This window comes from Panthera leo, chromosome A2 (genome assembly GCF_018350215.1).
Source record: "Panthera leo isolate Ple1 chromosome A2, P.leo_Ple1_pat1.1, whole genome shotgun sequence".
In the NCBI taxonomy this organism is placed as follows: Eukaryota; Metazoa; Chordata; class Mammalia; order Carnivora; family Felidae; genus Panthera; species Panthera leo.
In genome coordinates this window covers 134,609,121-134,897,478 of record NC_056680.1, presented here as the reverse complement: position 1 = coordinate 134,897,478, position 288,358 = coordinate 134,609,121, and the positions used below count along the sequence as shown (strand labels likewise).

The 288,358-nt window shown below is 39.2% G+C and overlaps 1 protein-coding gene and 2 pseudogenes across 9 annotated transcripts; 2 read left to right on the top strand and 1 right to left on the bottom strand.

Moving 5' to 3' along the window:
• The first annotated feature begins 96,019 nt into the window (after positions 1-96,019).
• On the top strand, positions 96,020-265,977 carry CTTNBP2 (cortactin binding protein 2). Of its 9 annotated transcripts, none has more exons than XM_042922917.1 (24): positions 96,020-96,037; positions 101,664-101,714; positions 130,320-130,427; positions 179,613-179,837; positions 194,613-196,257; positions 202,205-202,408; positions 203,773-203,872; positions 206,209-206,359; positions 210,678-210,932; positions 220,952-221,069; positions 225,496-225,771; positions 227,904-227,999; positions 229,255-229,334; positions 238,237-238,323; positions 238,396-238,495; positions 248,186-248,338; positions 248,514-248,701; positions 252,000-252,178; positions 254,895-255,100; positions 255,461-255,646; positions 258,019-258,082; positions 259,640-259,772; positions 261,028-261,123; positions 265,026-265,977. In XM_042922917.1, the coding sequence occupies exons 2-24, from the start codon at positions 101,700-101,702 to the stop codon at positions 265,269-265,271; spliced, it is 4,911 nt and encodes a 1,636-aa protein (XP_042778851.1). In that variant the 5' UTR covers positions 96,020-96,037; positions 101,664-101,699; the 3' UTR covers positions 265,272-265,977. The 9 variants fall into 9 exon arrangements, with proteins under 9 accessions (XP_042778851.1, XP_042778872.1, XP_042778897.1 ...); XM_042922938.1 differs by lacking the exons at positions 96,020-96,037; positions 101,664-101,714 and adding exons at positions 118,192-118,361; positions 261,980-262,046 and having other exon boundaries at positions 265,026-265,096; XM_042922963.1 differs by lacking the exons at positions 96,020-96,037; positions 101,664-101,714 and adding an exon at positions 118,192-118,361 and having other exon boundaries at positions 194,613-195,261.
• On the bottom strand, positions 250,403-250,503 carry LOC122214672 (annotated as a pseudogene).
• Positions 265,978-276,426: 10,449 nt separating the features above from the next.
• LOC122210335 lies at positions 276,427-276,657 on the top strand (annotated as a pseudogene).
• The last annotated feature ends 11,701 nt before the right edge of the window (positions 276,658-288,358 follow it).

Sequence of the window (288,358 nt, the reverse complement as noted above, 5' to 3'; positions counted from 1 at the left end):
GACTTGCAGTTCCTAAGCCTACTCCTAACTCTCATACCTGGTAACTCATGATGTTGACTCAATATTTGCTTTCTCTCCAATTCTCTTTTCCCTCAACTCTAGAAAACAACCCAGTCTTGATGCTAATGGATTATCTATTCTCTAAGTCTTTCAAGGGTCTGACCCTGGGTCAGTCAAGGCTTTTCTCTATATTTTGTAGGAATACCCTTCCATGAAACATAGTTGCCTCACCATTTAGCTGATGAGTTATTGTCTTGCTTTATTATCTTGCCTTGTGCTCATTCTTCCAATGGATAAGTTTGATGCCACCTTCCAAAGTAACTCAAATCAGACTTCCATGTTTCCTCTAAAATGTCATCCATTTTCAGAGAAAAGGGCAGAACAAGGGCAGGGGCTCGGTTCATTTGTGACATCAATCACATTCGTCTTTAGTATTCATAATCTGTCTCTGGGCCCTCTTTCTCAGTCTCTACCTGAATTCCCAGGTGCTCATCAAGACATCGATTCCTTTCCTCTGTTCATATCAGTGGGTTGGTGGACAGAGTAGAGTAATGCCTACTTTATCAGAGCCTTCGGGTAATGATGTGCTCCACACTGACACTAATTTTCCAGGCTATTGAAGCTTACCTGTTTAATTGAAAAGTTTTAAAAGTTGCAATGGCTTGGAACAGAAAGTTTCTCCACATCCTTTGCACTGGTTCCTACCTGTGAAAACATGAATTCAAATTCCTGTCTGTTTCTCTTGTAATGTGTTGTTGAATCAATAACCATTCATTCAACAAACATATTGAGCATCCATTATGTGAGAGGCTCAGAGATACAAAGATGATGCCTTTGCCATTCAAAGGGGCTAACATCAAATTGAAATGATGCTCACAACAAATTACCACAGTCCAGGGCAGTAAGGGCTGCACTAGGGCTGTGAACAGTGCATGGGTGGGGCATTGAAAGACCCAGAGGAGGAATGGTAATTCTGCCAAAATAGGGTATGAGGTGTGGGGATAGGCTCTCAGAGGGCTGGTGATCTGTTGTTAGGGACCCTGCTGTCCTCAGAGAGTCCAGACTGGTCTAGCTGTTACATTGTTTCCGTTTCCTCCACCCAGGCAGACCCTCAGCTGTCACATCTTGCTCCCAGCAGACTCTTCCCCTTCCAATTTGCATTTCTAATCATCTATGAGTTGGGAAGCCTTATAACCAAGCTCCTCAGAACCAGGCCTCCCTTGAAGTAAATAGGCTCTCAGCAAGGCTCCCAGGGGCTCAGCTAGGATAATGGGCAAGAGTGTTGTTTGATTGCTTATTTTGATTAGACTATTTTGATTGCTTTGTGTTTCTTTGCTAGTTCTTAGTTGGCTTGAGGGTTCAGTAGATAAGCAACTTCCAAATAAAATGAGGAGTCATTATGGGATTGTATTAGGAGGGTGTCAGGAGAAGTGTTTTTCATCTAAAGGAATTATTAATATCTCCACATAATGAGGATCTATTATGTGCCCAATTCTTTACTTTTATTGCTTCTTTAATTCTCACAGTAGCCTGGCAATGTAAGTAAATTATCTCCATTTTATGGAAGAAGAAACAAATACTCAGAGACTATGCTACTTACTGCCTTCATAATATTAGACATGTCTCTTAATGTTCCTGCCCCTCCTATCTTTCACGTATAGAATGGAGACACTTCTTCTGTGTAGCCCTCTGAGTATGAGGCTTAAAAGGTGAATAAATGTAAAATTCTTGGTTAACCTAAGTGCCTGCTTATAATTAAAGTGCCTGATTCAGGGGCACCTGGGTGGTTCAGTCGGTTAAGCATCAGACTTTGGCTCAGGTCATGATCTCGCGGTTCATGGGTTCGAGGCCCACATCAGGGTCTATGCTGACGGCTCTGAGCCTGGAGACTGCTTTAGATTCTGTGTCTCCTTGTCTCTCTTCCCCTCTCCCACTCATGCTCTGTCTCTCTCTGTCTCTCAAAAATAAATAAACATTTAAAATAATAATAATAATGTGCCTGATTCAGTTCTGGCTGCTGTTAGTGCTGTTGTCACATTGTAATCACCAAAGTCATGTAGTTACTAAGAAGCAGAACCCAAATCTAAAGTCTGTGCTACCTCAGGCACTCTGATAGGGGAAGGAGAATTACTTAGTAGCAGGTGACCTTTCTCAGCATGGATCATATCACCCACGGAGGCAACAACCTGTCTGCCTCTGAGCAATAGGAGGACAGGGTTATACTCTTACCCCTGCTGCCCTTATCATGGGTGCCTTGACTCACTACAAGGGCAGTTAATTGTGACATTTTAAGAGAAGGTTGTTAGCAATGGCGTCATGCTATTTTTGAAGTTTGTCTCAAGGTCAAGTTTTGCTTTGAAGAAGCAAAAAAAAAAAAAAAAAGCCACAGCTTTTCCTCTCTTAGGGAGACAGTGCCTTAGGGAGACAGAGTTTTCTTATGCTTCTTTGGAACTTGAAGATACATAATTTCAGCCAGTATGTTCTTCATGTTGGCCCATTTTATTAGAAAATAACCCTCTACCATGCTGTGCTAAATAATCACAGTTAGGACTGAGATTGACTGATTAAGAACAAATTGAGCATGTTTCTAATCATCCCATATTTCTGTCTTTAGAACCATCATTTATAGTATGAATAGGACTTGGAATAATCATTTGCATGGATTTTATTTGGTCACTCTCTTTAATTTCTTGAAACTTTAGAAAGGAATGTTAGCATGAAATATGCCATTCCATAAGTAATACTTTTTTCCACTATTTCTTTCCAATTCAAAAAATGTCAAACTTTACTTAAAGGGTGTCCAGAAGTTGTCTGAAATATAATAGTTTGAAATCTCAATAAAATCCTGATTTGTCCTGGGAAAATAGCTATTACTTTCTCCTTTCTTTTCAAAAACTCATGTACAAAAATTAAAGTCCTCACAGCATATATAAAATAGGGTTCTCATAAAAAGCACTTATTAACTATTATTACTGCATAATTGTATGCAAAGATTTTACCATGTGTATAGCCCTCAACAAATACTTATTAAACTGAATTAGGTCTTGTTACTCTGCCCTATCCATCGCTGCCTTCTAAAGACCTACTATAAATTAAGGAAATTGAATACAGCTAATACAACATGAATAATATCAACATTACCATTATAAATTTAGCACAGAGCGTGTTTTCACAGCCCTGAGTTGCAGAGATTCATGGAATTTGTCTTATTTAAACATTTGGTGATATCACTTCTCTTTTTTATATTCTATGAGGAATTCTAAGATGAAGTGAGACCTTAAGCCACACCTGAATGGAGCAAGGAACACTCCCTGGCAAACAGGATAAAAGAGAAATGTTGGGGGAGGGTGGCACTTCAGGGAGTCAGGGAGGCCAAGCGGGATGGAAGAGGCCTGGAGGATCCAGCAGAAGGATCAGGCTGGCAAGTCTCCAGTTTTCAACTTGAAGAAAGCTGGACTGCCAATACAAATCAAAAAGGCCCTTTGTCTTTTTTGTCTTTCCCACTACAAATACCAGTTCAATCGAGGGGGGAGAACCCTATGTTATTTGGAAGACAAGGACCAAAGTAATTTTTACAAGAATTCTGCCACCTGTAGAAAACAACTGAATATTCCTAAGAGTCCTGGGAAGTGACATTTGACCTTTCTGAGGACCAATTTGATATGTGGCCACGCTCTTTTTTCTGGGTTGATGTTAGCTGCCAGTAGAGTTGGAAGGTAAGAGAATACAGGAGAAAGGAAACCAGGGGGCATGTTGCATCTGACAATGTCTTATGTGGAACTTCAGGAGAGCATTTCCTGAAGCATCTGCCATGAAAGGAAGGATGCCTCACCATAGGCGTAGAATGCGGAGGGAGGGTTGAGCCTCTGCCAGTCACTTCCTCAGCAGCTTGAGCCGTGATAGGGAGGTATGTGGAGGTGGGAAACAGTCCATGCCAAGCCTCAAAGCCAGCTAAGAGGAAGCAAAGTCAAACCAGGGTGTGTATTTTCTGTTTCCTAGTAATCCCCTGCTTTGTTGAAAGAAAACTGGGCTGGGGACCCGGTTCTGGGGATTTGTGACTTACTTAGTAAGGAAGTATCATTAGCACTGCTGAGGAATTATGCCTCTTTTCAACTGCCTGCAACATGAGTCAGCAAACCCCAAGAGCTTCCCAGAGTCTAAGGAGCATGAGATGAACTCAAGGCACCTTTTACCTTAAATAACACTTGGGCTGAGCAGGCAAAATGTGGCGGGTCTCCAGACCAATGGTGACTGTTGCCGGAGACAGAAGAGTTGATCAAAGAAAGAAGAGCGTATGTTAGACAGTCAGGGTCCTTCAACCTAGGAGGCTCCCTGTGTTACTCACTGACCTTTCCTGTCTGACCAGAGGGCCTGGGAACACAGCACAGTCCCTAAGCCCCCTCAGGACCCTGTCTTTGTAATGAGTTGTTGGGAATATCACCCTTGACCAAACCAGGTAGAGTTGCAAAAAAACTACATCATACAGGTGAGCAATCCCAGGTTATCAGCTACAAATAGGTCAGCATATTACAGGTTCTTGTTGGGCATTGTTAGACATGAGCATGGTTTGTTTTTACCCCATTGTGCTCCTCTGCCCTTGAGTAAGCATTTTTAGCTTGAAGGGTATGAGGAAAGTAAATTTTGTGCCTAGCACGTTCACTCTGGTGACAGGCTAGAATTGTTCTCCGTGCTCGCAAGTCTCCTGGTCCCCATGTCCACAAGTCTCTAGATACAGGTTCCTTTCTAGGAACTTAACCCAATTCAACTTCCTAATCTCCTTCCATCCATTCATTTTAATAAACGCTGTACCCTTCTTTCTGCACTCACCAGTCTCCTTCCATCTTTGCTCTTGTCTCCAATCTGTTTCACCTCTGGCCTTTGAAGACCTTTGGAGCTTCACTGCCTTCCCAAAGCCGTCCTTCGTACTCAATAACAACAAGAGTACACGCCACATGCATGGCCTTTAAAGGGTGTGATGTTCATCACAAGGATGTCAGGGAGGAACAGAACAAACCAGTTCTTCATGGTCAGGTGTATTTGTGAAAGAGATATTGACATAGGATCTAAGAACTGTAAAACTGAAGGGACTTGAGGGTTTTTTTGATCATGGTCTAAAATTCGAACATTAATTTTTTACCATCTCCTCCCAAAGGTCATTTAGCCTAATCTTAAACACCCTAAGTGATGGGAACTCATTACCTTTAATTAAGCTTCTGTGACATTTTGGGAGTTCTGGTAGAATAGTCTTTTACAGAGAGAGCGAAAGTCTGTCTCCCTGTGGCTTCTATTTTTTATTCTTTGAGAGATGAGTGTGGTATCCTAGAGGAGGGGCAAGATCCCTCTCCCTACTAATTTAAAACTTCTTTAGGAAAGAATGAAGAAAGAAAGAACAACTAGTGAGGAAAGGAATGAGGGGTTCTTTGGTAATCTCTAGACCAGACTTCTTATATAGGACCTATTACAGTAGGTACGTTATTAAAACTGCTGCTGCCACCAATGTTTGTGTGCCACCCCCGCACCCCCACCCCCACTCAAATGTTGAAGCTTTAATCCCCAGTGTGACAGTGTTTGAAAATGAATATTGGAGATGGATTTCTCTCATGCGAGAAGTCTGGAGGTAGCGCAGGTATTTGTTGCTGGCATTGGTCCTGAGGGTCATGGATGTCGGGGCGGTTCTCTGCCACTCTCTTGGCCTTTCCATGGCCTTACCATGCATCCCAAGATGCATGCTGAAGCTACGGCTGCTTCATCTATTTTTCAGGCAGAAAAGAAGCAGAAAGGGGGTGGTGATTATACCAGGGAAGCAAAATTTACACAGAAGCCCCAGCTGACATCCTTTTGGCTTGAATTACATCCACAGCCATGTTTAATTGCAAAAGAAGCTAGGAAATGTCATTTTTTTGCTGGGGACGTTGCTACCCATTACAAAACAGGGTTCTGTTAATAAAAAAGAGGGGGAAATGGCTGTTGGTTAGGCAACTAGCAGTGTTTGCCAAAGCATATCAATAGATTTATGATAAAACTGGTTTAAACTCCGTATGGTGTTAATTATAAATGTCAGGACTCTTACAGGCAACTGATTTGTCTCTGGATAGTTTGAACAGGGGAGGGTTTATAAATGGACGTTATGTAGCTCACAGACTTCTCTGGGAGGGCCAGAAAAACGCCCTTGTTTGTCATCAGCCACAGACACAAATATAAAAAATGCCCAATCTCCTCACAGAAGCTGTATTGCTGCAAAGCCACTGCTGTCCCCATCGTCCACTACTTGCCACTTCACATGCTAGGATCAGACGCCAAAAGCTCTAGTGAAGCTGCCACTGAAGAACCAGGTACCCTGGTACCTGCCTGCTCTGTGAGCCACTCTCTCCTGACATTGCTCACTTCCACATCCAAGGTTCCTGTACACACGACTGCGTGGAGGTCTACTTGGTTGCCGGGCTGTGTCCTAGCTGCTGAGCATTTGGCAAACGCAGACCTAAGCTTTCCAGCCATCCTACGTGAGAAGACAAACTAGCTGGGGGTTGGGGTGGGTACTGTGTGAGCCAACCTCTGGTATCATCACTGTGTTTTCGAAATAGGGGCAGCCAGGAGTTCTGCTTGGTTATGTTTTATCAGGACTGACTAATAGTTTCCCATGGCTTTGAAGGGAGATAGGAGAGGGGGCGGGGGGAGAAAAGAAAGGAAAAGAAAAAGACCAAAAAAAAAAAAAAAAAAAGGCATCATCTGGTTCTAGAAAATAATGGCCTACTGTAAAAGAAAAAATGACACAATCTTTTCAAATCTATTTTTTCTTCTGCATTACATGGTACATTTTTGTAAAGATAACAGATGGGAAACCTATATTCATTAAGGAGAAGAAAAAAACTTTTCATCTGCTAGTGTTTTAAATAAGGGAAATACATAGTATTTACTGCTACCCTTTGAAGACCCTTTGAAGATTTTAATTAGCACTGAATGTGTTATTCCATCTGCTAAATGAGCAGGCCACATGGTCACAAGGCCTCTCATTGCAGGATGGCTGGCAAATGAATCCACTGGGTCTCCTTGGTTGGACTTAATAGAAAAACCTCAACTAAAAAGACCCCATAAATTATCCCAAAGTTATCTTCATTAAAAAAAAGATTTAAAAGGAGCACCTGGGTGGCTCAGTATGCTGAGCTTGATTTTGGCTCAGGTCATGATCCCAGGGTCGGCCTCTGTGCTGGGCGTGGAGGCTCCTTGGGATTCTCTCTCTCCCTCCGCCTCAGCCCCTCCTTGGCTCGTGCACATGCACTCTTTCTCTCTGTCTCATAAATAAATAAATAAGCAAATAAACATATTTAAAAAATAAAAAAGATTTATAAGAATATATGTAGTATATACAATACATATATAGACTCAAAATATTTAAGTGATTCAAATATTTGTCTAAATTCCTGATATGTCCTTTTTTAAAAAAAACATTTTATGCCATTTTATATTTCACAGAATATTTGCACATATTATTATATGATCCTACCTACCCTGTGAGTAAAACAGGATAGATAGTATTTTGTCTAATTAAAGATAAGGAAATGAAGGCTCAGAAAGATCCAATGATTTACCCCAGTTCACCAAGTTCAAAAGAGATTCACCTGACCCTATATCTTAAATCTTTTCATTTCCATCCTGATACTGTAGCCAGTAATGAAAGCTTAATCATCAAAGGAACAATCTTTCTGTCTTTAGGAAGATTATTTTACATCTACTGGGCTTTACTTGGGTTAGATCTGAAAAGCAATGCATGTTAGAAAAGTGGCTTCAATAATAGGGCAATATGCCATAACGACTGTGATTATCAGGAGGAGACAAATATGGGATTGGATCCCACATCAGCTATCTTCTAGCTGAGGATCCTGAGCAAGTAACTACTTAATCTCTACAAAATTCCACTTTCCCATCCATAAATAGAGGATATAAATAAAGCTTATTCTTATAGAGATACAGCACACACTCTATGTTCCCTGAAAAATCAGATCACTGTACTGCTGGATCATTTTAATAAATTGAGGTCCATTCATTTTTTAAAAAAAATATTAAACACCTACCCTGGGAGTACTACTGTTCTTGACACTAGAGATATGAAGATTAATAAAGCAAATTCCTACCCTTATGGCACCAACAAAGAGGGTGTGGCCAATTTTACTTGGGGTTGAGTGTATTTGTGTGTGTGCATGTGTGTGTTGGTGGTAGGGGAGTGGGAGAAAATCTCTATAGGGGATGTATTCCTTAAGTTTTGAATATGCTTCTTTATTATTTCTATAAGTTTCTAGCAGCAGGATCAGTTTCCATAGTATATTCTCACTGTAGCAGCTGGCTACCCATTCTTTTCTCCCTATCAGAGAGGGAGTGGTGCATTTCAGAACATGTACAAATTCCATTTTATGCAGCACAAGGTATCTGTTTTGCCTGATTCACAGAGTAGGGTGAGCAGAGCCCATGTCTGGATCTTTTTCTTTCCCTCAGTATTTTGCATTGATTTATCTATGTTAAGCTAATCCTCAGTAACCTTAAAAAAAAAGATGGAAACTGGGGCACCTGGGTGGCTCAGTCAGTTGAGCATCTGACTTCAGCTGAGGTCATGATCTGAAGGTTCCTGAATTTGAGCCCCATATCAGGCTCTCTGCTGTCAGGACAGTTGCCTGCTTTTGATCCTCTGTCCCCCTCTCTCTTTACGCCCCCCAAATAAATAAAACATTAAAAAACAAAAAATATCTGCCAAAAAAAATTAGAATTAAAAAAAATGGAAACTAAGAAAGCAGAGAAGGAGATAGGGATAAATTTCCCCAAACAGTACCATACTCTTGCCTTTTAAAGAGTAATAACAGCTAAGAATTTCAGCCACCAAAGACTAGTGGGGGGTGGGGGGTGGGAAGGGATGGCATCTTTGTTGAGCAAGTCCTTGAAGTGTCCTTCAAAGCTGCTGCCACTGCTGCCCCTATAGGAAAGTCACTGAAACATGTACCAATGAGGCCCCTGTGAGTTGGAGGAGAGCTCTCCAGGGCACCCCTGGCAGTGGAGGAGGTTGCTGGCACAGCCCTCTTGGCCAATATAGAGCCCTAGTATTATTTCTCCCTAGGGTCTGGGAGAGTGATGCATTATAGAGAATAATGCCAGAAATAAGCCTGAGCTACAGAATTAGCATCCACCTTCAGTAGCAGCTTTTGGTTTATTTGTTAGAGACACAATCCAAGGGGAGATATAATTCACTTCTGAGCAGCTTGAACTAATATCATTGTTTTTCTCCAGCTTATGTTTCAACTTCATACTTGAATTAGAGTAGATAATCTTTTTTTCCTTCTTTCTCTAGCAAGACAATCATGACAGTCCTCCCAGTGCCTGCTCATTCTCAGCATGATAAAATGTCTAAGAATGAAGCGGATGCACCTTGCATTCTGAGAATGGTGAGGTTTCCAGATGGTGCCAGGGAGGAGATACAGGTGACAGCAACACTGGGCTTCTAACGGAAGACTGTTCACATAAAGTACAGGGAAGCCTCGTCCAGGAAAAGGCAGGCATCTCCTAATTTGATCCGGCAGGCCATTAGTGACCCACTCACTGGGCAGTGAGAGGAAAATAAGTGTGTGTGCTAATCTGTTACCAATGAAATCTAATAAATAGCCTCTCCACTTTACCACCTCTGAATTAGAGGTGGAAGTCAGAGAAGTGAAAACAGCACACTTGTCAAAACACTCCGTGCTATGATGTCTGGAACAACATAGATGAGGCTGAGAAAGGAAATTGCTGGGCAGCAGTTCAGAAAATCACACTATTGGCTGCTCTTCTGTCTCTAATATAACATACTTTCTAAGTGAGGGCGAGTAGAATAAATTTATCTGTAGGTCCTAGTAAAGGAAAGTATGTTGGCGTCAAATCACCTGCATTCAACTCTGCAAGAGAAAGCCTTTCAGACCTTATATCATTTATTATGTAATTTATTCATTCACTGATTATGATGATTATTCATTTGGTGACTCAAATATGTATTATGCCTCCTGGGCCAAAGACACGGCACCAAGGAATAACACTGTGGACGTTATTCTAGAGTAGCAGTTCTTAAACTTTAGCATGCATCAGAATCATCTGGACAGATTCTAATTTGGTAAATTCATGCTACGGCCTATGGATTTGCATTTCTAACAAGTTCACAGGTGATACTGATGCTGTTGACTAGGGTCCAGAACAGTGGTTCTCAATCTTGGTTGCCCATTAAAATCACCAAGGGAGTTATTAAAAATCTTGACTACAGATTTCACCTCAGATTACACAAACCAAAATATCATGAATGAGATCTAGGCATCCAATTTTTATTTTATTTTATTTTAATGCTTATTCATTTTTGAGAGAGTGAGATAGAGTGTGAGCAGGGGAGGGGCAGAGAGAGAGGGAGACATGGAATCTGAAGCAAGCTCCAGGCTCTGAGCTGTCAGCACAGAGCCCAGCGCGGGGCTCGAACTCACGAATTGCGAGATCATGACCTGAGCTGAAGTCGGATGCTTAACTGATTGAGCCAGGTGCTCAGGATGCCAGGTGCTCCTAGGCATCCAATTTTAAAGGCTCTACAAACCAATAGTCTCATGGGAAAGACAAATCAGAAAACCAGCTAGAAGTTGTAGAGAAATCGAACAGGAGGCAGTGGTAGCGAATGGGAACAGGAGCCTAAGATGACTAGGAGACAGCATTCAGATGACCTCAAGGAAATGAAAACAAAATGCAATGAGCCATGGGATGAATATTTCAAGCGGAAGAACCAGCATGTGCAAAGGCCCTAAGACTGGAGAAAATTAGTGTACTTAAGAAGGTAAGAAAGGGCTAGCATGGGGCTGGGTCATACTGAGTGAATGGCAGTTAATAAGTTGTAGTTGTAAAAGAAGTAGTAATGTAGACTTACAGGCCAAGACCAAGCTTTGAGAATAAATAGGGAGCCATTGCCTAATCAAATTTGCATTTAAAAGATCACAGGGGTTACTAAAAATAAATTGAAAAGTGATGAGAAGAAAGAGACTGATTAGGACTTTGTGAGATTTCGCCAGGCGCAAGGTGATGCTGGCTTGGATGGAGTGGCAGTAGAGATGGATAATGGGTAGATTTTCATTTGTGTTAGGGGTCGAATTAATAAAACATGCTAAGAGACATTTTCTGGAGAATGAGAGACAGACTAATCGGAAATAAATCACAAGTCTGTGTCTTCAGGTAGCTGAGAAGAAGGTGATACCATTTAATTTGTATGGAGACGGGATCGATTTTAGGGTGAAAATCAAAACTTCTCTTTTTAGACATATTAACCAGGCTTCCTGAAAGATACCCAACTGACAGTATTAAATAAGCATTTTACTATTTGAGCCTGGAGCAGAGTGGGGAATTTGGAGATGGAAGAAAGAATTTGGGAATCCTTAGTGTTTATAGCCACAGAATTGGGTGATACTATATGGGAAGAGAGTAGAAAAGGGGGCTTAGACTAAGCCCTGGGGAATCTTTTTTTTTTTTTTTTAAGAGAATGGACAGAGGAGAAGGAGTCAGTCAAGGAGATTAAAAAAGAGAAAGTTGAGTGCTAAGAAGTAAATCAGGCAAACATGGAGTCAGACCAAGATAAGACATATGTCCAGAAAGAAGGAGTGGTCAACTTGTGAGATGCTGCAAAGTCAGTCAAAGAAGAGGAGGAGAGAAAAGCGTCCACTGGATTTTACAACATGGAAATCATTGATGTCTTTGACACATTTTTTCAGTGGTAGAATAAAGGGGAAAGGTGGGTTGTAATGAGTGGAAGAGTTACTTGAAAATGAGAAATGGAGACAGCATAAATAAGGCTTTTACAAATTTTTGTCTATAAAAAGGAATAATGAACTGGGGTGGCAGCTGGAGAAGGACATAAGTTAGCTTACAATTTTGTTTAAAATCGGAGATAGTAGGGGCACCTGGGTGGCTCAATCAGTTAAGCGTCCGACTTTGGCTCAGGTCATGATCTCACGGTTTGTGGGTTCCAGCCCCGAGTTGGGCTCTGTGCTGATGGTCAGAGCCTGGAGCCTGCTTCAGATTCTGTCTCCATGTTTCTCTGCCCCTCCCCCACTCGCACTCTGTCTCTCTCAAAAATGAATAAACATTAGAAAAAAAATTTTTTTTAATGGGAGATACCAGGGACACCTGGGTGGCTCAGTTGGTTGAGCATTCAGTTCTTGACTTCAGCTCAGGTCATGATCTCATTATTCGTGGACTTGAGCCCCACACTGGGCTTTGTGCTAATGGTGTGGAGTCTGCTTGGGATTCTCTCTCTCTCTGTCTTTCTGTCTCTCTCCCTCCCTCTCCCTCCCCCTCTACCCCTCTCCTGCCCGTGTGCTCTGTCTCTCTCTCAAAATAAACAAATGAAGTTAAAAAAATAAAAATAAAATGGGAGCCACAAGAAAATGTATATAAGTGATGGGAAAGATCTAATTGACCAAGAAAAATCAGCAATGCTGGAGAAAAGAATAAACATAAAAAAATCTTAAGAAAGCAAAGGAGGAGGCATGCAGAAAACATGATAAATTTTTAGCTTTTGTGAGCAAAGAGAAACTTCCTAATCATAACAAGAAGAAAGAAGGCAAAGATCAATGCCAACACAGCTAAACCTGTGAAACTCATCATTGAAAGATAAGGGAGCCTTTCTGGTGTTGGCTTCTGTTTTTCCCAATGGAAATAAATATGAGAAAAGTGGGGGGTTAGGAAAGATATGAAATAATAAACCCTGCGTGTGGGAAAGAAAGTCACCTGGAGGGTAAATACAACTCCTATCTTAAGGAAGAAAACATTATCACCAAATTCCTCTTGGAACACTGCATTCAGTAGAAAATGCTTGTGGAAGAGAGTGAAGTCTTCAAAAATTGAGTGCTAGAGTGCTATACATTAGACAAAGGAACAATTTTCTTTGTGATCCAAAGAAGGAAGAGAGAGAAGGGAGAAATGGAGAGAGAATAAAGCCAAGGGAAGGGCAAATGCCTGTTCTCTGTGCTATCTAAACTGTTCCTGTGATTTTTACCCCCCTACCTTAAATGCTTAATAGAGTCTGTTGAGCTCACAAAATCCTTCATGTGTGTGGGCTTCTCCTGGAGACAGATGAGACTGAGGCAGCCAATTCCTTAAAAGTATGAGCCCCCCGAGATAAACATAAATTGTGGGGAGAATTTAAACATCTCTAGGCATACAGGGTTTTAAACAACCTTTTCTAGATCTCTCTCTCTTGATATCAAGATGACATTTGCATTTCAAACCAAAGATGCAAGAATAAAACATGAGTCAAAGTCATATCTTGGATTAAGGAAGTAAAGTGCATCTCCCACACATGGCCCTGGGGGTGCCTTCAATTTTCTCTCCTACTTCTGAACCTGCAAATCCACTCTTATACCTTCACCTTTAATGCCTGGAAGATTTCTGCCACATTCTGAAAGAAGCATTATTGCCTGAAAAACTGCATTCCATTTTTGTGGGATTCTGAACCCCTCATATTAGATTTGTTGGAAAGTCTCAGAGCATAGAAATAATAGTTGTTAGGATGGGAGACTTAAAAGAAGAAAAACAAGGGAACTCAGATTGTCAGCCACCAAAAAGTCACACCCAAATCAATGGTGTGGATGGGTCCAATCCACCAAGCAAAACCAACACATAAATATCCTAAGCAAAATAGAGCAAAGGAATTATTCAACATCTGAGTACTTTGCCTTTTTCAGTTTCTTCGAGACAGTGGATCACTTTGTGGATGCAGGGAGTAGGAAAGGGAAATTATTTCAATAATTGCTTGCCCTGTGGTGACAACACAGTGCCTAGAATTTTCTACTGCAGTGAACCACAATTTTACCCCCTCTGAGCTTTGTCCTACCTTACTCTACTGGTATGATAAATATTCCCTTAAGATTTGGAGTCAAGACCTACATTTGATGCCAGCTGTTTATTGTATTCAGTTGCTTGATCCCCAAGGAATAAAGCTCCACAAACGCCTCTAGTACTCACATAGCTTTATCGACATCCTCACACCAGCCCCTTGTTCCATCCATACTCAAACACAGGCTGTTTCCTAAACATTAAAGGGAAAGGGAACTCACAGGGATTTCTTCATAACTCCACCCTGCCCCCACCACCTTCCACCATCCCTCTAATTTATCCTTTGAACATGGCTCATGGCTCAGATTTTCCTGGAAACCTTTCCTTGTCCTCTTAAGCCGCTTCCAGTTAGATGGTTTCATTTTCAGATTCTCCTTAATATTTCTATATCTTGTACATATGTCTATGATAGCATTTTTTCACTGTAATATAATTTCACTGAAATTGTATTCCTCATATCTGCTACTAGACTATGTGCTCTTTGAAAGCAGGTACTATGGATTGTTCATTCTTTACGTACATACTGCCTGGCAAGTGTCTTCAATATGTTCTTGGCCTAAAATTAAATGCTCAGATACTATAAGTAGTGGTATGGTTCTCCAAGGAAAGTTGAGGTGCAATTACTTCATAGAAAATAGATGCCAGGAATGTAAAAGTAACTAATGTACTCTACAGACCCTCACTGCCTTCCAGGTGAAGATTCTCAGTAGGGCAATCAATGACACCCAAAATCTGGTTCTTCGTTCCCTACCATTTTCTTTTTTTTTTTTTTTTTTTTTTTTTTTTTTTTTAATATATGAAATTTACTGTCAAATTGGTTTCCATACAACACCCAGTGCTCATCCCAAAAGGTGCCCTCCTCAATACCCATCACCCACCCTGCCCTCCCTCCCACCCTGCCCTCCCTCCCACCCCCCATCAACCCTCAGTTTGTTCTCAGTTTTTAACAGTCTCTAATGCTTTACCCTACCATTTTCTTATCCCTCTTTGTTTCCTCTGCCTGGATACAGGCTCTTCTTTCATTCCTCAGTTAACTCCTACTTGTTCTCCAAGACACCTCATGAAACCTTCCTGGATTGCCTGAGCTAGGTGACTCCCTCTATGCTCTCTGTGCTCTATGAGCATACCTCTACCACCACACTCACCACACTTGCTTAGGAGTAATATTAAACTCACTCATAACTCCCATAGCCAATTACAGTCATTGTGCTGGAGCAAACACATAAGCTAAATTTCTGAGGCACAACAGAATATTAGTTACTTTTGTAAGCTTTATTTCCATGGAAGCAACCGTTAACATGGCAGGAAGGACTCATTGTGACTGTATTTGATATAGTTCAATACACTGGTATTTATCTAAAAAGATTCAGGATTCACTGAGAAATCTCCTCACATAGTAATTGATAGAACTATTACTTGACCTTGATGAAACTGAAAACTATTGCTGTCCATGGATACAATAGCTTTTGTTCTCTCCTATGACTTGTAGACACAATTGCTCTTCACTTTAGATTATATTAAGAAAAAAAATTCTAATGTTAATATTGAGGAAGCTGATTAGATATTACTTCAGCCCCCTCTGCTTAGAATAGATGAATATTTTCAGTCAGAAAAGGGATGTTCTAGTTCTTGTTCCTGTTTTCTAATACGAATTGATCTGCTTCATGTCAATAAATCTTCCTGACATTTTATAGTCATGGCACTAAATCACTAAAGCATCCATGTCAAATGAAAAAGCTGTTGAAAATAATGGTATTAAATGATGATTTTTAGGTCCTGTCACCAACTTTAAAATATATTCTCGGCTGGGGCGCCTGGGTGGCTCAGTCGGTTAAGCGGCCGACTTCGGCTCAGGTCATGATCTCGCGGTCTGTGAGCTCGAGCCCCACGTCGAGCTCTGTGCTGACAGCTCAGAGCCTGGAGCCTGCTTCAGATTCTGTGTCTCCCTCTCTCTGACCCTCCCCCGTTCATGCTCTGTCTCTCTCTGTCTCAAAGATAAATAAACGTTAAAAAAAATATATATATATATATTCTCAGTAAGACATTGGGTTTATATGTTAATGGCTCTATTCACCAATTCTGCCTAATAGATCTACTACCGTATAGCAGGAAGTTATTAAACCTCCAAGGACCCTTTGACTAGGAGAAGTTTTGAAATCAATGAAAATGAGCACAGCCTATTTTCTGAACATGGCACATCATGGCTGTTTGACAGAATGAGTACATGTTTGCTTGTTTTTAATCCAATAATATCCCTTAATTTTTGCAAGTTGTGGAAAGCAGTTTGATAGACTCCAGGAAATGTATTCAGTTACTTCATGTACAGAATGAGGAAGAAAATGCTAAAAGGATATGAGGAACATTTTCATGAGTCCGTTGTCCTCCTTTTCCCAAAATGAGGTTTTCCTTTTATTTTAACAGCAAATCTAGATTTCTCTAAGGAGTTTTATATAATACCAGTGCCAATTAGTCTGACTGCTGTGGTTGTCCTTACACATATTTGTTTTATATTGTTATTATTTCACTTATAAACCTATAAAATTTAAATCTCAAGGATGTGAATCAATAGGCAGCTATATTTCATCATGAGAACTCCAAAGTACTTCTAAAGAATGTAGTTCTTTACAAAGCTACTCAGTGCTGGTACCCAAACATGGCTGAAGATAATTCACCTTGTATTGCATGCAGTGTGCTACCTTCTCTTCCGCCCCCAGCCTGGCCTACTTGCTGTAATCAGCTCCTGTTCACATTCTCCTCCATGCCTCTGCTTCAGGAGAGAACAGCTTGACCAGGGCCGCAAATTCCTCAGCCTCTTGATAATTATTTTGATGTCGAAATACTTACTAAAGTCAAAAAGGAAGGCTTTTATGATGTTTTCTGTGGATACTTCTATGTAGAGGGAAAAAGGGTTATCATATTTACTGTGCAGTTCCTTGCCCAAGGAAGGAAGGATCTAAGCACACATACAGATTTTTTTTTTTTTTGCAATTCCCAACACTTCCAGTGGTACACTCGTAAAAACTCAGTAACATTTTATTTAGCCAGAGAAATCCTGCTAGAGACTCACACTCTCATCATCTTTTATAAGCTGTCTCTAAGAGTAGAGAAACACTCCTTTGATGTCAAGAATGAGCTCTTCCTTGGATGACGGGATTATTTTAAATTCTAGATCAGCATATTCTCACAGATAGTAATTTGATTAAGCTCATTATTCATATTCCTCATACCATGATAGAAAATATACTTGATTCTTGGTTTAGAGTTTACATGTCTAAGTTCAAAGAATTTCAACACAATATGCAGATTTTTAGCTCAAAAGTAGTTTATCCAAGGGTCAGGTTTCTTGGGGTTACAACATAGACACTATTATACAGTGAAGGAATCAGTTTGGTGCAAACATCATTTGAAGCATAATTTATGGAAGCAGCTTTGTTGGAGAGCTCTGTCTGGTGTGGAGAGAAGCTGAACACCTGTAAACACGTGGCTAGAAGTACCTAGGGATGAGTCGTATGAACCAGGAAGGAATCACGGTGGGGACTGCCAGTCTGGAAAGAGGGATGAGCAGCCTCAGGAAGGACCGGACTTTTCGAGGGAGTCCCCAAGTCATGGACTCATAAAGCTGTAAGGGAGGTTATTTTAGGAACAAGCAAGACTTGGTTACTTAGAAACAAAAAGAACTCCTTCAGACTGAAAGGATCAGCCCTGGAACACTCCCTGCTGCCCCCAAAAGCATAGCTGCATTCTACAGCCAGGACCCTTTGCCCCACTGGCAGGAGTCAAGGTTTCCAAGAGCAATGGCGGGTTAGACTTGATTAGATTTCTCCCACCTGGAGTTCCACAGTCCTCAAGGTCTGAATTTAAGTACAGGAACTCTAGTTCAGGCAAAGAGCAGAATGTGAGGTGGCAGATAATGTCTGGGGGTTCTGGAGAGGACTGGAATGTTGGGCACTGGGGTGGGGAAGGGCATAGTGCAAAAAGAGCCTAGAAAGGAAGATGGGGTCAGGTCCCATTTATAGGATCAATATATAAAATACAGGAATCCCAGTTAAATTTAAATTTTGGAGAAAGAACAAATAATTTTGAAGTATAAGTATGTCCCAAATATTGGATAGAACATACTTATATTTTTTAAAAAATTCTGTTGCTTAAAATTCAAATGTAACTGGTAGTCGTGGGGTTTCATTTGCTGAATCTGGCAACCCTACCTGTATGCCATACTACAGGAATGGACCTATCCTGCAGGTAGTGGAGAAACATTCATGAATTTTAAACACAGGTCTATCATTATCAAATCTGTGTTATATGAAGATTTTCTATCACCAGGGTAGAGGGTGGATGTATGAGACCAACATTAAAGTGGAGGGTCTTGGGAAAGGAGGAAAGAAAATGAAGGACTTTGTCACAAAGACAAACCAAAAAGTATGCCATTTTTTTAAGTTTTTATTTTAATCACCAAGTGCTCATCACAACAAGTGCACTCCTTAATCCCCATCACCTATTTCACCTATCCCCACCTACCTCCCCTCTGGTAACCCTCTGTTTGAAAATATGACATTTTAGATTGAACCAGTTATCTATAAAGTCCAGTATTTTGTCTGCTAGCATCACCAAGCAATGCTTTGTAAAAAAACAAACCAAAAAAAAAAAAAAAATGACATGGCAAGAGAAACACGGGACTCCAATCTGGAGACCAAGCTTTCAGCCTTTATGGAGGCCATTTGAACTTGTACAAATCACTTAACCTCCAAGCATCTACGCAGCCTCAACATAAACAGGCTTCTATACACAGGTTTCTATTCTATTCTCAAATATTAGGGACATTTCCCCAAAGCCCTAAACACATTAATGTTTCCTGGTCTAAATGTACAAATGAGATAAGGCTAGAAGAAAGTTATTTATATTCACCTTCAGAATCCTCTTGTCTTCCAAATCAAATTTCTTCCTTGCTTTTTGTTCAGGACTCTGCACCAATTATCTGTTTCTCCCTGTCTCCCTGCTCTGCTTCATAATTGATTCTCTCCTCCTTGCTCCTCGCTAGTGAGTCCATTTACTTTTTCCTTCATGTAACTTTAAGACTCTGTATGCTTCTTCCGTACCCAGAAATGCCACTTTACCCCTCCATCTCCACTAAAGCTGCCTGGTCCCTTTTGTTCTGCTCGTAGCTTACATTTTACATAAAGTATTTCTTCATCATTCTTACCTGGTTATAATACTAGTCTGTTTACATACTCATCTCAGAATGGAATGTCCCCATACAGCATATAAGTGTAAATCTTTCCATGTGACTGCATTTTCTTCAATAGTTATTCTCATGTCTTTCTGTATCCTTTTCCCTTGAAGGCCAAATGGCATTTCTCTCCCCAGCCACCGGGTAGGGACTGCATTTGCTCCTTCATGTTTATCTGCCTATAATAGGTATTATAAGGTTGTAGACTGTGGGTCCCAAATAAATATTGTTGAGCACCTAAGAACAATGGCTCATTTATTGAATCAAAAGTGTGCCCTGGCTTGAATGAGTTAAACAAAGCCTAACGTAGTCCAAACAGTTTTGCTTTGAGGCTGACTTAGGAAAAGAGGACACGTTGGCAAAATGAGAAGGGGAAGCTCTAACCAAAGGTGAAATGTCCATGAGTGAAAGCATGACAGTGAGTTGAAACACTGGAAAAATGCAATGTCAACTTTTGTACCTCCTGAAGAATAATAAAAAAGCTGGTATAAAATATCTGTGTTATGGAGTTGGTGATAAGAGACAGCAGTACAGAAACACTAAACCGTGAATGAAAAAGTGGAAATGTTTGGAGATTAAACAAATGTTCGCATTTTTTTAGGTGGTACACTTAGATTTTTCCCCACTCTGTCCATAAAAAAAAAATACATCTGGAAAAAACAAGGAGTCCTTGCATTATTTGGGTTTTTCTAAATAACCAGGATATTTCTGTTGTGATCCAACCAGGAAGACAGAAACCAACTTGAGTATTTAAAATTAAATACAGGTCTTTTTCTAGAGGTTCCGGAAGATGGCGGCGTAGGAGGACGCGGGGCTCACAGCGCGTCCTGCCGATCACTTAGATTCCACCTACACCTGCCTAAAGAACCCAGAAAACCGCCAGAGGATTAGCAGAAGGGAGTCTCCGGAGTCAAGCGCAGACTAGAGGCCCACGGAAGAGGGTAGGAAGGGCGGCGAGGCGGTGCGCGCTCCACGGACTGGCGGGAGGGAGCCGGGGCGGAGGGGCGGCTCGCCGGCCAAGCAGAGCCCCCGAGTCTGGCTGGCAAAAGCGGAGGGGCCGGACAGACTGTGTTCCGACAGCAAGCGCGACTTAGCGTCTGGGAGGTCATAAGTTAACAGCTCTGCTCGGAAAGCGGGAAGGCTGGAGGACAAAGGGAGGGAGAGCTGCTGAGCCCCCGGACGGCAGAGCTCAGCTTGGCGGGGAACAAAGGCGCCAGCGCCATCTCCCCCGCCCATCCCCCAGCCAAAATCCCAAAGGGAACCAGTTCCTGCCAGGGAACTTGCTCGCTCCACGCAAACACCCAACTCTGTGCTTCTGCGGAGCCAAACCTCCGGCAGCGGATCTGACTCCCTCCCGCTGCCACAGGGCCCCTCCTGAAGTGGATCACCTAAGGAGAAGCGAGCTAAGCCTGCCCCTCCAGCCCCCGTGAACCTTGCCTACCCACCCCAGCTAATACGCCAGATCCCCAGCAACACAAGCCTGGCAGTGTGCAAGTAGCCCAGACGGGACACGCCACCCCACAGTGAATCCCGCCCCTAGGAGAGGGGAAGAGAAGGCACACACCAGTCTGACTGTGGCCCCAGCAGTGGGCTGGGGGCAGACATCGGGTCGGACTGCAGCCCCGCCCACTAACTCCAGTTATACACCACAGCACAGGGGAAGTGCCCTGCAGGTCCTCACCACGCCAGGGACTCTCCAAAATGACCAAACGGAAGAATTCCCCTCAGAAGAATCTCCAGGAAATAACAACAGCTAATGAACTGATCAAAAAGGATTTAAATAATATAACAGAAAGTGAATTTAGAATAATAGTCATAAAATTAATCGCTGGGCTTGAAAACAGTATACAGGACAGCAGAGAATCTCTTGCCACAAAGATCGAGGGACTAAGGAACAGTCACGAGGAGCTGAAAAACGCTTTAAACGAAATGCAAAACAAAATGGAAACCACGATAGCTCAGCTTGAAGAGGCAGAGGAGAGAATAGGTGAACTAGAAGATAAAGTTATGGAGAAAGAGGAAGCTGAAAGAAAGAGAGATAAAAAAATCCAGGAGTATGAGGGGAAAATTAGAGAACTAAGTGATACACTAAAAAAAAAATAATATACGCATAATTGGTATCCCAGAGGAGGAAGAGAGAGGGAAGGGTGCTGAAGGGGTACTTGAACAAATTATAGCTGAGAACTTCCCTGAACTGGGGAAGGAAAAAGGCATTGAAATCCAAGAGGCACAGAGAACTCCCTTCAGACGTAACTTGAATCGATCTTCTGCACGACATATCATAGTGAAACTGGCAAAATACAAGGATAAAGAGAAAATTCTGAAAGCAGCAAGGGATAAACGTGCCCTCACATATAAAGGGAGACCTATAAGACTCGTGACTGATCTCTCCTTTGAAACTTGGCAGGCCAGAAAGGCTTGGCACGATATCTACAGTGTGCTAAACAGAAAAAATATGCAGCCGAGAATCCTTTATCCAGCAAGTCTGTCATTTAGAATAGAAGGAGAGATAAAGGTCTTCCCAAACAAACAAAAACTGAAGGAATTTGTCACCACGAAACCAGCCCTACAAGAGATCCTAAGGGGGATCCTGTGAGACAAAGTACCAGAGACATCACTACAAGCATAAAACATACAGACATCACAATGACTCTAAACCCATATCTTTCTATAATAACACTGAATGTAAATGGATTAAATGCGCCAACCAAAAGACATAGGGTATCAGAATGGATAAAAAAACAAGACCCATCTATTTGCTGTCTACAAGAGACTCATTTTAGATCTGAGGACACCTTTAGATTGAGAGTGAGGGGATGGAGAACTATTTATCATGCTCCTGGAAGCCAAAAGAAAGCTGGAGTAGCCATACTTATATCAGACAAACTAGACTTTAAATTAAAGGCTGTAACAAGAGATGAAGAAGGGCATTATATAATAATCACAGGGTCTATCCACCAGGAAGAGCTAACTATTATAAATGTCTATGCGCCAAATACCCGAGCCCCCAGATATATAAAACAATTACTCATAAACATAAGCAACCTTATCGATAAGAATGTGGTCATTGCAGGGGACTTTAACACCCCACTTACAGAAATGGATAGATCATCTAGACACACAGTCAATAAAGAAACAAGGGCCCTGAATGATACATTGGATCAGATGGACTTGACAGATATATTTAGAACTCTGCATCCCAAAGCAACAGAATATACTTTCTTCTCGAGTGCACATGGAACATTCTCCAAGATAGATCATATACTGGGTCACAAAACAGCCCTTCATAAGTTTACAAGAATTGAAATTATACCATGCATACTTTCAGACCACAAGGCTATGAAGCTTGAAATCAACCACAGGAAAAAGTCTGGAAAACCTCCAAAAGCATGGAGGCTAAAGAACACCCTACTAACGAATGAGTGGGTCAACCAGGCAATTAGAGAAGAAATTAAAAAATATATGGAAACAAACGAAAATGAAAATACAACAATCCAAACGCTTTGGGACGCAGCGAAGGCAGTCCTGAGAGGAAAATACATTGCAATCCAGGCCTATCTCAAGAAACAAGAAAAATCCCAAATACAAAATCTAACAGCACACCTAAAGGAAATAGAAGCAGAACAGCAAAGGCAGCCTAAACCCAGCAGAAGAAGAGAAATCATAAAGATCAGAGCAGAAATAAACAATATAGAATCTAAAAAAACTGTAGAGCAGATCAACGAAACCAAGAGTTGGTTTTTTGAAAAAATAAACAAAATTGACAAACCTCTAGCCAGGCTTCTCAAAAAGAAAAGGGAGATGACCCAAATAGATAAAATCATGAATGAAAATGGAATGATTACAACCAATCCCTCAGAGATACAAACAATTATCAGGGAATACTATGAAAAATTATATGCCAGCAAATTGGACAACCTGGAAGAAATGGACAAATTTCTAAACACCCACACTCTTCCAAAACTCAATCAGGAGGAAATAGAAAGCTTGAACAGACCCATAACCAGCGAAGAAATTGAATCGGTTATCAAAAATCTCCCAACAAATAAGAGTCCAGGACCAGATGGCTTCCCAGGGGAGTTCTACCAGACATTTAAAGCAGAGATAATACCTATCCTTCTCAAGCTATTCCAAGAAATAGAAAGGGAAGGAAAACTTCCAGACTCATTCTATGAAGCCAGTATTACTTTGATTCCTAAACCAGACAGAGACCCAGTAAAAAAAGAGAACTACAGGCCAATATCCCTGATGAATATGGATGCAAAAATTCTTAATAATATACTAGCAAATCGAATTCAACAGCATATAAAAAGAATTATTCACCATGATCAAGTGGGATTCATTCCTGGGATGCAGGGCTGGTTCAACATTCGCAAATCGATCAACGTGATACATCACATTAACAAAAAAAAAGAGAAGAACCATATGATCCTGTCAATCGATGCAGAAAAGGCCTTTGACAAAATCCAGCACCCTTTCTTAATAAAAACCCTTGAGAAAGTCGGGATAGAAGGAACATACTTAAACATCATAAAAGCCATTTATGAAAAGCCCACAGCTAACATCATCCTCAACGGGGAAAAACTGAGAGCTTTTTCCCTGAGATCAGGAACACGACAGGGATGCCCACTGTCACCGCTGCTGTTCAATATAGTGCTGGAAGTTCTAGCATCAGCAATCAGACAACAAAAGGAAATCAAAGGCATCAAAATTGGCAAAGATGAAGTCAAGCTTTCGCTTTTTGCAGATGACATGATATTATACATGGAAAATCCGATAGACTCCACCAAAAGTCTGCTAGAACTGATACATGAAGTCAGCAAAGTTGCAGGATACAAAATCAACGTGCAGAAATCAGTTGCATTCTTATACACTAACAATGAAGCAACAGAAAGACAAATGAAGAAACTGATCCCATTCACAATTGCACCAAGAAGCATAAAATACCTAGGAATAAATCTAACCAAAGATGTAAAAGATCTGTATGCTGAAAACTATAGAAAGCTTATGCAGGTAATTGAAGAAGATATAAAGAAATGGAAAGACATTCCCTGCTCATGGATTGGAAGAATAAATATTGTCAAAATGTCAATACTACCCAAAGCTATCTACACATTCAATGCAATCCCAATCAAAATTGCACCAGCATTCTTCTCGAAACTAGAACAAGCAATCCTAAAATTCATATGGAACCACAAAAGGCCCCGAATAGCCAAAGTAATTTTGAAGAAGAAGACCAAAGCAGGAGGCATCACAATCCCAGACTTTAGCCTCTACTCCAAAGCTGTCATCATCAAGACAGCATGGTATTGGCATAAAAACAGACACATAGACCAATGGAATAGAATAGAAACCCCAGAACTAGACCCACAAACGTATGGCCAACTCATCTTTGACAAAGCAGGAAAGAACATCCAATGGAAAAAAGACAGTCTCTTTAACAAATGGTGCTGGGAGAACTGGACAGCAACATGCAGAAGGTTGAAACTAGACCACTTTCTCACACCATTCACAAAAATAAACTCAAAATGGATAAAGGACCTGAATGTGAGACAGGAAACCATCAAAACCTTAGAGGAGAAAGCAGGAAAAGACCTCTCTGACCTCAGCCGTAGCAATCTCTTACTCGGCACATCCCCAAAGGCAAGGGAATTAAAAGCAAAAGTGAATTACTGGGACCTTATGAAGATAAAAAGCTTCTGCACAGCAAAGGAAACAACCAACAAAACTAAAAGGCAACCAACGGAATGGGAAAAGATATTTGCAAATGACACATCGGACAAAGGGCTAGTATCCAAAATCTATAAAGAGCTCATCAAACTCCACGCCCGAAAAACAAATAACCCAGTGAAGAAATGGGCAGAAAACATGAATAGACACTTCTCTAAAGAAGACATCCGGATGGCCAACAGGCACATGAAAAGATGTTCAACGTCGCTCCTTATCAGGGAAATACAAATCAAAACCACACTCAGATACCACCTCACGCCAGTCAGAGTGGCCAAAATGAAGAAATCAGGAGACTATAGATGCTGGAGAGGATGTGGAGAAACAGGAACCCTCTTGCACTGTTGGTGGGAATGCAAATTGGTGCAGCCGCTCTGGAAAGCAGTGTGGAGGTTCCTCAGAAAATTAAAAATAGACCTACCCTATGACCCAGCAATAGCACTGCTAGGAATTTACCCAAGGGATACAGGAGTACTGATGCATAGGGGCACCTGTACCCCAATGTTTATAGCGGCACTCTCAACAATAGCCAAATTATGGAAAGAGCCTAAATGTCCATCAACTGATGAATGGATAAAGAAATTGTGGTTTATATACACAATGGAATACTACGTGGCAATGAGAAAAAATGAAATATGGCCTTTTGTAGCAACATGGATGGAACTGGAGAGTGTGATGCTAAGTGAAATAAGCCATACAGAGAAAGACAGATACCATATGGTTTCACTCTTATGTGGATCCTGAGAAACATAACAGAAACCCATGGGGGAGGGGAAGGAAAAAAAAAAAAAAAGAGGTTAGAGTGGGAGAGAGCCAAAGCATTAGAGACTGTTAAAAACTGAGAACAAACTGAGGGTTGATGGGGGGTGGGAGGGAGGGCAGGGTGGGAGGGAGGGCAGGGTGGGTGATGGGTATTGAGGAGGGCACCTTTTGGGATGAGCACTGGGTGTTGTATGGAAACCAATTTGACAGTAAATTTCATATATTAAAAAATAAAATAAAAAAAAAATAAAAATAAAATAAAATAAAATTAAATACAGGGAATTGGTTACAAAGAAGATAAGACCAAAATGGAGCATGAGGCAAGCTAGGAGTTAATCTCAGGAAGCCACTCTCATCCCAGGGCTGAAGCGACAAAGGGAAGCCACAGTGTTAGCAGAGCCCAGGGGCCGGGCTGTCCAGAGGACTCTGGGACCGTGGGGGCCTGTCCAGTGGGAACTGGAGCCATGAAATGAAAGTGTTATCCATCCAATCTGTACTCAGCAGAGTGGGGAGGGTGGAGAAAGTATACAGCTTCTTCCTTCCTCTTGCCCTCCAGCCTCCTGCCAGTGCCTCCCACTGCCCAGCACACCTGTAAGCCAGCAGACACAGGAGCCTTAGCGGTCTCCATTTCTGTGACACAGCGCTGAGCAGCACAGGGTTTGATCCGAGCACAAATGAGGCCTTGGACAGACATACAGGGCTTCTCATGTAGATCCTCTCTTAATTCATAACTTACTTGGTTATTTACTTTATCTCTTATTCCTCCAAAGATGTGAAGCAGAATCATCAACTAACATTTCCCCCTACTTTCATATGGTATCACATTTCCCCCTACTTTTCATATGGTATACCTTAAAATTATAAGTGGAAAAAAAACCCAGAAGTGTAGTCATTTATAGGTAAAGCACAGTGATCTTGAAGGTAATGCTACTTTGCATAAAGGGAGCTTTGGTAGGTATTAGGTTTAGGATATGCAGTTTTTTTTTTTCCCCATTTGGAAGTATATCTTTAGATCTTTTATCCTCTATCTGCTTCTATACAAAATGTTTAGAATGTTTCATTTCTCTGCATCTGTGCGTGTGCATGTGTGTCGAGGGGAGGGTGTTGGTGGTAAAGCAAGAGAAATATGAAATTCTAGGGAGATAGGAGCAGTTCGATATAAGGATGCCTTTGTTGATAAGATTATTTTTTATTCCGTTTTCATTAAACATCAATAATACATGAAGTTCTGAAAAGAAAACCTTCTGGCTAAGTACATTTCCATTTTACACTAGAAAGAAGAGCCTATCATAAGTGAGACTCCAGGCTTCACATATAACAGGGGCCTCTGTAATTAGGACGTACAAAGGTCTGTTCATATCTTGATGTGGTTTATAATGGTGCCTTTAACTGCTCTAAACTGATTATTAGAAAAACAACATTTGCAAATGAGTGTGTGATGTCAAGCAGGAAACCCTCCCTAAGTGCCACAGAACTGGATTCCCAATGTACAGAGTAGCATACAGGGAAAGACACAGAGCAGAAACTAAAGCCAAATTTTAATAACTTATTGGACCCATTTTCATGAAGAATCTCACATTAAAAATATTAATTTACTCCTAAGATGGTGAAAGTTGACACCTTAGGAGAAAAATATTCTGCAAATGTTCATTAAACTCGGATGTTGTTTAGCACACAATAGCTACTCAAAGATTGTTGGCAGTTACTATTGCAGAGAGATAGGAGTAATGAGGACTGATAATATATCACCAAACTTATTGATTAGGACACCAAACACTTCAGCAATATGGATCGGAAAGAGGACCACAATCTAAGGTTTAAAGAATCAATTGGTAGGGGCACCTGGGTGGCTCGGTCAGTTAAGCATCCAACTTCGGCTTAGGTCATGGTCTCATGGTTGGTGAGTTAGAGCCCCACATTTTGTCCTGTGCTGACAGCTCAGAGCCTGGAGCCTGCTTCGGATTCTGGGTCTCCCTGTCTCTATCTGTCCCTCCCCTGCTCATGATCTCTCTCTCTCTCTCAAAAATAAATAAAAACATTAAAAAATTAAAAAAAAAAGGATTGATAGCTACTGTAGACCATTTTTTTCTAAAAGTTTATTTAGGTAAGGAAGGGGAAAACAGGCAATAGTCAAGTGTTAGTGGGAGGATCAAGAGACATTATTTTCTCTCAAGCCTGGGAAACCATACATATTTGAAGGCACAGTTGAGAGATTGTATAGAAAAAGTATGAGTGAGAGAGTGAATAACTGAGAGATCAAAACCATGGATCAGCTAAAAAAGGCAGAACTGGAGAGGATTAAAAGCACAGGTTTTAAGGATTCTAAGAGTTGTCCTTGGAAAGATGTGAAACTACCTTTTCCTCTGATGCATGATGACAAGGAAAAAGAATAAGCTTCTAAAATGTAATGTTTCAGAACAGAGCTTAGCACCTTGGTGATACTTGGCCTAATCAAGATATTGGAGATTGGACATAATGATCAGGATATAGCAGGACTGTGGGGTCAGAATCAAGTACAGGTCGAGGGAGGAAGTCTACAGAGGACAGTAGAGCATAGTACCCAGCTTATGGTGACAAGAAAAAGGTGATGGTCTAACACATGGCCACTAGCAGGGACATAGTAAGGTAGGGAGTGTTCAGGTATCTAGAGAACACTAGTGGAGAGTCTGAGGAAGGTGCTAAATGGCAACCTTCTTGTAGCACTGGGGCATCTATAAGCGAATGACAAAGTTTTAGCAATGGGACGGTGACTTAGAACTTTAGTAATTGAGGCCAGTAGGGAGGAGAAATATCGCTAAGACAATGTCCATTGTGGATCAAAAGAACAGAGCAGAAGCTCAGTAAAACTGTCCATAAAGTCAGAGTGGGATGAACAGCCCATTTTCCTTGGTGCACTGTTGCTGGAGCTACAGCCTGTGACTTAGAGCAGAGATTATTCCAGAGCCTCACGTAGGGCCCTGCTGGGATCCTGCGACCCTTCAAGAGCAAAGAAGGCAAGACAGATGCAGTCAGAAGAAACAGGATGGGAAGAGTTCAGAGCTGATGGCTTTCATCTAGTCAGAAAAGCCAGAGGGGATGCCAGTTGCCAAAACCTGGAGAAGAAGGTGGGACCCAGATTTGAGATGAGAGAAGATGTGGAAAAGCTCTTACCGCTAGTAAGCACAAATGGTCTCCAGGACAGGCCTGAAAGGATGGCCAGGTACCAGAGACAGCCTAGGTGGCACGAGAAGCATGAATTCATGGGGAGCCAAATTCATCATCCTTTCACAGAATAAGAGCAATCATTCATCCTCATAAAGCCTCCATTCACAGTCTTTTAAAAGAACTTATCAGCTTCAGTGTAAACCCTTTAGTTAGCTTTGCATCTACTTTGATTCAATTTTTTAAAATGTTCCAGTCCTTAAATGGATCTTCTAACATTCTTAGTGCATTGCTTCATATCACTAAACAACAAAACACAAACAGTTTAGATTTTCTTATTGTTAACAGTACAATGGATCCTTCTTTCCTAATATACAGGTTCTCAAGCCAAATTATGGCTTGTTTGTTTTTTTCACTTTCAAAAACTGAATTCTGTCCGGAAGAGGGCAAGAGCACAATGTCTGGAAATAAAAGATAAAGAATAAAGTGCTGACATGGAAATAGAGTGGAAAGAAATCAGATGTTAGAGAAGAATGCTGAGTGCTCACAGCCTCACAGTTTGAGAAACAGTTGGCTAGATCTGAATGTCAAAGGAATGGAATTAAATTATTTGCAGGCTCAATGGCTCATCACTCAGTTGTAGCAAGAAATAAAATTGGTTGGGTATGAATCCTTCACAAAGTTATGCCAATTATTACAGAAGGACATGACCAGATGATCATTCCCTTTCCAGCAAATGGAATTGTGCCCAGCCAGTTTGGTCCACATGGAAATCAAGCCTTGTAATTTGATCTTATTATTTCAGTTAATCGATGACAAAATCTAGTGACTGCTATGTCACTAATGGGCTAATATTTATTAAAAACAAAATCAAATCAGACAGGAAAATAGCTAACTCAGTCATGTTGAATGTTATATACATCCAACCTACATCTTAATTTCCTTGTCATTAAATAAGTGAAGTGACACTTTGTCAAAACACCAGTGAAGTCCTTTAAAATCTTTTTGTAAAAAGCCTGTGTAAAAGTACCAAAACTTTTTGTTAGGAGAAACTCACAATTTTGACTTTCTTTTAAAGTTCTCAATAACAACACTTTGTACTTAGGTCAAAGTTTTCTTCTAGGGAATTGAAGAACTAATGAATAACAACTTGCCTATTCGCAAAGAGGAATGTGCATTTGAAATTACTCCTAATTTCCTGTGTCAACCCAATTAACTAAATTTATTGTTTGAGAAATGACCCACGGGAATATTAAGAATAAAGATGAGTATTAAATTGAATGTAAGCTATCATTTTGTGGTAAATGTGAGGTATTCCCTTTTAAGGGATTTCAGCAGATAGATAATTGAAGCCAAAGTATGTCACCAAAGGCTTTTTTGTCCCACTCAATATGTGCTCTAAAAATACATATTTCCCACATGACACGTTTTGGTGATTTATATGTTTATATTAAAAACAAGCTTTTTTTAATTAAAAAAAATGTTTTTTAATGTTTATGTTTGAGAGAGACAGAGTGCGAGCAGGAGAAAAGCAGAGAGAGGGAGATACAGAATCTGAAGCAGGCTCTAGGCTTTGAGCTGTCAGCACAGAGGCTTATGTGGAGCTCAAACTCGTTAACTGTGAGATCATGACCTGAGCTGAAGTTGGACGCTCAACTGACTGAGCCACCTAGGTGCCCCCAAAACAAGCCTGTTTTGATGTAGAAATGACACATACATCATAGAAAGCCTAAATATGTGAGTAGTAAACACTAACTGGAATGTAGTTCTCATAGTTTCAAATTGTTTTGGTATTGCTCTTATCTCTGGCTTCCCTGAAAGGTGGTTATATATTTTCACATGATGTGAAGATTCTGTTGTATTACTTAAACCCCTCCATGGTTTCCCCTTACATGTCAGACTAAGGCTAAAATATTTAAGTTCAGATTCTTCATGGTCTGTCCACAACCTACACATCTAACATGGACTCATGTTGTTGCCCTCCACAGAGACTTAGTTGCTCCCAATAGCCATTCTCCCTCCTCCCTTAGTAATAGAACCTCGAGTTCTGGCTGGCACATGGTTCTAGCTGACACTACCCAGCGGTCTTCCAATCATAGCACCTAACCTGTATTCTAACTAATACAGATGCTACATTTTTCAGACTGAGAAAAAAGTGAACTTAGAGCAAAAGTCGCTGGGCTTTTAACCCAAACTTACCTATAGCATCCTTATTACGTTATCCCGGGGTCAGATCATGGTTTTGTTTCTTTCATGTCAAAACTCATGAAGCCCTTAGATGTCTTCTCACTATAAAATACATGGAAAGTATTCAAATTAAGTGAACCATGGGTGCAAGGCAGCTGCAAATTAGTTCACTTCAAACACATGCACGATGTGTGAAGTAACACAAGGAACAGACTAGCTAGAGCTTTGGCCTCTAATCACTGGGGACTGAAATCAGACCCATTACAGACACAGAAAGACTGCAAGTCCTCAGAATAAACTATCCACTAGTGTGGATCGGCATTACTAAAAAGGAGAATTAAGTAGGTGCTACGGCATCATCATGACAACGGCAGACTCTTCCAGCTTCTTGTGGGTAAGGATTAGCCACTACCACAGCACTGTGGGATTACTCTCTAGCTTTATCTGCACATTTTAAAAATTATTTGTACATATACCTATGTTTAAGCTAAACATTTAGAAAACTTTTTATAGTTCTTAACCAATCTTATATTTATCAAGTCCAGACTTGAAAGACCTCCTTTAGGTACCATTAAGGAAATGTACCTGAGCTTCTATTTTCAACATTAGGATGGACTAGAGGTCTTGAAAACCTGCCAAACACTAACATGCTGCATAAAATATTGTGTAAACATCCTTCACAAGTCTTAGATGAATTTGCAAGAAAGTAAGAACAATCCTCTGAGGCAGGAATGTGAAGAAAGACCGTAAGATGAGAGAGGTAATAAAACCTTGAGGCCATGCAGCCCTGAGGAGGAGCAGAGGACCGCTGGATCTTCAGATTAATGGTCACACAGGCAACCAGGGCAAGGCCTTATATGCATGCATGCTGGGGTCAAGTTGGAGGTCCACAGTACAGAGCAGAGACCCAGAAAGACTATATCCTCCAGGAAAGAGTGAGGTAGGAAGGAAAAACCACAAATAAAACCCGCCCATAAGGACTTGTCAGTCTTGGCTCTGGAGAAAGGCACAACTATCTCCCCTGACAATCCATAGCCAAGGGCCAGCACTTGATGGAGATTGAGGCCTGATACCACACTTTTTGTCCTCTACAACCTGAATTTAATAATCATTACAAAGTGTACCAGTGTATGCAGTGTCTCTGTATGCCTAGTAGAAGCAGAAGTAAATCCTTTCTGGAAAAATGCCTCCTTGATCCAGACCTCAGAGTATTCCATATATAATATTCCAGTAACTATAACAATAGTGTAAAACAAAGTTCTAAAACATACCAGGTCGCAAAACAAGGGGCACCTGGGTGGCTCAGTCAGTTAAGCATCCGACTTCAGCTCAGGACATGATCTCACTCGAGCCCCGCATCGGGTTCTGTGCTGACAGCTCAGAGCCTGGAGTCTGCTTCAATTCTGTGTCTCGCTCCCTTTCTGCCCCTCCCCTACTGACTCTCTCTCTCAAAAATAAATGATAAACATTAAAAAATTAAAAAAAAAAAAAAAGAACCACAGAACAAACAAAAGAACAACAAAACCCCATCAGTACTTGATATTTTTAAGGACTCCTGGATAAATTTCTGTTGTTAAAGCCACCCAGGGGGGTGCCTGGGTGGCTCAGTCAGTTATGTGCCTGACTTTGGCTCAGGTCATGATCTCACAGTTCAAGGGTTCAAGCACGGCGTGGGGCTCTGTGCTGACAGCTCAGACCCTGGAACCTGCTTTGGATTCTGTGTCTCCTTTCTCTCTGCCCCTCCCCCACTCACACTCTGTCTCTGTCTCTCTCTCAAAAATAAACATTAAAAAAATTAAAAAGAACCAGATATTCTTAGACTTCACATATTTAAATTATTGGGCAAAACACATAAAAGCAGCATATTTAATATGCGTAAGACATATACTAGAGAATTAAAACCATCAGGAGCAAGAGATTATTTTTAAAAATAGTCATATTTAAGAAAATCAAATAAAACTTTTCAAGATGAAATATAAAATCATTGAAATTATAACACTTGATGGATGATTACAGTAAATCAGACTTAGCTGAAAAGAAAAATCACAGACTAGATGACAGAGCCTAAAAATATTCCCAAATACAGCACAGAGACAAAGAGACAGAAAGTATGAAGAAATTGAAACATGGTGGATAAATGCCTAAAATATATCCTACTGGAACTCCAAAAGGAGAGAATAAAAAAGGAAGAAGAAGAGAAAGTATTTTAAAAGGTAAGTATTGGAGCATTTTCCAGAATTGAAAACACATCTATCTTCAGATTCAGCAAACCTAATGAATTCAAAATGGGACAAATAAAAAGAAATCCCATATCAAAACCTACCCAGGGAAATCCAAAGAGAAAATTAAAGATCGTAAAAGCAGCCAGCAAGAAAAGATAGGCTGGCTAAAAGGGAGAAATCATTAATCTAATGGCTTTTCTTCTCAAGAGCAAAAATGGAAGGTGGGAGACAGGGGAATTAGTAGCAAAACAAAACATTTAAAACAAACACTCAAAAAGGAGAGTGAAAGAAAGACATTTTTAGAAAAACAAAAACTGAGAGCTTACTACCAATAGATTCTCAGCCAAGAAAAATCTAAAGGATGGATTTTAAAAATCCAGTATTTCCCAGAAGTAAGCTCAGATGCAAGGACTGGTGAATCAAGAAAATGCTAAAGATGAGAATATATCTAAGAAAACATTGAACAAAGCAAAAATAACTATGTTCAATTTGGAGAATAAAAATCATCGCAAGTGGCAAAGAACTATAAAGAACAAAATAGCATGAAACCTAAAAGGTAGTGTATGTGGTGGATGGAATTAAACATTTATGGGAGCTGGGGCTATTCAGGAGAAGAGTAAATATATGTTTAAGTTAAGTCTTGTTATGGAAGCATGGTAAAATTTCAAGGTTTTTATTAAGAATAAAAATAGAGTCAGGAACATCCATACCAGTAGAGGGGAAAACACTCAAATGATAATAAAAGTCTTTTAACTTTAAAAGAAGACAAGAAAGGAGAAAAAGGAAAAAAGAAAAAGTAGGACAAAGCGAAAGCCCAAACTGTTGACAGAGATTAGCCAAGATATGTGTAAATAGACTGATTCCTCTCCTGTTAAAATACATACCTTTTCTAACTGGGTTAAAAAAAAAAATCTAAGTAGATGCTGTGTATAAGAACCATACCTAAAAGTCACATAAAGGCACAGAAAAGTTGGAAAGGATAGAAAAAGATGTACCTTAAAAATGCTAATTGAAAGAAAGCTGATAAAGCTAATTTATAATACATAAATGTAATTTAAGACAAAAGGCATTAGTAGAAATAAAGAAGTTCACTACCTAATGATCAAACTTTCAGTTCACCAGAAAGATGTAACAGTGCCCAGCTTATAGGCACTAATAATAACCGGAATTATAGTATGTGGTTAATAAAATAATTACATTATACCACTAAGAAAATAAAATGATAAAAAATAACTTGTTACTTGAAAAAAAATCAGTGGATCCATCTTCATAAGTAAGACTGGCATGTAAATGTCTTTTCTCAGATTATCCTTATCTTCTTTGGTCATCAATGTTAGTTAGCCTCATAAAATGAATTGTGGAATGTTCTCTCTGTTTCTGTGCCACAGTTGGAGTTATCTCCCTTGAATATTTGATAAAATTCATCTCTAAAACCATCTTTGCCTGGCATCTTCCTTCTGGGAATTAAAAAATATATGTATTTGTTTCATGACTAATAGTTACAAAGCTACTCACATTTTCTATTTTGTCTTGGGTCAATTTTGATGAACTGTATTATTCTAGGAAAATTTCTGTTTCTTCAAAGTTTCCAAACCTTTTGGCATCAGAGCCCCATTTTTTTAAATCTCTCTAGTATCTGTAATTTTTCATTTTGAAGTGTTTCTTTGAAACCCATGTCTTATTTTCTTGATGAAACTTTCAGAGAGTCGTCAATTTTTGGGTCTCTTCAAAACCAATTTTTAGCTCTGATGATCCTCTCATTTTTGTTTTCTAGTTCACTCTGCCTTTATTTCTTTCTTCTTTGACTCTCTTTGAGTTTATTCTACTGTTCTTTACCAGATTTTTAAGACTGATGCTTAGCTCATTAATTTTTAGATTCTCTTTTTCTTTTCTAAGACAGCCTTTCAACCTAAAAATTCCCCACTACATACCACTCACCAACATTTCCAAAATCTTGAGTTAGTGTTTTCTTTATTGTGCAATTCTGAATATTTTTGAATTTCCAATTTTTTCTTTTCTTTAAGCCATGAGTTATTAAAAACATATTTTTAAATTCCAAAATTACTTTTGTTTTGTTCCTCATGTGTATGCATAAATGTAACATTTAATTTTTATTTTATATTTCATTTTTGTTTAATTGTGGTCAGAGATGGAATTCCATGTGAAATCCATTCTCTGGAATTTACTCTAACTTGCTATATGGCCAAAGCATTGTCATGGCAAATGTTTCATACTTTGATAAATATTCCTTGTAACTTGAAAATAACTGGGTTCGGGAGTTTCTATGTATTCATTAGATCAGTATCTATCAAACTTCCTGTAAGATAAGAACCATCTAAGGCAAGTTTTTTTTTTTCATTTTATTTTTTTAGGTTTTAGAGAAAGCAGGGGAGAGAGGCAGAGGATGAGAGAGAGACAGAGAGAGAGAGAGAGAGAGAGAGAGAGAGAGAATCCTAGGCAGGCTCCATGTTCAGCTCAGAGCCTGATGTGGGGCTTAATCTCACAACCCTGGGATCAAGACCTAAGCCAAAAATCAAGACTCAGATGCTCAACGGACTGAGCCACCCAGGTGCCCCTGAGGCAATTTTTTAAAATACAGCTTTCTCAGTCTCTCTTCTGGAGATTTTCATTCACTAGGTCTGGTACTAAGCTATCAGGGAAATTTGAGAAATCCTGTGGCAAAACAGTGCTGTTGTTCCCTTCAAATCTTCCTTATTTGTACTGATTTATCTCCATTTGATCTATCACTTATTGAGAGAGTTGTGTTCAAATATTCCACTATACTGGTGGATTTTTATTTTTTCTTTTAATTTTGTCAATTTTAAATATATATGTTAGACACACACACACACACACACACACACACACACACACACGTAGACACATACACATGCTCCTTTGGTAGGTATATTAAACTCTCTCCAGCTTCCATGTCTTCATTTTATAAAATACAGAAGTGGAAATGATAATTATTGTAAAGAATCTTAGGACAAATAAGTGAAAAATGCACATAAACAAAGCACCTGGTTTATAGTAACTGCTCAATAGGTCATAACTATTAGTTTCTATAGGGTCACTTTCAACACTAGAATTACCTACAGGTATGTTCATGCAGTCCATCTATTTAACTAGAGGCACAGTATGTTTTATCCTTGGACCAAACCACCTATTAAAACTCTTTGTGTATCGACTATATTACCTTCCCTCCCCATGAACATGTCAGGGAGAACTGTTTTCCCTAAATTGAAATGAGACATTATGTTGTTGTCTTTTCTCAGGACACACTACCATGCATGACTTTTTTGTTTGTTCTTGAGGGTATTGTTTATGACTTCCACAAGTGTGCCCAAAGCAAAGACTCATGACAGAATGCCTTAGGAGTTAACTGTTAAGCAGAAGCTGTGATCCTCCTGAAAACCTTCTGTGCCTTGTTTTTGATCTTTATATATAATGAAAACAATTTAATTGTCTCTGTTTACATTATTATATTGTCATTCCTAAAGCTCAGAACTAAGGTCATAGCTCTGCTGTAGCAACTAAATAGAAATTTGTAGCATGTTTAAGCATAAAAGTTCTCCCTAACACTTTCCTCTAGCCAATTTACATCTCTTATGCTAATTTAGATTTTCCCTGTCTTATAGTCTTAATTTTTTATCTTGCAAATTTGTTGCATGTATTTACTGTTAGCACCTAAAGTTTTCATGGGATAAGCTGGGATATAAACACATATATAGATACATAAGTAATAAACATATACCGCATGTAGATAGATGCATAACTATGAATATATGTGTGAATTTAATTTATAGACCAAATGGAGAAAATGGCTGAATCTGAGACCTTCATGCCAGTATCAAACTCTCTACTGGAAAAGACTAACCAAAGAGCTATTACATAAAACAATTGTATTATTCAAGGAAATAGTAAAAAAGTACTTTTCTTAATTCAGTGATATACTGACATAGTTTTTAGAGCAAGGTTAAAAATTTGCAGGATTTATGGATTTTCTGCTTCTACAGATACTGCATCCAGAGTCATAGAAGATTATGTCACCCTTTGTACTGAAGACTTACTTAGGGCTCTGTGTTTAGTTAAAAGGTCATTTTAAAAAGAAATGGCTTGTTTTGAGAATGGTATCTTGTTTGCGTAAATTGACCTGCTGGGTAAAGGAAGGAAAGCTTGTGTGCTTTGCTAGAATCTGCATTATTCTGGTAACTTCTCTACATGCATTCTTGGAGGACCATGCAGCCTGCTGGCTTCTCTTAATCCAAGTCTCAGATACTTTTCTCTGAAACATCGTGGTGTGATTTTGTAGGCCCAGCTGTTTAGAATGGTTTACTGGAAGTGTTTATAAAACAATTAAAAGTTTCTCCATGTCTCCTAACTTCCTATCTTCTTAACATTAAGCCACCCTTTGTAATTTCCTTGTTTTTCTCACATTGACTGGATCTGAAGGGAACATTTATTTATGCCATAGCAAACACAGCTTAACTGGTATTTTGGCTGACAGAACAGCTTTGTTTCTGTGCTTGTATAACCTCCTCTTCTGACAGCAGAACTTGGGGAGTTAGCCTCCTTAGCAAACTGCCTATGCAGTGCCAGTGGAAGACACAGAGATCCTGTTATTACAAGAACACAGAATTGGCTGAGGGTTACTTCATTTTTCATTTATTGACTTAAGGAAAAATAACCCAATGTTAAAACCCAAATATTACTTCAGAGATCAATAGAGATCATTCTGTAGTCAGCTTTCAAAATAAAGGGCAATTCTTTTATCTGGTGGTGGTAGCTGTAGGGCACTATAAATTTTCTTGCAGGATCTTCACTGGGTCCACAAAGACTAAGAAGGGTAATGATGCATTTCAGTCTTGAGGGAGGCTAGATAAACATGGCTTAAGATTAAATTGTTTCCTAGAAAAACAGGAATTATTAGATCATTGCTTCAACCATTTTTACAAATACATGTATGCAATAAATGAAAGCATCAGGCATTAGGCATTCTTCTCCAATTGGAAACAGTGTGGTTTCCAATTTCTGTTGAAAAGCATCTTGATTTTAAAACAAACAAAAAATGAGAACCATAACAACCAAATGAAAACTGTGAAGGCTCCTCTCCAATAACATAATGCTGTTTCAGATACGTTTGAAATTTTGTTTGTTTGTTTGTTTATTTATTTATTTATTTTTACTTTGGGGATATTTATGGGAAACAGTATTCTGTTTTGAAAGTCCATTGTTCAGTTACTATTCATCTTGTGTATAACTCCCCTGTGGCACTGCTCAAACTCCTGTCCCAAGAACAAAAGAAAAGATATAATGTCCTTTTAAAAATGACAGTCTCCCTAATTGCCTATTATGCCCTTAACAAGACACATCATTCTGCCTATATTTTGAGCAGAAGGTTATTGAAACAGTCAGTGGTCTTTGTAGCCCCCAATGAGTTCCAGTCTTCCGTGGCATTTGAAGCCACTTAGAACAACTTGGTAACAGTCCTCTTTGTAAGTGGTACGTCCTGCTGAAATGTAAGGGAAAGAAGGAGAGGTAGCCTCTGGGTCCTTCTAGAGGGTGGAGGAGTCCACCTTACAGCCAGAGAGCAGAGCTGTGTGTTCATTTAGTCCCTCTGTTTTCCCATAACCTCACTGCAAGCTTGTTATCACATTTGTCATGTGATTGATGAGTGCCTGTCTTTATACCAGAGGCACTTAATAGGTTTCTATAGGAAGACAAATGATCTGGGAGATAGATTATATTAATTTAGAAGTCTGCAATGGGCCTTGTCCAGACTATCCCTGTGCAGTCTTGAGCCTCACATTTTCCAAAGACAGGGAAACTAATCCTTACCAGATGCTTACAAGGAAGGGAATGTCAAATTTATAAAGTAATGTGAACTTCTCATTAATAAAAATCATCTATCAATGTATATTACTCATTATAAAAAGAATTACCCTGTCCACAATTTGCTTTCATTTTGCTTTTGATTAATTGTATTATGTATTGTCAACCAGGACTCCACAGGAAATACAATTAGCATTATCAATGTTAATGATGACTGAGGATTGACAGGAAGCCAAACATCTATGCAGAATTCAGGGGAAAAAAAAAAAAAAACACCTCATCAACTCTAATAGTCTTGTGATTTAATTTAAAGAAAGTAACAATTGCTCAATTTCACTGAAATTTTTAACTTCATAGAGATAATTTATAAAGAAACAAAAATGAGAAGTAAATAATAAAGGAGTAAAAATTTTCTCGTGTATACATGAGGAAAAGTCAAAGAAATAAAATTTTTGGCAGGTAAAGTGGAGAATTGAGACCGATCTGGTAACAATATTTGCAGGCTTATAATGATTCCATGCTTGATGTAAAGTTAAATTCTAAGCTAGTTTTCTCTTGGTTACTCTCATTTCATGATTACTCCTTTGAATGGGCCCAAAGCACTCCTTCTACTTATCCATTTACATGCTCATTTCATATGTTTTTATTATCTTCTATACATAAAGAACCCTGCTAAGTGTGTGGTGATAGAAAAATACGTATGACAGTTACCTGTTCTCAACGAATATATGTCTCAGTAGGAAAGATAAGACACAGACATAAATCACTTCTATTTGAGGAAGTATGATAAAAACTAATACAAGAGAGCAGGGAAAACAGAAGGATCCATTTCCAGCTAGTGTGATTAGGAAAGCCTTTTGAAGAGGGTTGTTTTCATTCATCTCATGCTATTTCCTATCAGTATGTAAAAACTCATTACTTCTTATACGGATAAATTGAGTAATGCCGAAATTAAGATAAATAGGTATAACAACACCAACTCTCAGATTATCTCTACTTTTTCCAAACAGCAAAAGCATTCTGTCCTCTTGGCTGGTCTCTATTTTGTGAAGTTACCCTTCAGATCCCCTAGATATAGCCTCGTAAACAAGTGTCACTTCTGGCACACTGGGTTAGTTTGCTAGCCATTGAGACCTGGTTGTTTTAATGACTTCTTGCTTCCTGCTGAATCTTGTTTGGGAATTAGTATAAAAGGTTAACGTTACTTAACATCTGCATTTATTAGTATTCAGAGTTGTGTTGCTAAATACCAAGTCAGATTTTGCCCTGAGACGGTGTGAGAGGCAAAGGAGATTATTTAGCCACTAAGCACCTGGGTGAGGGTAGGACTTGATAAAACGAAGACTCCCAAAGGATGGTGGCTCAGATTACATAACATGTATCTAGTGATTATAATTTTTTTCTCTTAAAAAAAATCTTTCTTACTCCTTTTTACAGGAAGAAATGGCAAGATAAATAATCCAGTACAGTAATCTTTCCAGAATAAGAATAACATGTTTTCTTTGGACCTTGTTCATGTCCTCACTGAACACTCATGCCAATAAACTGAGAAACAAAGACTCTTCTAATGTATATATACACATGCACACACACACACAATGTGCCCAGAAATAAGCCCACACATATATAGTCAAACCACACATATACTCATCTTTGACAAGGGTGCCAACAGGCAATGGAGAAGGATAGTTTCTTCAATAAATGGTGCTGGAAAAACTGGGTATCCACATCCAAAAGAATGAAATTGAACCCTTATTTTGCACCATTCACAAAAGTTAGCTCAAAATGGATTAAACCTCATGTGTAAGATGTGAAACAATAAAACCCTTAGAAGAAACCATAAGGAAAAAGCTTCTTGACATTGGTCTTGGCAATGATATTTTGGATATAACACCAAAAGCACAGGCAGCAAAAGCAAAAAGTAAACAAGTAGGGCTACATCAAATGAAAAGGCATCTGTATAGCAACGGAAACAACCAACTAAATGAAAAGGCAACCTGTGGAATGGGAGGAAATATTTGCATATTTGCATGTATCTGATAAGAGGCTAACATCTAAAACATATAAGGAGCTCAAACAGCTCAACAGCAAAAAAACAAAAACACAAAGAAAAAATGGGCTAAGTACCTGAAGAGATATTTTTCCAAAGAAGATAAACAAATGGCCAATAGATATACAAAAAGGTACTCAACATCACTAGTCATCAAGGAAATGTAAATCTAAATCACAATGAGATATCACCTCAAATCTGTTAAGATGGCTATTAATAGAGGTAACAAATGTTGATGAGGATGTGGAGAAAATGGACACGTTACATTCTGTTGGCAGGAATGTAAATTGGTGTAGCCACTGTGGAAAACAGTATGGAAATGCCTCAAAAAATTAAAAGTAGGGCTACCATATTATCCAGAAATCCCACTTCTGGTTGTATATCGGGAAGAAATGAAATCACTATCTTGTGGGGATATTTATGCTTCCATGTTCATTGTAGGGTTATTTACAATAGCCAAGACATGGATGTCTATCGGATGAATGGATAAAGAAAATGTAGTATGTGTATACAATGGAATATAATCCAGCCATAAGAAAGAAGGAAATCCTGCCGTTTGTGACAACATGGATGAATCTGGAGGGCATTATACTATGTGAAATAAGCCAGACAGAAAAAGATGATACTGCATGATCTCACTTATATGTAGAATCTAAAAAAGTCGAAATCATAGAACCAGGATTGGGGGTCATAGAAATGGGGAGAAATGAGTCAAAGAGTTCAAACTTATAAACTTAGTTACAAGATAAATAATGAATGCTCTAATGTGCAACCTGATAACTGTAGTTAATAATACTATATTGTTAACTTGAAATTTGTTGAGAGTAGCTCTTAGGTGTTCCCCACCCCCCAACCACACACACACAGGGTAACCATGTGAGGTGATGAATATGTTAATTAACTTTATTGTGGTAATCGTTTCACAATGTATATGCCCATTAAGTCATCATATGGTACACTTTTTTAAAAAGCATTGTATAATGTAATACATACAATTCTTATTTTCCAATCATACCTCAATAATGCTGAAAAAAATGTTTACTATATGATCTGAAAAATGCTGTAAAAATGCCAGAAAGAGAAAATCATGAAACAAGACCAATTACTATAACTATTCAAGCAAGATATTTTTCCCATGAAAGAGTCATTTCTAAAGTTGCTCTTCCTTCTCTTTGAAAAAAATGAGAAACTTCTGATATCTTGGAGATAAAGAGCCACTATGTATTGTGTGCCTACTTTAAACTAAACATTTTATATATTTCACTTAATCTTTACATCTACTATGCAATATTATCCTCGTTTTACTGGGAGGAAATAGAGGCTCAGGGAACGAGTTTCTTGATCCAGGGTATCTGACTAGTAAGTGCTAGAGTCAGGATTCACACCCAGGATGGTCTCATGTGACGTTTGTACATGTTCCTGTAGGCCATGTGCCACAGAAACCCTTTAGGGTGATGCCTACCTGTAAATACTTGGGAGTAAGATGTGATCATAGAAGAGCACAAATTAAAGAATCAAAAAAAAATCATCCAGTCTCCAAAAAGTGGAAATAAAACCATGAGAATTGCTTGCTAGCATACAATTATATTTTGATGCTTATTAATATGTCATACAGCATTTTTCTAAATGCTGTTGAAAATGTTGAAGTTCAGCATTTAGGGTTATGCATGTATTCTGTGGCCTGATGCGTGTATTCTGGAGCCCTTCCAGGACCAGCCAAAAAGCTCAGATGTTTATGAAGGCTCTGAGGAGTCTCGCGAAGCTAGAATTCATGATAAGTCTGCTTCAGCTGTCCTTGCCACGCTGACCTGTTCTCACTGGCTTTCCACTTTCCTGCCTCCTGTTCCATTTTCTCTGTGATACATGCTTGACTTTCAACAAATAACTTAACCTTTTCCATTTGTTTCTAAATTGTAAAAGAGAGTGAAACTCATTTTTAAAATTTCTGTTGACTCTAACATTGGGTAAACTATAACTGAAAGTCCTTTTTTATTTTTTGTGAGACAGACATGTATGTATTAATTTTGGTTGAATAACCAGTTACTTTGAAAATTATTAGTGAAGTTCCAGAGATCACAGAACAAATATGAGGATTCTCAAATTGGTTATTCATCTAATATAAAAAGGTGGTTATTCAAGAATTTAAACTGTTTAGGGGTGCCTGGGTGGCTCAGTCAGTTAAGCATCCAACTTCAGCTCAGATCATGATCTCAGGGCTCATGGGTTGAAGCCCCATTTCCGGCTCTGTGCTGCCAGCTTAGAGCCTGGAGTCTGCTTCAGATTCTGTGTCTCCTCTCTCTGCACCCCACCCCCCCACCCGACACTCTTTCTCAAAAATAAACAAAAAAATAAAAATATAAATAAAAAAGAATTTAAACTGTTTAAAAGCTAACTTGCAATAACTATTAAATATTGTGTTAAATTTAACTCACTTTTTTTTTTTTTTTTTTTTTTTTTTCAACGTTTTTTATTTATTTTTGGGACAGAGAGAGACAGAGCATGAACGGGGGAGGGGCAGAGAGAGAGGGAGACACAGAATCGGAAACAGGCTCCAGGCTCCGAGCCATCAGCCCAGAGCCCGACGCGGGGCTCGAACTCACGGACCGCGAGATCGTGACCTGGCTGAAGTCGGACGCTTAACCGACTGCGCCACCCAGGCGCCCCAAATTTAACTCACTTTTGGCAGCTCTTTGTGCCCATGAGTCCTGTCCCCATTTTTTAATAAAATCACTATTTTGCACTAAAGACTTGTCAAGAATTTGTTCTTGGCCAGCTCCAGACCCCCACCACTCCAAAACCACATCATGGAGAGAGGGAGAGACAGTGTGAGCAGGCAAGAGGGACAGAGAGAGAGAATCCCAAGTAAGTTCCATACTCAGCGCAGAGCCTGACAAGGGGCTCTATCTCACAACCTTGGGATCATGACGAGAGCCAAAATCAAGAGTGAGATGTTCAACTGACTGAGCCACCCAGGTGCCCCAAGTGAGGACAAGTTTTTTGACCAGTCAGATCAAAGTTTGGAAACAGGAGTTTCAAACTCCCATATACCTTTTTATGATACAATTTTTATTTGACACTGCAAAGCTATGCTGAATTAGTCTCTCTGTCCTCTGTTTGGGATTCTTTGTCATTATTTTTCTCATCTGTGAAAGCTGTAATGTTTTTATCTGCAATAAATTTACATTAAGATTAGTTGATGGATATAAAATTTTAAAAAATTTTAACTCAGTTTTGTTAAGTCCATAGATATTTAACTGAATACAAGTATACTTTTTCAGGATTAAAGACAGCATGTTCTAAATTGCAATATTATTTCATCTAGATATAAAACTGGGGCAGTTAAGAAAAATCCTGTGAGAAAACTTTCATGTAAGGTGTGTGTTTTTCTTCCCTTTCTTTCTTTCTTTCTTTCTTTCTCTCATTCTATTGTTGCTGTTGTTGTTGTTGTTGTTGTGTTTGTGTTGTCCCCCTTGGTGGAAACAAAACATTAATAATATCTTATACCTGCATGGTCTTTATGGATTGCAAAACATTTCCATATGCAGTGGAATTACATCTTATGTGGGGGTTGTGTTCTGAAGTCATTTTTATGAGGTGAAAATCACATATGGATAAAATTACCCATGAGAGTCTCTCAGCCCATAAAGAATGGTATGCTTGGTTTTATATATTTAAAATATACATATGTAGGTAATTTTTAGTATAAAATATACAATACACAATAGTATACAAAATTCATTTCTCAAAGTATTCATTACATAAAAGAGGGCACATCGTAATATATTTTAATTTTGTGGGAGAATGCACATTATTTGCATAACAAACACAACCATGGTGCTGCTCTACTGTATGGGTTTCACAACATCCTTTGTGAGCTACAGATTATTGTATCCCTTTAGAGAGGAAAGTGAGACTTGGACTAATTTTAAAACTTGTCTAGAGGTGCCTGGGTGGCTCATTCAGTTGAGCATCTGACTCTTGACTTAGGCCCTGGTTTGTGGGATCGAGCCCTGCATAAGGCTCAGCACTGACAGCGGGGAGCCTACTTGGGATTCTCTCTCTCCCTCTCTCTGTCTCTCTGTTTCTCCCCACTCACGTGCTCTCTCTCTCTCTCTCAAAATAAATGACTAAAAAATATATTTAAAAAAAAACTTGTCTAAAGCCTCAAAGCTAGTAAGTGACAAAGCTACAATTCAAATAACTCAGAGTCCGGTTGTCTTTCTATTGCCTCATAATTGGCTCTGTGTTTATTTTACTTTCCTGTTGAAGTATATAAACTTTTTTCAACTTCACAGAATTTTGCAATTTTTTTTCACTACGTTTAATTTTCCCAGACAAAATTCTCTTCTTAAAATCAGCCATTTTGCTGATAATTCCAAATTACAAAAGGTCAGGGGTTGGGAGTAAAATGGTATTGTGTTTGATATGAAAAATCAGTTCATTAGATTTAGTCGGACTCACTCACACATTAGTATTCCAAATTTGCTATTAGGCTACCTTAAATATGTTAGACTTTGTTATGAAGAAGTTTTATTAGTTCTGTCTCCACTTCTGAAGAGAGAGAAGGTAAATTAGATATTTACCTGCAAATAAGGAGGTCATTATTTCCCCTCATTGGCTCTGGCCCAAAATGAATTTTAAAATCTCCAAGAAAATCTGGATCAGTTTAATATTAGTAATAGTGATTAACATGTTTGCTTTTTTTTTTTTAATTTTTGAAAGAAAGAGAGAGTGAGTCAAAGTGGGGGAGGGAAGGGAGCAGAGAGAGAGAGAGAAAGAAAAAGAGAGAGAGAATCCTAAGCAGGCTCTACCCTCAGCATGGAGCCAATCCCATGACTCTGGGATCATGACCTGAGCTGAAATCAAGAACTGGACGCTCAACCAAGCCACCCAGGCACCCCAACATCTTGATTCCTGTCTGTTGATACATGAAGGCTCATTTCAAGGGAAATTTTGTGTTTAAGCTTTATACTGGATCTTATACAATGCTGTTTGTTTTTCTGGTCATTTGCTTGCTTCTATGGCTATTTCTTTTGGAAATAACAGCCGTTTGTATGCTTTGGGAATGCACATTGTACTTAAAGAAGTGGTTCATGAGGACAACCAATTTTAGTCTGCCCAAAGACCAAGACACAGGGTTACAAACCTTGACTTTAATTCTTATCCAATTAATAGCCTGGATAAACAACTAGATATAGTTATTACACCCTAACCTCCTGAGCTATATCTTTTATGTAGGAAATAACATAATAGCAGATTTGAACATGTAGAATAAATAACTGATGCAGCTGTGAATGTATTAATGTGGAAATTATAAGTATATAAGTATATCCATTAATTAACTATATGTTGGAAATAGAGAAATTGTGTTTATGATTTTTCCTGTTCTAAAAGCTTGCATATTTTCCAAAGCAGATAGAACACCTGCTAGAAGTAAGCCTTACCATCCTCTCAGTTTCTCTTTTTAAATGTTCTATTTCTAGACACTCAACCACCTATACAGTGTTAGACTTTATATTTGTCTCAAACTCATTATTTTTTAGAAGAGAAGCTGAGGCCTCTCAGTGGCTTCCTCGGTAACACTCAGAACTGGAACTAGAATGAAATATTTATGAATTCACTGATTCCTGAAGTGGTATTAGCAACCTACTGCATGCAGGAATTTGTGCTCTTTACACCACACTGTTCCTACAACAATCAGGTAGGAAGATAGTTTTACTGAAGATATGAAATAATAAGAAAATGGCATAATTGAGTGTAGCGTATGAGAGACTTCAGGTCTTGGTCAATGTGAGTGATTTGGGTGATTCCCAGGAAGAGAATTTACAGGACCTTCCAAGCTGCCACACTGAAATGAAGCAAAGATAGATGGCAAGCAAGGACATCTGGGCCTAGTAAACCTTTATTTTCTCACCATGTATTTTCTTTGGAAGGAAAGATACATTTTTCCCAAAAAGTGTGCAATTAAGGAAAAGAGAGAAAAGTATGCAATGAGGCACAACAATTATGGATTGTGTCCTCTTAGGGCTGGCGTCATAGACATGTGGCCTGTGCAGTTGCAGAGGACCAGCATATGGTGGGGTCCCTGCATGCAGTTTAATAGCTCTTCAGACACCATCTTGGAAATCTTCAAAATTTCTCATCAGGAGATCCCAGATTTTCACTTTTCACTGGGCCAGGTAAATGATGCAATCTTCTGTGGTCCCACTTTCCTTTGCAGGGTCTGTTTTGCCTCCATCCTTTACAACTTTGCTTCTTCACCCTCTCCCCATCTCTTTCCACATAGACTCCACCTGTTAAGGATGCATCCTTAGGGGTGCCTGGGTGGCTCAGTTGGTTAAGCGTCTGACTTTGGCTCAGGTCATGATTTCACAGTTTGTGAGTTTGAGCCCCGTGTAGGGCTCTGTGCTGACAGCTCAGAGCCTGGAGCCTGCTTCGGATTCTGTGTCTCCCTCCCTCTCTGCCCCTCCCCTGCTCATGCTCTGTCTCTCTCTGTCTCAAAAATAAATAAAACATTTAAAAAAATTTTTTTAAAAATGCATCCTTAATGTAGATCTGGTTTGCATAACAAATTTTCCCTCTGAAAATCAACTTCCGGTTGAATTTGGAGCAACAGAGCACAACTTGCTTTTATATAATTTGCTTTTTCTGTTTAATAATATTTTGAGGACCTTTTTTTTTTAACATTTACTCATTTTTGAGAGACAGAGACACAGTGTGAGTGGGGGAGGGGCAGAGAGACAGAGAGAGACACATACAGAATCTGAAGCAGGCTCCAGGCTCTGAGCTGTCAGCACAGACCCCGATGCGGGGCTCGACCCCACGAACCATGAGACCATGAGCTGAGTTGAAGTCGGATGCTCAACCGACTGAGCCACCCAGGCTCCCCGAGGACATTTTTATATCGGTAAGTATGCATGCCCTGTTCTTTTTTATACCAGTAAAATCTGTATGTAGCCCAGATGATAGCCCCCTCATTGGGAGTTCCCTGACAACTAGAGATATGGTTCAACGTGGTCCAAATACCAATTCCACAGTCCTGTCAGAGAAATCCCATGTTTTTTGCTAGTTCCTGCACTTAACTCTTTAGGATTCTCATCTGCATATTATATCTTTGTGCTGTATTAGTCCAGGATGGAGGGGCTGGCTTCTTCATCAGTTCCACAAGATGACCAGCAATGTACATTTTATGATTTGTGTGTGCATTTTACTGAAGATTTGAGGAGACTGGGATTGAGGGCAGAAGTTCATGACAGGGTATGGCAGTTGTCTGCAACCCAGCTGATGCTGTTCTCTCTCTCATCTCTCTTTCTCCAAAGTAACAAGCAAAACTTTACTCTTGTTTTACATAAAACTTTCATCAGTATCAAGACCCTGTTAAGGTCTTACATTTTACCTGAAGCACTTTCTCAGTTAAACACAGTTCCCATCCTGAGTGTTATGCTAAGTGAAATAAGCCATACAGAGAAAGACAGATACCATATGTTTTCACTCTTATGTGGATCCTGAGAAACATAACAGAAACCCATGGGGGAGGGGAAGGAAAAAAAAAAAAAAAGAGGTTAGAGTGGGAGAGAGCCAAAGCATTAGAGACTGTTAAAAACTGAGAACAAACTGAGGGTTGATGGGGGGTGGGAGGGGAGGGTGGGTGATGGGTATTGAGGAGGGCACCTTTTGGGATGAGCACTGGGTGTTGTATGGAAACCAATTTGACAATAAACTTCATATATTGAAAATAAATAAATAAATAAAATAAATAAATAAAAATAAACATAGTTCCCATCCTAAAACAAACACTGGTTAAAAACTTCTTACAATCGTTTAGCAGTGTTTTTCCCAGAAAGGTACAATTGCAGAGACTTTTTCCTGATGATTTACATTTTATGGTTTTTGGAATTTTTATACAAAAGATAAAGTGGCATCACAATGACCTATATTTTTCAAACTGGTCATGAATATGTATTCCAGATATTACTATCTTATTCTGAGGTCCTTTGCTTTCTTTTGATTTTTTTCTCTTCTAAAAATATTTGTTTATTATTGAAGAATCTCTTTTTTTTTCTGGGTCACAGAGAAACATTAATATTTTTTAAATTTATTTTTGTTTTTATTATTGAAGTGTAGTTGGCATACAATGTTATATTAATTTTAGGTATAAAACGTAGTGATTTGACAATTTTATACATTATTTAATGCTCACCACAATAAGTATAGTTACCATCTGTTATCATACAACATTATTACAATATTATTGGCTATATTCCTTATGCTGTACTTTTCCTCTCTGCGACTTTTTTATTTTATAAACTTATTTATTTTCTCAAGAAAAGTGTGAATGAATTTCTGCATTTTTCCATATTAGAAACTTGGTGAGAAAATATATTAAAGTTCAAAACAATATTAGAAAAACCCTTAGCCCATCAGTTCCCATCATAACATGTATATTCATTAAATATATTTCATAAATACTATATTTTGAAGAGATGCTTTCATGAACTGACACTGTATTTTCTATTTACTAATCACCTTTGTGCTGATTTTTTTTACACCCCCTTGATATATACTACCTAATTAAAAATATGCATTTGATAATGTATGGGTTTGATCCCATTATCCAAATAACTTCCCTAGTGTAGTTGTTTAGGAAGTCTGACTGGCTGATGAGAGTCAGGAAAAATGATTTACATACTGTTCTACATTACCCAGTATTTCATGCATGGCCAGTCATTTCCTTATCTTAATTGGAAACTAGCCAATTAGCCTATGTATAATTAGTTTGCATATCAAGCAGATGAACTATTGAATGAAAAGAGTATATAATGTAGAACTAATTAAAGGTCAATCTGCTGGAGTAAACAAGTTCATAACCAGCCCCCCACAACTCCAAATTAAAAAGGAGAAATAAGGTATTTTTTTAAATATAGTTTTAAAATGCAGTAACCTTATATCATATCTAAAAATTAAAATAGATCATAGGCCTAAAATTACAAAACTTAAAAAGAGAGAGAGAGAGAGAGAGAAAATCAAAGATTTCATAGATACAACACCAAAAGCACAATCCACAAAAGAAAAAGTTGAAAAATTGGACTTGGTCAAAATTTCAAATTCCAGTCTTTAAAAGACATTAAGAGAATTAAAAGATAAGCCATTGAGTGGGAGAAAATATTTGCAAATTCTGTAGTTGATAATGGACTATCATCTAGAATATATAAAGAACTCTAAAATCCCAAAATTAAGAAAACAACCTAATTTTTTTTTATTTAACAAAATTTTTTTTTAACATTTATTTATTTTTGAGACAGAGAGAGACAGAGCATGAACGGGGGAGGGGCAGAGAGAGAGGGAGACACAGAATCGGAAGCAGGCTCCAGGCTCTGAGCCATCAGCCCAGAGCCTGTCGCGGGGCTCGAACTCACAAACTGTGAAATCATGACCTGAGCCAAAGTCAGATGCTTAACCGACTGAGCCACCCAGGCGCCCCAAAACAACCTAATTTTTAAATAATGGGCAAAAGATTCAAGCCCTTTACCAAACCCCAAAAAGTATATAGAATGCAAACAAGCATATGAAAAAATGCTCAATATCACTAGTAACAACAAATTACCTCTACACACCTATAATGATGCCTAAAATTAAAATGCATCACACATCTGTGGCCCAAGCAAACCCCTTCAAGATGATTATAGTGTACTACAAGAAAGCTAAACATCTAGAATTTTTCTACTCATAGGAGACAAAAGAAAAATCTTGAACCCAGAGTCCTTCACCTGAGATCTAAATCCTCCTACAGGATAATTGACTGGTTTTTGAGGGACCTATAAACTTCTTAAAGTCATCAATAAAATGGTTACGTGAGTATCTATATAAATATTTCTTGGGGAAAGGAAACAAGGATGTTGTTAAGTTTTCAATGAAGTCATTTAACAAAAACAGCACTAAGAACAAAAAAGATTAAGAACCTATCCTAACCAATAGCCTAATTAAGCCAACTATGAAACAAGTAGATCAGGAGAGATGTCAATAAAAATAAGGTCCTTTGCAATTGAGAAACTTTTGATAATTGAATTGATAAGTGAACATTATAAAGCACACAAGGAAATCTCTTCCATGTGAGATAATCAAAACATTCATACATAAGAAGAATTCACAAATCATAAAATATAAATAAGACAGCATTCTGCATTTAAAGTAAGTATGTTCATTGGGGTGCTGGGGTGGCTCAGTCAGTTAAGCATCCAACTTCAGCTCAGGTCATGATCTCACAGCTCATAAGTTTAAACCCTGCATTGGGTCTGTGCTGACAGCTCAGAGACTGGAGCCTGCTTTGGATTCTGTGTCTCCTTCTCTCTCTGCCTCTCCCCTGCTTGTGCTCTGTCTCTCTCACTCTCTCTCTCTCTCTCAAAAATAAATAAAACATTTTTAAAAAATTAAAATAAGTATTTTCAAATTTCTCAAAAATATAGAAGTGAAGAGCATCCTCGAAACAAGAACATAAAGTTATCAAACAAGAGTAGGAATATATGAAAACAGACCAACAGTAAATAATAGAAATGAAAACATGGTTACTGGAAGTAAAAAGGATCTTAATACATGAAACAAAGAGTAAACTAGATGTAGAAAAATAAAAGTGGTCAGTAAAAAGAGAACAGAAGGAAACACCTGGAATAGGAGGGGAAGGAGATGAAAATGTGAAAAAGACACCCCTACCCCCACATAAAGCAGTTTAACCACTTTGTAATTTATTACTGAAATTCCAAAGCTTACCTGCTATGTGTAGAGCATTGGACTAAATAATTGAGTAGGAGGAAGAAAGGAAAATAATAAAAAGAAATACAACTGTGGCCCTCTGCAGCATGACTTGATTATCACTAACTTCTAAGAAGGAGCAATCATTCTTTGTCTTGGATTTATTACCCATAAAAGAGAGCTATGACTGACAAGAGTCTAGAACTGTCTATCTTTGAGACCCTCCTAACTTTGATATTACATGCTCTATCCCTAGAATTGGTTGGTTGGAGTGAAAAATGCAAAATAAATACTTCATTGAATAGAAGGGGCACCATTCCAGGTATGAAAGAATATGATTTTTTTTTTATAAACCCAGGGTGATTTTAGCAGTTAAAAAATGAAAACAAAAAACATTATGATAACTTCCTCTGGTTTATTTTGAAATCCACCAAGAAATTGAACATTTCTTCATGTACAGGCAATAGGAGATAAAGCATTAAGCTGATTGTTGGTTGCCATTCAAAATGCATTTTAGACTCTGTGGGATGACAAAGGAGACTGGTATCCAGGAAGGATTGTTATGTATTTACAAGTACATGGTCAAATACCTGAAGCCTTTGAAACTAGAAGTGTTTTAGAATGCAGAATTTGTCATTATTAAGAAGGTAAAATGGGCATATAGCAGACACCTCCTTCCAGATCTGGTGTAGCACCCTCAGATTAAACACATTCATTTTTCTGCTAAGAAATGTGTAAGTAATTCACACTGAGTGGGATAAATAAAGACTGTAAACGGCTTTGTGTCTATTCAGATCTGATTTTGCTGCCAAGAGAGCTCAGATTGGATACTGCCACCAAACGAGTTCAAAAAACTTTTGGTTTTCAAAATTGTTGATAAAGAATTGTGAACCTATATTACCTTTAGGGAACTGGAGTTGGGGGTGAAGAGAGTTCGCACATTTTTCAGTTTGAGCAAAATTAGTCACTGACCTTCCTGACATAGAATATCAATTCCCTTCTTATCCTAAAATAGTCCCTCAGTGTATTCTAGGTAGGCTTTAGTGAAAGAAAGTCAACCAATAGTTTAATGATGCTATTTTTTGTCTACTTTATTATTATTGTTATTGTCTAGCCATGAATCATATTAGTTCTCTTCTTACTGTTTTCTAATGAATAAAATAAAACAAAATGTGTGCTGTTTTGTTTGTTTGTTCGTGGCTCTTAGTTTGTAATGTAGTGCGAGTACCCCAGCCAGACTATCCCCAACCCAGTCCTACCTGCAGTGGGAGGATCTCCCATAGCCCAAGCTTTTCTCTCCAAGAAGAGCATAAAGTCAAGTGAGTCCTTCTCACTGGGTAAGTTTTGAGTAATCTTTGTGGCACTCTCTTAAGACCTAAATAAACTTTAACTACCTTGCATTGTGCAATCCTTAAATTCTAAAACCCTTGTAGCAGAGAAAGTGCATCTCTTCCAGCCAGGCAGTGTGCTAAAAGGGAAAGACCACTAGGTACTTGACAGTTTGTGACAAATCACATTGAGTTACACATGATAACACAAGCTTATTTTTATTGTGAACTTTTTTCATTGTATTATCTTTATATATACTTTTGCCTTGCTGGTTGAAGGTCTTAGAGTAAGAGGATTATGAACTCAGCTTGGAACGACTCTTCCCTAAAATGAATTGTTAATGTTTTAAATACCAGATACATTTAAAAGGGCTTTCCTCACATTTAAATTTTTCTTGATAAAACATGTATATTAAGTGTCTTTTTAGTATTAACTCTTATAGGAAATGACACATAGAAGAACAAAACATTGTTATGTCCCTCAGGGGAAGTTCAATCTAGAGGGCAAAGGGCATATAATAATACATTATAATATTTCTACTTACAGGCTAGAATGGTAGGCTAGGAGGATAGAATTTGTCCCTAAAGTATAGAAAGGAAGGAAGGGCATTATGGGAAGTAGGAAGAGCATAGGCAAAACACAGAGGCATGACAGTACAGTAGGACATCAGGTGTGGCTGCAACATGGAGGCTGGAAGGCTGCAGATAACACTTGAAGCTGAAGATGAAGAATAAATGAATCAACTAAACAGGTACACCGTGTAGCCCTAAGCAGTCCAGAGCAGTGCTGTTAGAAACTAGCAATTTCACTGTGTCTGTCTTTCATATTTGTAAATGAGCTAAAAACTGACTAAGATGCTTTGGGTTGAGGGGTGCCTGGGTGGTTCAATCAGTTAAGCTTCTGACTCCTGATTTCAGCTCAGGTCATGATCTCACTGTTTGTGGGAGTTTGAGAGCCCCACATTGGGCTCTGTGTTGACAGCATGGAGCCTGTTTAGGATTCTCCTTCTCCCTCTCTCTCTCTGCCCCTCCCCTGCTAGTTCTCTCTCTCTCTCTCTCTCTCTCTCTCTCTCTCTCTCTCTGTCCTTCTCTCTCGCCAAATAAATAAATAAACATTAAAAAAATAAAAAGATGCTTTGGGTGGAGCCAAGCATCTCTAGTGATCTTCATAAACAAAGAAGCACATGGTTAATCAAATCTGGGAAGTAAGAAGCATGTGCAGCCTATGACTTCACTGATAACTGAATAGTACTGTGATTATGGGTTATAAACTCCTGAGCCAGGCTGCTTGGGTTCAAGCTCTGGCCCCCTACTGTGGGACCAAAGTTGTTTTCTTAACATTTTGTATATCAGTGGGTTCATCTGTAAAATGAGAATAGCAAACTTACCTTCCTCAGGGTTAAAACATGTACTGAGAACTGTACCTGGTACATAGTAAGCATGAGAGAAGGAGAAAAGTGGGAGGAGGGAAAGGGGAAGGGGAAAAGGCAATGACTTAAGAAAAAAATTGGGGTGTGGGGGGTGCCTGGGTGGCTCAGTTGGTTAAGCTTCTGACTCTTGATCTCGGCTCAGGTCTTGATCTCAGGGTCGTGAGTTCAAGTGCTTTATTGTGCTTCACACTGGATATAAAGCCTACTTTAAAAATAAATAAAATTTTAAAATTTAAAAAGAAAAAAATTAATATTTCTGTGAGTGATCAGATAGATGGGTCTAAAGGGATCACTTATTCTTTTCCCAAGTAAAACCTAAGATATGACCATGCTATAGCAATAGCACCCAGGCTCCATGAACTGTGCAAGCAGCCAGCATAAGCCAGCTAATCTGAACCACCACAGGAAAAGCTCAGAGTGCTCAGGGTAACCCGCTCCAGTCTCCTGATGCAACTGCACTTCCTGTGTTGGCACTGGGTCGGCATTTCAGTGAGTCTGCCCCTTCCCCATTGGTGTTCCTATTCTTGGAAGTTTTAAAGGTTTGCCTGAAAAAAATTAAAGGAAAAGAAAGAAAAGAACTATGCAGGTATTGGTTGTGCTTTGTTTTGTTCTGTTCTGTTCTGTTTTGTTTTAGAGCTAGAAAGCCCAGGAGTAGATTGCCCTCATTTTACACAGGGAGATACAGGGGTGGAAAGACTTTGGTGCTTCTGCCCCAGGTGGTGGTGTAGAGCTTTGGAAATGTGTCTTTCCTGAATGTTTTTGCTCATATTTATGTCAGTGTTTTATTGAGTCAAACGGAAAGTTAAGCTCTTATTAACTTGGGACAAGCCATTGTTCTATCATCTTTGATGTTTTTAGCTCCCATAGTGAAAAGGAAGTGGAAACAGCATATTAAAATGAAAATATGATTTCATTGTTTTTGGCTTCAATGATCTTTAACTGCTTCACTTCTGGAGTCACTACAGTGCTATTGTATGGATATAATATTCAGGGTCAGAAATCAGGGTTTGATTCCAGGAGCTACTAATTAATTATTAATCTGGCCTTGTACAGGCTACTAAACTTCTTAATTAATAGGTGTAATGATGTCTACCTCTTAGGATTTTGTGAAGATTAATCAGTTAATTAGAGGAAATAATGAATATGAAATCCATAGAACATAACAGAAATTCAGTAAATGCAAGTCTCCACCCATGCCTGTTCTTTCCTTAGACTGGAAGTTTTAATGAGGACACCATTTAATTTTAACAGGAATACAATCACTTCTTTCTTAATCATTTCCTCCTAAATCAAAAGCTGACATAGAGCTCATTTTTCCTCTCTAGATCTGTTTGCTAATTTGTATAGTGAGGTGGTTGGATTATATTTCACCTCCAGTGTCCTTCAATATCTGGGCTTCTATGGCTTCTTCCTCGCTTTCCTTTGCGGGGGAAAATCCGATTTAGCCCAGCCATCAAATTCTCTCCTTTGCTAAAAGAGAGAGGAAGTTGGAATGTTGTGGGAGAGTAGAGGAAAAATGTCTCACAATTTCTCCTCTACAAAAGCATATTTTTCCATTTTTGTTAACTGTGAAGAACTATACAATCATAATTCTTCTTTTCCTTCTACTACTTCTTCTTCTTCTTCTTCTTCTTCTTCTTCTTCTTCTTCTTCTTCTTCTTCTTCTTCTTCTTCTTCTTCTTCTTCTTCTTCTTCTTCCTGCTATAGTTTTGCCACCCTTACTATTCTGCTTCCTCCCTCTCCCACAATCAGATGAGAGAGTAAATACTTCATAGTAGGATAAACATATAGCTAGGTCCTTCAAAAATTAGACATCTGTATATACATCCCTACTAATTATACTGATCATAGTTTATTTTCCATCACACCTCTTCTCAGCCCTGTATCCTCAGTCACTTTCTCTCAATTCTGACCAGAGTGGCACTATTGATGGCTCATGCCAAGCCTGTGGGCAGAAATTCTGGCTGCTGTTGCTGCCACCATCGTAGGTTCGGGAGCTCCTTGTGAACTTCTGACTGAGAAGGAGAACTTGTACTGAGACACTGGATGGATTGCACAAGAGAAGAATCTGGCTTCCCCAATGGTCACTCGGAGTGGCAGAAGGACCCAACATAGAAGTATGGAGGTATTGTCACTCAGTGGAGCAGACTTTGACCCATGGGAAAAAGGGAGGAGCCAGGAGATAAAGTGCTCTGTCGTCTTCCCCTCTCTCCATCCCCACAGACAGTTCTGAGATGCAGTTCCTTCATACAGTCTCTCTATATGCCCTATAAAAATTGAGAAACCAGGGGAGCCTAGGTGGCCCAATTGGTAAAGCATACAACTCTTGATTTTGGCTCAGGTCATGATCTTGCGGTTCATGTGTTTGAGCCCTGCGTTGGGCTTTGCACTGACAATGGTTGAGTTGTTTTGTCTACATGATTGTTTAGTGCTTCTTCTGTGATAGATGTGCTCTAGTGGATGTTGCATATATGTAATATGAAAATCTTCATATGTTGTGCCCACTCCTACATGTTCATTCTTACAATCTTTTTCCTTCAGGACTCTTTATCAGCTGACCAAGATGTTTTCCATTGTGCATGTATTTGGATATATTATAGCCTTAGGCAGGTTCCCTTTGCTCATAAATTCAGTTAACCAGGTGCACCAACCAAAGTGCTGCACACTGAATACACTCAAGTTAGGCTGTAAAACAGTCACCATTCACTTTTGAGTTATACCTACATACCAAGCTAAACCATCTATGAACCACACCTGAGGATTTTCCTCTATCAGCTGGACATGAGATTTCCCTCTGCAGTTATAAGAGTGAAATCAATGAGAGGCCCTGGAACAACAGTGACAGATGACACAAGGGATCTGGGCCACCTGTTATGCAGCTTACTTGTAGACTCTGGTCTTGCTTGGGCTCAGTTTGGGGAATACCTTTTCCATCTTGAGATGGACTACTGCTGGACCCTCCTGAACCTATGGCTTAGTGTGTTTGACAAAGCCCCACTCATGATGGCAGTTCTGGCCACAAGGTCATTTAATGTCCCATTAATCAGGTATTCCATCCCTACCTAGTAGTATAATAGAAACTGCATGGCATTTTCTCTGCACGTGGCATGACCTTAGCCATCTGTATTATCATTCCCACTGGGGCTTACCATAAACTCCATATGGTGACTTTCCCACCATTGATGCTTTTAACATTATAGGGTCAGCTAATTTGGGTGGCCCAAATAGCAGGCCTGTTACCTGTACTTGCTGAAGAGCTCTTTCCTACTCTAGGCCCCACTTAGAGCTGGGAGCCTCTCATGTCACCTGGTATTCAGGTCAGAGAAGAATTCCCAACTATGGAATATGCTACCTCAGAATCTCAGAATCTGTCTATTAGCCATAATGATTCTTTTTTTGTAGTGGGAGGTAAAAGGTACAATAATTTCGTTTTTATTTGGAGATGTCTTAGATCACTGGACACCCAAAATGGCACTGATGTGATAGGCCCTTGAGTCTTTGTAAGGGTTATCTTCCACCTGCTAGGGCACTTGTGTCTTACCAAAGCCTCCAAAATATTTGCCACTTCTCACTCTTATGGTCCAATTGTCATGATGTCCTAATTATAATGAACAGTATAATATTCTTTAGGATGTTCAGATGATCCAGATCTCTTTGGACAATCTTACGACAGAGGGCAAGAGAATTAACGTTGGCCTACTGCAAAATGTTAATGTGTAATTTTACAAGTTGGGCTCCTGAGGAAGCAGACTAAGGGATTAACATGCAAGAAGTTTACTAGAGAATGATCTTGGGAAGGGATGGAAACAGAAGTAGACAAAGGGAAAAGCTGGGCTGTGATGAGTCCCAACAAAGGCGTCATCTGATTCCATGGGAGAACTCTGGAACTGAGATGAGCCTTCAAAGTTGTCTCAGATTGAGACAAGAGGGCCAGACCTTTATGCTGCTGCATTGACCAGTCATTGGGAAGAGGGTGTTGCTAGGAAGAGACATCTCTCTTCAACTGAGGCAATTCCTGAAGAGGGCTGACAACTAAGGATTGTCCCCTAGCAGCAGTTCCAGCAGCCAGGGGAATAATCCTATCATACCTGAAGTGAGATCTGGGTGCTGTATCCCAGCATCCACTGAACTTTTCTTCCTTCCCTCCCTCATTTCCTTCTTTCTGTTACTCTTAATTTCCTGGGATACACCCCTAATAAAGTATTAGCATGCAAGCCTTTGCCTCAGGCTCCGTTTAGAAAACAGAACTTGGACTAAAAGACCAAAAAGCTATATATATTTGTTTTGGCTTCTATTTCATAGCCCTACATGGACCTGCTCCAAAATGGAACTCTCTACTGTAAAAGGAGTGTGTGGAATTAATACCACACACACACACACACACACACACACACACACACACACACATGTGCGCACACACGCACACACACACTTAGAATAAGATGGATTAAGAGGCAGGCCACTTGGGGCACCTGGGTGGCTCAGTTGGTTAAGCGTCCGACTTCAGCTCAGGTCATGATCTCACAATCCATGAGTTCGAGCCCCATGTCAGTCTCTGTGCTGACAGCTCAGAGCCTGGAGCCTGCTTCAGATTCTGTGTCTCCCTCTCTCTCTGCCCCTCCCCTGCTCATGCTCTGTCTCTCTCTGTCTCAAAAATAAATAAAAACATTAAAATTTTTTTCTTTAAAAAAAAAGAGGCAAGCCACTTGACTTCTAATGGAGCTCAACTGTTTACTTGTGAATATTAGGAATGTAGTTTGGTCTCTCAGATTTAGTTTCTAATTTTATATAGTGAACATAATAATGTCTGATATTCCTAGCCCCATAATGATGTCAAAAGTCTGAAAGAATATAATGTATGTTGGAGCACTGCAGATATCACAAGATCTCTAGTAACAAATTCTTATCCTTCTCTATCATATTCCCTAGAAAATGTACTGAACAATGCAACAGTGATGCTATCCTTCAAGAATCATTGCTAGAGCCATATGATGCACAGTTCCTTACAAATGTAGTGACACTAGAACACTAGGAAGCTATCAGTCCAACCGTCTCTCTTGTCCCTGCCAAATTTCCTGATGCTCCACTACTAGAGAGTGAGGTTCTTCTGCCTCAAAGACTTTTTAATCTTTCAGTGAAAGCAAAAGAGTCATAGTATTACCTAACACCAGGCACCATCTCTAAATGGTGCCTCCTGGGGTTAAGCTGTGTCATGGCCTTGTTGATAAGTACCTGAGGGCAAGAGAGGCACCTTCTCTGTGGGAAAAAGAGAAGAACGGAAGGGGAGACATTGAGAGTTAGGCTAATGAAAAGGGGAACTGAAATGTGAAGTGAGGGGGAAAAGACTTCTCATATTTCTTGATTCCAATAAGGGCTAGCCCTTGTTAAATCTATAGTTTACATCTCAAACAAGGATCACAAGAATAATACTATATATCATAGGATAGCTAATACCAGAGTTGTATCACTCTTGCCTATGATCCCTTGCTATTCTACTTTGCCTCCCATCTCCTTCCCTCTGAAATCATCAATGGCTTCCCCAGTGGGATTTGTGCAAGTTTCTCTTTTGACCAGTGTATGAGAGTGTGATGTTCACAATTATTAAAATAAAATTTTTAGTCCCTTAACTTAAGCCTTACAATTAAAAAGGCTTTCATTCTGACTAAAAATGGGAAATTAGAACATGACCCACTCTTACTTAATTAGCCCCCTCTTTTTTTTTGGCCAAGACTTAATTCTGCAAGTCTTTTGAAATGCAACATGTTAGAAATGAAATAACACAGAATTCTCAAGCACTCTCAGGGGAGGGATGGGTAAAAGTCTTTTCTAAAAAGCAGAAAATAATGAGAAAATAATTAAAGGAAACATCTCTGACATACTAAAACTAAAACAAACCATATGCTGTAGCAGAATATTATTTCCTGTAGCCCTAGATGAAGACTGAGTGGGGAGGTTCATTCTCCTCTCTCTTTTTGAAGACAATGCTTTGACTAGCCCTCTTGGAATCATGGGACCTTATTCCCATGATTCTACCCCCAGGGCTTTGGGTGACTGTCCTGTCCCTCAGTATCTGCCACTGAGCCTGCCCCAGAACTAGCAGCAATTACTGGAATCTTGGGCAATGACCTACTTTCCAGTTTTGTGAACCAGTAAAACTAATTTAGTGCTCTCTTTTCCAAAGCACAGACTTCATTGATTTTTCAACAGATCAATGCCAGCCACCCTAGACCAAGACAGCACTAAACATCCCTAAGCAATTCTGCTGTGGTGAACTGAATTGCATAGACAACTAAATATGTGCATCTACAGTGTATTCTTTATTGGATATATGCATTCACTCTGAAATAAAATATTTTAGGTAAATCAAAAAAAGTTACAATGGGCCATTTCTAATACATCAACTGAAAGGAAATGGCAAGACATCAAGAAGCCATACTGGGTCTTGTCAGTGCTAGCCTAAAGTTGTCTGCAGATTTGAGGTACTTTGAAGAACACCCAAATATTAATTCTCTGAAAAATAGAGAATCATAAAGTGTCATAGATGGAAGCGTCCATAGAAATGATCTACTTTGGTGATCTTCAACTGGTGGGTAGGCTGCAGGGCTGCGGGTGGACAGAATTACAGGGGAGATTTTTCAAAATATGTACACAGATTGTGTAGAACATCATGACTCAAGCTGGGAGTATATTAAAGACTGGGAGGATTGTGAGGTGTTTTCACATATATTTTAAAATTCTGATAAATGACTCCCCACTTCCATAGAGAACCCACTGTTTTCCAGAAAAAGAAATTGAGTCTTAGATAGGTATGCTTTAGCAAAAACCACATAGCTAATAAAATGTACATCTGGGACTACCTACCCAGATATTCTGATCCAAAGTCATAACACTATAAATTTACTTTATTCTTGTTAGAATATGATCAATCTGTTGTTAAATTTAGAAATGGCATGCTATAATCTTTTGTAATCTCTCCCCTCAGGGCCTAGCTGAACACCTTACACGTGGTATGTCTATTAATTTGAAAGCATAGATTATAAAGGTTCTTCATTTCTTAAGATTTTATATTATGCATAAATCACCAATGGCTTCCCTTAGTGAGATTGATACAACTATCTCTTTTGACCTGTTGTGAGAGGGTTATGTATGTGTGAGTGGGTTTCTTAAAAAGAACATACAGTTTGGCCTCTGTTTAGTGCAATCTGATTGTCTTGACCTTGTAATTGGAGTGGTTAGACTATTTAAATTACATGTAATAATCAGTATGGTTGGGCTTAGGCATTCTATTTGAACTATTTCTCTTTTTTTTATCTCTTTTTGCCTTTTTTTGGTGGGAGGACAAGGAGATTAATGAAATAATTTATGTATAATTTTATTTTTCTCCATTGTTTCATTACTTGTGTCTCTTTGCTGTTGTTGTCATTGCTTTTTAGTAATTACACTAGGGTTTATTTTTACTTTAGGCAGTCAGTTATCTTTTAAAGCAAAACATTTAGAAAAAAGTATTTTATATTTAACCATATATTTTTAATTTCTAGTGTTTTTCATTTCCTTATGTAGAAACAAATTTCCATCTGGCATCATTTTCCTTCTACCTGAAGGACTTCCTTTAATATTTCTATAGTGCAGGCTGTGGTGTGCTGGAGCCAACTCACATAACACTTGCAAGAACAAATTATGTGTATCTCTTCCCTACTCTGTATTCAGAGATGACTGGTTGATAGCTTAAAATCGGCCATTATAGGATTATTTACAACATGGAAATCAGAATATGCAACAAACATAGGCTTGTTTTACTGGAAAGCTGTTTGTTAAACATATGCCATCACACAACTTAGAGCAGACCTGATTGGCAGTAAACTCTGTTAGCTCTAATATTCCTGAAAATGTTTTTATTTCATCTTAATTGTCCAAAACTCATGAGCACCAAAAGGAAATAACATCACTCTGCATCATATTCAGGTTACTGAAAACTAATGATAAAAGAAAATCTTAAGAGTTCCCAAAGGGAAAAAAAGACTTCATGTAAAGAGGAGCAAATATGAGAATGACAGCAGACTTCTCATCAGAAGCATTGCAACTCAGAAGAAAATGAAGTGACATCTTTAAATTATTGAGAAAAGTACATTATCAATCCAGAATTCTATACTTAGCAAAAATTTCTTTCAAAAAGTGAAATAAAGACTTTTCAGATATATAAGAGCTGAGAAAGCATTCCTAGTGTCTAAGGAGAATTCATAAATATTCTGGAGAGTTTGGAAATTTTAGGGGCAAGTCATCCAGAAGTCTATTTGCATGAGGGACTGAGACATCTTTTGGTAGAAGAGGCATCTTAAGAAAAACAGGAAGCTGAAATCCCACATTAGCTAAAGGGGAAAGACAAGTGAAAACAATTGTTTAAATAAATGTTTATTCATTTTTGAGAAAAAGAGCATGAGCAGGGAAGGGGCAGAGAGAGAAGAGGACGGAAGATCTGAAGCGGGCTCCGCTCTGACAGCAGCAAGTCTGAGGCGGGGCTCAAACTCATAAACCGTGAGATCATGACTTGAGCTAAAGTCAGATGCTCAACCAACTGAGCCACCCAGGTGCCCGGCAAGTAAAACATTTTATTTGTTATGAACCTTTGTCGTGAATGTGACCAGTATCTTTTTAATTCTCTTTCTATTATTTGAAGTATTTCCCATATTGTGTCCCATATCCCTAGGATAGAGAACTCTTTCCCAGCCTTTGTTGAAGCTAGGGTAAAAATAGTCAGATGTATTACCTGAGATTTCTATATAGAAAGAAATCAACACGAGGAAGAAAATACCAAAGGGACTCCAATTGAAAGGATAACTGACTTGCAGAGAAGCAGTGACAGAAGTCCTAGAATCAAGTACCAAGCAGCAGTGCGGCAAGTTGTGTGTCTGCACTAAGTAGCAATAGGATAGGGTCTCTGCTGGATTAACCTCAGTGTATGGTTCGGGCATTGTTCTTGGTTCCATTCTGGCCCATTCTCTGACCTCCCAGAGAGTTTAGGAGCTGCCTAATATCCCTTAATACATTCTTTTTCTGTGTAAACTAACATGATAGGGTTCTGTTGTTTTCACCTAAGAACTCCAGCTGATATGTTCTCTATTGTATCCTGATTTTCATAGTCATAATCCCAAATGTACCTCCCCAAACACTCCAGTACTCTCTCATTCCTCTAAGTGCTGAATTTTCAGAATTCTGACTCTCCAGACTTACATATAGTCAAATGGTGGATAAAATGCTTTTTCCTAGTGTATTTCTGACAAAGCTTTAAAGAGCCTTGTAAATCCCACAAGACCTTATCTTAGCAAAGATTGAATATTTTTCAAGGAGCACCAGAGGAGTGTTGAATAAAAGGCACAGTCTTAAAAATTAGATAGTACTGTTTCCTCTCCTTAACAGAAAGAACTCTGGTAGTAATTACATCATTCTGTGTACACTCAGGATGCATGGTCAAAACCACCATGCTCCGACATGAAGACTGCCAAAATCACCCGGAAGAACATTGAATGTTTTGGTCATCTCAACAGCCACTGTCACTTCTATAATGTACACAGAAAGAAGAGAATAATTTGTAAATAAATAAATTATTAATATAAATAATTTATAAATAAATAAAAACTTGGAGTTCTCACTGCCTGAAAAAGAAGTGTCTGATACCACTTAAATAACTCTTCTATTTTTAAAAATGAACAAAATGTCTTAAATGTACAGGTTTTCCCCAGAATGTTTAAACTAAGTTTGTAATTGATTATGAATTAATATATATAGTTGGCACAATACTTGAAATTAACATAATTTCAGCCTTTAACAGACTTTATCTCCTAGTGCCCCCATGATGGTCTTTCTGTGTTCCTTCTCCTCTCCAGGGGCTCCCTTACTCCACACACACCCCCTCCCTTTCTGACACTCTGTGCACCTTCTGTCCATTACTACCTTAGTCCCACATTAGGAGAGGAGCAAGTGTGATTGATAATGCCTAACAACTAACACTCTGATGGGTGTTTGCATTTCAACTTTAGGCCTAAGAATGGATTGATAGGAGAGTCTGCTTCTGGCTTTGTTGTCACATCTAGATTTATATCCCTTGTGAAGCTGCCAACACCATTCATAGCCAGTATCTAAGGCAGTAATATAGATTGGCCCTGCCTGAATTTACCTCAGGGCTACATGTACATTTGGAGATATTCCTCAGTAGAGAAAGGCTGATAGCCAATCTCTGAGAACTTCTTGCTAAGCAATATATTCAAGAAGTAGCAAAGACTTAAAAAATAAAAATATAAAAGCAAGTCTGAGAAGTCATTAGAATGCCTATGCATTTTATTCACCATTTGACTACATATAAGTCTGGAGAGTCAGAATTCTGAAAATTCGCACTTTGAGGAATGAGAAAGTGCTGGAATGTTTGAGGAGGTACATTTGGGATTATGACTATGCCATTCTTACATACAGCAGGGATGTACCATCACTGTGATGCTATCTGCCTCCTATGGGAACTGAACATACTGCAAAGAGCATTTGCCCCCATGAGTGGTCTGAGAGCTATCATTGATGAGGTCAGAGGAACACTTAGTGGTCAAGAAGGCTCACCAAACAGCTTCAGGAGCACAGCCATGTTACCCATCCTGACTGTAAACGGGTCTAACAGCTATTTATATTTGTTATATTTCCTGATAATTTACAAACACTTTTATATACAGCAGCTTTGGGAAGACAGCAGGAGAGGAACTATTCCTACTGGCATTTGGGTCTCAGAGTTAAGGGACTTACTCAGGTGATACATCTAGAAATGCTAGAAAAGGGATTCAAAATAAATAAATCTAGCGCTCTTTCTACCACATACCACTCCTCGTCATGCAGCTTCCCCGGAGGACACATGTATGTGCTATAAGAGGTTGATAAACACTGAATTAGCCCTTGTACAAAGAATATGCTCATAAGAGCTACAGAAGCATCATCATGGGCTGGTAACACAATAAAACTCTTCTACTAGATAGGAAAGGATTCAACCTTTATCCCACAAATATGTATTGAACACCTGCTGTGCTAGCACTGGATTAGGGACTGGGATGCAACAATACATAGGTTGATAGGCTCTCGGCCTAGGAAAATGAGAACATTGATCATTTTAACAGCTAAGGTTTAGGCCCATGATTGTTTACAGTTGGAGCTAAATGTTCCACCCATTACATTCTGCCTTATGCTGTAATTTTCTTATTAAAAGTCTCTTCTCTAACTGGTTATAAATCCTACAGGGAAAAGAACACACATTTTTATAACCACCATGTCACAATCCAAGGGAGGATAAGGGAGGTCAATGTGTGAAAAATTCCAGGGATAGCTCTCTGTAAAGGGAGTTGATGGCCATTGGCTGTACTGTTAGTTTTGACCTCCCTAAATCACTCTGCCTGGCCTCACTAGAGTCATATGTTTTATTTGTGTAAAAAGGTTTGCCCACAAAAATGTAGGGGGTGAGTAGAGCATTCCAAATGTGTTTGGGTCTATTAAAATTGCCTGAACAAAATATTTGAGTTAGTCATCCTATGTAGGCAAAGATAGAGATATCTGACAACTACTACCTAAAGATAGCTGTGTGCTGCACTGAAACTGTACATGGTATAAAACACCTGCGTGTTCTGTGCAGCTTTTATTTCTCTGTAAGCAGGTGAGAGCAAACAGCCTCCAGATGCATAATTGCGAGGGAGGGCTAGCTTGCCTTCTGCAACTTTTTTTCTACTCTATTTCCAGAATCTACTATACCCATATCCTATAATGAAATAGGAAATAACCTGATAGAAGTATCTTACACTTGATATTTAAATTCAGCAAACATTTATACATATTGACTATATGCAGCCACCATAATACTTATCATGTTTCACAGAGACATACGTAGAAAAGTATAGCTTCTAAGTTACTAACAAAGTGGCAAGCGGCACAGAGGAAGTGGCTGAAAAAGATATTAGAGGCAAGTACTTTGTGCAATTAATAGATAAATGGTTAAGTTGTTTATTCAACCAATATATATTTATCCCATGTTTCAAACACTTTGTAGTTGCTGGAAATACAGAAAACAAAACAAGCTAAGTCCTTGCCTTGATGAAATTTAAATTTTAGTGGGAGAGAGAGACAATAAATGCACAAATAATGGAGTAACGTCATACTATACCTCATTTCTCAACCAACCCTCATATGTTCTCCATGTTGTATCCCTCTTGAGCTGCCAGCTATTCTATAGACGAGTCGTTTTCATTCATATCCTTGTATGTTGTTTCCTTACTTACAAAAATTTCCTCCATTTCTGGTCTGATTTAGAAAGTGCCCTCCCATCTTTCAAGGCTCAGGTCAAAAGTCAGCTCTCCCTCTAAGCCTCTCTTGCTAATCCCAGGACATGTTAACATTCTCTTCTCTGATTTACCATAACGCTTTATACAGTGGGCCTCAATTTCTGCAGGTGTAACAATGAAGTACAATTAAATGTTTATATGCCTTTTCTCCCTATAGACAAGGAGTTTCTCAAAAGAAGGGACTGTGGCTGATTTATTCCTTTCATGCCATATGCCTAGGAGATCATCTGTGCATGGTACTGAACTATAAATAATATTATCAACCACAGTGATATGGGCACCTAGGTGGCTCAGTCAGTTGAGTGTCTGACTCTTGATTTTGGCTCAGGTCATGATCTCACAGTTCATGAGATCAAGCCCCTTGTTGGGGTGTGTGCTGACAGCACAGAGCCTGTTTGGGATTCTCTCTCTTCCCCTCTCTCTGCCCCTGCCCTGCTCGTGTTCTTTCTCTGTCTCAAAATAAATAAATAAATATTAAAAAACATTATCATCCACAATGATAAAAATGATATAATAACATGCCAACAATGTGCCAGGCACTCTGCTAAGTGAGTTATTTCCAAACAGCCCTTTGAGTTATGTATTTTATTATTATCTCTATTTTAGAAATGAGAAAACTGAAACCTCCAGAGTTTACATGATTTATCCAAAGTCAGAAAGCTAGTAAAGGATAAATATCTGATGAATGAATAAATAAATTGCTTTTTATTTTATTATATCAAAAACTTTGTGATATGGACTCATCCTTAAAATTAGATATTCATAAGGCATAAGCATCTGTTCATAACTTTTTTAAAAAATTGAGAGATAGTGATCATTATCATCATAGCCGCAAAATCCAGTTACATATCAAGTTTCATGGACTTGAATGATGTATATGGTTTCAAAACTAAAGAATAAATGATCTACATGAAGGAAATTTGATACATACAATCCCCAGAGGAACATTTGAAAGCCTTGGCCTTTATTTAATCTTGGACACATATTTTCTCCAATTTCAAAGACAGCTGTTAGAAGGAAATGAGGCAAGGGATTTAGGGGCAGTCATGAGACTTAAAAATAGAAAATTGCATTTTTTTTTATCATGCAGTGTCTCCTTTCCTTCCATAGCACTTTATACCATGTCTGTGACCACATAACTGACACTCATCGGATCTTGGAAAATCATCATGGACACAGTAGCTCATTTTCGCAGTTAACACAGAAAAATTGGATCAAAAACATTCACATGTTGATAACAGATTCAACTGTCTGTATTATAAAATCTCAGGATTCACCAGCTTCTTGTGCATTCTTCTGCTTGTCGAGCTTGAATGAGGAAAGACAAAATGTGAACATGTCATTCCTATTGGTCTGAAGTGCTATGATGCTAAATTTGTCTATAAGTGCTTTGAGTCTCATATAGTGAAGATAACATGAAAAGGTAGAACACTGCCACATTTATGTTTAGCAAAGTTTTCCTGGTATTCATTTCTTTGCATTAAAATTATCTTTCTTGATATAGAGATAGGAACTAAAGAAAATTTTGACCATTCTCTCTAGGGTCATTTTAATCAGTCTACTGCCTTAGCATTCACAATACCAACAGGATTCATTTTGAAAAGTTCCTTTCAGTCATCCTAAATAAATGAACCATTAGAAATACAATCAGTGATGATGAGCTGGGGTATTATAAACAGTTATGCTTTGAGTCTTGATATTTAAAAAAAATCACATTAGCTAGAAAAAAGTGTTACTTAATGGCAGTATTAAACAAGTTAGAATTAAAACCCATATAATTTTGCAGGTCGGCTAAAGAATGAGAGATAATAGTCAGGGCCTCTGCCATCTCTCAGCAAGGAAGAGGACTGGCTGCCCAAGACAAAGAGGCAGCCATCACTCTACTTCTGGTCACCTCGATTCATACATAAGGCCCTAGCGAAAGGAAAGATTAATAGAAGGGGTGTTTAGTGAGCCCCTCCCTCAAATAAATAAAAGCTCTGGAGAATCCTATTTTTTAACATGGTTGTTAACATTTTGCAGTCCAGTGGGAATATTTGTAAAATCTCTGTGTTCGTGGGGTGCCTGAGTGACTAAGTCAGTTGAGCATCTGACTCTTGATTTCAGCCCAGGTCATGATTTCATGGTTGGTGAGTTCGAGCCCCACATTGGGCTTTGCGCTGACAATGGGGAGCCTGCTTGGGGTTCTCTCTGTCTCTCTCTGCCCCTCCCCTGCTCCTGTGTGCGTCTCTCTCAAAATAAATAGGTAAATTTTAATAAACAAATCTCTGTGTTGGTTACATTTGTTATCCCCTGTTTGTTTATTCTGAAACTGTTAAAACTAGGGAGGAGGCATAAGAAAAGATGGAGGGCTTTAAGAGAGAGCAAGTGGTGGCAGCTATGAGAGAGGGGAAGCAGCAGCAGCTACTATGATGGCAGGGAAGGAACATAAGCCAGAGTCCAAAAGGCAGGCAGATTGGAAAGACTTGAGCAGGGACTGCCGTGCTTCTACAGGCAGGATTTCGGTTCTGCTCTTAAGGCAACGGATTGAGTCAGGTTCAGTGAGAATTATTGAGGACAATCTCCTTTATTTAAAGTCAACTGATTATATATGTTAATCACACTGACAAAAACCCACAAAGTTTTTGAAGCCATTGTGTAAGCAGGACCGCTGCCAACATGCACCGAAGCAGACAGAGATACAACAGAGTGAAAGAAGGCAGTTGGACTTCCAAAGTTCTACTTAGGGAATGAGCTGACAGAGCTACTCAGCTGCAAACATGTGCTACCATTCAGGAAAATGGAAAAAATGATTCTAAGGACAGTAAGCGCAAGGGCCTGAAGCAGGAGCTGCAGGCACACAGGCTACAGAGCTGTGGTGGCCCCAGAGGGCAGAACCTTGAGCCTTAGAAACAAAAGGAATTAGCTCTGCCCATTTGGAAGTTGCTTTGGGCTGGTTGCTCCTTTATTCCTCCACTTTGCTCCCTTTTGGAATGAAAATGTCTGTTCTATGCTCCTCCCACCCTTGTATTTTGGAGGCAGATGCCTTCCGTTCTAGTTTCATAGATCTTATAAATGGAGAGGAATTTTGCCTCAGGATCAATAATACCAAGAATCTGCCTGATTTGGTTGATGTAGATGATGAGATTTGGAACTTTTTGACCTGGTGATGATTAGGTGAGGTTTTGAACTTAGACTTGACGCCATGATTCATTGAGACATTTGGCAGCATTGGGATGGGGTGAATATATTTTGCACATGGGACAGATGTGAGTTTTGGAGGACCAGAGAGTAGATTATAGTGGGTTGAATGGTGACTCCCCCACCCCAAGAGATATGCTTACATACCTGGAAACTGAGCATGACATTATTTGGAAAAAGGGTCTTTGCAGACATAACTGAGGATTCTGAGATGAGATCATTCTGGATTATCCATATGGGTCCTAAATTCATTGACAAGCATCCTTATGCTTGACACACATCCTTGTGTGTCTTTTAGACACACAAATGAGGGACACAGAAAAGAGGAAAAGGGCGTGTGAAGATGGGGACAGAGTTGAATGACACAGTCACAACCCTAGAAATGCCAGCAGCCACCAGTACCATGAAGAGGCAAAGAATGGAATCTTCCCTAAAGCCTCTGGAGGGATCACAGCCTTGCTAACACTTCGGTTTTAAAATTCTCACCTCTACAACTATGAGAGAAGACATTTTTGTTGTCTTAAGCCACCAAGTCTGTGGTAATTTGCTACAGCCAGCCTCAGGAAATTCATATAGTCACCAAGCTATAGAAAATGTGTATGGGGTTCCCTGATGCAATTTTTCAAGAATGTGCCAAAGTATGCACAAAAGAATGATGTCCTCTTTTTAAAAGTCACCTCAGGTCTCAAAAACATTATGCTGAATAAAAGAAGCCAGACTCATCCATGATATATTATATAATTTCACTCATATAACATGCATTTACCCTGGAGAAAGCTGGCTAACTGTAATGCCAGAAAACAGATCAGTAGTTGTCAGGGGCTTGGGAGAAGGGGGTTGGAGAGAGTATTCTCCAGTGGGGCACAAGGGAACTATTGAGGATATAGTCAATGGACATAAGCCATGTCTTGATTACCGTGATAATTACACAATTGTATAAGTTGGTGAAAACCTAAACCATACATACACCTAAAAAAGCTAGTACTGAATATAAATTATACCTCAATAACACTTCTTTAAAAAAGTTCTATAGGTTTATGCGCCTCTTAGTTTAAAATGTGTGAAGCAACATATGTGGAATTGAAGAAGGAAAACAGATGAACATAGGGGAAGGGAAGGAAAAATAAGATAAAAACACAGAGGGAGGCAAACCATAAGAGACTCTTAAATGCAGAGAACAAATGGAGGGTTTCTGGAGGGGTGTTGGGTGGGGGGGATGGGCTAAATGGGGGATGGGCATTAAGGAGGACACCTGTTGGGATGAGCACTCGGTGTTATATGTGAATGATGGATCACTAAATTCTCCTGAAAGCATTATTATACTATATATTAACTAACTTGTATTTAAATGTCAAAAAATGTGTGGAACAAATATTTTGGAACCATGTGAATATCAGTTTCACAGTGATATTTAGTGACAGCTGCAGCTGACTTGGTTTTACATAATTTTTTATTGTTTTCTGATATATATTCATTCCCAAAGGATGATGATTTTTCCACCATTGAATATACACAAAAACAAACAAAGACACTACAAATTCTGCCCTTAGTTCCTAAAGAAGAGTTGAAAAAGTGTTTTGCTTATTGAAATAAGTGTATAACATCACAAAGTGACTGCTTTGTTTAGCTAACTTGACAATTTTTTTTTTTTTTTTTTTTTTTTTATGTGGAGGACCCTATGCTTAGTGCAGGGCTGGAACTAGGAGTGGTTACAGAGATGACTGAGAAACAATTCTCCTTTAGTTAGAAAAAAGCATAAGATAAGAAGCAAGGAACTCTAATACAAAACTGATCCAAACCAAATGCTTTGGGGTCTTAGAAGAGGAAGCAGTCATACCCAAGTGGGAGGATCTCTTTCAGATAGATGAGATGTGATTGAAAACAGAAATGGATGATTGTGGATTTCAACAAAAAGGGAATCCCATGTGAAACTGCCCGGACAAAGGTGCACACTCTAGACTAAATGTCTGTGTGCCTCCCCCCTCCTGTCCCCCATTCATATGTTGAAGCCTACCCCTCTGTTATGATGGCATTTGGAGATGGGGCCTTTGGAAGATAATTAGGTCATAAGGGTAGCACCCTCATGAATAGAATTATTGCCCTTATAAAAAGAGGAGGAGGACTTCCCAGCTCCAGAACTGTGAGAAATAAATGTTTATTGTTTAGGCCACCCAGTCGATGGTAATTTGCTATAGCAGCCTGGACTGAGTAAGTGCAGAAATAGAAATAAACTCAGGGAACAATCAATAGTCTCTGAGTAAAATTAGGGCACATGCAGAGGAGTAAGAGAAAAACTAGAAAGGGAATTTAGGATAGTTCTCTGCGTGCCTTAAATGCCAAGTTGAGGGATTTGTATTTAATTCAGTGGTCAGTGGGGAGCCGGCCATTAATGCAATGCTTGAGAATTTTGAGAATCTGGTAAAAGTTATGGATGCCTTTCCCCAGAAAAGTGCACATGTGTACAAAATGCCACATACCATCTCAGGAGTTTCACAGACATGTAGAGCTCCTCCAGGGCCTTCCTTTCCTGGGAATCCCTGGATTAAAGAAGGTTTGAGGAGGAGCCTTACACGAGGGGGGTTATTTCATTTTATTTTAGTTCATTCCTCCATACATGATAAGAATGGAGAATTAGATTAATACGACTTATGAACTAAAGTAGGTTTTTCTTAAAGTGTGATCTGTATTAGAATTACCTGCAGGGCCTATAAAACATCCTTATTCCTAAGTCCCACCCAGATATACTCAGAGTGTTGTGGGGCCACGAGACACAGTTTTAACCAGCACCTAGCTAATTGCGATGTCCACTTAGGGAACTGCTAATTCTGTGATGAAGAGGGTATAGTGGTGGACATTCTTTGCTTTTGACTTCCCAGCAAAGGATAGAAGAGATAAAAAGAACATAAGAAAAACATAAAAGATACTTTTCTCAACTCTGCCAATTCTCAAGACGTTCTCTGCAATCAGGACCAATTTAAACTAAGCATAGGAACATCTTCGGTTACAGTGTGTTAGACAGGATGGCATTTACCCTGGAGAAAGCTGGCTCCTTTACACTAGCCAGAACATTTAAGAGTAATATTAGCATCATACACTCACAGTGTTGAAAGCTACTGATGGGTCCCAATGGATTAAGATAAACAGTCATCCTTAACCGTAACCTTAAAATGATCACCCGCTTCAGTAGCCAGAGTAGTTTCTGTTCTATGTCTTGATCTGAAAACATCCAAGATTTCAGTTATATATTCTAAGAAGGATTTTGCAAAATGACAGTAATCGGTAAGGTTCTGGAATCAGTAGGGTCTGTTGCTTATCAGAGTTTTATGGGATTCTGCTTTTTTTTTTTCCTTTTTGTAAAACAATCACCATGACTGTGTTCTCAAAAATGCTATTGCCGCCTGAAATTTTGTTTTTTGATTCAGACATTCCACACATTCATTCCTAGTTAGGAACACAACATTGTATGGTTAATATTAAACTATCAAATCAATGTACTATGCTTCCTGATTATTTTTTAACAAAGGAACAAAAATAAGTGTAATAGGTTGATTGAGAAGTTAGTTGTTAAATGAAGCTATCATTTTCATTTTTCTGACATTCCAAACCTGTTCATGGGATATTTACATAGTAAGCACATATGCTACTATCTATACTCAAGTGTTCATTTCATCCAAGAATCAAAACTCTTAGTACTGTCATTAAGAGCCATTTTTATTCTTTCATAGGTATGGTAGTATCTATTTATTGTTTTTGCTTCCTAACAGCAGCCACTCTCCTATCTAAGACCCCTCCCTTACCTACTCTAGTCATAAAGTTTTATTGGGAGCTGTCAATCACAGAACTCCATTCCTACCCCAAGCAGACCACTCACATTACCTCACCTCATCAAGGGGCTACCTGATAGGCCTAGAAATAGGTGCAGTCAGAGTTCTTCCCAAAGATTTCTGGAACTGGAGCTGGAGTAGTTAGCAAAATAGTGATAAGAAGATGAAAAAGAGTTCTCTCCTCTCTGATAATGAAGCTATGGGTGTGTGAGTCCAGAGAGACTGGTAGTCATGTGGCTAGCCATACTAAGAAAGCAAATCAAAAGCAAACAAAAATGAAGCCATCATACAAAAGCAGAGGTGGTGGGGCACCTGGCTGGCTCAGTTGGAATAGCATGTGACTCTTGATATTGGGGTCATGAGCTCAAGCCCCCATATTGGGTGTAGAGATTACTTTAAAAAAAATCAAATAACCTCAAAGGTAGAGGTGGTTTTAAGTGACTCCTTGATTCTAAGAGCCACACTAATGTGCTTCAATGCTATGTTATCTAATATGGTAGCCAATGGCCACTTGTGGCTAGTGAGCACTTGAAATATGGCCAGTCCAAACTGAATTGTTCTATATGGTTTAAAATAACACTGGATTTCTAAGACTTGGTGTTAAAATAAAGAATACAAAATACATCATTAATAATTTCTTATAATGAATAATTTGAAATTATAATATGTTGGATGTATTAGTGTAAATAAACTAGATTTTAAGATTAATTTCACCTATTTTTTCAATGTTGCTTCTAGAAATGTTTATATTACATAATGGGTCTCAAATTATATTTCTCTTGAAATAGCACTGCTTACTAATGAGTCTATGTTTTTGGTTTGTTTCTTGTTTAGCTACTTTGGGTGGAGTTTGTGCCATTGGCAACCAAGAGAGCCCTAATTAATGCCAAATTTTGTAACTGGAACAGAGGCATTGAGAGGAACAGATCCAAAATGTGGAAGTGGCTATGTTTAAGTGCAGAGGGGGCAAGGAGATTTTCTTCATCATGAATTAGGAAACTCAAGAGCAAAGCAGTTAATCATTACAGGTTATTTGTTGTTATTAGATCATGTGTCTATCCTTACTGAGCTTAGGGCTTTGCTGAACTTGGTAGAAAACAAAATGGGATTTTGGAGGTGTTGGCTATTTCTTGCAACCTTTGATCAGGTGCTGCAAGAAAAAAAAATGGTCTAAGCAGAGTCATCTGAAAGTGGAGCAGGAGTAGTGTCCTGGCACAGGTGTATAGAGATGCTGTTCTGCCACGGGGCATGCTCTGGATTTCAAAAGACATCCCACTTCACCAAAATTCAGCCAATGCACAGGCAGAATAAAGAAACCTGTTTCCCTAAATGGTCACAAAACTCTGCTACCTGGCAAAGGTCATTCTCCTTTCCCTAGATTACAAAAGATATTAAAAGCACCTGGTGCAGGGAGACATTTGGCCATGCCCCAACACAGAAGCCCATCATACAGACACAGAGACCAAAGTGAGTTGTGCTAAAATGTGATCTAGAAGGGTGGGTGGTGCCCCCTGAGAAGTTAACCAAGAGACTGACTGTGGAGGGGAAGGGGATCCAGATTCAGATGCCTTGACATGGCAAGATTACTGGCCTTAGTTACTAGCCAACTGGAGTTCCTAAATAGGCAACCTCCTAGGGTTTCAAGATGGTTCTTTTGTCACCAACTCCCCAAAACAAAAAAAGAAAACACAAAAACAAGCCTGGTTTAAAGGAATCCTGGACTACCCAACTGCCTAAGGCAATTCTTCCTGCTCTGTATCACCAAAAGCAGGAAATGCACAGCTAAAGAAACCCCAGGACAAAGATAATCTCACTGTCCACCAAGAATTGTTTTCCCTTCTTCAAGCACACATCCAGACTCCCTTCCAGTGCATTGTAGTCCTTTGACTAAGTATTCTCAATGACACACGAGAGGGCATGATATCTTCCTTTCTAGTCTTGGCTTGTGAAAACCTACTACACATGCATCTGCATGTTCTTTCCCCTTCTAGCTGATAGAGGTGGAGAAGACCACCAGAACAACTTTGGAAACTGCATATTGAAGATGGCAAAACTGGAGCTTTCCTGGACTATTATATAAGCAAGATATAAACTTCTACCTTGTTGAGCCTTTCCATGTTTCGTTCTATTTGTTATCACAGGTTAATCTATCTCCCAACGGAAAATTCCTCCCAAATGTCCCTGATGATCAAAACCATACAAAACACCAACTACATTAAATCGTTCTGGTAGATAACAGACCAGCCCAACTGACTAATCCAGTAGATCATCCAATGTTGTAAAGAAGAGTGCCCCAGCAGAATTAACCTGCTGCCTTACCCAACAAGGCAAGGATAGTGCCATTCTGTGCTACTTCCCTGCCTACTCCTCATCCTTATGCAATAATCTTTTTTAAGTGGAAGTTTTTTGGTTTTTGTTTTTTTTAATCAACATTTCTTCTACTTGTATATTGGATGTGTTTCTCATTTGGAACATAGTAGCAGGGATCACAAGGAGCCATATCCAGACTTGATTGAGAAGAATAGACCGACATTATACAGACATTAGACTCAGAGTTGGGTGCAATAACTGGAAGAAACGTGGGTTGTGTCCCACTGTGGAGAAGGTGAATATATGTGGAATTGTTGATGAAATCATTGCAGTAGGTTAGAAGAGAAAATTTAGAAAATTATTTTTAACTGTAGAAGAGTGTATTTCTATTTTAGACACTAAACTATACAGAGTCCAAATAGTAGAGTTTGGGTCAAGATCTACATGAAAATTTTTAAGCATCATCAAGAAACTAGGTTTAGGGAAACCATGAAAATGGTAATTGACATTGAAGATTAATATTTTAACTAAATGTCCTTTTTTAATGACTGGAGTACAACGTACCAATGGCATTCATCCAGCTTTACCCCAAATGTCATAGCATTTGATAACTTATACCAAATAAAACAAAAGGTGGATCTACACTGTTCCTCTCAAGATAGTTTCTTCAAGGTATTAAGACATATTTGATACATATAATGAGGAAAATCACACTATCATTAAACTGCCAAGGGATCATAGGAGGCATCAACCTTTGTTTGTTCAATAACACTGCCTTGTGCCTGGATATTACATTGATCTTTTTAAAAAGGAGAGATGTATATTGTTTCAATTTTAAAAGTTTATTGTAGTAGAAATGTCATCAGAGATATTAAAAGAAAACATCCATACTATGAAAAATTATTTGACCAAAGACTTACACTTCATATTTTTAATTTGAGTTTCAACAAAAGCGAGACTTTCCTATGCTTGAAGTCAAGTCAGCACCATTCCTTGATTGGTATTTCAGGATCAAAGGCAGTCTCTACATAACTCATTCTACTTTTCTAAGGTTTTTAAAGTCTTGAATATAATTATTAGGACTGCTGAACCAAGAAACTTCTGTTTTTAAGAGTAACTAAATGAAAAGGATAGTACTTTTGTGATCAAGCATTTCCAAGACCCCTTACTAAATTAACATTCAATTTACAGTAGAACAAGGAAGCCAGTGCAGAACTGTAAAGTCCATGTCAGTGCAGTGCCAATTGTTGCCCCATTCTCCAGCCCCCTCAATTTGACTTCCCCAGATTCTGCTACAGGGTGCAGTTTCTTTTTGACTATCCTTGATGCAACATGGTAGAGAAGAAAAAGGACTGAACAATCATCCCGATTCTACATTTCAATAAATTAAGTAAATCTTTGTGAGCTCATTTATTCCTCTCTAATACAGAGACAATCATTTTAACCTGTATTCCTCATAAAGTTAGTAGGATGAACATGAAAGTTACTTATATAAACTGCAGGTTGCTATACAAATATAAAATCTTTTTATTATATAAAGAAACTTCTAGAGATATTTTACTAGTAGAAACAATAAACAGAAGGCACATAAAAATAAGAAGCAGTATAACATGAAATAAAAAACATGAGCTCTGTTTATAGCAGTTTGATAGACTAGATACCCTGCACAGCCATCCCAGTTGGAATCATAAAATTCTGGATAAAGTATAAAAAAGAAACAACACAGGGGCACTTGCTGGCACAGACCATAGAGCGTATGACTCTCAATCTTAGGGTTGTGAGTTCAAGCCCTATATTGAGCACAGAGATAACTTTAAAAATTAAATTTAAAAAGGAGAATTTTTAAAAATCACAAAAAGATACCTGGAAAATCCTAAAATATTCAGAAACTAAACTGTATACTTCTAAATAAGCCATGGGTCAAAAAGGAAGCCTCAGGGCAAGTTAAAAAATATTTTGAACAGAATGAAAATAAAAATACAACACATCAAACTCTGTGGGCTACAGACACTTAAAGGAAATTTTGTGGCAAATCATACATTTAAAAAAAAGGAAAGGCTCAAATCAATAATCTAAGTTTTCATCTTAAGAAACTAGTAACAGAAGAGCCAACTAAACACAAAGTAAACAAAAGGAAGAAAATAATAAAGCTAAAAGCAGAAATCAATGAAATGTAAAAAGGAGAAACAATAAATATCACTTAAACCAAAAGCTGCTTCTTTGATGAGATAAATTTGATAACTTTCTAGCCAAACTGACCAAGAAAAAAGAGAAACAAATTATGAATAACAGGAATAAATGAAAAAATCTCACTATAAACCCTGAAGCCATTATGAAAAACTAATAATGGAATACAAGAATAATTCTGTGCCTATAATTTGATGACTTACATAAAACATGATTTCCTTGAAAGACATAAATTACCAAAGCTTATTTAAGAAGAAATAGATAGCTCAAATAACCCTATGTATATTAAATAAATTTAATTCACAGCTAATAACCTTCCAAGAAGGAAAAATCCAGACACAGATTATTTTCTTTACGAATTCCACTAAATTTAAAGAAGAAAAATCACTAACTCAATGTAATTTCTTCCAGAAAACAGAAAAGGAAGAAATAATTCCCAATTCATTTCCTTGAGTTCACTACAACCCAGCAATCCCATTCCTGGATATTTCATTTCAAGTGAAATGAAAACCAAGGTTCATTTAAAAGAGTGTACACGAATGTTTACAAATGTTGCTACATTTGTAATAATCAGAAATTGGAGACAACACAAATCTACCTCAACTAGGGAATGGATAAACAAACTGATATATTCACACAGTGGAATTCTATTCAGCAATAAGAAGAAAAGAAGTATAGATACATGTAAGAATGTGGAGGAATCTCAAATGCATTCTACAAAGCAAAAAAAACAGCAGACTCAATGACTAGATACTGTGTGATTTCATTTATATAATATTTTGGCAAAGGTAAAACTATAGGGACATAGTACAGTCAGTGGTTTCCAGTGGATAAGGGTGAGATTGGATATAACCATACAGGGTCATCACAAAAGAAATGGGGAATGAGGGTTGGGTGAGATATATAATTGTTCTGTGTCTTGATCATGATGATGGTTACACAATTCTATGCATTTGTCAAAACTCATACAACTCTATGCTGAAAAAAATATGAATCTTACTATATGTAAGCTGGATAATTCACACTAAAAAGTGTGAAGTTTACTATGGTAAATTTAAAGTGCATGTAGGGGCACCTGGGTGGCTTAGTTGGTTGAGCGTCTGACTCTTGATTTTGCTCAGATCATGACCCCAGAATTAGGGGATTGAGCCCACATCAGGCTCTGCACTGAGCATGGAGCCTGCTTTGGATTCTCTCTCGCTCTCTCTCTGCTCCTCTCCCCGACTTGTGCTGTCTCGTTAAAATAGAAAGAAAGAAAGAAAGAAAGAGAAAGCAAGAAAGCAAGAAAGCAAGAAAGCAAGAAAGAGAAAGAAAGAAAGAAAGAAAGAAAGAAAGAAAGAAAGAAAGAGAAAGAAAGAAAGGGAAAGAGAAAGAAAAGAAAGTACATGTAAATGAAAAATTTTAAAACGTCACTCACTGTATTTCACCATGTTTATAGTTACAGAAGACAAACCATAGGGTCATCTAAATGGATGCAGAAAAAAATTATTAAAATGCTGGAAACTTTGATAATTTTTCTGTTTTTGCAACTGAAAATAAAATAGGATCTCATTAATCTAAGAAAGGACATCTGCAAAAGTGTATCACAAGAATTATACTTAGTGATGAAGTCAAAATAGTTCCTTTTAAGATCAAGAAAAATACGAAGATGCTCACTAGCAACTCACTTGTCAAAATTGTAGTTGAGGCCATGGCCAGAATAGGCAAAGTAAAAAATAATTAAAATGTATAAGAGGGGCACCTGGGTCGCTCAGTCGGTTGGGTGTCCGACTCTGTTTTGGCTCAGGTCATGATCTCACATTTCATGAGTTCAAGCTCCATGTTGGGCTCTGTGTTGATGGTGTGGAGCCTGCTTAGGATTCTGTCTCTCCTTCTCTCTGCCCTGTACCTGCTTGTGCTCTCTCTCTCTCTCTCTCTCTCTCTCTCTCTCAAAATAAATAAATAAATAAACTTTTTTTAAAAGTTTAAAAAAATAAAAATAAATGTATAGGAAATGAAAGGTGACAATAAAGAAAATCCGAAGGGAACCGTAGCTCTAGTATTAAAATTAATAAAGTTGAACAAGATTTGCTACAGAAATAAAAATGAATGTATAAAATTCAAACGCATTTCTTATACATTAGCAGCAATCGGTAAGAAAGTACATTTTAAAAATGACATCCTGGGGCACCTGGACGGTTCAGTCAGTTAAGTGTCTGACTCTTGGTTTCACTTCAGGTCACAATCTCAGGGTTCTTGAGATGGAGCCCCATACTGGGCTCTGTGCTGACAGCAGGGAACCTTCTTGGGATTCTCTGTCTTTCCCTCTCTCTCTCTGCCCCTCCCCTGCTTGTGTACTCACTTAGGTCTCTCTCTCAAAATAAATAAATAAACTTAAAAAAATAAAAATAAAAACCACATCTTTTACAAAAGGAACAAAACGTGAAGTACCTAGGAGAAAAGATGTAATAAGAATTGTAAGAGAAGGAGAACACTTATTTTGGGAAAAATGAGTCAAACTTTATTGAAAAATATAAAATATCTAAATAGATGGAGAAATAGATACTATTCATTTTAAAAGGAAAACTCAACATAATAAAGATGTCAATTGTTTCCAAATTTAGATTCAGTGCAGTTCCAATCCAAATCTCAATAGGATCAAGCTTTTTATGGAAATTGATAAACTTATTTTAACATGGAGTTGAAAGGCCAAAGAATGAAGAATAGCCAAATACTTCTAAAGAAGAAAATTGGAACAAGGTAGAAGATTTACTCTATAAGATACAAAGACTTGGCATAAAGCTTTAGTATCTCTTAATGTGACATTGCAACATGGTTTGCAAAGAGTAGAGAGGCCAGAATCAGACCAGAAATACATAAACCCTTGATTTGTGAGAGATCAGGCTTTGCATATCGGTAGGAAGAATTGATTGTTTAATATGATAGTGCTAGAATAAGAGATTATCCAAATGGAAAGAATGAAATTGGATCCATATCTCATGCTATACCCCCAAATTATTTCGGGGCATATTAAAAACTTAAATACAAATAAAAATGGTAAGACTTTTAGAAGACTATTAAAAAAAAATTATGACCTTAAGGTAGAGAAAGATTTCTTACATAAGACCAAAAAAAGTGCAAATCAACAGGAAAAGAGTGACAAATTAGACTGCCTCATAATTAAGAACTCATGTCACCAAAGAATAGAAAAAAGAATAAATAGACAAATGACAAACTATAAAAGATATTTGCAATACCTATAATCTGAGGATTGTGATCTAGAATATGGTTTTTTAAAATCTTACAGAATAATAAGTAAAAGACAAGCAATCAACTGGAAAAAAATGAGCAAAAGACTTCATCATACCTCAAGAGAAGGAATACAAACAGCTTACAATATCTAGAATCTTTATATTATGTAATACCTAAGACATTTTATTATATTTGTATATAATACACAAGACATACACACTTTGTTAGGAAATTGGGAAAATGTAAATTAAAATTTTAATGAGAACCCATTTCAAACCTACTAGATTGAAAAAATTGTTTAAAGTTTAACAATCTCAAATTTCAGTAAGGTTGTAGAGCCAAGAATATTCTCACTAACTGCTAATAGTAAAATGATACAACTCATTAGTAAATTTGTGTTCCAGTCCTATATACCACAATTCTACTTCCAAGTATCTTTACTGTTATAAATGTGTACTTGAAATACATAAATACAACATTGTTCATATTAAAAGAAACAACACAGAGGCTTATCAGAATTAGGAAGAATACATAATCTGTGGTATATTCACCATGAAAATATTATACAACAGTGAAAATGGAAACAACTGCATGCATCAATACAGATCAATCTCAGAAACATAATAGTGAGCAAAAGTAGCAATTCCCTAATGATTGATATCATTTATATAAAGTTCAAACACCAGGAGAACTAAATAATATGTTGTTCTGAGTTGTGCTGGCAACATGCTAGTAATCCTAGGTACCTACTGAGAACTTGAAGTCTGCCTAGTCCAAATTGAGAGGTACTCTAAGTGTAAAATACACACCAGATTTTGAGATTTTGAAGTACAAAAAAAGAAAATATTTTGATAATGTTTATGTTGATTATATGTTGAAATAATATTTTGGGTATATTGGGTTACCCAAATATCCCAATTATATCTCTTTCTTTTTTTAATTTTTAAAATGTAGCTATTAGAAATTTTAAAATTGCCTATGTGGCTCTCATTATATTTCTAGTGGACCATATGGGTTTTAGAGATATCCACATAGATTTTTAAATTAAAAGCAGAACAAGAGGAAAGATTAAAGCAGATTTCAGAATAGTGGTTCAATCTGCAGGGAAGGAGGGGAATGTAATCAGGTAGGGACACATGGGGGCTTCTAAGTTCTGGTCATCTAGTTTCTGTGCAGAGTGGCAGCACTTGTTATATTATTAGTCATTACATTTTTTATAAAGAATACGCTTTTATGAAGAATGTATTTTATAGTAAAAATTCAAATAATCAAATTTGAAAATTAAATTAACATGAGCTTTGGGACCAGATCCACATGGGTTTAAATTCTTTCCCTGCTCTAGCTATTGTTTGATAATAGACAATAAATGAACCCTCTTAGCCTCACTTCCTTGTGGGGTTAATAATAAACTCCTTTATGTACAGACTCACATACATACACACATACTCACAAACACAAACAGGATTGTTGGAAGATTGGTGAGCTAATACAAAATGCCTGGCACATAATAGATGCTCAATAAATACTAACATTACTAAATAGTTAATTTGTACATAGTTACTAGTATATAATATATTGACAATAGTTAATAATTCATAGAGAATTAAAATACTGTGGTGACTATACATTTTCCAAAATGTTTCTGTAATACTAAGAAAACAAAGAAACTGAGTGGATGTGGATGACTTATTATTCAATGACTAAGATATAAAAAGATGGTGTAATGCAGTTCTATGAAAGCCCCAAAGTTAATGAGGCTAGTAACCCAGCATGAGCTTGGAATATTGCATAAAGAAAAATTACATCTAGGTAGACTGATAGATTAACATTAAATGGTATGGATCTTTGTTTTATTTCTATATTTATTTTAATTTAGACTGTTTCAAAGACTGAACTCTCAAAAACTTTCTTCTCATTTCCAACTTTAATAAAACACACTCTGCCTCAAACTTGTACTCAATTGATCAAGTACCAGAAAATTTAGGCTCTCCTATGCTATGCCTAAAATGCACTTTGAATTTTTACCAGTTTCCTTAAAAATCACTGATAGAAAGTACATATAAAATAAAATACTTCCTATAACATTACCCTACTTTTCATTACCTGTAATTGCTCTTTTAATCTAGTTGTCTATTTAGGTATTATTTGTGTCTCCCTCAATCACATGGAATTTAGAGTTGGGATATAAGGGTCTAGAAACTTCTGCCCCCAGTTGTGGGGTGGAGATGAAGTGAATGATACGTGCACTGGTTTCTGCTGTACATGGATATTTCCCTTTCCTGAAATATCAGTAAAGTAGGCAAATAGAAGGAAATTCAGCTTCATTCTCCTCTGTGCATCTGCGTTGTGTATGTTACCCAGAGGAAACACATTAGCCCTCTCCCTCTTCCTCTGTCTCTGTCTCTGCCTCTCTGTCTCTCTGTCTCTCTGTCTCTCTGTTTCTCTCTCTCTCTCTCTCTTTCACAGAAACACACACACACACACACACACACACACACACACACACACACACACACAAATACACTAAAGGGCAAAGTGTTTCCTTTTAAACAAAGTATCAAATGCATACAATGGGTTTACATACAAATTTATTACTATTATTATTAATTATTATTATTTTAGAGAAAGTGTTAGCGAGGGAGAGGGGCAGAAGGAGAGAGAGAATCTTAAGCAGGCTCCATGCTCAGTGTGGATCCCAATGTGGGGCTCAATCCAGCGACCCTGGGATCATGACCTGAACTAAAATCAAAAGTCAGATGCTCAACCAACTAAGCCATCCAGGCAGCCTTACAAATTATTTTTTATTGGTACCAAAAAGCCATAAGAAGAGAATTTCATTTTCTTTTCTATCACTGAAAGGCTGGGGAAATGATTAACTGGTAATAATTATCCTAGAGGTGAGGAAGCTATTTGGAGACTATGGGATCAAGTACTTGGAATAGCTATAAGCCTTTCACCTCAGTATTTGAGTTATTGTTAGAATCCAACATTCAGATTTAGTTTTCCTTTTCATTTCCACTAAAACAGACCCATACCTTGAGACTGAAGAAATCAAGAAGAGGCACATCATCATTTTTGTGAACACTTGTTGAGAAGTTAGTGTGTGCCAGGCCTATGCTGTGTACTTTGTGTGCAGGCTTGAGAGGCTTGGGAACTTGTGCACACAGCTAGGAAGGGCCAGAGTAGAGCTCCCAGCTTAAATACCCTGTCTCCATAGACCTCTCTACCATTCTACATCCATCTGAAAATAACAATAACAATGACCTTAAATGAGGCCTGCCATTTTTTAAATAAAGCAGAACTTTAAAGAGAGCCATGGAATTGAAATTTGTGTGTAAGGCTCTGGTTTTCCTTCTTTGTAATGTTTTTGGAGGAAAAAAAAATTGCCATTTATCACTTTGCACGATAAATCTGCTGTGCCCAGCTTCGCTTGTTGGTTTCACTGCAAAGATTTATAGCACCCTTGTTTGCATTATCTGTATTTGAGTCTGAATCTAAATCCTCCCAGCTAAGATTGCAATTCTAAATTGTATGAACACAGTTCCATCACTGTCAAAGCTTTTCTAAGCCCTCACAGTTTGATGCCACAAATTGCCAGACAGCCTGCTTCTAGAGTTTAAATAGATTACCTCCCTTTGAATTCTTATAACATCCAGTTAAACGGTGTTGCAATAGCTATGGAGCACAAGAACAATCTTGATAGGACTAAAATACTACCAGTCTCCTATTAGTCACCTACATTCTACTGATCATCTAGGTATTTCCAAACATCTGGGTTGCTGACATAGTGTAAGGAATATACCTGGACACTTTAGAGCAAGGGTCCACAAACTATGGCCCATGGGCTAAATCTGGCCCACTGCCTGTTTTTGCAAATAAAGTTTTATTTGAACACAGCCACACACATTAATTTATGTGTTACCTACAGTTGCTTTCACATTACCACAGCAGAGCTGAATGGTTTGCAACAGAAAGAGCAACATCTGAAATATTTACCATCTCTTCCTTTAAAAATGAGTTTGGCAGTGCTGATTAGCCCGTAATATATTTGGAGGGGGGGGTTGTTTTATTTTGTTATTTCTCAATAACATGATTAGGAAGTAGGAAACTTTCCCTCCCTACTCCCTTCTCTTGTTTTTGGAGCGCTTAGCCCACCTGAACAAGCTATTATAGCTCACAAGCTAGAATCAGCACCTCTAGCTGTAAACCTGCCTACTTGATAAAGTACCATGTAAAGAGTAACGTAATAATTATGGGCTATGTGCAATTCTTGCTAAGGAAAGCATAAGGGGGTTCAAACAGACTGGAATAATTTTTAATCTCACAAATTTTAACATGCTTTGGATGAGATGGGCCACAAAGGGTTACAAGCAAGGTTTTGGAGTCAGACCTGGGCTCAAGCTCTGGATTTACCAATTAAGAGCTGTATGACTTGTCCTCTGCCCGCATGCAGGCTCCTCCTCTTACGTGGAGGTGATAACAATAGTATCCACTTCATGGGGTTGTTATACGAGGATTACATTTCATTAAAATGATGGCTTAATCCAGTGTTGGCACATACTAAGTCATCACATCCTGCCATCAGCAACCTAAGGGAACGGAAGAGATTTAAGAAGGGAATGAACAAAGAAGGGCAGAAAGACTGAGTTAAAACCACCAAAAGAATAGGGACACTTACCTGCTTTATCGCCTTGCACTTCAATTTCTAGAGTTAAGAAATATTTTCCTATTTAGAGACAAGAGCAAATGCTTCAAATATGAGGTGCCTTCGTAACTCAAATTATTGCAAAACTTAAGGGTTTGCTTGTTAATTTGTGCAAATGAAATTTGTGGAACCTACAGATGTCTTACACTCAGGGCTCATTTCAAACCTCACAGATCTGAATGAGATGCGAATTCATCCTCAGTGCATGTGTACACATAAGCAATAGCTGATTTCAGGAGCTCAGGAAGCATATTTACTTTCAGCAAGAAATGAGCTCTTGCTTGGAAAATTGGCCTGAAAACCCATTACTGCAGTGGATTCATTTTCATTTATTTCCCAACAGGTAATAGAGTTTATTTGGAGTATTGAGAGATAGTGCTTCTCTGAGGCTGAGTATTGTCTCATTTACATGCAAATATTTTTATCTTCATTTTAGATAGAAATATAATCATGCTCCATAAGGCTTGCCATGCACCCAGAATTTAATTAATGATGTGTCTGCACAGAATCAAGATAAAAAGATGAAATGGAAAAAATTTGGCATCACATAGTTTCAAACCCTTGATTGTTTTAGTAATTTCATTCATGTATTCATTCACTTATTCATTGCTTTAATGAATATTTATTCGGTTCCTACTATGTGTTAGACACCTGTATGTGATACAGATACATAGATGGAAAAACAAAACATTGCCTCCAAGAAGGTTACAATCTAAAAGACAGAGGCAAAGAGAAAGGAGTCTTCCAGCAATGATGAAATAAGGCCTACATACATTGGAAGCATGTGATTCCAGGCAGAAAAAGTTTCTTCACATGACGGTAGTACCTAACTGAGTCTTTAAAAATGGGCAGACAAATGTGGAGGGTAAGCCATGCAAGAAACAGCATGCAAGTCAAGCACTGTGCAGACCATGAGTGTTTGAGGAAACTAAAAATGGCTTAACCTTCCCAGTATGTCAAGTGTTCAGTTGGGAGAGGGGATGAAGGTGTAAGACAGGTGAGAGTGGAGGTGCGACAGGGTCCTGATCATAGAAGACTTTGTCAACCAAAACACTCCCAGTTTTATCTGGAGGCAATCAAGCCACTGCAGAATTTTAAGCTGTGGAGTAAGGGATCAGATTTTCACACTAGAAATGTCATGTTAGCAGCTTTGTGAGGGATAGTGAGATAAGCCTAAAAGTGACACAATCAGAAAGTGGCCTCTTATGACAAATGAGCAAGTGATGCCAAAGTCATGAACTACAAAGATGACCATGGGGGCCTAAAATGAGAATGATTTAGGAGACAGGATCAATGGAATATAGGGATTGACAAAATGTGAGCTTTGAAGGAGAAACAGTAATCTGGGGTGATACCTTCATCTCTGACTTGGGCAGCTGAGTTAGGAAAGTATCATTTATAAGATAAGAAATTCAGAAAAGGTGCATGGAGGCAGAGTGTAGGATCACTGTAGGAGATGATGAATTCTGTCTGGGAGACCATCACTATGAAATATCTAAACAGAGGTGCCTGGTAGGCAAATAGAAATGAAAATACGGAGCTCAGGAAAGAGGTGTGAACCAGAACTATTCATCTGTGACTCAGGGACTTTTAAGTGATATTTGAAGTTGTGATAATCTTGTGTCACCCTGACTAGGCTAAGGGACATCAAGTAGCTGGCTAAACATTACTTCTGGGTGTGTCTGCAAGGGTGTCCCTGTAAGAGATTAGCATTTGAATTGGTAGACTGCGTGAAGAAGAACATCTTCACCAATGTGGGTGGGTATCATCCAACTGGTTGAGGGCCTATAGAGAAGAAAGATGCAGAAGAGGGGTGAATTCACTCTCTATTGTGCTGACACATCCTTCTTTTTCTCCCTTTGGACATCAGGCACTCCTGGTTCAGGCTGGGACTTACGCCATTGGGTCCCCTGTTCTCAGGCCTTCAGACGCAGACTGAATGACACTGCTGTCGTTCCTGGTTCTCTACCTTATACTTGATGTTAAGTGATCATACTGAGTACATTCTCACTTTTAACTGGAAGTTTTGCCTCTTCTAAGTGCCCTTTAAAAGTTAATTTTGGTGTGATGAAAATGAGAGAGTTGATTTGCCAAACACAAGGAACATTTGAAGGTAGAGTCTGAGCTAAGAAGGAAGCAGATGTGTTCTTTCTGGATCTCATAAACACTTTTTATGTAACACAAGGTTCATCATAACCTTGTCAGTGTATGAAGAACTTGCTTTTGAGTAATGGGTTGCTCTTTAATGAAATGTGTTGCTCTCTGTATGTGGGGTTGCTCAGCTGACGCCGGAGGCGAGGTCTTCGATGAGCAGCTCTACAGGCCACAGTACTTCTACAAGAAAAGACTCTGGGGAACCTGGTTTCTCAGGTATGCTGCTGCTGCTGCTCCTCCCGCCAGCTCAGTGCTTGACCTCACTGCCAATGCAGAGGTGCTGATGACTCAGAGCCAGACAGAGGACCATGGCTAGGGCCTCCCCAGTTTCATGTTCTTGAGGGAAGTTTGAGCCAGCCCTGAATGAGTTGTGGTAGGTGCTAGAAGACCAGGAGGACAATACAGAGGAGTGAGTGTATGATTTCTAGAGATGAGGAAGAGGACAGAGCTGTTGCAAAAGATAAGGGAGGGTGAAAGATCAAGCAGAGCCCGTTTGGCCATTCAGCACTTACCAGAAACCAATTAAGCTAGCTATTTTGCCTCCTACCAAACAAATACAAACACCTAAGACACAGGTCCTAGCCTAGAGGACATAAACAATTTACATTAGGAAAGTGTATTTAAAATGTTAAGTATCAGGGGCATCTGGGTGGCTCAGTCAGTTGAGCATCCGACTCCAGCTCAGGTCATGATCTCACAGTTCGTGAGTTCTAGCCCTGCATCAGGTTCTGTGCTGACAGCTCTGAGCCTGGAGCCTACTTTGAAATCTGTGTCTCCCTCTCTCTCTGCCCCTGCCTTGCTCATGCTCGCACTCTCTCTCTGTCAAAAATAAATAAACTTTAAAAAAAAAGTTAAGTATCAATCCATTTATTTGCTTAGTATATGATAAAATTCTATGACCAAGCTAACAAAAACAGATTTTCATATTAAATAAAGGACTATACGTATTTTTAAATATTCTTTATGAACTTAATGTTTCTATTAATTCTTGTCTACAGTATCTGATGACTTTTATTAGTCATTTCAAAAATAATTCATCATAAGTAATGGAATCTGCTTTTATTTTAAATCAGGGTGAATAAATAAATATTTTCTAGTAAAACCCCTTTTATTTGTATGTTATTTATGGGAAATTCAGTTAAGATTAAAAAGAGTCCTCAAGTTGCAACCTATTTGATATTATAATTCATGGCATATATATATATATATATATATATATATATATATACACACACTGTAGGAACGAAAAAGGAAAATATCAACCCAAGTGAAGTTCTACTTTGTTTCTTTTTAAGGGTGATTAAATTCAATTTTTTTTTAATTGCATTCAAGGATATGAGGAGAATATGAAAAATCTTTAGATTTAAGACTGGGTTCCAAGTAATACAACAATCAAATTTATACTTTATTTCTGTATTTATGGAGGGCAGATGGCATATATTATTTCAGGGCTAGAAATGCAGAAACAAGGGCCCCTGGGTGGCTCAGTCGGTTAAGCGTCGGACTTCAGCTTAGGTCATGATCTCATGGTCCGTGAGTTCGAGCTCCATGTCAGGCTCTGTGCTGACAGCTCAGAGCCTGGAGCCTGCTTCGGATTCTGTGTCTCCCTCTCTCTCTACCCCTCCTCCACTTAATGCTCTGTCTCTGTCTCAAAAATAAATAAACATTAAAAAAATTTTTTTTTAAATCTTTAATAAAAAAATAAAAAAAGGAAATGCAGAAACAACTAAAATGGCAACTGAGGTTTCCTACTCCTAGGAAAAATAATTTGAATTGTTCACATCTATTTTTTTGAAGCCTAGCCATGAAAACAGAAAAAAAAAATAAAAGGTCTTTGCTCTCTACTTTCTGAACATTCTGTGCTGCTGCAATAAATCATATCACTAAGACATTTCCTTTATTCATATTCTGACAATTTAAGCATGTGGAGAAAATCACTCTAATTAATGGGACAACTCAGAAAATCACAATAATATTAAGGGTAAAGATGTAGGTTACATATGCCTCTGTGTTCTCACAGATTTATCAGACTCAGAAGACAAAATGAAAAATATTCAATTAGAGATATGTGTGGCATTTTCATTCTCATCAAAGGTCACTCAAGCAATTTACAATGCCAGCACGTCTTGTTTGCTAGATTACCTGGGCATGTTTCTAGTGTGTCAAATGCCCTTCCTGTCCTTTCTTGTTCGACTCCAAGTGTGTTGAGTGGATAACCGCACTTGCCTCATGTTTTCCTAATGTAGATATTTGCTCTTCTCCCAAACATGCCGGTATGTGCCTCTCCCTCTACAGCACGTGGCTAAATAGTATATTGCAGGTTCCTTGTCGGAGATGGTCCTTAGTGGAGATCAAAGGTTTTCAACAGCAAGGGGTTCAACTGAAGTGTATTAGTTTTATCTGATGCACCAACCAAGACAGTCTCTCTGACCGAGTGTGATAGAGGCAAAGAGCCAAATAAAAATAAAGGGGGGGGGGGGGTGGAGAGGGAAGAATAGCAATCAGAAGAAAGAAAATAAAAGAATGAGAGAAAAAATGAATCAAGACAGAGGAAGACCATTTTCACAGAGCAGCAGTCTAAAACTATTGCAATGGAATAGGTATCATTACACGGCATAAAACATTTTGAGTTACCATTTTACTTATGCCATGTGCCATATTTTGTGCCACATTTAAATTGTCACTTGTGGAGAATTAGGCAGTTGACTTGGTCTCAGAGAATTTAGCTTCTACATAAAGAAATCAGCCCTTTTACAGACAAAACTGCCTAATGCTGATTGCGATTGGAACACCCCATCTCAACGTCAGCCAACCCTCTCCTTGGTCAGCTGTCAAAAATAGCCATGTAGTTTTGAAATCCTGCAACTACTTCACAAATAGTTTTTTTTTTTTTTCATTATAACTAATGCAATTCTGCAGTATTACACTATTACTGGCCAGCTGAAAACAATATTAAGAATGAGTTGGTTTCTGATGATACCAATTACTGACAAGATATCAAAACCTCCTTTGAAAAGAGGTTATCACATTTAAACAGAACAAAATAATCAGCCGAGTATAAGGCCAATGTATTAATTGCAGTTTCTGATTGATAAATAACATTTATTTGGTTATTGATTTGATAACATTTTTGAAGCATTTTATAACTTATCAAGGAATTCCCCATCTATGATCTCATTTGCATCTCACAGCAGCCCAGTAAGAGAAACATTATTAAGCCCATTTTCCTCATGTGGACATTGAGGTTCAGCAGGATAGGCAAGACATCCAAAGTTCAGACCTATGGCTTCCCAATTTTATTCCCAGTCCCCCCTCCCTCCCAGCAGAGCTAGCTGCACCAAATGCTGAAGCCAGATAACTAGATGAGGCTTGACATGGGTCACATGAGTCCTTGAAGTCACAGGAGCATGTTCTGTTCACTTCAGGACCCTTACAGTCTAAAAATTGAGACATTAGGGCACGTGGGTGACTCAGTCGGTTGAGCGTCTGACTTCAGCCCAGGTCATGATCTTGCGGTTCGTGAGTTGGAGCCCCGCGTCACACTCTGTGCTGACAGCTCAGAGCCTGGAGCCTGCTTCGGATTCTGTGTCTCCCCCTCTCTCTCTGCCCTTTCCCCACTCGTGCACTCACTTTCTCTCTCGCCCCCTCCCTCTCAAAAATAAATAAACATTAAAAAAAATAAAAATTAAAAAAATAAAAATTGAGACATTGTACTTAAAATAACTGCGTCATTGAACATCTTTAAACGTGGAAAGTCTACACCGGGATATCGTTCCACTGTCACAAAAGGCCATTTGCTTCTGGGTCTCTCACTGTGGTGTTTTCCTACTCCGTTGTGCAAGTTTACCATGGAGGCAGCAAGGCACAGCTTCCCCTAAGGGACGCTTCTCAGACCTCAGCTGGATTTGTTCTGCTTGTTCACGTCTATTGGTCTTCGTTGGCAGCTCTGTGGTTCAGAAAACATTCACCCAGGACAGTGTGGGGTCGGGTTAGAGAGACACGAGAGGTTGAACATCACGACGTGGTGATGTGGGCCTCCTTCTACAGAGAGCTACACCTGTGTAAAGGAATCCGGGGAGGCAGGGGTGGCAGGAGTGTGTGGGAAGTGCTGCACGGCCAGGCAGGCGGCTGTGGGATGGATAGAGCTACGGGGGATGCTTTATGATTTCTAACCCTGTGTACCATGTATTGTTTCTGCAAGCTCAGGGCTACAGGAACAATGCAGGTCCCCTAGGACTCCTGACTCCGACATGATGACAAAAGCACAAACAGCCATGGGGGGCTTTCTCTCCGAATACATATTATTTAACTTTTGTAGTTTGACTAGTGTAAGTAGATGCCATAAAGCAATTTTAAAAGACATGAGTGGGAGCTGTGAATACTGGAGACTACAGAATCAACTCACATGCTTAACAATTCTATTCTAAACAACCAAGAAGGTGTTTGGAAAGGGACGCACAGCTCTGCTTTTAAATTGCCCAATTTTCTATAAACATATAATTGTATTAATAGTCCACATGGCTGGACTGTTCTAGCAACAATGCCAACCACACGGGGCCCGATGCTTCCCTCTAAATGCACTGCACTCGCTGAGCAGGCGACTTAGGGAAGAAGGGAAAAAGACTTCTCTGTAACTAAGAAATCTCCAGAAATCTTTAATCCTTTCCAGGAACCCCCTGGGGACACAACCTGCAAAATCCTTCCAAGACACCTATCTTTTGCCAGGAAGTACGACAAGATCTCTGAGCTAGAGGGAAGAAACTAATGTGTGCTACACAAAATAAACGCACTTCTGGTAATCAGTGCTTTTCTGGAAAAAGTTGTCAATTAAATATCAGAAATTGTGTGTGTACCAGAAGACTTGTTATTATGGAGAAAGCTCTGGATGATCTTTTGTTAGTACAGAGGGTCTTTTATGGCACAAAGCCCCATTTTTTTGGTTTGTTTTGAAAATTCACATTAGTCTGAATTTCTCTTTTGTTTTTCAGCAGCAAGATACAGTCACAACTCCGTATCCCCACTTACAGATGGTAAAGCTGAGGGACAACGAGGTTAACTGGCTTTATTTTAGTTGCATACTTGCTGCCACAGTCCCTAATTGTGTCCTCACTTGGGGAATTTGTAGGAGGGCAGCCATTTGGGCCTTGCCCCTCCACATGGCTTCTGAGTTGTAATTGAAACAGTAAAGCCAAGGACAAGGTATTTTCTCCACATTGGTGGATCTTCTCACTCCCCTAACCAGCTCCAGTTCAACGCTGGCTCTGCTCTTCAGAGTGCAGAACGTTGATAGGGCACTGCGGCGGAGGGGTCACACACGAGAGCCCTGGAATCGGGTGGTCCAGCACGAAACTGTAGAACCTCCAGCTGGTTGTACTTAACTTTTCTAAGCTTTGGTTTCTTAACCTTGAAAATGAGGCAGATTTATGAGACTGTTATGAGGATTGAATGAGGTTGTTCATGTGGTCGTGATGTGGTCCACTAGGCTCTATTCACCTGATCTGAACTGCTGCTACCCCTCTGATCTTTTCTCCTACCATACTTTCCCTCTGTCACTCTGCTCCGGGCACACTAGGCTCCTTCCCCTTCCTTAGGTAAGCTAAGTCCACTCCCTTCTCAGGGCATATGCATTTGCTGTTCCCAGTGCCAAGAAGCCTCATCCCCGATACCTGCATGGTTCTCCTGAACCTCCTTTGGGGTCTGTTCCTCAAATGCCATCTTACCAGAGAATCCTACTGTGGTAGGTAGAATAACGCCCCTCAAGATGATGATGTCCCAATCCTTGGAACCTGCAAATGTGTTACCTTATGTGGCAAAATAGACTTTGCAGCTGTGATTAAGTTAAGAATGTTGGGATATGGCGATTATCCTGGACTGTCTAAGTGGGCCCACTGTAATCACAGGGCCCTTATAAGAAGGAGGAGTGAGAGGGAGAGGAGGGGGATTTGAAGATGCTGTGTTGCTGCCTTTGAAGATGGAGGAAGGGACTAAGGGCCAAGGAATGATATAGCCTCTAGAAGCTGAAAACAGCAAGGAACTAGATTCTCACCTAAAGCATCTAGAAGGAATGCAGCACTGCCAATCTATTTTTGACTCCGACCTCCAGAACTGTAAGATAATAAATGTGTGTGTTGTATGGAGTGACAGACCCTAAAGGACGTTCAGACCCTAAAGGAGAACCACACAGGTATCAGGGATGAGGGTTCTTGGCATTGGGAACACGAAGTTTGTGGTAACTTGCTACAGCAGCAGTAGGAAACAGACATTCTCTCACTCTCTGCATTAAATTGCTCATGGCTCTGCTCCCATTCCCGTCCCTTGTTCTGCTTACCCTGCTGGATTTATTTTCACAACCTGTGCACCACCTGATACAGGTTTAGTTGTCTTCTTTCTTTTTTTTTTTTTTTTTCAATGTTTTTTATTTATTTTTGGGACAGAGAGAGACAGAGCATGAAAGGGGGAGGGGCAGAGAGAGAGGGAGACACAGAATCGGAAACAGGCTCCAGGCTCTGAGCCATCAGCCCAGAGCCCGACGCGGGGCTCGAACTCACGGACCGCGAGATCGTGACCTGGCTGAAGTCGGAGGCTTAACCGACTGCGCCACCCAGGCGCCCCAGTTGTCTTCTTTCTATCTCACCTTACTAGAGTGGGACCTTCTTGAGAGAGGGGTCTGTGTTTTATTCACTTTTTCTCCCTAGATTTGAAAAGTGCCTGGCACATAGTGGGTGCTCAATAAATAGTTCTTGGATGAAAAAAAAAAAAAACTAGCATGAAATAACACCTCCACAACTTTTGGAAATTGATAACATCTGCCAGTGCAGAACTTCTAAACAGTGAGTTGCAGCCTCATTGCTACCTCTCAAAACAGTTCCAGTGTGTCTGACATACTGCTTTCCTGGGCCCTTGAGCTGGCAGTTGGAGTAGCCATGCCTACTTATTCAAGTATGCCATGCAAATATTACCATGTTCTTTGTGTGGCATTATGGAAAGGGATGTTGTAGGGCATATTTGAGGGCACTGACAATGACTACCCTGCAAAATTCAGGGCTCTTTTTCTGAGAGCCAAGAATTCCAGAACACAGTTGTATACTGAGCATGAAGCAGGTTTTAAAGTCAATGTCAACAGATAGCCCTCTTTTAATGTGAAATCCATTTTTAGGTTGGGAGTGACTTCTTAGAGTGAATGCCTACTGCTAACAGTAAATATGAACTCAAGGGATAAAACTTCAACTATGGCTTCCATCGGGTTTTTTGGGAATGCTATACCTTTAGACTAGGCTCTCCTACCTCTGATATTTCCTCATTGGAGATGCCCATATTTCTTGGCTTGCAAGGCTCTCTGTTTCATGTATATTGACCAGCTCTTTCAAACAGATTCCCTGTCACCAATGTATGGATTTTTCCTCTTTGACTTTTTTCTTATTACCTCAAGTGTTGCAGGATTATTGCTCATTAGCCATTTCATTTGTTCCAGTCTTGCTACTGTCACAGGAAGAGCTGACTGCTCTAATAATCAGAGCTCTTCATTCCTGGAATTTGCTGAGCCAAATGTCTATGCTGAGGGTGAGTGTGCTATTGGAGAAATGGGGCTCATGGGATGAAAGCCATTTGGTGCCATTTAGTGCCTTCTATTTTGATTTGCTTATTCATTCATTGATCCATTCAATCAATAATTATTGAGAATCTCCTACGTGTTGGACCAGGAGATAAATAGAAAACAGAATAGACACTATCCCTGCCATAATTAATGTAATAGCCCAGAGAAAGTGTTAGACATTGACAAGGAATGACAAACATGTTACGTCTACATAGGAGAAAAACAAGATTCCAGATGAACTTAGAACCTACTCAGTATTCCACAGTTGTTTAATGAGTGGCTACTATGTATGAAGAACGTTTTTTAGGTACTGAGGATTCAACAGTGAATAAGATTACCAGAGTGCCTGATCTGGTGGGATGTACAATCTCGGAGAAGAAAGAGAAACAACAAATAAAAAAATAATATAATGTCAGTGAATGATAAATACTATGGAATGATAAATACTATGGATAAATACTACGATGAAGGAAATGGTGAGTGGGTAGTACTTGAAAGCCAGTCTGAGATTACATTGAAGTTTGCTTCCTACTTATGTAATGAGCTAACCTTATCAGCCTTCCTGGAAAGTAGCCTTTGGAGCAGGAGGGACATTAAGAGATGTCCCCAGATCTTCAGGTAGGCTTGCAATGCCGGTTTAGGATAGGTCTTCTGTGCAACCTGGAAAGACTATTGTTTCCCGTAATACTTTCTAGTAGCTTGTTGAGTCCTTTTCTGCCCACACAGTAATATATAATAAACAGTAATTCATCTTCTACAAAGAGCTATAGGAGAAATTTTCAAAAATCAACAGTTACCATATCGCTGACAGGAAAGCTAATTCTGAGGGTAAAAAGAATTAAATCTGTATATATCACGGTCTTAAATGAAATGCATAGTGTTGATTTATTGGCAACCTTCTAGCCTAGGCAAATTTTTCTCATGCCCATTTGAGGATAAGACTCAGTGTGTGGAGTCATTGGCAAGAGAGCACTATGATGAATGAGCAGTGGGTTTAAGGTTGGCCAAAGAATATATATTTAGTGAGCATCTACTATGTGAATGGCTGTAGGTTATAAAACTAGAAACTGGAGCCAGGAGGCCTTTGTTCTTATGGCTCTTCTCCACCTGGAACATACTTTTATGCCTAGTTCTATTTATGCTTCAAAATTCAAGACAGATATCATCTTACATATGCCCTTGTCAGAGCAATGCCTCCCCCACCAAAATAAGATTCATTACTCCCCCCTTGTTCCATTCTAGGCTTCTAAATACTGTATTTTTGCTCTTGTGATCATAATTATTTGATTTATATCTCCTTGAGAGGAAGACTGTGTCTTCTCTGTATCTACTATGCTCTACCCAGTTTTTCCCAAAGTTCTCTAATGATAAGAGGCACTTGGTAAATTATCTGGATCATCTGGTCTCTCTCTGGAAATTCTGATCCAGTAATTCTGGGTTAGGGCCTAGGAATCTGTTGTTCTAGCAAGCATTCCAGGTGATTCTTATCATCAGGCAAGATTGAGAAATACTGGCCTAGCATGTAGTTAACACTAGGAAAATATAATTGAGTGAATTAAATAACTACCAATGAACAGAACTTTCTCTCTCCTTTAGATCAGATAATCGTTACATAAATACAGTATTCCAAAATGATTTGTCATTTGGTTCCTAATTTTGATGAAATTGGGAAAGGCGAATACCACGGATCGTTCCGACTCCTTAGACATGAGTGTAGTAAATGATGAACAAATAAATTGAAAGTTGCTGCTGGTAAGGAAGCTATTGATCAGTCATTTATTCACAACTTCATAATTAAGCAGTGCTTCTCAAATGATCTTGCTCCCCTGGGAATATTTGCCCATGCCTGGAGGTATTTGCTTGCCACAGCTGGATTGTTACTTCTAGCATCTAGAGGAAAGGACAGGGATGCTGCTAACCATCCGACAAAGCATGGCAAAACCCTGCTCAACAAATAATGATCTGTTCTCAAATATCAATTGTGTTGAGGTTGACGAACCCGGCATTAAACTCACTTAAAAGCTTTGGGAAAAAAAAAAAAAAATCCTGCTGCCCAGGCCACTCCCCTAGACCAGTTACTGAATGTCTCAGGATGGGAGCCAAGCATTAGCATTTTTCAGCTCTCCATATGCAACCAAGGCTGAGAACCATTGAGAGCTTATAGGATGCCAGAAAGAGGAGTGGACTCAAAAACCTGGTTTTAAGCCCAAAGTTTATCACCCATTAGCTGGGAAATTAGGCATGGCACCTCCCAGTTTCTGTTTCTTCATCTGTAAAATAAGAATAACACCTACATCAGAGGGTTATTATAGGGATTAAAGAGATAATGCATGCGACAGTGCCCTGTAACTAAATCTACAAAAGTAAGGTATCATTATTGTTCCCTGTTTGGGCATCAGTCCAAGTGGCAGAATTGGGTAATTTACTTGCTTAATGCCACAAACATTCTTGCATGCAAATCCATGCTTGCCTTTTTGCCTAAAATGTTCTACATATGCAAAGAGTTGGAAAACTCATATGCTTAGGTGAATTTTTTTAATATAATAAAGTCTCCTTTATTCTTTACTTGTCATATTTGATATGTTTGAATTCATATAAGGTGTTAATAAAGCAATTCCTATGATGTTTGAAAATAATACAGAGACCCCACATGTTTAAGGGGAATGAAGCTTACATTGCTTTGAAGCGTGGTTTAAGACTGATGAGTTAAGGCTAATGAGTTGAGGCTCTCTCGTATCATGTTACTTCCAAGTGCAGTGCATAGACCAGCAGCAGCCACATCAACTGGGTGATGGTTAGACATGCAGAATCTCAGGACCCATCTAGATGTCTTATATCAACATCAATATTTTAATAGCTCCTGGGTGATTTGTAGGCACATTAAGATTACAAAAGCATTACTCTAGAAAATCCTACGTGGGAAATTAGACAACTCAGTTCTCCCAAACATCAGGCATACAATAGTCCTCTGTGAACCCATGTCTATCTGGGTTTCTTGCATCTCATATGGATTCAGACTGCTGCCAACTGCATGCATAGGGACACTCTCCATCTGTCACTTCTCTTTTCCTTGCCACCTCTGGGTTTTTGGCAGCCATTCTATGTTAGTAGGTAGTGATCTTCGAGTTTTCAGCGTAAGCGTAGGCAGAAGATAGTCAGTGTTTATTTCTGCCAACCAATCATTTGAAACCTGTTATTTCTTTGTTTTCATTATCCTGAAAAATAATTTACCTGGCAATAGAAGGGTTAATTCATGAGCTGCAAAACTGGTTTCTTTTGTGCTGAGAAAGCTAGCTGGTTCATCCTTCTTGCTGAGAGAGGCAGTTAATCAGTATATAAAGACCTGTGATTGATGTGGCATAACTTCAAAAGGTACTTGGTTTACTTCTCCATGCAAAAGCCTACTCCCTAAGAAGCAGGCCAAAAGCTTCTCCTGCTTTAGATTCTCAGTATCTTCTCAAGAACTTGTCCATGTTGACGGGACAGCGTGTTCTCAGCTGACATTGGTACCCAACACTTAAGACTCACTTCAAATCATCTAGGAATTTCTTTCAGTAATTCCTATCTCACCTTTCTTTCAAAAGTGTCCCTACATTTGCGATGCCATGAGTTATTATAAATTATATGCATTCAAATCTCCACCTAGGACATTAAAACAATTTTCATGTTATGTGGTAGCCTGTGTGGAGAAGAATTTATTCTGATGTGAGAGAAAGGCCTGTATTTCACCTGAGAAAGCATATCTGAAAGTATTTAGTTCAGAAAGGAAAATACAAAGCCCTATAGGAGAGTGAGGAGAAAAATAAGATTTACTTTGTGAAGAATTAAGGGCTAAAAATGCAGACTAGAGCTTTTTAAAGGTCGGTTAGGGGGCCTGGAGAAGAGTTAAAAAAAAATGTTCCAACCTCATGAGTTACTTAAGAACCCAAACCCCTGCTTAAATTCTTGGCTAATGCACATTTGTAGAAACAATCATAAGGTGACTACCTGTGCAATATACATGAATTAGAGTTCTTACAGTCCAGTAAGCAAAGTAATCAACCTCGAAATAGTAAAAAAAAAATAATTTTTATGTTGTAAAAACACATTGCATTTAAAAGTCACTCTCTTTCATTTTATTAATAATGTGAAATGTACCAATATGTATAAGATATAAGCTTAAAGTTATACTTGTGTTTGATTGAAGGGCCCAGTTGCATTATTGTAAAGTCACAACTCATGTAATAGTATTTAAAAATAAGTATTAATAAATCCTATTAGGTCCTTTGATACATAAGGAGTTAAATAGAAAGTGTTATCTTTTGAAGACACTTTTACCTAAAAGAGACTGTCTTTTGGAGAAGATAATGAAGAGAAGATCCTGCAGACAGGCTTGCCATCAAGAACTAAGTGTTCCATCGGGAGGACAACAATGAATGCATTTGACCTAAGTAGAACATAATTTGGTCTTTGAAAAACTGAGAGATTTTTATATATTTATGTGTGCATAACAATGTTTTCAGAGAAAGGAGGGATCATGGTGGCTGGAAGCTACCGGGTATGCTTAGTGAAAGAGATGGAATATAACGTTGGGCACTGGAAAAATAAGAAGTAGGGTTTGGCATAAGCAGAGATGGCGGGAGCATTTTACACAGGGGAAGAACATGTGTGAGAACACAGAGACAGGCAGGAGCTTAATGTGTATATGGTAGACCCCAACATGCTTTTCTTGGCACTTTTTCCCTGTCTGCCTCTACTTAGGTTTCAAAAAAACAAAATACTAGCCTCTTTTGTGGCTAAGGGAAGTCATGTGGCCATGAGACAGTTCTGGATAGTAAGTCACATGAATAGAACTCTGCTTGGGGTTCCAGGCAAAGTTTTTGTTTTCTTGATAAAAGGGACAACTATGGTTTACACTAACCTCTCCCCTTTCTGTTTTCTTTCTGCCTTGAATATTAAATATGATGGCTGGTGCTGCAGTAGCATCTTGTGACTATGAGGGAAAAGTCTAGAGAGTTCAAGAAATATAAGCCCCAAATTGTTGGATTGCTAAGTCTACACCAGTAGCCAATTTCTTATTGTTTGGGAGGAGAAAATTAATCTTTATTTGCTTAAGCCATTGTGGTCAAGTTTTTGGTCACTTATAGACAAAAGCAATTCTCTCTGATACCATATATGATGAAAAAGTGAAATTTTTTATGTGATTGACACAAAGAATGTTATGGAATGATAGAAAATATTTTCTTGGAGGGTCTGGTTAGATTATGGAGAGCAGAGAGACTGATACTGTGGGCATTGAGAAGCTATTAAATATTATCAAGGCAGAGAAAATGTAGAAGAGCTACTAATTGGAGATTTCACAAATATTGAGAGATTATTCTGATAATAATGTGCAAGATAATTTAAAAAGAAGCATTAGAAGCAACAGAGCCATGTGTTGAAGATGAATCCCAGATATGGTGAAAATTTCAAGTACTTTTCACTCCTCTCATTCAGAATTTGGGATAATTAGACAAGGTGTTGTGATTTCACAGGCTATGCGTGTGTGTTAGTTCAGGTGCAAAGTACCATAGACTGGGTGACTTAGCAATAACAGAAGTTTATTTCTCACAGGTCAAGAGCCTGGAAATCTGAGCTCAGGGAGCCAGCATGATCAGGTTCTTGGTGAGTGGCCTTTTCCTCATTTACAGATGGCTGTCTTTGCTCTGTGTCCTCATGGGACAGAAAGAGAGGAAAGTGAGTTAGCTAACTCTTTGGTCTTTTCTTTTAAGAGCACTAATACCATTCGTGAGGGCTCCACCCTCATGACCTAGTTACTTCCCCAAGGCCCCACCTCCTCATAGCTTCACAGTGGGATAAGGGTTTTAACACATGGATGGGAGTGGGGAAGGGCGAAGCAGAATATTCAGTCCATCACAGCATGGTGTAGGTGAAGTCAGTGCACTAAGGTAAAAGTTGCATATAATTAAAAACACCATGGAGAAACCTAGGATTCAAAGGATAAAACTTTTTGTGTTTATTTTTACATTTTTACTGTGGTCTTCCATTCCTTAGTGTAGTGCTCAGAAATCTTTTCCTATGAAGGGCCAGAGAGCAAAGGTTTTAACCTTTACAGACTGTACTGTCTCCACTGCAGCTACTCAATTCAGCTGTTGAGAGCAAAAGCAGCTGTAGACAGTACACAAATTAGAGATCATGACTATCTATGCTTCAGGAAAAGTCTATTTACAAAAACAGGTAGTAGGTTGGATTTAGGCTGCAACCTGGAGAAGGGCCAGAATGTAAATTAAGGGTGGAGTCCATATAGTTTAATTTGTATAACATAGATATACATGAAAATAAACTGTACTGTTTATAATGTAAATAGTTTTACGGATTTGCTATAATGGTTAGGGTCTTACTGATGAATAAAATAGTTCTATCTAGGATAAGTAACAAAAGGTCTTTCTTTTTTTTTTTTATTGAGAGAGAGAGAGATAGTGCAAGTGAGCGAGGGTGGAGAGAGAGGGAGAATCCCATGAGGGTCAGAGAGAGAGAGAGAGAGAGAGAGAGAGAGAGAGAGAGAGAAAGAGGAGGAGGGCTCACCTGAAGTGGGGCTTGTGCTCACCTGATGGAACTCAGGAACCATGAGATCATGATCTGCACTGAAGTCAGATGCAGGCACCCAGTACCAAAAGGTCTTAAATCTTAAAGAATCACTGAATTCACCTTTTACTTCTCAAAATCATTGTGTAATTTTTTTATGCAATCCAAGATTGTGATTTTCCTCATTAACATAGTTCCTTACTCCCAGGTAATGAATATCACACAATGTCACAAAACTGCATTCCTTTTAAAATATTTTCTAATTCTGGGTGCCTGGATGGCTCAGTTGGCTAAGCGTCCAACTCTTGATCTCGGCTCAGGTCATGATGTCAGGGTTTGTGAGATCAAGCCTGGGGCGAAGGGCTCTGCACTGACAATGGGGAGCCTGCTTGGGATTCTCTCCCCCCCCCAATAAATAAATAAACTTTTAAAAAATAGCAAAAGATTATTTTCTAATTCAAATTTTTAATTGTATTTTGTTTTTGTGATTTTCCCGGGTAATTTAAATATCAAATTTGTTCTTTCTCTTTCTTTTCTTTCCCTCTTCATTTTTTTTTTTTTTTTTTTTTTTTTTTTTGTCAGCATAGGTTAAGGGATGCTGTGGTAATAAATTACTGGCCACATTTCACTGCTCCCAGCAGCTCTCTGAGGCACCTCACTTTTAGGTGGAGACTCAAGGATATACCTTGTGGCTATGCCATGTGGAGTTGTTGACTTCTAGATCCTTGGACAAGGGAAAAGAGATCACAGCTGTTCTCTATACTATGGCCTGGATGTTGTGTGTGTCAATTTTATTTATAGCCAAGTTATCAGAACTAGTAGTCACTTGACCCCAAACTACCTGGCAGGTTGAAAAATACCATCTTTCTGTGTGATCAAATGGGACTTAGCACATAGCATTGCCTCTGACACACATTTATTCTGTTGTGTAAAAGGTCATAACAGAACCAGTTTGTAGTAACTTGGTTGAGGTTTAAAATTTATCTAGGCTAGGGGCGCCTGGGTGGCTCAGTCGGTTAAGCAGCTGACTTGGGCTCAGGTCATGATCTCGCGGTCCGTGAGTTCGAGCCCCGTGTCGGGCTCTGTGCTGACAGCTCAGAGCCTGGAGCCTGTTTCGGATTCTGTGTCTCCCTCTCTCTGACCCTCCCCCATTCATGCTCTCTCTCTCTGTCTCAAAAATAAATAAACGTTAAAAAAAAATTTTTTTTTAAATAAAAACAAAATAAAATTTATCTAGGCTAAATATCCAACATAACATATAGTGACACATAGAGACATAATATAAGCCCTATGAAAGGTCAAGGTTATAGCCCAGTTTTGTTCCTCAGTTTAGGTAGCTACTGTACAATATCTTGAAGATCACCAAAAGGGTTGGTTGAGAATTAGAGAACCTGCAGTGTAGAATGAGAATTCTATTCAGATGTTATGTCACTGGACCACCACAAAATGATATATATTCTAGTTCATTCCCTATAAGGATTTAAATATTATCCTTAGCCAGGCATAGTTAAGAGAATACCCTTTGTTCTGGGTCATCTTTTGTTTTATCCCTCAATTCCATTAATCTGGTCGAGAGTCTCCCACCATTACTACACAGTTAGCATCGTGGTGCTTTTTCTTTAAATGAGAGGCTTTATATTGCTATTTGCTATTTACATATGAACTGTGTAAAGTTGGCTGCCTGCTTTGTATATGACTCCAGAAGTAACAGAATGTTACCATCATCTGTCTGGTCTCTAAAATCTGAGCTTTGGCACTCTGTAAATTTACCCTGGGTTTGCTCCCAAGGTTGAAGGTATATTTCGTTCCTTTAGGCACATGATTCTCACCAGGGAAGCCTGGATTTCTGGGTTTGTAGGTGGGAATTAGAATCTCTGAAGATATGGGCAGTGTGTGCAGTAAGAAAAAACATATTTAGCATAACAATGCAATTTTACATGTTGAAAAATAACTGTTTTAATGATTGAAGCTCCTACAAGTAAAATTCAACCACCTTCTTGGCTGCTGGGAATATGCAGGATTGGGAGGATACATTTCTGAATCAGCAGGGAGTTGGATTTTTACAATTGGATTTTTATTAAAAAGCACATTGGGTTTAAATGTGGAGAATTTTTTTTATGATGGGAAAAGCTAAAAATAGATCCTCCACTGTGCAGAAAAAAGAAACCGACAGCATGATTAGGAGATCTGAGGGCAAGCAGGTCAAAAGGTAAGAACTCAGAGCAGTGGGTAAAGGAATGACATTAGGAGACTGAAAATATGTCTAGGAAATCCTTAGGAATATAAAAAAGGGTCCTGGATACACCTGGTAGTATGGGATGAGAGCTCGCATTATTTAATTTGGATATTAAAGGAAGATGGATAAAGTTGTGATCACTAGATTTGTTTGAAGCGTAACATGTGACCTTTGCATGGCTAAAATCACAAGCCCATATGGACTTTGGTTTCTTCTCTTCAAAAATTCTGTCATTTTCTGAGGTTTTCCCCTGCAAACACTCACGCATAAAATCAGACAATTAGCCAACAGTCAATGACCAAATATTTATCAATCCCATATAACGATCAAAACATTACAAGCCAAAGTCCTATAGGTGTTGCAAAACAGGATATAAGTTTTCCTGTCTGCAAGGAACTTACAGTCTATTTGGGAAAACAAGATATAATTGTAAATAATGCAAAAAGTACATAATTTTCTATTCGAACAAGGATAAGCAAAATATTGGCTTCTTGTGGGACAAATCTGGCCCAACATCTATAGCAATTCTCACACTGCATAGGACAGAGTTGAGTGATTGCTTACAATGCATGCCCACAAACCTAAAATATTAGCCACCCTGCACTTTATAGAAAAAGTTTGCCAACACTTGTATTAGAATAATAAAAAATGTCACGTTGCAAAATGGGATAGATTCCAAGCAGATAACAGAGAGGACAGAGCTACTGGACTTAAGAAGCCCAGACTGGGAAAGCTTCAAGGGGTCCCAGCAGCCCAATTTATTGTGACAAAGAGGAGGGCAAGGAAACTCCAGTTTCCACAGAAAAAAAGGTGAAGAATGAAGGATTCTTATGATTAGTAAGAAAATGCTAAATGTAACTGCATACTGGTTTTATTATATTTTTTCTTAACATTTCTTCTATGCTGACCCTCAAAATAATTAATTTGGGGAAAATCGAATCCTTTTAAATGTTCTTCAGTGTTATTATAAAATCAACACTGATTAAAAATTCACTACCCTCTCTTGAGAAGCAGGAAATATTGCTGCATAGATACATTTATTTATTTATTTATTTATTTATATACCTTATTTATTTATTTTGAGAGTGGGAGAGAGAGAGAGAGCAGGGGATTGGGCAGAGAGAGAGAATCCCAAGCAGACTCTGCACTGACACAGTGGAGCCCAACGTGGGGATTGAATTGACAAATTAGGAGATCATGACCAGAGCAGAAATTGAGTCCCACACTGACCGACTGAACCACCCAGATGCCCCACTGCATAGATGCTTTTAATAAATGAAAATTTGTGATTCACTCTAAAGATAGAGGAGTACATAAATGAATTTCAAGGGAAATTTCCACAAGAAAATGTCGAAATAAAACATCAATATTTATTGTATTTTGATTGAGAGATTTCTATTACCACCTGTCCTTAATTCATAGATGTATTTTATTAACTGCTGCCATTTTGACAAATGAAAATACCTGAAGATAAATGGTAATTGATACATACTCAGGACCTAATTATTTTCCATTGTATTGAATTATTTTGACCCCTTCACACCTTTCTCAGTGCCTCTGAGTCCTTTGGATGTTGTGGGGTCATACTCTCACTCAGATCTGCTTTTCCCAGAAAATGCCTCATGTTCCACATTCTTCCTTGCTCTTATCTTCTCCCCCAATTTGAAATTATTTTCTTAGTATCTTGTATCTTGGGGGGGGGGTCTTACTAGCTACTTAAAGACAATTAGATGAAAATGAGTTAATACGGCTTTTAGTAAACATCTGCTGGTGTTATGATACAGCACTAGGTTAATGAAGAATTCATTCACTCCTAAAACTTCCTTGGTAATGTGCTAGGCTCACAGGACACAAAGATGGATATTTGCTTTTGAGTAGTTTGCTGTCTTCAGCAATGTGTGCCAAAAGGTGGTCCCTGAGTGATCTCCAGATGAATCTCCTGGGCTGCTGATTAAAATATGCAGCTGTTTAGCCTCAAAAAGGGCTTATTCAGTAGAGACACCTGTGGAGGCCACTCAGCATGCATATTTTTAGCTTGCTTCCATTTTTCTGTACTTTAAGGCCAGAAGGAGATGATTCTTGGATTCAGGGCATCGATCAACCAGAACCCTGCAGCCATAGCCAGTTTTGCCTTGCAGATATGTTTTTAAAATTGGAAAATTTCACATAAACATTTGGTTTTTCCATCTCCTGAAAAATGAGAAGCTCTGACATTGCTGGGTTTGTGTTTCTTGACTCAGTTCAAGGAGGAATTCCCCTTTAGTTGGACAGAGCCTGTGCCTTCCTGTTGGCTCAAGTCCCCATCATTCTCCATTGTCTGAAACCCATGTCCACCCTTATTCAGATATCCTTCATACCTGGCTCTTTGTAATCATTTGATTTAATGGCCTGTGATCTGGATTCCAATGGATAATTACATACTCAAAAAAAGTGGTTTTTTTGTTAATGTTAGCCCAGTATATATGTGTTCCAGGTAATGTTAGGCTAGAGCTTAATTCTATGCATACCTTCTGAAAGGCCTTAGGAAGCAGGAGTTTTAGGTTCTACAGCAAGAGAGTGGGCAAGATATTTGGGACAGGTGTCCCCTTTGTCATCTGGCCAGCACAGGTTTAGTTTAGGCTGTTGAACATAGGTTGCAGGAAATAGAATTAAAGTCACCTTGTTTCTTTCTAAATCTAGCATTTCTATAGCAATTGTCACCATGGTATCTTGATGTATTCTGACAGGGGAAATTTCACTTATTAAAAAATGTGGTAATAAGGGAAAGAGAAACTCCTTCCATGCTTTAGCCCCAGAGACACTTCCTTAAAGAAGAGCTCAGAAATGTGTATATACAGGCCAGGAGTTCCACCATGGTATGACCCAGCCAAGGGTAGGTGGAATTTCTTAATGATAATGCAGCAGATGTCCAGCTGAAAGAGCCTTGAACCTGAAGGCTGGAAGATACCTCTAAGTCATAACACTCCTGGTGTAGCTCTTTTCAGCATCCTGGCACTTGTGCATGTTAATCTCATTCAGTCCTCACAACAATCCTGTGAAGTAACTATTGAAATGCTCATTCCCAGTTTATAGTGATGAGAAACAGTCACTGAAGATCCGTCACTTGCTTCAGCTCTAACAAGTCTTCTAGTACCAATGTCCTTCATTTTAAATTACAACCAGTGTTTTAAATTCTTATTCAGCCTTCACAGCTTTTGCCATTTACCTAGACCACTGGAGAAGTGGAGCCCCCTGGAGTTTTGTGGTATGGGCAGTTCTGAGCTCTGGCACATTGACAGAAAAGGTTTGCGTACGGGGTACACTGCAGGCATAAATAAGACAAGCTTTGTGCAATTCCTGGTGGGCTGGCTATAAATCCTCTTTTTGTCAAACTCATTAAAGCACATTCAGAATCAAGTGAATGAGATGATATAATGACCTTGAATCTGATCTCATTCTCAGTATCCTGCCCCCCCCCCCTTAAAAAAAAAAAGAAAGAAAAAGAAAAAACTTTTTTTTTTTTTATTGGAACATTTGCACTGAAAAGCACCAAGGCACACTGCACTGGTTCAAGTCTGTCCATGACTTCGTACACTAGAGATGTGAGCTAACTCCAGAGATGACCTGGCTGAAATAAAGTCACTTGTGGGAGAGCACGGGAAGAATGAGTTCATTCAGAATAGATGCTATATTAGTTTTCTAGGGCTACCAGAACAAAGTACCATAGACTGGGTGGCTTTATTTATTTATTTAAAAAAATTTTTAATGTTTATTTATTTTTGAGAGACAGAGAGACAGAGCATGAGCAGGGGAGGGGCAGAGAGAAAGGGAAACACAGAATCTGAAGCAGGCTCCAAGGCTCTGAGCTGGCAGCATAGAGCCCAACGCAGGGATTGAACTCATGAGCTGTGAGATCGTGACTTGAGCTGAAGTCCAATGCTGGACACTTAACCGATTGAGCCACCCAGGTGCCCATATCTTCTTACTGTTTTGGAGGCTGGAAGTTCAAGACCAAGTTGGCAGCAGTGCTGGTTTCTCCTGAGGCCTCTCTCCTTGGTTTGCAGATGTCCATCTTCTCTTACAGATGGTTTTCCCCATGTGTGTCTGTGTCCTAATCTCTTTTATAAGGAAACCAGGCACATTGGATTAGACACCCCCCCTTCTGCCCCAATAACCTCATTTTACCTTAATTACTTCTGTAAAGATTCTATCTCCAAATACAGTCACATTCTGAAGTACTAGGGGTTAGGACTTCAACATGTGAATTTTGAGGGGGATATAATTTAGCTCATAACAGATGCTTATGTCAACCTTTTTCAAAGGATTTATGAATTGTTAGTATGCATGTTGATGGTGGATGGCAAGATACTTGCACCACTAGGTCTTAGGCATATTTTTAAGTCTAAGTTTCCTCCACTGTTTTGATTAAAATAAATAAATACATAAAATCTTACTGGAATCACATAAACTACATTGTTTTGCCTTAGGGATCATGAAGTTAAAACTCTATGGAAAACAAGAAAGTAATGTAATTATGGGAAACAAGGAAGTAAAGTAAAATAAAACAGGGCAGTGGAGATTTTAGACAGCTGGAGAGCACAAGCCCTAGTCTCAAAGGGACTCAGTGTGAGCACAAGTGGTTTCAGATACTCTGAATTTTTGAGAAGTTGAAAGGCTGAATTTTTATATGAAATTCCTCAATTTTAAAATGTGGGCAATTATTCCCTTAAAAAAAATAACATTGTATGAGTCAAACAAAATGTGTCTGCTCATTGGAATTAGCCCATTGGCTTGGATTAGGCTGAATTTAGATCTAATGGCCTGGACAAGTTCTACCTAATCCCTAGTGATAGTTTTGGACCAACACTATGTAGTATTTAATTAAAACATGTCCTTATTGAGTAAAAAGAGGTATGCTTCAAATGTAGCAATAATCAATTTGGCCAGAACCATCTTGTAGGATCCATCCCACATTTTTCTCTTATGACTTTTGCAAGCACTTACAGAGAGTTTTTACTATTTAATCTAAAATCTTGGAATGCTTGGTTTAAAATTTTCAACATTATACAAAATAGCCTGGTTAGGACTGTTGCATAGCTGTAGGATCATTTTTTAAATTCATAAAATATTTCTGCAATGTCATGTATATATGGGTGACTGTTTATTCTTTAATAAGTGTATGTGGAGCATGAAAATAGTAATCAGTCAAAATTTGCTAGGAGTTTAGTGGGGGCCACTGTTCCAAGTGCTTTAAATGAATCAATCAATTTCATACTCCCAACAACCCTGTAGAGGCAGGAGTCATTATGATGGCTCTTAACTGATGAAGTCACCAAGAACAGCACTTGCCCAAGGTCACACAGCTAGAAAGAGGCTCTTAATTATGGAACCCTGCACTTAACAACTGCACTACAGTATGTGTTCTGAGTTGTTTTATTTTATTTGGCAGATAGGAGGGAGTACCATTTGAGATCTTTAACCTCGGTCCTCAGCATACCCTACTTAGCCTAATACATCTATATTTCCATCCTTCTCCACCTCCTATATACATATATATATTTATTTATATGCACATTTATATATTTATGCACATATATATAAATATGTATAATATATATAATATATAATAATATATATAAAATATATATGCACATATATATTTTATATGCACATAAATATATATTTTTATATGCACATTTTATATAAATATATCTTATATATTTATATATATTACTTACTAAATGTCTCAATTGGGCAGAAATTTTTATTTTAACAAGTATGAACTCTCCTTAAAATCTATAGAGTGAACTTCTTAAATGATGGGGTTCACGAGTAGAATTCCATGGGAAGTACATGAAAAATTTTTAAAAAATTATATTTTCATGTTTGTTCACTTCTCACTGATAGTTAACATTTACTTCAATTATGAATCTAGGCAACAGACCATAGTAGATCTGGCAGTACCTATGACTTTGTCACAGTAGCCATTACAGATATTTTTAAGTCTCAATACAATTGTTACTGAGATCTCAAAATATCATTTACATTCATGGAAACTTCAAAATTACCTTAATTATGGGCCCACTACTATATCTTATTTCCTTATGGAAGAGAGAAGCATGTCTATTCCTCCGTTATAAATTTTTCTTTTTTTATATGCAGAATTTTGATCACTGGGTTTGAATATAACTCATTTTCTTTATGATGACATGTTTTGTTTTATGCATTTACATTTTTTTCTGAGAAGAAATCTGTAAGTTTCACCATAATGCCAAAGGGGCCAATGTAGCTAATCAGTAGTATTTACTCTATCCGTCTATTCACCTATCTACCCACTCATCAGTTACACGGAATTAATTTGACTAAATATTTATTGACTGCTTGTCATGTACTGGGTTTAGTGTTAACACTGCAGCCTTGGAGTTAATGTTCTTCTATGCCCACCAATCTTCATTTGACCTTGAAGTCCAGAAAATCTGCCAAAGTTTCCCAGAATGTACCAGAATCACATTTGAGATGTGTTTGTTCTTTGAAAGACATCCATTTAACCACCAGTCCCTTAACTAAGGAAAACCTAGGGCCATCCTCACTCTATTCTTCCTCTTTTCCTCTTTTCAATCTCTGATTTTTCTTTTATTTTCTGATTTTATTTTATTTTTTCTGATTTTTCTTTTATTTTCTGAAAGCCATCAGGCACACTACTCCCTAGAATAGAAGGCACATTGCTACATTTTTAAGACTGATAATAGAATTTATACATCATGGTATTATATTCTACTGCTGCAATGTCATCCTTTATTGCCAACATGGTTTTTCATGTCTGTTTCTGGATGACTTAGCAGATCGGTGCCTGGATTCTGTTTGTCAATGGCAACTGGAGAGTCTCAGCTGGGTTCCCCCCAACCCCAGGATAAGAAAATAAATAACACGGTCCTGGATACAATCCAATTAGGCAAGGGAGCATTAGGAAGTTTTGTTAGTTATAAACACTCCTTCTAAAAGTAAGTACATGTGGTTTTCAGTTCCAGTCATGACAGAGTGCTTAGTATTAGGTCAACCCTCCTATTAAAAACAACAAAAAGAAGTGAAACACCATATATATGAAATGACTGGTAGAAGGTGTTGGCAGGTCACACATGCAGGCAGGACTTGAGGGGCTATGACTTTTGAGAGGAGGGCTGGGATGGGGGTAGGGGCCAGTTGGGGAAAAATGAGTTTTACTGGGCTAAGGAGACAAAGGTCAGTATTTGAAGGTTGCCAAAGTATGTGGGACTTGAAGGAAAAAGTCCCAGAGAGGAAGAAACTTAAGAGAAAGAGTCCAAAAAATCTGTACATGATTTCCTCTCAAATTTTAGGATAAATTCTAAGCTGAGCATGTACAGGATGAGGTTCCAAGAGAGCCAACACAAAACAGCATGTGGGAGGCCAAGGAGCTGAGCAAAGATTTCATAAACAGGACACAAAACACTAACCACACTAGAAAAAGATCGATCAATTGGATTAAATAAAAAAGTCAGAACTTATGTGCTGATATACAAGCTCATGAAAATACTCTCCTGTTAGAGGTTTTATTGCTTTTGCCTTTCACATTTGAATCTGTGACTCCATTTTTGTGTGTTTCTCTAGCTCTCAAAATGATTTTTTATAGGAAATAGAGCTATATAATGTGGTATTTGTAAGCAGGGTGCCTTTATCCACTACTCAAGCTCAGAGGGTCAGGAGAAGCTTCCAGTCAAATTCTCCCTTGCTCCTTCCTCAAATCTTAAATTCTGGGAATGGGAGTTCACCACCACCATTCCAGTTGGTATCTGTGGCCACATAGGGTGGGGTTGAGGGCTGATCCAAGCAGAGTATGTCAAGCAAAGTTGTCTCATGACCAAATGGCATCATCCCTTTTGGATGGTCAATAGTCAGGAGGTGGAGACTGAAACTGACAAAGTAAGGTCCTTAGCAGATCTGAAGGAAGCAAAAAGTAGCAGTAAGACATCTTCCAACTGAATTTATTCTTAACAAAGATGTTAATGCTGAAAGGGCTAAATCATGAACATTAAAAGATGGTGTAATGATAAAGGGATGTTGATTCTGAGTAATGGTCAGTATGTGGTTATTTCTGTTTCTCCATAAGGAAAGAATACTATATTGCTAGCATAAAAGTACTTCAGTGGTTGAATATTTCTTTTACTGCCAGAATAAAACATTCTAGACTACTTACATGTTGATATGTCAGAAGTATTTTTCTTTATTCTGTAAGTGACTTCACGTTCCCTATGAAGAAAATAGTAACACTAATGCTTTTTTTCTTTCAGTTCTTGAATCATATATATAATTAAGCCTCCAAGTCTAGCCATGACATTGTTCTATAAATATTATGAATTAAATTTTATTTTATATTCATTGGTTAGTTGAAGAACTTCTGGTATTTATATTTATGTTATTATTATTATTTCTTTTCAAACAATGGCATCACATTTTCAGGCAATTTTAAATGAGCTAAATTGATTTTAATCAAAAAAATGTCTTGGTGGACAAACAAACTGTTGTCATCAAGTGAGATTTTGGGCAATGTAAGATGGAATTTATGTCTCAAAAATTCCAAAGGTATTTGAAACTCCATTAACTTATTGTACAGCTAATTAATTATGATTTCCTGGAAAATGTTGATGTATTTTGGGCTATTTCACATTTTTACATGGGAGAACTATATAACATATTCATGGCTTTTCTATATTTTTTATCATAAGTAAATATCACTGAATCAATCATAAATATCATCTACATATTTATTAAAATTTAAGGGCATTAATCTTTAGTTCTTAGTAATTCTTCAAACACTGCATTTCCTTTTGAATTGAACAATATATACCCCATGAAAAGAAAATGTCTAGCTCTATACTCCTAATCAGATGAGAAAAGGGTCTGATCTCACAACTTATTTATATAGTTTTTAAACTTTCTAAGAAAAATAAAGCTTGTTATAATTGATGCCTAATGGTATAAACACCCCATGCGTTATGGTTGCCTAGTAACTACATACTGCAGGCTGGTGGGGTTGCTAATGAGGCTGAATAAACGGAAATATTCAGATCCATTTCCAATTCAGGTGGATGAGGGGCAGCAGTGGTCCAGATTTCTTTGTTAAAATTGTTTTTCCATAACGGTTTTGCACTAAAACACCTTTTGCCCTAGAACTTACTCTAGTTAATGACTTCTGCAGATAAGAGATCAAACCAACAAGTAACGGCTTAAGATTTTAAAAACATTCAATGGAACTGAATCAACATTGATTCATTGTTCTCCCGGAGCCCCAGTTTCTGTTCTGAGTGACAGGACGGGGGAATAATGTTCTTACTTTACCTTTAACTCTTTAATAAAATCTTTTTGGACATCACTTTAGCGCTGAATGACCAAATGCAATTTCCAGCTAGAGGTGGTGTTAAAAGGGGCTGGAAATGATTATAATGATATATTTAGGTTGGCTTTGGCTTGTATCCTACCTAGCAGATTTAATTTCCTAATTACGTTTCGCTTTAGCTTAGGTAAAATTAGCTTGCATTCCCTTGGCACACACCGACTGCAGTTGGTGAAGGAGGCCTTCCAAAACCATAGGTTGTTGACAAGAGTGGCTAACTAGATTAGGATTAAATTTACTGAGTAAAATCCACAAAGAGCCTAAGCACATGTAGATAATGACAAGTTGACTATGAGGGAATGTAGTCAGGTCATGTGAAAATGCATTTCTGGCAATGCCTTAGTTTCAAAACCATGTGATAGATACAGGACCCTCAAGCTCATCTTGCCCTCTTTTGTTAGAGTTCAGAGTGTCAAGGCCTGGGGCTTTGTAGGTGGGTCACCAAGGTGTAGACAGGGATAAACATAAACATGGTCTAGAATATTTAAATTGTATAACGATAGCCTTGCGGATACAGTCAGCAATGGTTTGCTACTCAGTAATTTTGTCATTTGGCAATACTAAGACATGGTAACATATGGTTTGCTCTTTGGAGTTCACATAAATGTTGTCATTTAGCTGAAATAAAGAATTCTCTTGCTCTATCAAGGCAACTGTTTTAGGATATGTGTATGTTCCTTTATCTTTTCACATGGAAGGAAGAATCCCTTTGCATCATTATATATAACTCTCTGAGTTTTTGGTTTAGTGGGTTGGAGGATGTGGTTGGTGAGGCAAGGCCATGGTTTAATCAGAACACCACTTGGCTCCCCCGCCCCCCCCCCCCCCCCCCTCCAGTCTGCACTCCTAGCTGGAGGACCCATTTCATTGGTCTTAAAACAGAATCTCGGAGTATGGCTCAGCACAAGCACCTTCGTTCCAGGGTTCAGAAAATAATTTGTTTTAATTTGACAATAAATTCATTTGTCAGTGGGTCAAATTTTAAGTTCATAAAATTTTAAGTTCAGGCACATCATTATGTTCAAAGGAGAAGACAATGAAACTAATAGTGTTCTGTTTGCAGTGTATTCAGTATATCTCCTTCCGTTTTAATGCTGAAAGAAATTTACCAATTAAAAAATCATGATTTGTTTTTGTTTAGGGATTTCTTTTCTTCCTGCTTATACTTCTGTATCTTTTCCTTTCCCTTGCCTTTCAGAAATTTTCACTCTAGCCCCGGGATGTCTTTTTTTTTTTTTTTTTTTTAAGCTATTTAATGAAGCTTGAAAAGATTTAATTTCTGGAGCCATCAGGTCACTACTCTTTCAGATCTATTCGATCTGACTCTAGTAGAGCCTGTCTTTGTGCAAAGAAAGTCTTTCAGAAAGAGTTAATTTGCAGTCTCAATAGAGGTTAATTCTCAGGAGAGAATTTAAACCAGCAAGTGTCTTCCTGGTAGAGAAGCAGCCCTGGGCCAGGCCACTGGTGAGGGAATTAACTCCTAATGTGCTAGTTACCTCTGTGCAGTAGGGTGGGATATTCTGTCAATCCTTGGCAGTAGGCAGTGGCAGCTTTAAGGTAGGGACAAAACACTGTTTATTTTTCTTCCTAGGTCTTGGATTTTGGTCCTTAGAAAATATGTTGTTGTGTGATTTTTTTTTTTTTCAACTGTTTATTTCTTATTTTACAAAAAAAAAAAAAAAAAAAAAAAAGAGGGGGTAGGTGAGAGGGAAGAAATTAGGGTTTGAATCTTTTGTGATGATTCTGCTTCAGTTGTATTTAGACTCATAGAAGCTATTTCTTCCCAATAATGATTTTTTTTTTTAATTGAGCTGCATGTATAAAATAAATGAGAGTTGCTTCTCAGAGATATTGTCATGTCACATTCCTAGTTCTTAACACCTAAGTGAAGTTTATTATTTTATTTTTTTCCCCCTATAAGGGAGCCAGTTAATTTCTCTGGTAGTAATTGAACATCACTACCAAGTGTCAGTGTCAAGAAGATTCATTGTCTTTTGATGTGTGAAAATGCATTTTGAAAAGAAGGAATGTTTTAGGTTCAAACTTCAAGTTTCAACTATCAGTTCAGCATTGAAGTTTTACTGTCAAATGCTTTCCTTTCATCGTATAGGGAGTCTATTTATTCTAATATTGAACAATTTCAGAGAGAATATTTGATAAAAGATAGTGGTATAACAAACAGGGATGGAAATCAGGGGACTCAGAGAGGGAGTAGCTATCAGAGTAAAGTCAAAGACAATAAATAAATGATCACCTCTGCTTACAGGATAACCTTGAGGTGATTTCTAAGACTGTGACCCTTAACCCCAGGGTTCCAGGTGAAAGTTCTTTCTTGATGTAGACCCCTTCTGGGATGGAACTTTTTTTTTAAATGTTTATTTATTTTTGAGAGAGAGATAGAGAGAGCATGAGTGAGTGGAGGAGGGGCAGTGAGAGAAGAGGACAGAGGATCTGAAGAGGGCTCTGTGCTGCCAGCAGTGAGCCTGATGTGGGGCTTGAACTCACCAACCATGAGATCATGACCTGAGCTGAAGTCAGATGCTTAGCTGAGCCACCCAGGAGCCCCTGGAACTTTTAACAATTATATTGATCCATCCTTTTCAGGTCCTTTGCAGATGATATTCTCTGCCCTGTTTTGGATCATATTTAGATCTAATGTGGAAAGTGAAGCAATTAAAGTGCCAAAAACTTTCATTAGGAGTCAGCCATTTTAAAAAACGGGCTTTGATCTGTTAACCCTTGGACTGAACATTCCAGTCATTCATCTTCCAAAACTTTAAGTCCAGGATTTGGTTGTGGTTTGAATTTACTTTTTTTTCAGACACAGCTTGAATGCCTCCATTTGATTTTGTGCTTTCAACACATTTTTTTGAGATCTGGTGATTTGGGAAGGCCTGTACCATATGGTCTTGATAAGGTGATAGATTTTCACATCCTGGGGATTGGCAGGAAAGGGTAGGAACTCAATCAGATGTGGGAAGAGAAAATTAAGAGTTTGGGCCTAACTCATCTCATGATATATCTTCTGAGATGTATAATTCCCATAAAAATGAACTTTTAGGAAAAAGTCATGTGTTGTGTGTCTCTGTGTGTGTTGTCCTATCTCATGGGGGTCTCAAATTCTCTTAAAAGTAGAGAGCTTCCTTTTACAAGAATGGCACTTAACATTTCTTGATTAGTCTTTCAGAAATACCCCAGAGTTGGGGACAAAAACAACAAAAACAGGCCCTGCTACACCTTTCTTGAAAAAGAGATTGTATTAGAAAGGAATAGGCCAAGGGGCTGGATGCAACCGAATAAAAGGTGGCAGGACACATTTTGATCTGGGAATTGACGGTTTTTGGAGAACGACGAAAGGCAGTGATAGAATAAAACAAAGCCAGATATGTACACCAGGAGGGTAAAAACGCCCTGATGGCAGTCTTGCAAAAAAACCAAAATCAAAACAACAACAACAACAACAACAACAACAAACATATAAATCCAAGAAAGAAGAAAAGGGTGCCTTCTGTGATTCCTAGCGGTGGCATAGAGGGGGTTGAGGTGAAGGCTTTTCTTGACTGTATAGAGAATTCAAAATCGAGAGGCCTGACATTTATCCGGTCTGTTCACCGCCGGCTCGGTGGGGACCGTGCCGGGAGAATCACCTACCGGGCTTTTGATTTCACCTCGTCGGGGCTTTGGTTGCCCCTTCTGCGCCTTGGGTCCCCTTTCTGCGCCTCGGGTCCTACCCCGGGCTGGGCGCGCGTGCCCATTTTCCGTACCTCCACGAGCTGACTGCGGGCAGCCGGGCGCGGGGCCGCGGGGCGGGGACCAGGCGGCGGCGGGCGGCGCTCCGGCGCGCAGCGGGTTAAGGCGGCGGGGGCGGTGGCGAGGGGAGGAGGGAGCGCGCCGGCGGCGGCGGCCCGGCTGCGAGCGCCCGCGTCCTCGGACCGCAGCGGGTTAAGCGCCGCCCGTGCGGAGAGGGCTGAACCCGCAGCCGCCGCTCCGAGCTCGCATTCGGATCCGCTAGAGCAGGAAGATGGCGACGGACGGCGCGAGCTGCGAGCCCGATTTTTCCCGCGCCCCGGAGGACGCGGCGGGGGCCACGGCGGAGGCGGCGGTAACCGAGGTCCCCGGGTGGGCGCGGGGAGGGTGTAGACGCGGGCCAGGGCTCCGGCTGCACCGGGCTTGCCCCCCTGGGGCGTTCCGCAAGCCCCGGCTCCCCGGGGTGCCCCCTCCCCACGGTGCTTCACGGCCGGAGCCCGGGTCGAGACGGGTGAGGCGGCTGCCTGGGCTCAGGATCCCTTCTTGTCCTTTTCCTGCCCTGCGGGAAGCAGTCCCAGTCCGCTCGGTTCTCGGGGCTCCCTGCGTGCGTCCTGAGCGACCCCTACGCCCACTCCCTCGGCTGCGGCGGGGTTTGGCCAGGGGCGGGGGCTGGGGTGTGTTTGTAAGCGAACTTGACCCCCATTGTTCGCCTCCCGCTGTGCGCGTGATTGAGGGCTCGTGTCTCGGGGCTGCCTGGCATCTCTCAGCGGACCCCGGAAGGCGGCTAGGGGGAGACGGGTTATCGCCAGGCAGGTGTGGGGATGCCCATTGTGTGTGTGTGTTCCTGTGCCTGAGGCCCCTTGAGAGAGGTTCGGTGCCCGGCTGTGGGCGCTGCTGCCCCCCGCTGCGCGTCGGAGCTTTGGGTTCTAGCTGCCTGCTGCCCCGCCACTTGGTGAGGGGTGGGAAGGTGTCCTCGTTCTTCCCAAGAAGATGTGCAAGGTGGAGGGCAAGGTGGAGATTTAGCACCTAAGTGGCAACACATTGTTCTTCGCTGGGCTCTGGAAGCCGAATGAGCTTCCATCCATCGCCGGCCCCACTTTCGGCCCCGGAATATCCCCGTGCACAGACTGAATGGTGGTTTCCAGCCCGTACCTTGGGGGAGGGCTGGACCCACGTTTCCTGGGTGGAAACGTTTTGGGCGTTGAGAAGCAGCTGCAGGAGCTGCAGGGAGCTGCAAAGAAAGGCAGCCCTTGGGAGCGCCTCCCACCCTTGGCGCGATCCCGCTGCCCTAGCCGGAGATTTCGGGTGGGATAGAGCGAGAGGAGAGCATGGAGGCCCCTCAGTTCTTTCCTAAGCAGAGTCGGTGCACGAGCAGCAGAGGGCAGGGCCAGGTGTGAAAAATCTGGGTTGCTTTAACTTCTTCCCTGTTTGGACGTGGGGTTTTCTGGAGGGAGAGAGAGGTGGAAGAAGCTACTTGAGCTGAGACTGGGGAGGAAAAGAGAAACAGGGAGAGGAGGAAAAACGGAGGAGGAGGGCTCCTGATTTCCACTTGTGAAACTTGCAAGTTTTTTTTTTTTTTCAACGTTTTTTTTTTTTTTTTTTTTTTTTTTTATTTATTTTTGGGACAGAGAGAGACAGAGCATGAACGGGGGAGGGGCAGAGAGAGAGGGAGACACAGAATCTGAAACAGGCTCCAGGCTCCGAGCCATCAGCCCAGAGCCTGACGCGGGGCTCGAACTCACGGACCGCGAGATCGTGACCTGGCTGAAGTCGGATGCTTAACCGACTGCGCCACCCAGGCGCCCCGAAACTTGCAAGTTTTAATTTGAAACTTTTAGGAAAATTGGTTTTTCATTATTTGCTTGGAAAACGTGAATTTAAGATTTCAAACGAAACCTGCTCTCTTGTGATGCAGTGTATCAGTTACCCTTTGTGAAATACAATAAGGAAGCCAGCTCTTAAGACAACACCAGCCTCTCTGGGAAGTTGAAATGATTGGGTACCTTCTACCCCAGGAGATGCTATGGGGAGAGGAGTAGGAGGGAAAAGAAAGAGGTAGGGGTGTGTGTGTTCGTTTCCCAGGAAGGTTGAATTTGTTTAATCGACTTAGAACAGGCTTCTTTCTGTTAACCCTCAGTATTTATTCACCTGACGATTAAACCAAACACAAACATCTGATTTATGGTCTGTAGCTGTTCTGTAGTTTTATTGGGTTAGATTGCAAACAGAATCTTGGACACCAGACAGATTTTTGTGTTAAGGTCAGTGTTCCCTTTCTGCTGTTTAAAATTTTCAGGAGTCTGATTTTTCATTGCGGATAGGTGGGGATTTTATAATTTCACCATGTTTAATGGTAATAGCCATGAAAAATCTGTGAAAGTAAAACTTGTTATTTTTATAGAATCCTTTAGAAATGCAATAAGGATGCTTAATCTAATAGTGGTTTGTTGTTTTTTTTTAATAACTTAAGACTTAGTAGTAAAATTCTGATGATGGCTTATTGTAAACTGGGCATTTTACTTTTAATTTAATGAGGTGTGGTCCTCCCAAAGCAGCCACTTGACTTAGACTGATTTTTAAATTAAAGCTAGGTTGAGGAATGATAATTGTCATTTTAACTGCTTCTTATCTAATGGTTAAAAATCAAAGGCATATTTATGCATTTAGGGTTCATGGCAACTGAGAACTTAAATTTTCTTTTTTTCATTTTGGGGAACTTTTTTTTTTCATTTTAGAGATTTATTTCATTTCAAATTAGTTTACATATTATGCATTTTTATATGTACATTTGGCAGTCATGAGCCAATGGAGACTCCAAAGCAGTAGGCTATTTTTGAAAGTGAGTGTTTTCACTAAGTTTTGACTATTTAGATTGTTGCTTAGAGACAAGTTTAATTTATAGTTTTCAGCTTAATGTGATTTTCAGTGGAGTGTTTTAAATTTAGTTTGTGATCCTTGTTCTTAGCTGTTTAAATCCTGAAAGCATCCCAAGTGTAAAGCTGGGTAACAGCTACATTATTCAATAGGATCATATTAATAGTCTTTGCTGTGAACCATGCGAGAGACCTGGGTTATTTTCAGTGCTTTAGCCAAATGTGATGACTTTTATAGGCTATATTGCTATTTCTACTCTGAAAATAACTCCTAATGGATAAGGCAGTATGGAAAACAGAAATCTTCCTGCTTTTTTATTGTCACCAAAGAATTTAAGAGTGAAAGGAAAATGGAGGTCTTTTTAATGCTATGTTTGGAAAACTGACCAACATTCTTGTCATTCTGGACTTTTCTGGAGCAGCTAATATGCAAAAAGTAGATATAAATTTTTGTTGTCATGGTGATAGTAACAAGAAAAAAACTTGGACAGTGGTTTTATTAAATGCAAAATAGTAATGTTAAACATATTAACAGCTGGTACCATGGAAATTTTTGTTTTCCAGGTGATAGTATTGAATGTAAACGCAAAGAAAGCACTTTCTTAGCCAATTTTGCTAACCTTTCTTTTGAAAAAAATCTATAGTTATATGGCAGCTATAGAAATTGAAAGTTTCATAGCATAATTATTAAGTAGGGAATAATTCAGATTTAACACATTACCGACCACTCACCAAGATGGTGGCATCATGAGTAACATCTTTGCTGCCTTGAAGTAACACATTCCCATGGTGGAAACTGATAAATACCAAGGAATCAAATCAGACATGATGGTGTCATGAAAGGCACGAATAATTTATATTAGGAGTCTGGGGAAGAAGAGTCATGGAGATGATCCCTAGTGGAAGGACCTGGAAACATTCCACAGAAGGATGGCATTTGAGCTGGGTCTTGAGATGGAAGGAGGACTTGGAAGTGGAGACTGCAGGAAGCTGTATGCCATGTGGCTGGTTCTTAGGATTCTTTGAAAGGTGGCTTGGGGTACATGTGAGGGGCTTTCCAACGCGAGCCTACAGGGCTCAACTTAAGTCTCAACAGTGTGCTTTAGAAAGATAGGGTAGAAGTTGAGGAAATAGATTAAAATATTCCCCCACGATTAGAATATAACTGATGCTTTCAACATGCTGCTTTTCACTTTTTCACTTTTTTTCTTTGTAAATGTGTATTTCTGTTTGTGCCTGTTTTTTGACTTTATCGTTGTTGGTATTGTTGTTACATTTCTCGCAGGAGCAGTTTTGTTTAGAGCGAAGCATTTGTCTTCTCTGTGATTGAATCCATGCCTCAGCCTGATTGCCAGTTGGTTCTATTCTCTTGTGTTTCATGTAACTTTATGAGGTGAGAAAATGTTTCACAGACTGAGTACTTACTCAGCCATTTACAAATATCTGCTGTTGATCTTATGGACAGCAAGGCTGTGGCTAGGACAAGCAGCCTCCTTCAAGAAAAGCTGTATGGATTTTGTTTCTAAAAGAAAGCAAAGGTTAAGCACTGTGCCGGGCACATACTTGGTAGGTGTTCACTAATCTTTACTGAAGAAAGAAAATGAACACTCAACAGGAAGCTGTGTTATAATACTTAATTTTGATTGGCTAATTAGGAAATTTACTTTGTGTGTTACTGGATGTCATGAAACTATTGGTCTGAGATTTGTAGTAATTAACATTATAGATGTTACAGAGCTTTTCTTGTTTCTGAAAGATGACCCTGATTCTCTGAGTTTTTTTTTTGTTGTTGTTCTTTCCGATTTTTATTTGTATATTGTCTCTTTCCAAACTGCTTTTCTCAGTGACATTTCAGATATTTCACAGGTATATATTTTTTTAAATTTAATATCCAACACTGTTAGTTTTCCCTTTAGATTCTGTCTTCAGAATAATGGTTGAGATGGTAACTGCATTCCTCCCATCCTGAATTCTTTCTATAATAGAGTCAAGGTCAAATCACCCACTGGGGTTTTGGAGGGAACTGATGATTGAGGGGGGTCAAGGCAGAAATGGAAGGAAGTTTGGAAACAGGAAAAGGGGAATAAAGGGAAGATTGGGCAGGAAGACAGTTAGGCAAGGCTTTGGAATAGTCTGCAAATGCCCAGAAATCTGGGACTAGAATTCAACTGTAAATGTGCCTGGGAAAGATGGAATAGTTTCTCTTCTTTCTGCCCCCATATACTCTGCCACCTAAGCACATCTGCATGTTGCTTTAGAAAAGACTTTATTTATTTTTTTAATGTTTATTTTTGAGAGAGAGAGAGGAGTGGGGGGGGGGGAGGGGAAGAGAGAGAAAGGGAGACACAGAATCTGAGCTGTCAACACAGAGCCTGATGTGGGTCTCGAACTCATGCAAGATCATGACGTGATACAAAATAGGATGCTTAACTGACAGAGCCACCCAGACACCCCTATTTGTTTATTAAAAAAAACCAATTTTTTTAATGTTTGTTTATTTTTGAGAGAGAGAGTGCGTGCATGCAAGTGGGGGAGGAGCAGAGAGAGAGGGAGACACAAAATGTGAAGCAGGCTCCAGGCTCTGAGCTGTCAGCACAGAGCTTGACGTGGGCTGGGACCCACAGACTTCGAGATCATGATCTGAGCCGAAGTTGGATGCTTAATGGACTGAGCCACCCAAGTGCCCCTATTTATTTTTTAAAGTTTATTTTGAGAGAGAGAGAATGAGAGCGAGAGCAGGGGAGAGGGAGAGAGAGGGGGAGTGAGAGAATCCCAAGCAGTCTCCACACTGTCAGCACAGAGCCCAAGGCGAGGTTCAATCTCATGAACTGAACCCTGAGGTCATGATCTGAACTGCAATCAAGAGTGGGATACTAATTGACTAATAAACCACCCAGGTTCCCCTAGATAGGACTTTATTTGAATGTATTCAATTGTATTGTTCTCTATTGGCACTCCTTTGCCAGATTTGTTATAACATAAAAAAGGAAGCTTGTCTTTTTTCTTAGATGTCAGGTAAAGAAAAAAAAAATGGAAAAAAAAAAAATGGAGAACAAGTACAAGAAAGGTGATAATGACATTAAAGTCAAAGAATTTTTAAAAAATTGTTAATCTTTTTTAAGTAACTTGTACAAAAATAAATCATATTAATGCTGTGTACAATATGATGCAATATGCAATGTAGAATATACATGATTTGGTTTTGACATTTTTATATTTCATTGAAGAGGCAAGAAGATGATTCCAAAGGCCTGTGTTCTTCCACAGAAGGGCTCTGTAACTGTAAGAATGTCATTTAGCAGTCTGTGTCTCAGCCTCTTCATTTGAAAATCAGCATGCTGCCATTTGCCACCTACAGATAATCAAGATGATATTCTTCAATGCATTATCAGCTTCTTAAGGGACAGTTATTGGATCTGGATGCTAGTTCGCATGTGGAGAAGTGCTATGTAGGGCTGATGGAACATTGAAAAGCTGAGTTAGAATGGAAATAGACACTTGTTTTATCTGAGATGTGCTTGGTTCCTTCCTTCCTTCCTTCCCCCCAAAGAGGAAATGGAGACTGAGAGATCTGAAAGGAGGGAAAGGGAGGTGGCTACGCTTAATTATTAGAGGTTGTCACCCCTGACCGAGCCACTTTTCTGCTTTTCATTCCAGTTTTCTTCTACTTAAAATTGGTTATATCCATTGCCAGGTTTCCTTCCTGTCATTCTATTTACTTGTCAGTTTTACCTCCTTCCAGTATACTCAGATGTTTGTCTTGCAGGAAAGACCTCAGGCAGTGTGGTTGATTTGAGGTGCAAGGCCATGGAGAGCTGGCCCCAAGTTGCTTTAAAGCCACATAGCCAAGTTGCCCTAGTTTAGATTATTCTAATTGATTTTTGAAACAATGAATGAAAACGATTGACCAGTTAGTTGGCCTTAGAGTAGGCCATAACATTGTATCTTATTATTTACACGTGATTTACCTGCTTTGTGTTTGTATACTGAGTGAAATAGGCATTTTCTACCAAAAGTGGGTGTGCATACACGTTAGGTAACGTCATGTGAGGATGCAATATATTCTTGCTGTTTTGAGATTTCTAGTGGGGATGAGAAAATAGAGCATCAGGATAGATGAGTAAGTTTAATATGAGGAAATGCACAAGGCAGGATGCGATTACTTGACTGGTGAAGTTATAGTGCAGACTGTAAGACTGTAGGGAAAGAGAGATTTCTGGAGTCTGTAGAGTCTGTAAAGACCTATGGAAGTGGGATTTGAGCTAGGTCCTCAAGAAAGATAGGATTCCGATGAATTAGAAGACAAAGGATTGGGAAAAACAAAATTAAAGGTATGCAAACTTTATTAGTAACATTCTTTCCTCCCTATAGAGGGAAACCAGGAGAAATAATCTCAAAGCAAGATGTAATGTCAGAGACTTGAAATAATTTTAGAGCAGGAAAATGTACTTCTCATCATGAAAATCCATATAATTAGCTGAATTCACATTTAATATTGTAAATGTTCTGTGTACCTGGAAAAAGTTGGATTTTTTTCATGTAACTGATCTAGTCTTCAGATTTTTATTTTCTCCTTGAAATTTCAATATGAATTTCATTGTTTTCCCCTTATTTATGCCTCTTATTCATCCCCAACCCATAAATCTTGCTTACATAAAAAGTTCTAAATGCACCTTATTAATTAATTAGCATTCTGTATTAGACTGGGAAGGAAATTACAATTACATTGTAACTTCAGAGCAAAGTGGAAAAATCAGTTGACCTCAAATTTTTCTCAAAGTCTTCGTGGAATGACCTAAAAATTTCCTCAGTGTAGTAATCCAGTTACCCTGATGGTCTGTCAAATCAGGACATTTGGAACCTGGGGGAGACTCTAGAGATCACTTAGTACAACATTCTTATTTTACCACTGAGAAAACAGATCCAAACAGATGAAATTAAGTCCTTCTAACCCATTGGCTTTCTGAGATATCTCACCTCCTTCCCATGTGGTAAATTCATTGATCCACATGTAGGGTAGGTGGCCCACTAGATTTGAAACTGGAGAAGATGCTCTTGTTGTTTGTGGGAAGTGCCAGAGAACATGGCTGGTTTTGTGTTTGGTCACTAGATAGTCACCATAACTGGTAAGTTTGGGCAAAGATCTGAAGGGCACATTAAGCCACTGTTGCCTAAAGTCTCTTTTAAATGCTTTTTGGCAGCCATCAATGTTCTGACTCCATTAATTCTGAAAGGATATGGATAAGAATCTCCTGGCCCTAATTGGCTGTGACTGTTGAAATTCCCTACATAAACCCCAGTATTTTAGAGGTGAGGGTGTGGAGTGGTACTGAGGGAAACTGGTATTGGCCTATGTTCAGTTCTGGCAATTGAAGAAGACTTTACTCAGCCAGGTTCTATTTTGTCTACTCCCTCCCACTCTCTCTCAGCCTGTATAAGAAAATCTGGAAGAACGCCCTCCCCACGCCCACCCCAGACCTTGTTGAATACTGCTGTGTTGAACAGTAAGAGTTTGGGGTTTTGTCTTCTCTTTCAGCTTATGTATTTATATAAGTCCCAAAGAAGGCCCTCTCTTTGTTCGATGACCAGACTTTGGATTAGTTGAAGCTGCCTATGCCAGATTTTTAAAACTAGGTGTTAAGAAGCACTTTTCCTGGAGTCCTTTTCCTGGCAAACATCAAACATGACAGACAGGGGTGGCCTGTAGAATTGAAATCTAGCTGTTTTTTTTTTTTTTTCTTCTTTCTTTCTTTTGAATGCCTTGCTATCACTTAAAAATGAGATCTGGATTTTTCTTTAATTAGGAAAGCAAGTACAGTAATAAAAAAGCTTAGTGTGTGAACATGTCTGCTGTGATTTTTTTTTTTTTTTTTTTTTTTTTTTTTGGTGGGAGAGTGGGGCTGTCATGTTTTCATGGATTCCCTGATAGAGATTCTAATTTTTTTATGTAAGTGGTGGCATTTATGTCTACTCTGTCTTCTATCTTTTTTTGGAAAATTAGGTTATCAAGTTAGTTTGTCTTTTAAAATATAAAAATCTATCAAAAAAATGGGAAGCTTGGAGGTGTTCCTGTATCTCCAAACTTATCCAGTTGTACCTATATATGTACAGCATTTTGTATGTCAATCATGGCTCAAAGTGGTTTAAGAAATAAAAGATTCAGAATAATTATTTTGTTCTTAAGCCAAAAAACATTAACAATTTTTCTATATCTAATTACTATGGTACCACACATGCATCAAGTCCGGTAGATGCTACTTCATGTGTAACTTAACAGACTTCTTTCTTAGGATTTTTGCTTTGGGGCTTCTTAAATTTCTAACAGTACTAAGGTGCTTTGAATTTATTTGTAAAATAAAGGACTTCTAATATGATTTCATATACTTTTTTTTTTATTATGCTGTTATACCAGAATAGTGGATGAAAATGTTAAGCCCTGGAGAATGACGATTTGAAAATATTATTAGAATATTCTTGAAGGCCAGGAAGTAATAGCATCTTTAGTGAGGACCCAAGGGTGAGAAGTATGGGGAGAGAGTAGCAGGCAGGCAGACAAACTATGTATTTAAAATAGTGCATCACTTAATACATTGTGATGGGAAACAGATTTTTTTTTTTTAACATTCTGTGTAACCTAATCAATGGTTTAGCAAGAACCCTCATAGCAGTGATTTTTTACCTTAACAAATTTCCCTTTTAATTGATGGTGACATATTAAAAAAACAGAAGTGTTGGTTGCAGGTCACATGTAATGTTGATGATGATGGAACCAGAGCAAGCTCTCCTGACTCTAATATGAATCAGAATCTTGGCAATGTCTTTCATAATTTATTAGTATTTAAAGTGGAGTGCTTTGCTTGTGAAGCTTCGGGGAAACAAGGACAATAAAATATACAATTAATTAAAACCTTTAGAACAACCAGCAGAAGCATTAATAAAACATTACCCTCTAAAGCACATAAGAATTGCAGCTCACCCTTCCATCTCAGTGGGAAAAGAGTCTTTCATCATAGTCAATAAACTGAGTTTATCGGACTTAGGCTGGTTGATTTTCAAAGCAATGGGGTTGTTGCCAACAGCCTACTCCTCTCTACATAAAATGTCTGGGTGCCCTCAGCCTGGATAGTAACAATTACCACTTTTATTTAGCACTTACTCTGTTTATGTGTTCTTGTTTCATGCTCACAAGAACGTCATAGGGTAGATGTTAGGATTTCTATTCCGTAGATGAGAAAAGAGATCAGGTAAGATACAGAAATGCCTCACCAAGTGTGGTCCATGGACCGGCAGCAATGGGAACTTGTTACAAAGGCACATTCAAGGCCCTGCTGCAGACCTGTATCAGTCTGTTAACAAGGTCTCCAGGTGATTCTTAGGCATGCTTGCCTTTGAGAACAACTGTGTTTTAAGACCTATGTGATGCCACATGTAGTGGGAGCAGAAATTGAGCCCTAGTATATTAGATTTTACCGTTGACAGGGAATGTCTCTTAAGCTAACTTCCTAAGCAAGGGCATCCTAGAAATAACACATCCTTTAGGCTTACTGTAGTCTTCTTTTCTCTTCTTCCATCCTGAGCCCCTGCCTTTCCAAATAACTGCTCTAATATATGTGCAAAAAGAAACCATTTTAAGAGAAAGGCCCTTTTAAAATCTTTCTTTGGACAACCAGCTACCTCTGGTCTCTTTAACATTTATACTATTATTATCTTCTTCTAGAAGGTTTCTTTGAAACTGAGAAGTAGCCAGTTCTGGTTATGCCTGTTCGAAAGCCCGTGGAATCATTTATGGGCTTGCCATGTTTGCTTCTGTGTCATCACAAGGATAATGAGCGTGTTAAACTGGTTCCTATTAGTTGATTGATAGAATGGCACTATTTTTCATCTTTAGAGTGTTGTCACTGTGCTGGTAAAGTGTGCAGACGGGCACTTAGTTGTAGTTTTGTCATTTCCTGATTGAATGATCTAACTTCTCTGACTTGTGGTTTTCTTAACTGAAAAATAGAGATGCTATCTTACAGATTAGATTTGGTTTTTTGAGAATACTTTGGAAACCTTTGGGTTCTGTGCAAATGTGAAATAATGTTCTGGAATGTTCTGAAGAATGGCTTCTGAGGTTGGGTATTCTGAGGCATTTGGGGATGAACATATGTTCCCCTCCCTCTGATGGTGAGTGGGTTTATCAAATGAATCCCTGCACAGAAGGGCGCAGTGGACTGTGTGTAGAGGAGCTCAGGCTGTGGATTTGCCCAGGCTGGGCTGTGAGCACGCTAGTTGATCCTAAGGCGGCTGCCCTAAGACCTGCCCATGAAACTTGTTGTGAGGAAAGGGGGCAGAGTTGGAGACAAAAGCATTGGGCGTCTGTGGTATAGTAATGGGATTTTAAGAGGTGAGATTGGATGCAGTTACCAGGGAAGGAATGGAGAAGAGACTGTGGAGCTGAAAGGGTGATGGGTGAGGATGTGTCCCCTGGGCCGTGGTGCTGTTACCTTGTGGTGTAGCTGAATCTGTGGAAGGCTCACGTACTCCAGCCCCAGCCTGCCTTTGGAATGGCAAAAAGCTACAAGGTCTTGCTTAACAAAGCGTTTGGTATTCATACAGCAGGTTCCAGACTCATCTGACCACAGACCCAGTTGACTAAATGTGGGTGGTAGACCAGGCCTCTTCAAAGTACATATGCCTGCCCTGTGTGTGTCTGTAGGTGTTTGGTGGGGAGAGTGGGGTAGCAAAGCCAAGAGCATATTCCTTCTAAAGGGGCTGCTGCAGATTATTGCTCTGCGGGAATGTGGGTTCAGGGTTAACTGATCATCTGAATTTTGAAGAGAAGCCAGAGATCTGGATTTTTTGGTGACATCCTCAGGTTGTTGTTTGTTTGTTTGTTTGTTTTTTTAGTGCTGGCTGAGTTAAAAACAAAACCCTTTGTGGCCCAAGTCACACACATCTGTAGGCCAGATTTGGCTGTAGGCTGCCAGCTGGTTACCTCTGCTGCGGAGTGTTCTATAAACATGACCTGTTATTATTGGATGTCCCGGAATTTATAATAACCTCCCAGGAGCCTTTACATTGGGGCCCTTCTAGGAATACATTCTCGTGCTTTCTTTGCTACCCCTGCAACTTCTCCTGGACATACACCAGGCCTGTTTTAATAGAAACTCCAGAGACTTTCAGTTGGTGTTACAGTTTGAAGAGATTTTGAATCCAGGTGTGCAGGCAGGCTGGGAAAATGGATTTCCTTCATGAAGAGATTTGGGCCAGTGGCCTTACAGTTTTTACCTTTCCTCCTAAAAGGCCCAAGCATAGATGATCTGCTACTGAACAGGGCCCCTTGTGCTTCTGGGATTTGCTGAGCCTCTGCGATAAAAACAGTCCATTGCAAACCTTTAAGATGTGTGTATTGTCCTACTAATAGTTTTTTCATTGCTTTTTAAATATTTGTGTTACAGAAAAAAGAGTTTGATGTGGACACCCTCAGTAAATCAGAGCTTCGGATGCTTCTCAGTGTGATGGAGGGGGAGCTGGAGGCCAGAGACCTGGTCATCGAGGCCCTGCGGGTAAGAAGCTCCTAGGGCCGAGTCCCGTTGTTCTATCCTTTTCTTTTTTCAAAGGGCCAGTGGCAAAGCTGCTTCTTCCAGGTTTTGAATCCTGTAGATTTAAAATGTTTCATCTGGTTAAATATGCCCCTCAACCTAAATGCCAACCCCATAATCTTTATAAATCCAAACAATGAAGTCGGATAGTCATTCTAATGGTGGGGACTGAAACTATACTGTTTAGTATGGGGAAGTTGAGACCTAAGCTGTATTGTTTCCTGTGGTTATTTGGTGGTAAGTTTTCAGAAAATTGGAAATTTGATATCTTACGTGTATGTGAGGTGAGGAGGAAAAATTGTGAGAGTCATTCACAAAAGATACTGCTGTTAATTGAGATTTTCCTTTCTTTGTAAATTATAAGTGATTTATTTTCAGAAACTCATGAGTTAAAACTAATATATGTCCCTTAAAAACTACATATACCTTCAAATAGTTTTATTACTTGTTCATCTGATCTAGTAATTTTGAAATTTTCAAAACTCATGAAGAGTTATCTTCTGATATGTTACTTAAATGCCTCAATAACATTTTGTTGCTTTATAAATAATGTTAAACTTTCTTGATGGACAATTTTATAATTGGTTGTTCTTTATCTTATACTTGTTTTGGTATGTTAGTCAAACCTAATTTTTATTCTTTTTTCTTTCATATTGAATACTAAGTATGTAATCAGGTATTTCCTGGCTCTTGGTCATTTGGCCAGGATGGCTATATTTATTATACATGAAGTATGGGTTGGTTTTTTTTTTTTTCACCAAGGAGTATGTCCTCCAACTTTGTCTTAGGGGTTATTTTAACATATGGAAGTCTATGGAAAGTTGAATTGTTGCCCCCCTATGGGCATTAATATAGTGGGGTAAAGAAGTAATAATGGTGGATGGTCAGATATAGTGAAGGTGGGAGTGTTAAGGATCCAGTTGTGTGGGGAAGGGGTGACTACAGTTTATTTTCACAAACTGGAAACCAGTACAGTAAGGATCATCATTATCCCTCAGTCTGATGACAGAGAATGATTGCCCCAGAAAAAATGGGAGTATACTTATATCATCTGCAAGCCAGTAATGAGTTGAAGGTGTTGCTTTTTGAATGACAAGCTTTGCTAAGTAGACTTGTGTGCAGCTTGGCTGTGAGAGGTATTCATCCTGTTCCACGTTGGAAACATTTGCATTGCTTGCCAATGTATATTTTCTTTATAAATGAACTTGGTGGGAGAAATGCTAAGGCAGCACATCGCTAACATGTATTACATTCAGCCCAAGGAGAGAACAAAGGTTACCTGTGAGGCCACTAGTGTAGTCTCTTGGACCAAATACATAGGAAGGCTCCAGTTCTACCTTAGGTATTTTTCTGTCGCTCTCTATTAACCTGTGAAAGACATCAGCTACCGTGGTATTTCTCACTGCTCGCACAAATGTTCAGAGTTCAGCAGAGTCTGTGTTTTTATGTATCACCTTAGCAACCATATTTATTTCTCTTTTTAACTTAATTGCAATACTTTTAAACATAAGAGTAGAAGTAAAGGCTTGCTAATGATCAGGGCTTGCCAAACAAAGTTTCTCATAGAATCAAGGAATGTTGGAGTTGCAAGGAGCCTTTTATTACATATTCTAGGTTAGTGGTTTGCATCCCTCCAAACCTAGAGACGTTTTTTTGTTTTGTTTTGTTTTAGTTTTTTTAAATGTTTATTTATTTTTAAGAGACAGAGTGTGAGCAGGGGAGGAGCAGAGAGAGAGGGAGACACAGAATAGAAGGAGACTCCAGGCTCCCAACTGTCAGCCCAGAGCCCAACGCGGGGCTCAAACTTAGTGACCGAGAGATCATGACTTTAGCCAAGGTTGGACGCTTAACTGACTGAGCCATCCAGGCACCACCCCCCCTTTTTTAAATAAAATGTTTTGTATTACTCTTTCACTATCCTGCAATGAAATACATGGATAAATGCATATGTAAGTAGGTTATGTTAAAAATAGCCAATACACTCCTCTAATTGTGATATAAAGTAACAGGGACGTAATTTATAACAAATTACAAATTTCAGTCTATAAATACTGAGGCACATGAGTGGCAGGTTTGTACCTACTCACAGCATTGCAATCACTGCAAAAGAATCCTGGACCAGGTACGCTGCATTGGGATCGGATACAGTGAGTGGATGTGCCATGCATGAGGCGATGTTTTTCTGAAATGGTGAACGACTTGGTAAAGTTCCAAACAGAAGTGCACATTTAAATGAGAGTTGAGTCCCTGGAAAATTCAGTGTTTGTTAAAATGAAATTAAAACAACTTGTTTATATGTAAAAAGGAGTTACTGTTTAGCTCAGGTCGTCCTACTGAACTGAAGGTTCTAATGAAAGGAATGGTTAGAGCGACCCATGAAAGTTCAAGGGGACCCTGGAGACAGTTGTGGGATATGTGGCGGACCCCTAGCCCTGCCCCCTAAGTGCCTGTCCCTGTGAAAACAAAATGTTCTGCCTATTTCCAAATCATCTCCTAGGGTGCTGCCCCCGTGGAGAAGCCCTAACTGACACAGGTCTCCTTTGGTCATAGATCAAACAAAAAGGAAGCGCAGAGAGATTGCGATTTACCTCAGGTAAAAAAGGTGGCATCCGTGAACTTGGTGTGTTTGGAGATTCGGAAAGCTTTTTGTCATTTTTTTAAATTTGAGAATTGTGATTGATTTTAAATAATTATGTTTTTAAGAGTAGATGATCCCGGGGCACCTGGGTGGCTCAGTCGGTTAAGCGGCCAACTTCGGCTCAGGTCATGATCTCACAGCCCGTGAGTTCGAGCCCCGTGTGGGGCTCTGTGCTGACAGCTCAGAGCCAGGAGCCTGCTTTGGATTCTGTGTCTCCCTTTCTCTGACCCTCCCCCGTTCATGCTCTGTCTCTCTCTGTCTCAAAAACAAATAAATGTTGGGGCGCCTGGGTGGCGCAGTCGGTTGAGCGTCCGACTTCAGCCAGGTCACGATCTCGCGGTCCGTGGGTTCGAGCCCCGCGTCAGGCTCTGGGCTGATGGCTCGGAGCCTGGAGCCTGTTTCCGATTCTGTGTCTCCCTCTCTCTCTGCCCCTCCCCCGTTCATGCTCTGTCTCTCTCTGTCCCAAAAATAAATAAAAAACGTTGAAAAAAAAAATTAAAAAAAAAAACAAAAACAAAAAAAAACAAATAAATGTTAAAAAAAAAAATTTAAGAGTAGATGATCCCATTTTCATATAACTGTCATAGCTGTCATAGACTCACTGTGGTCATATACTGATTGTTCCCTTGGGCACATTCACAGGCACTAGTGAAACTGGGGAAATATTTACTTGGGTCCAGATGTGTCATTTAGTTGTCTTTTGCTTTTAGTAAATTATAAATTAGCAACTCACTGAGAAATTGGGAAGGAGAGAGATTGTGAAACTTTTAAATTTCGTATTATGAGGTAAACTTATTCCTGAATTAAAATTCAAAAATCTACTCTATCAGTAATCAGTATGTTCCTATTCAATTGGGAGAGAAGTAAACCTTCTTTTAAAAAATGTCAAAAGTAATAGGGGCACCTGGGTGGCTCAGTCAGTTAAACATCCAACTTCAGCTCAGGTCATGATCTCGCAGTTCGTGAGTTCAAACCCCGCGTCAGGCTCTGTGCTTACAGCTCAGAGCCTGGAGCCTGCCTCAGATTCTGTGTCTCCCTCTCTCTCTGCCCTTCCCCCACTCACACTCTGTCTGTCTGTCTCTCTCTCAAAGATTAAAAAAATTTTTTTTAAATGTCAAAAGTAATAATTCTCTGAAAGTAGGAAATATTTTTAACTTAATATGTAAATTGTGATTTTTTTCAGATATAAAGATTCATACCATGTAATTTGTACCATGAAAAAATTTAGAAATGATTCTGTTTTGAGGCATTCAAATTCTTTAGAATTTTAGAATCTTTCAAAAGATATTTCAGACCCAGCCTTTTTACTTTTTTAATCATGCTCTCCTCATGTTTTTGATTTTCAAGTTATCATAAAAAATTGCATAGATCATCGGATTAATGGCCATAGACTTCTCAGAACAATGCACAAATATGATTTTGGGGAGAAGTTGTTAAAAAATTACAATATATATCTTGATATTTTTACTGATTTCCTCTTTAAGGTAAAAATATTTCCCAGTAAAAGTCCATGGCTTTATAGCAGATGTGATATTCAAGACATTAATTTTTATTATGGGGGTTATATTTTAAAAAGTGAAATATTGATGGAAAATATGAACTGCTTAACATATATATATGTTGCAGTTGCATAAGAAATATTTTATCAATGATTCCCCCTCATCCACACAAAGTAGGAATAAATCATTGACTAAATACATATGCCAAATGAAGTCTAGAGGAAAATACTGTGAGGTTTGAGAATGTACTCAAGGAGAAGCAGGTACATATTTTCTGAAACCACGATAGATACAGAGGCTTTTGAATTAAATTTAATTGAATATTAACAATTTGAATATATAACCTATTAAGAAATCATCTATTTGATGCTAATTGTTTAGTTTGTGGAATCTTCTGGCCTTCACTTATTTTCCCTCTCACTACTAGAATTTTTATCAGTACCTTAATCAAAGGGGAACAAAGGTGAGAAGATGAAAATGCTATAATTTTAATGTTTTTGGAGTCAAAATTGTCTTTTAGCCTACATTTTACAGAGTCCAGCTTGCTGCCATTAGCATGAGTTTACATGAACAGTACCTCACTGAAACAATGATTTCCCTGGGCAATCAGATCTAGGTTTCTTGTGTGCCTTCTTTTTCCTTTTAGATTGGATAAATGAGAATTAACAGTATTATAGACATGGCATTTCTTCCTGGTAAGCTATAATCACTATAAAGTGACTATATAATACAGATTTTTGAGTATTATTTGCACTGAAACTTTAAAAAATTACCATCTTAACATTTCTTCAGATAAAATGTATTTATAGTGGTTGTATCATAGGGGATATCAAATTGTAGAATTGCCATGTATCAGTGGCTGTAACAAAGTATGGTAGATTAAATACTATTTAATGCCATTCTGGAGGTGAGTAATCTGTGCAGGAGAGGTAGTTCTAAGCCAAGTGATTATTCAACAGCCTGGATCATATCTATCCTACTGCTCCCGTTAGGGAATTAGCCTCATTGGCATGGTTGAAACTGTCAGTGCCATGTGCACATCCCAAAGGGGCAGGAGAGGAAATTAAGGAAAAACAGCATCATGTGCATTGGTGAGAACTTTTGTGGACACACCTAGCAGAGTGGGAGACTAGGGAATGGCTCTGGCTGGCTGGCTCCCTTCTAGTAATATGGAGGAAGGGAGAACTTTGGAAGACATATTAATAACCTAATGTAGTCCATTGTCTTGGCTTAATGTTATAAAATACCCTGAAGTGTGGTGCAAGAAGATAGATCCTTCCCTTCCTCCTCACTTCAAATATTTGTTGACTACCTATTGTGTACCAGACAGAAAAATGAAAGTTTGAAGTGAATATAAGTGGAGATCTATTATTATGCCAAAGCTGTGTCCATTTAGAAAATTGTATATACTTTTATATACTTAACATTAATTGTTCTGAGTAGTGTGATTTGGGGCCATGTTTTAGTTTGTCCAGACTATGACTACACATGTTCAGATTTTGTCTAGAATGATCCTCCTTTTAAAAACCTGACCTGTTCATTACATTCAAAGCTCAATGAAAAAAAAAAAAAAAAAAAAAAAAAGAAAACGTTTTGAATGGTTTTGCTTTCAAGCAGTTTATCTCACCTGAGCATTAATGACATTTGGAACTGGGTGTTTGTTGTGGTTGTTATAGAGAGAGACTATCTTGTACATTGTACTGTGCTTTGCTTGCAGCAGCTCTGGTCTGTCTACTCACTAGATGCCAGTAGCACCTCCTCAGGGTGACAGCCAAAAAGGTCTTCCCCTTGGGGTATACAACCACCCCCATTTGGGAACCACTGCTGTAAAGTAATACTGGTCAAGGAAGTGCTATTCAAATACATTTCATTATAAGTACAACATCCGTTCATGATAAAAACTCTCAACAAAGTAGACTTAGAAGGAACATACCTCAAAATACCTTCTATGAAAAACCCACAGCTAAAATCTTATTCAATTATGAAAAAATTGAGAACTTTCCCCCTAAGATTTGCAATAAGACGAGGATGACCACTCCCACCACTTTCATTCAATATAGTACTAGAAGTCCTGACCACAGCAATCAGATAAGAAAAAGAAAATGTATCCAAATTGGTAAGGAAGAAGTAAAACTTTCACTATTTGCAGATGACATGTTACTACATACAGAAAACCCTAAGATTCCACCAAAAAACTATTAGAACTGATCAGTGAATTCAGTAAGGTCACAGGATATAAAATCAGTGTACAGAAATCTGTTGGATTTCTATTCACTAATAATGAAATGGCAGAAAGAGAAATTAAGAAAACAATCCCATTTATAATTGCACTAAAAATAATAAAATGCCCAGGAATACACTTAACTAAGGAGGTGAAATACCTGTGCTCTGAAAACTATAAAACATTGATGAAAAAAAATTGAAGGCAACACAAAGAAATGGCAAGATGTTTCATGCTCATAGGTTAGAAGAACAAATATTGTTAAAATGTTCATACTACCCAAGCGATCTACAGATTTAATGCAATACCTATCAAAATACCAACAGCAGTTTTCACAGAACTAGAAAAAATAATCCTAAAATTTTTGTGGAACCTCAAAAGATCCTGAATAGCCACAGCAATCTTGAAAAGGAAGAACAAAACTGGTGGTATCACAATCCCATATTTCAAGATAGCACAAAGCTGTAGTAATCAAAACAGAATGGTACTGGGGCACCTGGCTGGCTCAGTCAGAAGAGCATGTGACTCTTGATCTCCAGGTTGTGAGTTTGAGCCCCATGTTGACTGTAGAGATTGTTAAAAAAAAAAAAAAAAAAAAAAGGTACTGGCATAAAAATAGAAACATAGATCAATGGAACAGAATAGAAAACCCAGAAATAAACTCACAATTATATGGTCAATTAATCTTCAACAAAAGAGGCAAGAATATATAATGGTAAAAAAGTCTCTTCAAGAAGAGGTATTGGGAAAACTGGACCACTTCCTCACACCATACATAAAAATAAACTCAAAATGGATTAAAGCCATGTGAGCCCTGAAACCAAAAAAGAAAAAAAAAAATTCCGAGAAGAGAGTATAGGCAGTAATTCCTCTGACATAGGCCATAGCAGCATTTTTCTCTATAGGTCTCCTGAGGCAAGGGAGATAAAAGCAAAAATAAACTATTAGGACTACATCAAAATAAAAAACTTCTGCACAGCAAATGAAACCATCCACAAAACTGAAAGACAACTGGAACGCCTGGGTGGTTCTGTCGGTTAAGTGTCCGACTTTGGCTCAGGTCATGATCTCATGGTTTGTGAGTTCAAGCCCTGTGTCAGGCTCGGAGCCTGGAGCCTGCTTTGGATTCTGTGTCTCTGTCTCTCTGTTCCTCCCCCACTTGCTGTCTGTCTGTCTCTTTCTCCCAAAAATAAACATTAAAAAAAATTTTAAAAACCCTGAAAGACAACCTGTGGAAGATATTTGCAAATTACATATCCAAAAAGAGTATCCAAAATATAGAAAGAACTTATACAACACAACACCAAAAAAAAAAAAAAAAAAAAAAACTAATGAAAAATGGATAGAAGATGTGAACAGACATTTCTCCAATGAAGACACACAGATGGCTAACAGACTCATGAAAAGATGTTCAACATCACTCATCAGGGAAATGCAAATCAAAACCACAGTGAGGTATCACCTAATACCTGTGAGAATGACTAAAATCAAAGACACAGGTTTGGTGAGGATATGGAAAAAAAAAGCCCTTGTTCACTGTTGAGGGAATGCAGACTAGTGCACCCACTATGGAAAACAGTATATAGGTTCCTCGAAAAGTACAGAATAGAACTATGTTATCCATTAATTCTACTGGGTATTTACCCAAAGAATACAAAAACATTTATTTGAAAATATATATAGATATATGTTTATTGCAGTATAATTTACAATAGGCAAATTATAGAAGCAGCCTAAGTGTCTATTGGTAGATGAATGGTGTGTGTGTGTGTATACATATATGTATACAATGGAATATTAGTCATAAAAAATGAAATCTTGCCATTTGCAACAACATGAATGAATCTAGAGGGTATAATGCTAAGTGAAACCACATGATTTCACTCAGATGTGGAATTAAAAAAAAAAAGAGAGACAAAAAACAAACTTTTAACTATAGGGACCAAACTGACGGTTACCAGAGGAGAGGTGGGTGGGAGGGATGAGTGAAATAGGTTATGGGGATTAAGGAGTGCACGTGTCCTGATGAGGACTGGGCGATGTATGGAAGTATTGAATCACTATATTGTACATCTGCAACTAATGTAACACTATATGTTAGCTATACTGGAATTAAAAAAACATACAAATACATGTCATTATGATACAATGATTTTTCTCTGAACTATTCTCCTTCAAAACTAAAAATTTGAAATGCCCATTTAAAAAATTTCATGAGTCTGAAAACACATCACATTTTATTTAAAATTCCATTATTAGTTTTATATGCAGAAATTAACTGCTTTACTTCTTAAACGAAAAAACCTAAGTAGTTGTATGGCTCAGTGATGGAATCTTCACATAGAACAAAGGCAATCGCTTTAAATAAAATAAAATCATTAGAATAATGCTACCTGTCTAGTTTTGAAAGCAGCTGCTGGTGTGCTACAGGGTACTGTGAGGCTTTTCCTCATATGACATGTCTGCTAAATTGTGATAAAAGAGTAACATTCTGGTTTCAGCTAAGTAAAACATGCGGCCTTTTGTATTTCAAAATTCTCCTACGATTGCAGGCAATTGATTGACCAAAACATACCCTTTTTGTGCTGTTCATTTTAATTAATGAATGAATTAATTTGCTGAGCAGAGCTGAATTCATGAAAACATAAATTGTTTCCCTTTCTGTCTGCTGAGATGAGGCCTTTGTTCCATATCTAGAGTAAAGGAAGAGGAGTTGACCAGATGTTGTGTTGTTTCTGCATGCAAATCGGTTTTCGTAAAATACAAATAGCTGATGATTGTTGAACAGCATTGTATTTTGTCCAGTAGGACAGACATAGGAGGCATCAATTTTGATTCTTTCAAGAAATTTTATTTTCCCTGATGAATTTACTATTAGTGAAGGAAAAAAAAAAGAATGCTAGGCAAAATAGTGCTTTTTTACATATTAAGAAATGAAGGTTGATGGTGCCATGAAAGCAAAGTGTTTATCACTGTCGTTTAATAAGTTACTGAAATCACTCAAGCAACATTTTCTTGCTGTTGCTATTAATAAATCATTAGGACATCTATGAGAACAAACTAAAGATAAAGCTTGTCCAGCTCAGCAATGTACCATTTGTTTTATGCTGGGTTTGGGATAGATTCAGAGTTATAAATGGGATGAAAACAGGAATATATATTTATACACTTCAAAGATCATAATTTGGGGGACTGTTCAATTAACAATTCCTCTTAAGAATTACTTCCTTGTTATCTGAGAATACAGGGTGTTCCTTTGAGGCATTCTGATAATATTTTAACCCCCTCCTCTTAATACTCAGTGGCGAAGGTACAGGTCATGTGTTCTTATAATTTCATTTGCTGTGTTTGATTAACTCCACGTCTTGATTAGAAGAGGGAGCAAGGATGTAAAGCAGGACTCAAAATTCTACCTTCTCTATGGTTGTGATTTTTTGGGGGAAGAAAGATAAGAAGTTTCAGCTTTCATCTTTCAGTTTTTGGAGTCAAAATGTAAATAGGTATTTAACAAATGGAATAAGAAAGGAAAATCTGTATTGTATAATTGAAATGATAATTTGAGCAGGGTGGGGATCTTTGAGAAGAAGGCAAAGGGGATCCCTGAATCCATTCATTCAAAAGATGTTTATGTCTTTAGACATGTCCTGGGTTTCAAGTGTGGTGAACAAGGGGCACGAATTCTTTCTCTTAGAGTCCAGTGGCAGAGAGTGACATTAAAACAATAAACCAAAACATCTAAGTACAAATTATGATTACTGAAGAAAAGAATGCCATGAGAAGAGAGATTGCACTAGATTGAGTCAGGAAAGTTCTCTCTGAGGAAGTAACACCTCCCTGAGTCTTGGAGGGGTATTACAAATCTAGCTGGAAGAAGACTCTTCTTACAAAGCGAGCAGCACAAAGACCCCAAGAGAGGAAGGAGCTTGGCAATTCATAGGAGCTGCGAAGTCAGAGAGCAAGAGAGAGAATTGCACAAGATCAGATATAGAGCTAGGCTGGGGCCAGACCATGCTCAAGGGTGAAGGCCATGATAAGGCCATTGAATCTTAACATCAGGGTAGCCACTGAAATGTTTAAGCTTGAGAATGCCAGTGATTTGATAGGATTTTCTAAAAGATCATTCTAATAGCACAATTATATTGCATTTTATTTTTTGTATTAAAAATTTTAATTTATTAAATGTAAATATTTACTGTAAGTATTTAAAATTTATCACCATTGTCAAGGGAAAGAATTTCAAAGGTCACCCGAGCTGCTAGGCAGGTGAATGTTTGCAGGAGAGCCAGAGTCAAGGCAGACTATCATAGTGGTTGTCTAAGAAATGTATTTCAGATGCTTATAATTATTGCCCTTTAAGAAGGCATGGAAAATGTGCTTGCTCATCACTTTTGTCACTTAGCAGTGAACAGTGTTTTTTTTTTTTTTTCAAACTGTTAAGATAAGCTGATTATGTTTTTTAATTAAGGTGTTGGGCACCTCAATTGATAAGGTAAGTTTTGCATGTGAAACTTTTTGAAAGGCAAAATTCTACCTTCAGTTTTACTTTTTCCAATCCATTTCATCCCAGTTCAGTTTAGATTTGCACGTAAAACGAATTTTATAGTTAAAAGCCCTCTTCTGGGAGACCTTAAGATTTCTATATATTTCTAAAAACATTCTGTTATAAAATCAAATTCCTTTTTAACTTTTTCAAATAGGATTGGGTGGAGAAGCAGAAGATTGCTTCACATAGTGCTAAAAGTGACCTAGCAACAATAGAAAATGTTTCAACAGTGTCTGAATTTGTTCTCGAATGCGTCCATTTTGGCTTGTCTTTAATTTTTTTTTTTTAAACGTTTATTTTTGAGACAGAGACAGAGTGCAAGCTGGGGAGGGACAGAGAGAGAGGGAGACACTGAATCCAAAGCAGGCTTCAGGCTCTAAGCTGTCAGCACAGGGCTTGACGTGGGACTTGATCTCACTAACTGCGAGATCATGACCTGAGGAGAAGTTGGCCACTTAACCAACTGAGCCAGCCAAATGCCCCCATTTTGCCTGTCTTAAGTGGACCATTGCAGGGCCTATGTTCACATGATTGCCTCCTACAAAAATAAAATACTAGATATGACAAGCTCTTCAACAGCCCCTAATACTTCTCGTGAAACTCTTCTAAGGAAAGCAAACCATGGATCCAGTTCTCTCTTAGTATCAAACACTGTACTGTGCACCTCCCTCTTAGCAAAGTGGAGTTGCAGCTCCTACGGTCATTTGGTTTTAACGGGTTAAAATATTGCAGAGAGTAAACCCTGGGGAAGCTCTGAACTTATTCATAAAGGTCACAAAACATGATTGTGTATATTGAAGGCTGAGCAGTAATTTTTATGTACAGTAGAGAAGGTCAGATTCCAGAAGTTAGGGGGAAAGGACCATGCATGTGCTGACGTCTGGGCATTACAGCCATTCTTCCTGTAAGTTGGTTTTTAAGTTGGTTTTTAAGTTGGTTATAGGACAGATCTTGGTCACCTGCTTTGTGTCTCATAAAATGGGCGGTGCCTCTTATTCCCCAGGATGGAGCTCTCCTCAAGCGGGAGGGTACCTGATGGAAACTAAGGCAGATCTCTCTGTTACTTTCTCTGGAGAGCAAGTCTAAAGCAGGTAGGAAAGTAAGTGGGTGCTGTGAGTCCTGAGTGCTTGTGAGAGCAACTTGGAGACAGAGAAGTGATTTGTCAGGTTTGGCAAGAGAATGTTTTCCAAAGCAGAACTACTCCCACCCCCCAGGAGGGCTTAGGAATTTGGAAAGCTTCTAAAATGTATTGGGAATTGGATAATAAGTATTATTTTTTAAAGTGACTTTTTAAGTGTGTAGGAATGGCATGATAAACATATTAGACCTATGAATTATAAATCCTTACTCTTTGGCTTGCTGGTCTGTTCCCCCATCTTCTTATTTAGGCGTCATATTCTTGATTATGTTAAATCTTTGATTTTTAGTGGCGTTATTAATTTTGCAGGAATAATTCTGTTTGCAACCACCTCTGTTCACAGCCACATAAAAGTGAAAAGAGGGAGGTGGTTTCATCTTCATAAAGTAAAACAGTTTCTTTTCTACGACCGCCTTCCTCCACCTTGTAGAGGGTTAGGCAGTAGACAAACTGAAATCACGAAAAGGGACAGTTTCATTTGGTGTATGTTGCTCAGGACTGGTGAGGTTTGCTGCTGTTTCCAGTAGGCTGAAGTTGGAGTGGGACACATGGAGATGAAATGAGGCGTAACATTGTGGGGTTTTTATTATGTGCCACTTCACATGTTCTATCTCCTCTCATCTCCGTGAAATCCCGAGATCGTGATCGTACCCCACTTTACGAATGGACAGACAGACTCAGAATAAGCCATTTTCTGTCTGACTCCTAACCTTGACTCACCATTCCTCTGCTTCAAAGGCAACATTAATGTAACTAGAGCTGGTCGACATTCATGGATTCTTTACTTTAAATGCTGTGAATTCCCAGAACATTCCCCACACACCTGTAATCAATTGCAAATATTAAAAGCTGCACAGAAATTGAAGCTGCAGAGAAATTGTTAGACAGTCTTCAATGTTTAATCATTCATTTGCTGTTCCCTCCCTATTGACTGAAGGTAATTACAAACAGAAGGAAATCCTGCAAGACTTCTCAGATCATATTGAATGGCAATTACGATAATGCAGAAGAGCATCATTGATTTTTTAATGTTTTCCTCTTGCTAGTTGTCATACCAAGTACAGAAAAATTTGTACTTCTCTGTAATTAGGATATTCTTATCTTCTGGAAGAGGACACACTGGGACATTTGAATGCTGAATGCCCCAAATTTAAGGAAATGAAGATTTTGGGGTGTCTGGGTGGCTCAGTTTGTTGAGTGTCCAACTCTTGATTTCAGCTCAGGTCATCATCCCAGGGTTGTGGGATCGATCCCCATGTTGGGCTCCGTGCTGAGAGTGGAGCCTGCTTGGGATTCTCTCTCCCTCCCTCCCCCACTTGCTTTCTCTTTCTCTCTCTGTTCCTCTACCCCTCTCCCCTGCTTTCTCTCTCTCTCTCAAAAAAAAAAAAGAAAAAAAAAAGGTGAAGATTTATAAAATGGACGAAGATGCAATAGTCAAGGAACTGCACTTTCTGTCTTTATTTTCCCACATTTTATTCATTATTAAATCTGTCTCTTGTTAAATTTTTTTGACTTTTTTTGATATTTGATCTTTTTTTTGTTTTGTTTTCATTTGCATCTGAATATGGCAAGTGGTAAAATGAGTCAGAAATTTAGTTTGGTTTTCATGAAAGGCTGTTGTACTGATTTCCTTGAGTTATTTTATTTATTTATTTATTTATTTATTTATTTATTTATTTATTTTATTTTATTTTCAGCAAGAGTTGCATGCTCTACGCACTGAGCCAGCAAGGCACCCCTAAAAAGATTATTTTAAAAATTAAAAAAAAAATTTTTTAAGCGTTTATTTATTTTTGAGAGAGAGAGGGACAGGGTGTGAGTGGAGGAGGGGCAGAGAGAGATGGACACAGAATCTGAAGCAGGCTTCAAGCTCTGAGCTGTCAGCACAGAGCCCAACACAGGGCTCAAACTCACAGCCTGTGAGATCATGACCTGAACTAAAGTCAGATGCTTAACCAACTGAGCCATTCACGCTGCCCTTTAAAAAGATTATTTTAAGTAGACCTCTAAATAATCCCTAAAAATTAATTTGGAGTTGACAATGATTTTCTATGGATGAGACTCTTTCCATGAGTGACTGGAGATAAATCTTTCAAAGACCCTCTGGAAGGTGCATTAGACTTCCTCCTGTAGTGTCTTGACAGAATAAGACCACACTGGTGTATTCAGAAGAAACTTTCCATCATCTCTGATTGGCTGTATCAGAGTTTGCACGCATTTTTGTGCCTGTTTGGGGGATGGTAATAAGATGTGTTTGGTGTGGAGAGCTGATAGGTAGCACAGTTAACCAAAGAACTTTAGAAACCCTTAATGGGAATTGTTAATAGGTTAAATTCTTAATGAGTTTAAATTTCAAACAGTTGAGGATTGAAATTCACCGTAGGCTCTGAGGTAGGGAAGGATGTGACAAAAACAGTGTTTAAGGGAGATTATGTTAACCACTTTTGAAAGTAGATTGACAGGAAAAGGGAGAGAAGGGATCTGAGGAGGCAATTATAGATGACATTTATTAAAGTACAGGTTCTGTAAAAGTCTGAATTCTGGGTGATGGCTCTGAATGGAGGTGATCTGCTATTGGGGAGTATTATAAGGACTTGAATAGATGGAGAGGAGATTGTGAACAAAAATAACTCCTCCAGGGTAAGAGCACATTATTTTCTAACTCGTGACAGCAACCGGTAATTTCTAAAGCAATTTCAGTGTCAGCGTATAAACTCTTTATTTTGAAAGGATATTGTGTTTAGGCCCCATGTGAATTCATAGTTAAATAATTCAGCATCAGCTGCAGTTCTCCCAATAGCTTTTTAGTGCTAGTCCTTCAACATTCACCCAACAGATATTTATTGAGTACATTCTATCATGCCGGGTGCTGGTCACCGGGAAGAGACTGTAAGCTAGACAGTCCCTGCACTCATGGGACTTATTCTGTAGGAAAGGGGCTAGCCATGACTAGTACGTCCCATTCGTGATAAGTGTAGCAAAGGACACTAAGAATATGTACCATAACCAATATTTTTCTAAGACCCACCAGGGAGGGCCATGTAAAAATAGGACCAAAGTAGGAATACTAATAAGTTAGCAAATATTAACATTTTTAATGTGTTTAATAAAAGGACAATAACTGTGTTTCTCTGGTTTACTCCTTACCTACGGTGTGTCCCTAGATTTTGTGCAGCTACCCCTCCAAAAGTTGTTTCTTTTTGTGTATCTGCTGCTATGCTTTGTCTCCTGCTCTTTCCTTCCATACAGAAGGTGGCCTCATGCATTTCTTGCTTTTCAGATTGTTAGTCTCCACTATTTACCATTATTGGTTTATTCGAGATTACAAAGCAGTGCTATGTGTACAACTGACTTTATAGAGTTTTTTAAAGCCCCGTTTATTACTTATATATATTCTATTTATTAATTACCAACTCTGTAGTGTTCTGCCACAACCTTGATGGGGGTTAGGCAAGTTGAAAACAAAGGTTGTGTTTTTCTTTAAAATGAATTCTTTCCCAGGGAGTTCTGTGTTTACTCACAAAAAGAGAGCCCCTGGGAGTATTTTCCCTCTAGGAATATTTGAGTCTTGTGATGAATACTCTAAGGTTCTAACCTGTGGTCCTCTCTTCTAGAGAGGAGAAAAAGGATGCAAAGGTAATGGCATGCTCCTGCTTTGTCATCTGTTGCTATGCTACTAACCCAGTCCAAGGCTTAATGACTTTAAACAACATCATTCATTTATTTTGCTCACAGATCTGCGATTTAGGCTGGGCTTGGTGGGGACAGCTCACTGTGTGCACTTCATGTGGCACTGGGGGTTCTACTTCCAAGATGGCTGTCTCATGCTGGCTGTCTGCAAGGAGGTCTGCGGGGACTGTGGCCTGGGGCCTTGAGTTCCTCTCCACTTCTTCCACTCGGGCTTCCTTGTCACAAAGTGGCTGGGATCCAGCAGTGAGCATCCTCAGAGACAGGAAATAGAATCTGCCCGTTCCTTAAATCTGGATCACAAAGTTACTTGGCATTGTATTCAATCTATCAAGCAGTCACAGGGCGAAGATTCAAGGGGAAGAGATAGAGACTTGACCAGTGGAAGGAGTGTCAGAGAATGTGGTGATAATGTTTTTACAACTCCAGAAAACTGCTACTTGTCATTTACGGAGGCTTATCTGCCAGGAGTGCTATTTAGCACTGGACATGATCTCATTTAATCCCCACCAGCCTCCCTTGAAGGAGATAGTATTGTTCTCTCACTTTCAGACTCATGGCTAAGTAACGTGTTCTGTGTCACCCAGCTGACAAGTGGGGAGCCAGAACTTGGACCCAGGCCTTGCTGACTCCAAATGCATCTTCTTAACCACTCTGCTATATAATCTCGTGGAAGAGAGCTATGTAATTGCTACCAAGTCTAATGCAAGACAGGTTTGTGTGTAAGGGTAAATCACAGATGAAAGGGTTGTAGTGAAGATGAATTATGGATGCCTTCTGGGAAGAGGTGGCATTCCAGGAGTCTTTTAAAGAATGAGTGCATTAATAACCGGACGGTGAGAAGTGGATATGCGTCCGACGGGCAGCATGAGCACAGGATCCGTGTGTGCTCTGGGCACAGTGAGAAAGTAAGAGGGCCTGGAGCACAGGGTGATGGAGCAGGAGATAGGCCAGGCTTCGTCAGGGGGTTTTTGAACGCCAGGCTGAAACATCTGTGTACCTAGTATGATGGGGCAGAGTCCTTCAAGATTTTTAAACAGGAGAATGGACTAACCTGAGGCATTGGTTCTTAAACTGTTTTCCAGACAACGTGTATCAGCATCACCTAGGAACTTGCTAGAAATGTAAATTCTTAGACCCCCCCCCCCCCCCGACAAACTGACTCAGAAACTCCGAGGGTAGGGCAGAGTAGTCTGTGGTTTCACACACCCTCCAGGTGATTCTGATACGTGCCTCAGTTTAAGAACCACTGATCTGAGGGATGGTCACTTGTAAAAAAGCAGGTGTGTTTATGTAACAGCATCAGGTTACTCTTAAAATCCCTATTGCTGATGAAAATCCCTGAAAGCTGGAAAGGCTTTCTGCTCAGTAAGCAGAATGGCCAGCAAATGGGTGGCTGATGGTGGTTCTTATTGTAAAGAGATTTTGATGAGGAAAAGGCAGCCAATGGCTGATCTCAGAACAGCTTCTCCAGAAGCCATCATTAAGTGCCTCAAAGTGACTCAGTCCAGACATGCTCTCAAAGAAGCCTGTGGAAATAGTGCCATAAAGGAGCTTGCTTGAATTTTTGGATTAAAATAAAATGTCAATTATTAAGACATTTAAAACCGTGTGCAATATTCTGTTACAGTTGATGTAATTTTTATTTACTTCTTACACCCCTAATTGTTCCACAGAGGATTTGAGGTGGCTTACAAGGATAAAAACAGCAGAATGGAAAAATAGGAGTGTGTGAAAATCAAGATTTAGGAACGAGAACAGTGGTTTACAAACCTTGTAGTCATAAGATCCTTTCTTCTAATGAAATCTTGAGGCCCAGTACATAAAACTGAGACTGACCCACTGAGTTGAAGCAAAATTTGGGGCTGTAGGCTTCCTGATAGGGAAAATAAAACAGGACCAGATGCGAGATACCAGATTTGTGTTGTTAAGGGAAACAGCATGGCAGTTACTTCCTCAGGGAAGGCAAACTCCTGGTACCGAGGTCTAAAATTTTTGTTGTGCTCCTTCAAACTGGAGGTGTTGCAGAATGTGTTGGGGTTTTTTTTTTTTTTAAACAATATCCACACACAGTGTGATAGCTGGGTGTGTATTATCCAAGGACATAAGTGGGAGGCAGAACAGAGTAGCTGGGGTGAAGGCGAAGTGTGTAGGGTGGTGGTGAGGGGTGGGCAGGACAGCGTGGTTTTAAATGCACAGCTTTCTGATGCTCTGCTGTGAACTAGGCAATCATCAGGTCCTCTAAATAAACAGATGGGCTGTGTGACCTTCAAACCATTTGCCAGTGTGATCTCCTATCATTTCCTGTGTTCCTTGTTTAATTAGTTTATGTGCTCGTTTTTTTAGACTGAACAAGTATATCACTTATATCCAGATATGGTTAGGCCAAGCAGTAGCTATAAAAACTTGAACATGACACCAAAACACACTTGTGTACAAAATGAGAGTTGGTGTTAAATGATTTTGGCTTTTAACACTTTTTCTAAGAATGTACAATGGCTGCCTGTGACAAACATTTTTTATGAATTTGTGAATATACTCTGCAGTTTAAGTACTGTTAGTTGACATTAAACATTTTCCTATAGCCCTGTAATAGTTCTGCGAAACATCTCGTCCAATCAAGATGCTTCAGTTTGGAAGTTCATCAGTTTGAAAGCTTAACAGTTTTCCACATGCTTGACTTTGGTACTTTCCAGCTCATTTTATTGTCCTACTCCTCGTGCTTTGCAAACCAGTTTATGCCACATTTTTTCTGGTGCACCTCAAATGGTTTAAAATGTTACAAGCGTTTTGATAGCCCTGTAATACAAAATGTTGTTATTCATTTGTTTCTTCCTGCCAGTGAATTGTATGTTGATTTTTTATATGGCCTTGTTGCTACTTTCTGTGGTGTCTCTAAGTGGATAGTGTGTTTTTAAAATGTATCTAACCAAGTATAACTTATGATAAACACTCACTGCCATTTTTACTTCATTGCAGGTTACGCTACCCTTTTACAATGAGAGTATTCTTAATCCTGAGACAATATAAAATTATATAGGTATCTGTTCAAGAAAAAAAATGTCACTATACAAGAAACTAGCTTTTATATCTTGATACATTTAACCAAGGAGTGAACATTATCAGATAGCAATAATAATGGAGAAGCTTTTTAAGTTTTATTAGTAAAAAAAAATTGTTTATGACAATTGAAAATTTAAACTTTGTGAAATGTAACAATTTTCCTCTATGGGCTATTCAAATGTCTCATTAGTCTTTGCCTTAACTTTGCAGATAGCGTTGTGTGATGCTTTAAAGTCACAGCTTTTTAGAAATTTTTTACATGATTTATAAGACCCATGGGGATTACTATTTCTCTGTGGCTGTTTTCCTTACTAATAACTGAGTTCTAATCCTTCCTGTACCAGAAAATTATACTACTTTTTCCTAATGGATACATGTATTACTGTATTGTAAAATTTTGACTTAAAAGTTGACCCATAATATTACCACCATAACAGAGTTGTAACTAGGTTATTTCAATACCATTTTCTATTCTCCATTTTTTAATCAAGCATTTTAAGTATTTTTAGTGTTTTGAGTGTTCATAAATTGTAGCCTTGTTGACTGGCTGTATTTCATATGGTTGAAGAACTATAACCTAATTACTTTTCTATATTCTCTCATCTGCTGTTTTTCTGTTAGCTATGTAAAGGGACGGTTTTCAAAATACTTAACAGCAGAAATCACAGAGGTACCAGTGAATCAAAAAGGATGCCTAACTAACCGGGATAGATGACATCCGTTACACCACCTTGATGCATACTGTCTGACCAAGAGTTTTTCCTTTGGGTATCTTTTAGAAATGTTTTAGCTTAGAAAGCCTTCTAAGGAGATGCACAGCACATTCAAATGCATTTGCTTGTAAGAATCTATGTCATGTTAATGCATATTGAGAACACCTGCTAATGATTTTAGGCTGACCTATTCATATAGCATGAAACCTGTAATTTAAGTGGGAATGGTTTTAAACGACATAATTTGCGAAGAATTTTAACAGTTATGTTATTTAACATGTATAATTTCCCCTAATTATTAAAGCAATAAATGTTCTTTGTAGAGTATCTTAAAAAGGCTCAAAAAGATATTCCCATCATTCAGAAGTCACCCTTTTTCTCTGCATAAAAGGGAATCTCTCAAAAGAGGTTCATGCTCTACATAGTAATTTGGGCAACCTGTTTTCATAATACATTGTAAACATATTGCCAGATGCTCTTAAACATTGTGGTTTTTAATCACCGCACATTATGGATTTAACATGAAATGTCAGTGGTCGGAAATGCCACCATCTTAGACCTCATGAGGTACTGTTGCAGTTCCTTCTTTGAAGATTCCGCCCCCCCCCCCCCCCCCCCAGTTCCCTGGGTCTCTCAGTTTGCCCAGTTCACTAGGCAAAAACCGGATACATGTTAAATTCAACTCTCTGCCTATTTCATGCCCACACAAGTAGGGCTCTACAGGCTGGAGAGGCTCAACCTGGCTGGCTGGGTCTCACTTTAAATTCACAGGTGTATCCTCTTATGGGCCCTTTGTGCTGGGTGGCAGTTATATCACATTTCTTAACACTTGACTCACCTGTTCCCCTAGATTGTTTCACGTTTCTTCTGTTTTTTTTTTTTTAATTTTTTTTTTTTAACGTTTATGTATTTTTGAGACAGAGAGAGACAGAGCATAAACGGGGGAGGGTCAGAGAGAGGGAGACACAGAATCTGAAACAGGCTCCAGGCTCTGAGCTGTCAGCACAGAGCCCGATGCGGGGCTCGAACTCACGGACCGCGAGATCATGACCTGAGCCGAAGTTGGCCACTTAACCGACTGAGCCACCCAGGCGCCCCACGTTTCTTCTGTTTTATGAGACCTTCCTTCACCTCCTCCCTTTGCTTCATTCTCAGCTGCTTTCAATTTCACTGAGAGCCAGAAGCAATCCAAACTTCCAGTTCTGTCACGGTCATCTCCGTTCACTGGTATCTGTACCACATACTCATATCTCCTCTCACTGAGGGCAGACTTCTGGGCTCAGGCTCCCCTGGCCACTGTACACCTGATTCTGTACCTTCTCGAATATTCAGGAACCTCTTCAGCAATTATCCCCCTTCTGTGTCACCTCCCTCCCCCCCCCCCCCCCATTACAGCAAACCTCCTTGAAATAGTTGTCTACTAGCTGATGCCATCCCTTGTTCTTCCTTTCTCCCTTGGTATTAATCTCATCAGCTTTTTTTCTAACACTATCCCAACTAAAAGTCAATCCATTCTTGTAGTTGCCAGGAGAAGAAAACAAAACAACTTGGAGTAAGACTTAGTTCCTCTTTTTTTCCTATACCTACATCCAACCTCTCTGCAAATCTGGTTGGCTCTGTAAGATGGAGTCTGACTGCTTCTGTCCATCTCCACTGACAGTAATCTGTTTTGGTTCCTGTTGTTTGTCTAGGTCCATTTGGGCAGCTATCACAAAAATGCCATAGGTTGGGGGACTTTAACAACAAACATTTCTCACGTTTGTGAAGGCTGGGAAGTCGAAGATCAAGATGTTGGGTGAGAGCCCACTTCTTGGTTTATGACGCTACATGGTAGAAGGGGGCTAGGGAGCCCTCCCATTCATGACGATTCCACCATCTTCACCCAGTCACCTCCCAAAGGCTCTGCCTCCAGATGTCATCACCTTGGGGATTAGGTTTCAACATATGAATTTTAGGGGGACACAGTTAATAGCACTACTCTAACAAAATTATCACAAACTTAGTGGCTTAAAAGCAACACAAATTTATTAGCTTACACTTCTGGAGGTCGGAGTGTTAAACGGGTCGTCAGGGCTCAGTTCCTTCTAGAGGGTTTGTTGGAGAGAATGTTCCTTGTCCTCTCTAGCTTCCAGAGGCTGCCTGTGTTCCTTGGCTTGTGGTCCCTTCCTCTGTCTTCAAAGCCAACTGCATAGTAAGTAGTTTCTCCTCCCTCCTCTCCTTCCATAATCACATCTGCTTCTGACACTTCTGCTTCTCTCTTTCAAGGACCCACATGACTATATTCAGCTCACCCACATGATCTTGGATAAGCTTCCTATCTCAATATCCTTAACTTAACCCTATCTCCAAAGTCCCTTTTTCCAGGTAGGGTAATCACAGTTTCCAGAGATTAGGACCTCCTTGGGCATAATTATTCTATCGGCTGAAACCCTCTTGCCTGGGTTGTTTCATCAGCTTCCTAACTGGTCCCTCACTTCTGCAGTGGCCACACCATAGTCTGTATTCTCCAGAGCAGCTAGAGTGCTCCTGTTACAACAGGGTATGTCATCCTTAGGCTCACAGTCTTAGTGGTCGTCATCTCTGAGGCAGTGGCCTTTCAGTGGCCTGAGGGCTACATGGTACCCCTGACTCCTATCTCTACTGTTCTCTCCTAGTCCCCCTCTGCTTGTTACTCTGTAGCCCTGCTGGCCCCCTTGCCTGTTCCAGTTTTGGGGCTCTTGCATTTGTTTTCCCTGCCTGGAAAGCTCTTCTGAATGGACCTGTGGCTCTCTCCCTCCCCTTTGTAGGTCTTTGCTGCAATGTCATCTTCATGAGGCTTTCCCTGACTGTCCTATTTTAAATTCTCACCACTGTCCATATCACATGCAGCCCTGTCCTCCTTTCTTGCTTTCTTTAGTTCCATTGCATTTATTACCATTTCATATGCTATGTATTTTTATATGCTTAACATATTTTCATGTTTGTTTTTGTTTTCCCACGAGGATATAAACTCTGAGGGCAGGGATTTTGTTTTGTTCACTGTTATTGAATGAATGGATTTAGATTGACTCCAAATTGTCCCCTGTGAAATACAGATGCATTTTTTTAAGTGCTTAATTCTTTTTGAGAGAGAGAGTGAGAGAGACAGAGGATCCGAAGTGGGCTCTGCGCTGATAGAGAGCCCATTGCGGGGTGAATCCATGAACCATGAGATGATGACCTGAGCCCAAGTCAGATGCATGTGATTTCTGGTGGGGAAGAAGTTCTACCAAAATGCCTTAGCTTTGTATTTGAGATTTACTTTATCCTTGGAGACATGTCGATCCTTTTAGGGTCCTGAGGCTACCACTACTGTGACATTTGATATTTGAGGGTTGCTATTCTCTCATTAACTTTCTGGCACAAGTGGGTGTAGAGGGCTCTTCATTCTCTGTAGCAAAACTGGTACAAGGCGGAAATGTTCTGGAAGACTTAAGGAAAGAGTGAAGATGAAAGGAAACTGAAGACCTTCTAAGTCCAAGAGATCAAAACAATTTTTGTAATAACAGTAGACATTATTATCTTTTTCCACTCTCATCCTGTCCTGAGTATAGATGGGAGTATTCCAGAGCTGATGTGACATATGATATTGTAATAGATGAAATGAAGAAGCAGATAGGATAATCTGGCTATTTTCTATTAAGAAGGATATTAGAGCAATTTGCAGAAATATAAAATAATGCCATTTTCTCACTTTGGTTTGGAAACTGTAGTGATTTTTTCCATAAGACATGTTTATGTTAACATGCAGTGGATTTACTGTTTTGAAATAAGTTAGTAGATTTAAATTTTCTCAGTTTTAATTAAAAAAAATTTTTTTAGTCTTTATTTTTGAGAGAGAGAGAGAAAGACAGGAGAACAGAGAGAGAGAGAGAGAGAGAGAGAGAGAGAATCCGAAGCAGGCTCCAAGCTCCATGCTGTCAGCATAGAACCTGATGCAAGGCTCAAACTCATGAACTGCAAAATCGGATGCTTAACTGACTGAGCCACCCAGGCACCCCTCTCGGTTTTAATTTCTAATAAGATAAATGGCAACAGCTATAATCCACATAAACAAGTTATTTGGCTCTTTAATAATTTTTAAGAGTAATCCTGAGACCAAAAAGTTGGAGAACTGCTGGTTAGATAACTGGCTTTTGAAAAATAGCTTGCTCATGTTCAGCTGTGTCCTGCCTACACCCATTGTTCCTCTGGACCCCACACTGAGCAGTCTCAATTACTTAGCATTCATCCTCATAATTCACATTTCCTGCTGGAAAACACAGCTTTCCCCAGTGGCAATGGAAATAATTGCCCACAGGAGAATTCCAGACTGCTTTCCAAAGAGCTAGAACCATACTCTGCCACCAAAGCAAGCGATAACCATGTAAGATGACCCTGCACCGTCCCAGGGATGTGCTTATAGATTATGCACCTGTGTGATAATAGTTTACATGTGTGAGGAGGTCATTGTTGGGGGGGTGGAAAGGACTTATTTATTCATTTTTGATCTTGTGGTGTGCCTGACCCCACTGTGATGCTGGGGGATCCTGATGGGAATCAGGAATAGCCCTTCTCCCTTGATTCGTTGACACAGGAGTTGGTTGTGACCCAGGGTTCTACTCTTCACAAAAGATAGTTTTTTCCATCTAGGCTATTTCTGGAACTAGAAATGTTTCAAAAGCCTATGGGTTCAATAAACTTGTGTTGCTTAGTTATGGTATTGTGCTTTTCAGTCTTCAAAACCTTTAAAATATGCCCTGTTTATGAAATGTATGAACAGGTGTTCCTGTATGTATGTGTATATATTTGTGTGTACATATATACACATACACATGTATAACGTGTGTGTTAATTTTTATACTCTACATAACTTAGAGTGAAACTTTCGGAATCAGGAGAATAGGTTGAGTTGTAACTTTAGAAGTTGAGATTAATTAGATTTGATGATTTGGTCAATGTAATTTGTTATTGGAGTTAATTATCATAAAAATATTTGATGGGTAAAGGCTGTTTTTAAAACCATCTTCGGGTGATTTCGTAGAAGTAAAGATGTGTTACTCGGTGGGACCTGAGGTATTGTGCTGTGGATGACAAACTGAGGTATGGTAGGGTGGGCTGTGTGGCTGGGGTCCAGTCACTAACAGGACTGAAGTGGAAGGTAGAACCAGGACCAGGCTCCGCTCTGCCATGTGACTCCTGAAGTCGGAGGTTTGACCTTATTTCTTCTCGAGATAGAAGTAGCATTTTTATTACACTGTGTGGCTAGAATGCTCATAAGAGCACTTTAGTAAGAGTAAAGTGGGGGGACCTACGTAGCTCAGTTGGTTAAGCATCTTAGTTCAGCTCAGGTCATGATCTTGTGGTTTGTGGGTTCAAGCCCCACGTCAGGCTCAGAGCCTGGAGCCTACTTCAGATTCTGTGTCTCCCTCTCTCTGTCTGCTCCTCCCCTGCTTACGCTCTCTCTCTTTCCTCCTCCCTTCCTCTCCCTCCCCTTCTCTTTCTCTCCCTCCCTCTCCCTCCCTCTCCCTCTCTTTCTCACCCTCTCAAAAGTGAATAAACATTAAAAAAAATAAAAACAAGACTAAAGTGTTTGGATCCCCTTAAAACGAATAACCTACTAGCACATTAAACATAGTGATTTGTCACGTTATAAGTGTGTTGAAGTATTTCATTTATTGTGATCCCTTTAGCTGTTATTAGAGGATTTTACTAACCTACAAGATGCTCTATTAAGGCAGTTCTGTGATATTAATACAGAGCTTTGGAACTAAGTCCAGACTTTGCCTTTATTAGCTGTGAGACTTTAGGAAATGTCTTCCTATTCCTTAAATTTCATTTACCACTTTGACAAATGGGGTATAAATAACCATCTTAATATGGTTGCCAGGATTTAATGAGGTTACATATGTAAATTCTAATAGTAATAGCTAATGGTTACCTGGCTCTCATGATATAGACAGGGTGAGGGGTTGGGGGAACATATTGTGGGAAAAAATTACTAATCGTGATGAGATTTTGTACCAAGAGAATAATAGGTAGGTTCTTAGTTTAGGTAGGTGTTTAGAGAAGGCCTTAAAATGAATTTTAATGTTTCTCTGGGAAATGACCATGAACCTGTGGAAATTGCATTTTGGAGGATTTTTTTTAAAGCTCCCATTTGGAATGTTCACATACATTATTAAGCAAAAATGTAGAAAACTCTTTAAAGAAGTGAAGAAATTCTGAATAATAAAATGATACAGTGCTTCCCAGCTGCTACATAAATGCGTGTTATTAAAAAGACTTATAAGAACAAGTCTAGAGAATTAAGTCCTGAAATCTTTATCCTAATTCAGGTTTCTCTCAGTATCTTATATGCCACTGTTTTCATTAATATTTTTGTAAGGGCAAAATCAAAGGCGATATATAATAGTTGAACCCCTGAAATGAATGAAATAGTACATTTTTCAAGCTAGATCACATGTTAAATAGCTGATCATTTTTTGAGGGGGGAAAAAAAAGATTGAATTCAGATCTATAAATCCTTTTAATAAGTAGGACAGTTTTCAAAGATTGGGCCTGTGATTAATGCAGAATTAACATATGTTAATGAATTTTTAAAATTCTTCCTGTTCCTTCGGTAATGATTGAATAGTGTATAAGGAAAAGGATTGCCTGTGGTCCAAGGTATGCCCTCAAATAAGACATCAGATATCACATACAGCTATTTTAATAATAATGTTAACATTACACACCATACTCATGTTTTGTGCTATGTATTCTTCATAACATGCTCCGTTTTACTAAATGGGAAACTGGAGCCACTGTTAACTCTCCAGTTGTCTTAGTGGCTGAACTCTGGTCTTTAGGCTCAGAGTCTAGTCTTTTCCCATTTCACCATGATTGTTGCTAACACCAAGAATGGACTGTGATGCTTGGAGGATTTGTAGAAAGCATTACACTTTGCTACTGAGCAACTTGTTAATGTGGTACTTACCTCTAGGTTGAATCTGTGTATCTCCCCTCAGGAAATTGTATCTCTTAGGCCAATATTCCAGTTATCTATTGCCACATCACAAACTACACCCAAATTTCCTGATTTTAAATAATGATTTGTTCCTGTCATCGTCTTCATAGGTTGGCTGGCCTCAACTAGGGTATAAAGTGGTAGGGTGGGGCTGAGAAGGCAAAGGTCAGATGAAAGGGGACCTTGTTGGCCACAGCCTTAGGTGGATGGCCACCTTTCTGGTGCCTCTAGACCATCCTTTGTATAGAGGTAGTTGGTAGAGAGATTGGTCAGGGAAAATGACAGGAAGACTATAAGAGCAAAGAAGGTAGCCAGGGTGTACCACGAGAGGAGAAGCAGAAATCAGAAAGAATCTGGAAAGATCTGTCAGTGAGGGTTAGTGGTTGTGACATTAAAGTTTATTAGGCTCACAGATGTTAAAAAGTGACCATTTTGTTGTAATTGGTGGTATTGTCATTACAAAAGTGTGGAGTTTAGTGCTTTGTTACTGACTAATTTGGGGGTTGCAAGGAACAGAAACCAAATAGCTCCCAAGAATATATTGGCTCATGTAATTGAAAAGTTACAGGAGTAAGTCTAGCTTTTAGGAACGGCTAGCTAGACTCAAGGACTCAAATGATGTCGGTCAGCACTTAGTCTCACTCTCTCCATTTCTCAACTCTGATTTCTTCAGGTTAACTCTTCTCAGGCAAAAGACTGGCCCTGGTTTCTCTGAAAAGTACAGCGCTGGTAGAACTGGAGGATTAAGGTACCTTCTACAAGAATTACATTTATTAACCCTCTCGGTATTCTTAAAGATCACTCAGTTTTATAAAGAGAAATATGTGAAGGAAAAAAACCCCATGAAATGATAAAAATTTCAGCTCTACATAGCGATCGGAATGACCAAAGTCCAAACAATGAGAACACTAAATGCTGGTGAAGATGTGAAGCAACAGCGGGAGCTGTCTTTCCCTGCTGGTGAGAATGCAAAATGGTGCAGCCAATTGGGAAGACAGTTTGGAGGTTTCTTATAAAACTAAACATACTCTTACCATACAATCCAGCAATCCATTTCTTGGTAGTTAGCCAAAAGGGTTGAAAACTTATGTCCACGCAAAAACATGCACAGGGATTTATAGGAGCTTTATTCATAACTGCCAAAACATGGACACAACCAAGACGTCCTTCAGTAGTGAATGGATAGGCTGTGGTACATGCAGACAATGGCGTATTATTTAGTGCTAAAAAGAAATCAGCTACCAAGCTATGAGAAGATGTGGAGAAACCTTAAATGCATCTTACTAAGTGAACAGAGCTAATGTGAAAAGGCTACATGCTGCACAATTCGAAGTATATGACGTTATGGAAAAGGCAACAGAGTCAAAAGACCAGTGATGTGGCAGGAGTGAGGAGGGGAAGAGGGATGATTAGGTGGAGCCCAGAGGACTTTTGGAGCAGCAAAACTGCTCTGTATGACCCTATAATGATGGATGTATGTTATACAATTGTCCAAACCCATAGAATGTACAAGACCAAGAGAACTCTGAGGTAAACTATGGACTTTGGGTGATGATGTGTCGGTGTAGGTTCATCAGTTGTAACAGATGTACCACTTTGGTTGGGGGGAGGTGTTGGTAATGGGAGAGGCTATGCATGTGTAGGGGCAGAGGTAGGTGGGAAATCTCTGTACCATCCTCTCAATTTTGCTGTGAATCTTTAAAGAGTGCTTTAAAAAATAGTCTTTAAAAAGTTTTTAGCAGTAGTTCTTAGCTTGCTAATTCAAGGATGTGACCTGAGCTTAAAACTTGAAGTAACAGGAAGAAGTAGGAACATCAGTCTTAGTAATGAAGCCTCCTTTAACCAATGCTGCAGCCTAGACTTAGCCTGGGTAATTTATAAGTGGTATATAATTTATCCTCTCTTACTGAGTGTGTAGGAACTGAACACTGGTCATTGTGTCAGTCAACATGCTATGCACTGTACATTAAGTATCTCCTTAAGCTTTTCAACAAGGCTATGACCTAGGTATTATAATCTCTATTTTACACATGAGAGACTGAGGCTTAGGGTGTTTAGCAACTTCGCAGAGGCCATCGAGCTAGGAAATTCTACCGCCAAAATTCAAATCCAGGCAGTTGGAAACCAGAGTGTCCATTCGGGACTGAATTAGGTGGCTTCGCATCTCTAGAATCTCCAATTTCTTTCCAGAAGCAAGAGCAGACCCTTTAGCCTTAAGCAAGGTGAGCCTTGTGAGTTGGTGTACCTGTGTTTCAGTTTCATGTGGACAAGACACACTGATAACTTACTGTGCTGACCTTGGGGCTGAGAGGGAAGGTGGCTCTTGCAGCTACTTTTTGACGCCACTTTAGCTGCCCCTCTGTGGGGAGGCTTGTTGGTTAGAGCGTCCATCCACGCATGACAGCTGGCCTGCTTAGGTTCGCTGTTCCACCTAAAGAAGTGAGGACGGTAAGCCGTTTTTCCTTTTATTGATGCTGGCAATTATCTGAGGAGAGTAGGAAAATTGGAACGCTGTTACATAACTTGAGGCATTTCCAAGAGGCACCTCTAAATAAACAAAGCCTCAACCTTTTTTGCTTGTGTAGCTTTTGAAGGGCCAGAATTATTTTATTTTGAGGACATAAGTAAACCCAACCTAGCACCTTCCCTGTGGACCAAGGAATTAGTCTGTGTATTTGTGCTCAAAATAAAATAGAACAAGTTATGGCAACTCATCACTTGCTGAAAGCAGTAGAGTCGAATGGTCTGAGTGAGATTTCTCCAGATGTCAAGATATTTATGATCAACACTTGAAAAAGTAATGTTTGTTCATTTTTAAATGTTAATTTTATAGTTCTTTTATAAATTGACATAAATACTCTGCCTCAGACTAGGTACTTACCTTGAATTCTAAGCAACCAATTCAACCAATTTTAAATTGTCTTTCATAAGGAAGAGAAGAGAAATCAGTTTGTTTAGATCTGTGCTTTGTATCATTTCCTAACTGGAGTGAATTATAAAAGAATCTTAAGGAGGAAGATAAAAAGGAAATTAGCATAATTTCCTGGTTCAGAATCAGACTGCCTTCTCATTTTTTTTTTTAAAGGTACCGTATTGTTTATTCTAAGCTTATATCACACACCCCTAGCCAAATATATTTAGGAAAATAAATTCCAAAGTCAGTCCGTTTGGTTGGGCCATCATTAAGATGTTATTTGTATTTTTTTTTTTTTTTTTGGACAGGGTATAGTTTAAATGAGAATAAATTGTGTCTAAAGATATTACTGATTAACTTTTTTCCTTCTAGCTGGAAATTCTTAATTGGAGTGCTCGATTTCAAAGCAGCAAAGCTGGTCTATTCAGTACTGACACTACTGATGTACATTTAAATTCATAAAGAATTGATTGTTTTTTGTATGCAAGGTCAGTGCTCATGATAAGCATAAGTATGGCCCAGTCTCCTTGTAGTTGACTTCCTGGCTTTGGAGGGGAGAGGGAAGGAGGAGAGTTTGAAGCAAATAACTCAGTTGTGGTGATGCAGAAATGTTTGGGTAGGAGCCACACACATTGTGCAGTGGGGGCACAAAGAGGGGGGTTCGGCACTGGGGGGGGGGGTCAGAAAAGGCTTCACGTAGAAAGACACACTAGAAACTGGCTCTCATAGGAAGAATACAACTTACCAGCTATATGCACAGAGACCTGCAACAGCACAGCGAAGTCAGGGCCTTGTAAATAGTTTTGTAGTTGAAACTTGTTTTAAAAATTAACCCAGGATTTGTTTTAATCACATATGGTAAGACACAAACATGGAAATGACTGTCATAGGGGGAGAAATTTTTATACTCTGGTCCCTAGAAGTAGGCCCAGCATTGCCAGACAGGGCCACATGGGGAAGCACCGGGATCAGTCTGGAGGCAGAAGGAGTGAGGGAAAGCATGGACAAGAAGTCTCCATTGTGGTTTCCATGGGAAGGAATGGGCAAGGCAAGGTAAGCAGACTTATGAATACTTTCAGGAGGCTCCAGGGTGGAGAGACTGCCCCTCTTTGTTGAGTACCTGGGGCTGTACCTGGCCGGGGGGTGATGGTTAGGGCAGGGGAGAGTGGCTGCATGTGTGAGAGTCTGCTAAAGGAGGCAGACAGAGGGGCCATGGACCCTGCATTGGTTGGTTTGCATCTAGAGGTCACAGTCACAGGAGAGTCATGGGCTGTCTTTAACAACTGGCTAGCTCTGGGAGGAATCTCTCTCCCTAGATGCCAGAATATGAAGAATACAGAAAATAAGAAAATGCAGTTATTAGAAATCTTAGGAGGTAAAGAGGAGGAGGGTGGGTGCTGGTATGTAAAAAAGGAGAGTAGAGGGTTGCCTGGTTGGCTTAGTCAGTTAAGCATCTGACTCTTGGTTTTGGATCAGGTCCTGAACTCGCAATTCATGGGACTGAGTCCTGCATTGGGCTCTGCATTGGTGGTGCGGAGCCTGTTTGGGAGTCTCTCCCTCTCTCTCTGTCCCTCCTCTGCTTGCTTTCTCTCTCTCTCTCTCTCTCTCTCTTTCCTTCTCAAAATAAATAAACATTGAAAAAATAAGAGTAGAGATAGAATAAGAGGTCAGATCATGGAGGACCTTCATGAAAGTTTGGGCCTTATTGTTAAGTAATAAGAACTCTGGACAGATTTTGATCAGTTCCTTACACCTGCATTTTGGAGTAATCCTTCTTAGGAGCAAAGAGTAAGATTGATTGGAGAGACAGAGGTGTGGAGACCAAGCAGGAGATTGTTGCAAGTGTTAGTATGAAGGTGACAAGGGGCCAGAGGAAGGCAGTGATGGCTGGGATAGTTGGGAGGGGACACATATGAGGAATTCTTGCAAGGCAGCAATGATGAGCCTGGACTGATTGGCTGTGGGTACGAGAGGAGTGAAAGTGGTTTCTCTGTTGACACTCAGGTGAGTTTGTAGTGTGGTGGTACCACAGCCCAGACAGGGAATATGTAAGGTAAAGGTGTCCAGGGGAGAAGATGAAGAGTTCAGTTTGGTACTTGATGAATTTTCTGGCCTTACTGGAACACCCAGGGTAACCTATTTGGCAGGCAGTTGGATGTAAGGTTCTGGAAGAGGTAGTTTTGGTCAGGGAGGATCATTTGTAGTGCTTGGAGATAAAAGGAAGTAGTAAGGGAAGGTGAGGCATAGATGGGATTAACAACCTTAGAGGGGCAAAGAAACAGTTTCCTTTGAGAAAGGTAAAAATGGAGAACTTTGAGATTACTGGGAAGAGATCACAATACGAAGAGGAAAGCAAAGGTGAATGTCACAAGGCGGAGAACAGTGAGTTAGGATCCTAGAGAAGGTTTGGCATGTCCACCATGAAACCAGGGCCTCCTTCTTACCACTGTGATTCACTGAACCCATAGTGATCTTGGCTCCTTGGACCCAGGTGAGCTTGGAGGCTTGAAATGTGTACTGGCTTCAGAGTGAGCTATTAATGTGCTTTAGCATTGCTCAGCATTCCGAGAGAGCACAGATGGCAGATGCTGAATGGACCCAAGCTTACTGTGTAGAGAAGTAACTGAAGAAGCATCTGAAGAAACATGAGCTTTCCACTGGATTGAGAGAAACAGTGCTTGGGGAGTGGAAGATGAACTAGGGGAGAATGCGGTCTCTTTGTAGTCGTGATAAAGTCCGAGGACATGAGGATGTTGAGGGAGCGTTCTGGTAATGGCTGTTCGAGCCAAGGATATTAAGAAATTGTGAGCTCTTTTCTTTCTTTCTTGCTTTTTTTTTTTTTTTTTTTTTTTAAAGCTTATTTATTTTTGTAGAGAGAGAGACAGGGGGAGGGGCAGAGAGAGAGGGAAAGTGACAATCCCAAACAGGCTCCTTACTGTCAGTGGAGACCCTGATGTGGGGCTCAGACTCACGAACTGTGAGATCATGACCTGAGCTGAAGTTGGACGCTTAACTGACTGAGCCACCCAGAGCCCCAAGAAATGGTGAGTTCTGATCCCATTGCTTATCCACATGATTCAGGTGCTCTGGGATACTGGCAATGTTCTGATTGAATACAGGGGACTAAAGTCTTAAATAAGCCACTTTTATGTTTTCTCTTTTTCTAAGTGTTTGAATTAAAAGTGAAAGTGTAATAACCAATAAATATTTCATCCATGGCTAGAATTATATCTTACCAAAAAACCCAAAAAACTTACATGTGGAAACATCATTAGCCTTTTTCTAACCAGTAGGATTCTTTGACCATTTAGTAATCCAGACTCTTTATCCCCAAAGAGTAGTTCAAATGTAAGTTCTTATTACTACTTTGTGAAACAAAAACATTTTTCAATTAATTCAGACTGAGAAGTGTTTATTTCTTGTGAGGAACAGGCAGCCTTCTAGGCCATAAAGCCAAAGAAGAGTGGTGTTTGTTCTATGACAAGCTTTTGTGATGAAGGAAGAACAGTCCAATGCTTTGCAAAACTCTTAGCTGTTTAGTGGCTCTAATGCCTTCCTGGGTCTCTTCTCCCTCCAAATAATGTATCAGCTCTGAGGACAGTATTTCTTCCAGTGGCTGTATGTTTGATTTCTAATTCTTTGCTCTTATTTCCAAATCTAGTTCTTGACAAAGAGAGGAGAGGAATAGGAATACTTTATGCATAGTGTGTTCCAGTATGTTTTTGGGCCTTCCACTCAGATAGGGGCTGATGGGCTTATGAATCCTAGGGTAGATTGTTAGTCTGTCATGGTGCTGATGAATTTCCTGACCTTAGAAGATACCCATGGAGCACTTGCTCTTGACCTCCTAGCGTGATTTTGTGACTCAACATAAGCATGGCAAAAATACTATAACCTAGATCACCTTTACAGGCGCATTTATTTGATTATCTTCCTTGAAAGAAAAATAATTTGGTTGCATGTTGTGTACATCATATGTGTTGTGTGTGAAATCTTTTAAAGTCATTTTAACATAGGGAAATAATAAAATTAGGACTGTTCATACTAAATCAGCTTCAAAAAGTATTATTTTGGAAATGGGCTATTAAGATTTTTTCTTACAAAGGTTGATTTTGCTTTTGTCATTTTGGTGGACTCTGTTGATACTGTTATTTATATGTGATAGAGTAGAAATTGTTTCTGTGGATGACAGGCTTAATCTCAAGTACATGTTATCCTTTACTTTTCAAACACAGCTGCAAGTGCCTTGTACCAATATTTAAAAATAGACTTCGCAGGCAAAACAGTCTGTACATTCACAGGCAAGTACAATGTGATTTTAGAGTGATCTGCTAAATGCATGGCTATACTAAATCCACTCAGACATTATCATGGTGCCTCATATGTATCTGACAGCTTCTCTTTTATGAATATTGGTGTGTAGTAAGGTCACTTGGTTTGAGCATGAAGCTCTTGTAACCAGGTCTGTGGTTGTGATTCCTATTTGGAACATTTATCGTAGCATAGAGGAAGTTAAATTATACCCAAGGCCTTTCCTTCTGGCCAGCCAGATGGGGGGAGACAGGCACTCCCAGGAATGGGTAAAAGAGTGTGTGTGGATGCCCCATTCCTAGTCCAGTTGCTTGTAGGGATGTATGTCTTCTGGGAAGTTTAATGGCATCGTCATCTTGTATATAAAGCACAGACATTCGGATGAAAGGTCATGATTGCCTTTAGTGTGAATGGTAATGTTGTCTACTCTGGCTGAGGGACTGTGACCACAGGCTTTAGTTCTGTCTGATCAACGTTTCTGTGTAACTGATCAGTGTTTTAAGAACTGACATGTTTTGGCAGAGAGTGATGACCTCAGTCCCATCCTAACTGTTATTTTTACTATCCTTGTGTTCTCCATGAATATTAATGGGAGACTGAAGATATTAAAGGACAGAAACAGATGCCTTCAGTAGCTGTTCCAGGATAGAGGGGGTGGGAATGGCAGGGTCCCAATCTCCTTCCTGCAGCAAGTTCCAGTGAGCCCTGTAATGTGCCACCTACACAGATGAGTGGTGTCATCTGCTCTGAGGCCACAGAGGCTTTCAGACTCATGCTCCACTTTCAGTGAGAAAGTGGGTGGCATAGCTTAGAGAAGAGAAAATGGATTCTTACAAGAATAGACTTTAAACATATAGTTCATATCTACTCTTTTCAGAAATTGATCATAGCCAGTCATAAATTGTGTTGGAGACTCAGGAAATGATTGCCATTCATCTTGGTCTAAACTCCTTTGGAAGAGATGCCACAGTTCACTGTTTCATAATGTGTCGCATATATTTACACTATTCTATAATTTATTCTCTATTAGAGACTATTTAAGGTATACTACCCCTTCCCTTTCAGCTCACAAATGCCCTGTGGAATAGGACTAGGGAAGCTGGTTGCTGGAGAAAAATGGCTCTTGCATAGACATAACTTGAGCTCTCATTGAATAAATGGTGTAATGTAAACAGAAAAGGTCTAGCAGAAACATAAATAGTTGAGCATTTTCACCAATGTGATTTGAGATGGTTAGGCCTGTGATGGATGATTGTATGTTAATACCAACCAACCTATGCATTACAGTTGATGGTTTATAAAGCATTTCACAGCTGTTTTTGTGTCAAGTGCACTGAAGACAACGTTGCGTGATCTAAAATGGATTCTCACCCCATTCCTGCAAATGACACTTGTCCTGCTGAGATCTGTTCCTTGAACAAGATCATGTCTTCCCCTCACCTTTGCATAGGTCCCTGGTCCTCTGACTTAAGAGTAGCTAGAGGTGTCTGACCTACAGTTTGTGCATCTGCCACCTGTCCGATGGGCTCACGTTTATTGCAGGCGTATGAGGAAGTCTGCCTCCCGGGACTCTGCTTCCTCCCAGGGCTGCCCCAAGATCTATGTGGTGGTCCTTTTCTGGCAACTGCAGTGGATTTCTGGTTTGCTGTGGGAAGTAGCAGTAGGTATACATTCTTGCAAGGACTGGGGAACGTTTAATGGTGGTAAAATTACTGGCAGGGTTTGAATAGACTGCTTTCAAACCCTTGACATTCCTTTTCCCGTGATTGTTGTTGATATGGAATGAGTCATCTTCAGCTGGTAGATGGTGAGAATATTAAGAGCTTTCTGTTTAAGTTTTCCAGATGCTCAGCAGTTCTTGCGTTTGGTGAGTTACTCCACGGTGACCAAGTCTGGTTCCGTTGGGAGTTGGGGAGGTGGCTCAACGCTAAGAGCTCTCTCTCCCGTATTCTCTCCCTATGTCCTGGGGAATTGTATTTATAACCAAGCCAACTAATGTTTCTTAGGTTATGAAAAGGACTGTGTTTAAAATTTTTAATCACAACCTCTGCCACAGACATTATGTGTTATATTCTCCCCAGCAGATAAGACACTGCCTTTATTTCGTTGTTTTTCACTTTAAAAATTTTTGGATGGGGTTGGTTATGTTAACAGTGTTCCCACACCCACCCACTGCTGTTTCCACATTTCATTTCTCTAGGCACAAAAAAAAATAGGCCTTTCCGGAATTATCATATTGGCAAACTACATTATTCCCGAAATAATTAAAACATTTCAAGGAAGTTACCTTGCATCCCCCTGAGGTTGGCTGGTTTATTTGGATAATTCTTTATGGGTTCATTTTAGGCAAGATGTTTCATGCTGTTTTTTTTTTTTTTTTCCCCTTGTTATGAGTCAAAAGTCCTAGATGATTAAAGCCTAATAAGAAAATGCTTCTGTGCAGTCATGATGATGTGAATAATACAAAAGTGGGGGGAATACCTGTTTGGGAATTCTCAGAAACAGGAATGTGATCCAGTATACATGAAGTGAGGTTGGGGGGGAATTCTCAGAAACAGGAATGTGATCCAGTATACATGAAGTGAGGTTGGGGGGGGGGGGGGGGGCGGTGGCGGGTAACTGCAGAATTCCTGCTGGTGTCCTTGGTACAGCAATATTCAGTCCCCATGAGTGGTTAGTTGCTTCTCTTGACAATATCAGACTACAGAAGCCTTATTTTTTCAAACACTTATTTTCAATGGTCAAATAAAATTATACTCTTTTTAATCATTGGGAGCATATTTTCTTACGGGTGTTCTAAGTCATCTCTTTACCAGATGACTATTTTGCTAGTTCCCCAGAATATCACAAACTTTGATACGTTTTCTGGTGGGATTACTTACTTTGTTGGAAAATTTTGCCAATTTATTCATTATCTAGAAGCTTTAGAAAACGTAAAGAATATGAGTTGGAACTTCAGCAAATGAATGGCTTGTGCAGATTTGTTTACTTTAAGGCTGTATGGTGGTATCTAAATTTACCCTGAAAGTTGAAAAACACATCCATTAATAAGGGCAGAGCTTATAAAGTTAATGGCATAACAGTATCTCCATTCTCTAAATGTGGTGCTTCAGAACACATCATTTGACTTACATTAGAACTGATTTTTTTATGTTAAAGGGTGATGCTGAAATAGGATTCCATGTATTTTGTTCTGTCTTTGCTTTCTGCTCTGTAATCCTTTAAAACACATCTCTTAAAAGAATTCATTATTATTTTCTCTGCCAGCAGAGTGTTGTATTTATGTGTGTTTCTGTACATGTTGGATGATGATTTCATTTCCATCCATAGCGTGTTGATTCTGTTTTACTTCATATACTGTATTTCATGAGTGCACCCTCAGTGCTTGACCTTCCACATCCATGAAGGGGGCTCTAGCATAATGCACAATTAGGGGCACAGGGCTTTTTCCTTAAGGGGTGTGATGCAGTAGAAGAGACAGAAGAATTGTAAATGCATGCCTACATGCCTGAAGACAATCCCCCAGCTCTAAAATGGAAACTTCAGCACTTGACATCTGACTCACAACTTCCCATTTCTCCAGTGAGATAGCCTAAATGATGTAAAAACAGACAAAAACAAGAGAGAACTAGTGGTCATCATTAAAATGATAGCTATTAATTATTATATGTTTACTCTTGTTCGGGTACCCAGCTAAGTGCCTTACGTGCATTATTTCATTAATCCTTCAAAATAACAAAACCAGAACCCCAGATTGGGTCCTCTGTTATCCTCTCGTTACTGGTAAAGACTGAGGGGAGTAAAATAAACAGCCCAAGGTTACATAGAAGTAGCAGAGTCTATCAAACCCATTTTGTGTGATCTCTGAGCCCACTGTCTCCACTGCTGCACTACCCATGTCCTAAAGGAATACCTGCTATATGCAATGATCATATGACCAGACTGAGGCATAAATGAACGTTGACTCACTTCCTGGACCCTGTGATGCTCTTCGGGAGGCGGACCTGTAACTTGGTAAGAGCCGGCCAGCTGGTACCTACCTGGATCTGGAGAGGCGAGGGCAGACTATGCGATAGGTTAGGGAGTTGCCACCAGAAATCTCTTCCACAAGTGTGAAGGAGAAGCACTAGAAAGCGGCATTGCCAGGAAAGCTGTCTTGGACATCAGTGCCACCCCCTGATACTCTGCCAGCAGAGACGTTGGCACAGACATGCTCTCGTCCCTCCTGGGCAGGTGCAGCCAGAGAGACTCCTTGTCCTTGACACACAAGGCCTCCGGGAGGAGCCCAACAGAGGAACCTGTTTCACAGGGCTGTGGCTCTGACTTCTCCTCTCCCCTCTGAGCTGAGAGGAGCACTGCCATGTAAGTTAGCACTAGTCTGCCCACTGCCCTCTATTAGAGGAGCATTTTAATGGCAACCAGCTGGAGACTAAAGGTGCTCAGAGATTCTACCTGCCCTGCTTACAGATAAGCACCAGATCTGGGTTAACTCCTACTGGTCCAAAGATGGAGTAAAAAGAAAAAACCTAAGGCTTATGAAAGATTTTGTAGCAAAGAAGAGGGAAGATAACCTAACATTTAAAATGCAAAGAAACGACCTACATTTGACAAAATTATTATGAGAAGCAAGTAAATTTTAGAAAGTAATTTTTAGACACCATCTGCTTTGTGTCTTAAAATTCAAGGAAACATAGACTTTGGAGTGAGACTGAATGGTGGATGAGCCAGACTGTGATGGAGAGTGAACTGGCTGCAGAGTTGGGGAACAGAGAGCGTAGCCGTCGGAGGCAGATCGCTGGAGTGGGTACTGCCTCCACAGCTCCTGGCTCTACAACCTGTCTCAGGCCCTTTCAGGTTTCTCCTCTGTAAAGTGAGGATGACAGTACTGACAGTGGTTAGAATCTAAAATGCACTAGGAGAATTGAAGCATGTTTTAGCACTAATAGTGAAAAATCAACATTATAAAAAATGAAATCCATAACAAATTTAAGAAGTTCTCCCAGAACCCAGAGGAAAGGATTAAAGTGATAAAGTAGAAACAAAGATACGTATGTTTAGAAGGTGGCGAATGGAGATCCACCAGGAGAAAAATGGATGTTCCTGAAAAACACCAGAACAAATCGATTGGTTGCTGCAAGTGAGATGTAGCAGAATCTTTATGTTAAAAAATCTGTAGGGCAGGAAAATACCAGCCAACACTGGGAATAATCTTAAATGTTACTTACTAATTTTAAAGTTCGAAAAGGAATTAATTGGGCAGAAAAGCGGAAGGTTTACCTAAAAAGGGAGAAAAATCTATCTGGCCTTGGACTTGCTCCTGTGCACTATTGAATGCAGGAGGCAAAGAAACAATATCTAGTGTTGAGAGTTATCACCTAAGAATGTTTTCACCCAGACCAGGTGGTGGTCGTGGAAGAAGGAAATAGAAATCATACTCAGATTGACAGAGAAACAGAACATTCTCATCCAAAAGCTGCTTTGAAAAATAAATACCCTAAAGATTTACCTAGTTTGAAATAAGCATTAAGATATTAAGCATGGAAATAATGGTATAACAGTGTAAAGAGAAGCAAGAAGTTGGTTCTTCTTCTCCTTGGTGGGGGCATTGAAGTACTTAGGGGAATCTTCATAGAGTCATCATTGAATGTTGGGCGAAAACTGTTTGCAGAGTTACTCGTGGTTCTGATGAGCAGCCTCGATTGAGAACTGCTTTAACAGTTTTAATCAAGATAAAATATGTACAGAGATAATTAGGAAAGTGGGGATATTGCCAAAATTTTCTTGTTCTCAGATTTATGCTAATTGATTTTAAAATAGAAAACTTTTGGAAGATACAACAGCAAGATTATTTTCCAATGGCAAGTCTTAGTTTTATGAAAAAGGCCTCTTTCTTCAAATGTTTGTCTAATTTGTACATGATACCAATCAAAATTATAATTGCTTTTTTTGAGACTTATTTTATCAACTTCTAAATTTCATCTAGAAGAATAAGCTGGTAGTATAACAAAGGAATTTTTAGAAACTGATATTGTGAAAGAGGCTTGTCCTACTGGTTGGTAGGATTTAATAGTACAAATTAAACATTTATACTGGCAAATTCTGAATAGGAAGATAAAGGAAACAGTGGAAGGTTCAAAAACAGAGCCAGTATTGTAGAGATAATACAGTTCATAATGATAAAAGGGACAGTTTATCACAAAGACATAAATGTTTAGGTGACGAGTAATAGAGCCTCAAAATACATGAAGCAAAAATTGGTAAATTTAAAGGGAAAATAGACAATTTCATAATTACAGATTTTAATACCTATTTTGGTAGTTGATAGAACAACAAGTAGTTATTCGGAGAAAAACAGTAAAAACATAGAAAATATGAATAACACACTCTACCAACCATCTTGATTAATTGACATTTGTAGAATGTATTCAGTAACCTCAACAGAGTTAAATGAGAAACCAGTAAGGATAAGGCATTAAAAAAAGACATCCAAATATCTGGAAACTTCTGAGAAAAACACCTCTATAATTCATGTGTCAAAGGTAAAATCACAGTAAAATTAGAAAATAATTTGAACGGAATGACAGCAAAAATGCATCAAAATATTTGAGATACACCTCAAACAGTACTTAGGGAAAAACTTATTGCTTTAAATGCTTACATTTTTTTTTATTATTTTTTTTGAAAGTTCATTTATTTATTTCGAGAGAGATTGCAAGCAGGGGTGGGGCAGAGAGAGAGGGAGAGAGAATCCTAAGCAGACTCCGCGCTGTCAGCATGGAGCCAGATGTGGGGTTTGAACTCACGAACCAAGGTCGTTACCTGAGCCGAAACCAAGAGTCAATGCTTAACTGACTGAGCCACCCCGATGCCCCTAAATGCTTGCATTTAAAAGGAGAAAGATCTGGGGCGCCTGGGTGGCTCAGTTGGTTGAGTGTCTGACTTCAGCTCAGGTCATGATCACACTGCTCATGGGTTCGAGCCCCACATTGGCCTCTATGCTGACAGCTTGGAGTCTGGAGCCTGCTTCAGTTTCTGTCTCCCTCTTTCTCTGCCCCTCGCCCACTCATGCTCTGTCTGTCTGTCTCTCTCTCAAAAATAAATAAACATTAAAAAATTAAAATAAAAATAAAAGGAGGAAGATCTAAAAATGACCTAAGGTTCTGTTTTAAGAAACTATAAAGAGGGGGGAATAAAGTAAACCCAAAGTAAGTAGAAGGAAAAAAAAAATTGTTAAAGAGCAGCAATCAGTGAAATACAAAATAGATAGTAGAGAATATTAATGAAGCCCAAATCTGGATAATTAAATAAATTATCAAAATTGACATATTTCTGGGGTGCCTGGCTGGCTCAGTTGGTAGAGCATGGTCTTGATCTCAAGATTGTCAGTACAGGACCCACATTGGGCATAGAACTTACTTAAAAGGAAGGAAGGAAGGAAAGAAGGAAGGAAAAGAGAAAGAAAAAGAAAGAAAGAAAAGAAAGAAAGAAAGAAAGAAAGAAAGAAAGAAAGAAAGAAAGAAAGAAAGAAAGAAAAAAGAAAATTGAGATTTTCCTAACATGAGCAAGAACACAAAAGAACCCAAATCACCGATACTGGGCATGAAAACAAGGGATTATCACTACAGAGCCTATAGATTTCACAGAGATAATACATGAATACTATAAACAACTTGAACATCCTAGATGAAATGTGCAAATATCTTGAAAACTATGACTTACAAAATTGCTAAAAGAAATAAAAAATCTAAATAGTATCATATCTGTTTTAAAAATTCATTAGGAAAAACCTTTTTCAAAGGAAGACTCCAGGCCTGGATGACTTCACTGGTAAAAGCTATCAAACGTTCAAAAAATAAATATTGTTAATATGCACAAACCTTTTCAGAAAATACAAGCAGGGCCATCATGGCCCATTTCATTTTATGGGGTTAGCAGTCCTCTACTCCCCAAACTGGCAAAGATAGATAAAAAATAAAGAAGAAAATATAGACCATTATCTCTCATAACTACAGATGCAAAAAAAAAAAACACTGCTGGTGGTGAGAATATAAATTGGCAAACTCTCTGAAGAGGAATTTGGTAATTTCAGAAATCATCAAAATATTTTTATTCTTTAATTCAGTAAAGAATAATGGATATAATACCACAATGGATTTCTCTAATAAGTGTTACCAGGGGGTTACCTCCACATATGTTAGAACAATCAAAAACTAAGTGATAAACAGTGAGATTTTCTTAAATATGTTAGATTTATGCAATACTATTAAAAATATTGATATAAATTATTGAAATGGGAAATAGCAAATTAAATGGGAAAGGCTACTTAAACATATTTGCTTAGGTCCTTGATAACTATTTTTAATACATGCTTAAAATAATTTGTAGACTGTAAGGCAAACTTAATAGTGACTGTCTTCTGACAATTGAATTATGGGTGGTAGCTTTTCCCCCTTAATAGTATTTTCCCACATTGCATAGTGAATATGTATTATTTTATATAAAAATATAAAATAGTTCAAATATTAATACATTTTTGGATAGTTTTTTTATTGTTGAATAATGCGTCTTTCATGAAATTTAATAGTGCCTCTTTCTGGGGCGCCTGGGTGGCTCAGTCGGTTGAGCGTCCGACTTCAGCTCAGGTCACGATCTCACGGCTCGTGAGTTCGAGCCCCGTGTCGGGCTCTGGGCTGATGGCTCAGAGCCCGGAGCCTGCTTCCGATCCTGTGTCTCCCTCTCTCTCTGCCCCTCCCCCATTCATGCTCTGTCTCTCTCTGTCTCAAAAATAAAATAAAACATTAAAAAAAAAAATTAAAAAAAAAATAGTGCCTCTTTCATGAAGGCTTTAAAATTATTTTGTTTTGCGGTGCTGGGGTGGCTTAGTTGATTAAGCGTCCAGCTTCAGCTCAGCTCATGATCTCACAGTCCGTGAGTTTGAGCACCACATCAGATTCTGGAGCCTGCTTCGGATTCTGTGTCTACCTCTGTGTCTCTGCTCTGCCCCCACTCACATCCTCCCTCCCTCCCTCCCTCCCTCCCTCTCTCTCTCTCTCTCTCTTTCTCTCTCTCTCTCTCTCTCAAAAATAAATAAACATTAAAAAAATTTTAAATTAAAACATAAAATGATTCTGGTTTCTTATATGAAAAGCTCATTTATAATTAACAGTCCCCAGTTACAGAAACGATTACTTCTTTTAACCTTAAGTAACTAACTGGTATGTGTGGAGTATTCTGCTCGTAGTTAAGTTACAGAGGCATAAAAGGCGTGGTTTTAACTGTCTAGTATAGTTAAAGATACAGCTAACTGTAGCAATTAAATGCCTATGGCAGAGTTGGCAGGTAGGTTCATCTGTGTCCCACTTCTGATTGATGGGTGGTGGCTGCCTGGAGGTATGAATTAGGACAAATTGTGAGTCTTTTCCTGGATTCAGCTTCCATTGTATTGGTAACTTAATAATGTCTACTCTGAGCAGGAGAACAGGACAGTGTGGCACTGTGTGCCTTTCTTGAGCCAGTTAGGGAATAAAGGTAATCTTATTTTTACGGGTGTGCATGGGTCACGTATCTGGCCGAGATGAGCACTGATGGATGTGTGCTAGATGGAAAGTGGCATATGTGATCAAAGTAAAGAGTTGGAAGGTTACTTCTGAGAGATTTGTGTGAAACCAAGCCATTTCATGGATTCTGTTAGACTGGTCTACGTTTCTGAGAGAAAACTGGTGGTTTATTGAAGTATCACTTGTAAATTTTAGCCTTAGGAATCAAATCTAAGTCTGTCTTGATATATGATTCATAATACACATTATGTATATTCCTGGCATGACAGTTTCCACACATTCAGGTTATTATGTTTATGAGCAGGTACAACACTAGTTGGCAGAAAGGTTGAGGAAAGAGGGCCGGAAGAGAAAGAGCAGGAAAAAAATAGGCCTCTTTGACTTGCTACTCCATTGTGGTGTGGCAGATCATGTGACACCCTGGCACGCCTTCATTTCTGTGCGCTGTGTGTGTCTTGCCACATATAGTGAAATGAACTTTTCAGACTTTTTGGCATTTAATAAATAATCCATGGGGTTATATTTTGTTCCTGGCTGGTGAATTTCTAAGACTTTGCAATCAGTGAAGGGCAGTGACTGGGTTGCAAAACATTGCTGGTTTACCCTCTGCCATCCATCTACCTGCTCTGTGTGTGTGCGTGTGCATTGTATATGAAGGCATAAACAAACTCCTACATTTTCTGCCCCTCTTAGAGTGAGAGTGAGCTCTGAGGACATGGCTTATCTCTGGCTTCCCATTCCCTTTTAGTTACAAGTGGGATTTTTTTTTTTTTCCCTTTCTTAGAAGAGTGCTTCATTTTTTTTTTTTTTTTCTAGGTGTACTTGAAATCTTTTCCAATAAGTTAAATTTAGCGTAAGATAGGTAAATTTTTATGTTGGCTGTTTGGAAGAATCTCAATGTATTTTCCATCCCTCTTGAATTGGAATAATAGTATTTCGGGGTTTGAGAGGAGTGTGACCGTGTGGAAGTCAGTGATCTTCCTGATCTTTGAGACCCCTGGACCCCATTTCTACCACATGTTTTTTCAGCCTACATTTGAAACACAGCCAGAGACACAGATTTCACTCCAGTCCAATGCAGCTTATTGTATCTCTAGAACAGCTTTGGCCCTTGAAAATTTTTTTTATTATCGTGGCTATCATTGTATTGTTTGGGAATAAATACCTCTTTAAACCGAGATGCCTTCAGATACTGAAAGAATGCAGTCATGCCTCTGTAAATCCTTTTAAGCATTCCTGTTTTCCTTCTACTCTTACAATTCAGTTCTGTTCTCAGGTCCTTTTTGTATTGATCGTTATTTAAATATTTCACCCAGAAGTGAGCCCAGTAGTCCAGGAATTGTCTAGTTCTGATCTCTTTTTTCTATTAATTAACGAAGCTTGGAAATGAGTTGCTGGCTTGACATGTGGGGGAGGAACAGTTTCCATTTTATTGTTCACTCCTTGAGATAGTGTTGGTCGCAACCCCTAAGGTTTTCATACTTCTGTGTTTGACCTCAAGAACTGATCTCCTATTTATTCCTGAGAAAGTCCATCTTGTCACATTGGGCTCATCATTTCAACCATCCTTTGTGGTTTTATGCGATTGGCACCCAAGATAGTGGCAGCTGTGTTGAGTAGGCTCAAGCTGAGGGCAGAATTTCTTAGTCTTACAGTTAGATCTGTATTAATGCTTTAAAACATTTTTAAAAATGTGAATTAAAATAGTGGCTGTCTATTGGACTTAATTTTAAGAGAAAATGAATATAAAACACATAGCAATAAATAATGTCTCAATAAAAGTTATCTTTTATTAATATTTTTTAAATGTTACAAAATCATTTTGACTTTTCATAAGCTATATATTTTTTTAGTGTTTATTTATTTTGAGAGAGGGTGGCAGAGTGCAAGCAGGGGAGGGGCAGAGAGAACAGGAGACACAGAATCTGCAGCAGGCTCCAGGCCCTGAGCTATCAGCACAGAGCCTGCCTGATGTGGGGCTCAAACTCACGGACCATGAGATCATGACCTGAGCTGAAGTTGGACACTCAGCCAACTAAGCCACCCAGGTGCCTCCCCAGCCATATGTTTTTAAATGTTTTTTAAAATTAATTGGTGGTATGTTTTAATTGTGCCCCACAATGCATGTTTTAGATTTTTTTCCTAAGGAAGTTACATGCTCTGGGATAAGCTGAAGTTTTTTTCCTTGTATTATTACTAATCAGGTGTAATTTAGTTCATTTGGTCTTGTCGAACAGTGAAAGCCAAAAGTAAGAACACTTTGTCAAATCTTCTTCTAATAATGGCCATGTTTTTCTTTATTTCTTGACAAGATCTTATAAAACCTCAGATTATGATTGAAATTATATTTTTATCAAGGTAGCTAGGTTTAAGGGTTCCTTTAAAAGCCTGTTTTCATAATTATAGTCTGTGTCTTTATAATGACTCATTTTCCTGAAATGCATTTCATTCTCAAGTAATTCTGATGCATAAACCAAGAAGTTATCTGCACATTCAGCTTTTCCTTTTTTTAGGGAAAGGCCTCTTCATACCCAGTATTAGAAACATCAAGCCATTTTTTGTTACATGATCTCCTTAAATATTAAAACTTGTATGTATTGTTGACCTGCCCTTACCAAAAGTAACTTAGTACATTAAGAATTAAATAGTGTGTTATAAACTAACATGTCCTGAAAAAGGTAAGCATTTTTTCAAGAATGTTAAAGGAATAAGCATTTAATAGTTGAAAAAATGGGTAAAATTAGGCAATTTCAATTGGCTTGGGCATGTGTTATAGATGCCTGCCTAAATCCAAATTAAGCTAAACTCTAAAACTTGAGATGGGCAAAAGAGGAGGAGGTAGCAGGGAGGGTTAGTGGTTAGTGGGAAGTTACCTGGGCTAAGGAGGGGAAGGTGTCCCAACCTGCCAGCATCACATGGACAAAGGCATGTGTGTGTGTGTGTGTGTGTGTGTGTGTGTGTGTGGCGGGGGGGGGGGGTGTTGCTTAACAGTGGATATGGAAGCACTGAGGGCTGTAAGCAGAAAAGTGACTGAGGTTTCCTTAGAAAGGTATTCTGACAGTTCTGTGGTAAGCAGAATGCCTCTATTAGATACAATCCAGATTTGGGGTGTAGTTAGTACAAAGAATCATGAACCATAGAAAACCAGCTGCTACCCGCTGTGGTTTTCCTGAAACTGCTCTTGCCTTGTTTTAGATTGGAGAGTTAATTGAGTCCTTCCTGGGATCCCCTAATTCTGCCTCAGGCATTGGGTAAACTACTACTTGGTCATCATTTTCTTAGGAATTAGTTCTGCATAGAGGAGTCTGACATTGGCCTGACTTACTCCCCAGGTTCCTGATAAGATTATCCCTTTGGGAAGAAACTTGACTCCCTCGAACAGGGAAAATGGCATGAGCTCTTTCCTTAGAGGGCTCTGGGTTGCAAATTATATTTTCCTAAGTCTGTTGGATGCTATATTTATCTGCGCAGCAAGAATACATTACATACCCACTGTCTGTTCTATGGTGGGTTGAAAGCATGTCAGCTGAATAAAAATGCCCCTACTTGAAAGGAGCTCAAAGCAAGAGGTTTAAGAGAAGACAGCCCTACTAGGCTCAGAGTGACTAGACTCTTCCCATAACAGAGATTACCAACTGGGTGTCCTGTCATCTTGTACTCCCACATTTTGTTTAGATGAAAATGTATGAGTGTTTCCTATAGACTGGGTTGGGCCATGAGCACCAAAGAGTGGGAATGAGATTGATTCAGGTCCTGTTCAGTAGACAAGTCTGGAGAACACGGCACCTCAGTTGGCAAAAACTAGATTCTAGATGCTACATAAGGAGTGTATGCAAGGCTGGCTTCCTGAGTGTACGACTCGTGCAGTTGCAGAGGGCCATGCACTTAGGAAGGCCTCCTGCTTGCTTAAATGGTATGCTGTTACCATCTTGAAATTTGTAATTTTTGAACAAAGAGCTCTATGTTTCATTGTATAGTGGGCCTTGCAGATTATGTAGTCAGTCCTAAATTTATGACCTGCATTGAGGGAAACTATGACTGAAGAGACCCAGCAGTGGGAGAGGAGACGGTGGCCTCTAAAGTCACCGAGTACTTCATAGGGAAAAGCAGGCTTTAACTATTCACCATACTCGGTAAGGCTAGTCTTCCAACTGAACCAGTCACATAGAATGTTCCTGCTCCCTTCACCTCCATCTTTATCATCTACCTCCTGTCTCTTCCAACACAGAGAGAACTACTTATTGGAGAACCACTTATTAGAAAGAGGGGGAGCAGATGTGTGTAAAGGGAGAGAGGTTTTCATAAGCCCTCCTTTCCCACGTGGTACATGTTAACTTGTAGCAGATCCTAGCTGGGGAAGGGAAGAGGTCATACCACTCAGGTTGGATATTCTAATCAAATTGAGACTGGTTTATGTCTTAAAATGACAATAGGACTTGTATTAGAGAAAAGTAAAAGGAAAAAAAAAGTAAGAGAAAAACCATAGGGGCATCTCAAGTTTTCATCCAGGGGTGGGGGGTGAATTACTATGTTGAATGAAAATTAAGAGAAAAGTGAAGGCAGAATGAAATCGCTTTGGAAATTACATCTTGGAAGTGATACTCAGTGTATTGATCACATAATTGAATTTGAAGAATCTAGAAATATCAAATGCTTTTGGACTCCTAAATCGTGTTGACTTTTAAGTTTAAAATGATCCTCTGAAGGTAGCTTAATTTTAACTGTGAAATTGGGCTTTTTGTAAACTGTATTTCTTAATCTAATTTGGTAATAGGGAAAGAAACGTTAGATTTTCCCATTTGTCATTTGCACTGGTGTTTATCTAGTTGTTGGCTTGCTGACAGTGGTCTAAAAATGGAAAAGTCTAGTTGTTCAATGCAGTTACTTTTAAAGTGAGGAAATTTATGTAATATTTCTTTAGAAAACACATTTAACATTTTGGATAATTAGCTTGATTTATTGGAAAGTAATTTAGTTTTCTCACTGACCGTGACATAGAATAATTGTTTTCTAGTGGCTATTCCCCATGACCCGAGTTAGGAAAATGTTGCTAGTTTTAATATATTTCCACTGCTATTTTCCATTTTATGCAAAGACTGTTGTAGGCTAATTATAGAAAATTGCATTTAGTGCCATGTGGATGCGAAATTAACTTTGACACTGATGGACTAACATTGAGAGTAAAATGAGGTTGTGTTCTTTTCTGGGATTCTGTGAACTATATTTTAATGCCTTTCAACAATGAGAGATATTTGCATTTTCTTGAATCTTCTGGAGGTTTGTGGTAATTTAGTCAAACTTCACGAAATATGAATGTTGTGACTTTTTGACATAAAGATTTCATGAAGTATTTTCTTCTCTAGCAAATATCCTTATAAATTCTTTCTGGCTATACAAAACTTGGAGGAGATTTATATTTTGTGAGTTAACTTGATGAGTATCATGTGAAACAAGTTCTATCAGGATAGAGATGATTTTATTTTTGAACTTCTGCTAAAAGTTATTTTAATTGTTGGTATTTCTCATTTTACTTTAAATTAGGAAAGACTGCACCTAAAATACAGATCCCTGAAGGAGTGAGCATCATGGGAAAAAGCTGTATTTGCATCATTTGTAATTTAAAAGACATTCTTAAAGGAAGAAAGCTTGAAAGTAGGCTGAATGGCATGCCAAGCTAGTCAGGGATTGGGGTCACATTCTCCTCACTTGTCTCTCACTGCCTGACATCTTACATAAGCCATTACTCAAAAACAGCTCTATTGAATACCATTTGGAAAAGTAATCACAAAACCGTCTTATAAATATCTTTCTGTATATTTTTATTTCTTTCTTCAATATGTCCCTCTGATTTTGTTCTAGGCTCGCAGGAAAGAAGTATTTATCCAGGAACGGTATGGGAGATTTAATTTAAATGACCCATTCTTGGCACTACAGAGAGACTATGAAGCAGGTGCTGGCGATAAAGAGAAGAAGCCAGTTTGCACCAACCCCCTCTCCATCCTTGAAGCAGTCATGGCCCACTGCAGAAAGATGCAAGAAAGGATGTCCACACAGCTGGCTGCTGCTGAGAGCAGACAAAAGAAGGTATTGAGACTTTCAAACAGTCATGTTTCTTACAATACAGCGCAGAATAAAGAAACCATCTCCAAAGTTGTTGTTTGCTCTTAAATGTTATTTTCAAGAAGGGTTGGGATAAATGCTTAGAAATACAAAATGCCGACAGATTCTGGTGGCCCTTTTCAAATATAACTCAAAAATAACACTAAGCTATAAAATAAGTATAACAAAGAACGTATGTTTCCCATAATGGTTACTTTGATGCTTTCTTTAAAATATGCTTTTTTTTTTCCCTGGACTTTTCTAGTGCCATAAGATACGTTTAACTGCTAGGTGGGATATCCAGGATTGCAACCAGAACTCTGATCAAATGGCGGTGTCCCCAACTTATTCATCCAGCTTCTGTCTCAAATATTTCTTTGCAACTAGAAATTACTTTTTTAAATGATGATTTTGGAAAATGAAATTAGCATGAGGAGAATAGAATGAAATTTGTGTGGTGTATGCAATCTCACAACATATCATCTTGAAGTCCTGGTTAGTCTCAAACTTGCCCCTGGGGTCTGATGGCTGTGTCCGCTGCAGACCTCCAGGCTCCTGCTCACATGTGTTTCATTTAAACCAACCTCCTCCTCCCTTCTCACCTCCCCCACCAACATACACATGTATTTATTGTACTTGAGTGCATGCTTCAAAGAGTTCTAAGTGATAAAAACTTACTGCAATCAGCCATAAGGAAATAGAGGTTGAAATTTTGCCCTTCTAATAGGCTGCCAAGACTACTGATACCATTTATTAGGAGAGAGTAAGGAAGTCAGAGAAGCTAACGAAGTCTAGTATGATTAGAATTTAAAGTAATCTGTTCTTCCAGCCATTATTAAAGCATGCATTTAAGTGTTTCTTCTATTTGTCCTTTTCGGAGAACCTGGTGTAGTTCACATGTAACACCTGGTTGGTGATTAAACTGAATGTGGCATACTGTAAATATTTATGATATACTGTAATTTAATGTGTGTGGTTTTTTCCAGGTAATTATATATTTGCATTGACATATGTGTGCTAATGTTCTGGTAGAAGTGTTGAATGAAAGCAAACCTCTTCCTCAGGATGTCACATAGTAGAAAACTAAAGTACTGAGTAAAATAGTACGGAAGAATAAGAAGGCTTTCCATGGATGTGAGGCAAAATCAGTTTTACTCTGGACCTTGCAAACCCTCTACAAAGCCCTGCAGACAACCACTGAGGTCTCTGGAGATTTTCAGAAATCCCTAGGAACCGCATAAGCAGGAGCCAGTATATTTCAGCTGACGTCACTGAAGCTCATTTGTATTTCTTGGATGAGACACATTTCAATTATGTTCTTAACGTGTCAAATGAACTATTTCATAATAAAGTATTTCTGCTGGGTTTTATGCTGCGTTATCAAAAATCAAGAAAATATTTTGTTTTGCCTATAATTTGCATTTAATGTATAAAAATGGGTGCTCTCCTAAATTTTACTTCAGTTTTGCATTTTATCTATCATTTCTCTTATAAGAGAAAAAGGAAGAAACTCATTTTGAGTTGAATCAAAGATTTTATTATCTAGCTGATTTTTTTTTTTTTAATCAACTTACATCCTGTTTGTTTCTGAATGACTGGGTCATTTCCAACCTGGCTGGGAGTGAAAGGAAATTGTTTCTGTCCTATGGGTCCTACGAGGCTAATACGAAATGAGCCAGTGATCTGTCTCCCACGTATAACGGGGATACAGGCGTCCTTTATGGCCGAATTCATTGGCCTGTGTAGGCTCAGTGAAGGGTTGCTCTGATAGGCAGTGCTACTCTTTATCCATAAAGGATATTCTATTCTGGTAGACTGTAGCATGTGAGAAGAGTTATATTTTGTACTCTTATCCTGAATCTTTACTTAGAAAGAAAATAAAATGTCACATGAACTGATAAGAGCAGAAACACCAAAGTCATCTTTTTAACAACAAAATTACCTGTCACCTTTACCCCTGGAAGTAAATATTTTAACAAAACATCTTCACTTCTCTTGCAGATAGAATAAATTGCAGCTTTAGAAATCTAAAAGCAGTAAGACAAAAAATCCATTATTTTAAATGAAGCCAGTTCTTTAAACTACTGCCAGAGCAGAGGTTGGGGAAAGCAAAGGTCCCATTATCTACAATTCCAAGTATTTATTATCAGACACTGGACATAGCTCTTTGGTAATTCGAAGACATTTGGCCTGAACACTGCTCTGGTTGGCCTTTCGAGGCGGGAGAAGAGGCTCCGTGCTCATTCATGCATTGATTCCTGCTGAGACTACTAATAGGAGGGTTAACTGTTTGGCAATTTGTGTGCCAGGAAAATTTGGGCAAGAGTCAATTTGGCAAATGGACTGAGCCCGTAAAGCCACTTTGAATAAGCTAATGAGTGATCATCGTGGGGAACTTTGCCTCCAGTAATCTACTTTATGTTTAGAGCCAGTAACCTAGGGTGCAGTGATATTTTGGTTTTTATTACTTATCATGTGCATCACCTGTTAATGGAATTTCTATCCTAATTTATTTTCAATAATTTGTTCATACTTAAATATTTCTAGGCCTGAAATAGGAAAGACTTTTTAATTTGAGCAGAGCCTTTAAAAGTCAGAAGCCTGGGAATATTCAGAAGGGAGTAATTTTTGTTTTTAATGAGTGCAAAAACTAATAGTAGCTCTGTGTATCAGCTATAGATTGTTTTGGTCGCAGCTTAGTATGATGAGGTAGGTTGCAAGGCACTAAATGTTCCAGGCAGGATTCTTAGTTGTGAGCAAGTGAAGCCAGCATTCACAGAGTTAAACACGTGTTTAGGTTGGCTTAAGCATGGTAGAGTGCAGCTGGGAAAGCTAGGGGACCAGGTCTTAATCACCTAGCATCACTGACAACTGCTCACTGTCAGTCACGTCTGCAGTGGGTGAGGCTTCTGCTGGTGAGAGGTGAATACTGTAGCCTGCTGATGCCAGCATGACTGCCATCATGCTCTAGGTCTTGAGTGTTGCCTCTCCTGGCCCTGCTTCTTCACATCACTCACCTCCAAGTTAGAGCCTAAGAGCAGATGCATCTGATTGGCCAAGCTTAGGCCCCATGCCCTCTCCCTGGTGATGAGGAAGACTGGGAAGGCAGCCATGGGGCATATTTAGCTTCTACAGAGAACCGTAAGGTGGAGAATTCTCCTGACATAGGAAGGAGTTGCAGGTGCTAGACGACCAAGGAAATGACAAACGAGCCAGAAAAGAACAATCAATTTATTTGTTTTAATTTATTTCATATGCCTTTTTCTTCCTCTGAATGATAATTGTACTTGGTTCTATCACTTGTATTCAGTACTCTCTACTTCATTATAAAATGGTCACTTTTTTTTTTCAATATATGAAATTTATTGTCAAATTGGTTTCCATACAACACACAGTGCTCATCCCAAAAGGTGCCCTCCTCGATACCCATCACCCATCCTCCCCTCCCTCCCACCCCCCATCAACCCTCAGTTCTCAGTTTTTAAGAGTCTCTTATGCCTTGGCTCTCTCCCACTCTAACCTCTTTTTTTTCCCTTCCCCTCCCCCATGGGTTTCTGTTAAGTTTCTCAGGATCCACATAAGAGTGAAAACATATGGTATCTGTCTTTCTCTGTATGGCTTATTTCACTTAGCATAACACTCTCCAGTTCCATCCACGTTGCTACAAAGGGCCATATTTCATTCTTTCTCATTGCCACGTAGTACTCCATTGTGTATATAAACCACAATTTCTTTATCCATTCATCAGTGGATAGACATTTAGGCTCTTTCCATAATTTGGCTATTGTTGAGAGTGCTGCTATAAACATTGGGATACAAGTGCCCCTATGCATCAGCACTCCTGTATCCCTTGGGTAAATTCCTAGCAGTGCTATTGCTGGGTCATAGGGTAGATCTATTTTTAATTTTTTGAGGAACCTTCACACTGTTTTCCAGAGTGGCTGCACCAATTTGCATTCCCACCAATAGTGCAAGAGGGTTCCCGTTTCTCCACATCCTCTCCAGCATCTATAGTCTCCTGATTTGTTCATTTTGGCCACTCTGACTGGCGTGAGGTGATATCTGAGTGTGGTTTTGATTTGTATTTCCCTGATGAGGAGTGACGTTGAACATCTTTTCATGTGCCCGTTGGCCATCCGGATGTCTTCTTTAGAGAAGTGTCTATTCATGTCTTCTGCCCATTTCTTCACTGGGTTATTTGTTTTTCGGGTGTGGAGTTTGGTGAGCTCTTTATAGATTGTGGATACTAGCCCTTTGTCTGATATGTCATTTGCAAATATCTTTTCCCTAAAATCGTCACTTTTTACAATGGAAATACAATTTAATTTCAAGGTGCTTTCTAGACTTTCAAGAATAACATGATAATCATCTAAATAATATTTTTTAGGAAGAATATTTAGCATGTTTTGTACATGAATTTTTAGTTCATTCATGAGTTTTTTTTATTTTAAAGAAAAAAATTTTTTAATATTTATTTATTTTTGAGAGTGAGAGACAGAGTTCGAGCATGGGAGGGGCCGAAAGAGGGAGACACAGAATCTGAAGCAGGCTCCCGGTTCTGTGCTGTCAGCACAGAGCCTGACATGGAGCTTGAACTCGTGAACCATGAGGTCATGACTTGAGCCAAAGTTGGACGCTTAATCAATTGAGTCACCCAGGTGCCTCATGAATCTTTTTTTGTATAATTGATTTTGACTCCCCAGGAGCATTGCAGAGTGAGTATTAAGCAGGGGTGGGGCAGTGGGGGAAACTGGAGACTGAGGCCTGTGGTTCTGAGCAGAGATTTAGAAGAGAAGGTAATTAACTTGATCCATGTCTTACCCTCCCTCTCTTGAGACTCTAGATCAAAAGGAATGGGCAGATGAGAACTGCAGAGCCCAAACTGCTGACTGGTAACTACAGCTCCTATGAAGAAAAACAATCTTGTAATGTATCTTATTGTTACGTATTTGTTGACCAGGATTGGGCAGATGGGTGGAGGTGACCAGGTGGAGAAGGGGACAAGGATGCAGTGAACATTGAATGATTTGGGGGCCCAATGAGGAATATAGTTAAATGTCGTAAGAGTATTTTGTGGTTGTAACAAACATGCACTCTACTTTCTTATTTTACAAATGACCATAATTGCTTTCCTCTCTGTTTTCTACTTGGAATTAGAACAAATTGACTTTACATTACTGCTCTGCTCCCACCTACATAGTTTTCCCTTTCATTCTGTAAAAACAGTTGTTTGGTGCTTCTTCATTCATGGCTTCCAGTCTGGGTGCTATTCCTGGAGCAACCACCCACTTCCTCACTACCAGTGAAGCTGTCTTAGCTCTTCTAAGCTCTTCCACACAATCCACTGCGTTTTGCAAAAGGGGTTGGTGTGCTCATGCAGAAGTTGGCCACTACTTGAAAGTGGTTGTGAGTAGATTCAACTCAGACAATAATATGACAAAATCAGCTAGAACTCTATAACATGTGTATATAGGAGGCTCTGGTTCCTTTACAATTATAGTAGTATATGGTTGAGTTGGGTAGAGACCGCTACCCAACTCATTAAGTCCACAGCCCCTCAATCACTGCTCAGAACTGTCCCAGATTGAGCCAGTGAGAGCCCTTTTAAGCTGGCTTCTTTTGATATGTTTCCCTCATTCTTTGAGTACTTCCTTACTTTCTTGCAGCAAGATATTCCAGGCTCATATTTTTCCTCTCCCAACCCCTGGAATCAGCTCTTAGCCCCAGGAGCGCTAGTTTCCTTGGTGTTTACAAAACAAATCTAGAGCTAGGAAATTATATATATTTATCATAATCATATATGTTTTTATAAACATATTTATATTTTATTTATATGTCTATTATTATCAAACCATGAATTCACAGTGATATTGACACCTCTGGTTCTAATCCAAAACCATAAAGATGTTCTTTTCCTTTCTCTATTTAAAATTAACTCTCTTGGGATGCCTAGGGGGCTCAGTCGATTGAGCATCAGACTCTTGATTTCAGCTCAGGTCATGATCCTCAGGGTCATGGGATCAAGCCCCGTGTCAGGCTCCATGCTGAGCGTGGAGTCTTCTTGGGATTCTTTCTCTTTCCCTCTGCGCCTCTCCCCTGCTCACATGCCCTCTCTTTCTCTCTCTTAAAAGAACTAAAACTAACTTCTCTTCAGTGGGAAACCTGGCTCCCATTATGCTTCAATTTATTTACTTGTTTACTTGAACCTAGAACACACAGAGTAGTATCAGAATTGCTAAACCATAATACAATAAAAAGCAAACATACAAACCTGGAATTCACTATTGTTTACAGTTCTTTAAGGAAACATTTACATGAAGTAAAACACTTACATGAACATCGTAAGTGTACAAATTAATGAGTTTTAAAAATGCATACACTTGTGGAATCTGACCCCTTATAGGATAGAAAATATTTCCATCACCAGAGAAAGTTTCCTGGAGTACCTTCCCCTAAGTTCCTTCCCCAATTCAAGCATCCACTGAATATTCTTCTGATCTTTTTCATCATCAACTAATCTTATCTGTTTACTAGACCTTCAGGTAAATGATGACTGTAGTAAAATATTAAGCCTTAAATGCAAGAACTCAAAGCATCTCAATTTTTTTTTTAATTTTTAAAAAATGTTTTATTTTTGAGAGAGAGTACACAAGTGTGGGAGGGACAGAGAGGGTGGGACAGAGGATCCAAAGCATGCTCCACGCTGACAGCAGTGAGCCCAACGTGGGGCTTGAACTCACAAACCGTGAGATCATGACTTGTGCTGAAGTCGGACACTCAACCAACTGAGCCACCCAGGTGCTTCTTTAATTTTTAATATTAAAGTATAGTTGACGTACAACGTCATATTAGTTTCAGGCATACAACATAGTGATTGGGCAATTCTATACACCATGCAGTGCTTACCATGAGAAATGTAGCTACCATCTGTCACCATACAATATTATTACAGTCTTATTGACTGTGTTCCCTATGCTATACTTTCATTCCTGTCACTTATTTAACTGGAAGTTTGTACTTCTTAATCCTCTTCACCTCATCCCTTTACCACCCTTCTCTTCCCCTCCCAGGTGACCATAGTTTGTTCTTTGTATTTATGTATTTGTTTCTGTTTTTTGTTTGTTCACTTGTTTTTTTTAGATGCTACATGTAAGCAAAACCATATGGCATACATGGAAGGATCTAGAAGGTATTCTGCTAAGTGAAATAAGTCAGGCAAAGAAATATCAACTTTGTTTTTCTTTATCAAGATTGTTTTGGTTATTTTCATACAAACTTAAAATCAGTTTGTTGGTTTTTCCAAAAGTTTGCAGGAATTGAATTTTTTTTTAATTTTTTAAATTTATATTTATTTCTTGAGAGAGAGAGAGAGCACGCAAGCAGGGGAGGGAGAGAATCTTAAGCAGGCTCCACACACAGTGCAGAGCCCGACATGGGGCTTGATCTCATAACCATGATACCATGACCTGAACTGAAATCAAGAATTGGATGCTTAACTGACTGAACCACCCAGGCACCCCAGAATTTTATTGAATCCGCAGACTAATTTATTGAGAGTGAACATGAAGAAGATTGAGTGTTCCAACCCATTATCATAGCATATTTCTCCATTTTTAAAGTTTTTTTATAATTTCTTTAAGCAGCGTTTAGCTTTCAGTGTAGTGGTCTTAAATGTCTTTTGCTGAGATTATTCCTAAGTATTTTATGTTTTTGATGCCATTGTAAATCACCCTTTTTAAAACATTTTTTTTCCAAATATTTATCACTAGGATACAGGTATTGACTGATTTTTGTATGTTGACAGTATATCCTGTCATCTTATTAAACTTGCTTATTAGTTTTCACAGTTGCTATGTATATTATATCTGATTTTATAGGTAAACAACCGCATCATCTGCGAATAGAGCTCATTTTACTACTTTCTTTCTAAGTTGCCTATCTTCCGGCCTGCCTTCCTTGTTCTTCCCGCACCCCCATCACTGCACTGACTAGAACCCCCCATGGTACAGTGTTGAATAGAAGTAGTGAGAAGAGACTTCAGTGCTTTCTCTGTTTCTCAGGGAGGATACAGTCTGTGTTTCACCATTAAGTATGATGTTAGATGTGCTTCTTTACAGATGCTCTTTATGTCATTGAGGTTTTATTCTATGTAGAGAGGTTTTTATCATGAATAGGTTTTGCATTTTGTAGAATGGTTTATCTGCACCTGTTGGTGTGGTCATGGTTTTTCTCTTTATCTTTTTAAGGTGATGAATTACACTAATTTTCAAATACTGGAACAACTTGCATTCCTGAGGTAAACTTCAGAGAGTCACCTCTTACTAATCTTATTTATATATTGCTAGATTCAATTTGCCTGTATTTTGCTAGGGAGTTTTGCATCTGTATTCATGAATGATCATTTTTCTGTAAATTGGGAAAAAATGCTTGACTGGTTTTGATTTTAAGGTAATTCTGGAATCAATATGAATTAGAATATTTTCCTTTCTCTAAAGGATATGTATAAGTTTGACACTATTTCTGTCTTTAATATTTAGTAGACATCACTAGTAAAGCCGTATGAGCTAGGACTTTTCTTTAGGAGAAACTTTTATTTGTGGATTAATTTTCTTTTCTTCATTTTTTAATTTTATTGTTTTTATTTTTTTGAGTGTGAATACATATATATGTGCATGCCAGTGGAGGAAGGGCAAAGGGAGAGGGAGGAAGCCAATCTTAAGCAGGCTCCATGCTCAGTGCTGAGCCTGACTTGGGGCTCTATCTCACCACCGTGAGATCATGACCTGAACTGAAATCTAGAATCAGACATTTAACTGACAGAGCACCCAGGCACCCCAATTTGTGGATTCAATTTCTTTAAAAGATAAAAAGCCATTACAATTTTCTATGCCATTTTATGTCCTGAAAGTTGTGTGTTTCAGAGGAATTTGATTTGTTGAATTTATTGACACATAGTTATTCATTATTTTTAATATTCTTTCTGTAGTGATATTTCTTCTTTTATTCCTATTGTTTATAATTTGTGTTTTCTGTGTAGCCCAATCTGTTTTTTTTTTTTAATGTTTCACAATATTATTGATCTTTTAGATAAAAAATGTTTGGCTTTGTTAATTTCTCCATCATTTGTGTCCTGTTTAATTGATTTATTACCTTTGTCATTCCTTTCCTTTTACTTTATATTGGCTTAACTTCTTTGAGTTTCTTAAGGTGAAACGTAGGTGAATTATTTGAGATGACCCTTCTAATATGTGCAGTTAAAGATAAAATTTCGATATCCTCTGCTTTAAATGTTTTAAATTCTCTCCTTTCACTGCATTCCATAGATTTTGATATGTTGTGTTTTTATTTTCATTCAGCCCAAAGTCTGATCTGACTTCCTTTGTGTTTTCTTCTTAAAGCTTTATACTGCTTAGAAGTATGTTTTATTTTTGAATTTTGGGGTGTTCTTAATCTTATTGTGATTTATATACAGTTCTGTTGTCAGAGGACATATTCTATAAGATTTTAGCCTTTTGTAAATTGTTGGTGGTTTTTAATAGCTCAGCAAGTGAATCTGAAAAGACTGTATCTTCTGTAGTATTGGGGTATTGTGTTCCAAATGCAAGTCAGCCAAGGGTGTGTTTGTGGTGTTACTCAGATCTGTAGTGTTGCAGATTTTTCTTAATCTAGATTTTTTTTATGAGAGAAGATTGTCATTATTATAGATTTATCTATTTTTCCTTTTATTTCTGTCGGGTTTTGCCTCATATATTTTAGAGATAATTTAGCCATCATTTGTATTATAGTTTCTGTGTTTGTAATGTGTCTTTTTTTTCTTTGGCTGCTTTCAAGATTATTTCTTATCCTTGTTTTCAGCAATTTTACTATGATGTGCCTAGGTATGATTGCTGAGCTTCCTAGATACTTGCCCTCCACCCGAAACTTGTGAATTTTTTTGTCCATTATTTCTTTTACTATAGTTTTCCTCATTCTCTCTCTCCATTTTCGATTCCAGTTATGTAGAATTTAGACCACATTATATTGTCCTACAGGTCCCTGAGGTGCTGTTCATTTAACGAATTTTTTTCTGTATTTCTTAAATTGGATACTTCCTTTTCTGTTTTCAAATTCACTGTCCTTTTTATTCTACTCAAGTCTGCTATTAAGCCTATTCAGTGAACATTTTTCATTTTAGATTAATACCTTTTCTAGGGTTTCCATTTGGTTCTTTTTTTCTTTTCTTTTCTTTTTTTTTTTTTTTCCCCCTAGTTTCCATTTCTATGCCAGGATCCTCCTTTGTTCAATCATTGTGATGATATTTTCTTTGAAAATGGCTCCTTTAAGTTCCCAGTCTGCTAATTCCAATATGGATCATCTTTGGCCCAGTTTTTCGAATATGTTTCTCTTGACAGTGGATCACTTAAAAAAAATTACTTTGCATGTCTAGTAATTTTTTTATATATTAGACATCCTGATTAACATGATGCAGACGTTCAGGATTCTGTTATCTTCTGAAGAGTGTATTTTGTTCTAGTAAGCACTTAACCTGGTTATATTCAGACTCCAAACTGTTCCCTTACAGCTGGCAATAGCTGAAATATTTGTTCAGTTCTCTCAGCCATTAAGCAGCCACCTCTGTCGTTCAGTGTGGAGTCTCCCCCATGAATGTATAAATCAAGAGTCAACCTAGGATTCGGCTGGGGCTAATTGTGGCAGCCCTAGTTCCAATTTTGACTCCTTGAGCCACTATAGGGAGTACTTGTGCTTGAGCTCCTGCTGCGAGTGCTGTCAGGACAGGGAACTGCCCTCACTTGCAAAGCTATGCAAGGGCAAACCTCATCCAGTTCTGTTGGCTCCTTTCAAATGGGAGAATGTACTCCTCTTTCTGTTTTTACCACTTACTACGCTCCAAAGCTTTCAAATAGTTACTTTTTTAAAATATTTTTTCCAAATATTTTAATTGTTATCTGCCAAAGAGATAGTCTAATAAAAGCTATTTCACCATTATTGGTAGTGAAACTTTCTCTGATGTACTTTGTAATTGTTGAATTGTAACTGCTATCTAACTTACTAAAAAATCCATCCATATGCTGAATATGGTCTATTCTCTAGATCATTGTTTGCCTGGAAATGTGTTTTCAGAGGAAAAACACTGCAAAAATGGCATACTTTTAAATAGCTCAAATAATTATTATATTATTAATTGAAAACATAACATTTTTTAATGCCAGGCACAATGGCATATGCTTTATATGCATTGCCTCATTTAATCCAATAAGGTAACTCGTATTATTGCTCTGTTGTGCAGATAAAGGAACCAAATAGAAATGATCTGGTGAGAGAATTTACCAAAGTGACACAGCTAAGGTGTTTGGGATCAGACCTTAGTACATCATCACTTACTCTTGCAAGCACAAAGACTTTGTCTCTGGGCCAAAATGACCAAGGAACTTTTTTTGTAATATAAAAAAAAAATTTTTATATATGGACTATACATACATTTTATGTATGGTTTATAAACCAATTGGAGCCAGTAGAGAGGAAGATGTTTAATATTTATAGAGTGTGATAACTGATAGAGCAAGGCTCAGATGACAGGAGAGAATGAAGTTAATTGTTGAAGAAAGTCTGTCCTTGAACAGATGGAAATCCTCCCTTAGAGTGAAGGGAAGGAAATATATTGGTGTGGTTTTAAAAAACAAACAAAAACATGCTTAAGAGAGGAGACAGAATGTAAAGTGAGTGATTTTTTTTGATAAGAGAGTCTGTTAGGGTAGACTGAGAGTTTGTTGAGTGGCTGTTGGGTGAAGTTTTAGGGAGAGTGGCAGAAGTTTAAATAATTCCCTGAAGTAAATGGTAGAGGAGGCTAAACAGTTAGGAAGAGTGATTGACTGGAGCTCAGAACTCGTCTGGAGCCCTATGTTTGCAGGTGCATTGATTATGTGGCTTCCTCTGCTGTCTATGGTGACATTAAAAAAGACTTGTGTTCATCTGAGATAGGATTTACAAGGTCTGAGTGGTGGAAGGACAAAGATACAAAAAATTATGGGTGCTTTTTTTTTTTAAGATTTTATTTTTAAGTAATCTCTACACCCAGTGTGGGGATTGAACCCATGACCCCAAGATCAAGAGTTGCACACTCCACTGACTAAGCTAGCCAAGCACCCCATGGGCGCTTTTGTAGTAGTATAGTTTTCTGTATAAATATGTGAGATTTGCTGAGTTGATCTGTTAGAAGTCTTTCTTGAATTTGATTCCCAAGTGTGAGATGTAAGTTATTTCAAAAATAAAATGTGATGATCCCTAGTGAAGAAATAGTGTGGGCAAGATGTATGATGTGGTAAGAAAAGCTTGGAACAGTGGCTCTGAGTGCCATGATCCTGACACTGATTGATTAGATGACATCAGAGAAATCACTAATTTAGCCTCCACTTAGTTGTTGTGCAAAATGAAGGTAGCTCTTAAAGTTCTACATCTTTTTTTTTTTTTCCAGCTTCCAAGATAAATGATGGAACTTATTTTTAAAATAAGCTGAAAATTGACCGTTGAAAATTCAACATTGCCATAAGAATTTAGGGCAGTGGTTAATATAAAATTTAAAACCTTCTTAATAGTTCTAACTTTGTGTATGCCTTCCACAGAAACTTACTATTTGATGTATTTAGAAGGATTAAATATGCTTTGACTATAAGTCACATTTTCTGTGAGGCACCTAGATGAATAAAACTATGTATATAAATACAGTAAATGACAGCATTATTTTCCCCACGTCTTACCTTACCTATTTAGGAAATCACCCCTTAAATTTCATGTAGTAGAATAGAGTGTATGCATATAGACAATTGTCATTTATTATTCTGGGGGAATTATCTGTATTCCTGATCACCTACTTATAGGACCCATGCAATGCTATTCAATTTCTTCAAGGCAGGAATCATCCTAAAGTAAATGAATAATCTTTGACTCTAATGAGCCATTCTGTCCTTTTGGTTCCCTGACTGACTGTGAAAGTAATCGATTTATTTTCTCAGCAGGGTGAGAAACAGGAGCACATTCTCACAACTGCTGGATCATGTGAGCATCTCCTTCTGTTACTGATGACTAAAAACTGACTTAAACAATTACTGGATCTCATGAAAGTATATTTATATTTAACATCTGGGGTTGGTAGTCAGTGGGGGGAGTCCTTTCTGTGTCTTTATCAGTTAGATCTGTAACTTTTATGAATCTGAGGGCCCTTTAATGGACTACCAATGGAATGCTTCTCTAGCTGGGAAGGTGAGGCATGTGGACCTGCCTGACTGCTGCAACCCAGCTCGGGGATTTGTCCTTCATGAGCACCTCATGGCAGATGCTATTCTGGAAAGAAGTGAGAAACCTGTGCAGACATGTTACAGTAGTGCTTCTCTGAGGTTGTAAGGCCTGTGTACCCAGAAAGGCCATCAGGGTGCAGAACTTTTCTTGTTTCTGTGAACTACGTTAATTTCATGCATCCAATCAACAATTTATTAAGCACCACTGTGTGCCAGGTCTTGGGAACACAGCAGCAAAGAAGACATAGTCCCGCCCTCATGGATTCACATTCTAGTGGGGGCAGGTAGGCGCTAAACAAAGAATGATGAGCACAGGGGTGGAAGAGACCATTGTTTTCTGTGGGGCAGTGAGAAGGAGGCCTCACTGTAAAGGTGATAGTTGAGCAGAGGCCTGGAGGAAATAAAGAAGTCAGACTTCTGTGCTCTTGCATGCTTTTGTACATATTAAAAAACCACACCTGGAGATACAAAAGTATTTTAAAAGCTCCTTCTCTACATTGAAACTAGAAGAATGTTTTTTTGGGGGGGAAAGCATGAATCCTAGGGGCCTGTGGCTTGGTGGGCAGACAGGGTCTTTTTGTGAAGGAAAAGATGCCCCTTCTTTCCAGGCAGATGCCTGGGCAGATATTGGGTGAGTAGACAAGGGCTGATTTTTGGCTCTGGCTCACCTCTCCAGCTGGTCATCGTTGTGTGGTGCACAAACTCCTTAGCCCAGGAGCCCTGCATGAAGGTGTGTGGTGGCATTCTGGGTAGGAGAACCACAAGGTCAAAGATCCTGAGGCAGGATGGTGTTTAAGAACCAGGGAGGCCAATGTAGTGGAAGCTAAGGGAGCAAGAGGGATTGGAGGAGATGGGGTCAGACTTTGGGTTTATTGATAGTGATTATAATTTTAGTAAGATATTTCTTTAGTTCTTGCAGGTTTTCAAAGAACTTTCATACATGATTTTGTATGATTTCTAGAGCAGCCCATCATAAGCTTGCAGTTAAAAAAAGTAATACACTTAGCAAATACAGAAGCATAGAATTTAACTACAGTTCTGTTTTCAGCACTTTTCTTTATACTGCACCTTAAAGGTTCATTAGTAATCTTAAGGCATTTAAACTTTAAAAAAAAAGCAACACCAGTTCCCTTACAGAGTTCTATTTTTACAAAAACAGAACTTTCTGAGCTCTGTTGTGATTTGAAGTATCAGATTACTGTTCTTTTTCTGTAGTTCAATAGATTTTTAAAACTTCTCTGTTGCTGTGACTTAGATGTATTCATTAAGTCATTTGCATCTATTTTCTCATTTAATGAGTATCTAAAATATTATCTTTCATATCACAACACATCTTAGAACTGTGGCATTTTAGCTAACTCAAACCACACGGTTGTTACACAATTAATAAAACTCTCACACGAAGCACTTCTTTGGCTGAAAGAATTCTCTGCATATTAATCGGGGCTGTCCTATGAATGTCTTTCAGCTGGAGATGGAAAAGCTTCAGCTACAAGCCATTGAGCAAGAGCACCAGAAGCTGGCGGCCCGCCTGGAGGAGGAACGGGGCAAGAACAAGCACGTGGTCCTGATGCTGGTCAAGGAGTGCAAACAGCTCTCAGGCAAAGTAATAGAGGAGGCCCAGAAGTTAGAAGAGGTGATGGCCAAACTGGAAGAGGAAAAGACAAAGACAAGTGCTTTAGAAGAGGAACTGTCTGCTGAGAAACGAAGAAGCACAGAGATGGAAGCTCAGATGGAAAAACAGCTCTCCGAGTTTGACACAGAACGGGAACAGCTTCGTGCTAAGCTGCACCGAGAAGAAGCACACACCACTGACCTCAAAGAGGAGATAGACAAGATGAAAAAAATGATTGAGCAACTGAAAAGGGGAAATGACAGCAAGCCAAGCCTCTCTCTGCCCCGTAAGACAAAAGATAGGCGTGTGGTCTCCATATCTGTGGGAACAGAAGGACCTGTGACAAGGTCTGTTGCTTGCCAGACAGACCTGGTGATAGAAAGCACTGACCACGTGAAGAAGTTGCCTTTGACTGTGCCCGTAAAGCCTTCTTCAGGTAGCCCCCTAGTTCCTGCCAACACGAAAGGAAATGTGTGCACCGGTGCCGCTCTGGGCAGACCAGGTATTGACAGGCAGGCTTCCCATGGTGACTTGATTGGCTCCTCTCCGCCTACTGTCCCACCTCCAAGTGCAAACAGAATTGAGGAAAACGGACCCAGCGCTGGCTCAGCCAGTAGCACACCCCCACTTCCCAATAGCACTGCCCCTCCCACCGTGCAAACGCCAGGCATAGCTCCCCAGAGCTACTCACAAGCACCGCCTGTGCACAGTTTACATTCACCGTGTGCCAATGCGTCTTTGCATCCAGGTCTCAATCCACGAATCCAAGCAGCTAGATTTCGATTTCAGGGCAATGCTAATGACCCAGACCAAAATGGAAACACTACCCAAAGTCCTCCATCAAGAGATGTCTCTCCTACAAGTCGTGACAACCTAGTGGCCAAACAGCTAGCTCGGAATACTGTGACCCAAGCACTGTCGAGATTTACAAGCCCTCAAGCAGGAGCACCCCCAAGGCCTGGAGCAGCCCCCACAGGGGACGGTGGCACCTGTCCTCCGGTCGGTCGGACCAGTTTAAAGACTCCTGGTGTAGCACGAGTTGACAGAGGAAACCCTCCTCCTATCCCTCCAAAAAAGCCAGGGCTCTCCCAAACTCCTTCTCCACCACACCCCCAACTCAAGGTTATTATGGATAGCAGCAGGGCCTCCAATGCAGGGGCCAAAGTTGATAACAAAACTATGGCTTCGCCTCCTTCCAGTTTGCCACAAGGGAACAGGGTAATAAATGAGGAGAATCTCCCTAAATCATCTTCCCCTCAGCTGCCACCAAAACCATCCATAGATTTAACTGTGGCACCGGCAGGCTGTGCCGTTTCAGCCCTGGCCACGTCTCAGGTGGGTGCCTGGCCTGCTGAAACCCCTGGACTGAACCAACCTGCATGTTCAGAAAGTTCCCTTGTCATTCCCACCACCATTGCCTTTTGCTCTTCCATAAACACTGTTAGTGCCTCATCCTGTAGAACAGGTGCCTCAGACAGCCTCCTGGTAACAGCATCAGGTAAAGGGATTGCAATATTATACCCTTTTTTAAGAATGTGGCCTGTCTTCTCACTTGCTTTAATTTCTTTCACATTGCCTTGAAACTTTTTTTTTTTGATAGTTTTTTCTATTGCTTTCTATTCTCTTTTCTTTTTCTTTTTTCTTTTTTGTTGTTGTTGTTGTTGTATTTTTCTTTAAAGGCTCCAGGGTATGGTGATTCATCTTGCTATATGAATTACAGTTCCTTTATGCTAAGTGCTTTCTTTTTTTAAAATAATCTGAAAGTAAGGGTTTGGAGCACATGGAGACCATTAATTTAGAGATACTAAAGCATTTTCCATGGGAAGAAAGACACGCTGTTGCTTCTTTTCAAATATTTATCTCACAAGACTTTAATATTAGAGGGTCATCACTAGACAATCTGTGTTCCATTCTATCCCTTGTGAGATAACGTTAAAAATCCTTTCAAGTGGTTATTAATACTACAGTCTATCTTGGGGATTATCCAATTGATTAGATTCACTCTGTAACTGGTGTGTTCTAAGTTTTAATATCGGTTTGATACTCTTTTTAACATCAAAAATAGAATATGTATGTTTTAAGTCTCTGTTCTAAGTTTAGTTTATTTCAAAGCTGTTTACTCTGTTCCAAGCTGTTGTCTTCCAATCCTTGAACACAGATGGATAACTTAGCATGTGGGCTATATTAGAAAAGGTTTTCATTGCAGATGTGGTTTATGAAGTCACTAAATCAGGGACTCCTACACAAAGAAGCTGATAAAAAACTGGATTTTCCCCTTTTGTTATATGGTGCTAGAGGAAGCATTGCTTTTTATTGACGTGACTGGATTAGTTCTTCACTGAGTAAATTCGGCTCTAAAATAACGTTGTAGTGTCAAAGTTCTGTTGAAACTTGAGAGAAGTCTCTCAAGTGGGATCTTAGTGGCTACCAGAGACCACTGGTTCTAATGAGTGGGAACTTTAAGCATTGAAGGAAGGTTTGGGTAGTGTTGCATTTAAAACTCAGGGTAGGAGGAGTGGGAATGCGAAAAATAGGTACCACTGTTCTTACTAATTGTTAGGTAATGAGAGCAATATACCAGGACTCACTTATCCAATTATAAGCTGTCTCCTTGAAAGTATGCTGCTTGAGAGGCTGTTTGTATTTTGGTACATAATTGGGAATTGGAAACAGCATGGCCTTTGATGTCAGTCAGATCTGCATTAGAATCTAGACTCTGCAATTTATGGCTGTGTGTTTAGGTGATTTTCTTGGACTGAGCAAGTTTTCTCATTCTTAATATGGAGCTTATGCTACTCATATGGGGTAGGGTGGCTATTAGGATTAACTATCATAACGTGCAAAGAGCTTGGTATTTTAGCAGCATGAGTCATGAATAAATAGAAGTGATATTGCTTCATTGATACTGTTGCTTAAAATATTTTTGAAAATTTGCTTTAGAATTGATGTCACTATTATTGCTTTGTGATATCTTTATAAATTTTCAACATTCCATACTTTTTATTCAAAATGGTATACCCGAGCTGGACAGCCCTTCTCATGGCCTAAAATGATGTTAGCTTCTTCCATAGCTAAATCCATGCTCAAAGGAAGAATTTTTGCTACCATTCAGGAGAATCAGGTCTTAAGGTTCTTAAGGTCTGTAAGGTCTTAAGGCAGTGACAAAGTACAGGTTCCAAAAATGTTTGCAGCAGTGGTGGTGCTGTTGACATAAACTCACAAACTGTAAAACAGAAAATACTTCCTGGGATACAGATAAATTTTGTCAGTTTTTAAGAACTACAAACCCATCTTCGCTTTGTACCTTGATGCTTTGCCATTTATTGCCTCAGTGGTTACTGTGTTCCAAGGTTCAGCTTCAATGTCTTTGGGTTTCAGTAGAAAAGCTTTAAAATCGGGATCCATAACCAAGGAACATTTTGTCAGCAGGACCTTAAGTTAAACTTTAAAGACCCAAGAATTCCAAGTTTATTATACATTGGCCAGAATGACCTAACTAGGACAGAGTGGAATTGTGGATAAAGGAGCTATAATCCCTCTGAAGAATGCCCTTTGCTTATATCTAGAGAGCAAAAGAGAAGAAACAGTGGCAGCAAAAGAAGTAGCTGCCACTGAAGATACGTGAAACCGATTCCTCATTTTCTATTCCCTGATTTTGCAATTTGGCCAAAATCTCAGAATTTCAGGATTATGCTTGGTGGGATAAGTTTCTGTGTTATTTGATTATAAGGAGTTTTGTAGTCATTCGGCAAGCTTTTGGGAGCATGTAGTCTGGGGAATAGAAAAGTTATTACAGTTACATAAGAAGGGTGATTAAATCAGCCATGGGTGTAGGTCAGCCTAAATTTTCCAAATGAGATCTAGGATTTCAGCTGCTTTCCCTTTGGATTGCCCCTATTTTTGCTGCCATGCCATTGCAACTAGGAAGCACCAGAGCTCCCTCCATCCTGCTTCTTAACCTATCTGTGCCTGGGTGAGCTGTGCCTCTCCAGATCATAAGCTCATTGAAGGTGATTAATCTTAACAGCCACTAATGCCATTGTGGTTGGTAAGAGAAGGGCATGAGGACAGAGCTCCTCTGCCAAATCCTTGGGAGATAGATCTCTGTTCCAAATTCAGTGAGAAAAAGGGCTCTGGGCTGAGTCTAAGAAGGAGGGTTAGTCCATTTTTGCCTCTCTCTAGTATCACCCTAAGAGCACATTCGCTCTGAGTCATTAGCTTTCTCCTTTAAAAATGAAAACATTGACCCAAAAGAAGAATAATAGTTCCAGACCAGAAAGACTTACTAAACTTGCCTGTTGAATTTTTCAAACAGCAGTACACTACCTCTCCTTTCTTGGAGAACTACTAGATCCCACAATCTTTAAAACTGTAAAGTTCTGAGTTTCTGTATCAGCTTACATCTGTGACAGACAAACAGTTAGGATTAAGCTAAAGTACTGGGGAGAATTGCAATGACAGAAAGATACCATTTTAATTACTCTGTTAGCAATTTTTATGGCCAAATGTTAAACTTTTAAATGGCATTTTGAATTCTATAAGTGAATTAAAATGTCTTGTTCCTCCTGAACTTGTCCAATGAACATGTTTTAACTGTTAGATGAGCAGAGGCCTAAAACCAGAAATCATCCCAGGCAACTGAGTTTTCATACCCTTGGAAATTTGTTTTTGTTTTTGTTTGGTACATTTTGTTTAATTTGGTTCAGACAGTTTTTCTTAGTTAAACATACACTTAAAAAATTATCACCCATGTATAATTGGCTTAAAGTCTAAATCCAAAAATGAGATTGATCTGAGCCATGACATTAACCTTCTCTACACTCTGAAGCTGATGCCAGAAGCTGTTCTCAATTCCTCTTCCCTCTTGCATTGCATGGTCTCTGTTCCCTTCGTCCACCGCATGTTACTAATGTTTGCAGACTGCAAAGCTGAATGACCTTTTTCTAACATCATTAAAGTAGCCGTATGACGCAGGTCTGTTCTCCCATTACTTAACCAGTTAATGAATATTACCGTTTCTTATCTTTGTTGGGAGTTTCAAATGAACAATAAAGCCTCATGGTGAAGGGTTTTTTTTTTTCCAGTATTTATAGCAGGATTCATTAAAACAAGCAATTGGAAATGACAGTGGGGATAAAAATATTATTTAAACTTTAAGAATACTTGGTATTTATAGAGCATTTTTATTTTGTAGAATATTTTAAAAATATATTGCACACCTCTAAGCTAAGGAAATAAAAATTCATATATATTCCTCTGTTGCTTTGTCTGACAGAAAACTATGATTCTTGGGTGGTCTAAAGATTGAGAAAATTTTTAAATAAGATATTTTCTCTTTCAGATAGCCTGGCATTAAAAATAGGGCTTTCCAGGGTACTGTATCCCAAGTTTCCACATAAGGCAGTTAAAAATATATCTATATTTAAATTATTCCTCTAGAGCATAGAATTGCATTGGAAAGAAAGAAAGAAAGAAAGAAAGAAAGAAAGAGAAAACCCAAAAGAATAACAAACCACTAGATATATACCTGTTGATATTCTTTACAGGGTATGAATAACCCAGACGGTTTGAATGAGATAGAGGAGGTGGGGGTAGAGGGACTCAGAGGGAGAGAGAGGGAAGGAGAGGGGTGGGGAGAGAGGGCCACACAAGCTCCAGGAAACTCACTGTGTGTGAGCCACATTCCCTCCTGTTCCACCGAGGACCTCCGTGCAATGCCTTCATGTTACCTTTGTGTTTGCTATGCAGTCAAGGCATCATACCTTGGTGTTTATAATTTCTCTGTTTATCATCCATTTCTAATAAGTACTGATTTAATTTTTGTGGGCTTGTTTTTTTGTTTGTTTTTAAGAAAATACAAAAGGTAAAATGTACCAGAGAGGAGCCTTCTTGTAAGTATGAAGTAAAAATACTACTTTTGTAAGAAGAGCTAATGAATATCAATGGGAAAATATCATAAAGTTTAGATAAATATTTAATTTTATGAGCATTTGAATTTTGTATGTCATTGCAGCCTAATAGGGTAAAACAATAAATTATTCATGGACCCAAAGAATTAATTATGAAGATGTAATATCCAGCTTTTAATAAGCTGTCTAGTTTTATTTTTATAACTTGCTTTTTTCACAAAGAATTTTTAAAATACTAAGGAATCCTTTGATTTTAATATTTATTACTTTAATGTTAATTAAGTCTCAATTATCTGAGCCTATTGCTTACTAATGTAACACCCATATACTTAGAATATTATCCTGATAACCAAGGTGGACGGGACATAAAACATCCATCTACTGTGTCCTACTACAGAGAATGTTACTGGATTTATGTAGAAAATGTACCCTGAGGAGTGAATATGTGCCCATAGGCCCCTGCATCTACACTGACGTTACTCTGAGGTATTTGGGGCTTCATAAGGAAGAAAGTAAATAACTTATTTTGAAAGTTAATTGTATCTAAAACACACAAAATACCTATATATCACATTGAATAAACATTTTTACTTTACTGTTTTTACAGCCTTTTGACCAAGGAAGAATTCAGAAAATTTTCCATGCTATATGCAGCCGACTTCACACACTTAACAGATTCTCTTCTAAAGCTGCTAAATACTGATGAGAAATATCTAACTATGATAACTCTTACGATTCTTGTTAAAACTATATGGTAGACTGTCCTGTTTTGTTGGCTGGCTAAAAGTTTCTGGTACACAATTTGTAAAGATGGCCACAATTTGTAAAGATAAAGTCTTCAGAATTGTGTATTGAATATTTGTGCCTGGATACAGTATTCTAGATATAATTATATGTGTTGTGCTTCTATAGCTCTGGATACTAAATAGCACTTGGCCCCCTCCATTATTTTTATTCCCAAATAAGGGAATTCAAGGAACATAGATTTCCTGGCATTATTTGGTCCATCTTAATCGTCTGTATATGATTTTTAGTTACGTACCTTGCAAACATTGCAAAAGGAAAATCTGTATTTCTTACAGTTATTTCTATCCTATACCTAAAGATGTCCATTCAGTTTTTCAGACTGATATTGAAATTGAGGAAATCCATACATGATTTCAAAATTCAAATTGTTTTGAAACCCTGAAGAGGAATTTGAACTTTCAAATGAGACAGCCATCTAAGTTTCCTAAAACCAATCACCACTTTAACATTTATCTGTGTAAGACTGACAACTAAAAGTAATTTGTCACCATGGATGTTAATTTAATTAGCAGATGCAAGATTGAAATAACAGTACAGATTTGTGCTAAGTAAATATTAACAGATTGATAATGTTAGAAACCACATAATCCTCTAAGGGTACGTGTTCGTGTCTGTGTGTGTGTGTGTGTGTGTGTGTGTGTGTGTGTGTGTGTAATTCAGAAACAAGTGGGTAATACCTGTCTCTTGTCCTTGCTCCTACTCTCTAACTAGGGTCACTTTAACCCACAGGCTGGTCACCCTCCCTAACCCCTTTGCTAATGAGTGGTGGTCCTGCCCCCCTGGCTGGCAGGCCCACCCTTCTTCAGCAAGCTGCTACCCAGGGAAATGTCACTTTATTATCAATGCTGCTTAATGAAGAAGGACTGGACATTAATTACTCCTGTGAAGATGGCCATTCTGCCTTGTATTCTGCTGCTAAGAATGGACATACAGGTAAAGATGGAGAGATCTTACCTCATTGTACCACCCTCTTGCAAAAGGATGGAGAGCCAGAAGCACTGGTAACCATTCTTAGGAGCAAAATGTTCTTTTGGTTTTGATTTTTTTCTTACAGGTAGTAGTGGGTAATTTTTTTTTTTTTAACATGATTCAAAGATCTTGTAAATATTGAAAAAAAAAATCCCAATTGTAGTTCTGTAAAAATGTAAGATTTTATTGCAGCTAGCAAAAAGTAATCTTTGATATTATGCACAATGAAATGTATTGTGTATGTGGAAATTTTGGGTCTACTATGATAAAGCACATTTTAGAATAAAGCCTTCCATCTGTGATCACTTTAGTCAGCACAAAATAGCTCCAATTTGTCTGTTAGAAATACTTGTGTGTGAATGTCAAAGTGACAGGGCTTTCGCACATACTATAGTGAGGGCAAATTTTAGTAGTTAGGGAAGGTCATGGGTCTGAAACTGTTCTGTAGTGGGAACAATTTATAGTTATTTGGATTTTTTAAGAGAACTGAGAAGTTCCACAGCTACAAATGACATATTGATGAAGTCTGGGAATTATTCTTGTTTCTTGTGGTCTGATTTACTAAAACATATGGTAGTGCAGAAAAAGATGATTTGACTGCAAATCCAAAATCAAATAAGCTGCATGATTGTCGAGTAATTCATAGAAGTTTTCAGAGCTTCGCTGTGTTCAAGTGCACTAAATGGAAGAATCTAAAAGTTTTAGAAGTACTTTGAAGTTCTTCTTTACTTCAGAAGCATTGTGGGAATTTTCCTTAATGTAGAGAAATTAAGTCTAGTAAATGCCATGAGGAAAATGAGGCCTAGATGATATTTATGCCAGAGTCAGGTAACTTTGTGTGGGATCTCCTCACCCATGAAATTAAGTGTAGGATGACCACCACACAAAAGCGTTTTAAAGGTTAAATATCACAAAGTGAGAATTTAACTATTTAAATACAAAGAATGGTATTAGTTTGGTAAGTACATTTAATTCTATCCAATAACATTCTTTCCTGGCATAGGCTGGTAGAAAAACGTGGTAAAACATTTTCTGACACATAACAGTCCTTTAACTCATCAGCAACTCCTCCCAAAGCAACACACATACATACACACACGAATATCATGTCTTAGTTGGTGAGTCTGGGCATTAAAATCCTGAGGAAAAGAGTCTACTTTCTCTGTAAAATAGTCTGTGGAGTCTCATACCCACCACGATGGAGCTGTCAGATGGACTGTGCATGGGAGAGGTCCTTTGAGTTTAGCATCTATATAGAGCTCGTTTAGAATTTGGCTCACCATAACTCTAAATGGGGAATGTAAATGGCTTTCTATTAAAATCCATAGACTGTGTGAGATTGCTGCTGAATGCAGGAGCCCAAGTCAATGCTGCTGATACAAATGGCTTCACACCCTTGTGTGCCGCAGCTGCTCAGGGACATTTCAAGTAAGTGATGCTCTTAATTCTCCCCCCCCCCCCCCCCCCCCCCCCCATGAAAAGAGTCTTTTTATAGTTTGCACACATATTTTATTTCTGGCTGCATGTGTAAACTAGTGCTTCAAATCCATTGGCAAATAAATTCACTAAGTATATTTGAGGATTTAAATGCAATGTAGGATCCTAAATTTGCTCTTTTTCTTAAAAGGTAAATAGCTGTATATGAGGGCAGTAAAGAAGAGAAATAAGTTACGTTTCAACCTCACATGAATGAACTTGCTTCTAAAGAAGATAATCTATAGTCTGTCAACATATATGTGGTGATAAAATACACTGTTTTAAAGACTGTTATTCACTGTTTTCCATTACCCCAACATAAAAAAAAAAACTTTTTTTTTTTTTTTTTTTTTTTTACTTATGATGGCATTAAAAACAAATCCTAGGGGCGCCTGAGTGGCTCAGTTGGTGAAGCAACCGACTTTGGCTCAGGTCATGATCTCAAGGTTCCTGGGTTCAAGCCCTGCTTTGGGCTCTGTGCTGACAGCTCAGAGCCTGGAGCCTGCCTTGGATCCTGTGTCTCCCTCTCTCTGCTCCTCCCCCACTCATGCTCTGTCTCTCTGTCTCTGAAAAGTAAATGAACATTTAAAAAAAATCCTAGAATTATATTAATTAAAATAACATTAACTTCCTATTGGCAGTTGATTCAGTGTTAAATCTCAATATATTCACCTTGTCTTATCGTTTAAAAAAAATTGAAGCAGTAACTTTTCATACTAAAAGTAATTAGAGCAGAAGCCTAAAAGAACCTGTCACTGGAAATACATTTAAGTTTAGCAGGTTTCTTCAGTACCTTACCAAGTCAGTTGAATATAGACATGCCTTTTTAAAATTAAGAGTCATAGTTTAATCAAATAGAATGTCACTAAGTTGCTTTCTCTTCCTGTGCTGAACTGTTGTGTAGGGAATGTAAAGCTGTTTTCAACTTTTTATCTAACCATCCTGATAGAAATGTTCTTTAACATATTTCTTGATTCCTATAATATGGGTTGTAAGGTTCACACTGTTATTATAAATGTAATTCTTAAATATTCAAAATGCATCCGTAAATTATAACATTTTTTCTGTATGTCTAATGCATACCTCATGAGTTTATTGTTGAGGACCATAGATACTGGTTTTGCCATTACGTTTTGCATGTATCCTGAGTCCTCCGAAAGGGATTTTTTCTTCAGGGCTACGCTTTTACGTTTACTGTCACTGGGCAATATGTAGTGCAGCTTACTTGGAAATTATAGAGTCATGGGAAGGCAGGCATGGTTGGCTTTGCAAAAAGGAAGACCCCTAGGGGTTGATTAGTTTAAATGTGTATGAGATACAAACAAACGTCAATATGTAACTTAAGTTTTAAATATATATGAATAAACCAAATATTTTCAAGAAAAGCCCAGGGAGAAAAGCATATATCTGAAGTAAATAAATGAATATGGTGTAAATTGCCTTTTTTTTTGTAAATTACTTCTTAATTTGATTATGATTTAGCCCTCTTTACTCCGTTTATTCTCATCTGATTTTACAAACACAAGCTCTGGGTGTTTAGCCAGTTACTGAGTGCTACGAAGTCTTGAATTTACCTCATTTCTTTCCTCCTTGATTCTCAAGAGCAGTGAGTTTCTGCTTAGATGTCTTTTTCCTTGTAAACTAGTCCCCTTTCAGGAGACAGGATAGCCTCTGCTGTCTCTTCTCCCCAAGGCAGCCCTTTTCTCTGCCTCCCTGCTGCCTTTTATAGTGGAAGCACATGGTGCCCTGCTGTCTGAGCTATTTATAATTATTTTCTCAAGTGAAAATCTCAGAATGACTCAGCAGTCAAGGTTTAAGTGATTTTGAACCACAAATAATATATATGTCAACCACAGTTCCACCATTCATCCAAATTAGTTAAACATACTGCAAGCACTTTTTTTTTTACAAGTTGTTTACAGAGAAGTGTCAAAACCAAGTTTTAGCACTTGACCAATGCTGCTATTTAAAATTTTCACGGGGGTAAATTTGTGGCTAAAATATAGCTTCTAGCCTTGCTATAAAACAGTATCCATCAAATAAGACCCACAGTAATTGATACACATCTATCTATCTATAATATATTATATATATATATATAAACATATATATGTAAAGCTGTTTTCAACTTTTTATCTAACCATCAAACATATATATATATATATACAAACAATTGATGTAGAAAGATACAGAATTGCTTTAGCATTATTTTCTATAATTAACATCTTGGTCAGATGCTTCAGAAATCCAGCCAGTTTTAGTGTAATTAATCATGATCTTGTGTTTAGGTGTGTAGAATTATTAATTTCATATGATGCTAACATTAATCATGCTGCTGATGAAGGACAGACACCTCTATATTTGGCCTGTAAAAATGGAAATAAGGAGTGTATTCAACTCTTATTGGAAGCTGGAACTGATCGGAGTGTAAAAACCAGAGTGAGTACCAGTTCTTTGGGTTTTGTACTATAATTTACCCTGTCGGCCAACTCTATAGCTAGAAAAACAAAATACAACAAAACCTTGGATTGCGAGTAACTTGTTCTGTAAATGTTCTGCAAGATGAGCAAACATTTCTGATAAATTTTAACTTGACAAACGAGCGGTGTCTTGCAATAAGAGTACTACACGATACCAAACATCACATGATCACAACTGAGCCAATGGTTCTTGAAATTTGCTTTGATATAAGAGTGCTTTGGATAACAAGCATGTTTCCGGAATGAATTATGCTCGCAAACCAAAGTTTTACTAAAATAGAGGCTGCTTGGTGTTGCTTTTAGGATATCAGATATGGACAGTGTCTGACCTCTGACTTCTGTTTGAGCATCTGCTAATGAAAAGCCTTGTCTGTTAGCTTAACTGGTCCTTTATCCTCTGAACCTCAGATTATTCACTGTAAAATAGGAAACTGAATACCTGCATCCTGGCTGTTTTCAGAATCAGGGGATATAATGGAGGTGTACTTTTTACTCACTCAACAAATACTTCCTGAGCACTAGCTATGCTAGGGACAGAAGAGACAGCAAGAAGTGAAACAGTCCTGCCCTCATGGATCTTATATCCTCATGGGGCAGGAGGGGTGACAGTAAACAAGTAAGTAAATAGTTAGTAGCTGGATGTTTAGAAGATGGAAATGCCTGGGGTCGGGACTACTTCAGAGGAGTTGGTGGGAAAAGTCTTTGTTGAATATGTGACAGTTGAGCCAAGACCTGAAGGAAGCAAGGGTGTGCACCATGAAGAGATGGGAGCAGGGTACCAGGACTGAGGCAGGAGAGCAGTGCAGGCAGATCTTTGTGGCCAGAGGCCCACCACAAAGGGCCTTGTGGGCCATTGGCAAGGACTTGGAATAAGGGCGTCGGATGGATGGTTTTGAAGAGAGCAAGGACGTGAACTGACTCATTTTTATGAGTCACTCTGGCTGCAGGTTTGAGAATAAACTGTAGGAGTGGCAGAGCAGCTGCCAAGAGAGAGCCGTAGGAATCTTGTTTTACTCCAGGGAAAAAGTAATGGTGGTTTGGATCAAGGTTGAGGGGTAGAAACAGTGGGGATTGGTCCAATTCTGGATATATTTTCAGGATGCATCGTATCAAGAGCCACAGAAGTATCAACCGTTGCATTAGTGACAATGGTGGTGATATAAAACTACTGCCTATTGCCTGAGAGATCAGGCTGTGAAATCAAACCTTTTTGGGCTTGGACCATGCCTACACACAGCTTTGTGAGCTTAGGCAAGGTATGTTACTTCTCTGTGCCTTGGGTGACCCCTCTACAAAATGAGTCTAAGCGTATTAAAGTGAAATTAGCTTATCTACATAAGGTAGTTGGTATAAGTGCCCTGGGAATTGTGAGCAGTAAACAAATGTCAGCTGTCCCCATGGTCACCACCACCATCAATTACAATGTAGGAGTCAGTTGTAACACGTATAAACAAAAGGGAGTTTTGTCACAAGACAGTGCCCATTGTCAGTACTTAGAGGAGGGTTATTTGTGCTCACTGTTCTTCCTCTGACTGATGTTTGTTATTGCTAAGATCATGCAGCACCTCACAGAGTTCAGGGTCATTGTCTAATTTGGCTCAGAACTAGAAGCACTGTGTGTAGAAATCCACTAGACCCCAAGTCGCTCTTGACTCCATCCCACACAGTTCTGTTATCTCCTATACAAGGTGCACAGATAAAGTCCAAGAGATTTAGAAACTGCAGACTTTTGGAGTCTGATGCATGGAAGAGTCCTTGGATGATACTTTTGGCTCAGCCACATAGAAATGCATTCGAAACAAACTTTTCAGTCAGCCCTCCCAAATTTGTCTTCATCAACTCATTGTGAACCACTTGAAGATCAAGGAATCTGCCCTGTGCACACTGACATCCATTTCTCTGATGGGACCCTCTGTGAGCTTTAGGAGTTATGGAACTTCCATCATGATCCATTCTTCATTGGGCTCAGGAATTACTTTAGTTTTGTTTTTGCAGCTTCCTAGAATATTTAAGGTATAATAATCACCGTCCTACCATATGTTCCTAATGAAAGACAAGTATAGACATTCAATTTCCAAAGGTTATCTGAACCTTGGATTTCTTCTGTTAATAGAGAATTGGTTGTGTTGTGTATTCCTCTCATAGGAAACATCCTTAAGATTTCCTAGAATAAAAAGCTGCATTATCTAATTTATAGATCACCCTTAAATCCTGTGGGTTTTGTTTGTTTTTGTTTTAATGGCAAGTGCACTCCTTACTTAATCTCCATCATCTGTTTAACCCACCCCCCACCCACCTCCCTCTGGTTTGCTCTCTGTAGTTAAGACTGTTTCTTGATTTGTCTCTGTCTTCTATTTTTCCCTTTGCTTATTTGTTTTGTTTCTTAAATTCCACATTTGAGTGAAATCATATGATATTTGTCTTTCTCTGACTTATTTCACTTAGCATTATACTCAAGCTCCATCCATGTCATTGCAAATGGCAATATTTCGTTTTTTTATGGCTAACTAATATTCCATATATATATCTCACTTCTTTATCCATTCATCAGTCAATGGACACTTGGGCTGCTTCCATATCTTGGCTATTGTAAATAATGCTGCTATAAACATAGAGGTGCATGTATCCCTTTGAATTAACGATCATTAGAAGTATAGAGGCTCCAAAATACAGAGATAAACAGTAATGATAGAGGATCTTAAGGGAATAATTATTTCTTATGACTTTTAATAAGAAGTCAAAGGAGAGAATGGTAAATTGAAAGTTTTTCAGAAATGATTACATAGCCTTTGTAATGTAAAAATTAGGAAAAAGTCAAGAGATTTGACTAGGGAAGGTCAAGAGTGCTTACACTCTGGTGCCTAATTAAGGCTGAAAACCAAATAAAGGTGTCTGTAGCCCAGCAAAGAACAAGCCATGAAATGCTTTACCTAGCTCTGGTGTATGCTTAAGGACTATAAGGTATTCCATTTACTGCACAGCCGTGATCTTGTCTTAGCCAAGTCAACTTCATGGGTATGAAGTACAGAACCAGAGAAAAATCTATTTTATCAAGGGAAGCTTTAGCAAATGATCAGATGACTCACTATAAACATACCCTGTTACCGCTTACTGTTTTTCTCCTGCCTTCTACCCCATTATTTTAAAAAAGTGTGCTTTAGCTCACTGAAAGATTTTTAACATAGCAATATGAAATACCACATGAAAAAAAAAAGGCCAAAAGGAAAATAAAGCCCAAACAACAAATCACCAAAATAATTATCTTCTTTTATGAAAGTCTTAAAAATGTAATGAAGACAGGTACTTGAGTGAAAGGAAGACCCTATATAAAAATGAGAGACTGAAAGAGGACCAAGATTTTCACTTGAAAAGTGCTTGTCAAGCTTCAGGGAGTCTGAATCACCCAGGGGGCTGGTTAAAGCACAGATTGCTGGGCCTTACCTCCAGAGTTTCTCATTCATTAGGTCTGGGTTGAGGCTTAAAAACTTTCATTTCCAACAAATTCCCAGATGATGCTGATGCTGGCTGGTCTGGTGACTACACTTGAGAACCACTGCCTTAGGAAAGAGCTCTGAGTTAACAACTCTAGCAACCTGCTAAGTCAATGCTAAAGGCTTCACAGTAATGTATTCTAGACAATGGGCCTAATAATTTTACTTGGAACATTTCCTAAGCTTGCATTTATCAGTTTCTAGCTGCAATCCCAGAGCTCTCAATAGGGGCACATAGACACCTCATGAAGTTATTTGCCTTTGTTTTTCCTATATGTCTACCTTTTCCTTATTATCTAGAATTTTTCCTTCAGGAATCATTGACATAAAACTTTAAGATCACCAGTTAGGACTCTGCCCTATAAGTAAAACTGGATTATGGCAGCATTCATTTAGTACATTACTAATAATACCCTACTTGGATATAAATGTTTAAAAATTTTTATGCTAAAGTTCATTCTCTTTTGTATTCTATGTAGAGATTTTGTTTTGCCATATGTAGTCCATAGTTACCAGCCTGGACAGTACCTGTTCACTCCAAATAGTTAACTGCTAAGTGGAAAGTCTTACAAAACAGCAAACATGAGTCATAGCATTGAGAAATATGGTAATTGACAGAGGTCAGTGAACTTGACTCAGCTCATCAATGATACTCAGGATTGGAATGCCTGCTTTTCCCAGCTCAGTGGTTCATGCCCAAGAACATTTAGAGGTGAACTTTAAATAACACTGTTCTCAACATTAACGTTGTAATCAATCCTTTCCTCCTGGTCATTTTATCTTCAGGATGGCTGGACACCAGTTCACGCAGCTGTAGACACTGGTAATGTGGACAGCCTCAAGCTTCTTATGTACCATAGAGCACCAGCTTGCAGAAACTCTTTGCATGAGGAAGAGTCTGAGTCAGTTGTCTTTGACTTGGATCAAGGAGAAGAGAGTCCTGAAGGCACATCCAAGCCTGTTGTTCCTGCAGAACTTATTAACCACGCTGACAGAGAAGGCTGGACCGCTGCCCATATTGCTGCTTCAAAAGGTTTTAAGGTGTGTCTCATGGCCGCTGGCCTCATTGCATAGTTGTAACTTGATAAGTGACAACATTGTCTGCTATTGACAATGCATTTCAATGGAATGATTGGAAATTGAGTGAAAACCATTGCAAGAGATGATCAGCTACCAATATGAACTGAATTTTTTTCTGTCCAGTAGTATTTACAGTCAACCATATATGAGACTTTTTCTAAAAATCGTACTTGGAGTTTTTTAACAAATGTGGGAGTAATTTCAGACATTTATTTAATTTTTTTTTATGTCTTGTAAAATTAGGAGAAAGAGTTGGGTGTTGATTTAGTGTACTGGATTGTTTGATTCAAAGGCCAAGGCCTTGGTACTAGTTAGAGTGAGGGCCAAGATTGAAATGCATGCCCTTGACTCTGAACTGCCTCATTTACATCCTTCCAGTGCTGTTTTACTGGTAGGTAAGAGGGAGCTCGAGATTTCACTCATCAGAGTAGAAAGTGATACTGATCATTAAGAAAACAATATAGTATGCCATTCACTCATGTTTCTTTTTTTTCAGTTTTGATCAGTTTAGCGATAATATAGTTTAGCAATAGAAAGCTATTAGGAAACTCCTGAGTGCAAGGCACTGTGTAAGCTAATATTTGCAGGGATATTTATACCATTAGCTAACTGCTAGTTCAGTGGCAAGAGTATAGGATACAAGACAAGTGTAGGATAAGAGAACACAAAAAATTAAAACAAGGGTAATGGACATGTGGTTGGAACACTATAAAAATGCAAATTTTATTTTATTTTTTGAAAAAAGACAATGCACGTATTTCAAGAAGCAGAGTTTCAGGGATGTTAGGCTCAGAAATGGCTGTTTCTGGAGGCAATGGAAGTGATTTGGGCCTTGCAAGGGGGGGTTAACTTTGCCACTCATCACTGAGAGTGGAGAGTAGTTGAGATCAGGGAGCAGCGGGAACAGAGACAGGGAGCAGGGAAGTGGGCTGAACACTGGCTGAGCTGATGAGGGGTAGTGAGAAGTAAGATGGGACTGGGAGCTTCCTGGGATGGCATGGGCTTCAGTGACATTTTAAGGAGTTGGGGCTTTATCGAAAGGTCTTGTACGAAGGAGGAAAACAATCAGCTCTATAGTTTGAATGATTACTTTAGCAACAACTTAAAGAAGATTATGTTATGAAACAATTGGCGGCAGGGAGAGAGACTAGGTGAAAGATGAAGAGAGTGGTAGAAATAATGAAACACATTACAGACCAGAAATGTCCATGGATTGAAGACAGATGAGATGCAGGAAAAGAGGGAGCTGACACGAAGGGGAACAATGACATTCCTGGAAAGAGAAGAGGCGTCATTATGATTAACAAGATAGAACGTGGGTTTAGACATGCTGGATTTAAGTGCTGTGAGAGGTTCATCCAGATGGAGATCTCTGGGAATAGCTAGAAATTGCATTTGGAGCTCCTGGTTGGGTAACTTCCTGTTATTAAGATCTAGAACAGAAGCTGTTCACTTTGGGCCTCTTTTTTTTTTTTTTTTTTAAGTGAGAAAAAGGCATGATTTAGTTCATTGTGGAGGTATTGCTTGTTAGTAGTTTTGTTCCATTTTACGCTTTAACAAAAAGTACAAAAATTTTGTGAACTTGATAGACGTGTCTTGATTTGAATGAGACGCAGTACATATGACATCAAAGTTTTTAAGAGACAAAGATGTGAAATGTGAGAAGTTTACATTTGAAAATGCACCGTTAATTTAAGACCGTTAATTTAAGACCGTGAATCTCATTTGATGGTGGAAGGGTGTATTGAAGGAGTTGTTTTCAACCTCTTTCCACCCCCTCAAGGAAATCTGAAGATAATGCAAGGTGCTACTGATAGTGGGGTTGTGCACACACACAACCTGGAGGCAAAAAAAAAAAAAAAACAAAGCCAACAAAAGAAAACCTGAACATCACTGATCCAGAATGTTCAGCTGCTGAACCTCTCAAGCTAGGCAGAGAGAGAAAAACCACTCCCTAGGGTGAGTTACCCTGCAGGGTAGGGCACTTGTGTTGCTGCTCAACTCCTTTATTATGAACTCCTTATTAGTCCTGCTGCTTTTTGTGATCCAGGATGGTATCTTCATGGATCCCCAGGCCCCTGGTGCATGTAGATACTTGGTCATTGTTGAGCAAAGGGGAAGAGGACACTTTCTCTCATAGACTCCTCCTGTATTCTCTTTAAGAGGCTTAAGATAAATTTTTAAAGAGAGGTTTTTAAAAGTGATCATGACTGACAACATTCACACACTGCTGAGTAAAATCATAGATTAAAATGATTTTTTTTTTTTTTAGCCCTGGAATGGATATTTCATCTTCCAGTCTAGCCTCTTCATTTTATGATTAGGACATTTAAACCCTGGAGGGAGTAGTAGAGAGAAGTTGGGAATGAAGCCCAGATTGCCTGATTTCATTATCTTCACACTGTACCATGCTGCCTTCCTTCCTAGTCAAAGGTATTAGAAAGTACTTTTGCATCGTTGGCCTGATACAGTGTTCATATCCTGACTGAGATAGTTCACCAGAGAGGTAATTCATTTACAACTAGTTGCTAAGACTAATTTTCTGAAAAAATTAATTACAATTCTGAGTTAATCATCATGTAGGTGAAAGATTCTATCATGACCACAGTAGATTAAAAAACGAATATTTTTCCTCTGTAGGGCAGCATATATGGGTCCGAGCTATGTAAGGTAATAGTATGTCATTACCCAAGAAGATGACTTCAGTTTTCTTGTGCCATTCAGTAAAGAACTGTGGGATTTCACAGCTCCAAGGGACATACCTCACCCAGGCCAACCCCTTCATTTTGCAGATGAAAAAATCAAGTCTCGAGGAAGATAGTATACCTAATTTCCTAAGATCAGTTCACGGAAGATCAGATTCCCGAATCAGTGCTTTTCCCACTTTAGTCCTTGGTCTTTCTCCCAGTGGCTAAGCAATTTACGCAAATCACTATCTAGTGTTTGGTAATAGGAGTACCTCTCTCTAAAGCTGGTCTGTGACTAATCACTGAGCACAAACCTTTGTTTTCATCTCAGGGCGAATAGAAAGAAGAGTTCTTAGTGAAACTGTCTGGTGTCATGAGCCCTTTACATGTCAAGTAAAACCTATTAGGAACATTTTATGAATTTGGTATCTCTGTTGTTGAGGTTCCCATACAATGAGATTATTTGGGAGGACTGTATGTGTCCTCCCAATTATAATTCTAGTTTATGTGTATTACCAAAGCTGGTGGCTTCCTGTCACTCATTAGTCTCTCTGGGTTAACATGTTTACTATTAATGCAGACTCCTTCCTCTGCTTCCAGAACACTGCCCCTTCCTCACTTCCCCTCCAACTCGATGACCAGGTTTTCTCTTTTGTTTAACCATAAGCAATTCCCACACTCCATTTACAATTGGCTGGTCCTATATATTTTTTTTATTTTTTAAATAATTATTTTTGAGAGAGAGAGAGACAGAGACAGAGCCTGAGTGGGGGAGGGGCAGAGAGAGAGGGAGACACAGAATCTGAAACAGGCTCCAGGCTCCGAGCTGTCAGCAAAGAGCCCATCGCACGGCTTGAACTCATGAATCTCCACACCTGTTTGTTTTTTTGTTTTTTTTTTTGCCTGTCTTCCAGACATTTATTTCCGGCATCTTGTAGGATGAACAAGCCTGCTGTCCTCTGGTCAGGCAGTGGACCTTGTGTTACCATCTTTAGGCCATTCTTATATTGTATTAGGATTCTGTTGTGCCTGATACATTTAGCCAGAGAGCATCAGGCATTTCCTCTCACACAGTAATATCCATCCCATCTGGGTGGTCTGGATGAGGTGTGTGTCTCAAGTATAGAGGCCCACATGGGGCCCCAAGATTTAGATTCCCTCTCCTTGGGTCATGGCTGCAGAGAAAAAGATGATAGGAGTCACTAATTTCTTCTTTGTCACATGTGGTTGAGTAGCTGGCTAGGAAAGGAGAAAGATAAGATATCTATGAAGTTGGACCAACTCTTTGGAACTAGATGTTGTTCATGATAAGTAGAAATCTGTTCTTTGGAATCTGTTTTTGTGTTTTTAATTCTCCATGATTATTTTCTCTTTTCCCCTTAACTTTAATAAAAACCTTTTTGGAAAAGCCAGACTGACTCAGCTGTTGGTAAACAAAGGGAACGCTGTTATTTTTTGACATTTATTCCAGAATGTTCAGTGCAGAGTATTGCGTCCTTGCTTAATTTGAGCAGGACGGATTAACTGATAGGATCCTAAAGAATTATTTTATTTTTATTTTTTTAAGTTTGTTTATTTTTAGAGAGAGATAGGGGGAGCACGAGTGAAGGAGGAGCAGAGAGAGAATCCTAAGCAGGCTCTGCCCTATCAGCACAGAGCCTAATGTGGAGCTGGATCTGATGAACCGAGAGATCGTTACCTGAGCCGAGATCAAGAGTTGGACCCTTAACCGACTGAGCCACCCAGGCGCCCCGAAAGGATTCTAATCAAATTAGCCAGCCAGAGTCCTGCTCCACCCCTCACCTGAGACATGGACTCTTCTGTGTTTTCCACTAACATCTTTCATGGATCTGGGTTTTGACCCTTTTGTTCCTCGCACTTTGTACCTTTTTCCTTGAATGATCCCAGTTATAATCTATAGAGATTCCAAAATGTTATCTTTAGCCCTGCCTGCTCATTTTCTGATTTTATCCAATAAGGTCTTATTCAGGAGGGCCACAGTTTACAGGGCTGATAAGTAGAGCAGCAAAGTTCCTTTGCCCAGTACAGTCTCCATTTATGCCTGTCATCCTAGTGTAATTATTAATAGTGCCCCCTTTTTACTCTTGCAGGTGCACCAGTTTGGGCAGTTGTATGGTAACCCTGCTGACCATCATATTCATGTTTGCTTCCATCACACAGCTCCACGTGGCTGCGTCACTGGGTTCCCATGTTTGTCCTCCTCCAGTCTGCTACATCCCTTCTTTCTTAATGCAGCACCATCACCTGGCATTTGTGTTTACCTGCTCCGTCTTACTAACTTAATGAACTGAGATGATTGGTGCAACTCCAGATTTTTTTCCTTCACAAGTGAATTTTGAATATGTCGCCTCCTCCATATCTTGTGGGCACTACCCTGGGGGAGTCCTCCTCGTCCACTGTCCGAGGTTTCAGACTCTGCCAGTCTTCTCATCTGCCGTCTCTCTACTCCGTTAGCCTGCCATGAGAGGGGCCTTTCAGACAGGGGAACTTGCTAATGTAATTTCCCTGCTCAGCATCTTTCCAAGGCTCTGTCACTTCCAGGATAAGTGCTAGGTTTTTATGATGACAGACAAGTCCTTTCCTGATCTGGACTCAGTTCACTCCACAGGGACACTTCCTGTCTCCTCCTCCCCTAATGTGTTCTGTGCTCTAAGCAGGCACTGCGGAGCTGCTGTGCAAACATCGTGTGCTCTTTCTTCTCTCCCTGTCTTTGTGTCTGCTGTTCCCTTTACCTCAAATGGCCTCTTCTCCTGTCCTGACCCTTCCCTGCCTGGAAAACCTCTCAGCTTAAATCCAGGCTTCCAGAAGCTAGGTGTTCCCAGGGCACCTTTCCACACTTCACTTAGAGTGCTTGTACTTTAATTATTTGCATGCCTGTCTCTCTTTCCACCTCCTCCCAAAAAAATCACTTTTCCATCTTTGTATGCACTGTGTCCAGCAGAGTCTCTGGCCTGCAAGTACTGAGTATTTGCTGAATTGATGGGTGAATGGACTGTTATTACAGTTCTTTCTTACCGATCTTGCTATCACCTTCCTTTCCAGTATATCTTCCAAATGCACCAATTGCTTTTCAGAATCAAGCTTGTCATGGCACTTTGCTACCTGAGCATATCCTTATGCCTACAGAAAACATATCTTCATGCCAACTCAGCCCTTCACAGCTAACTCTGATTGTCTTCATCTTTGGGCACTCTCCCCTAAATTTACCTTCTTGCTTATTTCCCATTTTAACAGCCTCCCACTCCCCTGCCTGGTAAGGCAGTGGGCACACCCACAGCCCAAGGGTGTTCCCAGCACCCACACTGGCCCACCTGTGCATTTGCAGATTGCTTGTGCTCTCCCTTCCTCTGCCCAATGTCAGACTCCCAGCTCCCTTCCTTGACTTTGGTAGTATATCAAGCTCTTTGGACTTGGGGTTTCTACTTAGTCTCCCTGGCACTTCTACCTCGCTTCTCCACTCTCCTTCAAGGATCATGACAGAGATGGGTCATTGACCCTCAACATCACCTTTCCCCTTCCCCTATGATGATCCTGCAGAGTTCTGGACCCATGACCACCCAAAATAAAGACCACATTCTCCAGCCTCCATTGCAGGTAATGAGTCCACCTACCTATGTTCTGGCAAGTGGGATGTGAGTGGAAAGATTAAGCTTAAACCACTGCTTTTTAAAGTCTCTTTTGTAACAGATGTATCTCTATCATAATGAGTAGAACTTTAGCTTAAATCCATTCATCCAGATCTCTTGCTCAGCATCACTTGGGTAGAACCTCTTGCCTGGTTTAGGCCCCTGGGACTCCCTCTGCTACTTTCCAGTAGCAGTGACTGGCATCATAGCATTTATCCTCTTCACAAATGGTGTCCATCACGGAGAGAGCTTAGATTCCTTTCTCCACTTTTCCCTCCTTCTCCACATAGTACAACTTGGGACATCACCTCAGTGCCATTCTCCCCATGACTGTATTACACTCTGTGGTCCTCCATGAGAAGCAGAACCGTTACCTTACTCATAGTTCCCACCCTCAATTCTAACAGAGCACCTGGTAGAGTGCTTAGTTCCTCTTCCTCAAAGTTGTGGGGATTAGTGAGCACTAGATACTTGCAAAGTGTTGGAACTGTGCCTGGAACTTACTATGCACTCAAGTAATTGCTGTGGTGGTGCTTGTAAAGTGTCATTTGGGTGGAGGCTTTCAACCTCTTCGTGTTCCCCATGGAGCCAGCATGGCATAGAATTCACACTTGTAATGGGTTTGGATATGCATCTCCTGCTATCCTCATGGGGACCGACATCTTCCTCATAGGGAAAGTCACTGCTTATATTCTTGCCCACCGACCTACCTGAGTAGAATAAAAACTATATACAACCCACTTTGAAGGTCTGAGGTAAAAGAATCTTCAAGAGTTTGGTTGAGGAGAGCCTGGGTGGCTCAGCTGGTTAACATCTGACTCTTGATTTAGGCTCAGGTCATGATCTCATAGTTCGTGAGTTTGAGTCCCACATCAGGTTGTGTGCTGACAGTGTGGAGCCTGATTGAGATTCTCTCTCTCTCTCTGCCCCTCCCCTGCTCCCTCTCTCTCTCAAAAAATAAATTAACTAACAAAAAAAGGAATTTTGGTTGAATCCTTTATTATTTCCCTTTATAATTTGAAGTAGCATCACCTAGAATTATATTGATATCAGTGACATTTGTTGATGTGCTGTAATTCCTCACATTTAATTGAATATTTCTAACGGGTGATTATTACATTGATTATAATAATAACAGCAGCTAATAAATATTGAGAGCTTAGTGCATGCCAAGAATGTGAGCTTTTTATGCATCTTTTCCATTAAGTCACATAACAGCTATATGAAATCTAGACATTTAAATAAAGATAAGGAAACTGAAACAGAAAAATGTTAAATGATTTAGCAAAAGCATAGATAAAATCATTTATATTGGCAGAATTAGGATCCAGGTCTGTTTTGACTCTTACCTGCTTTTGTTGCAAGTACTAACTTGCATAATAAATGTATCATTTTTATCTCTTATCTGGGAATTCACAAAGATTAGTGCTCAGATTGCATCCTACTTAATTTCTCATTAAAATTAATTTCTAAATCAACATTTCTGAATTTCTCATTTACTATCAGATGCATTGCTGGTATTATACAAATTAGTCATAACAGTTTGATAAGAACTGTTGTTTATATATTTGACTTTGTTTTGAGCTCATTTCTTGTCTTAGGGAGTTTTTGAACTTGAACCCCAGACCCACCTATGAAAAACAGACTTCGATTACAATTTTTAGACGAGATCCCTCCAACCTAAGCAGGGGCAATGAGAAACCAATGTTCTTGTCCACTCCCTCTGGTTCAACTCCTCCATTTTAGAGGTCCAAAGACCTACTCTCCCATCTCCCCAGCATCTGAAAAGATTGCCCACATTAGCTTTGCCCTCAGACCAACACTGGCTTCCTATTCAAATTTCACTTAATTTGTGGTTTAGTTTCCTCTCTCTCTCTCTCTCTCTCTCTGTCTCTCTCTCTCTCTTTTTGACCTTTAGGGGATTTTCTGTACTTCTTTATGAATTCATATATAAAGTGTGTTTGGGGGGCAATATGAAGCACCGGGAACTCACACATACTCGTGGTGGGAGTGGAGTTTAGTATAGCCACTTATTAAAAGCTCTTTGCAGTATATACTGACCTAGAGCAACATATGCATATCCTGTGCCCCAACAGTCTAACTATGTACATAGATCCAACAGAAATGTGTACATATGTCTATCAAAGGATGTGTACTAGAATGTCCATAGTGGAGCCCAGATGTCCATTAACAAGTAAATTGTGGTATGTTCATATATCCCACAGTAATTTTTTAAAAGAAGGATAAACTATGCTTAGTCCCAGCATATGGATGAATTTTATAGACATTATGTTGAATGAAAAGCCAAATATAAAAGTGAAACTGCAGTATGATTCCAATTATATTAAGTTTATAAACTGGATAAACCAGTCTCTGATATTAGAAATCATCCTAGGAGTTACCGGAGGGAGAGAAGGGTGGGGCTAATGATTTAGATGAAACATACAGAAGGCTTCCAGAGTGCTCCTTACATAGTTATGTTCATTTTGTGATACTTCTTCAAGCTTGTGTACTTTTCTATGAGGATAGTGTATGCCAATAAAAATATTTACATAAAGGAAGGGAAAATTGTGTTTTGTGTTTTATAAAATAGAAAAATGATGTTTTACAACAAAATCAGTAGACTTTCAGACTACCTGGTTTACTGTTGTCAGAAGTGAAATCAGCCCAAAGCGTGCGTGTGTGTGTGTGTGTGTGTGTGCATGCGCGCGCGCGCGCGCGCGCGCCCGAACGCGTGTTTGCAGGGGAGAGATGAGAAGGATATTGCTTATTTGGTTGTTTGTTTCCTTTTATGGTTTCTGTTCTATTCAGTTCTGTGCTTATTCTGGTGGGAAATAAGTAAACAAATCACCAAGTAGTAAAAGTTGATATAGCAGAGGTCCTTAATAAATATCCTGATGTTATTTCTTGCCGTGCAGTTACTTACTTGAAAATGTTTGTACATATATTGTCTTTACTTTGTTTTGAAAAATTTTGGAGAACTAAGAGTTTTCAGTTCATAGGTTACTGATACTTTTTGATGGGGATTTCCTGAAGCAACATAGAAGAAAGAGCTGAAAAAGAGAGCACATAACTTCAATATATTGGGAATGTTTTTCTAAAAACTCAATCAACATGGTGTTCATATTTTTCATATAAAAAAATAAGAGTGTAAGATCTCTGTTATAAATGTGCTTGTGAGGACCGTGAGACAAGAGTTGTTACAATGGGAACCCTGCACTTACATGACTAGGGAAACAGTTCATTGTCTAGAATACAGCATGGAGCACCCACCTATAGCAAAGTCTTGGCTTTATATTGCCAAATTACCATAAAAGGATACTGTCTGCTGAAGCCAATTTCTTTCTTAATTTCATTCTGCAGCATGAATGATTAGTAATCTGTTCTTTTTCTCTTGAAACCTAAGAGGCTGTTCTGTGGAGCAGTGTTTTGGTCCTGTGATTCACATTTGAATGAAGCACACTCTTTGCTTTCCATTTTGAGCCAGTGTGTAGATTAATGTGTGTATTTGGATTGCTGGAATTGAAATACGATGTCTGGCAGAGAATTTCTGATTTGCTCGTTACAGGCAAATGACTTTTCCCTTGGATTTTTCGTTTGAGTTTATTCATTTGGACATGATGTAATAGAGCTCTTGCCTTTCTAGAACTGCCTGGAAATCTTGTGTATGCATGGAGGGCTTGAGCCAGAAAGAAAAGATAAGTGCCATCGGACCGCGCACGATGTCGCCACTGATGACTGCAAGCATCTGCTGGAGAATCTGAGTGAGTGCCATTTGCAGCTTGGTGCCTTCTTCACCCACACTGCTGGCACCTCTGGCATGATGGGAAAAGATTAATCCAGCTACAGTTTTCTTTACTCTCTGCTCAGCCTTCTTTGAACCCTAGTAACTACAAAAACGTTTTATTGGTTATAAATGTGGTAATTATTTTTTTCCATGTAGAATGGCTTTTTACAGAATTAGTTGCTATTAAAATAATGATAGATATTTGGGGCACCTGTGTGGTTCAGTCAGTTAAGCCTCCAGCTCTTGGTTTCAGCTCAGGTCATGATCTCATGGTTTGTGAGTTTGAGCCCCACATTGGGCTCTGCTCTAACAGTGTGAACCTGCTTGGAATTCATTCTCTCTCTCTCCCTCCCACCCTCCCTCTCTCCCCCTCTCTCTCCCTCCCTCCCTTTCTCCCCCTCTCTCCCTTCCCCACTCTCTCCCCCCCACCCCGGCCCTCCCCTGCTCCTGCTCACTCACTCTCTCTGTCTCTCAAAGTTAATAAAAAACATTTTAAAAAATCTTAAATAGAATAATGCTAGATCCTCATTGTATTTTAATGACCTTGGACAGTATTTAAATAATTATTGCTCTTCTGACTTAGATTGTGTCTCTAAGACATGAGACTAATAGGGTATGAAGAGTCATGGCTGGGTACTTTGCCATCAGCTGATCAGATGAATGTAGGCAAGTTGGTTATCTCTCAACCCCTGGTTGCCTACCTGTCTGTGAAGGTAATGGATGATCTTTTGGGTCTCTTCCAGCTCTAAGAATGTATACTCCTCAGGACATGTTCTGAAAGGTTCACATGTGGGTTTATGGAATATGGAGTTTCAGATTGTACAAAATATTATGACTTCTTATATGGAGATTATCACTCAATCCATCCAATCAGCTAACTGTATCAATAATTTGTTTTTACCTTACATTCTGACATTGAGACAGAAAATGAACAATAAACATAAGTAGTAATTCATTGTATGGTATGTGAGACAGGGATATGTGCTACGGAAAAGACTAAGGGAGGATTGGGCATATGAGGATGGGTTTCAGCTTGGGTTTTGTGTGTTGTTGTTTTTTTTACGTTTATTTATTTATTTTGAGAGAGTGTGTGAGTTGGGGAGGGGCAGGGAGAGAGAAAATCCGAAGCAGGCTCCACACTACCAGCACAGAGCCTGATGTGGGGCTTGAACCCATGAAACCATGAAATTATGACCTGAGCTGAAACTAAGTGTCAGCCACTCAGGAGCCCCTGGGTTTCAGTTTTTAAAATAATGGTCAGAAGAGCCCCCTTGTGAGACATTGAAGCAAACACTTGAAGGGGGTGAGCAGAGCAATGATGTCAATACCTCAGGTAAGAGATTTCCAGGGAGAACATCATCACGTGGACAGAGGTCCTCAAGCAGGAGCATACCTGCTATGTCTGAGGAACTGTGAGGAGGGCAGAGTGCTGGTTTTGAATGAGCGAGGAGAGAGAAGTTACAAGAAGGGATGGGGGTGGAGGTCTGATCTGGCTGAAATTTGTAGGTCATTGTAAGGTAACCGTCTCAGTGCTCGAGCTTCGGAGTGATGGGATCTGATGTACATTTCCATAGTATCTGTGGCTGCTTTGTTGAGAGTAGACATAGGAAGTCACAGGCAGAGGCAGGGAGACGTGGTAGGCCCTTGGCGTCGTCTTCCAGTGAGAGAGGACAGTGACGGCTCAATCCAGGATTGTCGCAGATGAGGTGGTGGAAAGTGGTTGGGTTCTGGATACAGCTGAAGGCGGAGCCAGTGGAACTTCCTGATGGATTGAACCTGCAGTATGAGAGAGAGAGAAGGGATTTGTGGGTAACCCCAAGGTATTCAGCCTGAATAGTTGGCAGGATGGAGTGGCCATCACCTGTCAAAGTGGGGGTGGGGCGGGAAAGCTGTGGGTGAAGCAGATTTTGCTATTGAAGATCAGGAGTTCCGTTTTGGAATTATGAATTGGAGATGTCTGTTAGGATATCTGTGTCGAGATGCCAAGTCAGCAGGAATCCCAGAGATGAGTATGAGCTGGATACATAAATCTGAGAGTCAGCAGTTCATAGATGATATTTAAAGTCATGGGACTGGATGAGATCACTAAGGAAGTGAACACAGACAGAAAAAGTAAGAGAAAGGAGCCTTGCAACACTCTATCATTAAGAAAATGGAAAATGTGAAGGGACCAGCAAAGGAACAACATAAAAGAGTGACCAGGGAGGCATGAGGGAATCTTGCAGGAGCATATCAGAGAACAGGGAGAGATCAGTTGTGTCATATGCTATTGATGAGAACTGATAATTAAATTTTTTAACATTTATTTTAACGTATTAAATTTATTAACATTATTTTGGGAGAGAGGTAGAGAGCAAGTGGAGGAGGGGCAGAGAGAGGGAGACAGAATCCCAAGCAGGCTCCATACATACAGTCAGCACAGAGCCCAGTGCAGGGCTCAAACTCTCAAACTGTGACCTGAGCTGAAACCAAGAACTGGACGCTCAATCAACTGATAGGTGCCCCGAGAATTGTTGATAATTGGAAAATAAACTAATCTAGTAGTTGGTTAATAGAAAAAGCCAGTTGAAGAAGGGAATCCTAAAAATATACATTTTAAACATTTTGTGTTAACTTTAACATACAGAGATTTCTTCCATCAATTTTTAGGTAAAGGTTTTTACTTTACTATGGTTTTGCTAATAGAAATTGCCCATATTCTTATTTGAACAAACCACACATTTATGCTTCATCTGTGATTTCTAGTGTTTGAGGACTTAAGATCTTTTTTTTCAGGGCACCTGGGTGGTCAGTTGGTTAAGTGTCCAACTCTTCCTTTCTGCTCAGGTTATGATCTTGCGTGCGATTCATGAGTTTGAGCCCCTCATGGGACTCTGCACTGACAGTGCAGAGTCTGCTTGGGATTCTCTCTCTCTTCCTCTCTCTCTCTGCTCCTCCCCTGCCCAATCTCTACCCAAAATAAATAAACTTTTAAAAAAATTTAAGTAAGATAATTTTTTTATTTCTTTTTTTTTAGTTTATTTATTTAGTTTGAGAGAGCAAAAGTGAGTAAGAGGGGCAGAGAGCGAGGGAGAGAGAGAGAATCCCAGGCAGGCTCTGCACTGTTCAGAGCCCGATGGGGGCTCAAACTCATGAACTGTGAGATCATGACCTGACGTGAAACCAAGAGCCACCCAGGCACCCCAAAGATAATCTTTTCTAGCTTTATGTAGTTGTCTAATCCATACCTCCTTAGGTGACTTTTTTTTTATTTTATTTTTTTAAATGTTTGCTTATTTTTGAGACAGAGGGAGACAGAGCAGGAATGGGGGAGGAGCAGAGAGAGAGGGAGACACAGAATCTGAAACAGGCTCCAGGCTCTGAGCTGTCAGCACAGAGCCCGATGCAGGGCTCGAACCCACAAACCTTGAGATCATGACCTGAGCCGAAGTCGGACACTTAACCGACTGAGCCACCCAGGTGCCCCAACTTTTTTTTTTTAGCACCTCATTTGTTCAGTGTCTGTAAAGTGTTCAACTTCAATTTTATAGGAAGAGTAAGTCATTTCATCAGTTTATGGAATATTTAATTTAGTAATTACAGTAATGAGTTCGACACTTTATAAAAGACTAGGGAATAAACACAAGTGACTCTTGGTGAGCAAGTAATTCAGTTCGTGAGAAGTGGAGTGCATGGGGTGCTGCATAGCTCGGTGGGGCCTCAGTCAGTTGGTGTCACAGAGATTGGAAAGATCACTTAAAAAGCTTCGACTGCACTGTTTACTGTTTACTATTTACTAAATACTCACCAGTATTTACCACATAACCGTTAGTGTGTTAAATTCATTTCAAACATGTGTTCACTGAGTCTTCATAATAATTTAATAGCACATTCCTAACATTTTGTAGAAGGAGTTAGGGTATAGAGAGATCAGTTTACCAAGTACACAGGGCTAGTAGGAGGCTGACCCTGAGGCTTAGACCAAGGTCTGTAGGAGTCCAAAGCCACTATCCTAAGCACAGTGACTTCTACAACTGGAACCTGCCTTATTTATGATGTTATCAATGTAGGTGAGGAGAAAGGGCAATATAGAGAATTTAGGGTCAAGAGAGGGCTCTCATTTTCTCAGATTTTTTTTTTTAAGAACTTGAGAGTCTTGCTGAAGGGAAGAGTCAATGAAGTACAAAAGGCCAAAGATACAAGGAAAGACAAATATTTCAAGCAACATGGTTCCAAAGAAGCTGTGAAGAGTTTGGGAGACAAGTTTACTCCAGTAGGAGAACATTTGGTTGATAGTATCTAAAGAAACATGAGAGCTGCCCTTTGCTTTGTTTTTAAAATGTTCATACCTGCTTGTTTTATATACGTTTTGCTGCTTTTTCCTATCAAGATTTTTCCCCTTAATTCTTTTATTCTTCCAACAGATGCTCTTAAAATACCCTTAAGGATTTCAGTGGGTGAGATTGAACCAGGCAGCTATGGTTCCGATGACTTTGAATGCGAAAACACAATATGTGCTTTAAATATCCGCAAACAGACATCATGGGATGATTTTTCAAAAGCAGTGAGTCAAGCTCTGACAAATCATTTCCAAGCAATCTCATCTGATGGATGGTGGAGTCTGGAAGATGTGACATTTAATAACACCACTGACTCCAGCATTGGCCTCGGGACAAGCAGTGTACGATCCATCATGCTAGGTATCAGCAATCCTGTGATGGAGAGAAAGTTAAATTTCTGGGTTTATTTATGTTTATGAGCTCCATAACCTGATACTTGGTTCACTGATTAAATACAATGAGAGCTCACTTGCGGCAGCTGCTGGTGCTAAAAAACTTGATTATTCACAATGCGGCCATTACATAATGTTGCCTGTTAGTATAAAAAATGCTTTCATACCTCAGATAATACTCAGAGAGTAAAGAACAAGAAAGCCCTTGATGAGGTTTGTGATTCCACTTGCTGTTTTGATAAATGCAAGAAACAAACCACTCTGTAGCTGCTTGCTGGTGCACAGGTTCTGAACACAGCTCCAGATTTGTACCTGGGCTGGGCCAGGGCTCGTACTACATGAACACCTTACTTCCAGGACAGGAGTCCTAGTGAAGTCTAGAGTTGGAAGAAGCCCTATTCATTGAAGATCTGATCAGAGCTCCCACATGGGATGAGTGAGGGTGATAGCTGCCTGTTTCTGTTTGATAGGCACTATGAAACAGACTCCGAAGAACTTGTAAGATTTACTTTCTGGTGAGCATAGTAAGTGCTCTATAAATGTCTCTGGTTAGTTTGTTTCCTCTTGAACCAGGAGAACTAACATCTTTGGGGAACCTGCCATTATTTCAGAACTGTGCTGGACCCTTTATACACAGCACCTCAACAAGTCCTTACAACAGACTCATTCTACAAATAACTAGTTACAAGGTGAGGTCACCTCGTAGGCCTGAGGTCACACAGCAAAGGACCAAAGCAGATAAGATTCAAATCCCAGTCTGTGTGATAGGAAAGCCTGCATATTTTCAACAGCACTTGTTGCATAAGAATAATCAGGGTTGAGGAAACGGTGAGTTTCACCATGCTTTTAATATATCAGCTTATTATAGCAGAAAGGGTTTTATTCTGTTAATTTATAGATGCTAAATCACTTCCCAAAAATGTATTTTACTAGTTTTTAAGGCTGATAATTCATGACAATTTAATTTTATTGATCTTTGGCAAGATCATTAATATAATTACAATTCTTACAGAAGAATTATTGTATAGTTAAATAATTACATTAAGATAATATGTCATAAATGATTCTCAGGAACACATTTTGCCCACACAACAAACTGTTATTCAAGGTGTGGTTGTGCCCAAGAGTCTAATAAATGAAATCAGCACAGACTTGTTCAGAAGAAAATGACACTGCATCATCAGCCTTCATCCAGCTGATCTGGAAACAAGCATATGCAAATGGATATTTACCACCATCAGAGAGATTTACCTCTGTGAGCAGTGGATGCTAAGGCCTGATGGTGCCAGTGTTCATATTTGTGTAGGGCACCTAGTAGCATTTCAGATGTAAAGATCATTGGCTTCTGTGGGTAAAGGGCTTAGTTTAGTGCCTAATTGTATCCACTTGATAACGGGCAACCATGACATTATTTATTAATGTATGTATATAAGTGACTTTACTATATCACCTAACTAGATTAAAGGGACCCAGGCCAACAGATAAGCAGTGAGTTACAGGTGGGGAGTGTGTGTGTGTGGTGGGAATATTTAAGATCTGTGGATGGGAAGGGACGGAACAAGTACTTCCTACTAATCTGTCCCTAGAGTAGACACCAAGGAAGTGGCACCCTTTCTGAGCAGGCATGAGCAGAGGGCCCAGACTGTGAGAAGGCTTCCTTTATACTGAGCCCCTGAAGTAACCTGTGTTTTCTGGAATCTAAAAATTTGTTGGAAAAGGAGCAGATCATAAAGGACCTGTTACTTCACCTCATTCAAAGTGCTTAGACTTTGTGAAGCAGGCACTGGAAGAACCATGGAAAGTTATCATCAGCTTTGTTCCTAAAAACTTAACCTTAGAAATATTTAGTATATTTTTGCTCTCCAGATTTCTCTCTTAGTCCTAAAAACAGCTTTGGAGAAGCCTCTTCTTTGAAGGCTTGCCTTTTGACCTTTGACAGACATTGTATTAGGGAGTTAACCCCTATGTGATGCTTTACATGTTCTGTGTGTGCTTTTGACAGTCTAAACCCTGGATTCCACAGGAGATTGTATATTGTCCCTTAGAAGAAAAATTACTTTGAAGCTTCTTTGACATTTTATTTCGTTTTCTTGAACTTAGGAAATGTGCCGTGGTCAGCAGGTCAGAGCTTCACCCAGTCCCCGTGGGACTTTATGAAGAAGAATAAAGCAGAGCGAGTCACTGTGCTTTTATCAGGTAAGAGTAGTCCACACTGAGGTGCTGTTGACAGAGTGCTGGCTTCATGATGTGTCGTGGTGCTGGGTCTTAAATCTGCATGTTTCTGTCCTGTGTTCTCCAGCAATGCATGTGTGACCCCCTCTATTAAGTAATTAGATGTTTTTTGAAAAGTCTCACTAAGAAGAGGAAAAATCAAAAGCCATGTTTCTGACACCTGTGGAGATATCCGTCCTGACCATTGATTGCTGCGATTCTGATCACCTCTCTCATTAGGAACAAACCAGAAGCTAAACTTAATGTACTGAGAGAGTGACAAGAGACCATGTTAAAAGAAATGCCTTCTGTTACTGTCAAGTCCAGTGTATGATGAATACGATTATTATAATGGTATGGGTAATGTTTAGTGAACACCTACTATGTGGAAGGCCCTATCATTTATAGCACATTACAAGTATAAATTCACTTAATCCATATAACAACCCATTGAGGTAAGTATTTCTGTTTACCCTCATTTTACGTACAAGGAAATTAAGGCTTAGAAAGATTGAGTTTCTTGTCTAGGGTTACATAGCTAGTAAGTGTTACAGGAATACTCCATTTCTCAGCCCTTAACTCTAAAAGGGATTTTATCATGTATTTCCCATATTTGGGAATGGATTCTTTAAAAGTTCAACTAATAAAAGTTGTATTCTATTGTTTGAACTACTTACTGAAGTTAGGAAAAAAAAAAAAAAAAGTATGAGGTTATCCCAGAAAATTCCTTCAGGCTCAAGCAGTGTATTGAGAGAGTAGCAGAACTTGGGAGGCAAGTGAGGGAGATAGAGTTTGGGAAAGAACATAAAGGGTAACCCCCAGAACTGTGCACGATTGCTGTCCCAGGCTAGAACTTTCAGAGGGTTGGGATTATCTCTGATAACACTTGTTTATAAATAATAAAATTGAATCCAGGGATCGGAGCAGATACTAGCGGTAGTATTCCAGCTGGAATCTGAAGGCCCTGGCTGTGATGGACAGGGAGAGATGGGTGGGCTTCCCAGGGGAAGGAAGGGCAGCTGGAGACGTCTGGGGAGCAGCGGTGGTTTACCGGCCAGTTCAGGGTGTTGAAATATTTTCACGATGGTGAGACAAAAGGTACCTCTTGGTCAAATGTTAGCTCTGGCTACGTAAGTCAACAAACATTACTGTATCTTTTATGAGAAGTTTTGTTGTGTCTTGATCATTTACATTTAATAAGGAAGAACCAATTTTGCTTCTGTGTGTCGCTTTCTTACAGGTCCCCAAGAAGGCTGCCTCAGTAGTGTGACTTATGCGTCAATGATCCCTCTTCAGATGCTACAGAACTACCTCAGGCTGGTAGGTGGATGCTGCCAAGGGGAGTCTTAGGCTCCCATCCCTGACCCTGGAGTATTGGGTGGCCCATTTCCATGTCTGTAGGAGCGGGAGCCCCACTCACCCTGTGCCCCAACCCCATGATCTTCCCCAACAGCACCTTCCCTAGAAGCCTGCTGGTCACTTAGTTCTGGATTTCTATCACAGTCATCCAGCTGTTCCCACCTGTCACCTGTGAAGTGTTGTGACTGGAGCAGGAGAGGGTTGTCTTTCCCCAACTTGGACTTGACATCAAGTAACTGATCATCAATATGAAAGAGAATGGCTATAAATATCAAGATTCTTTGCTGTAAACTTTATAATTTAGAACTAAGTTATATATGCTAGAATCAGTTAAAAGTATTGATTTGGCCATTTTAACAGAAACCAAAAAACTGTAGCTTGAACAGCATAGAAGTTTATTTTTCTCAAATGTAGAAATCCCAGCAGATGAGAGAGCCAGTAGGGGGAAATGGGGCGGGGTGACCCGACCCCTGCAGATGTGTCAGCAGCTTGGCTCTCTCTCTCAGTAGGCCACTGTGACCTGGGGTATTGTTGATGTGGGTTTGGTCAAAGAGGGTCACCACTCCCACCCTCAGGTTCTAGCCTGAGGGAGGAGAGCCTGGAGGGCAAGCGCCTTCCTTTCTGGGGCGTTGCACACATTGTTTCCACCCACAACCACTGACCAGCATGTGGACACACGTTCACCTAGCTGGGATATGTGGTCGCTTTCTGGGCAACCATGCACCCAGGGAAAACTAATTCTGTTATTAAAGGGAACAAGAATATGATTATCAAGAGAAAGTAGCAAATTCTAGACAAATGGTGAACAAATGTAATGTTTTACCTTTGTCCAGTACTTATTACATGCCAGGCAATATGCCAAAGGCACATACATGTCTTATTTATTCCTCAGAGCATCGCTGTGAGGTAGATAGCATCATCCACTTTATAGATAAGGAAACTGAAGCAGAGAAGGGAAATAATGTGCTCAAGGCCACGTGGCTAGTGAGTGATTAAGCTAAGTTTGTGCACTCTTGGGTCTCTGTGAGATCCATCTAAAACTAATATTGAAGGTGTAAAACTTTAAACAAACGTTCATTTTGCCTGCTGCCTTAATTTGGAAAACCTTTTTTAAAAAATGAATGAGTTTGCCAGGGGCCCTTTACAAAAATTGTTTCCATTAACTATGAATTGATGTCTTTGTTCCCCCTGAAGAGAAGTGCAAATTCCAAACCATTCTGTTGATCTGGCTAAACCCAAAGTTGGGAATGACCTTTGTAAAATAGCCACAGTAGCACCAAAACATTAAAAAGCTTTCTAGTTTAGAAGAGATGGTGTCCTGTAACGATGAGACTGTAACTTGTTTTCTTTGTTATGTGTTCCTCCCTGCCGCTTCAGAGTAAGCCTGGGGGCGACACACAAGTGGGAGGGCGGGCTGCCTTCCTCCTTTGTGTGAGTTAAAGCTGTTGTTGAGTGACCAGTTGGTTTTCAGGAATGTGAGCCTGGGCGCCCAGTAAAATGAGCGTGTAGAACCGCTTCTCTCCCTTCTGCCTCCTCAGCTTCTCTGCACCAGGCAACTTTCTGCTCAGGGCTTTTCATTCACCCAGATGACAAAATGAACAGAAGGGTGATAACAGCAGATTACAGCTGCACAGGAGCCTTGGCTGAGCAGGTCTGTCAAGTGAAATGCCGGCTAGCACATTATATACAGAACATCCCAAGTACATTTGTATGTTTGCCTCCGAACGCCTAAGCCATGGTTTAGCTACCAATGCCCAACAAACCAGAGACTAACTAGTTGTTAGTTCTATTCTCAATTTATGAGTGTTTCGTTTTTTTTAGTTTGGGGTTTTTTTTTCTTGAGAGAGTGTCAGAGCATGTGCACTCAGGGTGGAGGACAGAGATTCTCGGGCAGGCTCCTTGCCCAGTGTGGAGCCCAGTCTCACAACCATGATATCTGAGTGGAAATCAACAAGAGTCAGACATTCAACCGACTGAGCTACCCAGGTGCCCCGTTTCTTTTTGTTTTTTAAATGGTGTTATTTGGGGGGCACCTGGGTGGCTCAGTCAGTTAGGCATCCAACTTTGGCTCAGGTCATGATCTCATGGCTTGTGAGTTCGACCCCTGCATCAGGCTCTGGGCTGATAGCTCAGAGCCTGGAGCCTGTTTTGCATTCTGTGTCTCCCTCTCTCTGCCCCTCCCCTGTTCACACTCTGTCTCTGTCTCTCTCAAAAATAAATAAACATTAAAAAAATAATAATAAAAATAAAAAAATAAATGGTGTTATTTTTAAATACTTTCATTGAATATTTAAAATAATACAGATCTTAAATCTCCATTCTAAGAGTTAATAAGGAAACATTTGACTTGATTGAGTTTTGAATCACTAATAATTTATTATAATAGTTGAACTTTGTATATTAACAGACTTTACTTAGCCCGTTGCAATTTTTATTAACTTGTTTGCAATCTTGTATTATAATACTTCAGTGATTATAAATAATTATTATATTAGAAAAATACTTAAATAGATCATCCTAATCTGAGCATGACTTTAAAATATAGGATTCTGGGGGCGCCTGGGTAGCTCAGTCAGTTAAGTGTCTGGCTCTTGATTTAGGCTCAGGTCCTGGGATCAAGCCCCACATAGGGCTCTGTTGCCAAGTGTGGAGCCTGCTTGCGTTTCTCTTTCTCCTTCGTTCTCTCTCTTTCCCTCTGCCCCTCCCCTGCTCGCACTCTTTCTGTTTCTCAAAACAAATAAATAACCATTAAGAAAAGGCAGGACTCTGAATCCCCTAGCACATAATTCTTGAGATTCCACTGCCTGTTAGCCATCTACTCCAATATGTGCCATGCTAACCATCAAGAATCACAACTAGGAAATTCTACCTTCTCTTCCTATGTTCCCAGAATAAATTTGCTCTGTTCTCATAAAAATGATGTTGTGAGCAATGGCAGTTATGTATCTGAGGCCACAAATCTTGATTAACGCTGTTAGCAGGTGGCCACTTCTAGCCTGATCTCTTTCAGGGCATGGAGGAGTAAATGTGGGTAAGGGCCTAGCAGAAGGAGGAAGGCAGTTCCCCTGTATGAGGAAGAGGGGCTCCAACACCCGCGAATCCTTTGGCCATCACGGCAAAAGTGGAAGAAGATCCTGGGCAGCAGGGCAAGTGTTGACCCAGAGGAGGTCTGGAGCAGGAAGAGTTTATAAGTGCTAGAGGCTGGGTGACAAGGGAGCAGTTAGGTCCAAAGTTATAGCTTATGGGTGTTTTTTGGTTTTTTGTTTTTTTTTTTAATAGCTACAATTCCCAAAGTATTATGTTTGTGTTCCTATATGGGGGCCTAGCTTTATTTGAATTTAATAACCAAGTCTGATCTTGGCTTTTAAAGTTTCAGTAAGCTAATTTTTAAAAACCTATGGTATATTTCTCTCCGTGAACTGTAATTTCTCTTGAATTCTCATTTCTCTTTTATATCTATTCTATAAAGAGGGACCTCAGCATATGGCTAAAAACCCTTTTGCTCTATCATGGGCTCCAGCTTTTTTGTAGCCCGGATGGATGCTGGATGCACCAGTACTGTTTGGGGGGATTTTATATGAATAGGTTGACAGTAGTTGTGTTGTTTGTGGCTTTAAAGTCCTACATAAATTCTTTAAAATCAGTGTCAGAAGAGGTCAGAATGAAACACCTAGCTACAAAGCCATGACATGGCTAGAGCCATCTCAGCTTTATTGGCTCAGTAAAAACCTTTTTTATTCTTTTTTGAGTTCAGCATCTCAGCCCAGCCTGGCCTAAAACCATCTCTAGATGGTAGAAACTTTCCCTTAGACTCTGACAAGTGAAACTCCAAATGGAGGCTGAGTTTATTGCTTTAAAATAATGCCACAAGTCGGAAAACATCACAGGCGCCACATAGACCCTGTTCCTCTGGACAGCAGCTCCTCTGGTGAACTCCATTCTGCAGAAAAACAGCCTGGAGGGCAGGGGAAAACAATCAATGGATGGATGGGCCTTTGTTGAGGTCATTGTTTCCATTTAATCCAGAATTCATTTGCGTCACAAAGCACTAATTGACATGTGATAAGAGCTTCCTGAATAAGCTGTGAAGACACAAGAATAAAGGGGATTGGTACCAATTGTGATAAAGGCCAGTGTCCCTTTACTAATAAGCAAAAATATTCCACTGTCAACACACACTTAGGGGTAATTCTGGGGACTCTAATTCACCTTTAAGAAGTTTGATTTTTCTCAAAGAGGATAGAGATATCCTATCGAAACAATTAAAATGTTTACCTTCCTCCCCCCACTGTCTTGTCTGCCTGCCTGTCTACTTATCTATCTGTAGAGCCCTCTGCTGGAGGCATGAAGCATGTGTATTGATAACACCTCAGATCCTGCTGTTGGGAGAAATGTCATTTTTAGCTAGAGCAGATAAATGTGTTTTCTTGGCATAGCTTCACATGTTTGCAGTACAGCAACAGGCTCCTGGTAATTTTTTGTTGTTCAGATCTGAAATGGTAACCAGCACATCCTTTAATGAGATAGAACAAATACCATTAACAAAAAAATTGGTAATATCTGAAATGAGGAAAAACCTGTGGAATGCATGCACAGAACGTATGAATGAGGGGCGCCTGGATGGCTCAGTTGGGTAAGTGGCTGACTTCAGCTCAGGTCATGATATCAGAGTTCATAATTCCAAGCCCCCAAGTCAGGCTTTGCACTGACACTGCAGAGCCTGCCTGGAATTCTCTCTCCCCCTGTCTCTCTGCTCCTCCCCTACTTGTGCTCTGTCTCTCAAAATAAAATCTAATAAACTTTAAACAAACAAAAGAATGTATGAATGATCTGGAAGTCTGTACATTTGTTTTTGCATTTATTTATTTCTATTTTACCTTATTCCAGAAAGCATATTAGACTATGTGAAGACAGAATGCTTGCTGCTAGTGAATGGCCTTTTCAATGAAAATTTTAAACAGAATATTTCCTGTCTGTATTTTATAAGAACCTACAATCCGAGAACAAATGAGTTGTTGAAATTGAAGACAGCGTATCTATGAAATCGGGTTTCTTGCTGTTAGGTGATTTCGAAATCAATCTTAAGACAGTGTAGGCAGTTTGACAGATGGCTGTAATGAATAGAGCACTCTTGTTTTCAGAAGTGAGACAAGATTAAATAGCAATCCTTGTTGAAAATCTCAGGGGTAGAATACTCAGTAAATCTTGAAAATCTGTATCCTGTTTCACTGGTATGAAACAATCCATTCCTTGTGAAAGAAGTTCTACCCGAGAAGTAGCATGGCAGTTTGGGATTAATTTGGAGAGTGAAAGACTTCGGGTTTAAAATTGGACCTGTCTTGTGGTACCCAACACAATTTCCCACTAAAGTGCTTATGAAAAGTGATAAAACTTCACAAAAACAGAGGAAAATAGAACTGAGGTCTCCCTTGGGCAAGAATCTGGAAGAATTTTCCCGTACCTTTAGGGATAAGAGAGTGTTAAACCCACTGATTTGAGGCCTACCTGAAATGAGGTAGGAAAACACTTCATTATTTCCTATGACCATCTTACTAATGATTCAAAAAAGCAAACTTGATACCAGTTAGGAAATTGGGTGTATGTCCTTACCGCAGTCTCTGCTTTTGGTAGTGCCATCCTCCTCCACCTCCTATCAAGATGCGTCCTTCCACATCCATTCAGAGATTAAAGCTAGAAATACCTGAGCAGGAAGTTGGTGGGCGGGCGTTGGTGAGGCTGCTTTATCTGGGGAGCATATTATATAAGCACCCTCAGCAGGATGGATGTTGGAGCGTCCTGCTTCCTTTAGTTCACACATTTGTCTGCCCTGGTGGACAGCCCAGGTCCAGCCCTCTGCAGCTATTGCCGGATCCCAAAGCCACAAGCAGAGGCAGCAGCCCACCGTCCAGCGGATGACCTAAGACGGGAGTCAGCTGAACAATTAAGTCGAAAGCAAGTGAAGCCAGTGATGGTCCACACATCCTGCTTTACTGCAGATTCTTCCTGTGGTTTCACAGAACGAAAAAAAGTACTAATAACAAGCTAACATTTTACCTGGGGAAGAACCCTGCAGAACAGAACAGAGTTATTGTGAGAACTCAAAATGACACACCTTAGAAATTATGAGAAAAAATGAAAAATTGAGAAGATTATCATTCTCTGGAGAGTAAAAGATCGACTGAAAGCAGGGCAAGAAAGCCAGGGTAGAGAGAAGGCTAAGATTAAAAGCAAAAGCGTTGGCAAGGACCTGGGTGAGGTAAGGAACTCTGAGAGCAACTAAAAGTGCAGTAGCATCATTAAACTTGTACCTGAGACGGTTCAGAGCGGGAGGGAGACGGTGAACATTCTTTTCAGTGTCGTGAAGACTAACTTGAGGAGCTCTCCCCAAAGTAGAAGCAAAAGACAAGAGTTAGGATAATGATGAGCTAGGGGGACAGATGCACTTGCAGAGGACAGAGAGGGAGCTTAAGCATTATTAGTTTTCCTTCCAAATAAAAGAGAATTAGAAGAGGAGAAATTACCAGAAACATAATGGAAGAAAAATCTTCTAAGCCAAAAATAGGTCTGACTATGTATATTGGAAGAACTTACCATGTTCCATTTAAGATGGATGGAAAAGAGGTCACAACCAGACAAATCTGGGTAACTTTTTGAAATTTTAAGTACATCCCACTTCCCCATCTCTTAGGTACAAATGAGAACAGATTATTCTTTAACAATAATTCCTTAATGAGTATCCATACCCTCACTGCCTAGAAGCAGAATCTTATTTGAATTTTCTAGGATATTCTCTTATGTCTCTGGGGGAGTCCCTGTCCCGGTCTTGGTCCTTGCTGGCCCTTCTACTATTGTTCGTGTCACAGACCCCCAGCACCATAGAGAACAGCCCTGGCCAGCTACGGCTGTGTTCATGCTGTGGCTTCCGGATGCTGGTGTTCCTTGGGCAACTGTAGCCATTGTCCTGTTTCTCTCAAGTATATCATTCTCCATGATGCTGCCCTAGCCCCAGTGTGCATCCAGCTGCTTCCTTTTTTTATTGAAGGCTTAGCAATAGAGGAATAATATCTGGATTCAGAGAAAATCACTGGTGGCTACCAAACATGTTGTCTTTCAGAGCCTAAAACCCAGTCCCTAGTCCCTCATTAGTGGTCCCCTTAAAGGACCACATTCCTTTCTAAGCTCATGGTCTGACACCCAGTGGTCAAGCCCCGTTTTCCTCCACTTTCCAAGAGTTACTCCAAGCATGGTTTGGTCTCTTTGGAGGCCAAAAGCGCAAATCCTAAAGGCCCCAGGCAAGGAAGGAGTCCTTCTTCCTTCCATGCTAACAGCTTTCCCTCAAGCCTTCCTTTCATATCCCCAAGTCTGCCTCTTTCTTGTAGTGATGGACCAGTGGCATATTTTGTTTTACCAGGCCTACCCTAGCCACCCTCAAAGATATGGCCTTCCCCTGTGTCTTTAAAAGGACAAACTTATCAGAGCACAATAAGGCAACCATGAACAGACCGTTTCAGGTTTAACATTTCTCCAAGTCTGGGTGACTCAGTCTTGACACATGAGCTACATCAACCATATTCATTAGGTTTGCCACTTCACCTATACAGATCCTTTTCTGTGAGATCTTTCCAAGAAGAAAGCTGCTCCCAAATGGAGACTAGGGGAGTGAGAGCTCAGTCCTAGGGGTGACCGAGGTGGAAGGGATGACTCCTCTCCACATCTCACTCCAGACGTCACTGCCCTTGTCCCGTGTAAATGGCCACTGGCTTTCCATCCCAGTGTGTGCTACATCCCCACATGTTCTCAGGCAAGGTATCCTCACATGTGAGGAAAAAGCTTTAAAAAAATCCTATAGGCATCCAGGCAAGAGATTTTCTTTTTTACAGAGTAAAAGTGGTCAATCTCTACCCAGGTTTCTTTGAAACACCCGAGTTCCAGAATGGAAAAATCTAGATCAGGAGTTGATCTAATAATCTTAGAGTCATGAAGATGTCTTTTATGTAAGATGCCAGCACAAAGAGAGTCTCCTAAGTATGACAGCCATAAAAAGATTACACTTCTACGTTCCTCTTAAAAAATACACAAATATGCATACACATATCAACTATGCAAAGAAACATAACTTAGAGTGGTTGCTTTTCAGTGCTCACACTATCAGTGGTTTGTAGTCTGCTGCTTTATGCTTCTTTGTATTTTCCAGAATTTCTTTAGTGGAATTTGTTGCTGTTTTACATACCCCTAAAAAGTAAAATAAGCACTGGGAAAATTCAAACTAAGGAGCATGTGTAAGAGATAATAATGAAACATTACGAAACATTTGCAAGGGACAAAATACACTAGGCACTGTGTTCCTAGCTTACCTACTGAACCTCATTGTAGAAATTACAGGGAAGAGGGGAGCCTGGGTGGCTCAGCCCGTTAAGCTTCCGGCTTCAGCTCAGGTTATGATCTCGCAGTTCGTGAGTTTGAGCCCCACGTCAGGCTCTTTGATGACAGCTCAGAGCCTGGAGCCTGCTTCAGATTCTGTGTCTCCCTCTTTCTGTGCCCTTTCTCTGCTCACACTCTGTCTCTCTCTCAAAAATACATAAACATTAAACAATAAAAATTATAGGGAAAAAAGAGTATGCTTTTTAATAAAGTGTCAGCTCTTTTACTCAGTGTAGTAAGTAAATACTAAATTTGCCAGTATTTCACTTAATTAAAGTGAAAGACTTCAAGTGCCCAGTGCATACAGTTAATCCTGAAAATATTTTTAATATTTTCAAAAGCTGAGGACAATCAGAAAATTTCCTGCTTGGGTACCACTTTTTTTTTTTTTTTTCCTCTTCTTAGCATTTTCACTGAAGATTTCTTCTTGGTTTGTTAATAGGTCGAGCAGTACCATAATGTCATCTTCCACGGCCCCGAAGGAAGTTTGCAAGACTACATAGCACATCAGCTTGCACTCTGCATGAAGGTAAGTACCCATTACACCTATCCCCCCCCTTTTCCTTGAAAGCAGGAACTAATTGCTTGTTTCTTCTCACAGCACAGACAAATGGCTGCAGGATTCACCTGTGAAATAGTGAGAGCCGAAGTGGATGCTGGTTTCTCCAAGGAACAGCTAATAGACCTGTTCATCAATAGTGGTAAGACCCTTCCAGCAGACTGAGTTGTGGTAACCGAAGGGCATGATCTTCAGTGATGCTGTTAAAAGGAAATAAGCTTTCTTTCTTGGGGGTAAATTTAAGTTGACTTCTCGATTATCCAACAGCTATGGGATGAAAAGGAACACTTGCAAAAGAATTTATTTTTGTGCATCTGGCATTGCATTGATTACTTATCCCACATTTTCTTCTCCGCGCCCCCCCCATCTTTTGTTTGTAAATCATTATCCGTTGTGAGCATTCTATGTAACTGGCACCAGAGGTATACTAAGGGAGGAGGTGTTGGGAGCCGTCCATCCTAGCAGGACTAAGTATTGTGCCACTGATGCTGTTTAGAATTGTATGGTGATGATAAAAAGTAGATAGATTTTTAGTATTATTCATAAGTTCTCTACAACCAAAGCACCCGTATTGAAGCACCTGAGGTAAACTGCTTTCTCCACCTAACCCTCGGCATGTCATTGACTGGCATTTTGCTAAACATATTACACACAGTAATTAATTCATTTAGTCTCTACAACAGCCCTGTGCCAGTAAGTAACTTAATCTGTTTCAAACATGAAGAAACTGGCACGGAAGAGGTTTGGTATCTTGCCACAAGTACAGAGTGGCAGAACCAGGATTAAACATGTTTATTAATATAACTTTTTCATGAACTTTCTGTCTCAGGCTCCAGAGTGTAACACACAAAGCTTGATCACAGGTGGCGTTAGCATACCCTGCAGAGCACAGCATGGCTAGCAACTCTGACATGAGACTGAAATGGACCAGACTCCAGTCTTCAAAGGCTCAAAGCCACAGAGACCCCTGGGGAGAGGGTGCAGGGACTTGGTGGGGGTGGGGTGGGGGGGAGGGGAGACAGTTGCAAGATCAGTGGTGGATGAGTTGAAATGCAAATTCAAATCTTTTAAGTGTGTCTGTCTCACCTTTGGAGCAGTGATCAAGGACTAGGTCAACCTTAGGAAGAAGGAAATAACAGCAGCTTTTAAGTCAAGAAATAAAGTTAAGAGGCAGGTTTGGGGAAGAACTGAGATCCCACAGACCTAGAAGCGCATTTTAAGGACAGGAAAATCCCACTATAATCTGAATGTTACTACTATAGCGCATGAGGTCAGTCTTTGATCAGAAACTAGTGAAAATTGGCTGCAGAAAGCTGTTTTCTCCGCTGCTGTTACTAATAATCACTAGCTTTTATTAAGCTCTGACTCTGGTCGACCCTATTCTAAATACCCTGATTTAAAAACATGAAAACATTTGAAACAGGAGGTTTGACTACCTTGCCCGAACAAGCCACAGCTAGGACACAGGCAAGCAGGACTGAAACCGTTACTGAGCCTGCCCTTAATCACTGCCAGCCACTGCTCCTTACAAACTCTCCTGTGCCAAAATTTCTATTTCCCCCACTTAGTCCTATAACAAAAGCCCACTACATTTTTTCCAATTTTCAGTCTTGTTTCATCTCAAAGTAAGAAGCTAAAATATTTTGTTCTCACTCTGTCAGGGCAGATAGCAAGTACAGACTGAATTCTCTCTGCTCTAAGCTTAGAGAGCTAAAAAAAAAAAAAAAAAAAAAAAGTGGAGAGCAGTGAATCGGGTCATAAAGGATGGCAGAGGTGATGAGCACACCATTTCTAAACCTATGTGGGTGGGGCAGCATCTTAGGACCTCCTCTTCCTAATTCCCGGTCTCTCCGCCCCTCCCACTTGAAATCCGGTCTTGGCTTGACAACCTGAATGTCCACAGGCGCCAAGAGGCCACATTCAAGGGTGAAGCACGTTGGCTGGGGCTGCGGGGGGCGGGGAGGCATGTCTCCATCTACAGGAAGGCAGCGGCTCTCAGCTGCAGCAGCTAGTTGCTTTCTGCAGTGCAGATCCAGTGTCATATGGTCTTGTGACTCTTAAGAGATCCATTTTTAGTGAAAATGTAGGATTTTCTTCTTTTAATGTTGTCGATTATTTCAATTTTCAAAGCAACATGAGGACCGTGTGGAACTCCCAGGTCCTCTCATTCATAGACTCCTCATCCTTGTCCCAGGTCATGTCCTGCCAGGGGGGTCCTGGCATAACTTTTCACCCATCCCTTTGGCACCATCCTACCATTTGCCCCCTTTTCCTGTATTTCCTCTACTTTCCTGTAAGTGGCTGCTCTGTCTACAGCTTCTCCTCCTCGAACTTCCTTCACAGGCAGTCATACCTTTGGTTAAGCTGTCTTTGATCCCTGCCCCGCACATCCCTCCAGCGCCCACTGAACTAAGGTAATGGCATTCAAGGCCTTCCATTCATAGACATTGATTCACCTGACTGGCTTATCTGACCCTTCTTTTTTGTTTTATAAATTGAGATATAATCGAGATATATAGCATTGTGTAAGTTTAAGGTGTTGACTTGATACACTTAGATTTTGGGAAATAATTACTGTAACGTTAGCTATACCTCTGTTACCTCACATAATTACAATTTTTTTGTGTGTGGTAAGAGGACTTTCTTAATAACTTTCAAGTATGTGATACAATATTGTTAATTATAGTCACCATGCAGTACATTAGATCTCCAGAAGTACTCATTTTCTAACTGAAATTTTATATCCTTTGATCTCTCTCTAGTTCCCTCACCCTCACCCCAGGCCCTTGCCAACCACCATTTCACTCTGCATAAGTTTGGCTTTTTTAGATTCCCCACGTAAGTGATATCATACAGTACTTGTCTTTCTCTAACTCTGTTAGCATAATACCCTCAAGGTCACCATGTTGTTCAAAACGGCAAGATTTTCTTTCTCATTGAGTAATATTCCGCCGTATGGATATACCACATTTTCTTTATCTGTTCATCTGTTGGCACTTAGGTTCTTTTCATATCTTGGCTATTGTGAATAATGATGCAATGAACATGGGGGTGCAGATAACTCTCCGAGATCCTGATTTCATTTCCTCTGGGTATATATACCCAGAGGTGGGATTGCTGGACAGCGTGGTATTTTGCATTTTTTGAGGCACCTCCATGGTGTTTAACATAATGGTTGCACCAGTTTACATCCCTGCTACCAGTGCTCCAGAGGTTCCCTTTCCTCCACGTTCTTGCCAAAACTTGTTATCTACTGTCTTTCTGATGACATCCATTTTGACTGGTGTGAGGTGATGTCTCATCGTGGTTTGGTTTTGCATTTCCCTGATCATTAGTGATATAATACATCTTTTCATGGACTTGTGGGCCATTTGTATGTCTCTTTTAGGATATCTGACCCTTTTAAAATAGCGTCAGTGCTCCAATAGAATATGCTGTTTCTTTTTTTACAAAGTGTCCTTTGCTTTTCTACTCTCTGTGTCTTAGTTCATGCTGTAGCTTTCATCTGAATGATAAACACACAACCCCCCGCCTCTGCCCAAAACGCACACTGTGACTACCACATTGCAGGTGCTATGCACAGTGTTATTGTGCAGTACTGATTAAAACAGACATGGCTTTTGCCCTTCCAGAAACCATAGAAAAAGCCCCTATTAAAATGCTCTAAGGACACTTCAAATGAAAGCTTCTCTGATCCCTCCAGATACTTCTCCCTCTAATTAACATCATTAGATTTGGTTTATACCTGTGTCCCACCTAACTGCAGGTCAAAGCATTGGGGGGTATTATTTGAACTCTTGCCGTGGTCCATTCACGCATATTGTGAAGGCTAGTACTATACCCAGTTCTTCTATTCCACCTTGTACACTGATGGCTAACGAATACTTGCTGATGAGTGGGTGAATCTGATAGAGGAAATAGCATGGGCAAAGACCAGGGGAATGCTAGTCATATGTCATCTTCAGGTACCAGCAAGTGCAAGCTGCTTACAGTAGATTTAGAAAGAGTTAGGTGAAAGAGTGCAGAAGTTGATAACGGAGCAGGTGATGATAGGGCATAAAGATAGAGTGAACTGGAGTTTCAAAATGAAGTTTTTGGACAGCTAACTGAGGCAAAAAAAATCCCCATTTTAGCTATCCGTTTGTGTAGGAAATGGTGTATCATCTTTAAATAGGACAGGAGTTTATTCTTTATGTGGCTTAGCAATTTGTAATTATCAACTATCTTTTTTTTCTCTTTTTAATAACAAAGACACAAATACAGGTTCATCTGCTAAGACCTTGAATGCAGTTGTCCAGGTTAAGCACTGGAGCATTATCACACATGCCTCCGTGCCCAGTCAGCTGAATCTGGTTCTGTGTCTCATCTCCACCTCCCGCTCTCTTCCCTCCACCTGTCATTTCTTGCTCAAGGGACTGTGGAGGCCCATCACTAACCCTTCTTATTTCTGCTGGTCACTCCCTCACAAGCCTCTGCAGCTCCCAGAGGGTTCACTCCACAGGCCAAGCTACTCTTGTCATCGCCCTGCTGTTAGACCCCATCGACTGCAGGGTAAACACTGCCCTTCTCTGAATGTGTGTCAAAAACATTGGGGTGTGGCCTCTGATCTTCCTTGCTGCTGTCCACCTTTATCTCCTAAGAACTCAGTCCACTGTGCCCATCGTTTTCTCCCCAGGAACCACTGCTGTTGACTGGTGACCAATGGAGAGGTCACAGAGAAAGTGCACTTTGAGTAGAGTGGATGGGGAAACGTTCGGGGCTTTTGAGCAGGGCAAGGGAGTCTAACAGGAGCCAAAGGGAAGGAGCCGTCGGCTGGGTGTGGTGTCACCTCTTTTGTAGTGCAGAAAGCACATAACAGGGAATGTCCTTTTGGTCAAGAGGTGATGGGAAAAGGCAGAGAGTAGAGAAGGCAGAGGTCTGGATGAGGGAAGAAGGGATTCCTAGGCTGTTCAGCTGCAGCTTTTAGAATAATGAGGGGATAGGAATTATCTGTCAGTTATTCTTTCTTTTTCACCAAGAAATTAAACTGATCAAATTATATGACTGCAAGTAAGGGCTATACTGATTTGCAAAGAATATGTTTATTCCTGTCGTTTAACCTTATCTTCTCTACAGGAAGAGATTTAAACTACTTGGATGAGGCTGGGCCAGCACGTTGAACTTTAATCTTCCATTATACACAGCACATATATTACCTCATTTGCTCCTCTACAACTGCAGGAGCAAGCCAGCAAAGAGAGTCACAGAGAATGAGTAAAAGAAATGTATGAGCAAAAGATACAAGAAGGAAGAGTAGCAAACGTATGTTAAATAATTAGCTTTAAGAAGCTAAAACTTATATGGAGATTAAAATGGTTCCCATGAAAAGAAGAAGGTAGAACAGAAGAACACATTTTAAAAAAAGACCTCACACAGTTGCCACCAATGGTTATATTGTGTTTATTTTAAAATAACCTCTTCCTTTTCATATTGCCTTTCACGGGAGACAGTCGTGGCACATAGCTCAGTTATTTGGTAAAAAGGGTGTGAATGTGTATTAGAATTGGGTCATTTTGCCACAGTGTAAGGTATGTAGTTAGATCAGTAAGACAGATACAACTTCCTGTCACATAAGATTTTAAAAAGTAAGAAAAAAATGTTTTGAACACTAGACTAGTGTTTTAAAGTAACACTTAGAATTCTTGAGAGAACTTTCCTTTTCAGAAGTAATGAAGATAGAATTACCGTAGTCCTAGTGGGAGAATATGGTCACTGGAGTCCACATAACTGAGTTTACGTCCTTGGACGCTGTGTTACTTGAGGCTTTTTGAAGGTTTGCCCCTTGCTTCTCATCTGGACTCAGAGCATCACTCCTGCAGAGCCTTCTCTTAAGTGGACTGTGAAAGATGGGCTGTTCTCCATCCCGAGGGGGAGATTATGGACTTGTGGTCACTTGAGATGCACTTTAGAGCTTGGATTTAACTATAAATGTGATAGGTTAATTGTTTTTAAGCCAACAAGTATTGCTCTAGAACTAAGTCTCCAGAACTTTTAATGCAAGGGCATACAAACCTGGACTTAGCCCTGAGCCCTGTGGCTATGGGGGGTGTCTGATTGAGATGCCAACCTGCAGGAGAGGATTAGGGCTGACACAGCCTGTAAAGTTGGAAGGAAAAAAGCACAAAAGGAATAGATTCATTTCAGAAATAGAACTTTGAAGTAGCATAAGGCAAGGGAATCTGAATGGCTGGCTTTCCGGCAACAGGTTAAAAGAAATCTCCAGCTATAATATGGGGTGGGTGGCTTCTTTTCATCTCTGTAGACCCTGATCAGAGGCTGGTTAATCCTTCAAACTGGAAACTTCCTGCCCCTGGGGTTGGTTAATACATTAGGCCCGAAACTCTGTCAAATGACCTGAAATAGACACGTACTATTTCGCAAATAAAATTTACCTTTGGACCAACTTATTTAAGGATGTTGAACTTAAGTAGTTAGAGAAGTAGGTGTTACTGAAAAAATGAGGTAATGAGACTGGCAGTGTTGAAGACAGAGCTTTCCACCAAAGAAACCCAGTCTATTTGACCCTTGGTCAGTACCTCACGGGACACCAGGATAAACAAAGATGAGGTACAACCCAGCTGAACTGCTGTGAACAGCAGCCTACCCTCTTTTTGTCTAGGGCACAAGCTGTCCATTTAATGTGCGATTAATTGACGAGCAATACAGCCCTCGCTTAGAATGTTAAGCCTCTCTCCAAAGACCTCCAGCACTCCTATAAACTCATTTGCTTTTTTCTCCAGCCTGAATTCTCCCTGGTTGCTCTCATGCTCGTGTCCCACCACCTGCTAGACATCTCTGAAAGGATGCCTAACTCATCAGATACGTCAGGCCTGAAACATCACCCCCACCCACACCCCAAGTATGCTCTTGACTCATGTGCTCTCTGCCTCCATGATCTGTACAACCTCTTCTCTGCTGGGACTTCAGCAGGGTCCTGCCCTTCTCTCAAGACAGTCAGCCCCTGGGTCTTACTGACTCCATCTCAAACACCGTTTTGTTCAGTGCCTCGGCCCTGAACAAATGCTCAGTCCAATGCCCTGGTTGAGGCTCCATTACTTCATCAATCAGAGCCTGTGTGTTTTTCTGTTTCTTTCCTCTCCAGGTGTTCTTTGCACCGGAGTGAGATTTCAAAGCACAAATCAAGTCCTGTTTATCCCCCTCCTTAGACACTTCCATGGCTTCCCAGAGCTGGTGGCTTCTCCCTCCCAACACGACATTCTAGGTCTTCCACTTGTCATTTGTGGCCGGGTTCTGAGGCTTCATATCATCAAATCTCACCCCAGGCCGCACACAAAATACTGATGGCCCAGCCCAGACCATATAAGTCAGAACATCTGGGGATGGGTCCCAGGGGATGTTTCCCGGCAGCCCAGTCTGCCACACTGCTGCTGTCCACAGCTGCGGCTACCTGATCCCATTCCATAGATATGACTCCACCCCCCAGTCCCAGCCCATCATGGTAGGAGGTACGTATCAGCCTCGAGTTCACCATGATGCCCTCTTGCAGCTGTTCTCACGTTGACTTGATGCCTTAGTCCCTTCTAGGACTGAGCCCTGCCCTGCCTCCTTCTGTGCCAGTGTCATTTCTTACAACTAGTAAGCTTACCCGTCTCCTAAGCTATTAAGATGCTATTCCTTGTAATGGTTGCATTTTAAAGTGCCACATCCCCCGGTTAGAATCAGTCACCTCTGGTATGCCATAGCACTTAGCAAGAGAGATACAGCAGTGGGGGCAGTGGGGGCAGTGGATGAGCATCTGTTAAAATGCAGGTACATGTTGCTACAGATAGATTTTGACTGGATGCCAGCTTCAGAGCCACTGGAGGTAGCTGTACATTCAGTATAGATCAAGGAAAAGCTGGAGGTCTTCAGTCCTTGGTGGAAAGGAGGTAAACCTACCATTCAACTTTGTTCTTTATCACTAGGTAGAAGAGGTTTATTTATCACTGTTGTTTTAATGAACTATAGATAGATCACATTTGCACAGTGAATATATTTCTAAAGGACATTTGAATGCTGGGAAGCACAGATTTTTAGCACTTTTTTACTAAATAGCTGTGTTGAAGAGGATCAGACACACACACACACATCAGACACTGGTGTTAACAGCCCCCACAAAGCAACTAAATTGAGAGGTGGCTGTTACTGTTTCTAGTTTTCTAGTTTTAAAGCTTCATAGCATGCAGAAGAGCTATTTCAGTCTCAGAAGAGATTCATTTACAATGTTCTAGGAGTTCTCTTGAAAGTGAAAATGCATTGTGTCTGTAGTAACAAGGAGGAATCGAGTATAACCCATTATGAGTATTTGTGAAAAGTGGGATACTTGGTAAAATTACTCTCAAGTATTTTAAAGTGATCTCTTTTTCTCAAGGTTAATTTGGCTAAGACTGAGGCATCTTAGAATCTTAAAAATTAAAAAGTGATCTTAATTTCAGTTAATTCACTGGTGTATCAGAAGTAGTGTATACATTGTAAATACAGTATTAACATTTGAGTGCTTAGGTTCTAGGCATATGTCAAGTACATTCTGTCTACAGACGTACTCGTTTCCTACATATAATTGTAATCTTCCATTTACTTTCCAGCTTTCATTTTGGGTCAGTATACAGTTTAGTCCCCCCATCTTAGTAGGAGGTCCACTGAGATTAGATTCAGGAGCCCTAGTCCTTCTTTACAACTGTTGGCTGAAACCCCAGTCAAACCACTTGAACCTCTCTGAGGTCTGTAAAATGAGAGAGAATTCATCTGCTTACCTTTGAGGTCCTGTCTCCATAATTTGATGAATATTCCTCATATGTGTAATTTAAAAGGTCATTTAAGGGCTTCTGACTTTCTGTATTATGAAATATATATCCATAAAATACATACTTATGTATTTATATTTATAGATAAGTGAATATTTTTTAAAGTTTATTTATTTTGAGAGAGACAGAGACAGCACAAGTAGGGAAGGGGCAGAGAGAGAGAAGGAGAGAGAGAATCCCAAGCAGGATCCGTGTCGTCAGTGCAAAGCCTGATGCAGGGCTCGAACCCACGAGCCGTGAGATCATGACCTGCGCTGAAACCAAGAGTCAGAAACTTAACTGACTGAGCCACCCCAGGACCCCTAATGAATAATTTTAAATAAAATAACCATTTAGCCACTGACCAGGCCAAGAAATAGATTATTCCCAGCTTCCAGAAAGTGACTGTGTGCCCCATTCCTGTTCACAAGTTTTTCCTTCTATAGGTAACCACTAGTCCATCTTTTCAGACTTTATTTTTTTAAGTTTATTTATTTTGAGAGAGAGAGAGAAAGAAAGTGAGCATGAACAGGGGAGGGACAGAGAGAGAGAGAGGGAGACAGAGGGAATCACAAGTAGGCTTCATGCTCAGTGCTGAGCCTAATGTGGGGCTTAGTCTCAGGGCAGTGAGATCATGACCTGAGCCGAAACCAAGAGTTGGATGTTTAACAGACTGAGCTCCCCAGGCGCCCCCCAGACTTTCATTTTTAAAAATTTTTTCTTAAAATTTATTTTTGAGTGAGTGAGTGAGTGAGAGAGGCAGAGCCCGAGTGGGGGAGGGGCAGAGAGAGAGAGAGGGAGACACAGAATCCCAAGCAGGATCGAGTCTCTGAGTGTCAGCCCAGAGCCCGATGCGGGGCTCGAACTCAAGAACCGTGAGATGATGATCTGAGTTGAAGCCAGATGCTTAACCTGCTGAGCCACCCAGACACCCCAGACTTTCATTTTTAACACAGTTCATACAGGTTTTTGTAAAAACTTTAATCACTAAATTTTGTTTCTGACCACAGCTTGTCTGATCCCAGTGAAACAGTCTCCTGTTAACAAGAAAATCATCATCATCTTAGAGAATTTGGAAAAATCTTCATTGTCTGAGTTACTAGGGGACTTTCTGGCACCTCTGGAAAATCGCAGCACTGAAAGCCCCTGGACTTTTCAAAAAGGTAATAAATGGCAAGACCATGCCCAGAAAGAAGCAAGCTTCTGTGAGATTATTCTAATCATTCTCTTGTTCAGAGTTCGAGTTACACCTCTTGTTCTTTCTTAGACTTACTTTACTCTGCATGGTCCCATCGTATGGCTTACCGAGGTTGGGCCATTGCTTTTGGTTTGTTTTAGGAAACGGAACGTCTGAATGTTACTACTTTCATGAGAACTGCTTTCTGATGGGAACCATTGCCAAGGCCTGTCTGCAGGGCTCCGACTTACTGGTACAGCAGCATTTCCGCTGGGTTCAGCTGCGGTGGGACGGTGAGCCCATGCAGGGGCTGCTGCAGAGGTTCCTACGGAGGAAAGTAGTGAATAAGGTAACAACCTGAGCTGCAGCATGCCTCCTGGAGAAGGGGTGTTAGCGTCTGGGGGCCTGGGCGGGAGTTCTACCACTAAGTGACTGTGCAGCCTTGGTCAAGGAAAAGTTTCAGATATTCAAGGATTAAATAAGATAACACATAAAACAGAACAGTTTCTGGACTGTGTTAAGTAAAAAAAAAAAAAAGAAGAAGAAGGAAAGAAAACAAAAAGCAAATAGGTTTTACTGTTGTTATTAACTGTTCTCAAGGAGTCTCTCCACGTTCTAAATGCTATAGATGGCTAGATTAGAAAATTGACCACTGGTTTTAAGAATAGCTGCCACTTCCTTGGAGTCTTCAACATTATCCATCCACTCAAGCCAGTTTCAATATGTTACTGCTATACCGTGCTATAAGAAATATAAAAAAAAGTCACATGAAAAATTAAAATTCTCTAGCTTTAGACACATTTTCAAGAGTGAGTAGAACTAGTTCAGTGATTGTTTTGGAATAAAATATTCTGTAGCCCCCAAATAACAAAATCAACCTAGTGGCGACCAAATTTAGGACATTACTATTTAATTACTATACTTAAATCGAGCCAGTATGAGTGTCAGCTTTGATTTGATGGTGGAGCTTGATTACTAAGACTTTATCCCTTAATCTAGCCCAACAGGCCACATTTGGAAGACGTATCTTCTATCACAATATTTTAAGCTGCAGATAACACAATACCCGCTGCTATCTACTTCACAAAAAGAGGCTTTTTTCCCCTCATATAACCAGGTATCTTGTGGCAGGTATCGGTGACTTCTGTTCACCTCTGTGATGTCAGGTCCTGGGTCTGGGGGAGTCTCTTGACCTCCCTTCAAGATGGCAGGATGTCAGCCAGGCTTAGGCACCACACAAAATCAGAGGCAGGAATCTGGATGCTACTTCAGATAAGAGAGCTTTGGCCTTCTCAGTTTCTTTCTCACGGAGCAAAGGATCTTTTTCTGAAACCCCCAGAAACAGAAGGCTTTCCCTACATGTGTCATTAATCAGAACTGGTTTTTTGCCCACCCCCTTACCCCAGACCATGGCGAGACTTCTACCTTCTCCACCAAGTACCTGAACAAAATTCTGTGTCTGCTGTGTTAGAGTGTGTGAATGTGCACACATTTGTGGGTGCAGGATTGGGAGGAGAGTGAGGAGAAATACAGAGTGGGAGCGGTTCTGGTAATTCAGTGAGCTGTGCTTGCTTGCCAGTAGTGATTTGAGTTAGTATTTGAAATTTCTAATTTAATCAGAGAAATTTTCTACCCCAACTATGTTGAAGACTGTTGGCTGGTAATAAATACATGCTTTTGACCAAAGCCAGGCCATCGTATGATGACCACCAGTAGGAAGAAAGATGAGGTAACAGCCATCATAGTTGTGTAGCTTTTCATATTATTGATGCTTCCATTAATTTTATCATTAATATTTAAATCTCTTTGCCAAAAAATTCACATAAATAATCACAAAAGATATTCTTTTTAAAGACTTTATTTTTTTATAAGAGCAGTTTTAGATTACAATAAAATTGAGAGGAAGATACCCAGATTTGCCAATACTCCCTGCTCCCATACATGTATCGTCTCCCCTCGTCATCAACATCACTCACCAGAATGGTACATTTCTACCAAGAACGAACCTATATTGAATCCTGATCACCCAAAGTCCATAGATTACCTCAGGGAAAAACATGCAAGCTTCATGAATTTGCACGTCATCCTTGCCCAGGGGTCATGCTGGTCTCTGAAAAGTACCAGTTTTATTCTATAGATGTGGAACTATTTCAGGTAAAATGTACCCCCCCCACACACACACACACCCACTTCTCTGATACACGTAGTTTGTGAAGGATTTATTTTAGTTATTTTGAAAAGTAAGTTCCAAGCTTTAAGCTGTGCTTTTTTTCTCCACTGTGTTTGAGAATGGAAACAAGGGGTGTGCCGTGAAGAACAGGAAGGCAGAAGGGTAATGCCTTTCACTTACCAAGAATCACTACAAGCAGGTTAATAAAACAGATTCCTTGGGTACATGTATGATGGGCATGAGAGGCTTCTGCCAACATCAGAAATCTCCTAACCACAGAACAGGACCCAAGCTTTGGGGGCACTTACACATCTGCTGGCACTTGATCACAGTTTCTTCGTACAATTCCTTCGAGGAATAGAAGTCAAGAGGCCTTTCAGGACAATACCAGGCATCCTACTAGCATTTAATAAACAATAATTATACCTTTATTAATAAGTAAATATTCAATTGTCATTAATTGTAGTACATGATCTCATTCTTGCTGGAAGAATATCAGAAAAAGAGAAATATGATTGTTCTTCTTTTGAACAGAAGGAAGATTATGAGATCCCAAAGCCTCATGTAACATACTACTAATATCATTTTAACAGAGCTGTGGGGATCACTGAACCACTCTTTCATTTTGGCCAAATTATATCCCTTCAAGTAGGACCTACCCATATTCATAGACTGTCCCCTGTCTTAATATCATAATTACTTGATAAAACAGATTTATATGAATCTTATAAAATACTGAGTTAACAGCCATATCTGACTTTTTAAATAATTGAAGAATATTTCGCCTACTACTAAGAAATCTTTGTCCTTTTGTGAACCCTCTGTACTACAAAAAAAGGGATTTGATTCTGTAAAATATAAATCTAAAAAGAATCTCTACCATCAAACCTGTATGTTCTATACTAGTGTTTAAAATCTGCATGTTTAAAAAATTTGAAAACAAATTTCTTTATGCCAGCAGAGCTGTGTACATTTTGATGAAGTTTGCATTTTATCTGAGACCTTTTTTCTAGGGAAATTAAAATTAATACGAGGCGAACATGCCACAGATCCAGATGTACCATCTTGTCACTTACCCAAATATTGCAATAGCTAATGTCATTTTTTGCTTTATGAAATCAAAATCCTTTTGAACACTATGTGCAAGTCCCTGTGAGGTACTTTGTATGCATATGAATAATAATTTCTTCCAAAATTGATATTTAAGAATTTGTGTAAGGTTTCTTGGTCGTCTTACTGCTCTTTTGTGTCTGAACCCTTTCATTTTGCGTCATCAGCTGCAGGTCTGAACCTCATGCTAACACACTTGATATTGTGGATTAGCTGTCCCTCCCCCAGCCCCTCAGGCAGATCAGATCCAGCTTCATTTTTGTTTTATAGTTTTAAGTGTTTGTATTTTTAATTTGTGAACTGTTAAAAACAGAAGGAAAGGAATCACTGTTCTAAGCCAAGCCCCATGTTCGGCCTGTCTCCGTAGTTCAGAGGTCAGGTGCCCTCTCCCTGTGATACTGTGTGCAAGACTGTCGACTGGGCCCTGGCTGTCTGGCGCCAGCTCAACTCCTGCCTGGCCCGCTTGGGCACACCTGAAGCACTTCTGGGGCCAAAGTATTTCCTGTCTTGTCCCGTAGTCCCAGGACATGCCCAAGTGACAGTGAAGTAAGTGTCATTTCTCCTTATTTACCTATGTATTTATTTACCTATTTATTTCTTTGTTTATTTATTTATTTTTGAGACAGAGAGAGACAGAGCATGAACAGGGGAGGATCAGAAAGAGAGGGAGACACAGAATCTGAAACAGGCTCCAGGCTCTGAGCTGTCAGCACAGAGCCCGACGTGGGGCTCCAACTCACGGACCGTGTGATCATGACCTGAGCTGAAGTTGGACGCTTAACCGACTGAGCCACCCAGGCGCCCCCTTATTTACCTATTTAAAATAGAGCCTTAGCAGGGCACCTAGGTGGCTCAGTCCATTAAGCGTCCGACTCATGGTTTCGGCTCAGGTCATGATCTTACAGTTTGTGGGTTCGAGCCCTGCAGCGGGCTCTATGCTGTCAGCACATATCCTTTCTTTCCCTTTCTCTCTGCCCCTCCCTTGCTCGCTCGTGTGCGCTCTTGCACCCTTGTCTCTCAGATAAATAAACTATATTAAATTAAAATTAAATTAAAATAAAGCCATGGTCATGTTTGGGACCTGTGAGAACCAGCATGCTGAAGGGCCACCTTGTATCACCTCCTGTCAACAACATGGAGTGGGAGAGCTCTGTGCTTCATGTCAGAGGATAACCAAGACTTACCTGTTGGGTAGCTCCTAAGGAAACTGTTTTTACTAAGACCTAGTAAGTAGCAGTTTCCATCTGTCAGAGAAGGCTCCTTGGAATCCTGTTCAACATGTAGTGCTGTGTCTCCTGGTAAAGTCCTACCTGAGATATTCATCAAGGATCCTGTAACCAAGAACAAAAGCGTGCATTCTATTGATGAATTAAAAAGCTTCCTCCTCTATTAAGGAGACTTAAATACTCACCATGTTTTCCTTTGTAACAGCTCACGAGAATAGACATATTAATAATAAGGTTAATGAAATAGAAAATCAGGAGGAAAAAACTAATCACAGTCCAGCTTAGTAAGGTTCTGTGATTGGCTGTTAGCATCGAGTCTGTCTTTCTGGCATCCCGGACAGCAATCCATTTCGGAAAGCAGAGGATACAGACAATCTATCTTTTCTATTGTAACAAACTGTCAATTTCAAAACGGCTAATTGGGGGAAAGGAAGAATTACAATATTAAAATATATACAGCATTCTCTTGCTAAAGAACAGATAATTTATTCATATAATCGCCTCTTTTGTCATCAGTGTTAAATTTAAGCATTTTTCACATCCAGAGTCTCAGGATTCTTAGGAGCTAATTTTGGCCTTTCCTATCTGAAGCACAGTCTTCGCCGGCAACTGTAGAGGTTCTGAGATGTTCACCCTACTTGCAGGCCAACGGGTCAGGCTGCTGCAAGTGCACAATGCTGGATCAGGGGCCAAGGACTTCATTACTCACAGTGTGGCCCCAGCCAGCACTCCATATTTGCATTGGTTTTCCTAGGTCCAGAGGTCCCAGGGGATGATGCATGGTGGCCCATGGATGCTGGCTTTGCCTCACCACTGCCCAACAATGGGCTTAGGAATGCCCCCATCCCCTGAGGTGGGGGGGGGGGGTGCTAGCAAATCCACCCACCCTTTGCCCTGGAAGGAAACATCACTTTTCTTATCCTAGTAAGGAAATAAATCTGCCTCCTGCTCCAGATGGAGACACCATCTCTATCTTCCAAGGCTGTTTGCCATACTAACATCCTTGAAAAGATAGTCTAAAGTGGACACTAAATGTGCAAAAATGCCATGGAGGATTATCTCCCAACAACCCTCTTAAGGAAGTGTGTTTTGTTTTGTTTTTTTTAAATCAAAGCCTGCCATCTTTACCCCGTTAGCACCTGTAGGAGTACCTGTGCAAGTTTGACTCATGCTACAGAACACCAGACTTTTGTCTGTATTCCCTTATTACAGTTTTTTTCCTCTTGAATTATGTATCATTAGACATTAACAGAGAGCTTAAAATAGAGAGATGCTTGATACCTGGGTAAAAGTTTTAACAGTCTTGAAAGGCGTGTGCTGATACCTAATGGTTTTGAAAACTTTGCTGTACGAGGAGATGTAGTTTAGTTTCTACAGCCTTTAATCAAGTGTCTTTTATTTTTAATGTTGCAACAAAGTGTAATCTTTTTTGAAGGAATTTTAATTGCTATTGGATGCCCGAAACTTGGGTAAAGTTCTGCTACTACAGCTGTTACTGCGAAGAGTCCATCTTAGGAGACAGCTGGTTGACCCCATCCCTGCTCTGCAGGGCTAAGCCCACCTACATGCAGACACTGAGACTTTGCCTTGGGGTAGACAGATTTAATTTGCCACTGATGATAAGATATACCCCAGTTTCAGAAATATTAGAACATATGTGGTCTTATTAAGAAAATCTGGCAAGTAAGCTTAAGCTATTTAGACATACACTTCCAGGAAATATTTTTTGTAAGCTTCTGCCTATAAATTTACTTTCCTTTCCATGTATTTTATTCATGCATTCATTCAACCCACACTTAAGCACTGATAACTGCTCTCAGTGATTTTATAAAACAGTTTTTTTCAATACACATTGTATTTCTGAGATAAAATGTCACTTATTCAAATGTCACTTATTTCAAAACTACCTATGAAAGGTAGCAGATCTGTAGAAACACTTAGTGTTTTCTCCATGCTCTTCAAACTTGTCCTTTGTAGTATGGTGTGTGATTTGAGAGAGGTCGGGTCCTAACTGTGAACCGTCCTTCTCTTGCAAGGTGGATGGCTAAGCTGTGGAATGCTATCATTGCACCCAGAGTTCAAGAAGCAATATTGTCAAGAGCCTCTGTGAAAAGACAACCTGGCTTGGGGCTGGCAACTGCTAAAAAACACCCCAGCCAAGGACAGCAGGCTGTGGTTAAAGCTGCTCTCAGCATCCTGCTCAATAAAGCCGTGCTGCATGGCTGTCCCCTCCCGAGAGCAGGTACAGGGTTGGTGCTGGGAGGGGAGGGAAGGGGAGGAAACTGACTCTTATATAATACTGGTTTGCATTTGTTATTAGGGAGCGATTTTTTCCTTCTTTGTAAGTAAAGAAATTATGTCGACTCAATGTATATTTCATACCATTGTTTCAGAGCTCACTCTCTCTAAATTACTGGCTCATGTTTAAATTCCAGATCTCCAAGTGAATTTTGTTGGTTCACAGCATCCCTGCTTGGGTATTAAGCACAGCCATGATTCTGAAGAGTAATTTCTTGGAGAATTGCAATTGTTCTGTTTTGCTTGACTGAAACTGCATTATCACTGCCTTCCTTTTGGCAAAACGTGATTTGTGTTGTTTCAGAGCTGGACCAGCATGCGGCTGATTTCAGAGGAGGAAGTTTCCCTCTCTCTATAGTTTCAAGTTACCACAGTTACAGCAAGAAGAAAGGAGAGAGCGGTGCCTGGAGAAAAGTGAGCACCAGTCCTCGCAAGAAGTCTGGCCGCTTCTCTCCACCCTCCTGGAATAAGCCAGGCCTGAGAGAGGAAGGTGAGGGAGGCATCTGTGCTGCCTGGAGGAGCATGGGCACTAGTGATCGGGTTTCTGATTGCAAATGTGCTTTTGAGTTTTTCAATGCATATTTTCATAGAACGAACAGGGAGTAGTAGGTACATTTCCAAAACTATTTGGGAGAAATACTCGTTTGTTTTTTGTGGCATCCACAACTAAATCTATATAGTTTTCTCCTTTTATGTGTCTAAAAGCCACATATATTTCTTGAAGTATGTGAATAGACATATTTGATACCAGTTTAAGGCCTTTGTGAGTGAATCAGTTTTAAGTATTTCTTTTTCATATATTGTACCATGTGCCAGGTTGTATTCTATACACTGGAAATAGAGCAAACACAAAAATCCCTACCCTCTTAGAGTTTACATTCTAATAAATCATCAAAGAGATTCAATATAATGGAAGATCATCTATAAAAAAAGATATAAGTTCTCATTCTGACAAGATATAACGCATTTACTTCTGGTGTTAGACCTATTCATTTTGGCTTTGATAATAGGGTAGTCAACAATTATACAAATTATAAATGTCTTCTCTAAAGGAAATCCTTACTTGAGTAAGATAGAAAAGATGTTCCAACCTCTATGCACTGGATTTCTGATATATGTAATTAACTGTAGGTCTTCAGGAGCCCCACTCCTACCCCCAACATATCCTGTTGTGTATAATTTAATGGCAATGTTATAGCAGTAGAGTTGCTACAAAAGAGAATATTATGCCTAACATCTTGAAACAAGAAAAATTGCTTTTGTTCATTAATGTATTTTCATACTTAAGCTCGTATTTTGTTGATTTTTAATATTAATACATGAGGTAATTATAAACAACAAGTTGTGTGTCCGTAAACGTGAGGAATTTTTTTTTTTTAATGATTGAATAGAAACTCACTGAATAAATTGAGAGTCTACTTACACTTTTTTAAGGTAAATGTTGCCATTATTTCCCAAAGTTACAGTGTTTGATTCAGGGAGTAAAGTCATTAGACTCCAGCCCCTAATATGGCCTGGAGACTCCCAAGGCGACCTTCTGCAGTAAGGACTATACCTCCCTCTTGTTTATCCCTATGTATATTGCAAAAGAGCTCTAAAATGAGTATTATCCTCTCCATTTCCAGGTAACAAAACTGAGGTTCAGAAACCCTTGGCTGTGTGTCCAGATCACCTCTTCTGGAAACATGGGGATCTGCAGTCCATGTTTTTGTTTCTTGCAAGTCCAGTGCTGTTTTCCTCCATCCATGTCACTTTAATCCCATGGTACATGGAATAATTCATAAACACTCTAGATAGGAGTCATCCAGGCTCTTCACTATTATTTCCAAGTTTGTTACAGTTTCTATAGGGTTTAAAACCAGCTTCTTGCTTGAGCCAAATAATTATCTAAATAATAAGCATTGTCAATATATACTTTATAGAGCTGACAAAATCAATAAAATGAATATGAATATAGAGCAACATTATGGAAATAAACTCAGAAAACTGTTACATAAAATATTTAAAAGTTAAAAAATTATAAATGATTTGATGTTTATATTCAATAATTATACTCTTTGGAACATGAAACCTTATTTGAAAGATTAATAAAATTGTGTGCAACCACAGCATACACGGACATCAACAGAGATTTATAGAATCCAAGAACTAATTCTGCAAAGTAAAATTCATGGGTCAGTGGTTAGGAGAATAAACCACTAACTGGTTAAGTACCAAACATACCTCTCTGGTTATTTCATTTTTTATAATGGTAAAGTTTTTTCCCCAGTAACTCCATTTGATAAAGGATTATTGCAGTCTTTGGGTTGATAGTTTTTTTGATGCCGTTGTTTATCAAAATAGAAACCCTTTTGCATTCTGTACAGATAAGTAGGGATGATCATAACGTTTGATAAAGACACAACCTTTTTTTCTACAGACCTAAAATAGGTCACCAGCTTCTGGAGGCAGGAGCCAAGCCCAGGTGCCTATATGGTAATAAGGGAAAGCCGCTAGTCCACCTCTCTGACAATGACAACAAAAGTATGGGGAAAAAACTAGTGTGGAGATTATCTCTGATGATCTGCTCTTCATGAGGATATATTCAATTCAACTTCTCAAATCATTCTTTAAAGATCATTTGTGCTGGCAGCATTCGTACAATTTTGGAAGAGGGACCGTTCATTTGTAACAGCAGTGCCTGGGCAGGAAGCTACATCCAGAGCTACTGCCCTGAGGAAAAATGCCTCAAGAGATGGATTCAATCCAAAAACTATACCAAAGTGCAAAATCCATAGTCTGTTTCTTTTTAATACAGATTCAAGATGCACAGGGACAATGGTTCATTCTATTGGTAATTTTACTGTATTTTTCTTTGAACAGGTATCAGAATTAAAGCTGTGTCTCAGCAGAATTGTAACAGGAATGCTTCCCTGTCAAAACAAAAGTAAGTTTCCCTTTAACTTGGAGCAAATGATACGTGTTCCCATTATTTGTGCAGCTATAATAGCGTTAAAATAATTTTTTTAAAAAATGGAGGTCATTCATTAAACTGAAATCTAAATGAATGTGTAATGGTGGGACAATTTTCCCTTGTAAGTTCTTTGGCCTAATAATCAAATTGACATAAAACAGATTACCAGAAGAAAAATTAATTTCCTATGTAGGGGAGCCCCAAAGATAGGAGACTCAGCAAGTCGGGCTGTTGAGGCTTATATGCTATCCTGAGCTAAGGAATGGGATAGGGGCCTGGGGTGCTTCACAGGACGCCAAGAGCAGATGCTTGCCTGCCAGACAGATAGGTATTTCAGATAAAAGTTATCTCTGGTAATAGCTTTCTGGACCAGCCCCCGATCTAAATTCTTTTAGGTACTTAAGGGAGAGGTAAAAGTTTTTCTTGAGTCAGCTGGGTCTTGATTGACTTCACATCAAAATAACCCACATGCCAGAGTGACACATTTTGGGATGGCATATTCTCCCCTTCAGATGAAATTAAAAAAAAACATGTTCTTTAAGCTCAACATAAACCCTTTTTTGGTTTTAGTTTGTTGAAAAGGTCAGAATCATTATTGGCTTCATTTTTCATCTAATTTGATCATCATTAATGCATTTGACATAAAGATCTGATAAAACCCTACATTTGTGAACTTTTAAACAGGCTTTAGAGGAGTGATTTTTTTTTTAAATACTAGATTTATAGAAACTTGCTTTTAGGTGCTAAATGTTTAAAGTGATCATTTTATTTTCTTAGGTTGCTTGTACGGAATTGATTGGTTCAGCTTACAGATTTTGAGGTACAAACGCTTGGTTAATCATAGAATAGAAATGTTAGGGCAGTCTGTAAATAGCTCTCCGTTGTAACCCAATAAATTGTGTGCCCTGTCACTTGACAGGTAACATTTAGAACACTGGTTCACAGAAGTACAGAAATGGGGTGTAAAGAGAGAGAAGATTGATAAGGGAAACCATACCAGATGCTTCTTTCTGCCAGACACACTGCTAACTCCATTATATATAGCAGCCCATGTGAGTTCCCCAGTAACTCTATAATACAGATACAAGGAATCCATTATAGCAAAGGGAACCCAGAAACTAAACTGTTCAGGAGGCAGAAAAAAAATGTGACCCATGGCCATGCTGCTAGTAAGTGGTAGAGCCAAGTTTGAAATTCAGATTTGTTTGAGTGTACCACACTGCCCCCTTCTTCCACAGTATTTAGTGTCTCAGTTTCATTTAGGCTTGGAGAAAGGGAAGAAAAGGGAACAGTAAGGAGACCGGAATGTTGTAAACCAAGTGGATTTCTCAGTGAATAAAATTTTATCTTATTGAGAAGTATTTTGAGTGGGAGTTACCAAAATTGTAGGAGAGTGAGTTGTGCCATCAAATGACATTTTAAAATCCTTTTAAAAGGATATTTAAAAACTCTTTTCTTACCCCACACCAAACCCCCAAAACTGGATTGTGGTTCCCACTTTGAAAAACTCTTTTCTGAACTTTGTATTAGGTCTTTAGAGAATGATCTATCATTGACATTGAATTTGGATCAGAGACTCTCTCTGGGTTCAGATGATGAAGCAGACCTTGTCAAGGAACTTCAGAGTATGTGCTCCAGCAGATCTGAATCTGATATAAGCAAGGTAAGCAGTACAAATGGGGGAGGACATTGAATGGCTTGCCCAACAGAAGAGAGATTGCTTTTTTTTTTTTTTTTTTTAGTGTTTATTATTGAGAGAAAGAGAGAAAGAATGCTAGCGGGGGAGGGGCAGAGAAGCGAGACAGAATGCGAAGCAGGCTCCAGGCTCTGAGCACACAACCTGACGCAGGGCTTGAACTCACAAGCAGTGAGATCATGACCTGAACCAAAGTTGGACACTTAAGCGACTGAGCCACCCAGGCCACCCCAGAAGAGAGAATTCTTAGAACCAACACTCATTCTCTGAAAGAAATTCCTTATTGAATAGTATGGTTAATGCTCCAAATCAAACCATCCTTACCTGGCTTCAAAAAAGCTTTTTCTTCCAAAATACCTTTTCTAAAATAATGGAGTTCTCTTTAGTACAGCCTGTTTTCCAGACTCTTCTGAAACACCTGAGGTTAAAATTGCAGCGCATTCAGGCAGCATTAGGTTACCCAGGCTTTTTTTTCCCTTTTTCCTAAGGTTGGCATATAAGTCATCTGTCCATAAGAGAGCATCACAGCAGACTCATGTTATAGACACAGGAACAGCCACAACTTTCCTTACAAATAAGAAAATTGGGCCTGTATAATCCATGTAGTCATAGTCTTTTAGCTGTGAAAATTGAGATCCAAATATAGAAATCAGTGACCCAGATTCACAAAGGTGATTTCACCAGCATCAAGCTCAACCTGTTTTGGGACTCTTCGAGCTGCAGCAAATCTAACCAGACTTCCATTATGAATGCCCTTTACGTGAAAGGGAGGATAAGCAGGTGGTTATAATGTGCAGGTTCCACTGAAAGACTCAGCTCTTACATCTGCACAGTCCTAGTCTCTAGGACAGAGTAGAATTGGCTGTCTTATTTAACCTCGCTGGAAAGGAGATGAAATACTTACCTACTGGAAAATTAAGGTAATGACTGAAATCTTACAATTTTAGCCTTTCTTGCCAAGAAAGATTTTTTTTTTCTATAGGGCTCATCTGGCCGTCTTCTTTTGATTATTAAAAACAAAAACAGACTCTCTTCCCATAGAGATTATTTCTCATGCATTTTCTGGTAGTTTCACTTAAAGACTTCAAGTCTTTGTTGTAAACAGTACAGTCCTTGAGTGCGTGTTCATAGAGCTCCTAAGGGTCAGAGAAGAATGGTAACACTTCTGTGGGTTTCCTGTAGTGACTTTAAGTTGTGCTTTGATAACTTGTGCATTTTCTAGATTGCTGATTCCAGGGATGATTTAAGGAGGTTTGATGGTTCAAGAAACAACCCTGCATTTTCAACTGTTAATCCAAGAATGCCAGTGTCACCAAAGGTAAGAACAAGCAATGTTCTAACAAAATGTTAGAAAGAAATGCTGTGGAAGACTCCAAAATTTTGAAGGTCTTTGGAGAAGGTCTCCATTTGTTTTCATTCATGTATGCTAAAATTAAATATACTGTAACTTCTGTCTTGGTGGTTCCATTTTAAAATATATTCGAGAACCTTTAAGATTTCCTGCATTTTGGAATTCCAAAGGGCTAAATAATGTAAATATCTATTACATGTGGAAAAAAAAATCTCCTTTTTAGTTTTGCCATGACACACAGTGGTTTCCGTGAGATACTTTCCTTTAAAAAACACGTCAGAATGGTAAATAGAAGAGCCGGGATTCCAATAGATTTCATTAACCTCTCAAAATAACTTCTGTGGTTGGTTAATAAATGCCAGATGGCCCAGCATGGTACTCGTGGGTGAACAGAAACAATAAAACTACTTCTTACCCAGTAGTTACTCTGTGAGGATGTAGGTTTCACAGAGGCATTGAGTAATAGTTGGTTTGTTCACCAAGCCATGTCGAGTGTGGTTCACATCCTGTTCCCATCCGTTCCCAGGGTGGCTTACCAAGACCTGTGGGGGTTTTGCACAGTGCAGGATTATAAAGTAAGCATGCTGAGAGTATTGAATTATTAATCCTTATCTGCTCACCACAGCCCCTGCTCTCCCACTGTTCTATTAGGTCTCAGTCCCAATTAGTTATATGGGAGCTGTATGTTTTGGGGGAAGAAGGTGGGAGGTATTGGCAAGGCTGAGGTCCTAAGTAAAAAAATATATAACATAATGATCTATAAAGGAAAAGCATGACCTTCTGTCTCACTCCTATCATAATGTCTGCCTCTCCTCCCCAATAGGGAACAGTTTCAAAAGCCCAGCAAAAGCATAATTTGGAGAGCATGTAAGGGACATTGCCCTAAGGAGGTGACTTGGAGTCTCTGTTGCGAATTTAGGCTGGAAGATATTTTGTTCAGGAGCTGTCCTTCAGCTTTTGGTTCAAAGCACATTTCTTGGGCCTCTTGGGACCACTCTTTATAAGGTTCCTTGTGGAACAGTCCATGGAAAGGCCATGAAGTCTGTGAGGAAGAACAGTGAACCAGTATTTCTCCACAGGGTGAAGTCACTTTCCTCTGTAAAAATATTGGCTGGTAGTAACCAGCTGCCACGGTTTAATGATTGGAGACCAGGTTTTGTACCCCTATTTCTCTGTCACAGGACTGACTGGTTGCTACAGTAAGGTACTGTCCACAAAAACTAGTACTGAAAGAAAGATATGCTCAGGGCAGATTTTTTTTAAAAGAATAAGTTTCCTTTTATACCTTCTGGGCTGTTATAAAAGAACCATAGGGCGGTTTGAATCTGTGATTTGAGGTGGGTATTAGGACAACTGCCTAATGAACAGATGGGAAGGGCCTGGTCTGCCATGGCTAGGAGGTGTTTTTCTCAGAACCTGCCAGCAGAGGGCAAAGTAACACATTTGACAGCTTTCTGAAAGCTTGGCAGGCTCATTGCTTTTCTGGATTTCTGATGAACTCAGCTAGCATTTCTTGGCTAGATGCCCAGTTTCTTCTGTTATCAGGAAGTAATTCTTAAAGGAAGAGCTCTCTGGGTTAGTTGAAATCACTTTCAACAATCATCATTTGCCATAACAGAACTCCTTACTGCTCCAACAGTAAGGGAATGTAGTGGGATTAATAAAAACAAATACATATATTTAAATCACTGATAGAACAGACACTAATATATTGTCTTCTCCTGAAAATCAAATTAATCTCCCACAAACAAAAGTTCTCATCTTTGCAGAGTGAAATCCACTTGATGATTTCTTTTTAAACCCCCCAGCGCCCAGATCACATTCCCCAGAGGTCCTGATGTAATCGGTCTGAGGTGCAACCTGGACTTTGGGGTTTTTGAATTGCAGCCAGTGCTTAGACCCACTGGTCTAAGACAGCTTTGGTCTGTGGTCCTCTTTCTTGTCCACGCCACTTCTTGTTTCTAAATGTATCTTTATGTAACTTACTTTTACATGTAATCCACCGTTTCTGTACCACACTCTACACCTTCCTGTCTTCACCGTATGTCTCCTCTTCACCTTTCACAGCCCTATACATCCTTAAAGATCCATCTCCAATAGGGGTGCCTGGGTGGCTCAGTCAGTTAAGTGTCTGACTTCAGCTCAGGTCATGATCTCATGGTTTGTGAATTCAAGCCCCACATCGGTCTCTGTGGTGACAGCTCAGAGCCTGCTTCGGATCTGTGTCTCCCTCTCTCTCAAAAATACACCAAATATTAAAAAAAAAAAAAAAGATGGCTCTCTAGTGGAAAACACTTTTCCTTTACTTTCTCCTCCTCAGCTTCCCCAGCTAGGGAACAGGGATTACTAGTACTCTCCTAGCTGGCAGCAGCTAGTCAATATGAATTGCTCTGGTTTAATAATATTTTTTTTAAAAAATTGAAACTTTATATGCAACACCTTTCTGTACAAACTCACAGGGTCTTTTTTTGAGCCTAATATCAATGTTGAACATAACTAAACTTAATATGGTTAACAGAACTTTGGAGTTTTAGCCCAGAAAACACTAAACACCCTGAACTCTCCCAGTCCCAGGCTCTTGTACCTCTTAGCTTTAGGGAAAACACCTCAAAACCTGTGTTTAGTGGCCAGGGTGCCAGTCAGTCACTTGCCCGTTCTCACACTCCCAGTCTTGAAGGTCTGTGGTCCTAACACACCTGTTCCATCCTCACACCTTAACACTCCAAGCACATGGTTAGCTGTGGTGGAGGCTTCTTGTTACTTCATTTCACATTAGCATTTCCCATCTCAGACCACAAAGACGCACACACACCATTCCCCCTGCCCCCCAGCCTCCTTGCCACCATGATGTAGATGACTGCACAGAGGAGCAAAGAACACCACATATCACCTTTCCTCTCTCTGGGACCTGGCACTAATCAAGGCAAAATTATTTACAGGTTTCCTTCCCCTCACTCAGAGACTCTATCTGCCAACCGGCCGTTACCTTTATTACAACATGCCATTTCTTCAGATCAAATCACAAATTGGGATTGGTCTTTACTAGGCCCATGGCTAAGTCCCATTTTACAGATTTACAAAGATTCCCAAGAGAATTCAACTGCCAGCTAAGGCCACACAGTTTTTACATTTTAAATCTTTTAATGGCTACATTATTATTTGGCTGCATTAAAAGAGAGAAAGTAATCAATGTCAACTGCTTGAGAGGCATTTGGAAATGCCTTAGGAACTCCCTTAGGGGGCTCCATGTTCATTGGTTGTGGAATTTTAGACGCTCTAGGGGAAAACACCTTGAGTGAGAGTTGGGAGCCTGACATCTTGTTCTTAATCACTGAGACTGGGGGCAAATCATTTTACCTGTCCCGTTCTTCCACTAGGCTTAAACCACTATGCTCTCTGCTTTAGGACAAGCACCTAGAATAGTGCCTATGCTTTGTAGTTAAACTGTTAATGCAGTTTTTTGAGCATTTACTTTTTAGTTTACAGGAAAGCAGAAAAGTTAGGGGACTTACCCAAGGTTGATATAGTTGATTTTTGTAGAGCTGCCTACAAACAGTTGCTTTGACCACTCCAATTTGATGATTCCTTTGGGGCCAGGCCTTCAAGAAGCTCCCATTGGTGAGGAGGTCCCAGACTTGTGATTCACAGAGTCTTGTGACACACGAAGGGCCTGAAGGAAAATCAGGCGGTGGGTCTTTAGGAAGTTAGTCACTCAGTCTGCTATTTGGTTTTTCAAGAGAACCATATTTAGGGGGAAACTCCTACATACTTGCACAGACACACGGAGGAGGAAGAGTGAGGACCACTGTTAGCAGTTAGTAACCATGTCAGAAATGTGACAAACTTGTTCTGTTTCTCTTGTCTTACAGGAGGTCAGTCCTCTCAGCAGCCATGAAACTACGGAATGCAGCAACAGTCAATCAAAGATTGAGTTGGGTGTTTCAAGAGTTAAATCTTTCCTTCCTGTTCCTCGAAGTAAAGTCACCCAGTGTTCCCAGAACACCAAAAGAAGCAGCAGCAGCAGTAATACAAGGCAAATAGAAATAAACAACAACACAAAAGAAGACATTTGGAACTTCCACCAAAATGAACAAGTAGAAAAACCTAACCAATAGGCCTGCCTACAATTGTCTCATTCTTAACTTCTGTATATTTCACACAGAAACCAAGGACAACAAGATGTAAATACCTTTAAACTGAGGAAATGTTTTCACTGTAATATAAAGTATGAGTGCGGGACCACTATTCAATTCTTTTGTAAAGAATGTATTTATAACCAACATTTTGTCACTTTTTTTTTTTTTTCCAATTCTGTAGGATTGAACTTCAATACCAGGAAGTGATGCCAACTTTTCAAGTAGTTTTATAATAGAAATATTGTAATAGTTTTAATCAACATGTTCAGGGGTATTAGAACTGTCAGTGTACTGTATATCTATATATATGTATATATGTATATTTTAAAAAGTCCATGAACCATATTGCATACACGTTACAAAATGTACAACATTGGCTTTTAAATAGCGATCATAATTTTATGTTGACTAGAAAGGGGCAATAACAAACCATTTCTAAACAGTTAATTTCCATTAAAAGCCATATTAAGTATTTTGCCTGTTAAATTCTAGTTTTACATTTTAAATCTTTTCATGGTAAATTGCTGATTGGTTGCATTATGTATATTTATGCATATAAGTTTGCATTATGACTCCTGCAAAATATGAAATTATATAATGCAATAAAAGTGTTATCTTTCTTACAAAAGTTTTGTACCTAAGTGGATATAACTGCAAATGCTTCAATAAATTAATTTAGAGTTAACTCCCTCTTCTATTTAATTCTAGTAGCACAACTGATAAAGTTGACAATATTTTCTGAAGTGTTTCTTTGAAAATTACTAATGAAATTACATATACAATTCAGAGTTAAAATGCTTTGACACCAATAAAATACTGAATTGGTGAAATGCTTTTGCAGTAGAGTTTCTATCTATATAGCTCTTTGTGTTCACTTACCGAATGTGTTCTCCACATTGGCTTTTCAGTAGCTGTTCACAGAAAGGCCCACTCTTGTCAGAAAGTGTTAAATAAAAATAAAACATTTAAGTGGAGCTCTAAGAATAAGGTGTTCACTGAACATCTTTTTCTCTCATAAATACCCCCCAAAAGGTATGATTTTATACCAAAAATTAATAGTTGTCTAAGAGTATTATAAGCCCTCTCTTGGCCAGAATGGTTATTTACATTGAAGTATACACATGTACATTGATACTATATTAAACGCTACAAAAATGTCTGCAAGGAACTTAAAGTGTGATTAAGATTACTCCACAAGGGATGAATTAGAGATCTTTCTAGCAGGGAAGAACTCGATTCTAACATGTGTCAGCCTTCTACCTGAGCTTCATCTTTGCAAGGCGAACCCCAGGGGTAGAGAGATGGGCCCTTATGCACAGCAAAGTGTGCAGTGAGGTTGGGATGGGGGGACCGGGGAGGACAAGGGACAGAGTGTGGGTGGAAGAAAGAGGCCAGGGGAAAGGCTTAGTCTTCAACACAATAAGTCCTTTGAGTTGGACTCAAATTCTTGGTGCCCTGGTGGCATTTGCTACTTCTCTCAAGTGTTTTCACAAAGCCACTAAATAATCTCAAAATCAGAAACCAGATTTAGGTGGCTCTGATGTGTTTCCTCCTGCTTACTTAAACCTGCTTAGATTATATCCATTTGGAATTCTTAGGCATTTTGATTAGGCACCATGTTTTATATTAGCTGCTTTTCTGAAGATAAAGATCCCATTATAGTCAAGCACCAGAGAAAACAAAAGCAAATTTGAAATACATTATTGAGATGACTTATAGTACCTGATCTTGCAGCTTTGTCAGTAAAACTCAACATGTACACTTTTTATAATTGGATGGCAGACTGCAAGATGTCTAAAGAGGGCATTTAGATCAGAGGCTCAAAATACAGATAGAGATCCACTAATGGATCTTTATCTCAATTTAGTGAGTCACAACTAGCCATTTAAAAAAAATTTTTTTTAATGTTTATGTTTGAGAGACAGACATGGCACGAGTCAGAAAGGGGCAGAGAGAGGGAGACACAGAATCGGAAGCAGGCTCCAGGCTCTGAGCTGTCAGGATAGAGCCCGACACGGGGCTCGAACTCACGAGTTACGAGATCGTGACCTGAACCAAAGTCGTCAGATGCTCAGCCGACTGAGCCACCCAGGCGCCCCACAACTAGCCATTTTTAAAAGTAGAATAGAAAGTATCACAGTACATCATATTGTCAAGGTAAAAATGGTTTCTGTTATGTAGATGTATGCATGTATGTACTGGGCTGTGATGTGAAGCATAGCTTTCTGTGGACATGACCAAAAATCTTTCAGAGTTGATACGGTGTAAGGGAGCCTAGTGGTGGGGATGGCATGGAGTGAAAAGATCTTTGATGATAAACTGCCTTAGGGCTGAATGAAGCACTGTCATTTATTTGCTGTAAGGTCTAAGACAAGTTTATTTCTTTAATGCAGTTTTCTCAGCAGTAAAGTAGGGTCCTTACAACCCATGAGTTGTCTGTGAGCATTAAATGAGGTTATACAATAAAGTGTTCCTAGCTAATAACTCCCTCATTCCTAATAAATCTTACAACTCTTTGAGGCATTCCAACATATTTTCAACGTATAATCAATTCACAAATGCACCTATATTATAAGCATCAGATTTTAAATAAGAACATGAAACAAGTGATAGAAATATAATTGAAAATAAACTATAAAATACATGAGCAATTTCCATTTTCAGGTTGAGTTTCTCAAAAAAAAAAAACTAATATATCTCACATTTGCTTATATAAAAGAGAAAACAAGTATAGACTTCATAAAATCTGATTATTGAGGAAAAGTAGCCAATTTTGATCAATAAGGTTGAATTTTAAAAAACGCAGTATTTTTTTTCTGTGCAGTTAATAAATTGTAATTGAAAATTAAGTTTAATTGGCTAGCCGTAGCCATCACCTGATTGAGGTGCCTATTAGGAACAATTATGACCCATTAAAGAAAAGTCAATCTCTGAAGTTATTTGACGTTTTCTGAATTCTATGCCACCTCTTTGCAAGATCATCCTTCTCAGAGAACTTCCCACAAATATTAAAGGAGTAAATTAGTGAATAGATATCCTTTGTTTAGTTTTTACTATAAATAAATGTTTAGTTGTGGACAAAGATGTCTGTTGAGTATTAATTAGAGGGGACTATAGAAATAGAGAAGAGATATGCAGTTACACAGTATGTCTATTCTGTCTTTAATGGTGATGATAACAATATCAGGAGTCATGACCTCACATTCTGGCCACAAAGCTGACACTTTCTATCTCTAGGCTTCAGTATCCTCAGTTAAAAAAAAAAAAAAAGAGAGAGAGAGAGAGAATTAGAGCTTCTTCTTATTCCCATAAAGAAAAGCACAACAGAAAATCAGAAATCCTGTTAGTTCTTATATATTCTGATATGAGGGAGTCAGCTAACCATACCATAAAAGTTATTTGGCTTATATTTTAAGAAAATCAAGAATATACTTTTCCTTAGCTAGTTCAGAAGTTTACGTTTGTTCAGACATTTGTTTCATTTGTCTTCAGCCATTCATTATTCATTAAAGTAATGTGTACTAGGGATAGGGTGTTAGGAGGTTCCAGGTGCCTCTCAACTTGGAGCTTACAGTTTATTGGGGTGAGACAGTGAGTAAATAAAGAAACAAAACAAAGTAACTTTATATCCTGTATGTTCTGTAAAAGAAATCAGTAGATCGATGTGATAGAGCACGCTTGGAAAAGGTCATGGATGAAGGGTTACTTTAGGGCAGACTAGTTCAAGGAAAGGTCTCCAAGGACCTAACATTTACTCTGGTATGTGAGGATGAAAGGGATGAAGGGATGCAGGAGCCAGAAGTTACAGAACTGGTAACTGCCCTAAAGAAGTACCAGGAAGGAGCCTGGAGCTTGAAGCACATTTAGCCAGGAGAAGAATTAACAGAGATGAAGGTGGGTGGTGTGGCAAAGGTTGGATTCTGATGTAGGCTCTGGTAAGAATCTGTAGCACAATGAGAAGTCACTGGAGAGTTTTAAGCAACTATCAGGCATTCATTTATATTTTTAAAAGCCTGTTTAGAGAGATCAGTGCTGTCCAAAAGGAATGTAATATTAGCCAAAAATGTGAGCCACATACATACTTTTGAGCTTTCTAGTAGCCACACCTTTTAAGGGGGCTTAAAATAATATATGGGAGCCTGGGTGGCTCAGTTGGTTAAGTGTCCAACTTTGGCTCAGGTTATGATCTCGCAGCTTGTGGGTTCGAGCCCCACATCAGGCTCTGGGCTGACAACTCAGAGCCTGGAGCCTGCTTTGGATTCCGTGTCTCCCTCTCTCTCTCTGCCCCTCCCTCTCTCCCTCTCTCTCTCTCTCTCAAAAAGAAACATTAAAAAAATTTTTTTTAAATAAAAAGTAAAATTATTGCAAAGTTTATTTAATTCACTATATCCAAACATTATTTCAAAAATGATTTTTATAATCAATATAAAAAAGCATTGAGATATCTTACATTATTATTTCATACTCTAAGTTCTTGACATACACTAAATTTTATAGTAAAAATTAAGATAAAATATTTTTAGATAGAAAAAAAGCTTGCTGTCATCAGATCTCTATTCCAAGAAATACCAAAGGAAGTTCTTCAAATGAATGATTGATTCCTGATCAAACCATGTATCTTACCCCCCAAAATGAGCAATGCCAGAAATAATACGTATGTGGGAAATAAACTTTGTATTTTTAAATTATCTAAGAGATAATTGCTTAAAGGGAAAAATTAACAATGAATGGATGTAGTTTATGACATAAATAGAAGTAAATGTATGACAGAAGCACAAGAGATGGGACAGGATGAGAGAAATGGAAGAAACAATGGTAAGTTCTTACATCTTACCTGAAGTATTACAGTATTATTTGAAGGTACAAGGTCATAAGTTAAATATGCACCTTCCAACTAGAAAAACTAAAATTAAAACAAAATGTGTAACTAGCAAGTCAAAAGTGGAGATGAAATTGGAATAAAAAATAACCAATTAATCAAAAACAGGAAGCAAACACATTACAACAAAACAAAACCCTATAGACCAATAATCCTTGTGCACAGAGAAGCAAAAATCATTAATAATATTAGAAAATAGAATCCAGCAACGTATGAAAAAGATACATTACATCCAAGTGACATTTGTACCAGGAACGTGAGGTTTGATAAACTTTCAAACATCAATCAGCACATTAAAAGGATCATATACCATGATCAAGTGGAATTCATTTCTGGAATGCAAGGATGGTTCAACATATGCAAATTGATAAAGTTATACATCACATCAATACAATAAAAGATAAAAATTATATGATCGTTTCAATAGATGCAGAAAAAGCATCTGACAAAAATTCAACATCCATTCATGATACAAAAAAGCCTCTCAACAAATTGAATCTAGAAGGAACGTATCTCAACATAAAGGACAAGCCTAGAGCTAACATCATGCTCAATGGTGAGAAGTTGAAAGCTTTTCCTCTAAGATCATGAATAAGACATGGGTGCCAACTCTCACCACTACTATTCAACATAGTATTAGAAGTCCTAGCCAGAGTAATCAGGCAATAAAAAAAGGTATAAAAAGGCATCAAATATCAAAAATGAGGACATAAAATTGTCTCTGTTTGCAGATGACATAATATAATTTATAGAAAATTCTAATGACTCCACAAAAATAATTGATCAATGAATTCAGTAAAGTTATAGAATAAAAAATCAACACGTGAAAATAAACACCATTTCTATACACTACCAACAAATTATCTGAAAAATAAATGAAATAATCCTATTAACAATAGCATCAAAAACAATAATATACTTAGGAATAAATTTAGCCAAAAAGGTAAAAGGTCTGTACACTTAAAACTATCAGACATTGATGAAAGAAATTGAAGAAGACATAAATGGAAAGATAATCGGTGGTTTATGGACTGGAAGAATTAATGTTGCAATGTCTATATTATCCAAAGTCATCTACAGATTTAGTTACAATCCCTAATAAGACTCTAATGGCATGTTTTACAGAAATATAAAAAAACAAGCCTAAAATTTGCATGGTGCTACAAAAGACCATAGCCAAAGAACAGCCAAAGAAATCCTGAGAGAAAAAAAAAAAGCTGAGGCATCATACTAATTTCAAATTATATTACAAAGTTATAATAATCAAAATAGTATGGGAGTCTGGTTCAAGATGTCAATAGGAAGATCCTGCACTCACATCCTTACATGGACATACTGCATCTATAGCTTTATATGGAACAATTTCCTCTTATTAAAATAAAACAAACGGGGGCGCCTGGGTGGCTCAGTCTGTTAAGTGTCTGACCCTTGATTTCGGCTCAGGTCATGATCTTACAATTTATGACAATGAGCCCCACGTTGGGCTGTGCTGCCAGTGTGGAGTTTGCTTGGGATTCTCTCTCCCTCTCTCTCTGCCCCTCCCTTGCTCGCATACGATCTCCCTCTCTCACTCTCTCAAAAATAAATAAACTTAAAAAGAATAAGAAAAAAGACCCAGAAACTGGTGGTGCAACCCATTCACACTGAGCAAACAAGGGAGAAACCACATCAGAGAAGGCAGGAAAGTCTGAGACACAATCTCATCATAAACTCCACCCCTGGTATAGTGAACAAAAGTTGAAAGGGAACTCAAAACCCAGAGCTTCTCCCAGCAGAGTGAAGGGAACAGAGGAGGCTGGTGGATGCAATCTCTGTGGTCTCTGCCTGGCTCTAGCTTGCCAGCACCTTACAGAAAGGAGCTTATACCATTCTCTGGTGCCTTGATTTTTATAGCTATTGCCAAGGAACACTTTTATATTGCCTGGCCCTTGGTGGCCCCGGGAGGTTTATGCTTGTGGGTCCAGCAGGACTGCAGCTACCACCCCAGGGCACAACAAGAAGAAACAGACCCAGGAGCTCAATATTTCTGGGAAGAGGCCAATTAGTTTATCATCACAGCTACAGTTTTATGGGCAAGCTTCAAACTGAAAACACATCCAATGGCTAACTGTAAACCTTTCTTAAGACCCTGGAGGGTGCGTGCTATCTTCACACTCTCCCTCTGCCACACTCCAGAACACCAGCATCACACATTTTGCATTTGGTGCACTGCTGTCAGTGGCTGCGGCCCAGGAGATACACCTTGATCACCAGACTCTGGTGGCCAGGGGTCTGGTATTCCTGGGTTCTCCAGGACTGTAACAATTGGAGACACAGTTCTTGGCAGGCTACTACTCCCAAGGCACTGCATGGAGAGCAGAGTGAAACGCATCCCCAGTTTTTCTGAGAAAAAGTCTACTTGCTAGTCCTAGAACTTTGGCCTTAGGGGAAGGTTTCAAAATTGGCACACACCTGGAGACTACATAGGCACTCTCAGGGAATGCAGATCAGGGGACACCATCTCTGCATTCTTCCTCTGCTTCTCTACAGCTCATCAGTCCCTCCCAGAAAGAAGCTTGACACTTACCTGAAGCCCAGCTTTTTTGCAACTGCTTCCCAGGGGCTCCTCCTGATCACCTGGCTCTGGGAACCTGCAGGGCTCCTTTGTGGTCCCAAGGGACTGTGTATATATATATATATATATATATATATATATATGCATACTTTAACAGCTGTTGCCTGAGGGTCTGGCTTCCAGTCAGCCTAAATCTAGGTGCTGACTGAAATACTACCCCCCACTTTGGAACATTGACTGGTCTTAGTACATTTTCAACTACTGGGAGCTATTAATAATTAAATAGGCTGTTTGTACACTCAGAAAGTTTTAAGAGTCAACCAAGAGCTAGGGCAGAGTTGAACAATATGGTTTATCTTCTACATAAGGACAACCCTCTAAGGCTGGGAGATGCGGATATTTCATCTAATACACAGAAACCAATACAGATAGCCAAGAAAAATAAAGAAACAGAGGGATATTTTCCAAAAAGAATAAGACAACACCTCAGTAAGCTTAAGGAGCCTAGCACCATTAGACCAGCCTTACAAGAAATGTGAAAGTGTTCTTTAAGCTGAAACAAAATGATGCTAATTAATAACAGGAAAACACATGAAAGAATAATTCTCACTGGTAAAGGAAAATATATAGTAAAAACAGTATATTAATCATTTATAAAGCTGAAGTTAAAAGGTAAAAGTAATAGGGGCACCTGGGTGGTTTAGTCGGTAAGCATCTGACTTCGGCCTAGGTCATGGTCTCACGATTCGTGAGTTCGAGCCCCATGTCAGGCTCTGTGCTTGCAGCTGAGAACCTGGAGCCTGCTTCAGATTCTGTGTCTCCCTCTCTCTCTGCCCCTCCCCTGCTCATGCTCTCTCTCTGTCTCTCAAAAATAAATAAATGTTAAACAAAAAAAAAGGTAAAAGTAATAAGAATAACTTGTAACTAGAATAAATTAGTTAAGAGAGGGGCACCTGGGTGTCTCAGTTGGTTAAGTGGCTGACTTCAGCTCAGGTCATGATCTCACATTTTGTGAGTTCAGGCCCCACATTGAGCTCTGTGACGACAGTTTCAGATTCTGTTTCTTCCTCTCTCTCTCTGCCCTTCCCTCGCTTGTGCTCTCTCTCTCAAAAATAAACATAATTTTTTAAAAATAATTAGTGAAGGGCTACACAAGATTAAAAGATGTAAAATGTGACATCAGAAATAAAATGTGGGTGAAAGAGTAAAAATACAGAGCATTAGAATATGTTCAAACTTCAGTTTTTACCAACTTAAATTAGTTATAAAAATAAGTTATATAAGTTTCATGGTAGTCACCAAGCAAAAGCCCATAGTAGATATGCAAAGATAATAAGAAATGAATCTAAGCATACCGCTGAAGAAAGTCATTAAATAACAGAGGAGAAGAACAGGAGAAGAAAAAAGAAACAAGGGAACTACAAAACAGCTGGAAAACGATTAACAAAATGGCAATAGGTATACACCTATCAATAATTACTTAAAATATAAGTACACTAAATTCTCCACTCAAAAGACAAAGAATGAATTGATTAAAAAAAGAACCCATCTATATGCTGCCCACAAGAAACCCAATTTAGAAATCAGGCCACACACAGACTGAAAGAAAAGGAATGGAAAAAGATATTCCATGAAAATGGGGGCCAAAAGAAAGCTGATGGTAGCTATATTTATATCAGGCAAAACACTTTGAAACAAAAACTAATAATAAAGAAGGGCATTACATATTGATAAAGGGGTCAATCCAACAAGAGGATACAACATTTATAAATAATTATGCATCCAACATAGAAGCACCTAAATATATAAAGCAATTATTAACAGACCTAGAGGGAGAAATAGACAGCAATACAATAATAGTAGGGGACTTTAATGTACTACTTACATTCCTGGGTAGATCATCCAGACAGAAAATCAATAAGGAAACATTGGCCTTAAGCAACACTTTAAACCAAATGAACTTAACAGATATATAAATAATATTCTATCCAAAAGCACTATAATACATATTCTTCTAAAGTGCATATGGAACAGTCTCCAAGGTAGATCATATATCGGGCCACAAGACAAGTCTTAACAAATTTAAGAAGACTGAAGTCACATTAAGCACTTTTTCTGACCACAATGATATGAAACTAGAAGTCAATTACTAGGAGAAAACTGGAAAAGTTCACAAATATCTGGAGACTAAGCATGCTACTGAACAACCAGTGGGTCAATAAAGAAATCAAAAGCAAAATCAAAAAATACCTTGAGGCAAAAGAAAAGAGAAATGCAGCACACGTCAAATGGGATTCAGCAAAAGCAGTTCTAAGAGGGAAGTTCATAGCAATAAATGCCTAAGTCAAGAAACTAGAAAAAGAAGATCAAAGCCCAAAGTTAGTAGGAGGAAGGAAATAACAAAGATAAAAGCAGAAATTAATGTAAGAGAGACTAAAAAGACATTCTGTGCTCATGGATGGAAGAACTGATAATGTTAAAATGTCCATACTACCCAAAGCAATTCAGATTCAATGTAATTCCACTAAAAATTCCTATGGCATTTTTTACAACCCAAAGTTTGTATGGAACCACAAAAGATAGTGAATAGCCAAAGCAATTTTGAGGAGGAAAAAAAAAGATGGAGGCATCATGTTCCCTGATTTCAAACTATGTTATAAAGCTATAGTAATCAAAACAGTATGGTCCTGGCATAGAAACACACACAGAGATTGATGGAACAGAGAGACCAGAAGTAAATCCATACATTTATGGTCAATTAATTGATGACAAAGGAGCCAAGAACATACAATTAGGAAAGGATAGACTTAAATAAATGGTGTTAGGAACACTGGACAGTCACATGCAAAAGAATGAAAACTGGACCATATCTTAAACCATTTACAAAAAAGTAACTCAAATGGATTAAACACTTCAATGTAAGACATGAAACCATAAAACAGGTGGAAAGTCCCCTGGCACTGGTGTTGACGATTTTTTGGATTTGACACCAAAAGCAAGAAAAGCAAAAATAAGCAGGTGGGACTGCATCAAACTAAAAAGCTTCTGCACAGCAAAGGTAACCATCAACAAAATGAAAAGGCAGCCTGTTGAATGGGAAAAAATATTTACAAAGTATGTATCTGATAAGGGGATTAATATCCAAAATATATAAAGAATTCATGTGACTTATTAAAACAATCTGATTAAAAAATAGGCAGAAAATCTGAATAGATATTTTTCTAAAGAAGACACACAGATGTCCAAGAAATACATGAAAAGGTACTCGACATCACTAATCATCAAGGAAATGCAAATCAAAACCACAGCGAGGTATCATCTCACACCAGTTGTAAGGGCTATTAACAAAAGGAAATAATAAGCATTGGCAAGGATGTAGAGAAAAGGGAACTCTTGTGTACTATTGGTGGAAGTGTGAACTAGTAGAGCCACTATGTACCAGTTTGGTACGATATGGAGGTTCTTTTTTAAAAAATTCAAAATAGGACAATCATACAACCCAGCAATCCCACTTCTGATGATTTAGCCAAAGAAAATAAAAACATTAACTCAAAAAGATATCTGTACCTCCATGTTAATTGCAGCATTATTTACGTTAACTAAGATATGGATCTGTCAGCTCCACCTTCTGCCCCACACCAGCTGTGGGCACCAGGGTCCCGCATTTCATTGTTAGGAGGCACTGGCCCTGTGAGCCCACAATGTCAGGCCCCAGTGGGGACTTGGGCATGCCAGTGGAGGCAGGTGAGGATGTCAGCTTTGGTGCTGCCATCAACTCCATGTTGGACCAGATCAACTCCTGTCTGGACCACCTGGAGGAGAAGAACGACCACCTCCAAGCCTGCCTCCAGAAGCTGCTTGAGTCCAACTGGTAGAGACAGCCTGAGTTCCAGCAGAAGCCTGGGGAGGCCCCTAGTGATGGCAGTCCTTAGGCTCTTAGAGCCCCCAACCAGCCCCAACCCTGCCTCCCTGGATTAGGCTCTGACCTGGGCACTCACCAGCTGGCTTAGATACCTTCTCAAGGTCTGGCTGACAGGTCCCCTGGTGGACCTGCCCACCTGGGTCCTCCCCTTGACATGCCTAGGCCAGCCCCAAACACCTGGGGCTGCCTGCCTGGCCTGCCTGCCCAATTGCAGGGCACCCCCCACACTGCCCAGGCCTGGAGTGCCCACATTAAATGGTTCTCACAACAACAACAACAACAAACCAACAAAAAACAATAGCTATGACATGGAAACAGCTTAAGCATTCATCGACGGATGAATGGATAGAGAAAATATAGTAAATGTGTACAATAGGAATTATTAAGTTATAAAAAAAAGAAGGAAATACTGCTATCTGTGACAAGATGGATAAAACTTGAGGGCACTATGCTAAGTGAAATAAGTCAGGGAAAGACAAATACTGTGTGATCTCATGTATATGTGGAATGTAAAAAAACCAAACTCATATAAACAAATTTTTGGTTGATAGAGGCAAGATTTAGGGGCTGGTGGAAAAGGGTGAAAGTGGTTAAAAGGTACAAATTTCCAGTAAGATAAAAAAGTTCTTGGGATGTAACACATAATAGCATGGTGACTATACTTTTTTTTTTAATTTTTTTTTTAATTTTTTTTTTAATGTTTATTTATTTTTGAGACAGAGAGAGACAGAGCATGAACGGGGGAAGGGCAGAGAGAGAGGGAGACACAGAATCGGAAGCAGGCTCCAGGCTCTGAGCCATCAGCCCAGAGCCCGACGCGGGGCTCGAACTCACGGACCGTGAGATCGTGACCTGAGCTGAAGTCAGACGCTTAACCGACTGAGCCACCCAGGCGCCCCATGGTGACTATACTTAATAATACTATATTGTATACTTCAAAGTTACTGACAGTGGATAATAAAAGTTCTTATCACACACACAAAAATTGTAATAATATGAGGTGATGGATGTGCTAATTAAACTTATTGTGGTAACCATTGTGTGATATATGTATACTAAATTATCATGCTGTATACTTTAAATTTACACAATGTTATAGGTCAATTATATCTCAATAAAACTGGGGGAAAATTAATCAGTACAATTCAACATATTTACCACATAAAGAAGAAAATCACAGGATCATCTCAATAGAGGCAGAAAAGGTATTGATAAAATTGAATTCTCATTCATGACAAATACTCTCAGCAAACTAGGAATAGAAGGGTACTACCTGAACCTGATGAAGGACATTTAGGAAAAACCTATACACAGCATCATATTTAGTGGTGAAAGACTTAATGTATTCTCCTAAAATCAGGAGAAGGCAAAGATGTATACTCTCACCATTTTTACCTAAAAAAGGCCCACATACATAAAATAAAGGTCTACATATTGGGATGGAAAAAATTAAACTGTCATTATTTGCATATGACAGATCATATACACAGAAAATCCTAAGGAATCTACAAAAGAGTTACTAGAACTAATAAGTGAATTTAGTAGGTTCCAGCATATAAGATCAGTATATAAAAATCAATCGTATTTTTATATTCTGCCAATAAACAATTGGAAAACAATGGCATTTGTGATAGCATCAAATATAAGAAATATTTAGGAATATATATAACCAGCATAATACCTATACAGTGAATAATACAAAATATTGCTGACAAATTAAATAAGACCTAAATAAACACAGAGATACAGCATGATCGTGGCAGGAAGATTTAATATTGACCATCTATTGAGTCAACTTTTGCTAAATTTGCAGATTTAAAGCAACCCTAACAAAAATCCCAGCAGGATTTTTTTTGTTTCGTTTTTAAAGAGATCAATATACTCTTTTAAACACATGACTTCATTTTTAATCCAGAGAATTCTGGTGTATCTCCTTGGCTCTGAACTGGAAACAGCCCACAGGTATTCAAGTAAGCCTGGTTTACAACTGAATTCTTTCCATGATGACCACACATCGATTTGGGGCATTTTTTTTCTCTTTGGAAGGAGAAAACAAACTGATCAATTTCATTTGGTTTCTGGACCTCTGTGTCTTCAAGGGGCCTAAACAATCAATGTTCTATTTCCTTCTTGACAAATCCTCCAAGGGGTATTTAAGTCCAAATATAATAATATTTTCACTAAAATATTTTTTTAAAGCAAACTCAGCATGAGTTGGTTTTGTCAAACCAGTTTATTGTTCAGACATTTCCGACAATTTACCCTGGAATTTTCAAAACTGTCCTTGTTAGTAATGAAATAGGAACGAGTGAAATATGTAGCACCTGTGTGGTGTAATTTGAGAAGTGAGGCAGGATGTTCCTGCCCCTGTCTTCCTTGTTTCTCAACAGTCTTATTAAAACATGATATATTGTGGTATTTTGTGCTATGGTAAATAGAGCACAGAAACTGAAATAAAACTCCCTGTTCTGCCCTTGAGTGACCCGTGTCACTGGCCTCATGACACTTAACTTTTCTGGGCCTAGGTTTTTTATTTGAAACAAAAGTACCTTCCTTTTTTTTTTTTTTTTAAAGTTTATTTATTTTAAGAGAGAGAGTGTGTGTATGCAAGTGAGGCAGGGGCAGGGGTCGGGGGAGAGAATCTGAAGTAGGATCTGTGCTGAAAGCATAGAGTCAGATGTGGGGCTTGAACTCCTGAACCGGGAGCTCATGACCTGAGCCAAAGGCAGACGCTTAACCAACTGAGCCACCCAGGTGCCCCCAAAACAAAAGTACCATCTAACTTCTGAAATCTTTTCCTTCTATAATCATCAAGTACCTCAAATAATCTCAGAATAGCTCTCTCCCCCCCCCCCCCCCCCCGCTGCCTTTCAGCTGAACACTGAGGGCTGGAATCAGAATCCCTACGTTTAGTCAGAAGGAAATCATCAGATACTGTAAAGGAAATGGGGTCCTTAACATCGAGTGACACCCCCGGTGCATGGAGCGAGGATGGGAGCAGTGAAAACCATGCTGGAACAGAAAGTGAATAAGGAGTGACAAAGCCAAAGACAATGGACCCAAAGTTAGAAAACTGCATAAAACAACTAGGAAACACAGGCTGAAGAGACATTTCATCCAGCTAATCCTAGCGGAGATCATACCTGTAAGGGGTAGGGGGCAACTATGTTGTTCCAAATATTTAACACCAAACAGACAGAAAGTACTCTGTTACTTGAAGGCAAAGGCAATTCATACCTTATTAACTTATTTTTACCTCCAATATCTAATAATACTATATAGTAGTTCTTAAAATCAAGGACAGACAGAGACCAGTCTTGAAGGTTCCTTCAGCAGACAAACCAGTTTAGTCAGGTAGGCAAAGCTTAATTTAGCTTATTTTGCAAGGCTAACTTAACCTGGATCATTCCTTGCCGGTGCTTCTGGAAATGCTAAGCAAAACTTAAACTGTTTCCCATGGTTGATGTGAGGTAACCACTGAAAATTTTAATATTGTAACCAATCACTATGAAGAATAAACAGTCACTGCTTTCTCCCTATGTAAGCTGTTTTATAACAATATACCACTCAGCTTCATTCCATGTTCTGGTCCAAATGCTCCTGGTTTGCAAATTGTCCTGTTTGGTGTGTGCATAATAAATTTGTGCTAATTATTACTACAGTGATTCTTTGGTTCTACTTTGACTATTTTGAACCTTTGACACAGTACTATAATAGATATGTAGATTTTGGCAAGAATTGGTAAAAATATGATGATGATGATGATGATGATGATGATGATGATGATGCGATGGTGGTGTCCTTGCCTAACCAGAAACCCCAGTTCAGTTCAAGTTCCTCTCAAGAACTGTAAGAGGTTCGAATGCTCACCACCACCACCGCCACTGCCACCACTGTGACTGCTACCCTCATCACCACCAAAATACGTATCTACATTTCTTTCATTTAAGATTTTCGAACTCCTAGAGTCACTGAATGGAATACGTTGATAATATCAGGACAAAAAACAAAGAAAAGGAACTGGTACTGTGGAAAATATATGTAATCAGCTTGCAAACACTGTCCATCCAGGTTCCTGATCATCCAAATAAGGCCCCTTTCAATGGCCTTTCTCTCTGACCATGGGCCAATACCCACATAATAGTTTCTCTCTTGAACCATGCTTCCTAATGATCCCCTAGTTTTTTGGACTTTGGAGTTCCTCAAGCCCTTTTTTGGTCTTTATTTCCTTCTTCCATCATTTTCTGCCCACCAAAGTCCTTTTTCCTTGCAGAAGAGTTTTTAGTTTATTTCACAGAAACTTTTTGGCCAATTAGTCAAAAAGCTTAAAGTTCCCATCAAACCAGAGCGTGGGGGGGGGGCGGAAGAAAAAAAGATTAGTTATCTACTAAATTAATGTTTATCAATACAAATATTTTTATGCTAGGTCCTGTGTTAAGTGTTATCTCATAAATTATCACACTTAATATATTGAGAAATAGTATCACATATTGTTGAGTTTGGGCTCTGTACATGGACTTGGGTTTGAGTAATGGTGACTCCATTTACTAGTTGAGAATGACCTTTGGGAAACTACTGAAGTCTCTGATTCCAAGTTCTTCATCTGAATAATGGAGATAATATTAGTACCTACTTCAGAGGGTTTTTACAAAGATTAAATAAATAAATGAAAAATAAGTACTACTGAGAACCTATTATATGGCCAACACAGAGAAAGTGTAATCTTTAAAATCTAGACAAATGCAGATGAGCAAACAAAAGCCTGTGGTCAAACAGATAAGATTTTCATTAAATAAATAAAATATTAAGTTATTAAACTTTAAAGTTCATTAGGTAGAACAAGGGATTCATGAGGACCTGAGAGAGTTTTCATGAAGGACCTCGATTAATCCTTTGAACAATTAATCAAATCTCTACAGAAGGTACTGAAAAATTAAAGGGCCATACTAGATGATTTTGAAGGTTTCTTCCAATTTGGATCTATCTGACTCTGACTCAAGGTTGTGATTTATGTTTTTTTGGTGTCCTTGAGGATGGATGTGGAGAACAGAAAAAAAAGCTCTTGTTGTAACTTTATATTTTTTAATTTTATTTTTCTATTTACAAACCTAGTACATTTTAATAATCATTTTTATAAGGACCTTTAAAAAATTTAGCCTGTTATAAATTGGCCATGCACAACTCTTAGGTTCCTTTTGGTAAATAATGATAGCCATCAATGATTAGAGGTAGGTGAGGGATAACTACTTTCCCTCAACCTCAATAATGGGTTATTATAAAAGCAAGAATCTTAGATGAAATTTTGTTTTACATTCAAATATTTGTTTTTTTTATTTTTAATTAAAAATTTTTATTTATTTATTTTATTTTTTAATATGAAAATTATTGTCCAATTGGTTTCCATACAACACCCAGTGCTCCTCCCAACAGGTGCCCTCCTGATTGCCCATCACCCACCCTCCCCTCCCTCCCACTTGCCATCAACCCTCAGTTTATTCTCAGTTTTTAAGAGTCTCTTATGGTTTGGCTCTCTCCCTAACTTTTTTTTTTCTTCCCCTCCCCCATGGAGAGTGTTATGCTAAGTGAAATAAGTCATGCAGAGAAAGACAGATACCACATATTTTCACTCTTATGTGGATCCTGAGAAACTTATCAAATATTTGTTTTAAAAAACATTCATTAGAAAGCAGATACCGGGGCACCTGGGTGGCTCAGTCAGTTAAGCTTACAACTTGGGCTCAGCTCATGATTTCACAGTTAGTTTGAGCCCCACTTCAAGCTCTGTGCTGACAGTTCAGAGCGGGGAGCGTGCTTTGGATTCTGTGTCTCCCTCTCTCTCTGCCCCTTGCCTGCTCGCAGTGTGTCTCACTCTCTCAAAAATAAATAAAAACATTAAAAAGTTTAAAAAAGGGGCACCTGGGTGGCTCAGTCAGTTGAGCGTCCGACTTTGGCTCAGGTCATGATCTCATGGTTTGTGGGTTCGAGCCCCACATTGGGCTCTGTGCTGACAGCTCAGAGCCTGGAGCCTGCTTGGATTATGTGTGTGTGTCTGTCTCTCTACTCCTCCCCCGCTCATGCTCTCTCTCTGTAAAAAATAAACATTAAAAATTTTTTTCTTAAAAATTAAAAAAAAAGAGAAAGCAGATACCAAGTAGTTCATATAACTTTGTTTTATAAATTTGACGAAGTCTCAGTTTTCTATCCTATTAGATGATATAACAACATCCTGCATGAAAAGTTCACTTGAGGCAGACATAACAGTATTCTAAAAGTAGATCATTTAATTTATCATCAGAATTAGTCAACCAGAAATCTTTCTTACCAAGGCTGGATTAGAAGACACTTAAGAGATCAAGCACCATCCTTGAGGTGCTTGGGTTCTCAAAGATGCTTATACTTTATTCTGTCAAAATAATTTCCAAAATATTTCAGCCAGATCATACAATTTGAATATTTATTTAACCAAAAAGATATTTCTAACATTCATTTAGCTAATTAACAAGTCACTAATTTCACCCACTAAAACTCACTTCTGGCATTTATTACACTAATTAACCAAGGCAAGGCTCTAATGATGATCAATGATAAAATTAGAAAAGTGCTGGTAGCAGCTGCCTCTATTGTCTGAACTTCCTCTTTAGAATTCAAGCTGACCACCGTTAGGGCATGGATTTCAGATTAGGATAACTGCCTAACTAGGGAGTAATAAGTGATAAAGAGAAAATCTTAAAAGCAGCCAGAGAAAAAGACACATTGCAAAGATAATGACTATACATATTTATCAGAAAGGATATATGCCAGGAAAAAAAAATGAGATTTCTAAAGTGCTAAAAGAAGAACAATGTCAACCTAAGGTTTCTATATTTGATGAAAAATATTTTCTAAAAATAGTAAAAAAAATAAATAAAACAGGAGAAAAAAAACATATCATCATTCAATACAGGCAGAAAAATATTAGGCAAAACTCAATACCTATTCATGATAAAAACTTTGAGTTGATCAGGACAAGAGGAGACATCTTGTCTCCTGTTATAGACATCTATAAAATGTCCTATTATAGGACATCCAGATGTCCTGTTATAGACATCTATAAAAACAAAACAAAAAACCTCAAAAACACAGGGGAGGTCTTTAAAGATAGTGACACAAGAGACTCCTGAACTTCCCTCCTCCCATGACACATGGAATGAACAGCTACACAGGAGCATCACACATCCCCACCCCAGCTATACATCTGGGACCCATACAGAGAAAAGAACCAAAAACACTTAACTCCCAGTTTCTCCCTGGAAAGGGCCTAATCCTATACTTTCCAAAACACTGCCTGGAGTTCTGGCTTCCAACTAGCCTAATTACAATTTTTCTCTTTGGGACACTGATGGATCTTGGCTCACCCTCAACTACTAGGAGCCACTAAGAACTAAGAAGTCAACTTGAACAATCACAAAAGTTTGAGAAACAACCAGGAGCCCAGGTCAGGATGGTTGACAAGGCTTATCTCCTATAAGACCACTCTCTCAAGACTAAAGAGAAAGGACTCTAAGAATACCACTACAGAAAATCACCAAATCACAAAGGGAGGGAACAAAAGAAGAAAGTAACAAAGGATTTACAGAAAACAAATAGCAATAAGTCCAAACCTATAAACAATTACTTTAAACGTAAATGGACTAAATTCTCCAATCAAAAGACACAGGGTGCCTGCATGTATAAGAAAAATAAGACCCAACTATATGCTGCATATATACTCATAAAAGGGCCAATACAACAAGAGAATATAATATTTGTAAATAATTATGAATCGAACATAAGATCATCTAAATATACTAAGCAAATACTAACAGACCTAGAGGGAGAAACAGCAAAACAAAAAGAGTAGGAAACTTTAATACTGGGAATGTATGGAAGAACCAGTAAAAAGGTCTAAAAAGGAACCATCAGTTAACTGATGAGAGAGAACCAAGAATGGATGGTATCTTGAAAGCCAAGTAAAAGAAACAAATTAAGAAAGGGTTAGTTTTTCGGAAAACCTCTTGCACTGTTGGTGGGAATGCAAATTGGTGCAGCCACTCTGGAAAACAGTGTGGAGGTTCCTCAGAAAATTAAAAATAGACCTACCCTATGACCCAGAAATAGCACTGCTAGGAATTTACCCAAGGGATACAGGAGTACTGATGCATAGGGGCACTTGTACCCCAATGTTTATAGCAGCACTCTCAACAATAGCCAAATTATGGAAAGAGCCTAAATGTCCATCAACTGATGAATGCATAAAGAAATTGTAGTTTATATACACAATGGAGTACTACGTGGCAATGAGAAAGAATGAAGTATGGCCCTTTGTAGCAAGGTGTATGCAACTGGAGAGTGTTATGCTAAGTGAAATAAGCCATACAGAGAAAGACAGATACCATATGGTTTCACTCTTATATGGATCCTGAGAAACTTAACAGAAACCTATGGGGAAGGGGAAGGAAAAAAAAAAGAGGTTAGAGTGGGAGAGAGCCAAAGCATAAGAGACTATTAAAAACTGAGGGCTGATGGGGGGTGGGAGGGAGGGGAGGGTGGCTGATGGATATTGAGGAGAGCACCTTTTGGGATGAGCACTGGGTGTTGTATGGAAACCAATTTGACAATAAATTTCATATATTGGAAAAAATAAATAAAAAAATAAATAATAGCCAAACTATGGAAAGACATATTTCTTTGAAACCCCAGATGAGTGACTCATCTATACCAAAGTCAGAAGCCAATATCTATGTTGCCAATATTACAGACAGATGAAGCATCCAAGTTTTGATGGAAGTGCTAAAACAGTCACGATTGATTTTTTTCAGTCTTGATTTTTAATTTATATTTAAGTCTCAACAATCGGGGGTGGGGGGTATTCATGTATTCACATTTAGATTGAAAACTTGTAACAATAAAAGACTTTTAACACCCAAAGCAAGAAAATCTAGTTGAGAAAATTCATGTACCATACTCAAACATAAAGAATTTTTCCCTTCCAACTGAGATCTTTCCCATCTCCTCTTAATAATGCCACGGGCTAAGCCAGCTGCCTACAGACTACTAGTCATGGCACCAAATATCTTAGGTCTTACTTTTGGATTCCCTCTTTCCTCCAATTCAATTCTGTGATTCTTAAGCTGTGATGATAACTCCCCCGCCCCCAACTTTTTTAAGCAGCATATTAGAAGGCTCAATCATGCTAGCAACCTGATCTTATCTCAGTTTTTAAAATAATTTTTTTATGTTTAATTATTTTAGACAGAGAGAGAGAGAGTGAGCAAGCATGAATGAAGGAGGCGCAGAGAGACAGAGGGAGAAAGAGAAAGCAGGCTCCACACTGTCAGCACAGATCCTGATAATGGGCTTGATCTCATGAACCATGAGATCACGACCTGAGCCAAAACCAAGAGTTGGACGCTTAAGGGACTGAGCCACCCAGGCGCCCCCATCTCCTTTTTTTCTAACTGACCCCTGATACTTCCAAGACTTCCCTGGTACTCTAAGTAACACCACAAGAATAGATATAAAAATAAAGAAGTACTGGAAGCAACTTAATATCCAGCATGGCTGTTTCTAAAAAATAAGGGTTTAAACTTCTCTGAACAGACTGGAGAGTTCAAAAATGAATTAGAAACCTTGTACACTTCTAGTCAACACTGAGTTTCAAAGACAACACACAATCTCATGATTCCAGACAAACTATATTTGCTCTAAGATCTATTGCTATCCCATGAAAGTCGTAGTATCTATTTTATCAAAGAAAATCAGGTTTAGTCATGCCTTTTTAATACAAAAATATCTGTCAAATTCATCACTAGTAGAGTTTTAGATTAACAGAGAACTTTGAGGACTTTTTATGCAAGTCTGTCATTTTACAGAACTGGGAACCAAGACCTACAGAGATTAAGTGATTTGCTAAGGTAATAAAACTACTTAGTGGCCAAATCGACTACATCCCAGATTTATGGCTCATGCTGTAGCACTCTTTAATTAAGATCCTTTGTTTTTACCTGCTCCGAATCCATCACCATAACCACTTTTCTGGTAATGAACCCTGATTTTTCTTGGGAAATGATTCCTTTCCTTCTCAGTCAACTGAACCAGGCAAAGCTGACTCCCTTTCCAGCTTTAAGGGCTGGCTTGTGATCCAGTTCAGGCCAATCAGGGCCAAAGAACTCAATTCTAGAACTATGTTTCAGGTTCAAATGGTCATTCACCCCACTACCAAGTTGTTGAAAGAATAGATTGTAAGCTTAGAGCTGCTGGAGGCTACCTTGCTACCTCAAGGAGCAAGCCTGCCTTAAAACGAAGTCAACCCAAAGAAAAGCATAAGTAGAGAATAAGACTAAGTGATGACAGAATTTGAGCACCTCGATTTGGCAGTACCTAAGGAACCCTGAGCTCACATGAGTAAATAAATAAGTTACACATGAGTTAAGCCAACTTAAGCCAGTATAAGTCAAATTTCTGTCTCTTGTGATTGGAATTCCTGAGTAATACAACTTAATACTATGCCACATATGATCACGTTTTTAAAAAGGAAAGAAAGCATATATAATGCAAACATATAGGGCAATATATAATATAATGCAAATATCTTTTCCTTTTCCATGGTATGCTTTGATATAACGATATAAAGTCTTAGAAAACTGTGCTTTGTTCTGTCTTAATTCTGAAGGGAACGGTGTGATTAGTTATGGGTGCTAGGCCAACTGAAGTGCAGAGAACAGGACCCAGCATCTGTTTACCCACATCAAGGAACTGAAATAGGGGAAATTCAAGCCAGAGAATATTTTAAGAAACCTTTACAAGTCTTCCACAGAACATTCTAAGTGTCTTTTTTAAAACGATCAAATATGTAAAAGTAGGTTAGTGGTTACTTAGGACTGACAAGATGGAGAAGTTGGAAGAAGTGATAGCTAAAGGGTGTGGGGTTCCTTTTTAAGGTAATGAAAATGTTCTCATCATCTCTTGGTGATGGTTGCATACCCCTATGAATATACGGAAAGGCATTGAATTGTAAGGGTTTTAAATGAGAATTACATGACATCTTACCTATATGAGAATTATATCTCAATAAAGTTACAAAAAAAGAAAGCTAACAAAAAGGTGCAATTTAAGGATTGTACTATCTTTCATACTGCACATGATTGTTTTCCTTTTTCTATGGCAATGATATTGTGAAATTTTCTATAGAAAAAATATACAATTCAGTCCTGATTCTAGCAGAGCCAAAATTTATTGTAATTATTGACAGTATAGACAAAAAAATTTTAGCCCTATTTGTAATTGGTAATTACCAATTTGGTAATGCCACATCTGCAAAATTATTGCTAAGTTGCCATTTCTGTCGGTGGACAGGATGGGCCAGATGGTCACATAGGCTAAGTCATGGTGGGCTGGATTGGAAAGCAAACCAATGACTCATTCAGGTTCTTCTCCTTGGAGCAAAAGATAGGATTTGATGCTGATTGAGATCTATAGGGTAAAGTTTTAGAGGCATAGAGGTAGGGCTAGTCTGGGACCACCAAGATTTCTAGGGAAGTGCCTGTATTTCTAACATTCTTGGCTACTATATTATCCTGAAATCTGAGAAGAATATTTGGAGGCTGGGAAAGGGTCAGTACAAATAAAGGTCCATGAACTTAAACTTCATTAGCTTTATGTGATTTCCTTTGCCAGATTCCTAAGCCGAAGCC

Bases quoted from the DNA above. Each gene is read 5' to 3' on its own strand.
- CTTNBP2 (XM_042922912.1), top strand. From the start codon at position 118,281: ATGGCGACGGACGGCGCGAGCTGCGAGCCCGATTTTTCCCGCGCCCCG. The intron at 248,702-251,999 runs GTAACAACCTGA...CTGTCTCCGTAG, and splicing joins GGAGGAAAGTAGTGAATAAG to TTCAGAGGTCAGGTGCCCTC. The intron at 255,101-255,460 runs GTACAGGGTTGG...GTGTTGTTTCAG, and splicing joins CTGTCCCCTCCCGAGAGCAG to AGCTGGACCAGCATGCGGCT.